Source organism: Amblyomma mixtum, chromosome 3, assembly GCF_055824585.1.
Source record: "Amblyomma mixtum isolate Tamu chromosome 3, ASM5582458v1, whole genome shotgun sequence".
Taxonomy (NCBI): Eukaryota; Metazoa; Arthropoda; class Arachnida; order Ixodida; family Ixodidae; genus Amblyomma; species Amblyomma mixtum.
Window position 1 is genome coordinate 368,235,771 of NC_143014.1, and position 225,078 is coordinate 368,460,848.

The following is a 225,078-nucleotide window of genomic DNA, read 5'->3' on the forward strand; positions in this document are numbered from 1 at the left end:
ATTATCGATTGATTACACGATTGATGGTTCATTGATTGGTCGATGATTAAGTGATCTGCACTCAATTACTTAATTGATCTAATTAATATATCCAATTAATGAACCGAATTAATGATTGAGCTCTAATCAGATGCTCCATCATATCCATGACTTTTGTCGTTGGATTAATCATTAATCAATTCATTGACCGGATTTCGATTAAGACCGTTTATACCTTCGTTTCACCTCAATACCCATTCTAAGTTTCCAAAATTTTGGCGCCACGCGTTGGCTCCAACCAAACTCCCGATTGTTCAAATTTGGCGCCACTCTGTGCCCTAGCCTCGCCTACTTTTTGGACATTTTTGGCTCTAACAAATAACTATTGATCCAATCGACGTAATTCTTTTTGCGCCATCATCCTCACATTGACCTCTCTCTGTTACGACCACTCGTTTCACGCTACCCCTTCTGAGAACCTCACAACTCCTGCGGACATCTATTGGTGACACGAACCTCGCCGACACAGCCTAGAATGCAACTCGCATTGCAACAAAAATAAATGCTAGGCAGTGTCTCCAACGCTGCCGCGCACGAAGGCGGGAAAGCCAGCTGGAAGCGTCGATAAGACCGAAGTAAAGGTGACGTACACTGCGGGGCTCAAGTAGCGAATACAGCAATGCTCATCAGGAGCAAGTGGTGCTAATGAACGCGGCAGCGGTTCTGTCCTGCTGGAAGAGACAGCAGCCAGGGAGACCGATCTTGTCACGAAATGGAAGAAGAGGAGCGAAGAGAGGGAGAGAAGAAATTTTAATGAGGGAAAGGTGGAGAGGAGGTTTCTGAACCAGCTAAGGAGCTCACCAAGGAGGAGTCCTATTAGCGCCGTCTATGGCTGATCCTGGAGTATCCGACGCTGGGCCAGCAGGTGAGTTCCTGTTCTATGAACGGACTGCAGATTTCTGACGACACCTTTACTCGGGGGGCGGTTACCTACGGTAGCTCTAGGAAGGAAACCTCGGGTGTGAAGGAGGACCCAAATTTAGATTTCGGCGACCGTTATGAGGGGTCTACGCGTTCACCTACCGGCCTATGTGGATGCCACTGGAGTCATCATGTTGCGCTAGGGCCATATGCGCCCCGGATTGTGTAGTGCTATGGGGAGAGGACGCAAGCTGAAGCTGTCAACGCCACTTCACCGCCACGAACAATGCCGATAACTCTAGGTTATTTTTTGTGTAGTTAAGGAAAAGACAGCTCACAGAGAATGTGATTTTCTGCGCGCTATTGGCAGTCTTTATTTGTTCTAAATACATTCAGTTAGTTGAGTTCGTCACGGTTGTGACACCTTGTTTGGCAAGAGCTATTTCGGCTGACTGATGAGTGCAAAGAAAGTTGGCCCACACAGACAAACAAAAGCAGTCGGTTTCATAGCGTTAACACGTGCACACTGTAAAGCGCTTCAGGTCACAATGTTGCTCTGAAGGACGTTTCAAGGTTCCAGCAGTGTGACAGCGACGCGTCTGCAGTCCCACTGAGACTCTCACCGGCACGATGGCACTCGTTGACGTCCACAAAGAGGCCTGCAGAGCATCTGCCTATAGTGACGCTCGACGCACAGGGGGTTCGCGCCATGACTAATCCTTATCCTCGTCGCTGCTGGAGAATTCGCTGGGTGTTGAGCGGACTTCTTCCCACCGCCTCCTGATGGCGTCCAGGTCAGCTTGTTTGAGTTCCACGCAGTGGTAGTACCTGTTCCTGATGTGTTTCACTGCGGTCCGCCTCAGTTTGATATTGTCGGCTCATTCTTCCCTTTGGTTCTTCAAGAGGCGCCGATGTAGGCACTCTAGGTTGTTGATCTGTCGGTCGAGGAATGCGATCTGTCGGCGGGCATTGTCGATCTTGTTTTGGATGGCAGCATAACGAGGTGCTAGCTCTTCAGTGCTGCTTGACGAAGAATCCATCGGTCGCTGCGCAGACGCCATTCTATGACACGTCTTTCTCTTCTTCCTCTTGGTCTTCCGCTTCTTCTTTCTCTTTCTGTACCTCGGGACAATGCAGGCAGTTAGTAGTGTGAGGTCTAAAACGATATACTTCTTCCGTACTAGCAGGAAGCCAGTTGTAAAAGAAAAATACGCCATTGCACCGAAAGGGTATCTACTGAAAAAAAAAAGATGATTGTTACTGAAAAAAAATTTAAAGCTCTAAGGCAGAAGAGTGAGTAGGAGCGGAACCGGAGATGGAAGAGCAGGATCTGCCACCGCTATGCGAATCCCCAGCTAAGGGAACGGGTGGGCCGTATGTGCTTTTACAGAAATCGCTTCCTTGTTCCTTCTCTTTTTTGTTTCGCTGTTCACTTTTCACTTTGAAGATAAAAATTTTTGGCCAGGGTATAGAAGTAGTATTTTTTTCTTGAGAGTTTGGTCCTGCTGGGAGAAGAGGCTAGTATATTTAATGTGCTGCATTTTTCAGGGATTTGCTACCATGATTAATCGATTGTGTGACGGTGTCAAGTTTTTATTCCCCGGCTATAAACAGCGTTTTATTCTGAAGCCGACACGGGGAACGTGCGATCACAAGACTTGGACAGGACCACGACAATACGGAATTAAACTGGACGCTGCAGGGATAGAAATCTACTGATCACCTTTTCTGGCATGTATAGTCCGAGAACTTACCAGTTTTCCAATGATTTGCCGCAGAGGTTGGGCTCATTTATGTCAGCTCATTTAGAGCACGCAAGGGGCCACGAGCACTTGCATTTACAGCAGCCTCGGATGACTATGTTGACTTTGTTTTAAAGTTCGCTGACAATGGGAATGTGTTAGTAGAATGTGCTCTATCCGAAGTAAAAAGACATTTTATGATTTAATAAAACAGCCATTTCAAGCTTGCAATTTATGCTTTGACCCATACGTAAAGAGAAAACCTGGTGAAGAAAGGCAAATTCCGATTTCGCTTGTAGATGCATCTGGAGGTGAGGCAAGAAATCCTTAGAGTTTTTTTTTCGTTCCCTATGGGATGGCTGTTTATTAGGAGAGAGGAATTAATCAGAACGAAACACTCCCACTCCACCACAGTGGCTTTTGGTCCGGAAAAGCAAATGCCTCCATGCTGAACTTCGTAGCATAGATTAGCCGCCGTAGAAAAAATTCCTTGCATATATGTCTGTGACTGCTGAGTTCGTTGAGCACTAAAACGAAATCGCTCAAGATAAGAGGCCTTCTGGTTGGGCAGGTGGTACAGACCCTGCTTAGTGCGAATCGCTGATTGGCGGGGGACGAATTTTGGGCAGTTACAATGCACTCTTCTACCACTTGCTATCTGTGGAAGGCTCGATAACATTGCTTCTCAACTAACCTCGACTGTCGACAAATCACCAGAGGGGAGGGGCTAAAATTTTTATTTCCTAATCAGGATATTTCGTCGTTCACAGAAATTATAGTATTTATTTCTATCAGGTGCATGCCATTCAATTCCACGCAGGGCGCTGTGTTTAGCCGCTAATTGTCTTCATTTGAGTTCGACGGTATATAGCGCAGCGTTACGCAACGTTATAACAAAAGCAGCGCTCGTCATTACGTTTAGTTCCGCTGGAAGAGTTTAAAATCCGCACCTGGAGTGCCTGCTACCCACACCTGCGCTGCGTCGAGAGTGTGCACCCTTGGAATTGCATTACACCGAGCCCTGTATCTGAGGGTGTAAACTGGAGAGCGGGGCTCTGTGCAGAAGAAATAAAAGGAAATCTATGTTGTTAATCCACTGCCCTAGACTGGTGGTCTCAGTCTGTTTATTGGGATGATAGAGCTTCAGAAGGACTCGCCGGCTCTACGCTCATAAAATGCATCCAGCGTACAGTTGAATGTGTTTGGTGAGTAAAGACCAGCTAGTTATCTGCAGTTCTGGAGATGGAGCGGGCAAGTCCTCGGAGGAATACCGGCGTTGGAGTTTGGGAGGCGGGAAGTTTCTCGGCTCTGGGGAGTTCCCAGCGAGTATGCATAAGTCTGAATTAGCGCCACAGGTTTGGCGTCCTTGTGGCGATGGAGACTTGAGGGCGCGCAGGAGGATCGCGGTCTTAGGGAGGGTGTTACTGCTTGAAGGTGTGCTTGTTGTTTAGAAAAAGTTGGTTTGTTTTAGTTTCTGGGATTTAATATACGAATGCGGCTGAGGCTATGAGGGACGCTGTGGTGGAGGGCTCCGGCAATTTCGACCACCTGGCGTTCTTTACAGTGCACTCAAATCGCACAGTAGGCGGACCTCTAGCATTTCGCCTCCACTGAAAGTGGACCGCCGCGGCCGGGATCGAACCCCCGCCTTTGGGGTCAGCAGGTGAGCGCCTTAACCGCTGAAACACCGGGGCGGCTAGATCGAAAAAGTGCGTGTAAAGGGAGGTGAAAAGCTGTTGTTGGTTTTTCGGTAGTTATTTCAAGCAGTTGCTTTCTTTTCTTAATTTTCGGCGCTTAGTTTTGGAAGGACTGTCTGTCCTCAGGGGACGATGAAACCTGGCGCTGTGTATAACGGGAAGTTCGAGAGACTGTTCTTCTCTACCTATAGCCTCGTTTCCTAAACTCCACGGGGTGTTTATTTTTAATGCAGGGTATTTTGCAGGTATGTGGTTAAGATTCCTGGGGCGGTGTTCGGTACGACTTTGTTAGCAAAGTCAGTGACGGTGAATGGTTGTTTGGAATTGTGATTTTGTGTTTGGAATGGTAGTGAAGCATGATGGCACGTTTTCTTCTCTACAATGGTGCAGAAGACATGCATGAATCTAGTGTGGCATTTGCCTACGACTGCTAAATAATTTGGTAGAACTTCTCTTTCATTCTGTTTCGGTTTCAGCAGTCGAATGATGGCTGTGTCGTCAAAGTGTGGTTTTTGTCACATGAAATATCGAAAAACATCGATGTCATGGCCGCTTCATCGTTTTAATCCACGTTTTAATTTACTACTGTGCTCAAGCCAGCTTTCCTCAAGAACCGTAATGACAACGAGTCTAGAGGCAGCGATAACATTCCAGTTTTTTCATGACTCACCAGACCTATAACCACACTTTGACATCACAGCCATCATCTGCCTGTTGAAACCTAACCACTTTAGAAAGAAAATGGATTGCAAATATTTTAGCGGTCGTAGGAGAACTCCAAGTGGTAATCTAAGTGAAATAATACCTTACGCATAATTGGAAAGAAATAAACACCCACCCAAATGTTAAGTGTCATACTCCTTTAAGCGCCTTCCGGAATTGCTGGACATCAGTGGGCTTGCAAATGTGCTTCGAGCCACAACACTCCACACGATTCTGTAATCCCAACTTCAAATATGAGCAGCAGCGCTGCCCCCCGTGAGAGAAAGCCGCAGTAATTTCTTCAATATTCTTCTCCATTAGGATGATCAAACAAATGCCCGCAGCGTGCCAGCGGTCTTTGTGTGGGAGTTATCCCGGCAATGAATTTCGTCAGGTTCACAGAGGTGGAAGGACAAACTGATTTTTTCTTAAATCTTCTTCGATAGTGAAGTAATTCAGTGGACGACGCGTTGGTTCTGGCAGGAAATATCTGTTTTTTTTTTTCATTTTGTCAAATGAATTTGGTCTCATGAATGGCAAGTGCATTTGTTTTCAAGCTTGCCACATTTTAACGAAGGTGGCAAAACTCACCGCAATTATGGTTCTGTGGGCTGTGGTCAGCTCCATAAGATTGACAATTAGCAAAACACTCACTTCAAGATGCTTCCAGCCTCTCTTCCGAATACTAATAACCGTAACTGATTAGCATCCGGCTAGGGGGACAATAAGTTGAGGTGCTTCTTCACTGCATGCTGAAGGGGAGTGGGCGATCTGCTAGAGGAAAAAACATTTGCATCATCTGCGAACATGATTAATTTTGGTGAATTTGGCATACTGCATATGTCGTTGATGTGCATATTAAACAGTATCGGTCCTAGAGTTGAGCCTCGCGGCACGCCATGGAGCACTTGCATTACTGACGAAGATGCATTATTGTAATATATTGGGAGCGATTAGTTAAATAAGTTCTCATTAGGTCTAATGCAACACCTCGTACTCCGCAGTCGTAAAGTTTGGTTAATAATATCTCACGGTCCACCTAATCAAAGGCCTTTTGAAGATCCAGATATACCAATTGTATACACTCGTTGTTCTATATTCTTTATTATTTCAATTTTGGTGTTTAACAATGCTGTTAAGTGGACTTGCTTTTTTTGAATTTGTATTGCGTCTCATTGGTTATTTTGAACCTTTATGAATTGGGCAGACTCTTACTATTTTGAGTTCATCTGAAAATATCGCAGTCTGAATCATACTGTTAGTAACATGGGTTAGAACGCCAGGGATGAGATTGGAAATATATTTAATAGCAATTGATTTAATATCATCGAAGGCAGCTGCTTTGTTTGTTACAGAGATTTGCTATCAATTTCTACACTTCTAGCGGTGTAGTTGCTGACATTGCTAATGAGTTGAGTATCGCAGGTTCAGGAAAAACTAGGCCTGGTCCAGGGGAAGCAAACTGGCGTGTACTTTCCGCTGTGTATGAAATGGTTATTCTGTGTGTCAGCAGCTATACAGTCACTAAGGTTTCCTTGTGAAGAGGAAACATGGGTGATGCCGGTATGAGCACTGCAGTAAGTAAGGTTTTTCACCTCTTTCCAGATTTTCTTAGGGTTGTTAGAAACACGCGCGAAATATGTTTCATAGTGGTCTAACTCTGCGCGCTTGATAACTTTATTAATTCGGTTGCGATATTTCTTGAAATCTATATGTTAACTCACCCCGCGAATTTTTATAAAAAGGTATAATTTATGCTTGTGTTTGATCCGATCTAGGAGCGCTGCATTTATTCATCGTAATGGTCAATGGGCGGCCCCCCCGCCGGGAACGCTCATTGACCACCAGCCGCACAGTACTCTGCTTAATAGTGACTGATTTACTTCAATCAGAACCATTTTTATTAAGGCGGAAGCCTTTAATGTCTCATCGTTGTAAGCAGCAGTTGTCGACAGAAAATGTCACGCTTTTCAATTGGTGGAAACAGTCGTGACGTCACAGTGCGCGAATTTCAAACGGGGCCAATTGTACTTTGGCTAGTAACCATGCAACCAATTGAAGGGATCGTATAGTGATGCTCCAAGTAAGTGGGACTGAGCTTAGTTAATTGCTTAATTACTCAATTAGCCTAATTAGCTTTACTAGTCAGGCCATATAAATAAATAAAACCGATTAAGAAATTGGTCGAGCTCAGGAATCGAACCCCGGTCTTCAGCGTGAGAGACGAGCATGCTATCCACTCCACCATGCCAGCTCGATGGTTTGGAATGAACAAAGGCGCGTCTAGTGAATACGGTGTCTTCACTCACTCTCATCCTCCTCCATTTCCTTCCGGCGAGGTTTAGGTGTCCACCGACAAATGAGAGACGGATACATTTCCTTTCCTCAAAAACCAATTTACCGACGAGCAAGGCGTAGAACCGAATGGGCGATGGCGTTCTATGGACTCCTTGGCAGCGTTGCAAGACGCTGTCGCGTTCCACTCTTAGGGGCGAAGCTTAACATCTTAACCACACATCAGTGACCACACTTTAGGTCAAAAAAGTGCCCCCCTGAATTTTGTGAGACAGTTACTGCGTAATTTCCTTTCCTCAAATACAATTTTCCTTTTCTTCATTACGGCTCCTCTTTATCTATCTTCTTTCACTCCCACTTCCTCCCTTCCTCTACGGTGCGGTTCAGGTGTCCACCGAGATGACAGAGAATTACTGCGCCATTTCCTTTCCTCAAAAAGCGTTGCGTTCAAAGGGCAAGGTATCGCGCCGAACGGGTGGTGGCGTTCCTGGACTCCCTGGCAGCGCTACAACGCGCTGTCGCGTTCCACTCCTAAAGGCGAAGCTGAAGCGTCATTAATTAGCAGTTAATTAGTATTCAGGCATTAATCAGTAAATAACCATTAATTAGTGATTTGTCATCACTTAGTAATTAGTACTCAATTATATGTGACGCCACCAGTGCCACAGAAACAGCGAAGGTGGTGCGGAAAACGCTTCCGCCTCTACCCACTTTAGACAGTCAAAGTGCCCCCTGAATTTTTCTTTGCCCTCATATGCTCGGTCTGGGACAGTTTTCATTAACGCTGGAATCTGCCTGGGGGACTTTTCAGCACGCACGCACGCCCGCCCGCACGCACACACACACACACACACACACACACACACACACACACACACACACACACACGCACGCACGCACGCACGCGCGCACACACACTCACACACACACACATACACACGCGCGCGCGCGCGCGCACGCACAGGCACCCGTACGCACCCGCAGACGCGCTCACACGAACACACACGTGCACACACACACTCACACACGCGACCGCATGCACACGCGCACACACACACGCGTACGCAGACGCACACGCGCACACACACGCAGAGATACATACAGACAGATAGACACACGCGCATGCACGCACGCACGCACGCAGAGATGCAGACACACAGAGACAGACAGAGAGAAAGAAAGGAATGGTGTAGACACGATCGACTTAGGTTGAAACCAGAAAGGCTTTGCGGCCCACGAGCTACATGGATGGCGCAGGATGCGCCCCTAGTCGCCGGGATGCCGGCACGGAGCGGCATCAACGTAAGCGATGCGATGACGCCAGCGCTCGCTCGAGTTGTCGCTTCCTATCACAGCGCACAGCAATGGGCGCGCAGCGGTGATGTATGGCAAGTTCCTTACCCCATGTTCGGCGATACCGCCCTCAGCTGAGCGAATGCACTTAACGTATTCGCAACTACGGCGGCCGGTGTGATGGCACACAGTGCGCCCAGTGGAGTGGTCGGTGCCATTCTCAAAGAAGTTGATCACTGAGCTGCGATGTGAGATCACGGGGCGCTGCCTTTGGCTGGCGGAAGTTCATCGATTTGTTTTGACGTTCACTGGCTTGTTGTTTGTGGAATCTAATGTCCCTGGGCGACAGAGCAACTATGAAGGATGCTGGAGTAGAGGGTATACTTTTGTCACCTCTGGTTCTTTAATGCGCTCTGCCATCACACAGCACACAGGCGTTCTTTCATTTTGCTTCCATGGAGATTCCACCCCGGGTCCTTGCGATAAAATGCGAAGCCACTGCGACCTGTTGTAAATCACTGTACGGCGGTTAGGGAACTGTGTTGAAACGGTACTGGGCGATTTGACTCCGGAGAACGTTAGAGATCACTGCGGTAACACGCATTGGAGGAATCTGAAAGCATTGACGCCTCCTCGCCGCTCTTTGCCCCTATTTGCCCCTCTGGGGCGAAGCTGTTTTCTTGTTTTTCCCGCTCGCGTCACCTCATCACGCCACTGCAGCCGTCGCGGTGGTCCGATGCAAGGAGGCGCGCAAGCGCACTGGTCGGCTCCATGGCAACCCACTTGGCGCGGCGGCACGGAGGCGACACGGCGGGCAGGATCCTTCGCCGCCCGGTGACGTCACCTCATGGTCACGCTATGACGTCACGATGTAGATTATCCGCTCTATATTGAATGCGTTGGTCGATCACCACCATGTTCCCAATTGCATCATTACAATTATAGTGATTATTACACTGATTGAGCGTTTAATTATTTTCAATTCATTAATTATTGATTGATTACACGACCCATGGTTAATAATTGGTCTACACTCAATACTTAATTCATCTAAATAATATATCTAATTAATCAAACAAAGTAATGATTGATCACTAGTTTGATGCTTCATCGTATCCACAACTGTTGCCTTTTGATTAATCAGTAATTAATTGACTGACTGGATTTCGATTAACTCCGTTTATACATTCGTTTCATCTCAGTCCCCATTCCAGATTTTCAATTTTGGCGAAACACGTTGGCTCCCCCAAAGTTCCAGTTTTTCAAATTTGACGCCACTTTTCGCCCCTGCTTCACCTACTTTTTGGACGTTTTTGGAAATAACAAATGATCCTATCGACGTGATTCTTTTTGCGCCATCAGCATCACATTGCCCTCTTTCGGTTACGACCACTCGTTTGACGCTACCTCTTATGAGAACCTTACAACTACTGCGGACATCTACTGGTGACAGGAACCCCGCCGACATAGGCTAGAAATGCTCTCGCATTGAAACAAAAAAATGGTTGACTGTGTCGGCAACGCTGCCACGTACGAAGGCGGGAAAGGCAGCTGGACGCGCCGATGAGACCGAAGTAAAGGTGACGTGTACTTCGTTGCTGAAGCAGCGAATACAGCAGTTCTCATCCAGAACAAGAGGAGCTAATGAACGCGGCAGCGGTTCTGTCCTGCTGTAAGAGACAGCAGACAGGGAGACCGATCTTCTCACGAATTGAAAGAAGAGGAGCGAAGGTTTCTGAACCAGCCATGGAGTTCATCAAGGAGGAGTCCTATTATCGCCGTCTATGGCTGATCCTGGAGTATGCGAGGCTGGGCCAGCAGATGACTTCCTGTTCTATGAATGGACTGCAAATTTCTGACGACACCGTTACCCTGGAGGCGGTCACCTGCGGTAGCTCTAGGAAGGAAACCTCGGGTTTGAAGGAGGACGCAAGCACACTACTACGGCATGCGCTGTCGTGCTAGCCGTAAGTGAGGTGTTTAGACATCCCCGTCTGTTGTGGGGGTCTTAGCATTCACCTACTGGCCTATGGGGGTGCCCCTGGAGTCATCATGTTACCCCAGGGCCATATGCGCCTCGGATTGTGTAGTGCTATGGGGAGAGGTGGCGAGCTGCAGCTGTCAACGCCACTTCACCGCCTCGAACACTGCCGATGACTCTAGGTTATTTTTTGTGTAGTTAAGGAAAAGACATCTCACCGAGCATGCGATTTTCTGCGTGCTACTGGCAGTCTCATGTATGTATATTTGTTCAATATACATTGAATTAGCTCCGTTTGTCACGGTCGTGACGCCTTTTTTGGCAAGAGCCATTTCTCCTGACTGATGAATGCACACAAAGTTGGCCCTGATAGACACACAAAAGCGTTCGGTTTCATAGCGTTACAACATGAACACTGTACAGCGCTTCAGGCCACAATGTTCCACTGAGTGAAGTCCAATAGGGAAGGCTTCAAGTGTCCAGAAATGTATGCAGTCCCACAGAGACTCTCACCAACATGGTGGCATTCGTAGACATCCACAAAGAGGCCCGCAGAGCCGCTGCCGATAGTGACGCTTGTGGTGTTGCGTGAACACCTTAGAAGATGGCCCGGCGAGGCCCGGCGACAGAGCACCGGAACGGGCCGCTGAAGAACACGACTCAGTTCCGAGCGGAACAAATGCGGGTTTGCGCCCGTGCCCCACGGTTTTATTCATACAGCAAACACGAACAACCAATCACAAGGTCCCACGCACCAACGTCATTGTTATTCGATCACATTTTCAAATCAGCTAAGTGAATTGTGTGTCGACCCAAGAGGGCGCCACACAACATCGCCTCCCCCTAGGAAATAATGTTAACATATTGCGAAAAATACTGCTTGCTTAACATGTGCCGCGAGACAGCAAATACTCTACAATGGTCACCAAACAGAAACTCTCCGATTTTATGGCTGTACTATTTCTGCCATGACGTGTTGAAGGTACAACACGTCACGGATGAGAGAGCCGGCCTCCACCTCGCGCCGTCGCCGTGGGACCCCTAGCCGTCACACCACGTGACACCGTGACGTCACACCACGTGACATCGGATGAGAGAGCCGGCCTCCACCTCGCGCCGTCGCCGTGGGACCCCTAGCCGTCACGCCACGTGACACCGTGACGTCACACCACGTGACATCGGATGAGAGAGCCGGCCTCCACCTCGCGCCGTCGCCGTGGGACCCCTAGCCGTCACACCACGTGACACCGTGACGTCACACCACGTGACATCGGATGAGAGAGCCGGCCTCCACCTCGCGCCGTCGCCGTGGGACCCCTAGCCGTCACGCCACGTGACACCGTGACGTCACACCACGTGACATCGGATGAGAGAGCCGGCCTCCACCTCGCGCCGTCGCCGTGGGATGCTTCGCATTCCCAAGGCTTAGCCAAGCTGAGCCTCAGCAATTTTTTATGCGAAGCATATTGCTAGAGCTACCACTCACGCCGTCGCCGTGGGACCCCTAGCCGTGAAACCACGTGACACCGTGACGTCACACCATGTGACATCGGATGAGAGAGCCGGCCTCCACCTCGCGCCGTCGCCGTGGGACCCCTAGCCGTCACACCACGTGACACCGTGACGTCACACCACGTGACATCGGATGAGAGAGCCGGCCTCCACCTCGCGCCGTCGCCGTTGGACCCCTAGCCGTTACGCCACGTGACACCGTGACGTCACACCACGTGACATCGGATGAGAGAGCTGGCCTCCACCTCGCGCCGTCGCCGTGGGATGCTTCGCATCCCCAAGGCTTAGGCAAGCTGAGCCTCTGCAATTTTTTTTTGCGGCTTCAGATGGAGTCTTCCATCGCATCATCAGGGTCGGTTCCCCTAGTCCAGGGCTCCGCTGAGGGTAGCTGCCCTGCGTGCACGCCTTACTAGTCCTTGTCGGACTTACAGGATGTCGCTGGATAGCATCCTCTCCCACTGTTCCGCACTCGGGTTTTCAATTATGGGAATATTGTCTATTCTCCAGCATGCCCATGTGGTATGGTATAATGTTGGTTTTTCTCCACACCACGAGCACTCGCTCTTGTACTGTGTGGCGTAGATTTTACCGAGGATGTTTAGGCACGGGAATGTTCCCGTTTGTAACTCTCGCCATGCTATGGCGTCTTCTCTATTCAGTTGTTTGTGTGGGGGCGGGTATTTTCGTCTGATCCCTCTGTAGTAGTTAAGAATATCTGTATAGCTTTGGGCTCCCGGCTCGGGTTCCTCAGCGGTGTCGCGAATGTTGGATGCTCGGTTAGTTGCGTACCTTCGAGCTATCCTATCCGCCTCCTGATTTCCCGTAATTTCGGTATGTCCCGGCACCCAAATTATCGTGTGTTTGGCCTGGGTGTTTTCGGTTTTGCCACTTGAGCGGAGAATGCGGAGCGCGCTGTGGCTGATTCGGCCGTTTAGGTAGTTGTTTACGAGCCTAATGAAGCTTTTCGCTTCAAAATAACTAATGATCCTATCGACGCAATTATTTTGCGGCATCATCCTTTCACTGCGCTCTTTCGGTTACGGCCACTCGTTTGACGCTACCGCTTCTGAGCACCTCACAACTGCTGGAGACCTCTATTGGTGACACGAACCCCGCCGACACAGCCTAGAAATGCTTGCGCATTAAAAAAAGAAATGCTTGGCAGTGTCTGCAACGCTGCCGCACACGAAGGCGGGAAAGGCAGCTGGACGCGTCGATGAGACCGAAGTGAAGGTGAGCTACACTGCGGTGCTCAAGCAGCGAATACAGCAATGCTCATCTAGAACAAGAGGAGCTAGTGAAGGCGGCAGCAGTTCTGTACTGATGGAAGAGATGGCAGCCAGGGAGACCGATCTTGTCACCAATTGCAAGAAGAGGAGCGAAGGTTTCTGAACCAACCATGGAGTTCATCAAGGAGGAGTCCTGTTAGCGCCGTCCATGGCTGATCCTGGAGTATCTGACTGTGGCCCAGCAGATGACTTCCTGTTCGATGCATGGAGTAAAAATTTCTGACGATGCCGTTATTCGGGAGGCGGTTACCTGTGGTAGCTCTAGGAAGGAAACCTCAGGTGTGAAGGGCGACGCAAGCACACTACTGCGGCATGTGCTGTTGGGCTAGCGGTAAGTGAGGGGTTTAGACTTCGGCGTCCGTTGCGAGGGGTCTACGCACTCACCTACCGGCCTATGCGGGTGCCCCTGGAGTCATCATGTTGCGCTAGGGCCATATGCACCTCGGATTGTGTAGTGTTATGGGGAGGAGGCAAGCTGCAGCTGTCACCGCCACTTCAGGGCCCCTCGAACATGGCCGAAGACTCTAGGTTATTTTGTGTAGTTAAGGAAAAGACAGCTCACCGAGCATGCAATTTTCTGCGCGCTACTGGCAGTCTTTATTTGTTCAAAATACATTCAGTGAATTCAATTCGTCACAGTCGTGGCTCCTTGTATGGCAAGAGCCATTTCTCCTCACTGATGAATGCACAGAAAGTAGGCCCTGACAGACACACAAAAGAGTCGGTTTCATGGAGTTACAACATGCACACTGTAAAGCGCTTCAGGCAGCAATATTGCACTGAAGGATGGTTTCAAGTATCCAGAAGTCGGACAGCGACGCGTATGCAGTCCCACCGAGACTCTCACCAACATGAAGGCCCTCGTAGAGATCCACAAAGAGGCCCGCAGAGCAGCTGCCGATAGTGACGCTCGACACACCAGGTGCACAGGGCGCCATGTCTAGTCCTCGTCCTCGTCACTGCTGTAGGAAAATTCGCTGGGCATTGAGCGGACTTCTTCCCACCGACTCCTGATGGCGTCCAGCTCAGCTTGTTTGAGTTCCACGTAGTGGTGGTACATGTGCCTGATGCTTTCCACTGTGGTCCGCCTGAGTTTGATATTGAGGGCACATCGTTCTCCTTGGTTCTCCAAGGCGCGCCGATAAAGGCAGTCAAGGTCGTTGATCTGTCGGTCGAGGAATGTGATCTGTCGGAGGGCATTGTCGATCTTCTTTTCGGTGTCAGCATAACGAGATTCTAGCTCTTCAGTGCTGCTTGATGAACAATCCATCGGTCGCTGCGCAGACGCCATTCTATGACACGTCTTTCTCTTCTTCCTCTTGGTCTTCCGCTTCTTCTTCCTCTTTCTCTACCTCGGGGACAATGTAGGTAGTTAGAAGTGTGAGGTCTAAAACATTATACTTCTTCCGTACTATCAAAAAGCCAGTTGTAAAATAATAATACGCCATTGCACCGAAAGGGTATTTACTGAAAAAAGAATGATTGTTACTGAAAAAAAAATTAAAGCTGTGAGGGAGAAGAGTGAGTAGGAGTGGAACCGTAGATGGAAGAGTAGGATCTGCCACCGCCAGGCGAATCCCCAGCAAAAGGAACGGGTGGGCCGTATGAGCTTTTACAGAAATCGTTTCCTTTTTCCTACTCTTTCTTGTTTCGCTGTTCACTCTTCAATTTGAAGATTGCTGGTCAGGATATGGAAGTATTTTATTCTGAGAGTTTGCTCCTGCCGAGAAAAGAGGATAGTGTGTTTAATGTTTTTTTTCGGGGCTTGGCTTCCATGATTTATCGATTGTGGGAAGGTATCAAGTTTTTATTCTCTGGCTATATACAGCGTTTTATTCTGAAGCCGACATGGGAAACGAGCCGGCCGGTGCAAAGCGGTCACAAGAGTCTGACAGGGCAGCGACAATGCAGAATTAGACTGGAGGCTGCAGAGATCGGAAGCTACTGTTCATCTTTTCGGGCATCTATAGTGCGAGAACTTACCAGTTGTCTAACGGTTTGCCGCAGAGGTTGGGCTCATTTACGTCAGCTCATTTACAGCCCGCAAGAGACTACGAACACTTGCATTTAGAGCAGCCTCGGTTCACTATGTTGACTTTGCTTTACATTTTGCTCACAATGGGAATGTGCTCTCTCCGGAAGGAAAAGACATTTTATGATTTAATAAAGCAGCCATAACAAGATTGCAACTTGTGCTTCGACCCATACGTAAAGAGAAAACCTAGTCAAGAAACGCCAATTCCCATTTCGCCTGTAATTGGAGTTGGAGGTGAGGCAAGAAATCCTTAGTTTTTTTTATTGCGTACGCAATATTACGACAGGTTTTAGCCCCTCGCGTAGGGGCTGCCGCGAGGCACGTTTGACTGAAGGGCGGCGCGAGGCGCGGCGCACTAGAGCTGTAGCCGCGCCGCTGCCGAGTGGAGGCGCTGCCGTCGCCGCGCCCTCGCCAGCTACGGTGTGTGGAGAGGAGGCTGCAGAACGGGGGGGGGGGGGGTATAAAATGCGGTCTCTCGCTTGCCGGCTCCGTCTTTATGCTGCCTGATTTATTTATTTTATTTTATTTAGAACATACTGCAGGCCTACAGTAGGCCCAAGCAGGAGGGGCGAATACATAATATATGCAAAAAAGAACAGGTTTAGCAAAATTGAAAAATGTTAAATACAAGTTGTAACACAAAATACAGCAATAAATACAAGGCTCAGATGCAAAATACAAAAAGTAAACGTAGAAATAAATGGCTCTCAAATTAAATGCTGTGAGGAAAACATCAAAACAGTCAAAAGAATCAGCTCTGGTTAAGAGATCTGATAAACAGAAAGGGAGGCTAAGTCGGCTTGACGAAGCCAGGAAACGACAACGGGCTTCGGAGACAGATGAAGAACGCGAACAGCGCCTTGCGCGCTCAAGACGGTGCTAGACGGGCGCCCCGCGCCTCTATCGAAACCGAATCGTCTACAACCGGTGATGATCCCGAATGGAACGCTGTGGATGCTTAGGCAACCTGCGAGATTTAACCAAAGCTAAACCCCAGCAATTTTTTTTTCTTCCCTATGGGATGGCTGTTGATTAGGAGAGAGGAATTAACCAGCACAAAACACTCCCGTTCGACCACAGTGTCTTTTGTTCCGGAAAAGCAAATGCCTCCATGCTGAACTTCGCAGCATAGATTAGCCGCCGTAGTAAAAATTGCTTGCTTATATGTCTGTAATTGCTGAGTTCCTTGAGCACTAAAACGAAATCGCTCAAGATCAGAGGCGTTCTGGTTGGGCAGGTGGTATAGACCCTGCTTAGTGCGAATCGCTGATTGGCGGGGGACCAATTTTCGGCAGGCTACAATGCTCCCTTCTACCACTCGCTATCTGTGGAAGCCTCGATAGCCTTGCTTTTCCACCAACTTCGAGTGTCGACAAATGACCAGAGGGAAAGGGCTAAAATTTTATTTGCTAAATGTGATATTTCGTCGTTCACAGAAATTATAGTATTTATTTCTATCAGGTGTATGCCATTCAAGTCCACGCAGGGCGGTGCGTTTCGCCACTAATTGTCTTCATTTGAATTCGAAGGTGCATAACGCAGCGTTAAGCAACATTATAGCGGAAGCAGCGTTTGTCATTACATTTAGTTCCGTTGGAAAAGTTTAAAATCCGCATCTGGAGTGCCTGCTACCCATGCATGCACTGCATCGAGAGTGTGCACCCTTGCAATTGCATTACACCGTGCCCTATATCCGAGGTCGTAAACTGGAGAGCGGAACTCTGTCTAGAAGGAATAGACAGAAATCTATGTTAATCCACTGCCCTAGACTGGTGTTCTCAGTCTGTTTATTTGGATGATAGAGCTTGAGAAGGACTTACCGGCTCAATGATCATAAAATACATCCAGCGTAGAGCTGAATGTGTTTGGCGAGTAAAGACCAGCTAGTTATCTGTAGTTCTGGAGGTGGAGCGGGCATGTCCTCCTAGGAATAGTGGCGTGTTTGGGAGCCGGGAAGGTTCTCGGCTCTGGGGAGTTCCCAGCCAGTATGCATAAGTCTGTATAAGCGTCACAGGTTTGTCGTCCTTGTGGCGATGGAGACTTGAGGGCGAGCAGGAGGACCGCGGTCTTAGGGAGGGTGTTAGTGCTTGAAGGTCTGCTTGTTGTTTAGAAAAAGTTGGTTTGTTTTAGTTTCTGGGGTTTAACGTACCAGTGCGGCTGAGGCTATGAGGGACGCTGTGGTGGAGGGCTCCGGCAATTTCGACCACCTGGCGTTCGTTACCGTGCACTGAAATCGCACACTACACGGACCTCCTGCGTTTCGCCTCCACTGAAAGTAGACCGGCGCGGCCGTGATCGAACCCACGTCTTTGGGGTCAGCAGGTGAGCTCCATAACCGCTGAGGCACCGCGGCAGCTAGATAGAGAAAGTGCGTGTAAATGGAGGGGAAAAGCTGTTGTTTGTTTTTCGGTAGTTATTTTAAGCAGTTGCTTTCTTTTCTTAATTTTCTGCGTTTAGTTTTGGAAGAAATGTCTGTCCTCAGGGGACGACGAAACCTGGCGCTCTGTAAATCGCGAAGTTCGAGATTCTTCTTCGCTACCTATAGCCTGGTATCCTAGAGTCCACGGGATGTTAATTTTTAATGCAGGGTATTTGGCAGGTATGCGGTTAAGATTCCTGGTGAGGTGTTCCGTACGACTTTGTTAGCACAGTCAGTAACAGTAAATGGTTGTTTGGAATTGCGATTTTGTTTTAGGAATGGTAGTGAGGCATGATGGCGTAATTAGAAGGCTATTTCTTTTCTTATGCTTGTAATGTTAAGTATGGTTTTGATGAAGCTGGTTTTAGACAATTCTAAAGGCAAAAACTTTCACCCATTGATTTCACAGCGCTTGTAATCCTCTCCTGCTTAGGCAACCTGTAGTAGTTCTAAATAAAGAAGAAATAAATTCGAAAGTTGATGCCTGAGTTATACCTTACGGCTCGTGCTGACTTGTTTAAAACTGCTGTAATGATGTTGTACGTTACGCTTATAACTGCGTAGTCTGTGGGGTGTTCCAGCTATGTATATGCCTTGATCTAGATTCCCTTCAAGCGTAAGTTACGCTCAGGTTTTCTGAGTGGGGTATGACAATTATGTTCCTTTTGCTTTCAAACGGGGGCTTGTCGGAGACCAAGAGGTCAGCTACGATGTGACTAATGTTATAAGGTATTTTCTCTCGCTTAGACTTTTGTGCAGCACCGTTCATCATGTGGTGGTGCCAGGAGCACGTACGGTACGTCAGCGAAAGTTTGCTGATATCTGCCTGTTTTTTTGTTTCTGAAACGGAAGTGTCATACACAGGCCTCCATCATTTCGACATACGAAGTTGTTTTGTTGTTCCATTAAGATCATGTTTTTTTAATCTGTTCAAATATTAATTATATATCGAATTAATGCTGATAGTTACTTTATAAGCCATTGGGTGAGTTTGACGACTTTGTGGATACGAGGATGCGTGCTTGAGGCTTACGTTACAAGTGAGTGCTTTCTTCTGGGAGTTCTCTACTGGGCGCTTCTTCATGAATATCTGTTTTGATTTTGAGTTCCGTTTCACCAGTGGAGCATTCCATGACAGCTTCGAATGAGTAACGGATGATGGAATCTCATCATCATCATCATGCTCATCATCAGCCCTACAACGCCCACTGCAGGACAAAGGCCTCTCCCACATCTCTCTAATTAATCTTGTCATGTAACAGCTGCGGTCACTCTATACTTGCTAACTTCTTAATCTCATCCGCCCACCCGATCTTCTGCCGACCCCTGCTACGCTTGCCTTCCCTTGGAATCCACTCCGTTACCCTTAAGGACCGCCGCTTATCTTGCCTTTGAATTGCATATCCTCCCCAAGCCAATTTTTCTCTCTTGATTTCGACTAGGATGTCATTAACCCGCGTTTGTTCCCTCACCCACTTTACCCTCTTTCTGTCTCTTAACGTTACGCCTATCATTTTTCTTTTCATAGCTTGCTGCGCTGTCCTTAAGCTGAGCCCTCTTCCTTAGCCTCCAAGTTTCTGCTGAACAGGTTGATTACTTCTCTGGATGGTCAGCTTTGGCGCTCCCGGGCTCTCCACGTTGCTGTATATCGAGGTGTACATTTAGGATAGGGAACTTCGTTGATTGTTTTGGGTAGATTGAGAATGACAGGGAACTTCGTGTATGGATTTGGGCCGATTTACAATGTGTGTGTAGAACAGTACTAAAGAGAGCATTGACCCTTGTGCGGTTTTCCTGTTCACGAAGTGCGGAGTAAATGAATTGGCACCTCTGATGCATAGAGCATTCTTTTTTTTTTGTTTTAAAGTCTAGATGCACTTAATTCAGGCGCCTAATAATTGACTGTTCGTTTGGATGAGGCTGTCAACAGTAGTCTTGTGGAATAGGTTGCCCAATGGTTTCTGGAGGTTGGCTTTTATTAATGTGAGTGATTGGGTTGAACTGAAGTTTTCGTCGCAAGCTTCTATGATCCTTAAAGGAATGTATTGTGCCCTGCCATTTTGTTTAGAGTCGATTATTCCTGCCGGGTATTTTTCTTACTTGTGTCATTGAAGTTCTCTTCGGACCATCTATTTTCTATTTTTGGACCGCGAAGGCACGGCATAAGAACATGAAGTTGCTTGGGAAGTTAAGTCTTCTGAAAACAGGCATAACCTTGGACTCTCTGAAAGTCGTCTGCCCTTGCAACTTACTGCACACTAAGGGAATACTAATCTACGAGAATTCGGGCACTGTCGAGCTGACGCCAGCTGTCTCACACTGCCAGGTTGCGGAAAGACAATGTGTGCGAATCGTAACGGCACTACAGCTGCCTCACCACACAGTTCACTCGTTCCACGTCTGTTGTGTCGATGTCACTCACTTCGTACAGGCCAGTGCTTGTGTTAGCATACTGTATGGAGCTTTAGGTCCCTGCGGGGGTGCTTACTGCGCTAGCTGGCCAGTGACGGCAACCGGCGAAGTGGCGGGCAAAGAAGCGGACAGTCAAACATTTGTCTTGTGTGCGCGCAGCTAGTAAACATGGGCTGGTACCAGACGTACACTCTGTAGAAAGCTCCACGATATGAGTGTTTACTCAGAAACGCGCCTTTAGGCTGTCTATACAACGAAGCACGCAAGCTCGATCAGCGACTGTGTGAATGTAACATAGCATACCAGCTTAGAAAGTGTGGGTGCGCGACTGAGTTTGAACAATGTACTAATTTTTGTCATGCCACGGCTAAATGACACCTTAACATTTAGTTGGACGTGACATGTATTGTCTCTCTTGTTGTCCGTATAACGTGCGCTCTATTTTTGATCGACTGAGCTCTGTTCTGTGGTTTCTGCACATTTTTACTCCATTTGCGTCGGCTGTGGAGGGCGCAGTTGCCTGCGAAGTGAAATGAGCCATGGTTCAAGTGTCTCTTTTATTACACGAGGCAAAAAGAGCAAGAAAAATAACACCAGCGGAGGCTTCCTGAAAGAAATAACTTATGACTAGGATCGCACTTCCCATGTTTCCCTTCCCGTGGCTTTGGTAGAAAACCCGGCGGTCGTGTACATTGCGACACTCACAATTCGATTTCTTGTTCTGTGCGGGGCTCTAAGCACAGCGAACACTCCAAGGCCTCGCTACAGTGCTGCTGCCAAAACGGTACCGGTGAAGGCTCCGTGACAAAAAAGAGCGTAAAAGGTCACATTCCCATGAGTAAAAAATAATCACCCAACATTGTCCGCGAGAAAAGATGCTGAATGCATTTTTTTCCCCCCACCACACCTATTTCTACTTATTCCTTTCGTTGCAGCCTCGAAGTCAGATGTAGGCAAAGTTTACGTTTTTTATTAGTTCCTTGCGTGTATACAGGGTTAATATATATATATATTTATTACCTTTGCTTCGCGAAACACGCGTTATATGAAGGATAATTTCATGGGCCACAGAAAACAAAAGGCGGGTACTTTCCCGCGACGATTGTACACATGACAATGACAAAAGCAGCGAACGATCATTTGTCGTCATAGAAAACAGCTGATATTGATGATGACAATGCCGAAGTTATCGTGCTCTCACGTGCGACGTATTTCATTTGATATCAGCTCAGTGAACCCGACATCACAATATGTGCACTTGAGAGGTGAAATCATGGCATCAGAAAGTCGAATATGCTATATGGTCATGATAGGTATTGTAATTGTAATACTGTATATCGTTCGCGTGTTTTGTTGTTTGATATCACAAAAACAGATATTCAAGCAAATATGCTCCTAAGACAAACCGACATACATATTTCTTGTTACCTTCAGATGAGATTACTTTTAATGTTCTCATTGTGGGTGGATAACATGCCCTGAGATTAAAGGCGAGAGTAGCTCGCAACATAATTCCCTCTGCGTCTAAATCAGTCCCTCGACGCAACTCACAAAAATATGCAAAAGGCACAAAAAGGAATGATCTGGCTCCAGCGTGAGCGGAACTGTCAACGAAGACCTAAGAGCTGATTGCAGCTCATTTTGCACTGGTGACACCGCAGTGAGATAGTGTCCAGGAGGTCAGGCGGCGATGCATTAAGCAAATGCCAACCCAGGATCATACAAACATAGCAACGTCGGCGCGCTTAACGCGACATTTCCTTTAGTCACGAAAGTTTTTCAGTGAAGTGGCCATGTGATTCCACCAGTATTCGACAAATGCGCTTAGGTGAATAAACGACACAAGAAGCCAGTAAGGCCGCCTTGTCGTTCAGCCCAGCACTGAGAAAAACTCCTCCGTTTAAGATACCACATATACAAAAGTTTCAAGGACCTCTATCGAGGCTCGGTAAATGACTAGTGCAAAACAAATCAGTGTGAGAAGCAGAAAAACATCGAATTTGTTTTAAGCAAGAAAAAAAAAGCATTTTGTACTGGGCGCGGCAAGAGCTTGAGAAAAGTTGAGTTCGCTGGCAGCCGGCAGAAAGCACATACTGCCCAAAAAGCACATTGTTCTGTGCGCATAGGAACCAAAAAAGAAACTGATGTCGGGGTAGGGTTAAACACGATATTTACCTCGGCATCTCGCAGAAAAGGAGGCGATAAGCACGTGCACAACTGAAGTGCCTAGACAGCTCATCTAGGGCAGGACCGAAGCAGGCCATATTGTTGAAGCCAGGCACCTTTAGCAGGTCGCCGCGTGATGCCCGATGAGGTAAGCGTAGTGACCTGATCTCTCTCATTTTTTTCTCGGATGGATCAACCTCCCAATGTGCATATGAAACATCTAGGAGCCGTGCAAGCCTGCCTTTGTGGATGAGGTATTCCCAGAAGAGAAATTTCGCACTTGCATATGTCATCCCCATTATCATATGAATCCCAACTGCTTAAAATCTCAAATCACCCATTCAAATGCTTACAAACCGAAAGTCTTTCACGTGATAAAGCAATGCGTCGTCACTGCGAACACACTTTTCCGAGGATTTCTACGCTGGCAGCTCAACAAAGCGGTAGTGTGATAGAGTAGAGCAGCTGGGCGCCACGAGAGACTGTCTTCCATTTTGAGACTTTAGAAGGCGAACCGCAATGTGAGAAAGGGTGGGCCGGGCCGCAGATCTGTTCAACGCATGGCGATGATAGAGCATCCTTCATCGTGGTCTTTATTTCACGTGAAGACCTGAAACTCGAAGTGCTGTGCTCGTTTGGCGGCAAATTGTGGCCTCGGCGCGTCATTCAGCGCATGGCTTCGGTGCAGCACATTAGGGTTAATATGCTGTCCAATCATTATCAGTTGGATCGCATATGAAACGAGCAGGTTGGTATCGGAATGCCTAGTGCGATGAAATTTGGAGCTCCTTTTTGCCTTTTTTGAGCCCGGATACAGGCTCTGCCCCTAGTCGCAGTAGGATTAATTTCTTAGTTGTAAATGGCATTTCACCTTTTCAAGGGTCTGCACGGACAACTTAAATGCCGAGTTCCGGAGCGCGATTTACATATTACTAACGCAGCCTCTAGGAGATGCGCTCTTCAGATGTGTGCTCCAGTGCAACCATTTTTGCGCTCTGGCGCAGACACAGTAACACTGTGGAATTTCAGTTACCATGCAAGAGATAGTAGCTAGCATTCCCAGAGGAAGAGAACGCTCAAAGAAAATGCGCTCAGACAGCTTAACACAGAGAGTAATGCCCGAGATGGGGACGACGCGAAGGCAGGTGTGGCGTCCCTTCTTCAACTGATTCCCGCGCCTCTCGGTCAATATAATTGTGCGGTGACGTTGAAATAGCGCAGCTAAGTGTTCTGTAAGAGGTGGCACTAAGCCGGCTGCCTACGCTGCACAGGTGCCCGTATGTTTTGTGGAAACCAAGAGGGTTCTTTCCTTAATCACAAGTATGCAGTAGATAAGCACTCGCACACATATACACTCGCACTTCCTTGCACGCGTACACATGAGCCCGACGACAACGACCGGAGGCGGCGGAAATGAAGCGAAGAGCACGAAACAAACGGCGATGAATGATGCTCATGTCGACAAGCCACGCTCAGGCGGTGACAACTGACTAGAGAACTACCCCCTTCCTGAAGCATTTTCTTGCTAATCTTGGAGCTCGGAATAAGAGGCGCAGCGACAAGCAAGCGACGGTACAAGATGCCAGGTCACCTGCTCAAACTTGTCCAGAAATGACGCCACAGAGATGTTGATGTTCGCGGTAAACTAAAGGCGAGGCTGACAGTGTTTGAAATTTAGTACTTTGGCCGTTAATGGTGAGACGGCCTGGTACGTTCCATGCTTGGCGTTTTTTAGGTTTGTGCGCTCGATTTGTGTGACATGTCCACTGACTAGTGTTCGCCCCAAAACGCGTTCTCATAGGAGAAACGGTGTGACTGTACCTTGCCGCTTTGTTACCGTATAAAGATGGATAGGGAAGGATAGTTTGTTCTCACTTCTGTTGTCACGTTTATGACTGTAGGACAAAGAACCAACAGTAAGTTCTTGCTTCTGCTGCCGAGCGCGGTTCTGCCATCGGTATAAATAACCCTTTGTGAGTTGAGTGGAAGCTGAGAGTACAAGGTGACAGACCTGTATGGCTGACTAGGGAGCGTGTGAGACCGGGGCGCTTGTAACCGCTCACAATACTCGATGACAGCGGAGCACAGTAACTGTATTCTTGGAGCGTGTGCCGAGGCTGCTGACTAGAGGTTTAGGAATATAAGAGCCGTGCCGATGTCGAAGTTGACAAACAGCTCAACAAGTAACCGTTCAGGGGCTAAACGTCCTGACTTGCACTTAAAGAAAAACTGAACAAAGTGAGCAAGGGATGAGGGGCAGCCTCAGTCTGCTAGCAATGTTTCGACAAGGCTTCATTTCGGCGTCCACTTGTCGAAACGTCGGCTCTCGGTCCTTGTTCACATTTTTCTTCTGCTGTCGAGAACACCGTCTTGCTGATTTCTCCCCGCCGCGAAAAACAGTGAATGTACGGAGTGGCCGCGGCCAAAGATGTCGCAAGGAGTACTGAAGTGGTCGTCACGGTGTTTCTGTAGTCGGGGTAATCCGTGTTTGAGTGACAGAATGGACGTTTACCGGAAGAAAATAAATATATAGATCGAGCCGAGACGTGTGCAACAAACCATAACGAAAGCTCCAATACACGGTGGCATTTGGGAAAGAAATTCGTTTGGTTCTTCCTATACAAGTAATCATTTCATTTTGATTCGAAGCAGTGGGATCAGCAAACTAATGGGGGCTAAAAGCGAAAAATTGTCCTCCTCTCAAGAAATTCGGCAACTCTGTCAACCATTTCACTTCGTAAACTAACGAAAAGAGAAATCGTTTTCGCTTATCACTTCAAATTCATTTCAGATGAATTTAAACTTTTAAATAGAACTAGCATACCGGCGTAACCAAAGTCCATCGTTAGCTTTTGCTTAAAGAGAGTAAAATCGCTCTATTGGAGTGCCTTTAATCGATATAATTAACCAAATACCTCTTGGAGAAAGAATCCAGAGGTTAGGGCTTAGCGCAAATGAGAAGTGGTTTCTATGCGTGCAGTGGAAAGGAGCAAAAATTCAGGAAGTTAACTGTGTTTTCTCAGACCGTATCAGCCGCTTAATGACCGCAGTCCGTCTGGTGGCCGGTTGTGACAGCCGATCAGACAGTGCCGCGAATAACTCGAGGCGCTGAGCATCCACTGCAATTCTATTGCCCTATTGCCCCCTATTCTATTGCCCTTGTGGCACGTGTAATAAAGTGGGTAGCGCGACGACCCAACGGCAAAAACTAACAAACTGTGGCCAAGGCAGCGACCAGTCACAAGCCGTTCTTGCTGATGATTCGCTTAGGTCCAGGTTTCTTTTGCTGTTACCGTTTTGATCACCAGCAAATTTGGACTGAGTATGAAGCGCGACCGCAGCTTCAGGCTCCATCGGGCTGCCTACCACTAGCAGGTGAACAACAGCTTATCGCACAGTCGTTTGCATCACAGTAACGCCACTTCGTCTGGTCCGACCTCTCGCTTCATTTCCGCCGCGTTCACGATGCACCTTTTCAACATGCGTTCGCCGAGCGTAGTCATAAGAATGCAGTAATGCGCCGCCTAGGACGCACATTATCAGTAAGACCTTACACGAAGGCGAACAGTGGTCTTCCTATGTAGCTGCTAAATACAGAGGCACTCCTCGGGCGGGGAGAAAAAAAGCCTGTTGGAGCGCGTATTTTTAGAGCAAGCGGCACACGAGGAGTTTGGATCGTTCCCTGCACGTCCGATAACGTTACGCGACCGTTTGAGGTTAAGGACACGTCAGTCCATATCCAGCTTCCTGTATTTCCTAACGAAAATCGCACAGGGCAGTAGGCTTGCCAGAAGCAGTATTTGCGAGCACTACATGAGGCGGGGCAAAAGGGCTGAACTGCACCAAAGTTCAGCAACTAAAATCGACCCAGGATGCAGCATCAAGCATTAAAATGACTTTGCCGACCTCAACTCAGACCACGTTGCTTTGTAATTCCTTTGCGTGTATCGTACTTGGCTGACCAGTGGCCACTGCTCAGTGGGTGGACATGGCGCAGCGAAGCCGGTTTGAAAAGGTGCACTGTACAGTGGCGTGCCCTGCACAACATGCCCCCCGCCGTGCGCTCTACACCGGAGTGTGCCGGACTGCCGCGGAGTGGCGATGCCTGCGGTGGCGGCGCGGCGCGGCGGCGCCCTGGCACCGTCAGTTGGAGCCGCCGCCCAGGCACTCGCACTCGTTGTTGCTGAAGTAGGACGTCTGCATCGAGTACAGCTTGTCGATGGGGTTGACGGCCGACGAGGGGAACATGGCGTCCGGCAGCGTCGGGGGAGGCTGCCCGCCACTCCCGGCCCCGATGAGCACGTCCTCGAGGCCGCTCAGGGACGTCTCGCTCTCCATCGAAATCTCCGACTTCAGGTACGTCGGATCGACGTGCGTCGGCCCGTAGTAGGAACCTAGGAAAAAAAAGGCAGGGGCACTTTCAGCAAAAGCGCGAGGAAAAACGACATGAAACAACAGCTTGAGATGTACTTGTCTTTTACTGCTCTTTTACTAGTCCCATTACGAAAGAAAAGCCGGCAGCGTGTGTGTTTGTGTGCTCGCAGATGGCACTGAAAATCCCAGCGTTGGAAAAAAAAAAAGGGTGACGTCACTGGGCTGTCTTATGATGCACACAACAAGGCGAGCACCGCCACACAGGGAGTCATATACATGTCGGTCGTCTATACAGGGTGTTTCACCTATGACTTCACACAATACCTTAATTTTTTGAGTTAGAAGATTGCTTTTTTCGGCATAGCATTGTCAACGGTGTAGTACACCAGAATACAGCTAACACGTGCTAACTAGCAGTCTGATTAACTGATATTATATAGTTAACTTTCTTACTATTATTGTTTGGCTCCTTAATTATTGAGGCTTGTAGTTCATCGTAAGTAATATTCATATCAGTTTCTAAAATTTCGAAAACATGGTTGCCTTTAGCGCTTTGAGCCAAGATGTTTTGGCTATTTCGACGAGTTGCGTGCATTGGATAGGTTGCGGTGCCTGGAAGCTTCTCGAAAGTAAGTTTATTTTGGCGCGATGCAGCCAGAATTTGTTGGGCCACAACGCTGAGGGTAACCGCGGTTTAGAAATTCTAAAAACTGTTATGGGTATTACTTGGTGGGCTACACGCCTCTCATTAAGGAGCCTCACGGTAATAGATAAAAAGCTAACCATTCGATATTAGTTAACATCCTTATAGTTAGCACCTCCTAGCAGTACTCTGATGTACTACACCGCTAACAATGCTATGCCGAAAAAATTAGCGCTCTTCTAATGTAAGAGGCCTATTTTTAAAAATTATGTAAAGTCTTAGGTGAAACACCCTGTATATGCTCCCCACTGGCCGATATCAATGTGTCACCAGTTTTCCCGACATTCGCACCAAAATTGCGACGCACGGGTTGTCGCACAGTGTTGCGGGTGACGTCATATAATTTCTCGTTGCGTATAGCTTGCTTGTGCTAGTCAAGTTGGAGGCTAGCTTGCGACAGTGATTCGAACCGACGACGTTTGTACCTTCAGCTATATGCCTTCCCAGACTTTCTTATGAAAACTCTGATTGAACTGTTCATCGTACAGCGTTCCGGCTGGTGTCATACGCGCGCGTGCGTGCGTGTGTGTGTGTGCGAGTTCGGCCAACATTCATCGCCGAGCAGCGAGAGGGTCCGAACGTTTGCGGTCTGGTGCGCAACCAATACGCGAACACGTAAACTAGTAGAAAAGAACTTCAATGCATGTGCAAACATCACGCGTAAACAATACGCCTAGGGAAAGTGATGCTTTCGCATTCCTCCACGTAAGCAGTCCTAAATTGCTCTGCCGAATTTTTTTTCCGCTCCTAAGCACTTGCTTGCACTCGGTTACAATCCGTTTTCATCCTGTTTTGTCCGGCACCTGAGTGATATTTGATTATTTAAATACGGGTGCCACAAAACGTCTGCACAAACGAGCTGTAAAGCCGGCCGAAACACGCAAGCGTGGCTAACCGGGCCAGTCGGTGATTCACGTCAGCGGTAAACTGCTTTCGGTCAGAGTTCAATTTGTGTTTGTCCTTTCTCCGATGCTTGTGTAAAAAGTTGCGCTCTTTTCCTTTCGACACATACAACCGACATAATGTAGTCTTGGACTCATAATAGATAATGCACGGCTGATCGCGGCTATAAAAAGTTCCACAGGTCTGATCACTACTCATCCGGGCGGTAACTTCCGATGCTGTTTCTATGTCTCTTGAGCATTCGAAAAATCACGCGTTCGAGTGATTACGTACCGTTGTTGGAATGCTCATGCTGAGTTTTTGCGCTGTGATGTCGGCACACAGGGCGAAATCTATGTACGCGGCCGAATCTTTAGTGAGCAGGAAGACATCTGTTACTGATGAAAAACAAGTCAGCACATTGGCAGGGTCTAGGCTCTCACGGTAAATTCGTGATTCAATGGTCTCTGCTCACTTTCTCATGCAAATGGCTGTTTCTTCCCCACCCCCAGCCTATTTTTACCTTTAGTCCTCAAGAGCGCAGACAAGTGGTCCATACTCCCTTTCCCTTTCAGGGGCAGCTATCTGCTCGTGTGCTACAGTTGCTGCTGGCGCATGTTGGAACGCAGCTGCGGCGATCTGCTAAACAGAATTTAGGTGCCATACGAGGGCACTTCATTTACCGTAACTTTTATAACCCCTTCCGAAAATCCCGAAAAAACGACCAAAAAATTTCCTTTTTCCTTTCCGCGTTTCCGTCCCCTCTGCTGCCTGCACTGTCTGCGGCAGCCTACTACGCTCACTTACTTGTGGCACGCAGAGCGGCGGCACTAGCAAGCCCAAGCGCTTTAGTGAACTGATTCGAGCCTCCTGGTTCTATCAATGCTGGTATTTCTTAATGACGAGAGGGGGACAATTTAGCCCACTTTTAGCTCCTGCAGACAAGCGCAGTGTACATTTTAACCTAATTTCGTACAGGGCTCATGGATGACAAGAAAAGTTTTCTTTACGCAACCTGAACTCTACGGCCCCTTTTTAGCCGCTTAAACTGCGTGCGCTGTCTTCCCGCCACCTAGCTGCGTGCATGAGCACTGTAACTCTGTGATCACTACGGTGATGTCGAGGTAAAGGCGGCGAAAGCAGCGCCGGGGGTTTGGGGGAGGGGGACCGCAGCTGCGGTCTTAGAAGGAACTAAAAATGGTGCGCTGCCTAGGCACTAAGCAACACCCTCCGCGCAACTTTAAAAAAAAGCGGCAGGGTTTTGACGTAGTTTAATCGAGCAGACGTGCGAAAGCATGTGTTCAGCCTGATTGGCTCATGGTTTTAGCTTTGCTGGGTAGTCGGCATGTCTGGCGACGATATTAGACTCCGGTTAAGCTCTGATCGAGGTACAGCTGATCCGATCAGTTCGCGCCGCAGATGGAAGTTGGTGAAGACGACGACGTCAATGCGCAGCGCGAGAGTATGCTGCAGTTTAGCACGAGGTGTTGTCGGCTGCGGCCATGGAGGAAGGAAAGAACTTTTCCTTCCTCCATGGCTGCGGCGATAGCATAGTGCTCTCGAGCAGTGGCCAGCGAAGCTGATCTGCTCGCTCTGCCGCGCGTTCGAAACATACCCAGGCGCGGAGATGCGAAACCCAGTCGCGGCAAACCCAGTCACGGCAATCGCAGTGGTGGCGCCAGATGGCGCCACTTGTCCGCTAGGTGACCGAAAATCCGCTATATTGGGGCCAATGAGCGCGCATAAGATTTGATGGCCACTACTTTGATGAGCTACACGAATGTGAGCACATGCACTGCGCGGGCACCGGATGCTCCCCTTATAGACCAGATTTTTTTACCCTCGCACGCAGGCTGCGGACGCGCGCCTACTCTATACGCCAGTCGCCATCTGTCGGCGCGCGCGGCCCGAGGGACTGCGGGTCGCGCCGGCGCCGCGCATAGAACGCATGTTTACGTGTTCGCTTCTGCCGTTTTGTGCTCCATCAGCTAACGTATGAGGGTGTGTGCTGTGCGTCACTACTCACATTTGCCCTCTTCCAGACAGTGCTGCGGTTATCTTGTGCGCAGTTACTCGTTAACGTGACATCCGAGGGTAGTCGACCAGGTAGTGTACGGACTGGAAACCGGCACTTCTAAACAGATTTCTGCGCTGTCGTGTCGTTTGTTGTCGCCTTTTACGTGCGATATCATCTATGATAATTTTATGCATCAGAATAGATGTATTGATTTGACTCAGTGGAGTAATAACTGGATAGGCGAGCTGCAGACTGAAGGTTGTCCCGACGGAGCGCGTGTTTTCGATCACCAGTACGTGTTCGGCATCCCTGCGCTGAGCTTGCTCTTGTTCCCATTAAACAAATTTCATGCACAGGATTGTAAGCACGACCGCTACCGATTTCAGCTGCTTTTTCCGCACGCATGCCAGAGGGATCTGGGGGGGTAAATGTTTATATATAGTATCTTTCTGCTGTTGGTATCTATACTAGTTTGGTTTGGTTTATTAAGGTTGTACGTCCCAAAGCGACTCAGGCTATGAGGAACGCCGTAGTGAAGGGCTCCGGAAATTTCGACCACCTGGGGTTCTTTAACGTGCACTGACATCGCACAGTACACGGGCCTCTAGAATTTCGTCTCTATCGAAATTCGGCCGCTGCGGCCGGGATCGAACCCGCGTCTTTTGGGCCAGAGCCGAGAGCCGTAACCACTGAGCCACCGCAGCGGTGCGGTATCTACCTTATTGATAGGAAAATACTATGCGCGATTTCATTACATTTTCCACACTTAGCCAAACGGCTACGCAACGCTCTCACACGCGGCGAGAGCTCCTGAATAAAATAACGCTACTTCGGACCTCAGAATTAGTGAAAGCTGGATTAGCTGCTCATATCGATTCAAGCTTTGAAAAATTAAGCGAAAGTACGTTTTTATGCACCAGGTTGCATAAACCATGACAAAATTTGTTTTCTATTGGCGCTGCGACTCACTTGAGCTCACAGCGGTAATTTGTTGATAAACTGGCGCGGCGACAAGAAAGCCCTGTTTGTGAAAAGGGGGGGGGGGCTTTATGGCCGGCAGGAAGGAATAAGAGTGCATGGGAATTGGAAGTGCATGCTAGCCGCACACCTAATACTTGATATTGAACAAAAAGTTTCTTTGCGGTGGAACACCAAGCGGAATTCGATATAAGCACGAGCGCGTTCTAAGCGCCGGCACAATTGACCTGAATGTCAAACTAAATGTCATTAAAACGCGTCAATGTTATCGCTTTGATAACGTAAATACTTCCTGCAACACAGCCCCGCAGCGGAAGTATGCTCGACAATGTTTCTTTAGCGCCCGAAGCGCGGCTATATGCAGGCGCGGCCGCGGAACTGCCGCAGCCACGCAGTCCCCAAAGAAACGCCCGCACCGCGGCGCGCCAGTCAGTGCAAAATGGCCGCGCCCGGGAGAAGCTCAAAATTCTGGTCTATAGCCTGCGTCAACTTTGACGTCTACGCTATGAAATTACAGTGGTTGCCAGTGTTCATGCGCGAGCTACTCGGGGTCGCAGTTGTGAACAACCCACTTGAAGCCACTACGAAAAGTGCACCCTGCATTGATTACATCTTTGCATGACACGTAGATGTAACCAGCAAAAACTATGTGTCATACTTCAGTTACCATATGCCGTTACTCGCTGCCCTGCGCGACAGCACACAGAACAAATATACAATATACAATAAATGTTTTTTTTCTCCTAAATAGAGGAGGGCGTCATTTTTGTCGCACTTTTTGAGAGCGGCTATTAATTACACTTTTAAATCATAACTGACACACAATTTTGAGTGTCTCTAATTGACGTGCGAGGTTGAGAATTTGCCTAAAAGTATTCTTTTCCTTGGCCTAATTCATGGGCAACAATTTATACAAGTCCTGTGTCCTGATATCCTCATGTACATACGTGTCAACAAAACTTGGGGACAGGGCTAAATGGTTCATTCGTTCAGAAAGTAAAAAAAGCGATTTACGAAACAAACTGTGTGGCTGAAACAGGACACGGGACGAGCGCCAACTTCCCATCCGTCGGCATGAGTCCCTTTCGAAGACAGAACGTTGTGTGGCTTGCACCGCGTGTTGCAAAAGCAATGATGGATACAAATGCTTTGACTTGAGACGAAGAAGTGTCGCATACAATAGGGCCCTTGAAACCATATAGCACACTTACAAGTTTTGTTGAGCCATCTTTCCAATGTTCAAGGTGTAATATACTTGTTCGTCAGTCAACGCATTCGCATTCCTCATCGTTGCTTCAACATACCGTGCAAGACACGACGCCTTCGAAACAGACGCCCGCTTATGTGAACAACGGCGCGCTACGCATGCATAGCCCCAGAACCAATTGCTCGATTGGCACAAACTCTTGGCACCGCAACGGAAAACGTTCAGCGCATTGCTGAACTTGCTAGGAGTTCACTGCGCAGGAGGCGACTTGCAGCACGCACAGGTGGGACAGGCATCGCTTACCGTCGTGATGCGTACCGTAAGGTAGCGGTTGCAGCTGGTACGGAGATCCCACGGCAGACGACTCGAGAAGCCCTAGCCTCGAGAAGGGCGGTGCTGCGCAGGGAAGAAACGGTGCCGTTAGCAGAGCACTTTCCTGGCGCCTGTGTCGTTATACAGTCGGTGCAACGCACGCGCTTACGAAAAATATTGCTCTTTTATTAATCTTTGACTGGCTTCGCGGGACCGCGTAAAAGTAATAAAACTCCTGCCGTAATTGAGGAACAAGGAGAATACAACTTTTACGGCAATGTTTCAGTTGACCCCCTGGCTCAGCAATGCGTGTTCAGTCTCCGAACCAATCTTTACTCATTCTGTTCTGGATAGGTGCTCAAAGTGATTCAAATATACTAGGAAGTAGAAAATCCGCAGCCACAGTTCGACGCTGCTTCATTGCGAACAAGTGGCGGGAACGTTGCACTGTACATACTTCAGAAAGCCACTAAGAAGAGACAATAAATACTCCTGCGAATAACTGCAAGATGCAAAAACGCAAAGCAACAACCACGATTTTCTGAAGACAACCACGTCATTTGATAGCATCCACCACATTGTCAACTGCGATTTGGGGCAGCTTCTAGCTAGCGCCTCATTACCTTGTGGAATATGCGTCAACGGGAGAAGTCGTGCATTTTGGCATCGCTAATTACGCGGACAGTGGACTGGGTTTCTCCACCTGGCTTGCGTTGAAGGTGATTTCCCGCATGCGTCAAAGGCAGCGGCCTCTCGATGCCTCGTTTGTTGCAGAAAAAAAGCGTCATCATCATCATCATCATCAGCCGGATTACGCCCACTGCAGAGCGAAGGCCGCTCCCATGTCTCTCCAATCAACCCTGTCCTGGCACAGCTGTGGCCAACGTATCCCCGAATACTTCTTATTCTCATCCGCCCGCCTATCTTTCTGGCCCCCTGCTACGTTTGCCTTCTCTTGGAGCCCACTCCGTTACCCTTAAGGATCAGCGGTTTTCTTTCCTTTGCCCTACATGCCCTGCCCAAGCCCATTTCTTCCTCTTGATTTTCACTAACCTGATTTTCATTAACCCGCGTTTGTTCCCACACCCACTCCGCCCGCTTCCAGTCTCTCAATGTTACACCTATCGTTTTTCTTTCCATATCTCGCTGCGTTGTCCGTAACTTAAGCTGAACCCTTTTCGTTAGCCTCCGCGTTTCTGCCCCATAGGTGAGTACCGTTAAGATAAAGCTGTAGTATACTTTTCTGTTGAGGGATACTGGTAAACTGCCATTTATGATCTCAAAGAAAGGAAAGGAAAACACCGCGCGGTGATGGAATTGCATAACCACGCCTGGGGTGCGGCCTGACCTCGGTGACCAGAACGGACGACGTACTCCCCCTTCAGAACAGGATTAGGCCACCCTGGTGTTGTACTTGGCCTCAACCTCCAGTATGAACAATCCAATTAAAGGAAAGCGCAGGATGAATAAAATGGGCCAGAAATAGATGTGTGAAAGTTGCTGCGTTGTCAAACACAAGAACAAGACCCTTCGCGCTTTTTCTTCGTAGAGACGCTGCGGGACGCGGGACTCACAACTGAGGTCGGCGGGTGAGGCCGACTGGCGGCCGTCGTCGCTCTTCTTGGAGTCCTTGGTGGAGGAGGCCATCTCGCTGCCCGAGCTGTCTCCGCCCGCGTTCTGCTGCTGCTGCTGCTGCTGCTGCTGTTGCTGTTGCTGCTGCTTCCGCTGGATCTTCTTTAACTGCGCTCAGAGACGACGGGGATGCATTCACATGGACACCCTCTACTTTTGGTTTCCTTCGCTCGGAAATAACATAGAAATCGAGGGGGCGGAGGGAACACAGAAGAACACTTAACGTTCAATCATGACTTTCAAGCGTGAGCTTCAACGTGACATCTGTCTGCGCTGTTTAAGGAGCAAGACCAATTGAAAACTCGCAGAGAAGGAAAAAAGAAGCCATGGCAAATGTATCGAGTTCTCTTCAACTCTATCTTAACTCTGCATTTCGAAATCGCTGAAGCTGAGGTGCACTCTTTTGGCGTTGTCTAAAGGGCGGGCGTGAACTCGTCCGCATATAAGTGAGTTCACTAACTTTCATGACAATGCTAAATGACATTTAAACACATTGTGCGCGAGGTATAAAGCTCAATAGGTGCAGGAAAGATATTTTTCCCGTGACATGATCTCAGAATGTCGCCGAAATACGTCACTAAGGTTGTTTATTTATTTTTTCCGCTCAAACGCCTCAGCGATTAAGACCTCGAAATTAACACCATTATTATTATTTATTTTATTTTATTTTATTTTATTTGGAATACTGCCAACCCCAGAAGGGTCATTACAGGAGGGAATGAAAAAAAAGAAAGATTGGGAAAAAAAACAAAACAAATACACATGATGAAACAGGGTCAACAATGCCTATAAGAAAGAACTGCCTTTTCAGCGAGCGCAATAAATTTTTCCAATGTTGGCTGCGCGGTAAAATAGCCGGAGTATGCTAAAATAGAGTATGCTAGAATAGTATGCTAAAATAGGAGTATGCTAAAATAGGTAAAATAGCCGGAGTAAAATAGCCGGAGTAGGCTAGCTACTCCGGCTATTTTTTGTTGAACTGAAAAGAACAAAGCGAGAGGTCCACTTCTACGCTTACACATCACGAAATCTAAAGCTCACAGCTATACCACGTGCTTCAGGGAAACCTGCCACTAATTCTAAAAAATGTGTTCTATGAGGGAAAAAGATGGCAATTTCGTCATTGTAATAGCAGTGTTGGTGGATGTCAAAAAAACAGGTGAATCACGTTAACTAGTAAGCTGCTTACATATATTCTAACAGATAACTTTATAACTGTTACAGATAGGAACCTGGCTGCAATTAGAGATTGCTAGCTGGTCGTTATTAGCAGGCATATCTGTTTTTAGAATTCCAAAAACTTCCAAACAGACTTCCAACAAACAAACAAACAAACAAACAAACAAACAAACAAACAAACTTCAAACAAACTTCTAACAAGACTACCCTCGATGCAGTAGCTCAGAAAGTTTCGGTCAATTCTCGAGCGATTCAAACATTGCGCGCCGGCTGCGCGCGAACAGCGACGTCCATCAAATCGCGTCACTCCGCGGCACACGTGCCACGTGACCTTCTATGTCGCGCCAGAGCTGCGTTCCTGGCCGCTGCTAATAGCCTCAGACGAGGCGGGGACGAGAAGGCCAAGCAGCGCGCGACGTTCGCTGGTCGCCGCAGCTTTGCCCGCGCGCGATTTCCGCCAGAAATGGCCGAAATTTGATGAGCTGCAGCGGCGAGGGTAATCGCGTTTCCGCGACTCTAACACACGATATGGCTATTACTGACAGCTAAAAATATCTGGAGCCAGGCTCCAAACTCTAATAGTCAGAAAATTATTCATCACAAAGTGGTTAATCGTCTGACAAGTCCTCCATCATATAGGAGCGTCTCAATAGGTGACTTGCCAGCCCATTTCAGTGTTTGTCAGTGCTTTGAAGGTGCATTTTTTCTTTTTTGGCCCTCACATGCGACCTCTTCGCGTACACTTAGGCCAAAGAGCTCAGTGGTTGTTTCGTTTCTCTAGGAAAGCATGTGACAGGGTTGAACACGATCACCTCTTTGCGGTACCCTCCTGTCCAAGCTCTCCGGAGAGGTTTGTGAGCACAATAGGCACCCTGTATTCGGGGCTGATGGGCGCAACGTTAAGAGGCCGGAAGCGGGCAGAGTGGGTGAGCGGACAAACACGGGTTATTCACATTCCAGTTGAAATCAAGAGGAAGAAATTGGCTTGGTGTAATGACAAGGCAAGATAGCCGCTGGTCCTTAAGGGTAACAGAGTGGATTCCAGGAGAAGGCAAGCATAGCAGGGGGCGGCAGAAAGTTAGGTGGGCGAATGAGATTAAGAAGTTTGCGGGGATACGATGGCTGCAGCTGGCCAAGGGCAGGGTTGGTTGGAGAGACATGGGAGAGGCCTTTGCCCTGCAGTGGGCGTAGGCAGACTGATGGTGATGATGATTCGGGGCTGTCCAGTCAGTTGGTGGTGAGTGGTGACCTTTGTGGCGATCTAAGCGTGACCCGAGGAGTAAGGCAGGGATGCCTACTGTCACTCGCTTTGTTCGTGCTCTCAGTGAACCACTGGAAGGCCACCCTGCCATTCGAGGCTTTCCAGTGCAGGGCAGTGTTCCGATTTCTGCGTTATTTCTTTCTTTTTACGGGACGCAGATAGCTTTGTCGCGCTCCTCAAAGCCTTTAGTGAATATGCGGCCTTTTCAGGGGCAGAGGCCAATACAGAAAACAGCCAAGCCTTGAAATTTGGCACGCTTCGAAGCACATTGCCCGGGGGCGTCCAGTTTGTGGATGGTGTCCCAGTGCTCGGAGTCATTTTGGAGCCAGCAGGCGTGTTGCAGAGAACGTGGGACGACGCCCTCACGCGCACGCAGTAGCATCGGTTGCTCACCTTGAGCTGTCTCTGAACGCCAAAGCCATGTTTTCGCGAACGTGCGCTGCGGCGTATGAATTTTGCGTCGCGCGAGTTGCTCCCATACCCCGTCGTATAACAGGCAAGCTCGGCTCGCTAGCTGGGCAAACCCTGTGGAACGGGAAACTGGCTCTGGTGTCCCGACAAGTCGTCTGCGTTGAACGTGACAGAAGGGGGTCTCAATTTGCCGTCTTGGTAGGCAACTGCGCGAGCTTTCGCGGTGAAAGCTGTTCTAGACCTGTTGGGCGCCCAAGCCAACAGGGGCCGAACGTTGACTGTTCTGGCTAGGCACGGGGAGTCGGATTTTTCTGTCACAGCAACAAACAGAGCCACGAACCGAAGAAGCAATTCCCATTTTATAAGGTTACAACAAAAATTTTTTCGGTTCTTGCAAACACAGTGTCCGGACATCGACATCCGGGAAACGCCAGTAGCGCGGATCAGCGCAGCGTTCGCCGTACTTCCCCTTAGAATATGAGAGAAGCCAACAGCCACAGAAACCAAGGGGCACAGGGGATTTTTTTTAATTTTTATTTATTTATTTTGTGCTGTTGATCAATTTGTGTTACTGAATATGTTATCGCTTAAAGCTAATTGATCCCACCGGATCTCAGCTACACCCTCGCCGTTCAATGACGTTCTACGTCACATCAGCGGTAACTCAGGACGTGCTACGTCCGCCGCTTAAGAGCGTGGGTGGCGCTGGTGAACACTCCCAAGGTTAGGTTATTTGTAAACATAAATACCCCCGAAAGCAGAAGGTTTGACAGCCGTCGCCGTAGCTCAGCGGTAGAGCACCGGACGCGTAATTCGGAGGTCGTGGGTTCGGATCCAACCGGCGGCATGTGGTTGTTTTTTCTTCTGCTTTTCTAATCAATTAGCTTTAAGCGATAACATATTCAGTAATATAAATTGATCAACACCACAAAATAAATAAATAAAAATTAAAAAAATCCCCTGTGCCGCTTGGTTTCTGTGGCTGTTGGCTTCTCTCATATTTATAACGAGCCCCTCATTCCCCTTTCCTCTTCTGCTTAATGGCCGCGGCGGCTAGAATTTCTTTGGAGGAGAAATTCTAGAGGCCCGTGTACTGTGCGATGTCAGTGCACGTTAAAGAACCCCAGGTGGTCGAAATTTCCGGAGCCCTTCACTACGGCGTCTCTCATAGCCTTAGTCGCTTTGGGACGTTAAACCCCCCAAAACCAAACAACCAATCTTCTGCTTAATCCCCTTAGAATAGGAAGGCGAAGCTTCTCCCACGAAACGTAAAGCTCTTGTGACCAGTGTTTTTCCAAAATAAATCCAAAAACTTCAGTGGCGCCGACGCTGGAAAAAAAAAGGAACGCCTCGCGGAGTCAGACTTCACGCACAAATCACGCGGCCTTACTGCAATCAAGTCGAAACACAGCGGCATGCCCTCGAAGAATGTGTCGAGGCGCGGACCTTGTGCTTGCTAATAGAGTTCATCCGCGACAGAAGCTCAATGTTCTAGCGCCTTTTGATCGCAGTAGCAATGTATCTTCTTTGGAAGCGGCGACACTTGACAGAAGTGCGCGCAAGGCGCCAGCGCACCTTGTGCCCGCTCCTGCAAAACATGTGGTTCACCACGTGGACCTTCTTAGACGAAGAATTGTCGGTTGGTGGTGAAGCGCTTTTCTTTCGGCACTGGTCGACTGCCTTCAGTTCACAACGGGGCGGCCGAGTCCCACCCATGCAGTACTGAGAGAGGTGCACTTTGTCTTGTCAAGATTGGAACTCTATCATACAAACGAACGTTACGCGTGTGCGTTGCAAGATGTACCGCTCCTTTAATAAGGTGCATGATGCTGACTTAAGAGTTGTATGTGTGTGCAACCCCCTCCCCCACCTCTCCCAGGACATTTCGAACATGATCGGACAGAGAAACAAGGAATGCGAAGGGGACAAGCTTTGAGTGCGTGCGCCAGCAGCAGTTTTTCCTCCCTTTCTCTCAAATCATTTCCCAAGTACGAAAGAACAGTCTGTCGCGCAGTTGGCCCTTCGACAGTGCAAACACTGGCGGAGGTATAATCGAATCTTACCTTTGCTCTTTGGTTCTGGAACCACACTTGGACAATCCGCACGCTCAGGCCTGTTTCTTTGGCCAGTGTCTCCCGAACCTGCACACGAGAATAGAATAAATGAAGCGCTTTTTAAAGTATCTGAGGAGCCCCCAGAGCCACTGAACAGCCTCAACGAAGCCTCGACTCAGAGAAAGCGTCTCACGAACAATATTACCCATATACTATAGTACCCATTTCCAACATCTTCTGCAGATCATTGTGTCGCCGTTGCTAAAGCGCCGCAGCCAGAGTGGAGCCGCGCAGTGACCGCTCAGATCTTGACCACCTTATGTTGCCGACTCCCTCCGTCGTACCTACTATGAGTTACCCTCCTATGGTACCAAACAACTCTGCAGCAATATCAAGGCCTGTGTCGTTGCGCGGAAGGATCGTGAGGCGTGTCCGCAGCATTGCAATCGCGAAGGCTCTCCCGCTAACATAACGTTTGTTGGGACATATGCTCGATAAAGTGACAGAAAGTGACGCAAGAGACATCCCATGTCTTTCTTTCTGCAAAAAAAAAATTACAATTTTAATAAAAAACCCCTGGGTGCCGACCGCCTCCCATTTGGTGGGGCTGCTACAGGTCCTCCTTTCCTGCTTTTCAGTTTTTTTCAGACAACACGCTTCAGCAGTAACCATTTTCTTTTATTTTACAATTCGCTTCTTCCTCACCCGGAAAGCCTTAGTGTTGGGGGACAGGTCTCACTTCTCTGACCTTACATTGCTGTGCAAAATAGATTCTTTAATATTGCAGGACCAACTCACCAAGTAGCATGCAGTACTGAACGCGAAATGGATGATAGATTCCTCGTGTCTGCGTGAGCTTTTGGCTGGGTCATTCCAGCTGCAACGATGGTCTAGGCTTCTTAGGGCCTCTTTGTTGCACGGGTTATTCTATCACATTTATCGCTGTAAACCACTTGACCCTATTATCGAGCGACTCGAGGCCGCTTTTTCAGCGGGCCTTCCTGCGGAATAATGACTCGCCAAGAATAAGCGACGACTTATTCTCCGCTGATGTATTGCCTAACGCACCTCGGCAGTCGAGAAGGCGTCACTTGCGGCACCTCCGTTAGTTTCGTGTTTGCTTTGCTCTGCGGCAACTGGCGATCACGCGAAAGTGTCGCTGACAGCCCAACGGAGAGAAATCGACTCAAATCAACCAAGTCACGCACCTAAGTAGCCCAACTCGGAGGCTCGCTCTACTCGCTGCAATAACGCCGGCCAGGCACGAGAGACATTTCGCATAATGTAGCGAAGTGCGAGTGAGCCAGCGCAGGCCCAATCAAAGACAAATGCAGCACATAAATCACCGCTCGCCTCTTTCCACCCTTTCGCGAAACTTTTCACCGCCGACGCACACGCGCCAACGCCCCCGCGCCTTATTTTGTTTTCCCGGGGCCAGCCAGGTGTGGCGAGAGACGCCAACGGTGACACGCGGTCGTCGTATCGAGCACCGAAGCGCGCGCATTTCACGCTCGGAGTGTCCCACAGGTTTCCTCGAAAACCACCTCTTCCGCCCTGGGCTCCGACGGCGGCGCCACCCGGCAGTCGCCCCCAAAGAGCAAAATTCTCGGCCTCCTCCTCGCCCACGGAGAAACCGCGGCTTTCTCTTTGGCCGCTTGTCTCTTTGGGTTTTTCACGGAGCTTCGACCTCGGCGCAAGCACGCCGCGTGAGCTCCATATTAATTTCGCGACATTATCCGCGATGCCGAGAGCCGATCGCGCGACGCGGCGTCCCGTGGTCGCCGCTTTATTAAATCTCGGGACAAGTGATAAATAACCGCCCCGCACCTTCCCTCCTCGTGGCCCTTGTTGGCGCCCGCTTCCCCTGTGTTTGTTTTCCTTTTGTCTCCACGAGGGATCTCTCTCGCTTTGGGGCGCAGCCACCAATCCTCGCCACCGGCGCCCGCGGAGCTCACTGGCTGGCTATGTCCTCAAGCGAAGAACAGGGCTCCCGCGTACATTCCTCACTTGGTGGTGGTGGATGGCAGCTTTTCTCTTCCACCAACATCACTCCCACCTTCGCTGGTGCGGCGGGCCTTCCTTTGCCCTTCTGCCACACAATGAGTGAAGTTGCTACACACACTCATATATATATATATATATATATATATATATATATATATATATATATATATATATATATATATATATATATATATATTCAAAAGAAAACATTCGACAGAAGTCTGTCTGGTTGGGAAATTTAATGTTAGGAGAAGGTAAGTGACGCCAACCAAGTAAAATACAGGAAAAACACGACGTTTCGGGACCGGCTCGGCCCCTTCTTCACGGTGTGACTACGGGCGAGCGCAGCTTGGCTTTTTAAGCCCCTGTGTGGAGGACCTGCGGGTCAATGGCCGCAGCCCATGGACGTAGGATGAGGGGAGAGTCCCCAGGGAACGATTAACATTCTCTCGTGTTTGCTGTATGTGCCACGACTCGAGTAGAAGCCTCCTGCGTGGGTTAGCTTCCGTTTCCAATACAATGGTGCTGTCGAAGTCAATTGGGTGGTCACACCCTTCACAGTGTTCGGCCACGGCGCTGCGTTGACGATTCATGTGACGGACGTCCGCTTTGTGTTGGTTCATCCTTTCCGCGGAAGGAGAAGAACCGAGTCATTTCTGACCTCCAAAAGAACGGCTACCCAAGCTCATTCATCCGGCGCATTATCAGGAAACAAGAAAGGCAAAACAAAATCCGGTCTATTATTTCCTCAGACGCATGCCAGAAGCGGAAACGTGTTTGCGTCCCCTACGTGAGAGGCGTGAGCGAGACGCTCGGTCGCATTCTCGGAAAAGAAGGGGTGCTGACAACCCACAAACCGACCAGCACTATCGGTCGCCTTCTCCCCCGCCCAAAATACCGGCAGCCCAGAGAAAAGGCCCAGGGCGTCGTGTACAAAATTCCGTGTTCCGTCTGCCCGGCGTCGTACATAGGGGAAACGAAGAACTTCGCGGAAAGGATGAACCAACACAAAGCGGACGTCCGTCACATGAATCGTCAACGCAGCGCCGTGGCCGAACAGTGTGAAGGGTGTGACCACCCAATTGACTTCGACAGCACCATTGTATTGGAAACGGAAGCTAACCCACGCAGGAGGCTTCTACTCGAGTCGTGGCACATACAGCAAACACGAGAGAATGTTAATCGTTCCCTGGGGACTCTCCCCTCATCCTACGTCCATGGGCTGCGGCCATTGACCCGCAGGTCCTCCACACAGGGGCTTAAAAAGCCAAGCTGCGCTCGCCCGTAGTCACACCGTGAAGAAGGGGCCGAGCCGGTCCCGAAACGTCGTGTTTTTCCTGTATTTTACTTGGTTGGCGTCACTTACCTTCTCCTAATATATATATATATATATATATATATATATATATATATATATATCGCCTTTGATATGCTGCATGCCGAAAGAGGAGAAACGGAGGAGCAAAATAGGGAAGAAGCAAAAAAGGGGAGTGCCGTATCGACGCTTAAGACTCATTATTCAGGAGAGTTCTGGCCGGCAAAGTTTTCATATTCAGCGAGCCACCCTTGTGAGAGTGAAGGAACGCGACGCTAAGTCCCCTCCCCCTTCTAGTTCTTCCGTATTTTCTCGTGCACACTGTCCGCCGTTTAACATGCGCCCTTTTCCCGCTTGCTGCGTGCGGCTACGGCGATTTGTTATTCATTTAGGCTTGATCGTTTTTCTTCTGCTTCCGGTCTGACGGAGTATATTCCTTTTGATGTTACCACCGTCTAGATATTGGCATGAAGCTGGTACTGTTTCTTTATGCAGATATCCTCCGTCATGCGGCTTCTTCGCGTCGATCCTGACGAGAGATAAAACCAGATTTATCTCCAATGACCGCAAACATACGCAATCGCTTTTAGGTTGTATTAGATTATAGAAGATGCTATTCGCACCTTATTTCGAAATAAAGTTTCGAAATTATAGCGAAGTAAGGCTTTATTTAAACTGAGCGCGGCCGAGTGCGGCGTTGATGCTGTTCTTCGACGCCCGCCGAGCCCGTTTGTTGCTCTCGTCACTGCTGAGCTGTTCAGTTCTAAGTGGGAGCTAGTCAGCAAAATAAAGAATATCTTCGTTTCAGTCTGCTGGCTCATGTTCACGCTGTTGTCCCCACCAGGTGAAGATATCGAGTTTATAGCGTGAGCGAGAAATTAGATCTGCAGTTGTAGTGTGCATAGCGACGGTAGGCTGCATGTGGCTGCACCTTGCCTATCCCCTGCTTTACTCTCCCTCTTTCTCTCTCCCGATTTTTCAGGTCTGCTGAACCTTGCTTATACTGTGGTAAGTCGACTGCGCTAGCGGAAGAGCATGAGCACAGCATTCTTCAACAAGTTTAAGCGTGTGAGACGTAAAAGGAATGCCCATATTGCTTGGAGCCGCCGCGGTGGCACAGTAGTTACGATGCTCGGCTGTTAACCCGAAAGGCGCGGGTTCGATCCCGGCCGCAGCGGTCCAGTTTCTGTGGAGGAGAAATTCTAGAGGCCCGTGTGCTGTGCGATGTCAGTGCACGTTAAAGAACCCCAGGTGGTCGAAATTATCCGGAAACCTCCAGTACGGCGTCCCTCCAAGCCTAAGCCGCTTTGGGACGTTAAAGGTGCACTAAAGAGGAGGAGCAGCGATGGCGTAGAGGTAGAGCATCCGCCTCGCGTGCAAGAGGACCGGGGTTTGAATCCCGGTGCCACGCAATTCTCCACCGGATAAAAAAAAAACTCCGCGTGTCAATGGAATTGCATAACCAGGCTTGGAGTGCGGCCTGATTTCGGTGACCAGAGCCGACAACGCACTTCCTCATCAGAACAGGATTTGGCCACCCTGGCGTAGTACTTGGCCACAACCTTCTATGAACAAAGCAATTAACCCTCGGCCCTCAGTCCCCAGCGGCTGCGGAGCAACTGACCAAGGCGGCGGTCAGATCTGTGACGCAGCGGAGGGTGCTAAGAATCTCTGGCTCCGGACAGGCCGCCATTGGAAACTGAACCTGGCAACGTTTAACGCAAGAACCTTATCAAGTGAGGCTAGCTTAGCAGTGCTGCTGGAGGAATTAGCCAGTATTAAATGGGATGTCATAGGGCTTAGTGAGGTTAGGAGGACAGACGAGGCGTATACAGTACTAAAGGGCGGGCATGTACTGTGCTATCGTGGATTAGCAGATAGGCGAGAACTAGGTGTGGGATTTCTCATAAATCAGGATATAGCTGGCAACATCGATGAGTTTTACAGTATTAACGAGAGAGTGGCAGCTATCGTAATAAGGCTTAATAAGAGATACAAGCTGAAGGTGGTGCAGGCCTACGCCCCTACATCAAGCCATGATGACCAAATAGTTGAAAGCTTCTATGAGGATGTGGAATCGGCAATGACCAATGTAAAATCACAGTACAATGTACTGATGGGCGACTTTAATGCAAAGGTAGGTAAAAAGCAGGCTGGAGACAAGGCGGTAGGTGACTATGGCATAGGTTCTAGGAACAGCAGGGGAGAGTTATTAGTAGAGTTCGCAGATAGAAATAATTTACGGATTATGAATACCTTCTTCCGCAAACGAGCAAACAGGAAGTGGACGCGGAAGAGCCCCAATGGTGAGACTAAAAATGAAATAGACTTCATACTGTGTGCACACCCTGGCATCGTAGAGGATGTGGATGTCCTCGGTATGGTCCGTTGCAGCGACCACAGAATGGTAAGGTCTCGTATTAGCTTAGATTTGAAGAGGGAACGGAGGAAACTGGTGAAGCGAAAGGCTATTAACGAGTTAGCATTAAGAGGGAAGGTAGAGGAATTCAGAATGTCGCTGCAAAACAGATTTTCCGCTTTAACTGAAGAAGACGACCGTAGGGTTGAAACAATGAATGATAATCTTACAGCTATCGTTACAGAGTGCGCCGCAGGAGTAGGTGGTAGGATGGTTCGACAGGATGCCAACAAGCTATCTCAGGAGAATAATGATCTGATTAAGAAACGTCAAAGCATGAGGACGTCTAACTCCACAGACAGGGTAGAACGAGCAGAGCTATCTAAGTTAATAAATAAGCGCAAGGTAGCCGACATAAGAAAGTTTAACATGGAGAAAATCGAGCATGCTCTAAGGAATGGAGGTAGCCTAAAATCAGTGAGGAGAAAACTGGCCATAGGTAAAAACCAGATGTATGCGCTAAAAGACAAACAGGGCAATGTCATCAGCAATATGGATAAGATAGTTGAATTAGCCGAAGAGTTCTACACAAATCTATACAGTAGCGAATGTAATCGTCAAGTTACTGAGGGAGGCAGTCGAGCACAGCAATGGGACATCCCGCCAGTAACGAAGGAGGAAGTAAAGAAAGCCTTAGGAGCAATGCAAAGAGGGAAAGCAGCTGGTGGGGTTCAGGTAACAGCAGATTTGTTGAAGGACGGAGGAGAGATTGTGCTACAAAAACTAGCCACCCTGTATACGCAATGCCTTGTGACCTCGAGAGTACCCGAAGCTTGGAAGAACGCTAACATAATCTTAATTCATAAGAAAGGAGACGTCAAGGACTTGAAGAATTACAGACCGATCAGCTTATTGTCCGTTGCCTACAAGGTATTTACTAAGGTAATCGCTAATAGAATCAGGACAACCTTGGACTTTAGTCAACCAAATGATCAGGCAGGCTTTCGTAAAGGATACTCGACAATAGACCACATTCACACTATCAATCAGGTGATAGAGAAATGCGCAGAATATAACCAACCCCTATATATAGCCTTCATTGATTACGAGAAAGCATTCGACTCAGTGGAAACCTCAGCTGTCATGCAGGCATTGCGGAATCAGGGTGTGGAAGAGTGCTATGTGAAAATATTGGAAGATATTTATAACGATTGCACAGCTACTATAGTTCTCCATAAAGTCAGCAATAAAATTCCAATACGGAAAGGTGTCAGGCAGGGAGACACGATCTCGCCAATGCTATTCACTGCCTGCTTACAGGAGGTATTCCGGGGACTGGAATGGGAAGAATTGGGGATAAGAGTTAATGGAGAATACCTGAGTAATTTGCGTTTCGCTGATGACATTGCCTTGCTAAGCCACTCAGGACAAGAACTGCAAAGCATGATCAATCAGCTAGACAGGCAGAGTAGAACGGTGGGGCTAAGAATTAACATGCAGAAACCCAAAGTAATGTTCAATAGCCTTGCAAGGGAGCAGCAGTTCGCAATTGGTAGCGAGGTGCTAGAAGTAGTAAGAGAATATGTCTACTTAGGGCAGGTAGTGACCGCAGATCCGGATCATGAGAGGGAAATAACTAGAAGAATAAGAATGGGGTGGAGCGCGTATGGCAGGTTCTCTCAGGTCATGAATGGTAGCTTACCAATATCCTTGAAGAGAAAAGTATATAACAGCTGTATCCTACCGGTACTCACCTATGGGGCAGAAACGTGGAGGCTAACAAAGAGGGTTCAGCTTAAGTTAAGAACAACGCAGCGAGCTATGGAAAGGAAAATGATAGGTGTAACGTTAAGAGATCGGAAGAGGGCGGAGTGGGTGAGGGAACAAACGCGGGTTAATGACATCCTAGTTGAAATCAAGAGGAAGAAGTGGGCTTGGGCAGGGCATGTAATGCGAAGGCAAGATAACCGCTGGTCCTTAAGGGTAACGGAGTGGATTCCAAGAGAAAGCAAACGGAGCAGGGGACAGCAGAAAGTTAGGTGGGCGGATGAGATTAAGAAGTTTGCGGGGATACAGTGGCGGCAACTAGCAAAGGACAGGGTTAATTGGAGAGACATGGGAGAGGCCTTTGCCCTGCAGTGGGCGTAGTCAGGCTGATGATGATGATGATGATGATGATGATGATGATGATGAAAGAGGAACCTGAACCCGTCTTTTTACTGCAGGAATTCGACATACAGGTGCCGGACATCCATAGAGGCTTCGAATTATTGTCCTGTGTGGCCTAGTTCTCTAATTTAAATCGGATCGAACGTCCCGGCTCCCGCCTTTTTTTGAACTCACCGCTGACGTTAGGAAGAGTCAACCAAGGCGTGGACTGGCTGAAAGCCAGTCCCGTGTCGGCTTGCTGCTGTGCCATCAGCGGAGTGATACGTAGCGATCGGCGAAAGCAAAGAGTCCATGCCCATTTTTATTGCCGTGGGCCAAATTTACAGCTGTGTTTTCTCTGACTGGACCTATTTATTCACGGAAACCTAAAAAAAAACAAAATAAAAGCGAAAGCGAAGCCGCCACACGACTGCCTGAAAGGCGCTCCACGCGTTAGCTGACTACTCCTACCTTCAACAGTGAGCTCAAAAAAAAAAAGAGGGAGCCGGGACGTTTAACCCAATTTAAGTTAGGGAAATCGGCCGCACATGACAATAATTCGAAACTTCTAAGAATGCTCTGAACGTGCAGTTCGAGTGCCCGCGGTAAAAAGACGAGTACAGATTCCTCTCTAGTGCACCTTTAAAGCCCATAAAACCCCAACCCGATCCAAACCAGAATGCTTGGATAGTCAATCTTTTCGCGGCATTTTACAATGGCAGATTACACATCGGCTCTTGGAGAAGATTCAGTAAAGTAAGCATAGCCATTCACGAAGTAAAGAATTATTTGCACAATGGACGCCGAATATTTTTCACCCGATATAGTCAACTTATTCTGAAAAAATCATAACAAAACTTCTTTTCATCACATTAGCGCTTATTCAACATGTAATAAGGGATTGCTGCACTTATCGCTAGCTTTGGTTAGCAACGTGATCACATCATGATGACTGAAACGTGTTAACGAGACGATGCTCACGTGATTCGACACCATGACTGCAAAAGATATAATCTGTATCGGCCTTCAAGAAGAGATGCAAGAGAACTACAGCCGACAAAAAAAAAAGTGGCTCACAGTAAAAAAAACACGTGCACGTTTATGGTTTATGGGGGTTTAACTTCTCAAAGCGACCCAGGCTATGAGGGACACCGTAGTGCAGGGCTCCGGACATTTCGATTACCTATTCAACGTGCACTGACATCGCACAGTACACGGGCCTCTAGATTTTCGCCTTCATAGAAATTGGACCGCCGCGGCCGGGAGCGAACCCACGTCTTTCGGGTCAGCAGCCGAACGGTGTAACCACTGAGCCACCGTGGCGGCTCCTTGAAAACAAATACACTGCCGTATGATGTCGTTCGTAACAAAATATGTTAATGCTGCTTAATTGTGCTTAATTTGGTTTTATGAAAGGTGTGTCGCCTGAAACTAGTCTTCTAACACAAAAGGAGATTATCCTCGACTACTTCGAACACCAGCAGTGCACGTTAGGTATATTGACAGATGATTCGAAAGCTTTTAACCAGAATAATCACACCAGTCTTCTGCAAAAATTAGACTATTATTGCTGTCGTGCCATTTTTCTTCACCTATTAAAGACCAACCCCCAGTACCGTCAGCAGATGGTCGGCATTATAAAAATTCAGATATGAAGCAAATACACTCAGGTGTACCCCAAGGAAGTTAAATCAATGACCCCATTAACATCAGCAGTAAAGTTTGTCATGTATGTTGACGGCACCACAACGCCAAACTAACGCTCACAGAATTGTCGTCCTGGAGTTCCACAAATTCACTGAATATAAACAGAAGCAAAAGAAAAGCGGTTTTCTTCAGACCAAAACCTGCAGACGTACCTGCATGAAGATTGAACCATTGAGTGGCTCATGTCGACCTGTAGTTGAGTGCCTTGATGTGTTTTTTCTGATGAACATATGACATGGAACTCGCAAGTAGACCCAGTGGGTACAGAAGTTTTTCGCCTGACTGGCACTCTTTCAAAACTACAATTCTATTTACTAAAATGCGTTAAACTTTTATCCTGCAGTACATTTCACTGTTTTGTCCAGTATAAACTACTCTCATTTAGTATGCAGCCTTGCTACTGTTTCAAACAATACACTTCCCGTTCTACGAAAGAAAGCTTTTCTCGCTACCATGAATATGCCATTTGGGAGTCCCTAGAAGCCCGTTTTTACCGAACTAAAGTTGCTTCCCCTCCCCTTGACATGCACACAGCCAACTCAGTCAGGCTTAACGAAGCCGGTGTGAAAACAAACAATAGCACATAAGTCAATGTCTGTACCGTGAAGACTGAAAAGAGTTTTCATACCACCCGACATGCCGAAGCCAGAGGACTTCGAATGAGAGTCATATCCTGCCCTCATACCTAAAGAAATATATTTTCACAAAGAAAACGCAGCTGGCAGTGGGCGGGACGGAGTGTTCGCGCTAGGCCAGCAGCCATTAAATCATCTCCGAAATTGGTCATCGCACCTCATTCTTCGGCTGGCCGCCACATAACATTTGGCGCAGCTTGCGGCGTGTCATTCAACTCTCATCCTCCTGGTATTCGTGCTTCGAAGCCCTGGGTCTGCCTTCTTCTCTCCCGTTACCCGTCCTGTCCACGCCGCCGATTGGACTCTCGCTTGGCGGAGAGCACAACTAAGTTTTGTCGGCGGCGAGCCTCGCGAGCGCGGCGATCGTCCTTCCCACCGCCCATTACAATGGCACACGGCAGCTGCTGGACGATCCACGTGCGCTGGTTATTTGGCTTATTATCATTTTGCTGTTTCTGTCGCCCGCACAGGGAGTCTGAACTGAGCTCTTTCTCACCAAGCACTTCGCTTCAGAGCTGCAGCCGCTCGGAGACCGAGAGTAACAAAGAACCAATTAAACTCTGGCTGACGTAGTCGGCCTTCGTGGCTCCGATAGCGAGTGGCGGGCGGCATCGCAGTGCGCGCTTGAGATTCACACCTTTCAAACTATCTGTGCGCTACTGCGTGGGTAAATTTTCTCCATCTTCTCGTCTTCTTTATCGCTTGGTTGCCCTGCTTGCTTCTCTCTCCTTCTTTCTCCCCTCGCCAGTGTTTTTTTTCTCTCTCTTATTTCAACCTCTTGGTCGCCAACAGCATCCTTCCACTTCCTCCCCCTACTTCTTCCCTTCTTTCTCTCCACCGCCACCCCTCTATTGTCATCTATCTCTCCTAGCTGACCGCTTCGATCGGTGACTTTGCACGGGCTTCATCCATGCGAAGGCTCGGCGTGTGCTGCGCATTAAGGCTCACGCCGTAGAACGCTCTTGATGAATTGCCTTTTCCACTTGTTTACATAAACGAAGTGCTAAGATGGCGAAACGGAAATAGCTAAACTCAAAACAGAACCCCATCTACTTGCAACGCTCGTTTTCGCTCATGTTTTTCGCTTGTATAAAGGGTCCCTCACGTACTCATTTCGCCTTGCCGCCTCTAGCAGGACGACGAGAACTTCCCTTCTGAAACTGACATTGGTTTGGCCGCATTACCCTCTGCGTAGCAGTCAAGGTTCTGTTTTCTTTTTCTTCTTTCTGGTTACCATGTGCGACAGCTGAGAGCGGAAACGGGAGAGATGAGTGCGAATACTCGCCTTGCGGCATGGCTTCTGGCTGATCTCGAAGGAGGCCTTGAAGGCTCGCCTCTGTGCCGTGGTGAGGATGGTGCGAGGCCTCTTGGGGCCTCGGCGGCCGTCGGGGCGGACGGCGGCGCCAGTCGCCGGCTGCTGGCCGTTCGGACCTCCACCCGGGAGCGGACCGCTCTCGCCTGCGGAGAGGGGCGGCGCCAGCTCACGCTAAAGCGCAGGATTCGGGCCTTACCTACAATTCAATTCTGCAAGGAACTCTCCTGCAGTAGAAGTGCTTCACCTTGAGAAACACATTCGCGTGCAGCTCTCGCACAGCTAACCCTGAGGGTATGCACTAAATTAGCTTGTACTGCCACCAGCACAATAGCGCCTCGACTAGCACGCGCTCCAATAGGTCGTGTGATCGGGTGAAGCGTGCAGGAAGTCTGCTGACTGCATGGGTGCGCTAATGTATCTCTGAATACAAGTAACAGAAATGCAGCTTTGATTAACTTCGCCCACAGCCTCACATGCTATCGTGCTTAATATGGCCTGCAACACTCCCAGAGTGAATGAACTGGCGTTTTCATTTTACAGCTGATCAATGCGCCGCCACCGAATTCACTCAGATATTTTTGGTACTCGGTCCCATTCGGCGAAGGCGACATGCCCAACGCCTCCGCCCTGCAGGGCTTCGTCAACGGTGCTCCTACCCCATCTCGAATGATTGTGCTCGATAGCCCTCTGACGGGGGTAGTTGAGGAACTCGGTGCCGCGGCTGCGTGTGAGGTACCTGAGAGAAGCAGCCTTTATAATCGAACGGCGCCTGCAATTCCCGTTAAATCGGAACATATTACTCGCTGCCTCGTTAGTACTCGCCGCTTCGCTGGTTTCCTTGTTTGGTACTAAAGAACAAAGCGGTTTGATTCCCGAGTGAATGTTCAGGACCGTAGCTAAAGGTTGGCCCAGTGGGTTTACTGGAAACCTCCCAACAAGGAACACGTGTCCAGCTAACCAATAATGGCAGTTAGCCTGTGCCACAGCGCATCACACACACAGAAAAGGTGCGCAAGAGTTTGTCGTACCTCTGGCGCCGAGCAGGGCCGCGCTGGGAGGAGCGTGCTGGGGCGGTCCCTGGCTGCTGGTGTGGTGCGCCATGGAGGCGAGCGCCATCTCCTTCTCGAAGTCAGGCCGGCAGTAGAGGCGCGCCGCGCGCACCACGAACTGGTCGCCCTTCTGCAAGGTGCGGCCGCACACGACGCAGGCGAAGCAGGACACGTGGAAGACGTGATCCAGGGCGCGCATCACCAGCTCGCTGGGCGCGATGCAGCCCAGGCAGCCGGCGCACTTTACGCCGAACAACCTGCGCCAACAGAGTTTCCTCTTGTGAGCAGCCCTGCGCAGTCGGTCTCGAAAAACGGAAGGCCTCCTTTGTTTCGGCCGAAGTACTGTTAAAGGTATACACAACAAGAGGAATCGATCTGCTCGGGTAGGTCATATGCAGCATCTACTGCTCGCTTTCAAACGGCATCCAAGTCTTTGCACGCAGCTTTCCTGCAACATGTAGTATTCAACAGGTGTAGGGAAAGTCGGTAACACCCTCCTCCTCATGTAAACTGTTGTCACCAAAGTGCAATGATGTTTGAAAACTGCTGCGCATTGATGCTTATATTGGAAGACTTTTATTCAGGCCTGAAAACTAGTGTGTAGTATTATGAGCGCAAGGAGAACGCTGAGAGATGTTGCGCAGAGCAGCCAGCAGCACGACTGCCTACGCTGGCGCAGAGTTGTTTTGCTGTGAGTTGGGCTTTGCCGGAGAGGAGACAGGTGATGCTTACCTGACACAGATTGGGGGACAATAAAGATGGGCTATGTCTCCTTCTCAAGAGATAACAATGACGTCCTTAATGTTGCCTGAAAGCACCCTCGAACATCAGCGTCTGTTGCAGGCAACGCCGCGTGGTGTCAGCCTTTCCGTCTCAGATTTTTGCTAATATCTTGTACGCTAGAGAGACAACTCTACAAGCCAACGCTCTAACAAGCTGTTACCTAGAAGTACCCATGAGCCAGGCCTTGTTTGCGCTCAAACACACACCCGGTACGTGCTTAGTTATGTTTTACTTTTGTGTTGAACGCCCGTAAACGGAGGGGGCAAAAGCGCGACCAATGCAGCCCATTTGGTCTCAGACACGCGGTCGCGAACCGACCTGCCCCTCGTGGCTTGACAAGGCGGCAGGCGTAAGGACAGCTGGAGTCCGCCAGCGGAAGTCACAATGCGCCGCTTACCCTCAACAGGCGGCACTCTCTGCAGTAAGCAATAAGGCTAGGACATGAGTGATGTCTGTTTGCGGTCAGCCCGGTGCCGTTAGCGTTGTTTGCGATAAACATAGCTTCGCCAGCGTATCTCGAATGGCTCGCCTTATCACTTTTTTCTTGCCTTTTCGGTGCATCGATGGAGAATATTAGTGAATATGCTATAGCTTAAAGATAATTGATTATAAAAGCAGCAGAAAAACAAACACATGCCACGGGTGTTTTCTTCTGCTTTTCTAATTATCCTTAAGCAATAAAATATTCACTAATGTTTTCCGCTGATCAACAATACGAATTTAATAAAACCAATAAAAACACTGCGTTCCTTGGTTTTGTGGCTGTTGGCTTCTCTCATGTATAACCAGCCCCTCATTGCCATTCCCTTGTCTGCTTCAGGCTTATATATATATATATATATATATATATATATATATATATATATATATATATATATATATATATATATATATATATATATATATATGCCAACTAGAACTGTATAACAATTCGTTAAGTGTACTTTGTCTTACTGTCGTTTTCCCCTTGTATGTGCCCCAATCCTGCAACAGCCTCGGCATGAGGCTAGCAGTATGTACTAAATAAATAAAAAAAATATATGTGTGTGTGTGTACGGCATCCTATTGGCATTTCGCTAACCTCTCTTGATCACTTCAACGGCCGCTGAAAGTAGCCGTGCGTTCATGACTAGCGAAGCACTTCGTTTGGCTTTGCAGGGGGTCAGCTAGAGGAGAATCTTGGGGCTAGTGGTTTGAGCTTCCACCTCGCACGCGGAATACCGCCGGGTACGAACCGTTTTTCTAATGAGTAGAAACCTTCCCCCGACCTGGCGCTGAGCTTCTCGGGGGTGAAATAGTTGGGAAAAGGGCCATTGGTCACCGAGGTAATCTTGACGGGGCTATTGCCGCTGTGCACAGCCCGAACCAGGTGAAACACAGTTTTCAGTGCAAACAGCACCTTACAATGAATAAAATTCAAAGAAAAAAAAACTGCACACTGTAAATGACTGGCCTCACACGTTGTTATCAAGTAGGCTCTTTGAAAACATGGCGTATATCAAAGGCGGCCATCGCAGAGACTCCATCTTGGATTCGACAGAAGTCGTATACTGCTTCCCTTCTGGGCTTCCCATGTTGATCTTAATTGTTTACTCTCATAGTTTCTGTGGCGCACAACCAAGCTCTCATTGGAAACCCGTTTTCTCGGCAACGCTTGTATTAGTGCTTAAAGCAAAATAAAAATTGCCGTAAGGCGCACTGGAAAAGCAAAAAATAGCTGGGAGTAAGCACCTTTCTGTTCATTTTGCCAATGTAAGTGCTAACTGAAATAAGAGCGTCCAGACCTAATGACTTGAAAATTTCATGGTTCCTGGCTTTTCCAAGCGAAACTTAAGCGGTTAGCCGCTTCTGGCACTTGACGTCGCTGAATTGTAAAGATTTTGTGCGCGCTCTCTTAAGCGTCAAGTGATGGGAGAAGATATGCGCCCGTATACCTAAAAAAAGAAATACTGATAAAATCAGTGCGCTTCAGAAAAACGTTCTGCGCTATTTGGTGAACGTTGACATACGGACAACCACAAAGCACTGATTCCCGAAATACGGGATCATTTAATTCATGCGCAGTTATGAACACCAGTTGTTAAACCGGCTCTATTTCTCCTGCGCAGAATCTGCAAATTTTCTTAAACTTGCGGCATCATTAGAACAGCGAACAACAGATTCAAGCATTAGAAGCCTTCTCTTTTTGTTAGTTCCCTATTTCAGCACCCAATACAGTTTCAGTCATTAAAACATAACCTACCATTGCTTGTAAACAAATGCCCTGTTGGGTCTTTCATCTAAAAAAACATTTTTAAAAATTTTGTAACCTCAGCTTAAGTTGTACGCGTCACCCTGATATGCTGAAAACTCTTATTGACGTGTGATTACGATTTGTTAAGTGCGCTCCATTGTCCGGTCTTTTGTGCTTCCGTATCATAACAGATTGTTTTTTCGTGATGTGTGTGTTTGATGCTGATATACTTGTTCAAGTTCTTTAAATTGTGCACTTTTTGTTATTTAATAACTAGAGGCCGGATTTTTAGGCACTAAAATGCACGTTTTAGGCGCCATAAATAGGCGGGTAAAATTGCATTTTAGGCACCTAACGGAGAAATATAGGCACTATAAACTTTATCAAAAGTGCACAGAGATCCGAACTTCAGCGCGCAATATCGGCCGTAAAATAAAACAAAAACAAAGCAGGAATGATTTGGGACCTTAAGCAAGGTGCGAACATTAGAAGCCGTTTTTTTTTTTAAGGCTGTCGCGCAACTTTTCGTATAATACACATGCTTCAGCAGAGCAAAAGGGACGGTTAGCAGCCCTTTTAAAGCCCTTTGGTATACCTCGAAACAAACAATTCGCTTGTCGTGTACAAAAGTAGAAACAATGAACACCTTAACAGGAGGCCATGTATTTAGAAATTGATAGAAACATTGTCAATTCAAAGCATCTGACAAATGAGTTCAGTCTTCGCTCACACATGCATACACGCTGCTTACACGATGCAGGCATACACGATGCTTCAACTTTAATAAATATGTTGTCATTTGTGTAAACAGTGTTTTATAGTTTGTGGTTTCACGTGTCTGGCGCCACGCGACTATCAAATGGTGCTTGCCATTAGGAGGGTCTGGAAACCATAAATACGAAATGCTAGAAAATGTTACACACAGTGCTGCTTGATGCGGAATATGCCGAAAAGAATCATAGTTCTGCACGGGCCTACGTGCATCCATGAGGATCCATGCTAAAATAAACATCATCCATCTAGAAATCACTATTAAAGCTATGGAAGCAGTAGCAGACAAGCACCATCTCCGGGTTGATGGACTCAAATTTATGCCTTTTAGCAGTAAGAACAAGCTTGTATGCTGAAAAGAAACGCTCAACATCAACGGATGTTACAGGAGCGTGCTTGTACTTAGGAACATTTGATGGCTTTACACTGTTCGGTATCATAGAATGTTCACCGGTAAGTACTCCTGAAATTTACTTGAGGACTGAGAACTCCCCGTTTTTGTCCAAGACGGACTGCTACTTTGCGCGGATTTTCTCGGCAACTTCTCCGTGAGGAAGAGCAGCGATTCGTTACTGCACATTCTCAATTAGTCCAATGCTGGTAGTGAGCATTAGACCCCCACATTCCATTTTTTTTATAGTGCTGGCAAGAAAAGTGAAGTTAGCGCACAAGTACGCGAGGTCTCCTTGGAGGTTGTCCTGAGAGAGGGAAGCTTGAGCCCTCCTGACTAGAGCACTCTCATCACCTGAGAAACTGTTTATGACGGTCTTCAGGTCAGAAAGGTGGTAGTTGTAGTATTCAACGGCTTCCAGCCAGGTTCCCCAACGTGTGATGATAGGCTCCGGCGGGAGAGGCACTTCCGGCAACTGCCCTTTAAACGCCCACACACGAGAAGGCGCTTTCAAAAACACACCCTTGACTGAAGCAATAGGTTAATTAATGTCCTTGAAGTGCTTTCCGAGTTCTTCACAAATACGGTGCAGCCTATGCGCTAGGCAGGTGACATGGACCATGTGCGGGTAGAACGGCTTCAGCAGGAATGCGGCCTTGGGCACATAGGTTGCTGCATCCGCGTAAAGAAGCAAAACCTTGCTGTCTTCCACACCATTTGGGTAGAGCACTTTTAAGGGTTGGTTAACAAAGTAGGCTATTGTTTCCCCATTGGTCCTCTCCAAAGGCTTAGAGCATACAAGGAATGGCCTTGTCACCTCATCGGATTCAAGCTTTCCTGCTGGGAAGTGACCAATAAAGCGTCCCTTCACATCCGTTGTTTCATCTACGGAGATCCAAATGCAGGAGTCGCCGAACTCATGTCGTATCTTTCCGAGGGTTTCTTCATACAAAGGAAATTTTAATCGGTTAAACTGTTTCCAGCAGGCTTATGGAACATTTTACAGTTGTTTTCAATTGGAACCAACTGTGAATTATTTGGACGGACCTATAACTTACTCCGTATACTTTTCGAAATGTGGTGCCATCTGGTCAACTACCACTTTAACAGCCAAAGTCATCAACAAGCTGCCACGATAAAATGGCAGAAAATAGGAAAAAGGTTGCTTCGATATTTTCGGCTGTCGTGGTTGGTATTGTGTGCACAGCCGGCGTAGGTGCAGTGTTCATAACAGCCAACTGACGAGCTCATCTCATGTTGCCATGTGTGTGTTCTACTCAAAACCGAAATGGATTCGAAAGCAAACAGAACCTGAAAGCAAAACCACAGCGTATTTCAGGCCCCTTTTCTGTAAAATAGGGCATTTTTAGGCACCGACGTCGGAAATAGGCATTTATAGGTACTGACACCCAAAATAGACATTTATAGGGACTGACACCCAAAATAGGCATTTATAGGCACTATAAAAAGAGCATTAAACATATTGTCAACACCTAATTCGTGCTCATATGTAAAAATGGTGCGCCTACGAAGCGTTGAAAAAAATAGGCATTTGCCTAAAATCCGGTCCCTATTAATAACCAGCGTTGGCTGCTCTTTTGTAGTATGGCCCCCGGGCCTGGTCAAGCTGCTGAGTGCAACTTTAGTCCAGGGGACCGTTCAGAGTTGTGTCTCTACATCGCTCTGAAAAAGTAAACGATTTGAATAGTTCGTCTTTCACAGCTGTGACCCCCTTGTACATGGTTAGACGCTGCAGCATTTTTCCCAATTTAGGGATGTCGGTACACGCTGTTTGCATTTCTCTGTAGTTTCATCAATTTTGCTTTCCAATGCAGCCGAATGGCATCAAAGTCGCACTTGTCCAGGGACCGGTTTTAAGGGGGAGGGGTGGTGGGGTGGAGGTCAGAATGGCCGCCGCCACTACTGAGTGAACAATTTTTTTATGGCAGAAACATGAAAAGGGCTATTATTTTCTGACGCAGAAGGTCCTAGAAATGCATTGCAGAAAGAGGACCGCCCACCCGCCCATAAGTTCGCCCCCTACACTTGGCAGTCCCCGATTCCCATCGCCATCAGGCTCCGTAGCCAAGTAGAGCCTAGAACTTTGAATAAACGCTCTTTTCAGGCGACGACGCGGCGTCCGCACCAGTACGTGAAGAACCCGGCGCCGCCCCACTCACGAACGGTGCTCCTCCGAGAAGCTGCGCTGTTTTGGTCGCACAAGAATGCTGGCCGCCCCGGACAACACTGGCTGTCAAGTGCACTCTGCGTCCCCCGCGCGCGAACTGTTTGCCTACTGTCGGCATAGCGCCGCGCCAGGAGAGGGTCATAAATATTTGCCGCTGCGACGCGATAAGGATGGAGTGACCACTCCAACTCGCAACGTTTCCCCAGAGAAAACTCTCGCCGAAGAGGATGGGTCTTTGACGGGGCCAGAGTCCCCCTGCCGATCGGAGAGTCGTCGTTAGAATACGTCTAGTGTCCTGTACTGGTAAGTTAGAACGCAGGTTTGAAATACTAATCTTTATGACAGAAAACAAAGACAGTTTATGTACTGGTCACTCTTGAAACATCGACAAAATATGAAACCACGCTAGCTACACCTGTGTCAAAAAAGAACTACTCGCCTTTCTGTCAAGGCCCTACTTCTCTATGGGAAGCTTTCTTTTCGCTAAGGGGCCAATTTGGGTCAGATAACCAAGAACAGGATTGTGCTTACGAGTCACACAGGGGTTCGTCTGGAACGCAACGGTCCGAATATATGGCAAACAAAGTACTAACTCGGCATTTTTTCCAGCTGTGCATGCGATTACCCGAGCTGTACTGACACTGATTAATGATTGCGCATTCACATCGCAGACAGTTAATGAACTAAGGCCCAGCTTATTCTAATTTTTAATATTCCAACTCAAGTATTTGGAATGTATAAATTCTGGAAAAGTGGCGCGAAGCTGATTTAGTATCGCCAAGACATCTTGCGAGAAGAATCTATAGAGGAGCCCAAGGATTTACCCATAAGGCTTTGTTTTCGTCACTCCGGGATTGATTAGCGACGTGAACAGCAGCTAATGAAGTGAAGTTTGTTCCGCTGAGCATCTATCGCCTTCGCTGCGAAGAAAGGCTTGTGCCGCACTGGTCACCAAGTTTCCGCTGGGGAGCCTATGTGACCACGCACCTATAATGTCGTGGTGAAATTGGCCTTAATTGACAATATTGACTGGTAGGATCAACCGGAAATAGGGACTACGCGTACAATTGGAGGACCCAGCCGACCAATGGAAAGCTGCGTTTCCTTGTAATTGTAGCCAGTAAGGAAGAACACATTATAACTGGAAATTCCCTCCGCCATTCTGTTGATCGCGACCAATTTCTTTCAGTACTAAAAGATAGTGGGGGCAGAGTAGGTGTGTAAGATTTACCTTTTGATTTACCTGTTGTATTTTGTTCTTTGTATATCTTTGTATTTGTAATTTGTACTTTCGATTTATGCATTGTATTTTGTTCTTTGTATTTCTTACGTGATGTCCCCCCCACCCCCTATGTAGTGCCCACGTGGGCCTTTAGGGTAAATAAATTTAAAAAAAAAATGAAAAAAAGCCTATACATTAAGCTCACTACGACGTGGTGGAAGATGGTAATCATCCATATTGTTGATTTATAGCTAGCAAAACCCAGACCATGGCTCTACTCTCATCTGCTAGTTGGTGATTCATACCTTCTGCGCGGTAAAAAGTGGTATGAAATATGAGTAAAACTAAATCTTCCGCTGGACTCCGAGGACTGAACTGAAGCAGAGTGAAAAGATGCAAAAATGCACCTCGTAACAGTTGAAAATTCAGCCAGCTCTTTGAGATCAAGCAAGTCTGGTGCGATTTGCGGCCCCAGTAGCGCGCTCGGAGCTGCTCTTCTCAGTACGTAATGACGTTAGCCAAACCATCTACATTAAAACCAACCCGCTGATAGTCAGGCCGCGCCGTCTAAACAGATTGGGACGGTATTTAGCGCTGTCTCTGCTTTCGCCGTAAGAGTTCTCATTGCCGAGTTGAAGCGGGTCGTCGGCACGTACTGTCTTATCGCGACAGCACCGCGGGAACCTTTGCCCCGGAAGCCGCGCTCCCCTCCGTCCTCCCCACGTGCACGCATGCGGCGAGAAGCGAATATATCCCCGCTGGATCCCGCTGCGCGGAGAAGCGGGGGCGCTTTTCGGGGTCGCCACCAGGGGTCGCCTTGTTTCACCCTGGCTCTGATGTCGTTAATTGAAATTGATGGCCGCCAGCGACGACAGGGGGCAGCAGTTGTATTCTCTCCTCCTCCGCTCTTCTGTCAGGCGACATTCGGGAACCGGTTTCATGGTCCCCTTTTGTTTGCGGGCGTTGCGGCATTCGCCGTCTTTTTGCCACGTTTCATTTCCCTCTCGCCCACATGCACTTACATATGAGCTGCCGGATTCCGCGCACGACAGAGGTCCAATGGTGATCAATCTCTTTTTAGCGCCCGTGTTTTTGTGGCGCCTATCTTTCGCCCGCATCTTCGGGTATTTACACAATACTTACTTTAGAGAAGCGCACTTTTCAAAGCTACAAGTGCTGCAGTGCGGCGGCGAGGACGTATCTCTCATTCGCAGCTGCATCAAGCCTTGAGCTCACCCACGCATCCAACGTACCTCCGCGGGGTGAAGGGAAAGGAAAATAGATGAATACAAGAAAAACAGAAGCAGTTAATGTTGGCGTACTCACTAACTTAACTGTAGACTCGTTGCCGCGATTGCACATTATACGCTGTTCCAAATTTTGCTTTAAGGGCTATCGAGAACAAATGATCAGCGGCACACGAAAGTTATTTTTGCAAGTAGGTCATGACGTACACAGAGTTGAGTATAAGAGTCATAGTTGATCTCCCGAATAACTAAAATAAATTAGTAGACTGTTTGCACGAAATCTGGGAGGTGGCAGTAATCGTACGCTATTCTATTTGGTAGGTGCGTTCCAGGATATTCGTCTGAAAATCTCCAGCTCAGTTCACCCAACTACACACGCAGTGCAGTGACGGTCGGCGCTGAATTCTTCCCGCAGTTGCGTAGCTGTTGTGCATCGCGTTTCGGCGGCTAACGACGTAGAGCCGCGGCTTGTACTTTCTCTTTGGGTTAGAGCAACATGCATGGACGGGCCACTTGCAAAATCTGCGCCACACCAACGATGAGTTCCGCTCTGAACGCCAAAGCGTACGCTGTAATGAGACGAAAATTTCTCTCAAATACTTGGTTCCAGCATCCATAAGAAGCGTCGAGGAGGCAGTTGAGAAAGCTCCGCGAGGCACTAAAAGCCTCTCTCGCTCGTCGTATGCGGCGAAACCACTGGTGACTTCGCTCGAATCGTATCCAAGAGGGTACGACAAAGAACCTGCTTATTTATAGCCTCGTGGAGGTAAATAATAGAACTCCGTATAGCACACGCCCATTTGGTTTTGCCCCCCGCATGTAAAGGTTTATTCTAAAGGGTGCTCTTTCTTTTTATGGGGCTTAACATCCCAAAACAACTAGGGGTATGAAGGATGCCGTGGTGAAGGGCTTCGGAAATTTCAACCACCTGGGGTTCTTTAACGTGCACTGACATCGCACAGTACACGGGCCTCTAGAATTTCGCCTTCATCGAAATTCAGCCGCAACGACCAGTGTCGAACCATTTTGATTTAAATTAGTAGTTGTGAAGATTCCATGCTTTTAAAGGTGCCTTTGAGAATAAGCAACGAAATTCGGTTATTCAGGTTAGTAGCGGCCATTCAGTGCAGCAGGAGTAGATTCCTTCGTGAAGTATTAGGCCATTTCTCTACGAGCAAGCCGTACACTCGGACTGAGACAAGCGCGTCGTACATACCTGTGCCACCACCGGTGCTCAAAGGTGGAAGTGGACATTTAAGCAATACTCGTTTGCCTTTACCATTACCAGACCGCTTTGCGTACTCTAATACTATAGTCTGGTCGGTGCCATGTGAACGCTTTCTCTGTAAAATAAAAATAATAAATATACTTTTTTTGCCGCATTATAGCCTTAGACATTTATCTGCCATAAAACCCGACACAATACGAATCAACTTTCAAACATACGATGGCATCTTGTTTTCTGTTGGCTCATCTGTGTTCGTCGTCTGTTGTCTCTGTCTTTTTGCGCTAAACAGGAGCTCAAAGCCTACTTTCCTTACAAAAATATATTCAATTTTATTGCATATATCCATGGCAAGTTATCCCTAATTGTTTTCAAACGCAGCCTGTTCTAGTTTTCCTTAAGAACGGCGTCATGTTTTAAAACGCGGACAATTCGCAAAAATATGCCTGGTCGGAAGGGTAATTAGAAAATTGATACTCTGACCAAACTCTCATAGAATAATTTGGGAGAAAGGAAAAAAAAACCCCGCTTCTCAGCACCAGTCCCGACGCCTGACGACTTAAGAGCAGCCCCTACCTACTCTTACAGACTTGAATCAACGCTAGGGTTACATTTGTAACACTTCTGCTGAATAATTAAGGCAATAATTACGGAACATTCACAAATAGTTCTGAAACATTGGGGCAACGCGCAAAGTTTTGTTCATGACAAGAAAAATTATATTTTAAGCATCTTGATCAAACATTGCCCTAAATATTTTTTTCCATTGCTTGTGCAGTAATGACGTGGATCAACTAACACAACTTTGTTGTTAGATCGCTTGCTTTGCTCCTGCCAAAGATTGCATACATGGTGAAAAATTCTAGAAAGCTGCTTATTGCCACCCTCCAGGAACAGTGTTTAGAGGTCTTTTATGTCCGGTACATAGGCATGAGCACGGAGGATGGGGAAGTTCGAATCAGGTGAGTTTATGAGTGCGGCATATGTCTGCATTGTCCTCCTGGTTAGAACTCACAATAAAATCTGTAGTGTAGTGCGTATTCTCAAACTTGCTGACACCTGCTCCTTTCATGGAAACTATTTGCTCTAATAACCGACGGGTCGGGTATGGACTGTTTCACTTTTCAGCGGAAGTGGAACACTTTGTTTCGCGGATGTTTCGAGTACGCGTAATGATGCTTTACCTTAACATTTCTATGTGCCGTAAAGGAGACGTTAGAATCGTGACATTCAATATATTTTGCTATTTTTGACCAAAACACACCACAAACCTAGTTTGAACGCATCATAAACCATTCAGAAATTCACCATAAAATAAACATGTTTGGCAAACAATTAATGATAGTCTCAAGAGGAGAAAAATATCTCAGTTCGAAACCCTGTGGCGAATGTACACAAACTCAACCAAGAACGCTTGAATCGACTTTCACTGAGTAAGTATTAGGACTGGCGTCTCCGAGGAAAACTGACCGGCGATAGATATCTCAAGCCCTTACCACGTGCATGGGGCAGAAAAAATTAAAAAGAAATGCGCCGTGAACGGCTCACTTCTGCGTGGATACCTTAGCTGCACCGCAAACGAAAAGGGTAGCCGTGGAGATGATAGAGCGCACAACAGGGTGGGGCTAGCGGCTTCAGCGTCGTTGTTGGTTTGAAGACTCCTACTAAGAGAGAGAAAAGTTTAGAACCGCCAGAAAAAGGAAAATGGATGGCTAGTGAGCATATTAATTTCGACTAATTGAAGAACACGAAAACAAATTTTGGAGGTCAAATAGAAACTTTTTCATTGGTATGAGTGAATTCAGCTCGTTAACAAAAATCGTCAGCGCAGCCTGAGTCGCGAAGCAACGCATGCTCCTCCGCGTCAGTCGCATTGGTCGCCAGTGAATTTTTCGGTTCTCAGTGGTACGCAAGCTGCCGGCGATGTCTGCACTGGGCCACACGTGAAATAACAAAGCGGCTGGAGTGGCTTGCACTCTTCTTCAGGAGTTCATATCCTCTCCTCTACCTCCACCTTGGCGTCGTTCCAAGTAATGTGGGCATCGGTAACTTCGCTCAGGCCTAAATGCCGAAAGCTGACCGTCTACCACCGTAATATAAGCGAAAAACCCGATCGGTAGCGCTTAATGGTCCTGCGAGGTGTGTTCATGCATGTGTGGTCGCTCTGGCGTGCTGACCACAATAGCAGTCTCAAACTTTCAAGCCACGCGCTCGCAGGAGGAAGTGCTTTGTGCGCCAGCTCTCTAAACGCCCTCGGCAAACACCGATTCTCTGGGCGCAAATACAGGCTGCTTCAGAAGAGACCGAAACCCGACGCCGCCGGGGACAAATGCTCCGCTTTTCGCACGGCGCAGGTTTCGTGAGTCAGCTGACCAAGCACGCCGCACGTGCCGCGCGTCAGCCGACTCGGGCGGCGGCGATCCACGCGGGATGCCGGTCGAAGTCCTCCCACCCCCGGTATAAACGGTGCGCGGCGGACAGTCGGGGTCGCGGGGCATTCCAGCAGCCGTCGTTCGAAGAGGGGTTCCGCAAGGAGCCCGGCAAGGGTCGGCCGGCAGGGGAGCCCGAAACGCAATATCCCAGTCTCAAAGTCGTTTTATATTGGTTTTTCACCCTCCCTCGGAGCAGCGATCGAAGGCCAACAAGGCGGGCGCTGGTCCCCCTCGGCGCCGCCGCCGTCCCGTCTGGTGGGAGAAAGTACGGCAGGAATGCGAACAATGCGCGCGCCCGGGGCTTCCTGCGACGTTCAACGATTTATGAAACGCCGCCTCTTCCTCCTTAGCTGCTTTTGCCCCTTTTTTTGCCCCTGGTAGACGGCGTTGTTTGCTCCCGTTAGCGCTTTTTTCCTTCCCTCGCGCGGCTAGTGTGGCCCAGGCTGTCGAGAGAGGGACTCGGTGGGGAGGGGAGGAAGCATCCCTGGCACCGCCGCCGGCTTCCCCTTTTCTGGGCTCCCTATCCCCACCGCATGCCGTACATGTGCTTTCTTATATAATTCCTTGCTCTGGCGCTCTTTGTATGCGCGGCCCTCCTTCCTTCGTCACCGAGTTTGGCGACTCTTTTCCTTGATGCACGCGCCGTCGTCCCGGGGGGCTTCAGCCGCGTACAAACCTGAAGCTCATATGCACGACGTCAGGACCCGCTTTTACTGCCGGCGATAAAGAAGCTCTTGACGCAGTTCCCTTTCGCCCTATTCTCTCGCTCGCGAGTCGCAGACACTCGCCGAAACACTGCTAAGGACCAGTGTGGCCTGCTCTGGGGAAAAGGCAGTTTGGCACAACGAACGTAACCACTAAATACAAGCAACGCGTGGCTGAAAATTTTTCATTCATGCTGCATTCATGTTTAAAATTCAGCGATTGCAGTTATACAAGTTAACTGTTGAGGTATAGCCCTCATGCTCTTCTGTTTTAGCCGTACGCAGAGAGACGTCATGACAAAAAGCGGTTCTTTCGATCCGATGCCACCGATACCGCCGGCGCTGTGCTCCAGTAATTTCAATTTCAATTTCAATTCTTTATTTTTACAGAACGAAAAGGTATATCCTGGAGAGGTTCGTGGGCTAAAAGCTGTTAGCAAAAACTTGACAGGGGCCCATAAACCTCTAATTGGCAGGCATCGACAAAACGCACATAAGCGTAATTAAACTACACAGAGAGTTCAAAAATAAATAACCAGCTTAATCAAATGATCCGCAGATACCAGGAGTACTTTTGCAAATTCAAAGCAGGCGTAAATAGCAGCAAGCGGGATGAAGAAAACAAAGAAACATTTAAAAATTCATATGAGGCATAGAAGATCGCAGAAGCACACACATACACGCTATAAATTAACAAAACACATTTTAAGCTCTTTGGGGCTTAATTAGTAGAAAGTTGTGTTTATTAAGAGCTGACGGCAAGTTGTGTTCAAATGTTTGCAGCTTACAATTATTTCGAAAATATGGAATGTACCAGGGATCGTTGTTTCGGGTGCAGATTGGATTTGATGCGGATGTTAAATGTACGGTACATATTAAGAAATCTCTAGAAGCTTGTAGAGAATAGTAAAACAAGTGCAAAATACGGAAAACATACGTGTGTTCAAAACAAATTATTAGGTAAGGAATGTTAGCAATGTAACAAATAAACTTTTTCTGTTGAACCTGTATTCTTGTTATATTTGTTTTGCGGTGGTCGCCCAAACTAAGCTGCAATAATTCAAAGCAGAGGCAAAGAGCATGAGAAATTTTAGTTTTAACCTGAGTGGGGAGAAGCCATCGACACCTTGATAGCGCTCCCGCTATCCAAGAGAGCTTATTACAAATATTCTCGACGTGCTGATCCCAATTAAGGTATGCTGAGAAGGTAACACCAAGGATTTTATGGTTATCTACAACTTGGATTTCTTGATTTCCGTATTTAAGTACGTTAAGTAGGAGGGGAGGGGAGGACGCAAACATAACAGCTTGGCATCCCGCAGGAACAAAAAGAAAACGCATAGTAAAGCACGAAACTCGATTTACTGCTGCGATTCTGGCTGTCATAGTAGCCACAGGAATAGTACCGCCACAAAGCTGCCGAAGGTCAAGTTTTTTTTTTCTATTCAATTGGAACTCGCACGAGAGCGAAATGAGACAGTTGTGGCCCTTAGCAGGACAGCGCTTGTTTAAATATACGTTCACGTCTCGTGATCTGCTTCAGTCCGGATTGAAGCCTATGGCAACCAGTTTGTGGATCGGCCATATGCATTTATCATTAAAGAAAAATTTCAGAACGGAAGCAAGGAAAAGGTGCTGCCGGTTGCGGCAGTTGCTGCCTAAAAATTAGGATTAAGCTTCGCCGAAAAAGTAGATGCGATAGCGCCTCGTTACGCTTTTTGTCGGTTTTAGTTTCTTTTGTTCCTCATTTCACACCGATTTCCAATTCACAGTCCCATTACTGATCAAGTTCATCGATTACAATCTTAATTACCGATCACGTTACCGATCCCCAATCGCCAATCACAGTTACCGATTATCACTCACCAGTCATTATACACTGCACGACACACACACGCACACACACACATACACACACGCACCCGCACACGCGCGCGCGCGCACACACACACACACACACACACACACACACACACACACACACACACACGCACGCACGCACACGCAAGCACACACACACACGCACGCACACGCAAGCACACACAGAAAGCTGGCTTTTACACATTCTGACTTCCCGTTCCAACTAGAAGACACCAATAAACCATGCAACACCATTTATTGTTGCGTGTATGGCTGTCAAAACAGCTGCATGAACACCACCGGAACGCTGTCACAAATCTAATTTTACCGCTGTGAGGACAGCTGGGAGTCGACATGGAGAAAATACCCCAGAAACGTTGTTTTAATGGCGCTGTTTCACTATCTTGTCAAAACAAATCTTGGTTTCCACTGCACTTAATTTTAAACAGTGCTTTCGTGGTCTTTTTCGTGCCCAACGTTGGACGTAACGACGGCCTCCGCCACGCGCAAGGCAGATCCGTGAACGATTCGTGCTTGTGGTGGTTCACAGGCACTGCTACAGTCGGACACAACTGAAGAACGAAGCGGCTCTTCCCCGTCAGAGGACCCCCCTTCCAGCCAGTGGCGTCGGCCGATGCTCGTGAGCCTGCTAGTGCAGGAGAAGGCGAGTTGCGTGTAGCTTTCAAAATACATGAAAAACACAGCACTTTGTAATCACTAATCATATACGCCATGTTCAACAGACACTACAAAGGGCACTACAAAATTTTTAATTTTAGCGGCTGACAAATGCTAGAAGTTGTCAGCCGCTATAATTTTATACTAGGATTAGAATAGTCAGTAGTACGTGTCGGCAGGTTCACTACTTAGATTATGTTTTTGGCGAGCATTACATTTTCTACCCTTGCGTGGAGTTACGGCAGATACGGGCTCAGTGCGAGTCTTCTCGCGAAATGCGCACGCGAGCTTAGCGCCCGGTACACTTTCCTCTCAGTGTAAGCTCAGCTTGCATTAACGTGGCTCAGATTTCAGTGGGCAGAAAAAATCTGGCGGGACGGGCTGGCGTCGGGTTTCCGAGAGGAGTGACCGCACAGAGGCTTTGTTGCGCCCCACTCGAGACAGAGAAGCCCTAGATGCGAGCGTGAGCGAAACCGCGACCCTTTTTCCCGGAGGAAGAATCCCTACGTGTCTTGACCCTCTTGTCGTATCATTGCTGGCGTGGGCGTGGAACCCTAATGGAAGCTCTGGTAGATGATGTCAACAGAGGCAGAAGGGTTCTGCCGTGGTCTAATAGAGTTGATGCGCTGCAGAGTGGATGAGGAAGGCTTCAGTACCACTCGCGACCTGATTGCCCACACAAACTCCTCAGTCGTGCCCCCTGGTCGGAGTTCCTATCCGAACGTTTCAGCGCCCGTCCAATAATACTGAAAGGCAAGGTTGAATGCAACTGTTTAGAAGAGACTAAAGGACCGGAGAAGTATGAAATAGAAGTATGATACCATCGCCATGCAACGAAAGCAAAGAAGACTCAGAACGCATACCGAAGCAAATAAAAAACAAAAAATCGGTTGCTCTTTTTATGCCTGTCGCAAGATCCTAACTCAGCTCTGTATGTACAGATGTGGCCAAAGATTACGTAGCATGGCCCTGCATTTGAATATTTCCCACGGGTTTCTGGAATTCATGCGTCATAACATGTGCATAAAGAACTTCATTCTGAGACACGTCAAGAGATTGGTCCTCGAAGCGTGCCCCGTAATATTATGGTTGGGATTTCACTCCGCCTAGGATTTCTACTGCAGCCGAAGCATTTGTACTAAGAGCAGTGTGAAGTCAGGCACCCAACACAGGCCATATAAAATTTGCAAGCAATGGCTCGCTCCAATTGTCCCGAATAACCTGAATCACTGCATCCAGGGGCTGTAATCTGCCACGATCCATTTCATTCCGTAGTGTGACGAAAGCAACAGCAGGCAGGAAAGCGACCAGCTAACCACAGACACACGAGTTCTGGTCGCGGCTCCGCCGCTGGCTAGCCTGATACCTCCACATCCAGTCCGGCTCAGTCACACGGACCATGCTGCGCCAAATCGTCGCGTAAAGAAAGCCCACTTTCTCTGCCGAGACAGAATTAGCGGCGACAAAGATCGCCTGGCATGTCAAACTTCGGGTTGTCACGCTTCGTCACTCGTGGCCGTCGATGCAAATCGGCTCGAGCCGACATGGGCTCGAGCCGCGTTTTTGAAAGACGGTGGAATCATGGACGTGTTCCTGTTCCGACCAGCGTGACGTATACTCCAGCGCCCTTCGGGAATTGCAGCAGTGAGCAATGGCAGAGGGCCAAATGGAATGAAAAGGAAATGGAAATACGGCCCCAGTAGTTCTGCGCGTAGGCCTCTATACCTTGTATCCATCTTCGGAATGAACTGGTTTGGTTTGGCTTATTGGGGTTTGACGTCCCAAAGCGACTCAGGCTGTGAGGGACGCCGTAGTGAAGGGCTCCAAAAATTTCGACCACCTGGGGTTCTTTGACGTGCACACTGATATCACGCAGTACATGCGCCTCCAGAATTTCGCCTCCATCGAAATTCAGCCGCCGCGGCCGTGATCGAACCCGCGTCTTTCGGGTCAGCAGCCGAGCGCCATAACCACTGAGCCACCGCTGCGGCTCAGATTGAACTACTCTAGCTGGCCGAAATCAGCTGATGAGTAGGTTCGTAACACCTTGGAATATTAAAAATGAAGACACGCTTTTCTCTGCCCTTCCCCCCAAGTGGTCAGAATGCTCCAGCCCCGCGGTCGTGCGAACTTCCGTTTCGCCCCTTCGCATGTATTTGTTGGGCAAGGTTTATTATCTTTGCCGCGCTCTCGCACTTCCGCCGACCGTGGAGGGGCTCGGTTGCTCTGCTTACTCTGTAAACGACCGGAGAGCGGGCCCCGCCTTATCGACGAACCATCATCCGGTCGTCTCACCGGAGCGTCGGCAGCCCGACGCGAAGGAAAACGAAACCGGCCGACAAAGAGAAGCAAAATGCCGGCGGCCCTAATACAAACAGCCGGAACACGGCCGCCGGGAGAGGAGAGAAGGGGTCTTCGCCTTGCGCCAACTAATAACAGACCTTTTAAAGTGCTTCTCTGTATACAAAGGTGGCCGCCACACTCCGCAACGCACCTCTGGCAAAACCCCACCCCGCGAGTGTTGCCACTTTGTGTCGCGAGATAACATAAATAAACGGCTGCGATCGAGAGCCATCGAGGTGCGGCCGTCCTCGCACTCGGAGTGTTTGGATCCACGGCCACGTTCGTGGTTTCTCCGTAGGTCACACGGCGCCCTCCACCCGCCCAGAGGCACAGTAGGCACCGCGCAGTCACTCATCAGCGAATCGCTCCGCGTCAAAAGGGATACTTGCTTTTCTGTAGTTTAGGCGCCTCCCTCTCGGCAAGCCGCAATCTTTGCGGTCATAGAGCCCTTCTCTTGCCGATCGGTCGCTCTGCTGTACGGCTGCTCTGTGCGTTTCAGCCAAATGTCGCGCCATCTCACCGATCGATCATGAAGCGTATTCATGCATGACAGAACGAAAAGCCAGCTCTTGCTGACCAGCCTCCGAGAAAGCAGAGAAAAAAATTAAGCTCAGCCTTTCAGGATCCCGTGACGCTGCAGCGTTAATCACTCCATTCAGCGGTTAATCTTCACACATAGTCATTGTTGTCTGTTCACATTCTCACATTTATCACAACACACTTTCCACATTCTTGTCTTTGAACTCTTCCGCAGTGCAATTTATGCACTTAATGTCACTGCAATTAGTATCTAAGTAGCACGCTTCTAGTTCACTCCACTGATTACCACATTGCTACACTTCAAATTAAGCCAAAACCGCACATGCAGAAACCAACCCCCATTCTAGCTCAGCAAAGTCAACGAGAGACTGCGTGGCCTAGTCGGTAGTTTGCCTGGCTGGCGACCGTGGGTTGGAATCAGCTAAAGTTTCCGAAATGTTTTTCTTTGGGTAAAATCAATTATTTATAAAGTTATAAAGGCCTTTATGCCACATTACAAGCCCTCTTTCCATTTATTTTCACTCCAGACATACACGCGTGCCGTGGGTTTTTTGACAAAACAACGCCGCCGGAACGACGCCGGTTGTTCCGCCCTACGGAAGCCTAGCGCTATCGCGTTGAAAAGTCAGCGTAGTTATGGCTTAGAGCGGGATTCGAACCGGTGGCCGCGTGAAGAGAAGAGCTTTTCTGAACTCTGCTTTAGACCAGTCCGCCATCAGCGCGACCTTTCGGCAGGCGCGCATATCTCCTTCATCAACTTGTACAACATGAACTGGTGGGCGAGTTGGTCTGACATATCTAGTGAAGCAGCGCTACGGCACAGGGCCAAAGGGAAGAAAAAGACGAACACAGCGCTGAATTGACAACAAATGGCCCGGATAAAAGATCGGAATTTGGTCATGATTGCAAAAAAAAACCACAAGATGAAGTATGTGCCATGCCAAGATAACGTGGTGTATTTAGTCCCGTTGACGTGTGGTGGTATACATACATCGGCCAAACTGGCCGGTGTCTAAATGAAAGATTTAGGGAGCATGGAAACAATGTTAAGAACGCGGCCGGCCACATAGGTATTCACGGTCGTGAGTGTTCATGTTTCCCGGTATTCAAAAACAGCCAAGTAGTTACTAAACACAAGATAAGATTACACGAGAGATTATGCAGGCATCTAAAATCATGAAGCTGGGTGCGAATTGTATCAGCACTCCTTCCGTTGCCATCTCGTTGGAAGAGCACAACTATCTGATATCGAATGATCGATGTACACGCGATACACCTGCATGCGCATAGTGACTGGGTTTGAAACTTTCCCCTCTTCTCTGTTTTTTTTTTGTTTTTTTCTAAGGTGCAAAAGTGTATATCTATGCTGTTAGCATCCGTAATAAACATTTGTTGTCAGTTCAGCGCTGTGTTCGTCCCTTTCTTCCCTTTGCCATGTGCTGTTGCGCTGCTTCACTAGAGATTCATCAACTTGCACCCATGCCTGTCACGTTGTGCTTTGGCAATCGTCTTCATCAGCATTCACCCGCTTCCAAACAAAGCATGCATGCATCGTCACACGGCTAGTGAGATGGATAGATCGGTGGATGGATGGACGGATGGATAGGTTTGTTTCGTACTTGCCCAGCTTTTGTTTTTTTTTTACTTTGGACCTTGTTCAGTTTATTTTTTCCTCAATTGAAAGTAATTTTGTAGTTATAAGCTATATTCTACCTCCGTGACGGTTCGTGTTATTTCTCCATTGCGCTTTTACGCCACAAATGCTCCAGTCTTCTCTTGCTCGTCTCTACAGCTGATGTAATTTTTCTATCACTGTCCCTAAAACCGGAAACTACTAGAAGGCTCACTAATTCCTGTCCGATATGTGGTTGTATATCATAACCCTCTACCAGAACATGTTTAATGTTTTCTACACTGCTCCCACGTGGTACACAGATATCTCCTTGTTGAAACTTGTTTCTATATTGCATGGTTCTAAGGCAAGCTGGTCTTGCATCAGTATTTCCTTCTGGATTTCGCTCTTACCAATCATGTATTACGCAATGATTATTTTATTCCCCTTTTTAGCGTCTCCTCAGCAGTATCGGTTTCATGGACTTTCTTTCTGATGTTCGTTAGTGCCCTGTTGTAGCCTGGTTAGACTGTCGTAAGCTTCCTAGTCCATTTCCCCTATCGCGTATAAGCCTTTATACTGCACGAGTACCTGAAGACTGTTGGCTGCCCACCTCTTCTCCTCCATTTTTCTTGAACTCTGTGCTTCCGGTGCCTGAAAGTACGACCAGCCCCTATACCCCTGTACAGCTGCACTTGTCCTTTCCATAGACCCCTAAATCTAATCTGCTCGTCATTTCTTGGCTAATCTGTAGACTTTGCACCATATCAGATTTTAAGCACAGTAGCGCTTTCGCAAAAGTCAGTCCCGTAACAAATGCACCCATGCACTTAATATCTATTGTATACCCATACTGCTCTATGCTTAATTATGGCGGCGTCCCTGTCTCCTTTTGCCTTGAGATGTTCTTCATCGTTCTTTGAATCTTTTCTTCCACCATCAATCTACACTCGCAGATATCTGTACTTCTCTACGCGCGATACCTCACGTCCTTGCACTGATTGTGTTCCAGTCTCACTTTCTTTGAATACCATAATGCCCGATTTTTCAACACTTTCCACACATATCGAAGAGGAAGTGTAGCTCGCTTTGGCTGTCTGCAAAAAGTACCACGTCATCTGCGTACACTAAACCTGGAAGATAATGGGTTGTTATTGTTAGCCCTCCTCGAATAAAGGATAAATTAAACCCAGACCTACTCTTCTGTCCTCTGAGATTTTAACCGCTAGTGCCACCTGACGAGCATGGAACAAGTCACATGAAACGGCGGGAGATTTTAACTACTGTAGCCGGGTAACGAAAAGATTAAAGTACCATTGGTGCGAGCGAATTCAGTTCGTCAGCACGAAGTGCTCAACAAATATGAGCCCACATGCTAGCAATCGCGTGTTTGGAACGTAATCACTCATGTCGCTCGCTCTCCGCAGCCAGCTTGTAGCGAGTGCAACATGCTATATGCAGTGAAGAAGTACTGAAGTTTGGGCTAGTTGGTGTTGATACATAATACAAAAATCTGTCGCAGCACGAACGAAACGGGGACAAGAGAGAACAAAAAGGGCTCGTCCTGTCGTGTTTGTTCTCACTTGTCCCCGTTTCGTTCGAGCTGTGACAGATTTTTGTATTATGTTATATGCGCTGCCCTTCCCGTCAGTATGAAGATAACTGCCCTCGAGAACAATAAGTTTTATTTCAAAACACTTTTTGTTCTTTCCGTGAGTATAGGTACTGTAATGCTGCATGAAATTGCTATTGCCGGTTGAGCGACTACTGCTCGCACGCGTCCGCAGGTTAGGAAGCTCTGACTGCTCGCAATAGAGTATAAAAGAGTTCCTCTGTTCCTACCCTGTCCAGCACTAAGCGAATACGAAACGCAATTTTAGTTAGTATAGCATGAGAATAGTTTGCTTTTATTTGGCCTGTTTCGTGAACGCCTGGGCAGCAAACAGGACGAAAAGGTCCGGCATGCAAATGATGTATTATGCGCATTCTTGGACATCCTACGTGCAGGCGTGACTGCTTGCCCTCAGAGGACGACGGGCAATGCGCCTCCCACTTCCAAGACTTGACCGCCTTCTCACACGCCTTCTGCTCCACACAAGATGCGTTGGTACACGCTATTGCTTCTGAAGAAAAAAAAACGCTCTTAATTGCGTTCCCTGCTTGAGCACATCATTCCCACCAATCCTGGACAAAAGCATTTTTGAGTGTGAAACTGTTTATGAACGCAATTTTTTTATATAATGTAAGGTTTCAGTATAACAATCAATATATCCGCCGAACACCCGAACACCGAACGGCTGTCTTGAATTTTTTTTTTTTTTTTGCTTTTAGCGTTTTTGCTGCCGGGAAAAGCGTTCCCCATTGGTGTCCTATGGCAGACTTAAGTGTTCGATGCGATCGATGGAAACACGTTAAAAGAAAGATTCTGTTACACGTGAGAAGAATGGACCACTACCTTCAATATTTTGATAACAGCATCGTACAATTTTTTCAATATTCAAACCTCTTGTTTGAGAATGTCGGGCATGCGATGCCATGGCCCGGTATTGATTGAATGATTGATTGATTTATTGATCAACCCTGCAGCAGTCGAAAACATCACAGCAGGGGGAAATTACAAAACCAAAAATGAAAGATACAATGACAAAAAATCACAAGAAATTAAACACACGCAGACGAGTATAGGTGCGTGCCACGTCACACATCTGATATGGATGCTTCGTACGTATCTTCACTGGAGCATTCAATGATACAACGAGGCAACCTGTACCATTCAATTATCATCAGTGAAAAAAAGTTTTTAAATACATCTGTGCGATATATATTCCACTATTGTTGAATTCATCTGGACCGGTGTTCCTTAATAAATGTTTTCTGCGCTCAGATTAAGGATCCATACCGAGACGTTCGTTAGATCTGACATTGGTTAAAAAATTGGATTCGCCAGGCACAAATGAGCTGCTCGCATATGACACGTTTCAGCATAATAAAGCAAAATAAAATCGACAAAAACAAACAAATTAGGGTGCCTTACTAACGTGCTGATGTATAAGTTTTGCGTGAATGAAATGCAAGAGTTATTTGACATTAGATGGTGGCTCATTGCATTGATGGTTTATTGAATTCTCAGTTGATCTCGCCAAAGGCCACCACCATCTTTTGCGACCCCGGAAAAATGTTCACAGTTGGTAAGTTTTTCATTACTTTGCAGTGCTTAGCATTTTTGGACGTTGACACCAACGCTTTATGTTATGTTTGGCTTAATATCAGGTTAATCGTACCAAATCCGGTTGGTCTAGTGATTAATCACTCACTAGCGTTCGGCCCAGCTCAGCCTACGGCTATAAAGGAAAGCTTTAGAGCTTGTAACTAGTAAATACTCCTTCATTCAAATCTAGTTAAACCTGCGCATTTCCCCAAATGTATTTGTCTCATCTTCGGCTCAGTTTGAAATGAGGCTAGGTTTAAGAATAGGCTTTAAAGTGAGGCGTTAATAATTAGCAGAAGGAAGCCCGCTTGACTCACCCTTGCTCTCATTGAACTAAGAAATAGGTGAACGTAGAAGCAGGTCAAGAAATTAGATGGCTTAGAACCGGAAAAACACGCTAGACTAATGACTTCTAGGTCTAGATATGAGGACATTGGTTTGCTTTCGTCCTCTCCTTTTAAGAGAATGGCATGCTTCGCTGTGCGGAGCTTTTAGTCCACGGCCCCAAAGAAATCGGTGAGCTGTTGTCCGGCACTTGAGTGCACCTCATCGGCAACCCTTGTTTTTACGGTTACCGTCTGCTTTGAGGCACCTTTGGCTGAACGCTTGGGAGCTGCCGGCCGAAAAGTGCGCGCATCCGAAGAAGTTTCGATTCCCACGGTGACTCACTCAGCCGCACCGGCACAGACACGCGTGTCTGCGAGGAGGCACGCGCGAGCCGTAAGTAACCAGCGGAGCGGCAAGAGGTCTCGGACCACGCTTACAGGCCGATCTGCGGCGCCACCTCCCCGCGCACTTCCCTCCTAGCCTCCCGGCAGTGTCGCTCCGTTTATATTGCAGCCCCAGGAGCCGGTGTTGACACAAGATCGTTAAGTAAATACGCCTCCCGCCTGGTCGCCTCCTCCTCCTCCTCCGCGCACAACACCGCCGCGGAGCGGGGCGCTGCGGGATGTCTTCTTGGCCGCTCGCCCGGGCAAACACAGAGCTTAGCCGCCGACTGTGAGTCCGTGCAAAATCGCGCGCCGGCTTGCGCCGCTCCGCGGAGGTGGGAGGGAGCGTGCGCTCGTTCGTGTGTGTAGAGGGGTCAGCAGGCGGGGGAAGGTATTAATATTGTATCTCTGAATCACTCGCGACGCCGGTGCGCGCGCGAGCGAGCGTGCGGGATCCTCTTCATTGAACCGTAGCTGGCAGAAAGAAAGATGTGTCGTTAGGATTAGCGTGGCCTTTACACCGTTTGCCCCGGGCGCGGTCTGGGGGAGCGGAGGGCGAAAAGTTGAAAAGGAGGAAGGCCCCGCTTCAGTCGGGGGAGAGCCGCAAATCGGTCATTTGGGGATTTGCCGCGGATTTGTTCGCCACGTCGGGAATCAAGGAGGTGGTTTTTCCCGCGCCTTCCGGCCCTATTTCTTGTTCCTTCTTTTTAGCGCCTTTTATTACTGGTGCACTGCGTATGTGAAACGGTCCGCGTTCATCCTTTTCTTTTATTGTTATTCTGTCGTGTATCCTTGAAAGTTCCGTGCCTCTAAATTAGCGCCTTGTGTCGTACGTACAAAACCACCTGCAAGAGTGCACAAGACCTCTTTCAGGGTCCAGGCAACTGTGAGATTCTCTGTCTTTAGGGATGACTACAATCGAATGCTTCGCGGGGAGTGCGTCAAACGAAGTGGCGGTACACTGTCAGGAGACTCGCGCGCCGGCGCGCCTCAGCAAATCTCGAGATTTGTATTGTTGATGACTTAAAAATTCACGCTACGTTTAGTTGTAGTTACAAGTACTACAGGAAAAAGCATACATAACTACATATATATTCTTCAACTCACAGCTTGAAAAGCATTCACCGCTTGTCGTGCCCCTCTCCTTGCGCAGTTCGGCTTCCCCGCGTTAACACTTTGGTTGGTTGGTTTATGGGGTTTAACGTCCCAAAGCGACTAAGGCCATGAGAGACGCCGTAGTGGAGGGCTCCGGAAATTTCGACCACCTGGGGTTCTTTAACGTGCACTGACATCGCACAGTACACGGGCCTCTAGAATTTCTCCTCCAAAGAAATTCGACCGCCGCGGCCGGGATCGAACCCGCGTCTTTCGGGTCAGCAGCCGAGCACCATAACCACTGAGCCACCGCGGCGGCGTTAACACTTTGCGCTCTATAGTTCTATGGGTATGGGAACAGGTAGTGGGCTAAGAATTTACAACGGAGCATGCAGTGAGATCTTAAGAGGAACTTGCGCAAAAAAACGTTCACACATTCCATAGAACTGAATGAAGAAAACAGGGGATTCTCTACCTTCTCCTTCGTCTATTCGTTCGAACTAAAAGCGTAATGCTCTCAGTCGATAATGCTTGAACGGTGGGATGAAGCATGAGATTACCGACACAAAAATGAAACATTCTATCAGAAGCAAATAGTTTCAGGAAGCAAGCAAGCTTAGCAAAGGTCCCCTCGATGTCGCCGCAGCTTTTAAAAGTCTTGCTGTAATAATTTATGCATGTGATGAGGCTGAACCAACTCTGAGTGCTCGGCGTCCGTAGATGATGCCTGTATGATGCACGCGTCCAAGTGGGGAGATGATGCAAGGGAGGATTTGAGAGGTTTTCTTCTTTCCGGCAGAAATCACAGTGTGCAGGTCCTTTGGGGCTGTGACCGTGCATCCAGCAGATGGTTCACAACAAAGGCCGCGTGTTTCCGACTGAGCGGACTTTTCCAGGGAACGAAAAGACGAAGCGACAGCACCCAACCTTCAGCGGAGCCCAATGAGACGTGAGCTCTGTCACTTTCCCGCGCTTAAACCACTTGGCCGGTGCTGCTGAGAACGAATGTCGCTCTCAACTCTTCCGACCGTAAGCGCCGCAGGTAGAACTGCTAACGTTGCATTGGGGAAGGAATAAGCCTTGGTGAAAGCCGCTCCGAGTATTACCGAAGAGGCTCTTTCTGTAAAACGCATAAGACATTCTGTGCGCCGTTCGTTAGCGGGTGTCGATCAGCAGATCATTTAGCGAGTCTTGTGGGCGTGGCACGAAGTCGTAAGATACTCCTTAGCAGGCAAGGAGCCGAGACTAACGTATTTCAGCGAGTGCAGCAGCTTCGCCCTTCGCATAGCTGTCTGGACGAGTTCTTACGAAGCTGCAAGTGCTAAAATATTCAGTCGTGCTTTGAGTGCCTTTTGACGACCGTTCGATGGCTGCAGGTGACTGTGAGAAAGCTCCGCTGCGCAGGTCGGTGAGTATGGCGACATACTTGCAGGATTTTCTCTTCAAGGGAGAGCAGGCACGAAAGCAATAAAAAAGAAATGAGACGGTTTTTCATTTTCTCCAGCTTCCAGTGACGGAAATCATTCTGATGTTGGCCCGACTGCAACGACACGTGTACGTGCCAAGGCGCGGGGCCAAACCTGGCTTCACTCACGGAACGTGGTGAATCCGCGCACGTCGTGAAGCTAACGAACCGCTCAGAGATGAAAAATGCGGGTCACATTGTTAGCCTCGTTCTCCCTCTTTTTACGCGAACCGCTCGGCAGCGCTGAGCCGTTCCAAACGATCTGCACGGCCTGGCAGCGCCGGCTCGCTTCGGCGACGATGGCTGCGAGCTCGACGCAAGGAGCGCGAGGAAAGGCTTGGGCACGAAACGGCCTCATGGTCAACTTAACTTTGGCCCCTACGATGAAATTGGGCGTGAGGGGCCGAGTGCTTTTAAAAGTCCATTATGCAACGCTGGGGTCGGTGCAGCCACTCTCCCTCTAAACGAGTAGCAGCGCTTTGGCGACGCCTGGTGCCCGGGAATAATGGCAGTGTTTTTCGGCAGGAAGAACCGCGAGGAAAGTGGCGAGAAAAGAAAAAAAAAAGAATTGGAAGGGACACTTAAGCTCGGCGTTAGGTAGCGGCTTAATGCCCATATATGAGGAATTGGTCATTTTCCACTTTAGACTCATAGATATCCCTGGGAGTACCTCTCCTGGCGCAGTAGTGCAGGGGTTAAGCCATGCGCCATTGTGCTGCGATGGCAGGTGCTGCCACCAGGGGTGTTTGTGCGACCCATGTTGCTCTTCCCAAACAACCTCGCGCGACCAGTCATTAATTTAACTGTCCCCTGCTACGGCGGGCGGTTTGTTCATAATCCGGTGTACAGGTTGTGATGACACGACAAGGTCACGTGACCTGGGTGACCCACTTAGGTTGCTGCACAAGAGATTTTTGGGGGATTTTTTCCTCACTGCCATCGACGCCAGGTTTTCTGAGCCACGGGGTCCTTAACGTTCTCGCGTTCAAACGCAAGACACAAACATATCGCTCAAAAGCCAAGCAATAAAGCCGGTCCTGAGAAAAAGCGCGACAATGGAACCACTGAACAAAGAGGCCCTTCTACGTCGTCGACCAACTTCGCCGGCTAGACATCCAAGCTCGGAGTAGTTGCACAGGCTGGCCGACTCCCGGGGGCCTCGACCGGTTAACTGAGGCAAACTAGAGCTTCAGCAAAGCTACGATCTTGAGAAGACGATGCGCCACTGGTCGCAGAACGGCCCTTCACACAGGAGTATAGTGCCGACCTGACTTTACAGTGAATGTCGGCATTTTTTAAGATCGGTTTTGAGGGCTAAGGTGAATACCAGCTGCCGTAAAACGACGAAAAAAAAAGATTTATACCCAAGTGGGGTCTATATTCGAACACGTCCTCAACATGTCAACATATCGGCGATGTCATCTAGGGTTATATAAGGTAAAATATATGCGTTCTGCTTACCGCTCAAGGGACGCATGCGTGATGTTCAATGTCATGACCTCATTCATACACAAGCAACAACACAAGGAAGGTGGTCGCTAAAGAAACCTTTACGGACTCTTTTAGTTGCCGCACTTCTAAGCACCCACATGGCAGCAGCGATGACGTAGCGTGCACAACATGTCTACTTAGATTTCTCGCCTCTTATCGGCGTGTCTGCGCATGGTTCTGTTTTGAATTTCATTTACTACCCCATACTGTCGCAAGTTCCAGGTGAAGTCGGTCAGGCGAAACTAACGAGGACGCGGTTCAAGCATATTTATAGACACTTTCTGCACGCGACGAGCCTACCACACACGGAGTCAACGAACGCGGACACTGTGCTAGAGCGGGTATGCAACAGAGAACGCGTCACAAGGAAGGATACTTTGCGCGTTTCAAGTGTACGAAACGCGTTGTGACTCGTGAGCTACTCTTTCTGTGGCCATCTGATGCACCTCCCATACGGTGCTTTGCTTGCCTCCTTGTGCTACGAACTTAGAGCCAGTTTTTAGCAACTCTGTTGTTGTCACTGACACAGTAATTTCAAGCTGACTATAACGTGAGCAAGTACCCTTTGCATAAGCTTTAAAACCTGCATGCCGGATGACAGCGGGACATATGCAGCAATCGTTTTGGCGGACGCGGTTACTGCGACGTGCCTAATCTTTCAATCCTTTTTTTTTTTTACTCGGACAGTGTTCTGGCACCTATTTCTTTTAACTGTGTACCCTCGGCGTTGATAGTATTGCGGTCGGACGGACAGAAATCTGCAGACAAACAGAGATGAAAATGTAGACGTTAAATACATTAAAAACGACAAGGACAAGCATATCCAACATTCTGGGATAAAAATTTTTGAAAATCGGGAAATTTTAAGATACTGTTACGGAAGTATTGAAGGTAAGGACGCATTCTTCTGATATGCAGCAAAATCTTCCTTTTCAAGTGTTTCCATCGATCGCATCGAAGAGTTAAGACTGCCACAGAAAAGCAATTAATGGGGAACGATTTCGATGATAGCAAAAATGTTAATAGAAAAAAAATACAAGACTGCCGTGGGGTGATGTGCCCCTTACAAAACAATTTTAGACAGCCTATAGAGTGTCTATAGACTTCTCTCGATGAAGTTTATAGTCTGTCTATAGCCAAATTCTAGAGAAAAGTCTATAGGCAATACAAATGCCATAGACAGTCTATAGACAATCTATAGATTTACGGCCATACACGTTTAGTTGACTTTTGTCTATAGACAGTCTATAGGCTATGAATAGACAAAAAGCAATATCTACAGGAAGCCAATAGAGTCAATAAGAAGTCTATAGACTGTTTTTATAAGGGGCGTAGCCTATATCTTACGTATACATGACGGAAGCCATTAGCCACCGAAACCAAGGAGCATACGTGATGTCATTTTTTTTTATTTGTAGCTTTTCATGTATGAGAGATTATTCAAAACGGAAGAAAAAGAACCACATGCCACAGGTGGGATCCGAACCCACGACTCGCGTATTTCGTGTCCGGTGCCCTACCAGCTGAGCTACTTTTTTTTTTCTTTCATGGTATTTATTTACATGGTTTTGTATATAAAGCATACATATACATATGTGTGTGTGTATATACACACACAAAAACAACTATTTACAGAGCACCTAGGTAGGCGCTACGTGGCAGAAACATAATAGTAACATATTATAACTAAAAAGCCGGTAAGGATATACAGCGCATCAGGAGAGGAAACCAATCCGGTACAAAGTCCAATTTTTTGTAAATGTCCGTTACCTGCAGCAACATTCGGCTAAAGTGAATTCTGGGCGAAACAACAGGTTCAACGTTGCGATCTTGCATGCGCGTTTTCCAGAGACTATGAAGTCCAATCAGAAGAATCATATCATAAGGATTCGAGTCAGGTTGGGAAACAACAAGGTAGCGCACACTGTAGGAATTTAGGAGAAAATCTTTCTGTAGCGTCCTTTGCAACACATCCCAAAACAAAATCGCGTCTTTGCAGTCTATAAAACAATGTTCAATTGTTTCAGGCACATTGCACAAGCGACAGTTGACAGAAGACACAAAAATGTTTTTCCTATCGAGCCACGTCTTGACAGGTAGAGTTTCAGTGTGTAATTTATAGAAAAATGTTTTGGTGCAAGGAGAAATTGGCATTTTACGCACTCGCTTTAAAACATCATGACCCATGAGCCCAACGTAGACGGAACGATACAGTGGGGGCGGGAAGAGCATGGATATCAAATCCCTGTACAGATTTTTGCGCGAAACAGAATATAAGTACTCATTTGAAAACCGAACTGTCAAAAAAACGCACGGACGCATAAACTTCCTGCATAAAGCCTAGTAAACGGGGTCGTTCAGTAAAATTGGAAGAAACTACTAAGTTCGGAAGTAGAGTCATGAAGTTAACCTGCAAGAATGCTCTAATAATCGGAAGGGAACAAGCACGAAAAAAGAAGAAACGGGCCACCAACTGTCTCACATACAGGTGCTCTAGGCCCAGGCCTCCTGCACAAACAGGCCTGAAAAGGTTATCACCCCGCATGGGCTCAAATTTGGAGGACCAAATAAACGTCGCAAATATACGATGGAAACGCTGTATGTAATGTCTGGCGCAGTGAAGGACCTGGAGTACGTAATAAATCCTTGTTGCCAGAAAGGTGTTGCAAGCCTGGGCTCGACCAAAAATTGAGAGGCGATGCGGTACCAACGTCTGAGCATAACGCTCAACAGCCGGAACTCGCTCTCTCCAGTAATGGGCACTGGATTTGTAGGCATGAAGTGGAACGCCAAGATATTTAGGAGGCACACAAGAACATTCTATGCCAGCGTACAGAGGTGGAGTTGTGCCCCATGAACCAAACCATAGGCCAGAACTTTTGGAGCGATTCATTTGAGCACCAGAAACGATGCCGAATTGATCTATTGTGGACAACACATCATCAATGCTGGGCTTGTCAATGCAGAAAAATGCAAGGTCGTCAGCATATGCCAGCAATTTGACTTCATTACCCAAAATAGGGAACCCATGAACCCTGTTACGCAAAACACTCAAACAAAGCGGTTCCAGGTAGAGAGCAAAAAGTAGAGGAGACATCGGACAGCCTTGCTTCACAGAAGAGCGGATTGGCACAGGGTTCGAGAGCTGGCCATTAATGATCAATCGTGTTGAACAGTTGCTGTAGCAAAGTTGCACCCCTTTAAGTACAGTAGAACCCACGTTTGCTCGCTCTAGAAGTGAAAACAGAAATGAATGGCGAACGCGGTCAAATGCTTTCGCAAGGTCAATCTGAAGGAGGGCAAGCTGCTCATGGCAGCTGGAGGAATATTCAAGTATTGTCCGCGCAATGTGAACATTACTTTGAATGGAGCGGCCTCTCAAACCGCAAGTCTGGTGAGATCCAATGAGTACCGACATTGCAAATTGCAGGCGATTTGACAAGACTTTAGCAAAAATTTTGTAATCCACATTTGCCAATGTAATGGGCAGATAACCTTCTACGGAGCGCAGTTTTCCTTCATCAGTTGTTTTCGGAATTAGGACTGTGTGGCTTTTTGTAAAAGACTGAGGAAGGGCTCCTATATATATCGAGCCCCACTGTGAAGATCCGCAGCAGGACAGGAGTGAGAATAGATTAGACTTGTTTAGTGTTTCACCTGATGTGCATAATTCGGAAATTTTGGCGTATTTCAGCACCTTAGTGAGCCCTTTATCAGAAGATGATTGTTCTGTTATTAGCGGCTCTTTCACGCAGGAAGAGGTGGAACATGCAATTGATCAGTTACCCGTCTCAAAAACGCCTGGTCCTGACGGCATTTCAAGCGAATTTTACAAGGCTTTTAAATCTATTCTGAGCTACTGCGGCTGCTTTCGAATCTTCTGCTTTCGGGGGTATTTATGTGTAGGGTAGCTCAACCTTCAGAGCTTTCACCAGCGCCACCCTCGTCCATAGCAGCGGACGTAGTACGTCCAGTATAACCGCGAGTGCCGCGTAGGAGCGTGACACTCGCACGTGGAAGCCACGTCTCCCCTATTCTCCTTGGTTTCTGTGACTGTTGGCTTCCGTCGTTATGTCAAAACCAGCACCGCTTTCCATTCCCTTGTTTGCTGCGTATATATTGATTATTGCAGCGAAATCTTTCTTTATACGAGAAAGTTGGGTTCGCAAACGATTTCCCGCCCGAAAAAGTGCTTTTGTCCAGAACTGTTTGGTATGGAACGCTCCAACGTAGCATCAGACATAGTTGCGCAGAGCATTTTCGTGGTGAAGGCACAAGCATGCACTTACTGGACAAGCAAACAGCAAGAATTACAAACCTAGGAAACTTATTCAGCTTATCTCACGTGAATGACGTCATGAACGAACTGAGTAAGGTTTTGCGTTTTTTGTGTCTTTCTCTTGTGCGTGTCGAAAAAAGAGTTTGCATACGAATGCGAACAAGTTCTGCCTAACTCTGCGGCTACATTGCCCACAATGCAGCCTGTGTCTCCTGTGTGAAGCCTGTGTTTAGAAAGGAGAAGTGAATTACAATTCGAACGATTTTCATATGCAAAAACAAATTATTTTTAACTATTTTGCACTCGTGGGTGCGTCCTGCGGAAAATCACTCATGTTTTTCCTGTTTACAGCAACAATACAAGGGCGGCGCATGGACATAGGACAAGAACGAAGAGAAGACACACACGGCGTTCTTGTCCTGTGTCCATGCGCTGTTTTATTACAAGATGCATAACCAACTCGTCCAAACTGCCATTTTACTAAAATACAAGGCTTAGGAATAAATTCCAGCAGAGTATTCCAGCACCATGCCATTACAGCGGTCTTCTGTTCACGGCGTCGTTACCCGATCGTTACTGGACGAGCAAAAAGTTGGTTGGTTTATGGGGTTTAACACCCCAAAGCGACCCAGGCTACGAGGGACGCCGTAGTGGAGGGCTCCGGAAACTTCGACCACCTGGGGTTCTTTAACGTGCACTGACATCGTACAGTACACGGGCCTCTAGAATTTCGCCTCCATCGAAACGCGACCGCCGCGGCCGGGACCGAACCTGCGTCCTTCCGGTCAGCAGCCAGCGCCATAACCACTGAACCACCGTGGCGGCTGCAAAAAAGCTGTTTGTATTAAAAATGCGCACGTGTAGAGCAATGCTCACGGCGACCAGGAGTGCGCGGCTGCTCAGCGTTCGCATCGTTCCAAGAGACGCGCATCGCTTGTATACGTGCCCTCCCCCGGGGTGTCGCAGCGGAGGCAGCAGCAGCGCGGCGTGCCTGACCATTAAGGACCCATTACGACGGCCGGCGAACACGAAGGTCAAGAACAGCCGAGGGAAGCGCGTGCAGCGGGGGGCAGTAACGACGTCATCACGGCCTTATAGTTTTCAATGGCCATTGCCCCCTTCCCTGCCGAGGGAGCAGCTCGCGCTAACGCCTCAATAATAGCCGCCTGCCTAATTTCGCGGCTGCATCAGCCGCTAACAACCCCGCTTGCTCCCGGCTGCTCTATCGCACTAGTTGCGCGGGGAACAAGCGCCTCACCAGAACGACGGCGTGGAAAGAAATGGCGGACGTCTGTATTTGCTTGCAATAGAAGATACGCTCGCTTCCCGGAAGTGAGATGTGAAAGTCTGGACACAGCGACCGCTTCAGGCGTTAATCGTGTCCTAAGGCTGTTCATGTTCCGCATAAGTTATGAACTGCTGAGAACATATTAGAAATGCTCTCGGACATATAAGGGACTTTTGAAGAAAAAACTACTTGCGTAGGGGGGGGGGGGGGGGGGGGGGGGGCGCAAATTTTTCCGTTTACCGTAAGCATCCGTATAAGAAACAAATTCTGCTAAATATTTTATTTAGTCGCCTCAAAAAGAAAACGGTAGCAAAAAAACTGGAGCCAGTCAGAGGTTAAAATTAGACTAATTATTGCACTCATGAAACCAACGCCTTCTCTGCTATTTCCGCGAAGAAATTTGATGTTGCACGCATAGTACTTCAAGTAAAAGCCATGCTGCTACTTTGGGTAACTCTGATAACGCCTTCTTGGCCCACAGAGCATGAGGGGGGGGGGGGGGTATTCATGCACGTGAAGCTACTCACTTCTTCCTGTTCCTAAAACGGATGCTTGGGCTAGATGGCAGGACATTCACAGCGCCCGTCTGTGCGTCTTCCGTCTGTCCTCGTCCAGGTTCGCGCTGTTCTTCTGGTCGCATAAAGCTCGGACACCCGACAATACTTCCTTTCCACGTGAACTGTCAGGCGCACGAGATACGAGAATTAGACGCGTAATCACGTCAGCAATAGGAACTGCCCTCCCATCGTGGCAAGGCACCCTCCGCCGTGTGCCTGTTGCTGGTTGGCGAAATCCCCGAAAGCATGCCTAGCAGGCAAGCTCAGCTGACGCATAACGTGACAGGAGCCCTACAAAAATACTGTGTCTGTTTCGCTTGTGGAGGGCAGAGCGCACTGCACCCCTGTTCGGACAGATAAACAGGACTATTAGTGGCGGCAGGGAAGTCTCGTTAGAGAACTAGCTAGGGCTCCCTCGAGCTTAACTAATTTTCTTTCAACGTCAGTTGTTAGAGATGATCAATACCAACTCTTTGGGAATTCGTCCTGGTAACCGTGCTTCTCCAGGCTTCCACAGATAGTAACTAATTTTGAAAGAAACAAAAGGAATCACTCAGAAAATTAAATACGCCAGGCGTCCGCAGACGGGCTGCATTTATGGCTCAGTATTTTTAACAGAACTGATGCTCGCCTGTGCTCGTGAATCACGCGCCTCTGCTTCTTTCGGCAGAACCCAATGCAAGCCCGAAGTGTTTACAACTTGCTTCTGTCAAGGTGACGCTGTATGCACGCAAAAGATTTCGCATGCGCGCGGTGTACAGCCCTCTCTGCATGCTACGCTATACTCTCAAACCGCCCAGGCCGAAACTTTGGCATTATGAACCAGCGCACTGTTTTGTGCGCTTGAGGGGCGAAAAATTCCCCCCGCAGTTTTCCACTGCCTCCTGCCGCCGCCGACGAGTGCCGGTCCCCGCGCACTGTGAGCGCCATGACAGGAAATGGAAGAGGGGGCGCACCCCCCCGCACCAGCGGTTGCCGGCCCGCTATGAGCTCGAAGAGTTCACCCCGACTCGCATGTCGGGGTTGCCTCCACCTGCGACACGGGCGGGGTGCTGCCTGCCTCCAATCCAAAAGGCATCCATCAGAGCAGCAACGAGCCCAGTCGTCTCACTGTGAAACGCGGGGCCCCCGCATCTCACGGCCTGTCTGGCTGGCTGGAGACGGAGGCAAATTCCTCGCTGTCTGCGGCCACTGTCGCTGCTTGTACCGCACTCACCCAGCTGTTGCGCGCCTGCGTCCCTGCTCTCAGTAAAGCACGCGCCATCGAAAGCGCCGTGGGATTCGAGGCCAGCAGACTCTGATGTTGCGCACCGAAATCGCTTATACCAAAAAGACGAAAGCTTGAGTAGCATGGAACAAAAGAAAAAAAAGAAGGCAACGAACTAATATATTTTGCGATGAAACTTGAGCTCCCATCACTAGTGGGTAGCCATTTTCTGTTGCCTTTTCTTAATTAGTCTTCAGAGGAGCAGACGGTCTTGACCGTTGTAAGACTGCTTAACGCCAACTGACAATGAGCGAGGGTTATAAACATGCGAATAGGAAGCTCTTCCGATCGTTCATATTCGCACCCAGTCACGTTGTGTAACTGGAAAAAGACATTACAGTGAAATAACTGCCGTGACAAAATCACCTGCTGCGGTTTTGTGCAGTACATGATATTGTTACGGTGCATAGTTGCTAGGAGAAGACGACGTTGTTTTGGGACGTTCGGCAGTGAACGACGACGAGGACGTGGCAGTTTGTGCTGGAGTGATTTAGCTCGGTGTGCCTTCTGACTGTGGCCTGTACCGTCTGCCGCTGGGCTAACCCCCCCGTAATATTTGGTGGAGGTGCCGGGAACTCACGGCACTCACGGCCGACGTCCACGCAGGCGCAGGACACCGAAGCTCCGGGACCAGGACGGCGATGAAGGGACCCCAGCACCTCGCACCAAATGTAACGCGGCGGCCAGCCGAAGAATGAGGCGTGGTGAACGATGGCTATGAGATGATTTTAATGGCCGCTGGCCTAGCGCGGGCGCTCCGTCCCGCGCCACTGCCAGCTTCGTCTTCGTCACAATATCCGGCGCAAGCCTTTCTGCGCTATGACAAAATTACGGCACTCACCGCATATGCGCCCCGGTGCGTATGTCGTGCATAGTTGAGGTGGCAGACAACGTGCTCCACCATGCCTTTCCACCGGATTTATTCGGTGCGGGGAGAATTTCACGGCGCGAGAGACAACGATTTTATGAATGCCTTCTCACTGTCAAGGATAGCCGAGCCTAAGATACCCCGTGGTCACGTGGCGCTTGAAAGTCTGGCTAAAGTGCACCACATTAGTGCAGCGAGAGATATATGCGGGTGTCCTTGCTGACTTTGAAGGCAGGTAAGATGCGCTATTTAATACCGTCACGGGTGCACCGAGCAAATAGCTTTGGCCGCGTGTTCAAAATTTGACACTGTTTGCAATCTCGCCTGAAGTAAATACAAATTTTTGTTGCTTCAATAGCTTCAACAAATATATACAATACGTTTCACATACCGAATTTTACTTCCCTCTACCATTTCTTCTCACTCTAGCATAGTACTCACGTTTGCCGGCAAACATGGCAAGCGTCGCTGGCCTTCACACTGCAATACCGATGGTGCCTGTTCACCTGTTCATCCGTCATTGCCCTTCCAGATGCTGTTGAATACGTATTCGGCGTCAGAAAGCGGCGTCAGAAAGCGGCGTCAGCGGCAGCGGCAATACGACAGAGGCGCTGCAGAGAGGTTCCAATGGCATCAAAATACTGGCCAATGTTCCCTGTTTCCTGCAAGCAAGGCGTTCACGTAATTTTGAGTTACCTTTCCTTTGCTGTTTTCGGAACGTATCATACCCATTGTAGGAGCTTATAGCTTGATCACGTCCGTGCTAGCGCTGGAACGAATTTTACCTGAGAAGATGCCCGCTAGCACACGTCGGGAATCACTGGTGGAAACGACGGCTGCATCTGTCCTTTACCAATGCGGCCACGTATGCCACTCTGCGGGGTCTTTCGTAGTGCACGCTTAAAAGGATGTTCAAGGTGTAGCGGCTGTTGCTGCTGACTGACGCGTTGTGGCGAAATATTCACGCCTGGCCCCCCGTTATACTCGAGTGAAGACGGCATCCGGGCATCCGCGTCATGCCAACGCGAATGCCGGTTAGCATCGAAGGGAAGTCCAGCCCGGCGTTCTCGTTTTTGAACAAGCGAGGCAGCGGCTGTCGGAAAGAGTGGCCGGCTGGGCGGAATAATTAATTCTTGAGGGGGAAAGGCGCAGAGCAGCGGGTGAACCAGGCGCGGAATAGAAAAAGAATGAGCAGGAAAGGCGCACCCATGCGGGCACTGCCCAGGCTTTTGTCTTTATGCGTACAACTATATCCGCTTTTGCCTCCTCTGGCGTCTCTTTTATGCCCGCCTTCTAGTCTCTGCTATGAATACAGGTGCATCTTCGACGGCGGTCGCAGAGCTGCCCAAGCACAGTTAGCAAACAAGAACGCAAGCATCTCTTCGCGGAGAAAAAATGCCGTTGTTGCTCCACAGAAGGCTGGACAAGAAAGCAAAAAAAAACAACAACAAAAGGTGCTAACGAGCGTACGTCAAGCCTGGAAGCTTTTTCACCCTGATTTATGATTAATTTAGCGCTTATGGCGCTTACAGAGGATCAGCAAACGGCATTTTTGCCGTGATTACATATTTTCGGCTTTTTATCTCGGGATAACGTGAAGCAGGGCTGCGGTAACCATGCTCCGCACGAAAAAGAAAATTTCAGAGCATAGACCGGTCATGCAACTACTGTTAGAGGTACTTCCGCAGTCAGCCAAACCTTTTTGAAGCTATGCATGCAGTTCGATTGTACACAGCGTTGATTGTTGGAAAATGCCCTTACTTCTCCTTCCCTTGTCTGCTAAATAGCTAGCAAGGGCATCGGTTCTCGCAGTATTGGTGCCACAGGTAGCATAAGAGGGTTGTCGCACAGCTTCCGCCCTCACCGTTCGATAACGTTCCAAAGTGGCGCTCGCGGTAATACAGGGCGTACTACGTTCGCCGCTATGGACGAGGGTGGCGCTGGTGAACACTCTGAAGGCTAGGTTACACTGCAGATAAATACACCCGAAAGCAGAGCATTGGGCAGCCGTCGCCGCAACTCAGTTGCTAGAGCACCGGGCGCGAAATTCGGAGGCCGTGGGTTCGCACCCCACTGGCGGCATATGTTTGTTTTCTCTTCTGCTTTCTGGTTAATTATCTTTAAGTAATGGCCTTATTATTCTCCCATCGTTGGCCATCAAAAATTAAAAAGAAAAATCCCCTGCTGCTTGGTTTCAGTGACTTGGCTTCCGTCATGTCTGCCATAACGAGCCCCTCTTTTCTCTTCCCTTGTCTTCTAGAGATTTTGCTCTAGTACTTCTTGCCTGTTAGACTTAATCCTTACCACTACTCGTTATCCTTACCTTCTATATTCTATACATTACTCGCCTCTTTTGAGTGATCGTTGTCTCATTTACTTGGAACTAATAGGCAATAATACAAAGAAAGCACCATAAAGACAATTAGAGACTATTCGACAGGCGACTCCGAACTTGCACTGTTCATTGAAAACTGCGTTCCTACCTTCTTCGAGAGAGTCGTTGATCGAAGCTGGGCTTTGTTTAAAAGTAAAGTCGCGTCACTAGTTGATAAGCACGACAAAATAAGCCAAATTTAAAAGAAATCACGATCACAGTGGTTCCCCGTTAACGGGTTAACGCTCCAGAAAGTTGGTGCGCACATAGCAATGTTCTACGCACTTATCGTCCATCGATGAAAGCGCGTTTTTCTGAATAACACTTCTTCCTGCCAATCCATTTAAACCCCCGAAACAACGAAATCTCATTCAGCTTTTTCATTCTGATGACAAGTCATGAATGTTGTGCTGCCTTAAACGTCAAGTTTATCATCAATTACTCCTTCCTAAATTAGTTCTTCAATATAGACCTTAATCTTCTCTAACCGATTCAATGTTTTTTGACTAATCGCTCTCAGTCTGCAGCAGCCAACGGCTAGCTATCGTTACCATGTGCCGCAACATGTGGCGGGCACGAAGGCTCTGTTTTGGGTACATTGCTCTTTCTGATTTATATTAATGACCTTTCGATTGGAATTAACTCTTCTCTTACGCTGTTTTGTTCATGATTGCACTCTTTTTCGTGCAATAATCAACCCTAACGATAATTTATTTCTTAAGTCTATTCTTGATAACGTCTTTAATTGTTGTCAGTGACGGCTTTTGGTTCCTGAACCATCGTAGTGAAAACTTATGTCCATCTCATGCCAGTCTAACCTGTGCAAAATGTTCGATTACAACATTAATAGAGTTTCACTGGAGTGCGTTTTATCTCATAAATATCTGGGTGTTCCCATCGCTATTAACTTATCCTAGAGCATGCATATTGATCATATCAATAACAATGGGAGCCGTGTCATTGGATACATACGCAGAAACTTCTCTCAGGCTCCCTTTCATCTGTAGCTGCTTTTGTATCGAACACTAATACGACCTAAGCTTGAATATGCACCATCCATATAGAACCCCGAACAACTAACTTGAATCAATGCTATAGAATTAGTTCAGAATCGATTATCTCGCTTCATCCTTTCAAAGTATTCGAGCACAGCTGGTGTTTTTTTTTAATGGCTATAATTTGTGTTTCGGCTACTTGGTTCACACTTGAATCATAAGATGGCAGCGCAAAAGACGCCACAGAAACACAGAAGACAGGACGGGCGCTGTCCTGTCTTCTGTATTTCTGCTATGTTCTGTGCCGTTTTTTGCGCTGCCATCTCATGATTCTTTGATAAAATCGAAGATTGGTTTATCTAGTCTTGGAGTACGTAGAATCATTTCACGCAGCCGCTGCAGTGGCTCAGTGGCTACGGCGCTCGGCTGCGGACCCGAAAAACGCGGGTTCGATCCCGGCCGCGGCGGTCGTCTTTCAAGGCTAGCTCTCATCGCCTTCTTCCGAAACGCAGGCAGCTCCATAGAAAGATCGGTGCTAGAAAACTGGCTTCATCGATGCACAGTTCTCATGGTGAGCCAAAAGAAGTTCAAGCCGTAAACTTGAGAGACAAGAACATTGGCCACAAGGCAGTGACAGCAACAGTGTTTCCCAATGTATTGCTAACGGGTCAATCCCACTGGAAGTTGTGTTTACTAGGCGACTCTTGATATAAAAGCTGGTACGGTGACGGTAATCTGAAAGCGCAGTTGGGACCCATAAGGAGTACAACGCTTGCAACCTACTGGGCATAGCAGTTGCGGAGCGTAGATGGGCTTGAAACAGCGCCGCCAAAAACCAAAGAGCGAGTGAAGCGACAAGCACGCTCGATTATTTGGTGGTGGCCTCGGTGCCTACCCTCGCGGATGAAAGCACTGGACCAGATCGCCACGCAAATGCGGCCTGATGACACGAGATGCTAGATAGTGCTAGCTTCCAGTAGCTGTAGTGCTGTAAACAAAGAAATTTATGCACTTTTCTCGGACTTAGCCGGCCCTCATCGGGTGTCAAATCCGAAATTTTGCAGGTGATTTTAACGCAAGTGACAAGCATTGATTCAAATCCAGACTGAAATATACGGCTATTGTCGATTACAAATTAGCGTGAAACTGTGTTCTGTGAAACAGACAGTTTTTATTTTATATTCCAGTCGAGTTTGTTGATCATGCCAGAAGCAACGTGCTGGCAGAATCGAACAGTCGAGATGGAGTCGCACAGTGCTTCGCATTTCAAGTCGTACGGGAACGCATGTTTTGCGAGGCACATGCCTCATGGAGAAAGGCGGCTGCTGTCGTCTTGATATGTGGAATAAAGTAAATGCTCAGGGTACACCGACCGCATCAGTGTAGTACCGACGAGCTATCTGCTATTTCTCGAGGGTGCAGTGAACACTGTTGATGAATTCACATATTCTTGCAATAAAACAGTGCAAGGATACAGGACGAGAACGAAGCGCCGTGTGTGTCTTCTCTCCGTTCTTGTCCTGTGTCCTTGCGCTGTTTTATTACAAGATGCTTAACCAACTCGCCCAAACTGCCATTTTACTACAGTTCACATATTCCGCAAGATCAGTTAAGTGAAAACGCGAATCACACTAGTTGCTAAGCTCACTGGACGTAAATTGTGGTCCGTTCATGGGGCGATGGTTACGTTCGATTTCGACACGACAGTATACACAAGTTCGAGTCGTGATCTGTGAAAGCCGCTGCTCTGTTCTCAGAAGCAGAAGAATAGGATGGGTGTGACGGAAGCACTTTCAGGACGCTCCACTTCAACAGCCACAGCATTGGGATGAAGCCGCTTATCAGGACATCGGCGTCCTGCCGCGAAGAAGCCATTTTGAATCTGACGAGCATCATCACTCACCGGTCGTTCGCGCGCACACGCTCTCTGGCAGGAGTTACCGGACGACTTCAGCTTTGCGTGTGTTTGTTCCCCTTTGTCAGGCAGCATGCGTCGATACGTAAGAGCGGGATGAGTAGAATTATCGTGGCGGTATGGAAACGTGAAGGTAGAATAAGGTACAATTATCAACACATTCCAGTCTCATGAATAATTAGATATGTATGCGAAGCTGATGACGATAAAAGCAGCCAAAGCACAGGTATAATATTCCACTGGGTATCCTTTAATGTCGACATGCGTGTAGTGCCATGCCATTGCTTCCAAGATGTTTTCCCATGCGGGTTGCAGCCCCGCGTGTGACCAAAAGTTCCCGCTGCGGGGCCTTTGGAGGGCGCCACAAAGACGTCCCGCGGCGCCGAGGCATCGGTGAGCGCCGTGGATTAGGCCACCCGCGGAAGCCCGCCAAGCTCGACCCCAGGAAGCGAACTCTGAACTAGGCGCGCCTCCCGTATAGACAACCACCTGCTGTGTGCCCCGTCGAGACCGAAGCGTTTTCTCACGCCTTCGTCGATGCTTGTGCGTCAGAAAGATGAATCAGGCTGACTCTTGCGCATATCGCGGGCTTACTGCGTTGACAGTGTGCGCTGTGTTGGGAAAGGCTCGTGCATACTGTGCCTGTGCAGTCACACCGGATGAGCAGGCACGCCCTGCGATTGGGCCACAGTGAAGGGAAAGGGGAAACGAAGGATCGCACGCAGCACGACACAAAGAATTGAAAACAAGGCGCCTGTAACAAAACTGGACCATTGTTATTAGCGGGCGTCCATAGTCAGCATGGTTGACATTGCGATAGCATTTGAAGCCCCTTACAGCCAAAATGCGTCGGCCACTGTTTCGACGGAAGTGACCGAAACTTTCCCACTGACTGGAGGAAAGTGACTCATCAGACGGGAAGCGATGTCATTTTCGGTAAAGACATCTACAGCTGCTAATGCTATCGTTCTGCCAACACATATTAGAATTAGGGGTCTCAGTGGATTTTTAGTGCGCTGCACTCCAACCCCCGCCTCAAATTTTTTCAGTGATTGTTTGACCCAAGACTGTGGCAGGTGGCCCACTTTCCACGATGAGCGGGTGGCAATCTTCTCATCGGGCTGTGCCAGCAGGCTTTATGGCCGAGAATGCAAAGTCCTATGTGGAAAAACGCTCTATTGGCAGCGAGTTGGCTTGGAACCCGCAGCGGCGCGAACAGATCAGCTTCGCTGGCAGCTACGCTACATTAGACCGCTATGAAGTGGTCTAATGTAGTGGCCAGCCGCAGCCGAGTATCCCGCGTTGTTGTTGTTGCCTTAGTCACATGGTGCATACCCACAACGGGGATTGGCTAGGGTTCAGTGAGGAGGGCCAAGGGAACTGGGTTAACTAGTGCCAAGCTAATGGTTGTGCTTTAGGTAATAACTCAAAGAGTAATTAACGAGGAAAAAAATCTGGAGACAAGACAAGCGAATTGAATACATCAAAATTGGTGAAAGATCTTTTAAGTGTGGAAACTTTGGATCCAATTAGCAAGAGAATCTAGCGGTGTTTTACGACCAGTCTCTCATGCTGTGATTTGAATTCCGTCGTCTTCATCACCTTCCATCCGAGTGTAATGGATCCAGCTCACACCGCATTGCCCTCTTAAACCGACACTCGAACCGAAACCGAAGTGAAAATCGAAGAGTGAGAGCACTAAATTTGCATTTGGCGTAACAATGCTGAACCGTCAGTAATTTTTTTTACTGTACACTTATGCAAAAAATCTAATGGAACTAAGTGTTTTTAAGCGAATGAGAGCAATATAAACAGTGAAATCCTTAAGTCGTAGAGCGTGAAAAGACACCGCAAGCGGTACAAGTGTTTTTTTTTTAAGCGCTTACAGCTTCTTTTAAGTTTAGGAATTATATGCAGCCTTGTATATATTGGGTATATATTGGAGTTGTATCGCTGAAAGAAACTGCCGTTCCATATAATTTTTTACCAATTACGCCGCCTCTTATTTGTGTGTGAACTGCAGCTAAACACAAATAAACAAATTACGAGCGCTGAGTAAGCACCAACACGTTTTCTGAGCTATCCATGACTTAAAAACGGCGTTGTGGTATATAGTAAGCATATACAATTTTTGTTTATTACAGGTATTTTCTATTACCCTGTTTACTGCTAATTTGCTACGTAGTATTAAAGTTAGTGCCCAGAGTAAATTTTGTACTACTAAGTGACAGAAGTGCGCGTCGTTCACATCTTGCATTGACCAAAGACTCTGCATTGACCACAGACTTACGATTACTCTGCTCATTGGTCTCATATTTCGGTCAGTCAACAAGTGCTACGATAACTGCTGTTCGCCCTTTGCAACGGCCGAACTCCCACTGCCATTCACCAACCAAGGGATTTGAAGCGGGCTTTTCCTGAGCAACAGGCTTGTTCAGGCAGAGCCCGCTTTAAAGAAAGATGTGCTTGAGTGGCCGGAGAACAATTCTTGACCAGCACCTATTGTTAAATATCAAGAACTCAAACTTCTCTGTTTTCGTTATTAGAATCATGAATACATTTCTTTGCGGCGATATTACTAAGGTTACTATAGTTACTATAGGAAACGAAGGCTTAGCATTCCTGTTCCGAGTACTAAAATGCAATTGTATGCTAGCTGCTTTCGTTATGAGGGCAAGCGTAATTTGACAGGCTCACTTTTATATTACCCGTATTTCCCATCTTTTGCCCTGTAACAAGAACAGACAGAGCTCAGTTATGCTAGCAATTGCCTCAGCATAGCACAAACGCTCACCGGGTTTCCGCTTTACTATGCCTTTTCTACACAAGGAGCATTGATGCCAAGCTAAACTGCAGCTACACGGCAATCGCATTTCAAGGTGTTACTCTCAACGTGCAAGGTGGCCACAAATATATCAAGTGTGGGCAAAATAAAAAAAAGGTCATGCTGTCTAGTGTTGTCCAACCCCGGAGCGTGCGGCAAAGCAGCGATTTGGATTTCAGCAATCTTGAAAAGAGTTTGGAGGATGGGAAGGAAGAACTAATCACAACGCGAGGATTGGTCCTCCGGAACCTGTACAGTTGTGGAGGGAGGCTCTAGCGCTTATTCGACAAAACAGAAGCGGCACAGCGTCGCGCTAAAACTGTCAGGGCGCTCTCCACTTCCTCGCGGCGGTTGTGCCGTCAGGGGGCGCCAAGAGGCCGAGCAGAAATCTCAGGACTAGTGGCAGGGGAGCCGCTTTTCCTTGTTTCGAGGGCAGCCGAGAACGTGCATTGTTTGTCTCCGGCAGCGTGACGGGAAGCCTCGCGGCTACGAGTGACGTAATCCGCCGCAAAAAGCCGTGGCGTCGCCCAGAGCACGCCCTTTCCGTGTTCGCCTCGTCGAGTGCGGGGCCACAAGTGTAGGCTTAGCGGTCGCGGTGAGCCCGCGCGAAGGCGCCTGGGGAAGGGAGCGGCTTGCGAGCATGACGACACTAATCCCGCGCGCCCAACGCGGAAGCAAACAAAGGGAGGAGTGCGACGCCCTTGAGCGCCTCTTCAGTGAAATTGCAGCGTTCGATGTACTATTCCTTCTTACCGCAGCTAACAGCTGTTTTGAAACATTTCATTGCGCTTACTTTTCCGACTAGTTATCCTGCATATACCTATTACACTCAGCATCTGCTTCCCTCTAAACGAGATCCAAGTCCGGTACTAACTTTTGCCGCACAGCACTTATGTAACCCCGAAACATCCCGATTTATGACAATTATACTTGTATATGACCCACACTCTTGGGGACGTGCATCGCCCGTGTGAACGAAAACACCACAGCGCCCCGTAGCGGTCGTGCCGCGAAACACTGCGGAATAGCGGAGAACAAGAAGTGTCCGGGAGTGCGCTTGCGATCTGAAATGGCGCAGTTAGCCCACTGGAGGAGACAATATACGGAATGACGAAGATGGAAACGGCGATGAGTTGAAGCCTCCTTCTTCCACAGACGTCCACCGGAGCGGAAACTTGAAAGTAGTTCCAACTTCTGCCGTTGTTTCAATTTCATCGGGTTGTTTCGTGTCAGGCCTAAAAGCGTAAAACAGTAGCGGAATAAGCGAGGTAATAATCTACTGTTTGTCCTTTAATGTGTCAAATCATGCGCGCCAAAGAAGACTGTTTTGCAGCGGTGTCCTGTTCGAATTCTGAAACTCTGGGTTGAACTCCTGTTTCACGGAACATTTTAAAGCATCACCTCCCACTCACGATAGTTCTTCTTGCTCCTCGAAAGACAGAATCACATGCTAAGGTTAAAAGACACAAAAAACATCGTCACGTATTATTCAGTAATCGATTTATGGAGCTGTGAGAAATCCTCAGTTTTTAATCTATTGATTTTGCCACCAAAAAGCATCTGCGCTGCTGGTAAATCTGTATTTCAGGTTCCTTTTGCCCTCAATCCAGCTTCTGCTGCACATATATCAGTTTAAACATATCGAGCGTCTAAAGCGGGCAACACAGTTTTTAATTTGTGCATCCTGTTCCTATAGCTTATACATTTGTGCCTCATCTGCCTATTTTAAACAAGGATCTTACAGTGCTATAAATTCGTTTAAAAACTATGCAGGGCTACATTGCCCTTAACTGCCGCTTCAGTGGAATCAGCCATGGAACGCCTTGCGATTCAGCGCCACTGCAATGGCCGCGCCGGTACAGTGCCGAAATTGGCCCTTCCTTGGCGCATCGTGCAATACCTCAGACATAACTTCACCAGCGAAAGGACGAGACACGAGGGGAAGAAGAACACAGGACAACGCTGTCCAGCGTTGTCCTGTGTTCTTCTTCCCCTCGTGTCTCGTCCTTTCGCTGGTGAAGTTATGTCTGATGTACACCAACTAGCCCACATGGCTACCTTGTTACGTGCAATACCTGCCCGTAAAGCCGTTCCTGAACTGGCGCTCATCTGCTACACAAGGTTCATGTCGTGTCCCTTTTGCTTTGCTGCTTGCCTTCCAACTCACTTCTCCTATGTGGAGGCCTCGTCGAGGCTGCGCGAGGCACCGTTATCACTCTCCGCCTCTCTCTGGCAACGCGGCTGCTTCGTTCACAACTTCGCCTTCCAGCTGTGCTTCTGTGGTCGCTGTGCTTACGACCAAGTGGTCATCTTTCTGGCAGCAAGCCTAAGAAAGCCAATTTGCAAAATAAACCAGGTTTTCGCGAAGCTCTGCTGGATGCCCAACTCGAGTAATGTTTTTTTCTGGGTAAAAAAAAAAAACTGCATGTTTTATTCGAGAAAACATTGCACCACTCGGTGTTTCTTTAATTTCTAGTTCCATAGAAGACGTAACCACGGAACATATTTTTTCGTTGCTAGCGTAGCTTTGTTGCAGCATAGTGTTTCAATGTACTCGTTCCTTGGAGAGATTTTCGCTGGAACCAGGTGGAGGACTCAATCGCCGCAGCTTGGAACAAGAGACATAAAACTAAGCTTCTGCGCGGTGAATTGAAACCATCCCAGGCTTACGCGAAGGATCCTCAATGCCCACTTTGCTTTCGGCAGAAAAGAAGCATGGTGAAAGGCGTCACAAACAGCCTGCTTCTGAAGGCGTTGTTGTTTTCACACAGCTGCGTGAATCGTTCTTGCTCGCCCTTTTTCCTCGCGAATTTCTGGCCCTTGTCTCATTTCTCCCCGAATTCAAGGTTTACGTGTTCAGCTACGCTGAAGAGGGGTGGTAGGTGCTGCCTCCTGCACTCTGAACAGAAAGGAGTAATCAGGGAGTAAAATGGAGATCACTAGGGGACAGCTTGTTCCTCTTAACTCCTACCATGTAGCCGTAATCGTGTTTAGAGTGTATAGGAGGCTTTGGTGCTGCTCTAGTCCTGTAATGGCACCACGGCGAGCGAGCGCCGGCTATCAGTGTGCTAGACTGTCGCGTTCGGTTTGGCAGACTAGCCCCGAACACGGGACGGATGACTCGAGAACGATCGCACATTTGTGCTCTACATAGCAGCCCGCCTTGCGTGACCTCATCAAGTTGTCGGCGAGGCCCATTTAGGGCCCAAAAACGATCCGCTTGGAAAGCATATACCGCAACTTGCAGGCATATAAAAATAATTACCATTTTATGGCGCTTACATCCTCGATGAAAACGCCGCCTTCTGTATGTTTTTTTATCGAGAGTTAAAAGCGCATGAGGTGCAGAAACAGCTGCGCAACCAGTACCGTAGAAAGCGGGGTAGCCTCAGTGAGAAGTATGCGCGCCACTTTTGCATTTGCTCTAGATAGTGAACATAAAATAAAGTACAAAATGTCCTATATGTCCTTCACGATTAATCAGGGCAAGCAAAATGCACTGTATCACATGTGATACGCTATGCGGTAAGGGGTTAATTCTGATATCGCTGGCCCCATCCCATATGAAACCTGCCCATCTATCTTCAGTTTGTCATGAAGCAGAAAGGGCTTCTTACCTTTGAACTTTCAGGCCATCCGCATTACTTGTTTATCATTGAAGTCCTGACAGGATAGTACACCGGTCGCTTTTTTTTTTCCAGCCGCCGCGGTGGCTCAGTGGTTATGGTGCTCGGCTGCTGGCCCGAAAGACGCGGGTTCGATCCCGGCCGCGGCGGCTGAATTTCTTTGGAGGAGAAATTCGGGGCCCGTGTACTGTGCGATGTCAGTGCACGTTAAAGAACCCCAGGTGGTCGAAATTTCTGGAGCCCTCCACTACGGCGTCTCTCATAGCCTTAGTCGCTTTGGGACGTTAAACCCCATAAAACCAAAACCAAACCTTTTTTCCAGGTCTGCCGATGTGGTGTAATCTGGCCACTGAGTTGCACGTCACATCATGCTTACTTTTTCAAACCTTAGAAATAACTTCTTTTCTTTTTTAACAGCGGATTGGTTTCATCGGGATCTTCTTGTATGCCAAAGAAAATCAACTTAGAGAGCCTACTTATCCCCCAAATCAATAACCGCTGCAGGAAGGAAGGTTACGCTTCTATCCACGTTTTCAACGCGGGACGATGTCGTTGTAAAGGATTGAGCTGCTAGGTGCATTCAAACAAAACTTCCTCCATCCCAGCGTTTCGAGTCCTTAATTCTCTCCCAAAAGTAGTTTCTTCAACGATTCCTGCATGCTCACACTAGACACTTTTAGTTGGCCGTACGGAACGGCGTTACGTACGCAGGAACGTTGCGGGTCACGAGTGCGGATGCGCAGAACGTTCCGTACCGCTGGGCCGCTTGCGTACGTACGCACGCATCGTGTCGTTGCGTGCGTGCGCTACGGGCACGTTACGGGTTGCGTTGACAAGATGGCGGCGCCCAGCTCGCCCGCTTCGAAATAAATGCATGTCACAGCTGCATTCTCCGACGGGATGGCTCGCTCAAATGGTAGCGGTTCGCTTTTATTTTGCACACTCTCGCCCACACGCAGAAGTATAAGCGATAACCAGCCCCTGTTTTTCAAATAATTTGGCGATTTTCAAGCTGTAGGCCTAACCGTGTTTGTTTACCTCGTAGCAACGACACCTCGCGGAGCACTTCTCTGGCTTTTAGTCAATTTTTTCATTTTCTTCTGCTTGCATAGTTTTTCTTGGAACGAAAAAAAAAGACTCGCGATGCAGCCAGCTTCGTTACCAGTAATTAAATGTTTTCGGCATTTCGATAGCTGCTGTGGTAGTCGCGGAGCACACGAGAATCACAACCTAAAGCAAACAAAACAGCGAGAACGGCTGGAGGAGGATTGGCGAGAGGCTTGGCTTGGCTGATGTCAAGAACTTTTCAAGCATCAGTTGTCATTTCTTGCGCCAGATGGCGCGGAGAAGCACAGCGGAGAATTTTAGGATGCGCTTGGTACGCCCACTCGGAAGGACGCTAACGTACGGCTAACTAAAAGTGTGATGGACGCGCCATTCGAACCGCACGCAACGTAGTGAGCGTTGCGTACGTAAGCCCGTTACGTACGGCCAACTAAAAGTGTCTACTGTCCGAGCGGGCCGGGATTCAGCCCTACGACTCCACACAACAACTGCCCTACTAGGTACAGGCTATACGGATAAAACTGAAAAGAAAATGGTCTAGAGCGTCGCACTTAGGCTGAAGGAGGGCAGCTGTGGCACCAGTCAAAAAGTTTCTGATATGCATCTGACTTATAGGCGCAAGAAATCATGGCAAGAAATTTGAGATTCCTTTTTTGCCAATACACCTCGCGTGCGTCCTCGACTTTATACCGCTTAGTTAACGTCCCAAGTGACAACTATTAAAAGCGTAGTGTAGGTTAGCATTAGTGTTGCCCTCTGACGGTGGCGTGATCCACAACTGACCGTCTGAGAAGCTGTACCCCTCTGCACTCGCCCTATACAATACATATCCGCTCGCGCTCATTCCTCGAGCCTGATTGGCGACCGCGTTTTTCCTCTCACCTTCTCCCTACTCCTCCTCGGGGTTTCACACGCCGTCCGCATGTTTTTTCGCTCAGGGAGTTTATAATGCATCTTCGAGTTTATAATGCTAACGGCAACGCATTCAAAAAAAAGGAAGGCCCAACCCAGCGACCGCAACGGCTTATTCATAGAGCGGACAAATGACTTTGCGTGGTGGCTCTGCGGTGACGTGAAAGTATTTTATAAATTTGGACAGTACTTGCTGATGAGAGGAACTTTCACGTAAGTTCTTAATTATCAGTAATAAGCGCCTAACCAATTGTTGCTACTTTTTGCAAAGCACGTTTCCCTAGGAACTGAAGCTGACCGCGCGATAAGAAAAACAAGGTAGGGGAATCATTCATGCAGCAACACTGGTATTTCCTATCGACATTACCTTTGGACGCTTTAGATCAGTGCGGTGTGTGGGAACTGGTAAACAGATATTAATCCGTTATGTTCATCGGGCAAGGGGGAATGAGGGGGAACAGCTTCCTTTTTGAAGCCTTGTTTAATTAACGCCCCTAATGTCGCCTGGATGGTAAAAGCATAAGTAGACGCAGAAACCACTATGGACTAGAGTAGAAAGGTTGTTTATTTTTACCATAGCGCTGTTTTTGAGCCTTGAGGCAGGAAATCAAAGCTCTGTTCAGTTGGGAGGTAGAACAGTACTACTAGAAATTAATGATGGTGCACTTTCACTTGTGCATGCTTATGTTCGGAGAAAAAAATGAGAACGGAAGAAGGAAAAACAACACGCTTATGGAGCTCTTCGGAGAGCATCATTCATCCGCCTAGTAACACTGAGGGAGGAAATTGTAACAAATGCTTCGCATTGTGCGTTGCGAGATAAAAAGACAGTGACCATCAGTAACAAAAAAAAACTTACATCATGTCTAAGCATGAGAATGACATCGTGATCAAAATGCTTGCGTCGATCCAGACCCGGATGGAAAGACAAACCACTAAGGAGACAACCAGCTTCAGCCAAGGAGACAGGCGCCCGCCGGGTTTTGCGCTCGGTCGCTGCATCGGAGCAAACCGGAAAGCGAGCTGGGAGGCCGAGCTCTTCGAAAGGCAAACAGAGAAGTCCGAGGCGAAAAGAAGATGAAAGAAGCCACGTGGGAGCAAGAAGGAGGAGGAGGAGGACACGAAAGGGAATAAATGGCGGGGGAGCAAAAAAGAAAAAGGTCTGAATAAAAGAAGACGGCAAGCGAGAAAAAGAAGAAAGAACGGTATGCGATACGCTGGAAAAGGAGACGCCAACAGGAGCAGACTACGCCGCAGCACTGGCTGTACGTTCGGGCGCGTAGCCGGCTGGAACGAGAGGTGAAGAAAGGGAGCTTCTTTGGCGAAATCATTTTGGGAAGAAGGGACTGGAGGGGAAGGCGGGGAAACGGAGCACTTGCGTCTCGCTGCGGGAGGCGTAGGAGAAACGGCAACCGAGGGATCCGCAATGGCGACGACGCCCGGTCGCCAAGGCAACGCCGACGGCCGCGTTTGACGGATGCTCCGGCGCCGCTGTGTCCAATCAGACGCAGCCGAGGAGAAAATCGCAGCGCACCTGTCTCGCACGGTTAGCCAGCCGCGGAAGAGCAGTGAACCAAGCCCCTTCTTCACCCGACCTGGCAGGGGACGGATAAGCAGGGCTGCGGGTCTTCCCTCCTCGATGGGCAGAGAAGTGAAAGCCACGGCGCCTCTCTTTTTGGGGGAAATTTCAAGCAAAAGCGAGTAAAGAGGACTCGCCGAAATCAGCCGACTCCCGCTTATATCTGCTCTAATAACGCGGATAAGCTGGCGCATTCGGATATTTTGAGGGTATCTAGAGAGTCCAAGTCGTACACCGTTTCTCCGAATGCATATCTTGTAGCGTACTCGCAGAAACTACGCACACACTTTTTCACACTACACGTAACAACACAGGACATTCGCTAGATTTCAACAAAAGGTTAATTCGCACGCACGTGACATATCTGCGTTTATTTTTGCACTCGAAGGTGACCCGTCATTGGCCATAGGTCACACATTTGCCTGCCCCCTCAAGCGTGACATCCGCTTACGCAGATAATCTAATCTCTTTCATTTCCAACGTTATGGACGAGATGCTGAAATACAGGTCACCCGACCAGTGAATGTCAAGCGCATCGATAACCTCTCGTTCTTTTTCTTGTCCCCCCCCTCTCGTTTGCAATTACCAACTCAGCAAGCGATTACCGGCTCGCCCAACAGGATGCATTGTCGAGATATCGTACGCCGTGGTCACATAATTGCCTTGAAAAGCCGATGTGTTGCATTCACGAGGTCGCGGCAGCAACTTTTTTTAGTAGCGAGCTTGTCGAGAAGAAAAAGCCGATTGTTGTTCCCACTGGGCACGTGTTTTAATTAATGATTATGGCATTTCCGTTATCAACTATATGCAAAAAAAAATGTGCAGGGTTCACTCCTCTGTTCGTGCTCATGAAAGTTGGAGAACTAAACTGAAACTCGCTGTAAAACTCAGCAGCCTACTGATATTGTTAACGGGAGCGCGCAGCAACCCGCATATTAACGCACGCTTTTAGTAGTGAAGTCCCGTATACTAGAGATAGGCTTAGGAACCGTCCGGCAGCTTAACATGAGGGATCACTTGAGATTCCAAGCAACGGCCTTCACAGCACTGCCAGGAAGAACTTCAACTATCCGGCAGTGTGTGATAAGAAGGAAGCCAGCTTCCTAATTTAAATGTATATTCTGGAAGCTCACCTGAGGATCGAAGACTTATTTACCGATGCACCTGAAATCCTCACCACTGTCAAGGTTTCTGACAACTTCCAGGAACTTTTGATGCTGCCAGACTGTTTGGAAACACGACAACGCATTAGTATCGCAGATTCGAAAGTGGTTGTACGCAGACGGCTTCGACTTCGGATATATAAAGTGGGCAAGTCCTCCTATCGCGACGATGGGACTCAAAACACAAGTAACTTTTCTCGCTTTGCGTGAACTATTTGTATCATTTTTCTCCATGAAACGCTACACATGAGTTAAGTCCCTTTTAAGAGATCACACTGCGCGCGTAAAATATGCAGATGTCTCTTAGCTTAAAAACGTTGGTCAAGAAAGATATTTGTTGCCATTGCCCGAATTATCTTGTCAGCGACGCCCTGCGTGAGGCTTCATGTATCGTACGCGATATTGTTCGAACACTTTAATTAGGTTTAGTTTAGACAAGGGCGCACTTGTGGTCAAGTGTAGGGGGCGGTCCTATTTCCATCCTGCATTTCTTTAACTTTCCTCTTTGAGAAAACGGGGAAGAGAATATTTCATTAAAAATTTCAAGTTTGAAGAAGAGCGCTAGCATTCCCCAGCCCCTAAAATCCGCACCCGAGGTTTGATGGCTTAGGATGCAGCTAATCATATTTTACGTGTTCCCCAGGCTGCTTTATGCATGAGTGCATTTTCATAAATATGCCTTTTAGAGGGCATACCTAGTACCCGTGGCTTCGACGACAAAAACAGTTTCATGGTTCTCTCCTGCGATTAACGGCATAAGTTGATCTTAGGTCGGGCCAGAGGGCTTTGAGTCGCTTTGCCCGATTATGAAGTGCGTTCGACTGACCCCCATTCATAGCAGCTTTTCATGCCGTCGCTTGAGGTAAACAACAGAAAGAAGAATGAATGGCCGTACGAAATAAAAGAAAGTTGGGCCCAAAGCCCATAAGGGTTCAGAATGGATACGGAAAATTTACCATTTTTTCCACTCATGAACAATCGGTACCGCTACTCAAACGCCATATTCGTGCCTGTCAGTACGCGCTCCTGAATTGCAATTTATTGCTGCGTCAACATCGGTATATTGACATCGCTGCGGTGTTGAAGCGGCGGACGCCGCACAGACGGGCAGGACCTGGTGAAGTCAAACAGCAGCATAAAAAAAGAGACCAACGCCGGCAGCCAAAAATTTACGCCTGGACATTAGTTTGGCTTCCGATAACTCCTAACAGGTGGAGAAATGAAGCGAAAGTGGCTATCGAAGTAAAAAGCCCACACAGCAAGATTGATAAGCGGATCGGTTGAGGGGCACGTTTCATTTGAGCTCGGCCCTATCCTGCCGGCCTTAGGGAGAAAGAGGGGCGGGACCTGCCTTGCAATGCCCCAAGTAGCCCCACCCGCAGCGTCAGCGCCACCGGGCGCGGTGGCTTTTGTTGGGCGCCAGTCTCAACCCATGTTGTACCCGCACACAGTTCACGGGGCCTCTCGGTGTCACTGGCTTTGCCTTCCGGTCGAGGGGGGCTGCTTTTACGGCAGGTTAAAAAAGAAAAGCCAAAGGATTTGCACCAAAGCCGGCAAGCTTTCCCCTTCGTCATGGACTCGAACCCGCAGTCGCTTTTACGAGAGCCCTCCTCGCCGCGCCCGAAACAAAAACACATGCGCAGGAAAAATAAAGGCTCTTCGCAGCCGGCTGTGCCGTGACAAATTTATACGACTGCGACCACGTGCGTTCGGCGCAAAAACAGGACACGCAGCACCGGCCTCCTTTTTTTTTTTTTGGCTTACGCGGCAGCCACGTGCCCTGTCGTGACGGAGGTAAAGAAAATCGCCACAGTAAAATAGAAAAAGTTACGGCCGTCTTCAAGGGCCGAAGCGTTCTAATAAACTTTGTTAGGCTTTAATTCTCGTGAACGCGACCCACGGAGGTTTGGTTTTGAATGACCGGACCTCCAAGGGTCACGTTTTCGCTGCGTGAATTAGCCTTCAACAACGAAAAAACCAAGCCAGTACTGCGTGAAGCTAAAAAAAAATTGCCACACTTAACGAAATACGCACATACTACACAAGCGCGCAATACGCTTGAGCATTATGTATTAGATGAAAAGTTATTATGCATCTAATATTGCTTATTTTTGTCGTTTATTATATATTTTAGAGCTCTTGTTCTAAACAACTGTACAGTGGAGCCAAAAACCACTACCAGCGTACCGAGATTAACATTTTATTTATACGCTGCATAAGCAGCTCTCGGTTTGATGCAGTAGAGTTCATTTCATTTATTTCTCCCTTAAAGGCCCGAAGGCATTACATAAGGGGGGGCGTACATACAGGTTGGAGGGTAGTGGCAGAGAACACAAAAAAAAAGAAAGGGGGAAAATACACGGGGTACAAAAAGAGTACAATAATATACAAACTAAAAGCAAGAAATAAACATACAAAAAGAAAACAAGGAACAGTTGGCACTTCGGTGTCGCAGTATGGATATGTTTATGAGAAGTGATTAGCCAGTTTCTCGCGGAAAAGGCGGCGATCGGAGCATGTTATTATGTTGTCGGGAAGGCCATTCCAGAGCACTATGGCGTCGGGAAAAAATGAACTGCTCATTGCGGAGGTGCGGGTTTTAATGCGTGCGATTGGGTTACTGTGGTTTAGGCGGGATGACGTACGTGGGGGTGGCTGCAGCAACAAATGTCTTGGTGAGCGATAAAAGAAAGAGTGAAAGAGCCATAGACGGGAAATAACACGGCGAGTTGCTAGTGTTTGAAGGCCGAGGGATCGTTTTAGTATTGTTACGCTGGTATTTCTTGAGTACTGCGATGTAATGAAACGGGCGGCGCGATTTTGAACGGCTTCAAGGTCTGAGATGAGATACGATTGTGATGGATGCCAGACAGATGACGCGTACTCCAATTTAGGACGTACGAATGTTATATATGCCAACTTTTTTACTTCAGGTGATGCAGATTTTAGATTGCGCCGGAGAAAACCAAGTGTGCGTGATGCTTTGGAACAGATGGTCTGAATGTGTGTTGTCCATGACAGCGATGATGTGATGTGTACTCCTAGGTATTTATAAGATGATGTTCTGGTGACGGCGACCGATTTTATGTTGTAAGTGCTATCAATAACTGTGTTTTTGCGGGAGAATGATATGGATTGGCATTTATTTAGATTAAGAGGCATGTGCCATTTGTCACACCACGCTGAGATAGTGGTTAGATCCTGTTGAAGAGCGGCAATGGCACTAGCGCCGTGGATGGGGCTGTAAATTACGCAGTCATCTGCGAATAAACGTAGCGTAGATTTTATGTTGATCGGTAGGTCATTGATGTAGATGAGGAATAAAAGAGGTGATAAGCCTGCACCTTGAGGTACGCCGGATGTTACGTCGGTAAAAGCTGAGCGACAGTTGTTAACACAGGTGAACTGCTTACGTCCTTTAAGGAAGTGCTCTAGCCAGGAGAGCAAAGTTTGTGGAATGCCGAGCGATGACAACTTAAAAAGAAGAGGATTATGGGAAACACGATCAAATGCTTTTGAAAAGTCGAGAAAGATAGCGTCAATCTGGACAAGGTTATCTAAGTATTGTAGAATGTCGTGGGTGAATTCGGCGAGCTGGGTCTCACATGACAGCTGCTTGCGGAAGCCGTGTTGATTCGGATAGAAAAAGTTCATTGATTCTAGGTGGGTCATAAGACAGGAAAAAATAATGTGCTCAAGTAGTTTAGACGGTATACTAGTGAGGGAAATGGGACGATAGTTGTTAGGGCACGTGCGGTCATCCGCTTTAAATATGGGTGTAATTTGAGCTTTTTTCCAATCGTCGGGGACAACCCCGGTATCTAAGGATTGCGCAAAAATTAGATGCAGTACCTGGCTAGACAATGAAATGGTATTTTTTAGTAGCTTACTGTTAATTTGATCGCAGCCGGCAGATGTAGATATTTTCAGTGAGGCAATAAGCTTTGATACACCATCAGGGTTAATTTCGATTTTAGGCATTTCTGAGAGTGAGATTTCTGGAATGTGCTCATTAGCAGTAACGTTAGCAGCGGAAAAAACTGACGTAAAGTAATTGTTGAGCGCGGTCGCACAGTCATCGCTTTTGATTGGTTCTCCATCAGCATCTAGGAGTTGTACATGGCGATCTTGGGGTTTATTAGATAGCATGCGCCAGAATTTGTTGGGGTTAGAGTGAAGAATTGATAGTAAATCTTGAGAGTAAAATTTATCTTTAGCACTTGTCAGTTCTGTGGTATACTGTTGGGCGCACAAGCGATATTTTTCCCATGCTAAGTGACTATTTTGATTGTTTGCTGTTCGATACAGGCGCTTCTTTTTGCCAAGGAGAGACTTCAGGCGTTTGTTAAACCATGGATTCTCGGTATCTGATTTAATAAGTAGTGTTGGAACGTACTTACTTTTCAAATGTAGTAGGGTGTCTTTGTACAAATTCCAGTTTGAGTTAGGTGTGCGATTTAGATAAGTGCAACGAAAGTTGTCGAAAGATTTTGCAAGATCATTGTTCATAGCATCAAAATCAGCCCTTTTGTAGTCTTTTATCAGTTTGCTGGTTGGTGATTTCTTTTTTAAAGGTAGTGTCATGGAGATGTGAACAAGCTTGTGGTCGCTTAATCCAGGAAGGACAGTAATAGATTTTACGTCGTCCGGGTGACTTGTGAGCAAAAGATCAAGGATGTTGTCTCCTCTCGTTGGACTTGTTATCACTTGCTAAAGGTTAACGTTTCCAAAACACTGCACGCAAGCAGTACAAAAGTATTCTTTTATGCGCTATATTTTCGCACATTTTACTCGTGCCAACAGCTATTCCTATTACTATTTACTCGTGCCCACAGCTATACCCATACTGATTGGACATCAATAACTTCATCTTTCTAATTAGCTAAAACTTCTTTCTTCATCATAAGCTGCGCAAACATTGAAAACATCGGAGTGGTCACGCAGCCTTAATCTGCTGGTAGCCTAACGCTCAGAGTGGCCACCTTCATGAACCACTTCGGTATACGCGGAATATCCTTAAATATTGCAAGTGCTACGTGGAATATGGTCGCACGTTGAAGACTGCAGCTGTGCGTGAACACCCTTGTCCTACCAAGACTGCCCAAACCGAGGCCCTCGTTAAGCAAATGATTAGACAAGGGTAGATGAATGTGGGGCTCGTTACGAAAGAAGCAAACAGTCTCTGATGCCAAGGAAAGCCTAGAGAAGATCTTTTTGCTTGTGTGGTGTTGATTCATTGCAAATAAGTAGTGTTATAATTTTTACCTCAAATCCCCGTCATAGTACGGTGATGACACTTTTTTATCACCTGATAACGTGCTTCCAAGCCCCTTTTTTGTAATAGGGGATTCGCTGAATTCATCAACAGCAATGCTACTTCTTGCAAAACAAAATGATGGAGGGTCGGTAACAGTGTCCTGGCGAAGTTATCCGTGTTTCCAACTGGCTGAGATCTCCCTGTCGGGGAAGACGTTCCCAGACCAGTCGTCTGTTCCCCGCGTTGTCTCCTCATTTGGGACAACCATGTAAATGAGGCAATCAATAGGTATCAACAACTGTAGGGGTGATGAATAGCCATCGTTACTCGGTGCCGACTAAAATTAAAGCATTATTGTATACATCTGTAATACTTAAACTATGCCCAGTTGGTGTGGGGAGAACGCTACATTCAATAAACAAAGTATTTTTCTCTGAAGAAACATACATTATGATGGATTTACAATCTTGATTTTGGGGTACACACGGCTCATTTGTTCGAAAAATACGACATTGTCAGAATTTTTAGATTATATGATGTGAAACTAATGGAGAGGTATGTAGAAGAAGCCATAAGAAGTGTCGACAACCTACGCAGGCTTGCTAATCGAAGATGCAATGTGCCAATCTACTGATGTCAAAAACCTGAACTCTGGAATGTTCCCACATACAGTACAAACTTTGGCTTGCAAAGCATATCAAATACATTACCGCACCGCATGTTGACGTATCACGGTTACCATTTAAACAGCTTAGAAGAGTCACTTCATGGAAATAACTTCCTATTTGCATCCAGTGTATCGGTTTGTGCGAATGGACGTGCTTGTTTTTCGACAGGAGTGTCGCGCTTTTTTTTCCATTTAACTGTTGCGCTATTGCAATTGTATAATATATCCTATGTATTTCAGTGCACTGTCTTTTGTTTCTGTGTGCAGGGGCAAAAATTATTAGTGTTCTTTTGTGCAAATAATAATGTACTGCTCTTAAGTTTCTGCCCACAAGTAACATATGTCAGCTCGCAAAATGCTGCCATCTGTAACCTTGGGTGATGGTATTTCATGTTGCACCCATGCAGCCTTTTCCACGCCCCTTCCTATGTAATTTATTCTAAAAACTAAAATAGAAATAAACAAATTCGACGTTCCGCTTCAGTTTCTGCCGCTTTAAATCAGCTAAAACATCGTGAATTCCAGTTTGCCCTTCGAACAACCGCACGTTTTTTTCTTATTCGCATGTTATGGTCTAGAATTTGCTAGAATTTATGAGTTTTCCTTCTTTCATCGTGCTTCACACTTGTGTATTGATCCCGTGATACTGCTATACAGTGATACCAAACTGACAAGGCTTAGCTAGCATGCAGACCACATAAACCAGGATAAATCGAGAATCACATCATACAGGAATCCGCGATACGCCACTGTGGTTAGTTTCAGCCCACCGCCTGCCACGCCGATTGGTCCTGACGAGGCAGGCGAGCGCGCAGCTGGCTGGCACCTGGCGCCTTCCGGCACCTTCAGGGCGGTCTGCGCATGCGTGGATCACGCTATGCTATAACTGTCTCATAGCGACTTTTATGGTGTCTTCGACTGGTCGCTCCCACGATCCGGTTCGGATTTGGCAAAGTGAGAGCCGCTCTAGCTCTGAGCGCATAGCGAGACCAGTCAAGCCGAATGGTCAGCAAGTTTTCAGAGCGAAAGCGCAGGAAGCAGAAAAAAGACGTAACTTCCGGAACCGCCACACCGCAGTGGCGCCGCCGCTGCCGCTGGTGTCAACGGCAGCAATCACACAGTCTGCACCGCCCACGCCCACGTCGCCGCTGAACCTGTATCGCTGAACCGGCGGAAGTGGCTCTGTCACGTGAACACATCTCGGGGCCGCTCCGACTTTTTTCTCGGAGCGCCTCAGAGCGCCCTGAGCTGGAGGCGGGCGCTCTGAAAGAACCAGCCGAATGTAGTCAGAGCGCTTGATTTCGACCAGCCGAACGTGCGCCTGCATCTCAGAGCGCTCTAGAGCGATTTGAAACGACCAGTCGAATACGCCATTAGTATAGCGCGTGTCCCGCTCCGCCAGTCCGCAAGCGCTGATTGGTCACGACGCGGGAGGCGTGCGCACGGCTGGTTAGCATGTGGCGCCATCTGTGGCCCCCAAATCAATCTACTCATGCGCATCGACGACGCGCGCTAGGCGATAATCGGTAGCGGTTCGTGCCATGCTGAAAGTCTCTAATACTGAGAATGAAGGTGGAGCGGGAATTGGGCCCGTATTCCGAGTTTCGTCGCTTTCGGAAGCTTCGTCTTCGGCCAAACCCAATTGGTCGAAACGCCGGAAGAGGATGTGGCAGCTGGGATGAAGCGAAATGTGTCGAAGAAACCAGAAAATGACGTCAAACGCACGCATAGCATACGCTCCCATAGCAGACGCTTGGCTATAACAAATTTAATGGACAATAAGTTCGGCTCTTTTTATTTTATTGGGAGATTGTTGGAGAGACACATGTTTTTTTTTGCAGAAATGTTTCAGTTTATGAAAGGCAGATAGCACCACTATCACTAGAGTCTCCGTTTGAGTCCATTGTGTCTCCGTTTTCGTACGTTGAACGATATGACCTCATGCAGCCCCCCCCCCCCCCCGTCCCCTTCCTAAACTGCTTGTGTTTGCCCTACTCAAGTGTGCATTCGCTATTCCAGAGCTTTCAATTAGTTTAGAGAGCGTCCCGCATCATGGTGCTGTGCAGTTCTGAAAGCATTCATCATGGGGGTAGTCAGTTGCCAGTGAGGCGGCAATACACCGACACCTTTGACATGCCAGAGGTGGGTACTCGGTGTCGCTTACGGTTCTTGATAGCCGCGGTGTTGTGGGTACATTGATCTCACGATTTAGCTCTTAAATTGGTTTTAAAGCGTCAATAGGTATGCGTGTGTTTCGCGCCGTGGCGAACCTCGGAAAACTTCGTCTGCGAAGACTGTCAACGCATACATGAAGAGAAGTAGGGCAATAACTTTTTCGCTCATCCCTTTTATTTATTTACTACAGGAAAAAAAAAAAACAGCGGCATCTCGCGGTTCTTGCAGCGGCTGCATAGAAGAATGCAAAACGTAAATTACCGTTTCCGCAGAGGTCGATGACAGCAGAGACTTAATTTAGCGCTGTTGCAGACGGCAAGTCGTCATGGTGGGTGACCTGCTGGCTCGGCACGGCAGCAAGCGTGCATTGTGTAGCAAGTGAGTGCACGCTAAAAATTGTCCTCTCCGCTCCATTTTCCCCTCGAGCTAAATGTCCAACGGCAGGCTGTGCGACCAAGCTAGCTTGCTGTTATTTGCCATCGGCAACCGGCGGCTGCAGAGCCGACATCTGTCACATTATTTTCTTTTTTAAGTACACTTCCGGCATTTGCGGTGTAGAAAAGAGCACCTGAAATATTATTTATTTATTTATTGAAGTTCGCTGGCGTAATGAAGCAGTACTGATTATCTCTTGACTGTGGAATGTGACGTGTAGCTAAAATTCTGGCTGAATTTTTGTTTTGCCGTGTTCTGTCGTGTTCGGCCAAGAGCACTAGTGCTGCTAGGGGTGTTACTGCGGCAGTTGGAGCGCTGTAACGTCCTGACACCGCTCACAGATGCAACTAAACTGGCATCCGCTTCTGGAGTTTAGACCAGTCGGATCTGCTCAAAAACTACGAAACTCTAAATACGGGCCCGGGTGTTCTCCACTAACGCAGTGCGTATTTTTTTTCCTGGACCACCGCGTTTTTTTTCACGCCGCCTGTATTATCGTCTCATCGGGCCGATTGCGCATATGCTCGTGAGCGGTAGCTGACAACAGCCGCGACCATGCACGGCACCCGTTAGAACGGGCTGGCGTGCATTGTAAAGCGTTCTGGGCTGCCAGAGGTGACACCGCGGGGCCTTATGGAATTATGTCGCCTTGCGGCTCGGCTAGGATGCCTATAGTGATACTCGCCAAAAGTGCATAATCCCATTGAGGGTGCAGAAACTCTCTTCAGCCCTTTTCCGCTGCTAAACCAGCGCACCGTGTGGTGTAGGACCTCCTTGTGACTGCATTCTTCCTGTTGTATCAGAGAAATGAACTGACGGTGGTTGAGCGCTCTTGAACGAAAGAAGTTTACTGCGCCGAGCGCAACGACCATGACAGATTTTATATCCAGTGTTTTCTGCACACTGTTTCTTGGTGTAAGATGCTGTGCACTGCCAGAAACTGTTCAGTGACTCCGAGCTCTTTTAGAATTCGTTCGCAAACGTCGTACACGACCGGCTTCAGAGCATTGATTGAGCAGCGTCTGTTGCCACAAACACCACCCGCTCCCATTGCAAGCCGGTACATTCAGCAACTCTATGAAGCACCGAAATGATGTCCGCTCCTGTAGTAGTGTCTTTCATCGGGACAGTGTCCAGTGGTTCTTTTGTCACGTTGACATTTTTGTCTGCACCCCCAAGTTCAGGATGGCTTTCTGGGTGTTATCTGTAATGTCCGTGGTTTCGTTAATGGCGAGAGAAAACAGGGAAAAAGCTTCCAAGTACCGACATCAGTTCATTAAGACGTTTTAAGGCGGAAGCCTTTAATGTCTCATCGTTGTAAGCAGCAGTTGTCGACAGAAAATGTCACGCTTTTCAATTGGTGGAAACGGTCGTGACGTCACAGTGCGCGAATTTCAAACGGGGCCAATTGCACTTTGGCTAGTAACCATACAACCAATTGAAGGATCCGGATCGTATAGTGATGTTCCAAGTAATGGGACTGAGCTTAGTTAATTGCTTAATTACCCAATTATCCTAATTAGCTTTACTAGTCAGGCCATATAAATAAATAAAAGCGATTTAGAAATTGGTCGAGCTCAGGAATCGAACCCCGGTCTTCGGCGTGAGAGACGAGCACGTTATCCACTCCGCCATGCCAGCTCTTTTTTCTTTATTGCATGGAAGAACTTCCGTAGAAAGGAGGAAAACTTCCATCAGACTGGTTCTCGTCTCAAGTTACCGGGCTGCTTAATAGGAGCCCGCCATAGCCCTAACTCAACACTGCATCCCCATCAGAACATCAAAATCCAGGGAGGCACACACATGCATCTAGGCACGACAGCCAGCTTGGAGGTTCTTCGCGTGCAGCATATACACTCCTCACCAAAGCACACTGTTCACGAAACACAGATTTGGACGATCTTGGTGGCTCGGCATGTCTGTCCATCATACGGCTTTTCCAAAGACTGAATAGTCCCATCAACACAAACAGATCATAAGGCACAACAGAGTTTTTGTCAACAGGCAGAAATCTAATAGTGTATGGTGTAATTTCAATGTCCTTCTTAAGAGTTCGTTGTAGTATGTCCCAAAAGAACATGGCATCACGGCACAAGATGAAGCAATGATCAATTGTCTCAGGCGCGCTACACAGACGGCAATTCACATTCCAGGGCACAAACATCCCCTTGTCATTAAGAAATGTCTTGACAGGCAGCGTCGCTGTGTGTAGTTTGAAAAAGAACGTTTTAGCGGCTGCCTGAATGCACATCCGCCTAACACGCTTTAGAACACTGATGTCCAAAGACCCCAGATAAGGCTGCCGATACAATGGTGTAGGGAACAAAGACACAGTGAGAGCCTGGGTCATCTGTTTTCTCGAGAGGCTATACAGGTAATCTAAAGAGAAGCGCACAGTGAGGAAATTGAAAGTTTCAGCAACCTCCTTAAGGAATCCCCATAAAGTCCCCTCACGAGCCTGCACAGTCGGTGCGAATAAGTAAGGCAAATGAAAACTAAGCCGCCTAATGCACACCGCAACCAGAAACGGGTGGTTTGCCGATTTTAAAAAGAAAAAACGGGAAACAAGTTGATGCACGAACAGGTGAACAAGACCCACTCCACCACCCTCTAAGGGAAGGAACAAGTTGTCACGTCTCATGGGCTCCCATTGAGAGCGCCAAACGAATGTTGCAAATATTCTGTGTATTGCTTGCACCTTCTTTCTCGCACAATGCAGGACTTGAAGGACATACGCGAGCTTTGCAAACAAAAATATGTTACAGACCTGTGCCCTCGCAAACACTGAGAGTTCCCTACCCATCCAAGCCTGTGTTTGCCGTCGTAGAGTTACAATTTGTGAATCCCAGTAGGCTGTACTATTGCGAACTTGGTGCAGCGGAACGCCTAGGTACTCAAGAGGGCTACTGTCCCAGCATATGCCACCGAACTGGCTTGGCCTAGTTCCCCAATAACCCAACCAAAAGCCTGTTCAAAAACAGTTCTGTGATGTATCAGGCTTAACATCTTAACCACACATCAGTGACCACACTTTAGGTCAAAAAAGTGCCCCCCTGAATTTTGACGGGTGTCCACCGAGATATGTGAGACAGTTACTGCGTAATTTCCTTTCCTCAAATACAATTTTCATTTTCTTCATTACGGCTCCTCTTTATCTATCTTCTTTCACTCCCACCTCCCTTCCTCTAAGGTGCGGTTCAGGTGTCCACCGAGATGACAGAGAATTACTCCGCCATTTCCTTTCCTGAAAAAGCGTTGCGTTCAAAGGGCAAGGCATCGCGCCGAACGGGTGGTGGCGTTCCGTGGACTCCCTGGCAGCGCTACAACGCGCTCTCGCGTTCCACTCCTGAAGGCGAAGCTTAAGCGTCATTAATTAGCAGTTAATTAGTATTGAGCATTAATCAGCAATTAACAATTAATTAGTGATTTGCCATCACTTAGTAATTAGTACTCAAATATATGTGACGCCACCAGTACCACAGAAACAGCGAAGGTGGTGCGGAAAACGCTTCCGCCTCTACCCACTTTAGGCAGTCAAATTGCCCCCTGAATTTTCAATGTGGTGGCCTATCTCTGTTAATTCTCTCCGCAACGGTATTCGGTGAAGGCTTATCTTTTCGAATTCGTTTTTCATGCTGGGACAGATAGCGCCTTTGGCTTCAAGCAAAGAGTTTTTTTTTACAAATAGTCCATCGGTGAAAGGTTTTGCACATATTGCATTTGAATGGCAAATAATGAAGCTTGCGCTCACCGTTTCTTCCGCTGTTTCGGCAGCTTTTGAGAAAAATGCCTTTTTTTTCCGAGTGATGCCTGCAGCCCTCGTTAAGTTCTCACCTCCTTACTGAAAGAAGGAGGGAGGGGACCCATCCACCATATGTTTCTTCCCGCTCCATGAAGCCACGGACTTCCTGACCGCCAGCAACCCTAGGAAGGCTTTGTCCTCCCTCATCACAGGACACGAAGTGGCATTACACGTTGTACTCCTTCGGCACAGACACAATCTGACGGCAGATTAAACACTTCACCTTGTCCTGCAACTGAGTGAAGAAATATGGCTGTTCCCATCGAGGTTGAAAACACCGCTTTTCTTCTTAAACTTCTAGTTTCGTTGAAGCCTTCTGCAGAGACCGTTAACGCTGAACTTCCACTGTAAAAAGCCCATGTCCTTACTGCCACGAGGGCTGTAGAAAATACTGAAAAATGTTGTAGAAGCGAAGCACAAGTTGGAGCAAGCTATCGCCGAGTGGAGAGCGATACTGCGAGGAGCCGAATATAAGCGGGTTGCAGTGATACCAAAGTCAGCTTCCTTGAAAAGCAAGCACACTTCACTATCATGGCGTGGCTCCTACTGCGGGCAGAAGTTGGATGCGCCGGTATTTCCGGACGACAATTATCCACTCCCAGCATTGTCACAGAATGATTGGCACGGCTGCGTTTCATCCCCCATCGCGAAGCAGTGGCTTGGGAGAACTATGCTTAATACCTTAGCCGCGACGGCAGCGCAGTGCAGGGGCATGAAGGAGACTGGCGGCGTTTCTCATACTGCAGAACTCTTCTGCGCTACCCCTAATTTCTTCCGCAAAAACTGGTCCGGCAGCCATGGTCAAGGAGCCAACCCTCCCCAAGAGAGTGGCTGTAGTATGCGGTATGGGGATTTCAACGTCTGCAAGCAGCAAGTGGGCTATGAGGCATGAAACAAGTACTTCTGGCTAACAGGGCCACTCCTGAGTCCGAAGTGAGGGGCTGAGTTTCGGGCTGAGAGTCACTCCTCAGCCCGAAACTGGCTCGGCCCGAGCCAGTTTAATTTTGTCTTCATTCTGCGTGCCTTAACACTGCCCTGGAATTCCTTAGCTATAACTGCGAAACTTGGTAGACGATATTCTCCACTAGCAAAACGTGTCTGCCTTCATACTTGTAGCTTTTCTCAACTTGGTTGTCTTGGTATCTCAAGCTCAATTTTTTTTGTTAAACTACTAAGAAAGGGGAAATGTACTAAAGGGTAAAAAAGGGGTATCGGGAATTAGGGACGACAAAGCTTTCGCAGTGCTGATAGCAGTCAGAAAGTCCGTGGCTTGATCGAGCGGGAAGAAAAAAATGGTAGGTGGGCATTCTTTGTCCTCCTTTCATTAAGGAGACGAGGACTGAACAAGGGCTGCAATTTCCCTCAATCCCCCCCCCCCCCCCAAGAAAAAAAAAAGAAAAAAAAAACACGCAGCTCTTCTAGCGTACTTACATATGCATGCTTTGCGTACAATCTTGGTGTGCCCCCTGCGTCTTCAGATCATTCATGAGTTGCCTGTACTTGGTCGCGCCTTCTTCGAAATGCGATTTTACGAATGAACAAAACAGCACTGCTGCTAGAGTGCCCAAGAAGACAGTTAATGGACCAATTTAAAATTACCTGTGTCGTGGCTGCTGGGAACTGGATAGTCCGTGCCTTTTGTTACCACCTCAATACTTTCGCGTCGTACTAGAGGAAAGTTAGTCACTCACGGTCAGGAATAAAGGATAAGGTAGGTTACTGCCTTTCAATTCTCACACTAGGGATTTTCACTGTGGTGTGGGAATTGTCTACTCCCGGACAGCTTTGTGTGGCTCTGAAGCGAAGGCCACGCAGGAAAAGGTAGGAGCCGGGCCTTTGTCCCCGTGCCGTGGGGAGTGCGTTCGCTGTTCGGTTTAGGACTGCGAAGGGGTTAAAGAGGGAGAGAGGGCTGTACGGTGCCTGGCTCCTTGAGCCCCCTTGAAAGCAGCTGACGTCCGCCTGATGGTGACGCACATTAAGGGGCCCCTGCCTCTTTTACTTTCCTTGAAGAATGAGGGCCGTCTGCGGGCGCAACGTTTTGGCCGATTTCAGTCATAAAACAAGCCTGGTGGTGAAGCCGACCTGTCAAGCTGGCAAGAGCTTTCAGAATGAAAAAATGAAACTTGGAGGGCCCGTGTGTTCGAGGCCCCTCATATAGTAGAAGCAGCTGAGGGGGTAAAATGGCAGCCGTGCACTCTATGCGGTTTCTCGTCCTTTCAGGAGCAACGACGACTGTTAGCCCCCGGAAAAGAAGCTTGGCCAGCGAAAAGACTAACTGCGGGGCGAGGCAGCCATGTGCTGATTTCAAGGACCAAATGTTAAGCCATCGGTAGCAAGGAGAGGAACGGAGGGACTAACGACGTCATTTTCAGACCTCGCTGTCACGCTCTGCTCCGCTGTAACTCAACAACTTTCATATTTGCAGCTTACTGAAGTGTGATCTTTTACCATGAAGTCCGCGAGAGTACGCTACAAATCCAAAAAACAAGGTTTGGGCTGTTCATGAACAAGAGTAGCATCGCTATCCGTGCGCAGGCGAAGGCTACTACTTCAAGAAAGGCTTAGCGGCATCGGAGCGATCGGCAGAGGAGGTTACGGTGCAGTGTACACGATGCTTTTCGAAGCGTGTACAAGGGCGAGTTGATCGGTGCACGAAAAAAGGACGCGCCATTTCGTTTCGTTGCTGTAAGTATACGGTCTCATACCGTTGTGCAGTGAAGCGGTGCTCTATAGTGGAGAGCGGCAAGTTCGTCGAGGCGCCATGAACTCGACGGCGCCGAGCGCAACACGTACAGTGGTGAGCAGCCTTGTCTAGAGCGCTTGAGCAGTGCGCACTTGGTAAAAAAACCGAAATTAGAGAGCAGCCCCTCATTACAGGGCAAAGTTTTCGTGCCTGCTTTGTTTACGAGGCTATCTGGCGCTACTTCCGTGCAAGCGTTGCAGCTGGACCCTAGAGGCTGCCACAAAATCTGGATTTGTTTGCAAGGAAGTGCACCGCCCGAGCGCTCTAGACAAGGCTGCTCACCACTGTACATCAATTCTACCGCTGCGTACGTTGGAAACACACCACACACCCGCGGCGGCAGCGGCGAGGAAAGAAGATCGCGCCAATATGCCGCCGAAAGGCAGCGAGTCAAGTTTAGGAATAATAAAGGAGCAATTACTCATTTACATCCACCCGAGCGCAGCCATACGGCTGCAAAGGAAACAATCCATATCAGCAGCGCGAACACCACACAGGAAGAAGAAGGAGAAGAAGGTAAAGAGCGCTTCTTCTTCCTGTGTGGTGTTCGCGCTGCTGATATGGATCGCAACCAACTAGCCCGACAGATGGTGTCATTCAAGTACAAAGGAAAGCTGTGCAGCTTTCTCAGGAACTTCGTAGTTAGAGAAAAATTTAGGAAATTGTAAATTTAGGAAATCGAAAAGTTTGCCGTCCCGGTTAGCTCAATTGGTAGAGCGACTGCTCCTGTGAAGCGGTGGTCCCGGGCTCGAACCCCGGACCAGAACAAATTTTTCTTTAACTGCGAAGTTTCTGAGAAAGCTGTATAGCTTTTCTTTGTAGCCGTATGCTGCGCTCGGGTGGATGTCAATGAGTAATTACTCCCTTATTACAAATCTACTCCACCTTGGGTAATTCCCCAAAACACTTGACCAAGTTTAAGAATACCACGGCATCGCCGGCTGCGATGCACTGTGCTTCAGTATACAAACAGCTCGATCATCATTTTTGCATGAAGAACACCGTTGTAAGCGCGTCTTCTCTGTTTTAAGGCTTACTAAAAGCAGCTGCGGAAGCGTATGACAATGAAACAACCACACATTGCGTGAATAACACCAATACGTGCTACAAATCGTGACCGGGCTACTTACCTATTCCACACATTTGTGTATAACCGAAGTACTAGGAAGGGTGATGCATTTGTGGAGGTGGTCTAGTGAATAGCGCGCCCGGCTCCCAACCTACGAAACAGCGGTCCGATTACCACTCATTGTTAAAAAGCTCAGACAAGACAAGGACGACGGAAAGAAACTTACAACACGAGGGCCGACTTCTATGACGCAACTTTCTGCTTCCGGGCAAGAACTTGAGCCCTAGACATGATTCGTGCTGGACTTACGGTTAGCCTCTTATTCTAAAGAAGGAGTAATGGTGATGGCAACGCAGTTAGTCTCGCGAAAGGACCAACTTTTGATCCGAAAGGGTGAAAGAACGCTTGGAGTGTGTAACGCGTTTTTGCAGGTGGATGAGCCATGCCTGCCTGCAGTAAACGCGGGCCTTCTTGTTGCCCCCACTTCTCCTGCTCTGACTCCCCTCGTTGCGTGCTCCGCATAGACGCAGCACCACCCGTCGCAGATATTTCGGCTCCGAGCGGATAAGTGACAGTCTGCGCCAAAGAACCGATCAAACGAAATCCGCTCCAACCTTTCGGCGTCCCCGCCGCAGGCGTGTAATCCCTGCCCTGGCCTTTGGTCTCGCTAGGCCGGTTCGCTCCCTTTTGTCTTCTCCCCCCTCGTTCGGACGACAGGCGGGGGATGAGGAGGGAGTGACGCGCGCCCTCCCTCGCACTGCTGCCGCCGCCGCCCCATTTTCATAACAATGCCGCCCTTCCCGTGCCGCCAAAGAACGCGTTCTGGATCATGTTCGCGCCGCGCGCGGTTGCTGGGCGCTCCAGTGTGAGCGCACGTGCGCGCGATTTGGCCGTCACGTGCCGCGCGGTCGCGGGGCTTTTCGCCCCGAGCGGGCATATCCTCCGCTGCAGGAATGGCTGCCGCACTGCCCAGACGACGAGGAGCTCGCAGCCGTCGTTTGCGGCTTGCTTAACTCTCTCATCAACCGTAGATTGGAACGGCGGTGGGAATCGCAGCGAAGGGTTTCCAAGGAAAGTTTGGAAATCCTGCTCCTAGATTGACGCACGACTTTTTAAAAGCGGCGCGCGTGAATCGATTATGAAGCCCCCTCCTCTTTTCGGGCTTTATTACGGAGACTGCACATTTGCAGAGAGCCTCAGTTCAATACGAGCCCCGTCAAGTGCTATGGGCGGTGCATCACCACGCCGTTTAGCCGTGGGCGACATACACCTGAATTAGGGAGAATCTTGATGCTGGCCGATCCACGTGGAGCAATTTTCCCGCGGAAAAGTGGCGAATGGCTGCTCGGCGGAGTCCGTGCGGCCGCCGGCCGCTGCACGGACTGCGCCGAGCAGCGGTCCGCGACTGTTAACCGTCGATCAAGCCGGGCTAGATGTTTACGAATTGGAAAAACAGCGCAATCAAAGACGAGACACAAGAGAACGACAAAACTTGGACAAGGACAAAACTTGGACAAAACTTGGAAAGATCAAGGACACCGATGCGGGTCTGGCAGAAAGAAAAAGAACAGTGTGCATCCCGTATGTGCACAAAGTTTCGCACAATCTAAAAAAGATAGTGAGCAAAGGAGGCATTAGACTGGTTTTTTCAGCCAGGAATAAACTTAGCGGATTGTGCAAGCGTGTTAATGAGGATGGAAGCAAAAAAGGCTGCCAGAAGAAGCATAAGCGGAAGTTCGTTCAGTGTCGTGTTGGTGTCGTTTACAAGATCCCGACCTCTTGCGGCAGTTTCTACATCGGTGAGACGGGACGATGCATCAACGATAGACTGCGTGAACATGCAAAAGATATAGAGAACAAGTCTCGCAGAAACCACCTTGCTGTGCACTGTGCTGAGTGTGAAGATTGCGAAGCGCACCTCAATCGGACCACTATCATCGCCCGTTATAAAGATGAGACCACAAGGCTCATTTCGGAGGCTTGCCATATCAGAAAGCTCGGTAACACCTGTATGAGCAGCCCATCCATAAATCTACTCTCAAAGGAACTTGCGTATCTTAATCAGTGACGTGCCTTTTTTTAGTCAAGTTGTGTGGTTGTGCGGTATCTTTCTCTCATGCTTATTTTGTGTTTTTACTCGTGCCATTTCATATATATGCTGCCTTGCCTGTAGCAATAAATCATTTGGTTGTTAGTCAGCGCCTGTGTTTTGTCGTTCTCTTGTGTCTCGTCTTTGATTGCGCTGTTTTTCCAATTCGTAAACCATGTACCAACCAGCCCGTATTTGCCCTCTTCGGGCTAGATGTGTTCGCCGGAGCCGGCCAATGCGACCTTTCAGCGCGCACCAGTCAGGGCTCAACCGCGGATTACTTCCGCCCGCCGCATTCGGCTCGGCTACCTGGAGTGAACACGGCAACAAAAGCTGCAAGCATCGCGTTCAATGGTAAATTGGTCACAGCCGTCCAGATGAGATTAATATTTGCCTGGAACACAAAAGTGCTGCCACACCTCGCACAGCCACAAGCCGCAGCTAGACCTGCCCAAACATGAATGATACTGGCCACTGTGGGCAGCCCGGTCTATGCTCCATGGTATCCAGTCTATGGTCTGATGAAAAAGAGCAACAATGGTCAAATTGACATTAAACCTAAACAACAATTCGTCCTCTTTGCCGTCGTGGAATAAAAATGGCTTAATTATAAATGTAAAACTGTCGTTTTTTTCTGCACTTTACTCAGATTATATAATCATAGAATCACGCCGCTGTTAACATCACCGAACTCACGGCGGCAGCCTCATGTTTGTCGCTGCATGCGGCGTACCACGGCGACGGCACGTCGGTGTTTCGCAGCTGGGGTGCTGGCCGCACGAAGTTCATCGTGCAAATTCGCTCCGTGTCGGTCGGCCTTTACGATGTCCGAACGGGGGCTTTGACAAATGCGACATTCCAATGTCTCGTATTCATTCCGTGAACACACAAATGTATTAAATGAAGCCCCTGCCATGATGCACAGTCGGAACTGCGGTAACGCAAACGGAGAGGACGCGTCGAAGTGTGCGAAAAGTGAAGTGAGGTTTCAGTGATGCATGCACTGCTGGCGGAGATATGAAGTGCAAACTGCTTAAAATGAAGGTCTGTAAGCTCTGATTAATTTTTAACGAATATGTACCGACTCTCATGTTACAGTAGCCATAATACTACTGCGACATGCCTTTGTAATAAGGCTTGTACGTCCAATACTATAAATGACTCAGAAGTGTTTGACGCGCCTGGGCTGAAAGAATGTTTCTGAATATGAGGGCCTCGGTGGGTTTTTCCACCAGTGCGATCACCGCAATGAAGATCTGTGAGAAAAAATCGGTTTGAAAGTACCTAGATAAGTGCCCAAGTCTCGATTAACCCATGAACGAGGCATAAAAACAAAAAAAATGTCAGGTTTTTAACTTAGTCAAACCGAGCAGACGTGTGAAAGCATGTATTTAGCCTGATTGGTTCATGGTTTTGCTTTGCTCGATCGTTGGCACGTCTGGAGACGATATTTATTTTTATTTATTTATTTCAGATACTGTCAATCCCATTGGGATTTTTACAGGATGGGCACATAGTAAAAGCGAATACAAATGGAATGGTATACATTAAAAACACTGTTGTTTGCAAGTAATTACATGAGTATGGGAAAAAAACACAGATAACAGAAAATAAAACACATAACGAAAGAGTATATTTCACAGAAAAGGGTGCAATTTTATACATTGTAAGTAGTATGTTCATACAGATGCTGTTATATGCAGTGATACGAGTGGTCTGTTGTACTTGTGTAATTATGATTTATTTATCTATTTAATTATCGCGCAACTGTTCTTCTACCAGAGTTACAAATTTCTGCAAAGATGTATTAGTAGTGATAGAGGGGTTCAAACTATTCCATTCTTTTATGGCAAGCGGAAAAAATGAATATCTGAAACAGTCGGTTCGGAATGCGTACTCTCTAAGGGTTAATGGGTGCTTATGCCGGGATGGTCTCGATTCATCTACAGATATACATAACGAAGTATCTATGTTTAACGAGTTATGAACTAATTGGAACAATAATTTTAGTCGTGCTAGTCTGGCGCGTTTCTGTAAAGTAAGAATACATGCTTGATTTAGTAGTTGGGATCTACTCACCCAGGTCTGACCTGTTCGCGCCGCAGCCGCCCGCACGGGCCGTGGTCGGCTGCAGTGATAGAGCATAGTGTTCGTGTGCAGTGGCCAGCAAAGCGAATCTGTTCGTGCCGCTGCGGGTTCGAATCCCGATCGCGCCAATATTTTATACATTTATTCAAGGTCAAAGTCGGGGCTTCAGCGATGAATCGGCTTTTGCAGCTTTGGTCGGGAAGTAGAGCTTTCGCATTGAAAAGCGGGATAGGGTGAAGTAGCCACACGCTGGGCTCCCAAGCTGCAGAACTGGTAGTCGGCCTTGTTGTGCGAGGTAGAGTCTTTGTCAAAAGTATAGAGCCCAAGGGGTCTGCTTCTGTTCCCTGCAGCGTGGCTCCTCCTGCACACTCAGGGAACCTAATCTCACGAAGGCGGGAGGAACTCAAGTCCTCAACCCTGCCAAGCTTAGGACTGTCAAATGTGCTTAAGAGCCCCGCCACACGGCTTGGGAGCAAACCCCTCGGGCTGTATATTTTCGACAAAAACTGTACGTGCACAAATAAGCACGAGCCGTTGGGCAAGCCTGTATGTTAAATCGGTGTGCTTTGCTGTCTTCAAAATTAGTAGAAGGGCACAATATCTGGAAAGTATGTCTCCTCGAGACATCCTAAATTCGTGCTTGCCTGACTTACCAGTATTTTGTGAGTTGCTTAGTATTGGTCGGCGTAAACGTGTTCATCACGTGCTATATCTGGCATGGCAGCGAAAAATGCGGCCTGCCTTTCATAGACTGCAGAATAATATCCGGCCTGCTTCAATCACCACCCAAAACGAAGGCTGTCGCATCTGACGGAGTCAGACGTATTACAATGATGTCCATCTACCTGCGCACTATTTTTCTCAGTCAGCAGGCAGTGGAGACAAAAATAATTGAAGACTGCCTACTCGAATTCACCAGGCGCCTATAACAGTTCCTCGCCTGGAATGATAAGTCTATGCAATTGAGTGTTCCCGCAAGACTTGCGGGCTTGAGCATCCGCCTCGCATGCGGGAGGTTCGGTGTTCGATCCCCAGTGCCGCCAGGTACCCGCAGGTAATACAATGGGTGCAAGCATTCCCCTGGCTTGGCGTACGGCTTCTTCAGGGTGAATGCTTGACAAATGAGTCTTTGACCCCACTTTGAGAAAACGTAACCACCTTGTGCCGTGGTGCTCTTTGTCCCCAGGTGCCGTTGCGCAATAAAAAAAATTCACAATCATAACGATCTGCAGGGTTTAGAGAGCAAGAATGATGGAGGACGTTGTGGGACGCATGTGCATTTGTGGTAACGCGTCGCCGATGCACAGCTGGTCCGACTTGATGTCGCCTGGGATGACTTCGTAGATGACGAAAATTACTGTACGAACTCTATTCTTCAGCCAACAGGAATCTTTTCTGGTTAACATCCCTGCCTTTGCCTCTCTCTCTCTCTCTCTCTATTCTTCAGCCAGGATGCTAATGAAATCGGTGAGCTGCCACGTGAACGCCTTCAGTGCGTGTCGCGTCCTTAAAGCAGCAAGGCTGCTGGCGAGGACTGCGCTCGAGAGCTTAGAAAGCGCCGCGGTAGAGCCTAGTTTGAAGAAGCACAAACGGAATTTTTAAAATACAAATGCCGCGCTGGCCGACTTTATATTTTTGGACGTAGCATGGGAGGTCACTTGGTACGAACCTCGGATACAACGAACGCAAAAGAATGGTCGTGTGTGAGTGAGCCTTCCGTGGCGCATTTAGATAAAGAGACTCGGTTTCTGTTAAACCTGTGACGGGCATTTCATTGCTATTTTTTGTTCGTTTCGATGTATTTCAGTAACTATCTCGTGTGTTACACGTGTCACTATCTCAGTTCTCGTAATGTAACGGTGTTGCGTACGCTATGCGCAGATGCAACCTTTGCTGCAACATGTCTTTTCCCAATAAACTTCAGTTGCTAGTTACAGCTCGTCCTGTCTTCTTCTCGTTCTTAAGTCTCGTCCAAGTTCGCGGTTATTCCTCCTCTCCAACATGTCAGACCAACTGGCCCAAAGCTTCCCCTCGTTGATTCGTTACAAATGGGCTTGACTGTACTAGGTCGCCGATGCTGTAGCCCAATAAGGACACACTCTCCTGGGCAAATTTCCTGCTCGAAACTTGTCATTTACGAGATCCAAGTGCTACTTGCGGAAAACCCGCAGCGGTGGCTTAGTTTAGCAAAACGTTCAGTTGGGCGAGTTGGTAGATATTCATGATGTGAACAGCGCGAACTACAAGGGACAAGAAAGATGGGGAGATAGGGAGATGAATTTTCTCGGGAGCACCTGACGAATGTTGCGTTTCATGGTTTTTAGTTTTTTTTTGTGTTGTTTCTTCCCTTTGATTGTTTCTTCATATAAGAAGGTTTTCAGTGAATAAACCTTTTAGTTGCGAGTCAGCGCTCGTCCTGTGTCTCTTCTTTTCTTGTCCCTTGTAGTTCGCGCTGTTCACATCATGGTGGCTTAGTGGTTGGAGTTTCAGACTTCTGAGCGGGAGGTGGGGGTTCGATCCCCAGTGGCACCAGGTACCGACCGATTTTATGCATTTATGTGTTTAGAAATACTGTCAATCCTTTGCGGGATATTTACAGCTATAAGCTTATAGTATAAGCGTGCGCAAGTGATTGCGTCGGCAGGTGAGCAAGAGGGCTCCGCCACCGGAAGTAAACAAACCGGGTGGCGACGCGTGACGCTTTCACGGATAGAGCTCACTGCCAACCTGCCTCTTTTACTTTTTCGGGTGCGCCGGAGTGTATGAGTTGAGAAGGGAGAGGAAGAACATCATTTTTAATCGCCGATATCCTCAATGTTACTGAAGCTAGCTTAAAAATTCTTGTGGTGTGGTGACGAGCGATACCATGACTCGTCTGCTTTACTTACCGTCGGCAAATATCATTTCTTATAGTCCCTTTAACGGTAGTAACAGCGCTTCCTCAAACTGTTGGTCAGAGAAAGCCTCGCAATGCCGCTTGCCTTAAGCAAAGCAAATGAAAAAAGGCTCTACATACAGCGCCACACTACCGTGTTGCATTTTAAGAAGATGACTTTTAACGTGACAGCGTTAAAGGTCACTTTCAGCGGAGAAAGCACCATGGTTGGCGTTGGCGTGCTGAGGAAATCGGGATGGGCCAGAAGAGTAGTGACGTCACAAACGCGTGACCACGCGAGGGTAATTAAACGCCACACAACGATCCCAAAGTATAGCAATGATGACGCCACTACTGAATTTATCATTGACTTACAGGGTCGGAACGTCATTCACCACCATTACGAAGTACCTCTGAAGAAAGGAAAGCAACTGGGCTGAATAGAAAAACATTCGAGGCGCGACTCGAAGCGATGCCACTTGAATTGCGCGCTACCTCCTGGCCACTGAGGAATTTTTTTCTTGTTTATTGCCTTCAAAGGTACGGGAATACAATGAAAGACAGGTCAGGTGGTTTTAAAAAAAAACTGCAGCAATCTTAACTTGCAATAAACATTCCTTCTTCTTCACTTGTGTTAGATCTCAAAACAGGAGTACAATTTCATCATCGCAATCTCTGTCCTTAAAAACAACGTGGATCTTTAAACGTTCGCTCGACTTGTTAAAATGGAGGGGTTGTTGCAAATAAAAACGAAGAATATAAAAATAACCAAATAAAAAATAGAATAAAAACAGTATTCTTGTCAGGCCGCCGTAGGGACCCATTGCCACTATCGCGTCACACCTTTAACGCGGGGCTTAAGCTTCCCCCGAATTTTTATCAACAGATAAGAGTAAAGCATAGCCACGTCCATTCGTGGGTTCTACAGATATAGTTAAGGAACCTAAGTTTCACTAACTCTTCTTGATAGCTAGGATTTGCTGTAGCGTTGCTCCAGCGAATGCAAGGAATGCATCAGGGGATGCATTTGACGCTGCCGGCAATCCCGATGACCCACGTGCGAAAGAGTGCGTGACCATTATCCAGCTCAAAAAGTAAACAACAACAAACGTTCTGTAAGCTCCTGAGCTTGAAGTCGAGAGTCATCCATTTCGAATGGAAACGACCGGAACTTGAAATAGTCATGAAGAAGTGTTGTTCGTACCATAAAGTTGCACCTGCCTTCTTGTCCTTATGTCACCACTCGCAGCGGTGGCTCAGTGGTTGCAGCGCTCGGCTTCTAAGCCGCAGTGCCCGGGTTGGAGCCCGGTTTCAATGGAGGCCGAACGCAAAAGGCATCCGTGGGCTGTGCGATGTTAGTTCTTGTTAGAAATCCCCAGGTGGTGGAAATTATTGTGGATACCTCCAATATGGGACCTCTTTCTCTGTTTTTCGTTGACTCCCACCTTCCTCCCTTCCCTTAGGGCGCGGTTGAGGTGTCAAACGAGATATATGAGACAGATACTGCGCCATTTCCCCTCCTCAGAAACGATTTTTTTTTTCTTACACCGAGTATGCAGAAGTGAAACATCAAATTATGTCATCTGTCTGCCAAACAACAAACGCAGGAAGAACGATGACAAAGCGAACCAAGGGCACTAACATGCTCTCTTCCTGATTCTTTCCCTTTTTCAGTGCGCTAATCGCTGAGCGAACTCCGCCAGCTCAAAGTCTGACTCAGAACAGCTTCAGAATCTGCGGCACACTTCCTTTGCTGAGTATCGAGTATCGTTAAAATACACCACGCGCTAAAATGTATCTTCGATGCCGATACTCCGATACTTTTATCTTTGGCAAGCGATACCTAGTACCGATACACAAAATTTAACGAAGATACACGCATCTTCGATACTGCCCATTTCTGTTAGGGACAGCTGCTTCTTTCGTAAGGTTATCTTTACGTTCTTTTTCTAGAGTGGATGGGACACTTGCTTCCTGACAGGCAAGCATCAACCGGAGGCTTCGGAAGGTACAGCGATGTGTAGAGTATTGGAAGTCGCACTGCAAACGCCCTGACTCAATGGAGACGTGCCGCTGGGGCCCAAGCGGTGAAGCGAAGTTCTTTCCGCTGTACGGTTCCGTGCCCGGCGAGCCTCTTTCACGTTTCGTGCCTTTAGTGTGGGCCATGGCGGCAGGCCTTGTTTCAATGACGCTGCCCTTCCAGCTTCCCTCCCCCCTTCACCGTCGTGCCGCATCTGCGGTTTGGTTATCCTACCACGAGTCGCCCCTCTAGTCTTCCAGCGTGTTGCTGTGCTTCTGTGCGCTCGGAGGCGCATTGCATCGTTTGCGATATCTTTTTGCTTTCTGGGCCACCTCGACTTGCTCCCTAAAGAGCTCCATCCTACTCTTACTGCGTTGGGCCAAACGCTGTCCTGGCCTCATTTGCGGCCTAACCCTCGCCTCTGACGGCCTGGCGATGAGGGATGCCGTTTAGCGGCATCAGGACAAGCTAATCTGCTCATTACACAAGTGCAGAGGTTTGTGCCATGTTTTTCGGGGCTTACAGTTAACTTAACACATGCTTTCACGTAAATGAGTCCGACAATTCTGCCAGAAGAGTCGCGAAATTTCCCGCACTAAACTGAGCAAGAAGCGCGGGCTTCCTGTCTCAGACAATGCCGACGTCGCTTTTCAATCGCGTCACAAACACACATCATAGCAAAACCAAAGCAACTTGCTTCTTAATAAGTCAGCACAAGCGAACATTGTGCAGTGGCCTTGAAAAATGACGGGTTCTGGAACGCTTACAGTGGTTCCAAAATTTCTAGCTGCTATAAAGAGCGGTTGCGCATTTTTATCGTGTTCCCCATTCACACTTGCTTCACGCCATTCACCGGACACGCAACTTACTCCTCCAAAAATAGAGGAGGGCAGAGTTGACGCCATGAAACCGAATCCCCGAATGCGCGGTCAATGCAGCGGGCTCGGTCAGGCGAGATCCCCCTCCGCACGCTTTGTTTGAAAAACGTTGCCAAGGAGAAGAACAAGCTTTAAAAGCGACCAACTCAAGGCAGGCAGCGCTTCTCTGGTCACCGCTGCTGCTTGTCGTCAGCCTTTCGCCTGAGCGCCCTTTATTTTTAAAGCTTATACGGCGCCGCGAAATGAGCTGGAAGCGGCTGTATACTCGCGTTTATTGCGGATTTACCCGCAGCCACGTTTCCCGGTGCGCACGGGAGCCAGGTTTTCAGTGCGTCTCCAAGCCTCGGCCGGGCAAGGTTAGAGATCAACATTTTTAGAGAGGATGTGCTCCGAAGACTGCGACGGGAAGACCAGGAAAAGGCGTTGCCATTCAGCGGACAGGCTGCACCTTGATTTTCCCATCAAACGACTGAATGATTTGGGCTTGTGACCCGGATCGCGTTTCATACGGTTGGCGGCGTTGTGCACACACTTATGGTAGGAGTTTCCATCTATATGGCACATCTCGTTTTGAGTAGTTGGGCTGCAGGCATTCAATAACAAATAAATGTTGCTCCAAGAAGCGGCGTTCAACTTTCTATTATAGTATATATAATCGAAGGATACGCTTCGTTAAAGGAAACATTTTTTTTACTAGACGTTTAGATAGGAGGACTGATATTTTTCAAGGGATGTATATGTAAAAAAAAATCCTTAACCTATGCTGTCTTGGTTTAAAGGATGAAAATTGGAAGTGGACCTACAAGAAGGCGCACCACCAGATACAGCAAGACGCCAATTTCAGCGCTACCTTCGCCTTGCAGACCAGACCAACAAGTTCATATGGCAGCTGGGACATCTCCGATCGGGTTTGCCTACGAGGCACAAAATGGGGTCCATCTACGTCCCCGACCAAGTCTTGCTTCTTGGTCCGAAGTGCGCTGTGGGGACCCAGGAGCTCCTAGCACTCGTACGTCAAGTCTCCCGGCTAGCTACCGAGGACTAGCAAGACGTTCAACTGGGCTAGTTGGTAAAGATTCATGGTGACAACACAGAGCAAAAAGACGAGGAACCAGAGAAAGAAAGACACAGGACAGGCGCCTGTCCTGTGACTTTCTTTGTCTGGTTCCTCATCTTTTTGCGCTGTGTTGTCACCATGTACCGAGGACTAAACAGGCCGCTGCATCGCTGAGAGTGCAGACGACCTGTCTCGATATAAGCAATCCCAGGCGAAGATTTCTATGGGCACGATGAACCCTGTAGCGCTTAAAGACATGAACAGGGCGAAGTAGACAACACTTCCTTCTGCCCGTGTCTTCAAGCACTAAAAGTTTTGTTATGAATCAAATCGCTCGAACTAGCACCTTAATTCATTGGAAAGATTGCCATTTATTTAGTGGAACATTCCTTCATCATTCCGCAAGCCGATAAGTGAGGTCATTTTTCTGTTCTGCCAAACATATGTGGAGTGCCAAAATAAATGAAGCTATTTCCAGGTTTTATAAGTGTCAGTCTAAGTAACTGTTGCATAGGACTAAAACTCAAGCAAATAACTTATGTAAGAGGAGAAGTAACGATAGGGGGGTGAGGTCGTTGGAAAATCTCAGGTGAAATCATTTAGAAATTTTTTTTGCAGTGCGAAAATGCATCTGGATTTCTCGTTGAGGCTCATTGTTTCCGAGAACGGCAGTCGGAGCGAGCCAGAATTCCTACAAGACAAAACCTATCAGCAGTCATGGATCTGCATTATATAAAAAACTCAGAAAAAGTACTGGACTTCCTCAAGAGGAAATGATTCAAGGGACTTCAGGCTTTCGCGGTCAATTTTAAGGATCTTTACTATTCACTATCCCAATCGGGCTTGCTTAAGTGCGCCGAGATAGCACTGACCAATTAGGTGTAGTTTATTTCCCGAACGCTAAGGACTGTCTGTACAGAATTTTCAAGATATTTTAGCATACTGTCTCCCCTCTATCTTTATAAGCTGGTTAGGTGAACCATTCTTGCAGAAAAACGGGGCGTATATCGGGTCATGCCTAGCCCCGTCATTGAGTCACTGGTACTTAGCACATGTTGACAGAGTCCTTAATGAGCGCCTAATTGCTTCCAAAGTAGCAAAAGCGTTTCGATAGATATGTTTATGATTTTCTAATCATTGTGCGCAGCACCTTGGATGGCCTGGAAAAAGTATCCTCACATGTAATAGCGGTTTTTAAGGAATGCCTCGAGGTAAGAAATTCCTTTCAGGGGAATCAAGTTGGCTTTTGAAGAAGACCACACATGTTGCCGCTGTAATGCACCTCGAACAAACAAAGCTTTGCTTGCATATCATTCGGCGCACTCTAAGCTGATAAAAAGAGGCATTGTAACGACGTGTTTCGAGAAGGCGTAAGAAAAGTCGTGGAAATACTTGATGAAACGCTGTTTTCAGGGGCAACTCAAACGGTCGCAAGAAGGCGGTTATCCTAAAGCTACCTTGATGCCGGTAGCCGAAGGTCTTACCTGCAAGAAACATTCTCGATGTGCGCATTAAGGTAGGTGCTTGGGCGAGTTGGTGAAACATTATGAAGGAACACAGCGCAATCAACGGGACACAAGACAGCAGACACACATGAGCGCTTACTAGCGATACGGTGCATTTATTGTGCGAGCGCATAAATACATATGAAGAGCATTATGCCGAAGGAAAAAATAAGGAAGCAGATAACATCGGCAAAAGCTAGGGCTCTAGGCTTCGTAATTCATGAAGTAAGATACGCCAACTCGTGGCGGGACAGCGCCCCTGAAGTTTAACTCTCACGTGACGCATTTCTAGGAGCGATAGCCCCCGCATCAAAGATTTCCCTTGTTCGTGCATCGGAGTAATGCTTGATGATGACGCACCGATTAACATTGGTAAACCCCCTTGGAAGCTTCTTTTGCAGTGGAGCGGCAGGTTGCTCTTGGGGGCGGCGGCCTCTGGGGACGAAGCATGCTCTCTGAGGCGATCATTTATGCATCGCCCCGTTTGTCCAACATACGGGGCGCCGCACGAAAACGGCACTTCGTAAATAACATGCGTGCGGCAGGCAACAGGACGGGTTTCATGCCGCTTGCCTCAAACAACACGGTAAGCCCCTGAGAAGTTCACCCTCCTGCACAACCACTCTAGCTTGTGTGGTGCTGAAAACACGACATTAACTCCCACCCTCCGCCCAACGCGCTTACGCTTGTGAGACAGCTGGTGAACATGCGGAAAAACGGCGATGCTTCGCTTACGTCTCGGTTCTCCTTCCTGGCGATTAGCAGAGTTTCGGCCCCATCGTAGCAACCCTTCCACAAAACTCAGCAAAAGTGACTCTTGAACTGTGTGAGGAAACTTTTCTGCACCTGGTACTGGCACGAACTGGTGGAAATGGCATTCTTGAGGGGCCCTGAAGAAGTAATATGGCGTTTGACGATCTTGTGTGTGTGCGTGTATATATATATATATATATATATGTATATAACGCTTCATTTAGGTAAACATTTATTGGGAGTCAACGTTTCGGAGAGAGCCTGTCCTTGTTGTCTTGAAAAATGACATAACAGGACAAAATCATAAGAGGATTTAATTCACGACGTTGCGGCTGGTCCTCCAGCCGAAACGTCGTGAATTAAATCCTCTTATGTTTTTCAATTTCTGGTGACTTTATCTTATATTGATCAATCAGCTGCCAAGAAATCAGTTTTGATATATATATATATATATATATATATATATATATATATATATATATATATATATATATATATATATATATATATATATATATATATATATATGCCGCCGCGGTGGCTCAGCAGTTATGGTCCTCGGCTGCTGACCCGAAAGACGCGGGTTCGATCCCGGCCGCGGCGGCTAGAATTTCTTTGGAGGAGAAATTCTAGAGGCCCGTGTACTGTGCGATGTCAGTGCACGTTAAAGAACCCCAGGTGGTCGAAATTTCCGGAGCCCTCCACTACGGCGTCTCTCATAGCCTTAGTCGCTTTGGGACGTTAAACCCCATAAACCAAACCAAACCATATATATATATATATATATATATATATATATATATATATATATATATATATATATAGGTGCCTTTGAGGTTGGTGGATGCTATATTTCGGCAACTTTTTCATGTCATGGTAATTTGCGCCGTGGGACCTGTGTGCTATTCTCCCATGACTTGGGATACGCATTTGGGGAGTTTATTTCAGATTAATCCATTTAAAAAAGACTTATGCACACATGTCTCTGCTTGCAGGTCAGCGCGAACACGATTGTCGTGAACATAAAGGTACTTTTGACGCTTCGGCTCAACGGGCTCTGAAAACGCAATGTGCCTCTTTCTAGCTATCACCTTCATTATTCTCTCACTTTTTTGTTACTTTAGCGCTCGTTCCTTCGTTCGACGCCACGCGCGCAAAAGGCAAAGATACAGTGTTCTCGCTCTGCACAGAGACCGGTAACTATATTTCCTTGTCTGCAGAACGCTAAACAGCCAACGCCAAACGGCCGTCTTTCACCAGACAGAGAAGGGAGAAAAATCTTCCAATTTAAGAGAGTTTCCATGTTTTCCTTCTTTAGAGCATCAGCGCGTTCGCGCCATCCCTGAAATTCCGTTTGGATGTCTGGTTACATCACATAGAAAGGCGGAAAAACAAAGAATTTGTGAAGCTCGGTGCGTATGTCGCTTAAAGGCGTAGTGAGATGCTCATACACTACGTTCGCTCCGCGATGGTGTGACAAGTGCACACATGTGTTTTCTAAGGCTACGGCCATTCACTTTCCAAGTCCTGCTTCACGGATCACCTCAAGCCGTGTATCCGCACTGCAGCAGTTTTTTTAGTCACCACCACGCCAGGAAACATACGCAGATAAGTACGCGATTCAGGATGTCTGCAAATCTCAGTTGGCAATAGATGTGCGGTTGGAACGTTACTGTGCTTACCGAGTAGTAACTTGAGTGATACAAGCGCTGAGGACGGCTGCTCTGAGCGGTCAGACACTTCTAGGCAGCTCTCCATCAGCCTGTGTGATTTTCTTGTCTTCTGAACTTTGCTTACACAAAACAAACCTTGTTAGCAACGGGTGGCCGGCATTAAATGTGACTTTCATTACAAGTGCAAAAAAAAAAATGCCGGCCATCAATCACCGCTCGTGCAAAGAGGTCTTCTGGCATCGTCCTTCAAGGGACGTCAAGGAAAAAGCAGGAGAAGGAAAAACCATCGCAAGAAAACTTGTTGCAACAAAAAGCCTTCTGGCACTTCACAAGAGCCGCGAGCGTGCCTCAGTTCCCTGCACGGCACTATTACGGCCAAAACCGATAATCGGATTTGCCTTCACACTTTCAATAGGATGGCAGCGACCTCTTGCTGCGGAATTCCAGAAATCTCCCGGGCCTCTCAAAGAAGTCGGCACGATTATTCGCGGGCATTCCCTATCAAGTCGGTGAAGGGGCAACGGAAAGAGGCCGGTGTACAGAAGTGGTGACGCTGTAACGCTTACGCATACAGATTTTAACTGTATGCAGTACTCTGTCGTCAGTGTCTAGGGAAAAAAAGTTTTTTTTTGTTCCTCCATTTTCCTCCGCTCTGCCATTTCGCCTAAGTGCGTAATTCTCCCCCTCTTCCTCTGGGCTACCCTGAGACGTGGCCGCTGACCGACCAGCGCTTATGGGATGCGAAGAAATGACGGTACATTTACGTCGATAAAGGAAGGGCTCCGGAAATTGCCTTCGTTCCCTGGGAGAAACGCATATGCAGGAAGGAGAAGGAACCAATAGGTGATGACACGAAAGCGAGAAGGGGAGAGATAAGCAGGCCTGAGCACGGAGATGTCGGGAGAGTTCTTCTCGCCGTTGTCTTCCCTCGAAGCGGCCGTGGTGAGAATCGTAAATCTGGCGCCCGCCCGTAGCTTCGCTGCGTGCCTCAGCGAGCCTCGAAGCGGGCGAGATATATACGCCCGGCGCCTGGCAACGCAGTCAGGTTATACGCGTATTTGGAGGGCGGGGATTACGGCTCGCTCGCGCTGCGCGAATATATTCATGGGGCCATTAGGAAGGCGCAGCGCGGAAGCCATCGATGCTTCGAACTCTGTACGCCCGCTGCGCCGGAAAACGGTCGGAGGGAGGGACTGCAAAGGGCAACGTTGCGCCGCTTTTGGGGGAAGGATGACTCCATTCACAACACTTGAAAGAGATGGTTGCATCGCACGTAGACTTCTGCTGAACCTGTTTTGTGCTAAGTGAAGAAAAATGCCCAAGTGGTGGGCCGCTGTGGCGGTACTCTACGCTGCCGTACGCTTCCAAAATAGAGCTAAGATGCAAGCGCGGTCACCGAGGCTCGCCAAACACAGGTGTCGTTGGCTGGGGGCTCCTTGAAAACGACCAAGACATTTTCATTTTCCACCCGTTATGATAGTCTCTAGCTAGAAATAACCAGAAGAATAAGAATGGGTTGAAGAGCATATGGCAGGTTCTCTCAGATCATGAATACCAATTTACCAATGTCCCCCAAGAGAAAAGCATACAACAGCTGTATCTTACCGGTACTTACCTGTGGGGCAGAAACGTGGAGGCTAACAAAGAGGGTTCAGCTTTAGTTAAGGACAACGCAGCGAGCTATGGAAAGAAAAATGATAGGTGTAACGTTAAGAGATTGGAAGCGGGCGGAGTGGGTGAGGGAACAAACGCGGATTAATAAAATCCTAGTCGAAATCAAGAGGAAAAAGTGGGCTTGGGCAGGGCATGTAATGTGAAGGCAAGATAACCGCTGGTCCCTAAAGGCGCGCTGAAGAGGAATCTGAACTTGTCTTTTTGCCGCGGGAACTCGATCTACACGTTCCGAGCTTTCTTAGAAACTTCGATTTATTGCCCTGTGTGGCCGATTTCCATAATTAAATCGAATTAACGTCCGGCTCCCGCCTTTTTTTTTTTTGCATTCTCCCGCGTACGTTGGGCGGAGTCGACCAACGCGTGGAGCGCCTTTCACCCAGTCCCGTGGCGGCTTGCCGCTCTGCCATCGGCGGAGTAATACGTAGTAGTCCGTAGTAGCAAATAGTCTGCGCGTATTTTTATTTCTGCGTGCTTATTTTGCGGCTATATTATCTGCGAATGAAACTATTTATTCATGGAAACCTAAAAAACAAAATAAAGCGAAAGCACAGCCTCCACGGAGCTGGCTGAAAGGCACTTCACGCGTTGGTCGACTCCGCCCATCGTACTCGGAGAATTCAAAAAATAAAGGCGCCAGCCGGACGTTAATTCGATTTAATTAGGGAAATCGGCAACAGAGGGCAATAAGTCGCAGTTTCTAAGAATGCTAGGAACGTGTAGATCGAGTTCCCGCGGTAAAAAGACAAGTTCAGACCTCTTCAGTGCACCTTTAAGGGTAACGGAGTGAATTAAAAGAGAGGGCAAGCGTAGCAGGGGGCGGCAGAAAGTAAGGTAGGTTGATGAGATGAAGTTTGCAGAGATACGGTGGCCGCAGCTGACAAAGGACATGATTAATTGGAGAGACATGGGAGAGGCTTTTGTCCTGCAGTTGGCGTAGCCAGGCTGATGATAATGATGATAGCCCCATTAGAGCATCTGTCTAGTGTGTACACGTATTTACCGCCTCCTCCCCCTTGTAAGAAAAGAATGCAGTCAGAATTCCAAACAAAGGCCAACCGTGCGAGATTCTGTGATAGCAAACTGTGTGAATGCGGCCTTAGCAATGGTTAAAAGTGAAGAATGGATGCACAAGCCTACTGCCTGGAATTGGGCTGCGAGTTTTATGAGATGGACAAAATTGTCATGAATATTGTGGTTTCAATTCTCCGAAGGGCACTGTTGATGCAAAGCGGCGTGGAATGAGCCCCCGTTTAGAGTGCACGCCTTTAATTGCAATTAACTAACCTTCCTGCTCAGCTCCTGATAAAGTATCACCACGAGTGATTCCGCTGACCTGGATACTTCGGCAATCACGACAGCGTCAAGTCGCGCCTGGCGTGTCAGCGAATGATGATGTAACCCACTGCATGCCAGTGTCAAACTCGGTGGCATCAAGGTCATCGCACGTAACAATGTTCTGCTACAGCGGGTTTGGTTTTAGGCTTTATGGGGTTTAACGTCTCAAAGCAACCCAGGCTATGATGGACGTCGTAGTGGAAGGATCCGCATAATGTCGGCCACTAAGGGCTCTTTAAAGCCATCGCATGCTACACGGGCCCTTAGCATTTCGTCGCCGCGGCCGGGATGGAAGCAGCGAGCAACATAACCACAGCAGAGCCACCGCGGCGGCTTTCCCTCTCTGTTACAGCGCACGAACCAGGCTGTCTGCTGTATTCTCGCCTCTTCTTATTACGGAACTCTGAACGGGGTGCTTTCAATGAAGTTTTTTCATGCTCAACAGAGAACAGACGAATTCAGTGCATCAACTAGCTGCGCTTAACGATGCCATTCAAGAGATGTGGAAGGCGGCATAACGTTGGAGGTGCAGTTCACGGGCTGTATATGACTAATTAGTTGTGCTGAGCAGACAAGGGACGTAAAATGTTCTACACATGTTTCTTGAAATAGGTATTGCTTGCCGAAGTAGCTTGTAATGAAACATTTTTGCTCTGGGTAGCACATTTTCATTAATGTTCAAAAAACCTGGTGTTTTTTTTTTTTTAAACAGTTCTGAGATCGTTTTTTAAACCATGCAAGAGACACGTTGGTGCGTCCTGTGCAGGTGGATTGTACAGCAAGGGAGACATTCTGTGTATGATGGAGCTGAGGGATTAAAGAATTAACTAAAGTTAACTAGTCAACTTTCGTACTTTTGATTTCAAGGGCCAACGTTATATTAAGAAATTGAAGGCTGTCAACATAGAAGCAGAGTCCAGTCTTTAAATTTTATCTATCGGCAATGCATTTCGAAATATTTAACGTAAAAAAAAAAGAAAAATTCTTTAAGCTCGTAAAGTTGGCTTCCCGCAATGCACAATTTTCAAATGGGTCGCTGGGCGTATTATTGCCGCTAAAATTTTGTCAACTGCTTTTACGGCATAAAATAGACAAACCACTTCCGTATTAGCTGTATTGGAAATGCGAGCGACGCAAGTTTAAAAATGTGCATTACGGAAAGCCAACTTCATGAATTAAAAAAAATGCCTATTTTTGGCGTTATTTCGAACTGCATTGCCGATAAAGAAAATGTTAAAAACTAGACTCAGCTTTCATGTTGAAGGCCTTCAATTCCTTAATGTAATTTTGACCCCAAAAATGAACAGCAAAAAGTTGATTAGTTAATTCTAGTTTATCACTGACCTTTGACACCTACAGTAGGTCCGCCATGCTGTACAATCCATCTGCACAGACCGCACCGACGCATATATGCAGGGTTTAAAATAACAATGCGTAAACAGTTAAAAAAACACCCTGTATATGTTTACGCGGCTTTGGAATGGGAAGATAACCGCTAGGCCTTAAGGGTACCGGATGGATCCCAAGAGATGGGAAGCGTTGCAGGGGGCGGCAGAAAGTTAGGTGGGCGGATGAGATTAAGAAGTTCACGGGGAATACGGTGGCCGCAGCTGGAAAAGGACGGGGTTAATTGGAGAGACATGGCGGAGGCCTTTGCCCTGCAGTGGGTGTAGTCAGACTGATTATGAGGATGATCCTTATGAAACGTTGTCGCGTCATCTGCGTCGAATGGGGCATGCAGTTTGTGAAAATAGACGACGTGAGTTATTTTACAGCAGTGTTTGCTTAAACTTTGGAAGCATCGGGAACTATGCAGGATTGCTTTTAGAAAACTTGCAACAGTAGAATCCCATTGTGCGAGACGTGACTTGTCCTTGTGAAGGATAAGGTTACAGTGGTTCATGGTTCCAGCACGTCTTACGCTGCTTAACAACCCGAAACATCGCAGAAATGTTATTTTAAATAGGGGCACACACTCATGGCTCCGGTTTACTTGTCCAAGCGCAGCGTGAGCCAAGGCCTCTCTCATAAGAGTCGAGAACAAGAGGCTGAGCGTGGCAAGTGACGACCCATCTTTGGCAAGTGCGCATGCCCCGAGTTCCTGAACGTTGCAAAACTGCAAAGCAGCCAGAGCAGCCTCACATTCAACCGACTGGCTCGGTCACTGTCATCACGCATTTTATTATGTAATTATCATTTAAATGATACTGTGCTGTTTTCTCGTACGAGTCCCATAGCGAATCGATGAACTGGTACCAAACCGGTGCTCTTCACTGGGTAACAGTGGGCGTCGGGGATGTTTCCCAAGACTATGTGAAGGATACGCGCTTCGCGCCCGCCATGAGGTTGGGAAGTGCGCCGCGTTAGTCACCATTTATGATCGTACATTTACGACGGAAATTATCGTGCACCGATACACCACTACTGATGGGAGCCACATCAAAATGGGATGCGCTCCTGGGAAAGAGGCGTTCCATAGTTTTATTGAAAAGCCGCTTCTTTCAACCTGGTCGCTTGAACAAGAATTTCCTCTCAGGGTGCAAGTTCACGCAACACCCCACGCATTTGAACTATACGCAGATGCAATTTCAAAGACGATAGATATTACCTTGCAAGCAGGCTGCTCTCCAATCAAGCAGAGATCTCAGATGGAGCGTAACATTAAAGTAGTCATGAACAACAGCGAATGGGTTGCTAAATGAGTTCTGGCGCAATCGGGATGAGGAGCACACTGTAGAGAGCGTGAGGAAGCATGGGATACTTTATACGGCGAGTATAAGTGATGTTTTACGCTGAAAGCATACTGCTTGGTCCAAAACCTAAAGCAGTTCATGCGGCCACATCTATTCGTGCTTATCGCTTAAAAGAACGTTGCACTTTGATATTTACTCGCGGCCAGAAGCGGTAGATCCCCGTCATTCATGTTCAGTATTGCGCGACAGGCGATGTAAGAGGAGGGAACTGCTGCGACACTGCCAACATCATTGGTTCCGGTTCTGAGTTTCGCAAAATTGGCACAACAGGCGCTTGTTAAACAACTACTGAGCTATCACTTTCAGAACTGTAAGCAATATATTCTTATATTCTTACACAGCGCCATGAATTGTGCTGTTACTTACATTGAACCTTAATAGCATCCCAGATATTCATTTAAAGGAGTAGAATCTATTTCACGAAACTATACAACACGCACTAAGTTAATGGATGGCGCGTTTATTAGTACCGTAATGTTGTTTGGGACTTTTGAACTACTTTGGAAAAAATCCAGTCTCCCAACTGGATCGCCCCATAGTCGCAACAATTTAGAAAGGCTGCTGCCTCAGAAACTGCCCAAGCCTGCTGTTTCCCTCCACAGGAATGCCTGTGGGCGCCTGAATATGGCGTGGTGCCCCTCGCAGGTGAAATTACGCAGAGAGGGAAAAAGGCTCGAGCAGGACAGCCGCCACTGGTGCTGCGAGCGCGCAGCTTCCACTGGCGACGTGGACAGCAGCCTCTCGCCAACGCGCGCAGCGCTTTTCCCTGCGCCCCCGAGTGCACTCACTTGTCGTAGTCGGCCTTGCAGAAGAGCTTCCGGTCTCGCGAGTAGCAGGACTGCTCGAGGGGCGCATGGCACACGGAGCACTGGAGGCAGGCCTCGTGCCACGAGTGCTCCATGACGCGCAGGATGTAGCGGTCCACGATGGGCAGGCCGCAGCCCGCGCACAGCGAGGCTGCCGCGGCCGACGGGTGGCTGGCACCGACGGCGGCCGCCGGCGGGGCGTCGTCGCCGGCCACGGGGCAGCCGGCCGCCGCCGCCGACGAGGGGCTCTTGGAACCCCCCTTGCGCACGCGGCTCTCCGGACCTGCAGCGTGAAGAGGCAGGGCTCACCACAGGGAGGCGGCAGAAGCGCTTCGCGTTCCGTGCTACGCTGTACAGCCGGCCGAATCTTTGGCTGGCGTGCGTGACAGCCGCTTTTGGTGCTCCTGTGGTTAACGACGAAGCAAACTTGCGGAAAGCTCAATGTTAAGCACGGGGTTAGTGAGCCTGCGCTTAAATTTGATATCTTAGCAAGTTTGCTTCGTCACAAGCTGCAGAAGCACGGATAACGGGGCCGTCACGCACGCCAGCTACAGATTCGGCCGGCTGTACAAAGCGCTCTTCTGTTCAGACCGCGTCAGAGGTTGCGGTAACGGCCATGTAACGAGATTTTTCTGTCCGTAGTGGTCGGGATTAATGCCCTGCATCATGCCTTAAAGCACAATCGTAACTGCGCATTCCAAATCAACAGATCCACACTGTGCGCTCGACCACCTCCGATTTCCTTAGAAAAAAATCGCGGCTGATTGCATCGCTAAAAAAAAAACATTGCCGCAGGTTTTTCATAGGCAAAATAATTTTTTCTTGTCATGGCCGCCATCTTGGGTTTTTGAGAGGTAGCAAAACCAAGTCTACCGAACAATTTGTATGAACAAAGTACTTTTATGTTTGCTGTGAAAATTATTTTACGTGAGCAAACGCATTACGCTTTCGTACACAATAATTTTCATCCAGATTGTTCCCATGCGATTTTAAATTTTTAATCAAATTTTTTACTGGCACAGTAATCCTTCCCACTGCTTTTCAAATTTCTCCAGAAGGCAAAGAAGCCCATAAAAATGTTGCAGACATCAAAAAACGTTAATAGTGTGAAAAAAAAAATATTCTAAATGTGAGAAAAGTTGCTTTTTGAGGCGCATCCCACCGTTAATTGCATAGTGAGGTGGTCCGCATAAAAATTACGAAAGGTATAGCAAGTTGCACCATACCATTCGTTTTAGGAAGTTTAATGGGAGTGATTAAACAAGAATTTTTTTTTTTCAAGTTGAGCAGCAACGCCCTAGCGCGGCTTTTATTTCAGCGTGGTGCTTGCTCAAGCCGGTTGCAAGCGTAAATATAAGAAGCGCTGCATGGTGCTCCAAGTAGGTGGTCCCATGTTTGGGTTTGAAAGGTCGGTCGGCGTCTTCGTCCACATTCCGACTGTTGAAACTCCCGCGTCGCTAAATGTGACGTAATTCCTGCATGCACAGTTGCGATACGTGAAGGCTCTATGTGGTGAAACGCCCGTGTTCTTCGCGAAGTAGTCAGTACAACTTGTATTTCATCAATAATTTCTTGTGGAACCCAGAGGGCTAAGGCGCCCTTGACAGTTTTGACCTTCCCTCTAAATAGGTCACAGAGGCAGTATCTCACATCAGTATGGATCTTGCTGCCCTCCTTCAGAAGACACAGAATGACCAGCCTTTTCTGCCTTGGGTTCACTCTATCATCTCAGCGCGAAGAGAAGTGTAGCTCAGCGCTCTTCACCCGGTGGAACACTCTTCTCGCACGGAAGGTTGAGGAGCGTGGATGCAGCGGTCTTTGGTCCACAGTTACCAGGCGGGGTGTCCTGGTGCTTCTGCTGTGCGGCCGTTTGATTCTTATTTTTTGTAACCGTGTCCTTGAGCGAATTTATGTTTTGCCGAAGCTGGGAGCCATTCAGCCCAGCGCACCATCTTATTCGGACCAAGCTTGCACTGCGCTGAAATGAGAGCCTCACAAGGACGTCGTTCTTCAACTTGGAGGATTAGTTTATCGCTCAATCACTCCGGTTAAACTTCCTGAAGCAAATGGTACCGAGCAATTCACTACCGTTCATAATTTTTATTCGGAACACCTCACTATGCAAGTTACGGCTGAACATGCCGAAAAAAAAAAACCTTTCTCAAATTTAAAATATTCTTGCTTACACGGCTTACTCTTCCTGATGTCTGCAAAACGTTTATTGGAAGATGACTGACATGACATTAAAATTTTTTTCGCTGAAAATAATCTTGGGCAATCTTTTTCATGGTAGTGCAGTAAACCGTGACTTTTTTAAAATAAAGATCGAAGGTCGCTGAACACAAAGTTTTATGGGGGCATGAGCAGATAGAATGATAATTTCACCACAACATACACTTCTGGCAGATTCAGGCATCGCGCCCGAAGAGTCCTAATGAATCTGCGGCTGGATGTACTCTTCTTCTATGCGCTCTATTCAAGATGCTACTGAATGCGTTGAACTGATTGTTGCTATTGCAGATGACTCTGGAACAGAACAAATAGGCCTGCATAAATTGTATAAATTGTTACTTTGTCCACCGGCAGGCAATCAGCTCAACCCTTTATTGGAAAGATGGCCATTTGAAGCTTCGTAATTATTGAACAACACACTTTGAAGGTGACACTGATGTGATACTGCTTGCAGGAGGTGATATCGATATAATCGATCTCTATATGAGGTCATCTTGATGATTGATTCGTAGATCTCTGGAAAGAAGCGGGGGGTTGATAACATAATTGCATATAAAAGACGATACCAGCTGAACATTGAACTTTCAGTACATGAGCACTTTCGTGTCACGTATTCTATGCGTAGGAAGGCGGTTAATTTTGAAATTATCAGCAAGCAGATAAGGCGCCATCACCTGTCGTCCAATTAAATAGCCTGTCTTCAAGCCTCGAGAGCGTGGAAGCCCATCTTTTTCGCTACTGAACATAGAGGGATATTTAAGCAACATCATTTAAAACGTCAAGCGGTTGCTCCAAAATTTGAAGCTCTCTTGATAATGAAAACACCGCTGGCTCCTTGGTTGCTTCATAATTTGGATCGACGCCTCACAGTTGGGATAACTACGCGAAATACTCTACAGTGGCAGCAATTGCAGAAATATGGGCCGAAAGGGAAACAGTGCTCAGGCGCTTGTACTATCAGCAAGAAATGAAACGCGAACAAGACTAATGAAACGCGAGGAGCAAAATGGTAATACCTTAGCTGGAGGGATATTACTATATCAGCAGGGTGATTTCCGTTCGAATGCTAGAATACTGTCCTCTAGAAATGTTAATCAACATTGCTTCTATTTCCTGCCTAGGAGCTAATATTTTGGTTTCACTGTGTTGGCATTTCAGTTTTCTTGTTCGCGTTTCATTTGTTGCTGATAGTACATTCTGCACGTCTAGTTCAGAAAACAGCGGGTTGCAGCGGATAGTATCTCGGTAGAAGTGACGTCAACAGTGAATGACGCTTCCTCTCTTTTTTTAAATTTCTTTGTCTGTTATTCGCGACTTCGTCTCTTAAACGTAGCATAAAGACAATGCATCTGATCTAGATCGAGATTGAGAGGTGGATGTAGCTGTTGATAGCTTAGCGTTTTAAACCAGGAGCAATTCTCCTGCTGCGTCGCCACTGCAGGAGTGAAATGCTTCCACCTTTAAAGCACTTGAGCTATTTTTTTCCTTCGGCTATTCTTTCCTTCTGTGTGTCGACTCGTTACAGGTCGTGCATACCAGAGCGCCTCGTCAACAGTTCAGGCAAATGGGCATTTACCTTTGTCAGTGCAGGCACCATGCGACATATGGGATGACGACCCTTCCAGTAGTTTAGCATCTGGGCTGTCTGGTTTTACCATACCCCTGGGGACAATACATCTTATTTCCCTGAATCAGCATCTTTTCATTGCCCATAGTGTGAATTTGTTTTCCGAGACAGCAGTGTGCTTGGGTTTTTGCCAGAATTTGCGAATGACATAGGTACCTGTGATTTGCGACATTTGTTTTTCTTTTATGTAGTTCCTGTCATTTCACTTCCGCTTAATTACCATGCAAGCCTGCACTCGTGTTGTTTCATATGTCTTGCTTTCACTTTTCCCTGTTTACTTTTTATACATGAAGTACCTATCCCGTAAGCATAGTCTACCAAGGCTTTTTGTTTCAGCAATTTATTGAAAGTTTTTTTCTTTGTACTGGTCAAATGCATGGACGTACCTCTGCCGCTACTGTATGGAGAAGACTATGCAGTCCGTTGCTGTAACTTGGCGGTTGCGTCAGGCCAAATAAACACCGCGGTTTCCTTCACCGATTGTTCGGTGAATTGTTCGCGTTCACTCTGCAGCAGCACATCAGCGCATGCGGCCAGAACTTAAGATGACACAGACCTGAAACATTTTGCCTTGTAGCACATTACAGGGCAAAGAAAATGTTGCAACATTTCAACCTTGCCTGTCTTTCTGGAAATTACATCTTACGGGTCAACTTCAGTCCCGCATTCAGTGGGCAAGTTTACATTACAGAGAGGTAATAGTACTCTTGCGTAGACAGCATATGCATGAAACCAGACGGTGCATACGTACCCTAAATAACAGGGCCTTACCTCATACCACTAGGAGGGTAGCATTATCCGTTCCCTGGTGGTGTAATCTTGCACCACAGGGGAGCAAACTTTGCTCTGTTTATAACGAGTTAAGTTTAGCCTTTGTAAAAATAACTTTGCACCTTTAGATATTACACAAGTTTACCTCCTCATGGTGCAAACTTTTCACCTCGCATGGAAAGATATGTTAACGTCACCCTCAGACAAGCATTAAGCCCTCTTAAAAGGTGCAACCATATACCTAGACAGATAACAGTTACAGAAGCGGAACACTTACACTACATGCAAGAGCATAAGTACTAGTCTTCAAGGAACAGCCATTACCCATAAAAGGCGTCAGCTCAGTGACAAGTGGCTTGCCCCCCCAAGAGACTAACATCGCACTGTTTATTTTTTTAGAGCCCACATCTTTAGGAAAAAGACGACTGACCACTCAAGAACGGCCTGCTTATCGCACAAAGGCGCTGATCCTGCGCATTATCGAAGTTTGCCCGACCGATCCTATGCAGCCAAACCATTCGGCGAACCACATCGTTTCTGCCGGATGGAACAACTAAAGTGTTCTCCCGTTGTCTCCACGATTGTCGCGCCCACAAGCGCAACACAATCTCGGCATCTGCCCAACATCTAAATGCCGTCAACGATCGCGAAACGCTGCCCTCCTTCGCACAAAACCAACACAAATCTTGCGCTCATACCCGGGAATGGCGCCGGCGTCCATGCGGAGCAAAAAAAAAAAGCGGGTGGTAACACGTGACCGCGGCGCCTCGGCCAATGAGGGGCTCGATTCTCTCGCGGCGCGCAGGGAGAGAGGAGAAACGGGAAAGTTTAAAGGAAGTCCTCACTTTGGCTACGGTCGTCGTGTCCTTAGGGACCGCAGAGAGCGTAACTGACTTATAGAGATGCTCCCAATGCGTCCGCGGCTCCAGTCCGGCCGTTGCCGACGGATGGAAGAGATGAAAAATTTATTTTCAACAAGGCCGGAAAGCGACATCCCGAACCTTCTATGCTGTAGCGCACCCTTTTCTCTGGACTATACGAGCGTTAACCGGTGGGACTATAGGCCGCTGAATGGCAGGGAATTCAGGAGCAGTTTTCTTTATAAAAAAAGGGTGGTTTCAAGAATAGCAGAACTGGGCGATTTTTGATACTTAGTAAAGCTGCGAGTTCGATTTCGTAAGAGTTCATCGGCGCAGAGCTACAGCCGCGCCTCTACAGCTAGGTGTTCGACGGACGTTTCAGCAGGAGAAATTACAAGTGCAGCCATTCACGCTGGTGTCTTGTGCGGCCAACAAAACAACGGCAGAGATGCTGCGCAGCCCCAGCAAACGCCTGGAAAGCTTGCGTCTCTCTCAGCGCCAACGTCTGTTGGTCGCACGGGGCGTCACCGCCCCGCTCGCTCACAAATTCCAGTCACTCTCGATGGGCCACTCGAACAGGGCCCTTCTCCGCTCTTAGCCTCTGTTCCGCGTCTACTTGAACGAGGGCGGGATCGAGCGAGCGAGCAGGCACGACTGAACAACGCTGGGTCTACGCAGGACCCACTTGAAGCGGTCGGAAAGGTAAAACTTTCTCTCTCTGCTGGATCTCCCAATGGGAAACGAGCACGTAAGCGGGGCCGTGTCACCCTCTTTTTCATTTTGATCTACCCTGGCCTTATTTGCTCAGGTTTCTGTGGTCGTCGCGCCACTAAGCCACTCGATAGTTCTGGTGATGGTCTTCGAACCTGATTGTTCCTTTTACTTCCCACTCACGGGTGGTTCCCCGTTCAAGGACTGTGTCATCTGCCGCTTGTTCCGGCTTTCCTGGTTGGAGACCACACTCGAATAAAAACTTGGTTGGACTGAAGCTCGCCAGTGGTGGCCGCGTCTATCTATACCACTAGAAAATCTCGAGTGTGTCCACTAAAGCTATAAGGTATTGTTGCAAGGCTTTGGAAGGTTCATTTTGTTGCTGGCATTCACTGAAGACGCAAGCGCAAACCCTTAGCTTGCAGGGCAAGTATATGAACCTGGACGCGAGCATCTCAGGTCGAAGCGAAATGAAAAATGCTTCCTACGCTGTGCCGAGCCAGGCGATAGAAGCCAGGCTGGAGGCTAAAAATGCGGCTATTGTCCTTAGGTCGAGAGATCAAAGACATGCCCGCACAAGTACCCAACGTGGACACATGTCTGGACACACAGCGCGCGGTGACGTTCCTGAGTGCTTGCGAGAAAAGTTTTCAGCCTGGAAAGGAAGCCTTTCAAGGCTGATTTTTGCCAGGCGTAACTCAGGTTTTGTTGCAGGAGCTTTACTGCGCCCTTTTTTAATTGGTAACCGCCACTCGCTGCGTCAAAGAGGATAGCTAACGAGCAAAAGAATTCACCAAGCTCGATATCATAGGTACCGCCCACTAAATGCGAAGAGGTAAAAACAAAGGACTGATAAATAACCGGGAATACGCAATAAATAAATAGGGGCCGTCTTCAACGATCCGTTCGCTTCAGTAGCGTTTACTTAACGTGACCTATCTTAATCGCACCTGATGTGGATTTCGCTGGAATTTGGCTCTCACAGTGTGCCTGAAAATCATGCTCCAGCTGCAAAACCGCACTAGCAAAGTCCCATCACCATGAAGGAAACTCAGTGGCGCAAGTGTAACAATGGGCGTGAAATAAGTGGCATTGAAGACGGAAAAGAGTGCCGATTAGTTAAGCAGAAATTGCAGCTACGAGAGGGTAATACGTAATGTATGTGTTTCTTCATGCGCGCAAAATACCTTGAACGTAAGTGAAAATGCTGCGCTATAGAGACGTGACTACAGGTGGTCACATATTCCGGGATCCGTGTAGTCATGAGCGCTTGTTAAAAACCCGAACGTCACACCAGGAACTCATTGAAACAAAAACGTTTGTAAGAGGCTTTACTTCGAACCTCGCAACTCGGAAATACGGATTTTTTTTTTATAAAAGCGTCGCTGTTTTTTAACAAAGCATTATCCGGAGAGAGATGTGGATGATGTGGAAGGGTGAAGGAAGAAATGACTAAAAGTATAACCAGGCAGTATTAGAGGCTACCGCACACAAGGAGAGCAGGATACAGGGAGCGAAGGAGAGCGAGAGTAGAAGACATCGGGCCAGTCGTCGACGCCAATAAAATGCGCCTGCAATCGGCCGCTAAATAATGTGGCTCTGAAATATCTAACTGGCGCTTTCGTGGCCGCTTACTGGGACTTCTCATTTGCCTATTCTTGAAGCCAACGGCTGGAGTGAAAAGCGCTCAGTATGGCGAAACTATCGGGGCAAACCTTCGGACGCAGACCAGTTCAACTTTTAACTTGCTTGAATAAGTCGCACCCAGTTATAACGAACCTGACGGTATTGCGGATTGCGTTCGTTGTATCGGAAGTTTGAAGTGGGAGTACTTGCGCTATTACCGCCAGAAAAATGCATTAAGACAAGAGTGGCGTTTATTTCTTTAGTTTGTTGTGCACGTCAGTTTCTTCAAAGCAGGCCCTATCAAGCCACTTGCTAAGCTTTCCAGCGTGGCCATGTGCGCCTGGCCGAGTCGCTTTAGGGACGCGATCATAGCGATAGCGGTTGAGGCGTTCACAACCCGTGGTGGTAGGTCGGCCGCCAATCCTCGACAGAGTTGCAAGGATGCAGCGAGGAAGAGAGCTCAGCACATGCGCACAGCGCAGTGCTTTCATCGTACACTGTGGGTCACCCTTGTGTAAAGCACTCGAGCAGCGCACTGGGCTCCAAAAAAGCGGCACCTAGGTTCCTGAAGTACTTTGGCGGAGGTAGAGCCTACCAAGTATGCGAAAACTTGAGCTTTACTCGAAAGCCATCAGGTACTGTCTAATTTCAGTTTCGCAGACTGGTTGCATGCGGCAGCAGCGCAGAAGACGGAGATCCGGTTTTGTAGGTGAAGCCCTCCACGTGACCGGATGGGCCAGCAGACATAACTCGTGACTAGTATTCTCATATGGCTGCCATTGGCTGATCACCGGCGGCGTGCAGCAGTTGCGCTTTCAACGCTACCCCTGTCACGCTTTTGGTACGTTTCTGCTTCCGCTTTGAGCCCTTCCCCCAGCCGACAGAAACACATGCATCAGTTGACCTTTAGCCTGCGCGGGTGCAATTTCAATGCTGCCTTTTTAACTGCTTTTTGGTGGTCGACACTTCCTTTGCGGAAGATGATGGGGGCTGGGAGATACTCTCCGGCCTGCGCGTTTTTCGACTTCGGGGTAGAGCTTACTTCGCCTCCTCGTTTGTTATAAGCAAGTGGCGTGGTAACGGTTGTTCATTTTATCTGAGATGCAGTCCCACAACCATAATGCCTATTTTGACGGTAACACCACCCTCGTTTGTAATAAGCGGGCGTTATTAATGAACTCGACTGTGCACCTTCGCTGCGGCTGTCACTTAAACAACTAGTGGCTAGTTGGTCACCCGTGACGAATTGCAGCGCAACACTCAAAAAGGTAACGAGACAGAACAGATAAGTTGACACTCGAGCGCTCGCGCGCCAGTTTGTCTGCTGTCTTCATGCTTTGTTTTATCACGCAAATTTAATTTTAAATGCTACAACTGATGAACGGGTATAGTAGCGAAAAAGTTATTACAACACAACTCCTCTGAATTTATCAACAGTGTTCAAATATTGATGTAACTATTCAATATCGCTTACCATGGCCGTAGAGGTCTACACTACAGAGGACATGGCTATTTTTTAATAATTTCTGCTCGACAGTAGCATTGACTCGTCAGCAAATTCGTCGGCGTCAGGCAAAGATGCAAACTACCGAGGGAAAGCTGAGCTGCTCCGTTCTTTTTAACGTTCCTTAACTTTTTGCGCCCTTTGACCATATTTAGACCGCTAACGACGGATGCGAACGCTAATTTCGCACGCTTCCGCGGCGTCCTCTGACATTTTGTGTGAAGCCAGAAAACATTTTCTGTTCAGTGTTCGGCGATTTTTGAGAAGAGCGGAGCATACACGTTGAGAATGGCCGTCTGCGGCCACGTGTCCTGAAACGCCGCGTCCACGGTTGATTTGGTCGACGTCTAGGCAGCGTCGACTGAGCGGACGCTGACTCGTCATTCGACCTTAGTTCAAAGAGCAAAGGAGACCAGCTCAGAACATCGGTGGCAGTGCTTTGGTTAGTGTCTAATTACAGCCATTTGACACGATGAATCAACCTTTTAGAAAAGGGATACTGGTGGGACCGATGCTTAGGCTCTCATTTGTACAGTTCCCACGTTATCTGGGCAGGATTTCATGCCACCTGTGCTGCGAAAACTTCGTCCGACTGTTTCGTCTAATGGCGTGCCCAGCTATAGAGCCTAAGGTGATTGTTTTCTAACCGAGAACCTGTAGGAGCTATATCTTTGATTGCCTAAAATTTTTTCTAAAAGCATTTATTTCTAGAATTAAATTTGAGAACAAGACATGAAGCACTTGAACTAAGTTGAAATTAATAACCACTGCGTTTAATTAACGTCATTGGGATGTATTGAAGAAACGTATAACAGTCACTGAAAAAGCCAAAGAAAAAATGGCGTTTCGGGGCCCGTAAGAGTTCTCAAACGTGATTTTTACTTCGACTTGGTGTCTGTCTGTTATAATTTTTTTCAACTAATGCCTTGCCAGGCGCACTTTTGCCGACAACTTCACTGTTCTAATGTTTTACACATTATATCTTAAACGCTAAAGTTCTAAGACCAAAAAAAATTATGGAAAAGTCACAAAATGCGGTCATTTTTCCCACGGCAGGAATATAGTTATAAGGGTGCGGCTGTTATCATTAGCTCACGTAGAGATGTACACTATTTAGCATGTCGAAAAATTAACTGTCACTAAAGAACCTACTGTCTGATCAGACTCAATAAGCCACTTCAATACGTCGGCTCAATTTGTAGTAAATGAACGGCTGGGTATCGAAAGTCACGGATGGTGCTTGCTTTTAAGCTAAAGAGCATTGAGGTCAAGGCAAGTTTCAGCTGAAATTCAGTAGCACACCGGCATTACTCTCGCATAGCAGTCCTTTTCTGCGGGCTTATTATTATGCTTGGTGCATAATAACAATTCAAGCATGATAATACAATTGGCTCATTTGCTGTGGCGCTTCTTCCGGTCCTTCCATGCTTCTCCCAACCTGTTGAACCCTGACGCTTGGTGCTAAAAAAAACAGAAGGCCAACTGACGTTCCTCAACGGGTATGTAATATTAATGCCCCAAAATGCAGATCACATATTCATATCCTCAATTTTGCTCTCTTCATTGCGCTTTTTTATCACCCTAGCCATGCATAAATTGAGTGCAATAAGAAATTAGGGCTTTTCATTTTCCGTACAGCTCTCTCAAGCGTGCGTGCCGTAATCAACGCCAGCGGAAGCCTGGGGTCTTTGGCATGTGGCGGCTTGATTAAAAAGACTCTCCGTTTGTGGACCAGTATATTAATACATCTATCTGCACTTATGCGCTCACACGTGACGCCATACGAACCGCACGAGGCTGGGCGCCCAGCCAGAGCCAGCGCCGCCCCTAAAGCGAGAACAATGGACAGGGTCCGCACCCTATTGATTGCCCGCACCCGTTCTCGCCTGGTCTCTCTCTACGCCCCTCTCCTTTCCACGCGCTCTTACCACTACGTCGCTGTAAAATCAATGAGCGCACGCTTCGGAGGTTCGGGCTCCGGAAGCTACCGCTGTAGCCTACACACTGAAGCAAGCCTCATGGTCAGTTGCTCAAAAAACACAACTTACGACCGTCTGTTCATTACAAAACTTGATATTATTATTTCTCTCAGGTTATTACAAAGATGAGGATACTCAACACGGAGAATATGCTCTGCTTATGAAAAGGGGTTGCATAGACTCTGGCGAGAGATTCGTTCCAAAAATCATCACCACCATCAGCCTGACTACGCCCACTGCAGAGCAAAGGCCTTTCCCATGTCTCTCCAATTAACCCTAACCTTTGACAGTTGCGCCCACTGTATCCCCGCAAACTTCTTAATCTCATCCGCCCACCTAACTTTCTGCCGCCCCCTGTTACGCTTGCCTTCTCTTGGAATCCACTCCAAGGATCAGCGGTTATCTTGCCTTCGCATTGCATGCCCTGCCCAAGCCCATTTCTTCTTCTTGATTTCAACTAGGATGTCACTAACCTGCGTTTGCTGCCGCACCCACTCTGCCCTCTTCCTGTCTTTTAACATTACACTTATCATTTTCCTTTTCACAGTTCTCTGCGTTGCCCTCACTTTAGGCTTAGCCCATTTCGCTAGCCTCGACGTTTTCATAGATGAGCGTCGGTAACAAACAGCTCTTACACAGCTTTATCTCGCGGGATACTGGTAAACTGCCATTCATGATCTGAAATCACCTGCCAAAAGCACGCACCCCATTCTGATTCTTCTAATTATTTCACTCTCCTGATCCGGATCTCCCTGCAGTGGCTCTTCACACGAACATTCTTCAGGCGTTTTCTTGCATGCTTCGCGTGATTAGTGTGTCAGAATATCATTGGTTATCATTGATTATGGAGAGTGGGGTAGATAACATTGATCTTTGCGTAGGATAATATAAAAACGAGTCTTTTAAAGAAGTGCGGAAGCTATTAACCTATATCCCTAAACCGAATTTCCATCACGTTTATCAGACGCTGAGACCTTACGTTCAAGGAAAGGGGTTTTCACTGTCGCTAGCATTGCACTTGTAAAGTGTAAGATGCTCCCTGCACAAAGATTTCAGTCGTGGTCTGGGTAGAATAATATAGCGATAGCATTGCATTCTTGTACTTTGTAGCTTTTAAAACAAGGCTTCAACGGAAGCTGTTCCTTTCAAAGGACGAGAGAGGAAGCAGGCTGCATGTGCAACAAACTTCAGACGAAGAATTTCTATTCTGAAACGGCCACCATTGCTGGAAGCAGAGCAGAGGTAGCCAGAAAAAGAAAATTTATATTTTTACCGCGAGGTCGGAGATGCACTATTCTGGGCAAAATGTCAGAGTGGATTTGCGCAGTGTGATTACGAAGTGTATTATGCCTCACACTCAGTCGTGAGGCTCATCTAAAGTTGGTACTAGATGATACACAGTAGTGGCTATTACCCGGACAAGAGGAGACCCTTCCGCTGCATGAAGCCCTGATGACCACATTGGTGTATCTCATGCAGATTTTGGCAAACTTTCGCGATTGATTTTTTATCAAGTTCAGATAGGAAGCTGGAGAAAAATGCATAGTACGAGAGGCCACTTGACGCCAGGGCGGGCTGCGATATGGGTGGCAGTGTGTGTGAAGAGGCGGTGCAGGCAGATAGCTTTTTTGTGTGTGTTTTGGAGCAGTCCGATACTTAGAGAACACGGCCGCTTGAAGCAAGCTGTGCGCTGCGGCAGCCAGACTGAACGGAGACAATCGGCAGCATTTCTGTTCAGAGCTTGAATTTTGCATCTTTTGGCAAAAAACTTCCAGACAATGGTGCTGGCTTGTGGGATGTCGAAAGACGTATGTTTAAATTCGTGTGCGCTCGACAGGCTCCGAAAAATGATCGCATCAGTATTTTGAGGAGACGCGCATTGTCGGAATAATGAATGCAACGAATGTGCACTGTATATGCTAACAGCCCTGATTCAATAAAATTTAGGCAGAGCTGTTTTTTTGTGTGTGAAGTCGGATCAATTTCATTACGTCATGCTCTCAGGAATATCCTGAATGGTGCAATTTTTAGGATTTGATGGTAGCGGTTCAGTTTTGAGCGCTGTTTTTGTAATCAGCAGTGACACCTCTTCTTTAGCAATGACAGGCACACGCCGTGTGCACTATGCATAGGTTCTGTGTGCACGTATGGTCCAATTCATTCTTACTGGTGTGAAGTGAACATCAGATATCTTTTTGACATGGTCAGTGTGACACTGATCAGTAATGCTGAGACTAAACGATAGTTTAAAATATTCGCAGTGCTTAAAAGTAACAGAACACCTCAGCATGCACTACAAACAAGGAGTTTATGGAAATCATCAGCTTGTCAGCAGCCCTATAGCGTGGCATCAGTTTTGGACAGCGCTGCGTCCTGTTCACTCTGTGCAGCGTAGCGTATGTACCGGTTAAGACCAACTTGAAGCGAAGTACCAGAGAGACACAGCCTTGAAGCTCTACCACCTGGCTTGACAATGAACATTTTTATCTGTCACAGCTCCACAGAATCACCGAGGCGAACTATGCTTATGCCGCTGGAGGTCTCGTACTAACAGCAATTAGCTTGTCTGCAGTCGTAATTGCGTGGCTCGAGCGCACATGGTCTTTCTCCGCTCATTTGGATCGTGCTTGATGAGGCCAGTTTAAAACGATAACTTCAGCACCCAGCTCGAGTGCCATGAGGGTCGCGGCAAAGCTTCGATATCTACGCTGCTGACGTGCACTTCGTGTGTCAATTGTCTGCAGAAGCGAATCAGTCGACCGTACATGGCGGGGCTAACTTTAGGAACCCAGTGGAAGGCTATAAACATTATTCCACTGGCAGGTCTTGTTAAACGGCTTGCGAAGTGTGTAAGGTAAGGTGAGCCCCAACTATTGCACTGAAACAGCAAAAATGTGTTCTTTATACTTCAGTCGAAAAATGGAAGATTAAACGCAGCGTAAAAAAAAATCAAATTTCCAAATCGGCTGCTTGTGCTGAAAGCTTAATACAGCTGGCGCTTTTTTTTTTTTAGATGTAAAGTACAAGATTCTGTAGTTGCCAGAGGTCACCGACTACATGGTGCCACAGGCGTGCTTCTCAGCCCCTCGTCTGTAGGTAGGACTAATGCGCGGGCAAGCGAAAGCAAGCATGTGAAGGTGCAATTCAAAAGATGGCGCACTGTGCTCATGTGGCGAAGAACATGGAACCATGTCCGAAACCACTGCAGTTGCCTAACGATTTCAGCAACCAACTTTTATGCGGCAAGTGCTGCGTTCTATCCCTAGTGCCCATCAGATTTCTAATGGGTGCAAGGTTTTCCCCAGCCTGCTTTTTGTGGGATGATGAGGACCTCCCGCAGGGATGGCGGTGGTGGTTATGATTTCGATAAGTAGTTAAAACTACGCCCACGTTCAAACTGCTCTGTACTGGCGTCATGGGCGAACAAAGGTGCCAGTCGTGCCTCTATGACGTGCGTCATAGGCAATGGGCTTGAAAAGTGGGTTGTCTACATTAAATTTTCAGTTCTTTGAAAAATTATTGCGCAAGTGACATTTTACAAGCTCCTGCATGCATTTTCGCGGTTATACGAAGTCCATTCCACTTCTATGCAAAACTGCTGCTTTTCATGTGCCTATTTTAGCGGCCAAGGAGGATACCTCCGAAAGTGATGCCAATGGCCACTGAGCGCCGTAACGCGAGTGCATCGCTCAAGCGCCTGCGCATGCGCCATGCTAGCTGCAACGAAGCGCGCATTTCCCTTCACTAGTAAGACAAGCAAAGGTGCTCACCGGTGTTGGATGCCCGGAAAGAGGGCACCGAGGCGCCCCTGGCGGACGCCGCGCTCTTGGAGTTCTCGGAGTCCATGGCCCAGCGCTGCAGGTTCGGCATCCGAACGGCTTTTCTCTTGCGCGAACCCAGCTCGACGACGCTTGGTGGCGCACTGAGAAACCACGTGAAAATGGGAACGAGTTATGGCTTAGCGATGGAGCAAGTACGACCGAAGATGAGCGCGCACGTCCAATTATAGACAATTTTTCTGGGGAGCAAATTTTTCCAGTGCACTCTCTCGTACTTAAATCTGAAATTGTAACTTAAAGGCGCCAGAAAACACACACACACACACACACACACACACACACACACACACACACACACACACACACACACACACACACACACACACACACACACACACACACACACACACACACACACACACACACACACACACACACACACACACACACACACACACACGCGCGCACGCACACTCACACGCACACGCACACGCACACACACACACACACACACACACACACACACACGCGAGAACGGGACAAAGCGCTTTGTCGTGTGTGTGTGTGTGTGTGTGTGTGTGTACAAACTAGCGCAACAAGAAGTTTTCTTAAATCCGAAAACTCGCAGTCCGTACAATAGAGAGGGTGAAAAAGCACAGAACACATTAGAGCCGCTGCATTTTTGTCGCGCTATAATGGATTGCGACGAGAGCAAAATCTTTTATTTCCATCACCAGATAACTCTTTTCCAGTATTTTGAGAGCTGGAAACCAGCGAAAGACGATGGTAATGTGCAGATGCCTGCATGATGGCCTTTGTTGTGGGCTTTTATGGTTCGCAGTGCCGAGAAAGGGGCTAAACTTTAGCCTTATTGCATAAATGGTTATGAATAAATTCTCCCTGCATCTAGCGGCATGTCGAAAGCTCTATTCGGCAGCTCTCAGCTAACTGCGCACATATATAGGTACTAGCGGTTTGTAGAATGCGAATAGTCATAGTAGGAGCTACGTGACCACGCCATGAGACACCATCACGTGTCTCGTAGACCACTAGGACAGTGGTTCCCAAACTCGGATCCGCGGGCTGCTTTTGTGGCTACCGCGAGCATCCTTTCTAACCTGTCCCCCCTTTCCGCTGCACTACTTGCGGTCGCGTGCGCATCAGACACAGTACGTGGTTTGTTAAAACTCCTTTCATAGCATAACGTCTTCTTGTAGCCCCTTCCTCGATTTCGCGCTGTCGGCTTCGTCCGCAGTGTAGACTTTGGGGACGCGAATGTTGCGATACAAGGGCACGTCTTCACGGTGGAACGCCGACGGCGGCGGCTCGCCCGGTGAGTTGATATGAGCCAGTGCACCCACGGAGAGGAAAGCGCGAGCCCCTTCCGTCCCGGCTAACTGAAGAAGCCTCTGATGAAGCCGTAACTCCGTACACCATCCGCTGTGTACGTAACTGAAGGAGGAATTGGCGCTAGCGTCTGTAGTGAAGAATAGGGTCTAACCGCAAGAGGGTGCTAAAAGTATAAAAGGTCTCTCTCCCTCTCTATCCTTTTTGAATTTTATACCCGCGCGTCCTTTGCGTGTTTCGCGAACGTCCGTCAGTCGCGTTATCTGGGGTGCTGTCGCCTTGCTTTGCGGAGGCGGTCCCACTCGCTTTGACGTCGTGTTCTTCTATATGCTAGGGAAGTCGGTGCTGCGACAAATACGGTGATGCTTGGCTCTGTGCTCGTGACCTTCGAAGCTACAAAGAGCGCAGCGAGACCCGGACGGATACGACGGCTGCGCTCGCTTTCTCACTAGCCACTGCTCATTTCGCCACCGTGGATCATGAGCAATCATTTAGTCACTGCTGTCGACGAAGCAGTCATCGGGTTTGGTCCACAAAGAGTCGGCAGATTCTGAAAATTGATTATGCAACTGCATGTTAAAACTGAATTTTACTGGTGTCGCATATCTCAGTACGGACAGCGAAGGTCATTGCGTGATAGTGGTTTGCTTCCATATGTTTACATAAACACTAAGCAATTCTTTTTGCACTTATCTATGACTGCAAGGTACATCGTGCACGCATTAAATTGCGTGCACTCATTGTGCACAGAATGACCTTTATGTATTGCGTGAATAGCATGCAAAAATGCACGCTCATGTATTGCGTTAATGATTCACGAAATGATATACTTGAAATATCAGCTGCGTCCTTTGAGATAATCTTAATACCTCTGGTGCGTCGAGACACATTATCTATATTGTACGGAATTCTGTAACGTAGACATATAGTGTACTTTGCGAAATCTTTCTTTTAGAATTAAAGTAACAGGAAAGATATGTGTCTCAATAAAACCATAAAAAAATGTTTTCTCTTCTCCATACATTGGCCCAGCGCTGCGGTTACCATTGTTGACCAGCAGCGCAAGCAATTTTAATATGCCCAAACTGCAAAGAAAGGGTGCACGAAAAGCCAAGCAAAGCGCGGCGCGCGGCCGCGCGCAGCCGGTGGACGACAGATCCGCCGACCTCCCCTGGCGGGCCCGATTTTGGACCAGTCCGCGCGTGAAGCAGATGCCACGCGAACACCGCCCGTGTCCGCGTGTTTCGGCCGTTCGTTGTCATCGAGATAACTCGTACTCCATTCGCTATGAATGTAGCTGAAGGAGGAATCGGCGCTACCTCTCTAATTCGTGGCCGCTGGGAAGTAAAGTAAGTTTCACCCCCCCTGTAGCACCTGTATTCAGAACGATGGCTACAGTATGTGGATGGGACATTGTGCACGTGGTGACGCGTGTTGTAGTACGCGCACTCGAGCATCGGACACAGTAGCTAACGCTCAAATATTCGATGCCCGCGACCATTGTTTTTCAGTATTCGTCGACTTTGAAACGCTAAATTATTTCAGATGTCACGCAAGGTGGGTATGCGGCAAAGTGAGTGGGAGCATTACATCTGACGTCGTTGCGCACTCAAGCTCACTCTCATCATTACCAGCCCGCATTTGCACTTCTGCTACTCCTCGTCCGCAGGTGAGGGCGCACGTCCGCGCGTGTGCCGCACCGCCGAGCTAGCCGATCCAAGCCAAGACAAAAGCGTGAGCCCCCTGGGAGGTTTTTCTGGGCGATTCGATGGCATTAGCGGCGCCGATGCCAATTTTTGCCGCCGTCGAGAACATTCACGCCGAAACGCCAGCGCCCGAATGGGAAGCGGCCGATAGCCAATAAAAGCTGGGTTAGCCGTCAGGTGATGCTGTGCCCAGCCCAGCTACTCGCGTGCGTGAAAGCAATGGAGTGTTCGTCTTATGACTGCAGATTTCTGCGTTCTCGTTTTGGAGTTTGAGACCATAGCATGAGTAAGAGATGGGCATTCAATATAAAACTGATTTCTCAGTGAGACAACGGTTACAAAAGTGAACGAAACGGCGAAGAAAAGCATAGACAGGAGGAACACCGCCACACTGTGTCACTTGTGACCACCGATTCTGGCGTTACTTAGAGATATTGGTGACTGTTGAAGCTCCTCGAGGTAAAAACACGCGTCAAACTGCACCACGCTGTTTTAGGCAATGGCGATCATGAGAATAGGTTAAGAATTCCCAAGATTTTGTCTAATTCCCACTCCACTGCCCACCGCTAAGCACAGAAGCAAACATTAACACCAAATTGTTTTTTTTTTCGGAATAGCTATTTTTCTTTCGATTCCTTCACTATTCGCTATTATGGACGACTCGCTTTACGTAAACTTTTGCTCGGGAACCAAAGTGTCCATATTACAAGGCATGATCGCACATCCATTGTGATGTATTGTAAAGTAGAAAACAAGAAAATTTGAAATACAAACGAGCAACAGTACTTATTGAAATTAACAACATGACGTCAGGATGGTTCCAGTCTGCGCACATGCGAAGGCATCACCTCCCGCTTTGTAAGAAGGAAAGCACTTGCAAGCATAAGCCGATGAGTCCTTCGGCTGAGACACGTGCAGTGATGTGCGAAACTGGCAGCAGCGGCAGCGGTGGCGATGTTCAGCTCATCTCTATTTGAGAGGGCCGTCCTTTTTTATTCTGGCGATTTGCATCCCCCTATGCCGCTTTGCTGCTCCCGTGTATACTTTTCTTGCCATGTTTGCATGCTGGAAGCTTGATTGTCTGCCTTCCTTCAGACAGATTTATTGGCACTATTCGCACTCATTTTCGCCCTTTGATTAAACAGGTTGGTATAAATGTCCGAACAGCTCGCAAAGATGCTAGGGAGATTGATGCACCACTTCAACCAGCAATTCTGAGAGTTAAGAGAAAGCCTAAAGCGTGATTTGAGCAAGGATACAAGGTTTGGTTTGGTTTACGGGGTTTAACGTCCCAAAGCGACTCATGCTATGAGAGAACCCGCAGTGGAAAGCTCCGGAAGTTTCGACCATCTCCGGTTCTTTAACCTGCGCTGACATTGCAGAATACGCGGGCCTCTAGCATTTTGCCTCCATCCAAATTCGGCCCCCGCGCCCGGGATCGAACCCGCGTCCTTTGGGTCAGCAGCCGAGCACCACAACCACTGAGCTTAACATTTCATGCACCGGTGATGTGTCTCAAATTAATTCCACAATGATCAGTTAAACCTGCTTCTGTTTCAAGACCTAGGTCTTCTGCCGAGGGAAATCAACTCATAGAGAACAAAGAAACTTGGGGAACACTAAAGATTCGTCTACATAGTAGAACGCAATAGCGTAATCGGGTCTCATTTGCATCACCTACTCAGCTGCGTAATTCCTAATTGGCATACTCATAGCTATTCATGTACGCATCAGCGCGTGTCTCTAAGACACTTCACTAAGCCAAAGACCACAACGCATTCACTTTATTCCCCTTGAACCAACGAGCCTTCGTGACCTATGGGCAGCTTGCCTGTATCTCAATCCATACGTCCTAGGTTCGAGTGAAAACCAAGCCCAATTTAACCCAAATTGATTTTCAGCTAATCTTTATTCTTTGCTTCCATCAAGATATTTCGTTCCCGGCCAACGACGCCGACAACGGCTTTTCTGCGGCACGTCACAATTAAGGCTAACGCGTAGAGCGCTGGCTGTGTCATTCTTCCACCTCGCTCGTTAGGAAACAAAGATGAAATGGCGCTTTCCTTCCAGACCGTGGGCATTTCGATCACTGCAATAACGCTCTCAGAAACATGATGCACGGAAATATTGTCTGATTTCAGTCCGTCTGGTTATGAGTATTATCATTGCAAACGTACAGATAGTCGAGGGGGCCGTGTTTGCCTCTTGATAAAGCAAAGCGTTGCGTGTGGAACAATGCACGACTTCTGTGCTATGACACCTAATTATGACATTCTTACTTTACGCAATTATACACGTGCTTATAGAGCATTATGTACCGACAGTCTTCCAAAGATTTCTACTAGTTTGTGCAGTTTCGGACAAATATTTTGCGTATGGGACAGGGAACAGCCTGGAATTCTTTCTAAAAGACGATATTCACAATAACATGCTTACGCCAAAAAGTTTTGATTAATAGGTGCACTCCCTTGTTTCTGCACGCAGTTGTCAGGATATAATATTCGAGCCAACACGCAATAACACAGGAAAGCAGCTGTTTGTTAGATGCATTTATAGGAACACTAGTGTCGAAGTTACCATTGCGACCACTGTCCACGTAGGCATCAATGGTCGTTCCGGGTAGTTTTGCTTGTTGAAAAAGCGCGCCGTATGAGTGGCATAATGGTAGCAGCGAATTACGGCCGTGTTATTAATGTCGCTCAGCTTAAATCATTCCGTCATCTGTTAGCCAGCAAGCACGGGACACTGTTTACTCAACAAATAACAATGAAGTTGAGTATTCTTACTTTCTTTAGGCGTATATATGACGTGCATTTCCCGCAGGAAGAGATAAAAAAGCCAATTAAAGCACTAACACGTTTTGGCGGGCTAGTTGGTTAAGCATCTTGAATAAACAGCACGAACGAAGACCTTTTTTGTTTTTTTTTTGTTTTTTTTTCGCACTTTGTAAACCTTTCCCTCCCTGCCGACCTCTATGTATTTATACTTGTGTGATCAGCAATAAACCCTCATTTCTTAGTCAGCGCTGTGTCGTCCGTTTTCTTGTCTTTTGTGCTCGTCTTCGTTCGCGCTGTTTATTCAAGACAATTAAAGCACGAAAGCCCTAGATGGCGAAGACTTTCATAAATATGATCAAGCCGATCAATGCACTATCCGCAATATTTGTGCGCAGCAGCGGTACGGAAATTTTTATGCAAAATTTAATGCATTTAGAAACAAAATTTACAACTCAGCTGAGAACAGCGGAACATTACCACTCTGTGAACCTTTTTTTCCCGTAAAAATATACAGCGGTCAGTTGTAGTCTGGTAGAAATTACTCTTTACTACTTATACCCTTAATAAGGGCAACTGTACCTGGTAGTTTAACGAATAAAAGATGAATGCTTCATGGTACTTCGCTCGCAGATGCCTTTAACAGCTTTTTTTTGACGAGTCTAATGAATACAAAGCGTCCTGTGACAGTAGTTCTTCCGACTGTGGCGGATATTTGTCACTAAACGTTACCGATCAGTCCATGTTTCTTAATCGCACTGTTTGTGGAGAAGTATTGATTACTATTTATTTATTATTTATTCAAAATACCCACAAAGACCCTCATTTGAGGGTATTACATGGGGGGGGGAGTAAGTACAAAACATTGTTATAAGGTTAAAAATATTGCAGTAAAATAAAATTGCCACCATTAAAATAGCAACTCGAGAGATACAGGTGGCACGCAGGTTAAACCTTTAAAATTTGCCCCCGACATAATATGGCCTTTCTTTATACATATCTATATTTAATTTCGCTCAGAGGAATATTTCCGAAGGCGATGCAAATCTAACGCGCCATAACATAAAAAGACAGTCTTACAAGATGGAGAAAGAGTGTTTCACAAACTATTGTAGACTCTCGAATCTCCCCATATTTTCCCAATGTATTGAAAACAATTTCGTCATTTTTCATGCGGCATGATTTGTTTTGTGACTTTCTGCATGGCTTTCGAAAGTGGCGTCCTTCCGAAGTAGACAATGCCGCGCAAAAAGAGTTTGTAGTAGGACCCTTGAGGGCAAATAAAATGGTCGTGAAATTATATTAAATTTTTTTAATATATAACCTAATGACCTTATTAGTCATAAATTTTTTTTTCATTTCAAGTTCCAGAACCACGGCCTCCGTGAAGGAGCCTCGGAGCTACTTGCATCATATCGAGGCAATATAATATAGTATATCAATATCGACGACACTAGATCTTCAAAAGCAGCTGCGATCACCGGTGTGCTACAAGGAATCGTTAATGGGACACTCTTATTCCTCATTTATGCCAAAGATATCGCAAACTCTGCTCAAAGTGCGCGATTGATTTCATGCTGTGATGACACTACATATATTGTAACGGGCGATAATGAATTCGAAATTGAGCAAAGGGCAAGTTAGGCATTCAGCCGAGTGTTTTTTCGGGCGAAAGGTAAACCATTTAAGAAAAAATTCGAACGTATAAAAGGCTGTTTTGTATATCCCTAGGTGGAACTCACAAGTGGCAAATATTACATGTCTGGGAATAGAACCTACTGATATAAATGACAGCGTAAAGATGCTTCGCGGTATGTTTTCAAAGAATTAGGAAGGAAAAAACATAGAGTACCTTGCATCAATGTATCATCACCTGTTGGTATGCTATTCAGAATGAAGCATATATTATCAGTAAACTTTAAAAATTCAGGGGGCACTTTGACTGTCTAAAGTGCGTAGAGGCGAAAGCGTTTTCCGCACCACTTTCAGTGCTTCTGTGGCACTGGTGGCGTCACATGTAATTGAGTACTAATTACTAAGTGATGACAAATCAATAATTAATAGTTGATTACTGATTAATTCCTGGATACTAATTAACTGCTAATTAAGCTTAAGCTTACGCTTCGCCTTTAGGAGTGGAACGCGACAGCGTGTTGTAGCGCTGCCAGGGAGTCCACGGAACGCCACCACCCGTTCGACGCGATGCCTTGCCGTTTCAACGCAACGGCTTTTGAGGAAAGGAAATGGCGCAGTAAATCTCTGTCATCTCGGTGGACACCTGAACCGCACCGTAGAGGAACGGAGGAAGGGGGAGTGAAAGAAGAAAGACTAAGATGGCCCGTAATGAAGAAAATGAAAATTGTATTTGAGGAAAGAAAATTACGCAGTAACTGTCTGACATATCTCGGTGGACACCCGTCAAAATTCAGGGGGGGGGGTGCACTTTTTTGACCTAAAGTGTGGTCACTGATGTGTGGTTAAGATGTTAAGCTTCGCCTCTAAGAGTGGAACGCGAGAGCGTCTTGCAACGCTGCCAGGGAGTCCATAGAACGCCATCGCCCACAACGTTGATCGCCGATTCGGTTCTACGCCTCGCTCGTCGGTAAATTGGTTTTTGAGGAAAGGAAATGTATTTCTCTCTCATATCTCGGCGGACACCTAAACCTCGCCGGAAGGGAAGGGAGGAGGATGGCAGTGAGCGAAGACACCGTATTCACTAGACGTGCCTTTGTTCATTCCAAACCATCGAGCTGGCATGGCGGAGTGGATAGCATGCTCGTCTCGCACTCCGAAGACCGGGGTTCGATTCCCGAGCTCGACCAATTTCTTACTAGGTTTTATTTATTTATATGGCCTGACTAGAGAAGTTAGTTAGGCTAATTGGGTAATTAAGCAATTAACTAAGCTCAGTCCCACTTACTTGGAGCATCACTATATGGTCCCTTCAATTGGTTGCATGGTTACTAGCCAAAGTACAATTGGCCCCGTTTGAAATTGGCGCACTGTGACGTCACGACCGTTTCGACCAACTGAAAAGCGTGACATTCTCTGTCGACAACTGCTGCTTACAACGATGAGACATTAAAGGCTTTCGCCTTAATAATTTTCTGTATAATGTATTAGTGCTTTCGCCTCTAAAATAATGTTGCGTAATGTGGTGTACCACAGGTGTCACAAACTTTTCCAAGCTGCATCTCCTACAAAAGAAAGCAGTCCGATGCATAGCTAATGTAACTAGTTCACATACCACTAGTGCTCTGTTTTTAAATATAATATTGTGCTGTTGTTGTATGAGTTCAAATATGAAATACACTGTCCACCAACTGCAAGAGTACGCCATTGAGTCTCGTCTGAGCTTTCCAAATGATAGGGAACTGAGTTGATAGCGTATCAGGTCCTACCTTGGAAGACTTGCGCTTTGATGATCAGTGCGCCTTTCGACTCTACTGCATGCGAATATGAAGTCGCACAATGAACGCGGCATATTAACCGCTGGCCGACCTTGACACTGCAAATGACAGCCCCCAGGTGTTTGCAAAATTGGTCGGTTGGGCACAGTACTAAAAGAACAAACAAGCGGCTTATCAGTCATTATCGAGGGGCAGGTTTGTTACATTCTCACATGCGTATGCTTATATATCTCTGTCTCTTTTCCGCTCAGCATAGGTAAGCATTTGGTTGACGCAAAAAGCGTTCTCATGTGTGTGTTATTATCGGAATGCAATCTTCGTTATCCTCTGCTATTTTACAGAGAGCCCTCTTCGTATCATATGTATGACCTCATAGAAAGTTAAACTGTGTGTTATCTGTGTGGCGTCCTGAAATTCCACGCCTGGCATTGACCTGCCGACGGTGTCTCGTAAAGGGAGAACGACGCTAGTGCATACGGGCCGCGGAAGTTGCATATCGTACGACGCTATAGGGCTATCCCTGCTATCTAGTTTTCGCAGGGGAATTGGCAGGTGACAGGTGACAGCTGTCTTGGTTTAATGCGCAATGGTCTTTCCACCTCTGGCACAAATCAGGTCGCAGCCATCTAAGAGTCCTGAATTTTTATATACATGCAACATGATCTGTGACTGTCTGTACCGCGCATATGCAATGAACGCGTGATTGGAATCAAATATGCTTGCGTGCGTTTTGGTGTTCCTCCGCAAGGAATGATCGCATTACAATGGCTCTAAAAAACCGTGACTTCAAGGTGTGTTGACAACTCACGGGACATAAAAGAAAAGCTCCAGGGTCCCGCAGCTACCAGCAGTCCAGTGCCAGTCGCAACCCCTTGGAGTGGGCAAGTATCCCCTGTGAACACAGTGTTTCCTTTGCAGCGTGACGGCGCTACATATCCAGCAGTGCTTTATTACCTGAAAGCGGAGAGAATATATGCCTGCTGCTGTCGAAGCGTTGCCTTGGCATGTGCTATTATCATCTTCCATATCCATCTTGAGAGCTGCTTTCGCTCTTGTGCAGCATCCATGAAACACCACTCATGCAATAATGCCCAGTTTTTTCCATGTGGTTCTAGAGTTAGGCACCGATGGTAGCTCTCTTGCACTCGATATTGCGCATACTGTGCAATTAATTTCAAGGCGAATATCTCTGAGCACAGTCGTTTCAGAGAATGCTATCAGATGAAGCAGTATTGAAGCGACACTTCTTTAAGCCGCGCCCGGCAGCGGCCGTCATTGCACATCTCGCATTGGACAGGCGCCATTTCTGACCTCATGCTCGCGAAGCCTTTCATTATGGCCGGGCGATGTATACGTCCCCGCGGGATGTTGTAGACCACTCCTCCTGTGTATCCAGCATAAGGTTCAGCATGCTTTTCGTGGCGCCCCGCTCTTTCATGCTACGGCTTGCAGGGAGCATAAAATATGACACGCAGCTTATATCGCTGCATCACAAGAATGAAAGCGCCTTTGTAGACAAATATAGAAGAATGTAGCACATGCAAAGGCAACACTTGGTCATCCGCGGGCATATATTCGATGGCTTTCTGCTAACAAAGCTTTGTTGGAGATGTACTGCAGTCCTGTCTTTTCTCTTGGTCGGTCATCTGTTGCGAAAGTGTACAGTCCGTTCGAATGAACGGCACGGTCACAAAATAAATATGGTGGTGCAAAAACACAGCTTGCAATGTCGCTTCCTTGTAAAAAAATTGCGTTCATAACCTCGTTTTTTGTCATCCTTCCCCTGGTGCGCGTATAGTGCAGGTGCTAGCCTGTTTCTGCTGACTAGCGTCACTTAAATGTATAATATCTAAGCCTACTTGACATGCCACGTCGACTGATACAACAAGGAACAGCACAATTTGCGCATAAATTAAATGCCTCGGAAAAAGATGTCGAAGGCCTCAGGGATAGATTATCTTCCTGCGGGGCTGGAATGAAGGGATATTGAAGTGCGACGCCAGACTGTGCTCTAGGTTTGCGCACAGATGCGGGCGGCTGGGGCAAGATGCATGCGACCGGAGCCGATAGAGTTAGATTCTAGGTGGTCTACACCTCGACTGAATCTTGCAAAACAATGCCTTCATTGCACTCGTACGTGTTTTCTTAAATTTTTTTGTTTCTTTTTTTGCTGTCTTACGATGTTATTGCAGAAGTTTGTTGAAATGCCTTTCATGCCCACACTGTGCTGTATGAATGCAGGGTGTTTAGGGCCTAGTCAGGTGACCTCATGTGTCACCTTTAGCCCTCTTCACCTAGACAATTGTATTTTGTCTGAATTTCAATAAAATTCAAATTCAAACATCAACCACATGATTCACAACTCCCTTCCACCATCGGAGTGGCTCGCAAATCAAGTGGTGTTTGCCCAATATGCCATAGTGTTTGATTTCGCCAAGCCAGCCACTCCCCGTCCGCTGTCATTTTTCTCATGCTTGTCACGAATCTCAAAGGACAACACTCAGGCACATAGCAGGGACATTGCAAGCGCGGTGGCTAACGTACGCTAGGCCATAAAACTTATCAAGAAAACCAACACAAACACTATATTCATCTGACACTGCGCGAAATGCTAACATACACACAACTAAGGAAACTCTCAGTCAAACAAAACCAAAAAAATAAGTGAGAAGGGCGTTCAGTTTTCAGGCTAACGGCGTTCGATGTCTTGTGGGTGCGTGCTGAGAAGGTTGAGCGTTGCTCGCTGTGGTCGCTGTGTGCGTCGCAAGGGTGGAAGGCGTTGGCGTTGCAGCAGCCTCTGGGTGCCGTAGGGTTCTCCCGTCAGCGTGGGAGCAATCTCTGGGTGTTACGGATGGACGGTGGAGTCAGCGTCGAAGGAGCCCGTGGGCGTTGCAGGCGGTTGTTGAAGCCGCGGGAGCCCAAGAGCAGGCGGAGTCACAGCTGGGGCCTACCAAGCAGCGCTGTAAGACCAACGATGCCGCAAAACCGGAACAGCAGCCGGCGAAGTGCCCTCCCAACTGAGGCGTTCCTGTCATGCTGGAACCACCCGACGTTCCGAACATGTGCTGGAACATGGTAGCTTCACCTTCGATGCTCCTCTGTCGTTGTTGCTGTCCTCAAAAAGATGAAGGCGCGTGCCCACTGCGGGGCACTGGCCAAGACACAAGAGGCCATTGACAGGTGCTCTTCTGTCCCCCAGTGCCACGTCATGCCAGGGGCTTTTGGTTGGTTGGTTGGCCTCAAATAAAATGGCACATACCCACTACGGGGGAGTGGCCAAGTTCAGGGGCTTTTATGTCTTGCACGTCGTCGTCTTCTTTTCTGAGTCCTGTACTTTTGCCACGCCATTATTCCTCACCATCCTTCTCGCACCTTCTTTAACTCCCTTAACTCTTGCCATGTCATTTTTTTCATGTCACTTTTCTCTTCTTTAATCCCCACTCCTCTTCCATGTGAAAATGTCACATTGGATTGACCCCGTTGAGGTTCCGCCCATCAGTTCAAGATTTGCTAAAGAAAGGAATCATCCGGGAGTCGTCTAGCCCGTGAGCTGCCCCTGTTATAGTGGTACGAAAGACAGATAACTCCTGGCGCTTTTGGATAGAACACCGCCTGTTAAATGCTGCCACAGAAGAGGACGTCTACCTGCTCCCGTGTTTTGTCTTCAATCCGCATCGTACTTGTTGTCAGTTGATCTGCGTTCTGGGTATTGGCAGATCGCCATGAACCGGAAGAAGATAACATTTGTTATGCCCGATGGACTGCATGAATTCAATGTCATGACCTTCTGGTCATGCAGTGCCCCACCTAGCTTCCAGCGGTTTACGGACACGATTATGCATGGGCTTAAGTGGGAGGTATGCCTGTGCTACCCAAATGATGTCATCATTTGAGGAGAGACCTTTTACAAGCATAACGAGCGACTGGGTGTTGTGCTAGCCTGCACCGCACAAACTGTACTGGTTCGAAACTCCAAGAAGTGCCATTTTGGTGAATGACAAACCCTTGTCCTCAGATTTCTTTTCAACAAGGACGGTATACGGCCCGACCCACAGTAGACAGCTGCCGTGAGTTCCTGCAACCATACTCTCGGGAACATTTCCGAAGCTTTTTGGCCCTGCTCCTGTTTCCGTCGCTTAATTCAAGGCTTCGCCCAACTGAAGTTTCTGCTACCGTGTGGACCTGTTCTGCACCACATGGACCCGGCGAGTTCGGATGAAGTCCATATCGGCGCCAGCTGCGTCGGCGCGGTTCTCATCCATCGTCACAGTGACGCCCAGCACATGGTCACATTCGCAAGCCAGATACAAATACACAGCCACAGCCACAGAACAAATATAACAAAACGACATGCTCATTAAGGTAAAATTTGCTTATTTCAAGACGAGAGTACTTGTTCCTAAGAAGATTAATTACAGAGCTTGATAGGATTACTCAAACACCATCTTTGTCAAAAAGCAGCTACTAGACTTGAACAAACGCCAACAAAACTGGTGAAAGTTGGTAATGAAAACTAACAAACGAATTAACTAATAAACGAATGGGTTAGATGACATTCGTTCACTAACGCAAAACTGATTGTACAGTATATTTTTCTTCCTCTTTCTTCAATAATTAACCTTTATTTCAGGTCCGTTATTTGTGAATCGACAAGAGATAATCATTCAGGTTTGTGCTCTGGCAACTCCTTGTGCATTAGCTATTTTAATTTCACAATCGAACATTTGAATAAAATTGTGTCTGTGTGCACATGAACTAGCGCATTTGCCGTCAGGTATTCATGCTCTGAGAGCTTAAACCTTTTTTTTTGTGGGACATCTAAAATCGAGGCTCCTAATCATATTTTATACTGCGTTTTGAGCGAAAGGCCGCGCAAAGAGTTATTGTAAATGCATCTTCACCGCAACTGCATTGCGCTAATATCATCATAATCATCCCCATGACTTGGCTACGCCAACAAATATTCCAGCAGGGGTATGTACACGCCTCAGACATAAGTGGCTTGTGAGGCCGATGTGGCATAGGCAGGTCCGACGGCAGCTGATGCGCGATAAAGCCTGCTTTTAGGGTATTTTGCTGCGACTGTTCATTCTGTGTCTTCATTTGTTCTCAAGGTTGGCCGTCTGAGCGTCCTCAAAGGATGAGACAACTTTGTGAACGGTACGTCTTGCGGCTTCCTGGTCGGAGGCTCGTGTGGATATTGATGGTGATCAATAGAACAGATGCAAAGAGATTTTCTCATCGAGACTCTGGACACCTTTAGATTCCATCTGTTGGGGGTTACTAGAAGTGAGTTGCCCACAAAGAAAGGTCTTGCGTAGGCGTTGACCTGTCATTCTGGAGATGAGTCCCGCCCAGCTAAACTGCAACTTCGACAGCATGGCCTGAATGTTGATGATTTGTGTCTGTCCAAGGCCAGCAAAGTTGGCGAACCTCAGAAGAAGGGGTGTCCCTACAGGAGGCACTTGATGTATTACGGTAGCAAAGGACATGAAGATTGATGCCGTTAGTTCGCATACACTTAAAAACCCAACGTCAATGAACATGACTTCTTATATCAAGCGCCTCTAAAACGAAAAATTCTGAAAATGCTCCTATTCTCATTACAGCTGACTATTTTTCATCAAAAGTTGCACGAGGAAAGGTCTCTGGAGTGTAAAGCATTGCCACTAACATCGTAATATGACGTAAGCAAAAACTTTGCGTTCACTCGCTAGGCGACAAAGTGATGCAACAGGACCAGGGATCGTTTGTCCTCGTGGAAATTTGTGGCAGAAGGGCCGAAGGGGTGAGCTACAGTGCAACTGTCGTTTTGACCCAGGGGAGGGCACGAAGGGTTTTCTTTCAACTGCGCACCTTTGGAACTAGGCTTCATGGAAGGCGTATCATACTATTTCGTGTTCACTGCCGTCCTTGGAATGAACCGGGCTCTACTGCGCGCCACCGTAGACATGATGTCCACAGTTCCCTTGGTTAAAAGTCATAGTGACGAGGCTTTCACGTGACTTACTGCACCTTTTCGATCTCGTTAAAACGGCGTCCACAACAGACAACGACGATGCTTTGCCCTAGCTCGTGTCGTGGAGTGAAAAGCGTTCGTTTGCCCTCCTGGCTTTCATGTGGCGGCCATGGCGACGTCCGAGCGTCGCCATGGTGACATCATATTCAAACACGACTTACAAAATCAGCAATCATGGGAACATATGTTTCACTCGAAGACTTTGATAAATTTATACTTTTATTTCTTAATATCAGTTCCCCAAAGGTGCAGCTGCGCTAAACTTCTCGGAGGAGACAGAGCTTGCTCCTTCAGGTGACTCATTTTCACATATGCACCTGCATTACGAAGGTTTTGCGGAAGTTTGTCGTCGTATCGGCACTCGTTTCGTGATAGACAGACTCAAAACCACCAATGCTATTCTCAAGGATGACGAAAACAGAACACTCTGACGTTCAGCAGCATGCTAGCAGTGAGATATCTCGGGCCGCTTAACTTAGTTGAGCCTAGGCGGTGTGTTCCGAAGAACGAGCCCTCAATGCTATCAAGGCTGCCTTTATTGCTTTTTGCCATGGAACGTATCCGAGCTTTTCCACAGCCCGCGAAGCTAATTAGATAGCGTGGAACACCGAAGGAGCGCAAAGTGCGGCTGTCGCCGAAGAACAGCGTGTGCAGAGGCGCGCTAATTAGATGGCGGATGCTCGCTCCACGCAAACCGGACCGCACACTCGTCATGCGCCATCAAGAGGGCGTACGTGCGCTTTAGCGCTCGAAGCGCGAGCTTGCACGAGTCGGTCGCGACGAACGGCGGCAGCGCGCAAAACGCCGATGTCTGCAGAAACGTTCTGCGGACGCAGTGCGAATAAGTGACGCCCGCTGCGCGCGGTTGCACTGCGGCCGCCCTAAAGCGCCGAAGCGGCACATTCAGTGGACACACCGCCCCACCCTCCTTCCAGTCCTTCTCCTTGCTCTGCAGCACTCGCTATATGGCACTAGTCTTGTTATCGGGATATGCTAGGCTCGGTCACGTGAGCGTCAACCGTTCTTGTTGCCTGCCCTCGCATGCGAAAATGTGTTGGCGGAAGCTTGAGCGTGCCGAGAGCTCCTCAGACAGGAAACGTAGAAGACCTAACATACCGTGCCTGATTGAGCTAGTTGTCGGTTCGATAATATGGTTAGTGAAGCACTAGAGGACAAGGGTACGTCTTTTAAGGAGCCCACCCAGAGCCGCCGAAGGTTGCCGATCGAAGCGACCATCAGGAAGATGAAAGAACGTGGGGAGAGGGCGTGAACCGCGATTAAATAAAGAAGGGAAGTAAGAGGAGGAAATGGAGGGGCGCTAATGTGGGGAGAAAACTAAAATCAAGAGAAATAAGAAAATGATGGACAATTTAGCGAGGTTAGTCCAATTGCTAATTAGCTACTCTAGCACTTTCGTTTTCAGTTCGGTTCGAAGCTCGGTTTTCTAGGTCAAGCAGCATCAGACAAAACAGCAACCTCCCACGGTGGGCAGGTTGTGATGATGTCACAAGGTGACTGTGGCTAGGCGGCTCACCTGCCACCTTGGGCCGCCTAGAGCAGGTTGCCCACAACCGGGTCGGCAAACAGCGGGTTCTCGCAGACAAAGGCTAAGCGGCTGAGTTGAAGTTTTTGCGCTAACGCACTAAGAGAGGCCGTAATTCCCTAGCAGCACGAAATGTCGTCAGAACGTCACGGCTATGTTTCCCAATGTTGTGCAACGTACTCCAGCGTTCCAGCAACGGGCCCGTAAGCTAGTAAAAATAACACACTGCCTGCTAACATTGAAGCCACATTCTCAAAATTTGGTTACGATGACATACCGTCTGCGATCTCAGGAAGAGCATCGAACACCGATGCATGTAGCGTTTAACGTTCCAAATGAACATTGTTTTAACCAAGCCGTGTTAACTTTATTATTAAGTTTGGATTATTAACCCATTAGGGACCAACTAAAATCTGACGCAGGGATTTTCTCCATTTTTAGGCCATAATGCTCCCTTATAAAGAAAAACAGATTATTGAAATCTCGTCACGATTGCATCATTCATTCAGAAGTTACACAGGTGTACTTTTTATAGTGCGCTGGGTCCTTCTCATCGCACATGTGGCTACTTCGCTCCACTCCTATCTCTTCGCGAGAATTTTGATAATGTGTCCCTCATTTTTACGCAGGGTGATATAACACTTCTTCAAGTCCCTCATGAATCTTTTCTGACTATACTGGTGCCGCATTCACTCTAACTTTAGCAGGAATCTTTCTCCTTTTCAAAGAAGCATCTGACACGATTGAGCCAGAGTGTCTGCGAACCACGGGTTGCTGCTTGTCAAGGCGTAGTAATGACGAGGAGTAACGTTCTCGCCACAGCAGGAATAGTCAGCAGGCTCGTCTCTAGCAATTTGCGTGATTGTTCAGGCGTTGACCATTGCAAAGTTGAGCTTTCGTGTTAACAGCCACCCCAACTTTTTGTCCCTGATGCAGATGTAGCAGCAGTTGACGGCTTAATCCGAAAGATCGACACCTGCCATACTACTGCTGTAAAAGGAAAGGAGTTTTGGCTTACAAAAGTGCTGCTTTTCGTGCGCTCTAGCCAACCACCGCTTTAGAAAACATGTAGGCTCAATACTACCATCGTTTCAGGCCATAGTGACTGATATGTTGTTTGGTTTATTGGGGTTCAACGTTCCAAAGCGACTCAGGCTATGAGGGACGCACTACTATATTGTCTTTAGACTTCGATAAAAGCACGTAACCTACATTATTGAAGCAAGAACCAATTTTTCCTGGCTGCTTCTATTCCGTTGCTTTCTTTGGGCCGAGTAGACACTTCCTAAATCTGTTATGGCGAACGGTTCCTATAGCCTGAAATTCCTTCCAATGGAGCGTTAGAAAAATGTCTTCAGTGGTAAAAAAATTGCCGAAAAAGATGAAATGGTCACTAAGCATTCAAATGACCTCAGGCAACGACAGGACAACACACGCTTTCAAAGGTTTCCTTTCCCAGCTCAAGGACTTTCCACAGTAGGTGTGAAATGCATAACAGTAACCGTCTGCACTGCAGTAAATCCAGTTCTTACAACCAAAACTTTATTATAACCAATTAAAACCACACCATCGTTATATTCAGGGTAGCTATCGACAAGTAAAACAGCCTCTGAGGTCTCGCTCAGCAGACAAAGTAGTTTTTTTTTCGAAGAATTGCAAGGAACCATAAGATCTACTACCTGGACTAGATAGGTGCCGTTGTGCACACAGGAAGACCCAAACAGTCACAGAATGTTCACGAGGCCTCCTACTACTGTTTGATTGCACAGCATATTTGAGTCTTGTATCTCGTCGGGTACCCTAGTCACACGGGCAGTCTATAACCGCGGTTATCTCGAGTCATGGTTCGCCGTTGTCACACAGCTCGCCACTATTCTCGGTTACAGCAACCAACGGCCCCTTGGCTGCAACGAACAAGTTGACGCGATGATCGGTATAGCGAAGCGACATTTGCAAGTATCTTACAACGCAGTGTCGAGAGTGCCGTCCGTCGGCGCCATCCGGTGACAGCACTGCGTCCATCGCCGCGCCTCCCGCAAGCCGACCGTGCCAAGGCAGTGTCGCTACGGTGGAGCCTTGGCACGAGCATCATAAAACCGTGCTAAACTTCATTGTTCTCGTAAACAGTAAGCCCTGGGATAAGGAATGTAAAAAATGAATCCTCTTTGAGGATCGCTGACCTGTACCGAGTTGCTGGTAGGAGTAATAACTGCGATAGTTTTATATTCACAGCCGCGTAGCAGCTACCGCCGGTGCAGTGCGGCTTACGCGATCTGCTTGCAGGCCAGCTCGGCTGCTAAGGCATAGTTGAAATCGATCCTATATCTTCCTTTTAATATGTGAAAATAAAGTTGTCAACAAGGCAGTACCATGAATAGACCATTTACTGTAGCGCTGGTTACTTCAAAAGCGCAATCCGCTGTGACTTCGACGCGAAACAAATAAGGCCTACAGACCACTAGGAAGAAGCACACCAGAGCGCTGTCATCCGCCGCGCATGCGGGTGACACCATTGCTGTAAGCTCATGGAATCCGATACTGCGAGCGTTGCGAACGTGTCACCTACTTTAACGATGCGGCCGGGACCGGACATTTTCGACGTTACGGCGCTAGAATGCGCAGCTGGAGCATCGCGGGACGGTGCTGCAGTACGCTGTGGCAGCACCGTCAGTCGGTACTCGAAGGCTGCATAAAAGTGCCGTCGGACGGCACTCCACACACTGCCTAATTTAATGACTTGCACTACAAACGTGATTTAGTGCAAAACAAATACGTTGTTGACGCGGGCCAGCTCGTGTGCTTTTCACACTCAGACGCCTGCGAGCACTGTTCGTCTGCAGAAGCCGCCATCTTCTCGGTTAACAACGCGAACCGAAGTCGCCGAGCTCGGTTCGCGATAACAGTGGTTAGTGGCGTTAGCGCGGTTTGGTCCGCCCTGTGAACGGCACTAACCACAGTTAGCGAAAACCGCGGTTACCTTAACCGCGTTTAAGTGCGTCCGGGTGACAAGGGTATTAAAACTTGGTGTATATTGCAGGTTTTATACCAGAAGAATGAAATGTCTTAATATTAGTAAGACGCTACCTGTGCAATTCAGGTCAAGACAAGATTGAAGTCATCCCGTCAATCGAGACGTGTAAATAAAGAATAAGGCACGTTTGTCTAACCGCAACAATACCGGCGCAACACTTAGTTGATGGTTGGCACTGGGAAAATGAAGCGACCTGCCGAATAGGTGCGGTTATAGCAATTACAAGCATGCTTAGAGTCGAACGAGGGCAGTAGTCAGCTCCCAGCAGCTGGCACGCGCCAACTACAAGCGATTCTTGGGGTGGTGCCCGTGGCATTGAGATGCTTTCTTGTCTAATTTCGCGGTTGCCACGTTAGTAATTAAACTCGAAAATAACGTTTCCTGAACTCCCTGCGTATTTTTATAGTTCGATTGTTCCGGTTAAAGACGTGGAAGAATAGAAAGCACTCGGTTAAAATTGAAACCTGATTTAGGCCTAAGTCGAAGCAGACCCTAGCCTCCCAATGCGATTTTTTTGCCAGCATTATATAAAAATACACGTTCAGGATCGAACTGAATTCGAGTCCCGTTGCACATATGCCTCCTCAACTGGCGGGGGTATGCGATCAGTAGATGAACCGGTATTATTTCTTCGTGACGGAATCATTTCTAAGATATGGGAATTGAAATGGTATACGTCTGTTTGAAACCACCATTTAAGCACAATGTTGTTTAGTGTGTAGGTTCTAGAAATAGCAGGGGGCAGTTATAAGTGGCGTTGGAAAGAAAAAAATTGCGGGTCATGAATACCTTCTTTTGCAACAGGGAAACAAGAAGTGGATGTCTAAAAGGCCGAACGGAGAGACTAAAATGCAAAAATCAGGGGGCACTTTGTTGACCTAAAGTGCGGTGAGGCGAAAGCCTTAAGCGTGGTGTTGCTGCTTGTGTCACTGATGTGTGGTTAAGGTGTTAAGCTTCGCCTCTAAGAGCGGAACGCGACAGTCTTGCAACGCTGCCAGGGAGTTCATTGAACGCCATCGCCCGTTCGGCTCTACGCCTTGCTCGTCGGTAAATTGGTTTTTGAGGAAAGGAAATGTATCTGTCTCTCATACGTCGGTGGACACCTAAACAACGTTGTAACGGGAAGGGAGGAAGATGGGAATGAACGAAGACACCGTATTCACTAGACGTGCCTGTGTTCATTCCGATCCATTGAGCTGGCATGGCGGAGTGGTAGCGTGCTCGTCTCGCACTCCGGAGACCGGGGTTCGATTCCCGAGCTCGGCCAATTTCTTACTCGGTTTTATTTATTTATATGGTATTAACTAAACTCTGTCCCAATTACTTGGAGCATCACTATGCGATCCCTTCAATTGGTTGCATGGTTACTAGCCAAAGTACAATTGGCCCCGTTTGAAATTGGCGCACTGTGACGTCACGACCGTTTCGATCAATTGAAAAGCGTGACATTTCTGTCGACAACCCCTGCTTACAACGATGAGGCATTAAAGGCTTCCGCCTTAATAGTCTTTAAGTTATGCGCCCACTCTAGTATCGTACAAGATGTGGAGGTGCTATAGGACGGTACCGGATTTTTTCCCATGAACATACAGTGGGCTACATCAGGAACATACAGCGGGATAATAAGAAACAAAAAAGAGTTCTCTAATTACCGCCCAGAGCGTTTGCTACCAGTTATGAAAAAAAGTATGAAAAAATCATCTGTATTCAGTGATTTCTTTCGTGGTAAACACAATATATTGCCAGCACACCAGTTTGGCTTCGTCAAAACATATCAACGGAATTGTCTCTTCTGACCCAGAAAATTTCATAATCCACTAATTAAAAGAAAGAAAAGTAACATTAGGAGCGCATACTGACTTTGTCGACGAAATTCATCACAGTACTCTTTTAACAAAATTAGAACACTTTGGTTTTGCGAGGCATTTTTTTTTGTACTGCTCTAATAATTTTTTGAACGCAGAACGCAACGCGTCTCTGTCAGTGAAGAACAGTCTGCGCTCGAAGCATAACAGCAGCTGCGCCACAGGGCAGTATCCCCTTTAATATATATTTTAACTATATAACGCAGGCATGCGAAAATGTCTTTTTTTGTAAGCTATGCGTTTACCAGCTTTCTGATTCTGTAATGAGAATAGCAGGTCGAGAAAGCAGGAAATAGTGCGCTGAGCAAACTGTCAGAATTTCAAAAACAGCGGCAGCGCTTGAGCTAGTTGTTTAGCCACGTTTAGATCGTGAAAGCGCTCAAGAAGACAGGGACACAGAAAACAAACTGGAAGAGAAACGCCAAGAGCATAAATTTCCATTCTTAGAATGAAATAAAATCAGCTGGAAGTAAGTGCACTTCATGTCCATCTCTTTCCGTGTCCTTGTCTTCTCGAGCACTTTGAAGATGTAAAGATGTCAGAGTTTATCGGAAATGCCAATTGATTGTAGTGAACCAGCACTAAGGCTTGCAATCTCGAAAAAACTCGTTGTCTGAGTGCCTGAAGCCAGATAGACCTGCTGAATTAAAATAAATATTGACGCGACTTGCGCCGCGCCACGGTTCCAACTCCCGGCGGCGTGAAGAGACCAGCTTCGCTGGCCACTGCGAAAGAGTACTACGTGCCACTGCAATCAATCATGCCACCTGTTTAACTGCCAGTCTCTCGAGCTGTGCATTGCACGGCGTCGTCTTCGTCAACTTCCATCCGTGCGTAATAGGTCCAGAACACACCGCTGTCGCAGTGCCCTCTTAAGATGCGTTAAGCGGTCCCAAAGTTTTACAGTGCGCTACCACTAAGGTTCTCAATCACCGATTTTGCCGATACCTGCCTCCAGCCTGAACTTGAAATCCTATCCTCGAACCGAAAGGAAATGAAACGCAACGCGCTTGCGCACATACTTCGCACTTGGCGAAGCAAGTTACATTAGGTCTAAATTTTTTGTTTGCAAGCGTGATACATTCGGTTCTTTTGGTTGTTTCTGTCTGTTTGCAAATACGACATTTTGCTTGGTTTCTCTCTACCTAAAGCTGCATTTTTGTTGCAAAATAAATTTCAGTTGACAACAAGTGTCTAACTGTGTTCCTATTGCAGTTGTGCATCAAAATCCACCCATTACTTCTACAACTCAGCAAGTTTTTTTGCTTGAGTAAGTGAATAGAGAGCTGCGATAATGTTTGCACTGTTGTTTAGGTTTTTCTTCCCGGTTATATCGCTCTTGGTTTCACTCGGTGCACGCTGAAATCAACATGCAGCTGAAGGGAGCTTCATGAGGAATACTTCCGGTGTGAGCGACTGCTGAAGTTTTTTCGCCCCCTTTCTTCGGATGTAGCATGCGACGGCGGGTCTCTGCACTTTCTTCTTTTCTGTGTGTGCACTTTCGCCAGACTACATTCCGGAGGGCAGGGCCCACCAGAACAGAAAAGCTCGGATGAGGCGAACGTCGCCGACGCCGGGCTTTCCGCAGAGGAGCCGCGTAATAGAGGGAGCCGAGGCGCGCGTATTGCGTCTGTTTAGTTTTCTTCTCTCGTTTTTTGTCCCTGTCGTCGGTCTGCCTAGCGAATGCCTCAGAGAATGCAGGAGCTCGCTGTCATGGCAACGGGCAGCTGCCTGCTCTGGCTTCGCCTTCCAGCGTTGCCATGACAACAGGTGCCAGAGACCGCTCGGCACTGCGCGTCGCCACTTGCTCCGTGTCTTCAGTCACTCACGCTTCTGTTCATTTGTTTCCTTTCTGTGTCTGGAAGGCATTTGAACGATCTGGGCCTCGCGAGTTTCGCGGAACTGCGCGAGTCTACCATTGCGAAGCAAAGACAAAAGTGCGCTCACGAAAAGAAAAAAATAACACTAACGTAGATACAGCTTGAGTTAAGTCCAGATTGCAAGGCATGGTATAAGAAAAGCACGTGATGCGCTTTGCAAACAACGCATCTTCTAGTGCGCACACTGCAAACTTAATATATGAGCGCTCGTGAGGAAATGGTTTTAGTGTGAAAGCAATAATCCGGAGGTTCAGAGCCTAGCAAAATCGTCTCTTTTCGATCTATGTCCGCAGGTTCAGAGCCTAGCAAAAAGAAAACCCATGAGTATCCACGACTGCCAGTCGAACCCACGGGGGCGCGAACACATCAGCTTCAAAAGCCGCTGTGTGAGACCACTAGGCTATCGCCGCTGTTTTTTTTTTATTACATGGAAATCAATCACGCTGAGCGGCCAAATGTTTTACTTACACATATGCTATTACGCATTGCAGACACACATTCTCATGTCTCTATACACTGTACTGCACCTGCACATCATAATGGCAGGACACATACACATGTGTCAAGAACCGGCAACCACTCGGGCGGCCGGTCCTGCGCAGCATAAACCCCTCCCTGCCCTTCCCCCGCGCACCAAGGCGCACTGTTCACTGAGCAGAAACTTAGATGAACGAGCTTTTTCTGAGTGTCGATCTATTATGCGGCTCTTCTATACGGTAAAATGTCCAATCAGCATTAACAAACCGCATGGAATCCCGGGGTCTTTCAATACAGGCAAGAACCTTATAATGTACGGTGATACTTCAATCCCCTTTACGATCGTCCGCTGAAGTATATCTCAGAAAAACACTGCATCATGACACCACACAAAGCAGTGATCGATTGTCTCTGGTTGGCCGCACAGGTGACAGTTCACCGACCATGGGATAAAAGTACCCTTGGCGCGAAGCCACGTCTTGACGGATAGAATCGAAGTGTGGAGTTTGAAAAAAAAAAAATCTTTTGCAGCTGACTGAACATACATCCGCTGAACTCGCTTGAATACACTAAGTCCATAAAACCAAGGCAAGGTTGCTCATACGCGGGCATAGGGAATAGAGATTCTATTAGCACTTTAGTCATCTGCCTTCTTGACAGGTCGAATAAAAATTGCAACAAGGAGCGAACAGTCAGGAAAGCAAAGGTATCAGCAATCTCCTTCAAAAACCCCGGAAAGTTCCCTCACGGCCATGACCAGTCTAAGCAAACAGATAAGGCAGACGACAACTCAGCCGTCTTCATAAGCACCGCTAGCAGAGAGAGAGAGAAAACGTTTAATTAGAATTGGCTAAATCGCACGACACGGGTGGTAGGGGCCCCTACTACAGAGCTCCGCTAGTGGCAGCTGACTTGCATACTAGCTGGATGATCCAGGCTTGCTAGTCCAGGTTGCCGCTGGTCAGGGCCTCGTCCGACTGCTCGTGTGTCGGGTGTGGCACTATTAACGTTTTTCCCGGTTTCTTCATATATTCCCAAAATGTAAGGTAGAGCGCGGGGCTTTGCCCGCACCAACGACAGTAACTTGGGCACTGGGTGGGTCTGAACTTGCGTAAAACGTGAAGACTTAGATATGTGTTTGTTTGTATTCTCCTCCAGTCGGTGGCATCCAAGGTAGTTTTTTATGCGGCGGCGAGACATGTCTTCTTTTTGGCTTAAGGCGTTCTAGCCTGTCGCCATACGGTCCTAGGAGGAGGGTGGGGTAGGGATTCATCTGGTTTGTGAGAGCTCGGGCTAGATCACTCGCTACCTTGTTTCTGGCTAGACCTTCATGACCAGGTGTTCATGTTATTCTCTGTGAGTGTCAGAGTGCACTTAATAGTGTGCTCGAGCTTCCGTGATGTTTTCCAGCATGGTAGTCTGTGCAGGCTTGTTGGGAGTTCGTCATTATATGCGATTACTTTCACTGTTGGTCTTGAGTCTTGATGGTGATGGCTATGGCCAGTGATTCTGCTTCCGCCGGATCTTTGGCATAGAATGAAGCCCTGATGACTGGCCACTTCTGGTTGTCGACCAATGCAATCGCGAACCTGCCTGGCTCGGCGTAGGCCCCGATATCCACGTATAGCGCTTCCAGTTCTTTTGATAGTTTTTTTTTGCCAGTGCTTTGACTCTGGCTCTCCTTCCACCCTTCGCCGTTCGTGGTGCATGTGCCTGGGTGTCGGGTTTTCATAGATCTTCTCTCTTGCAGGTGTCGAAACTTGGGACTTGCTCTCATCAGTTCGTAGTACCTGCCATAGCGCCAGTCTCACCAGGATAGCCCTACCCGCCTGTGTTGTGGTTAGGCGTTTTTTTTACCCTCTAGAACCACTTCCCTGAGCTCTCCGAAGGTGTTGTGTACACCGACTGCCCAAAGACTTTCCGTTTATGTCGCTGATGGGATATAGGCTCCTCTTATGATGGTAGCAATGACCCTTCTCTCAACGATTCCGATCTCTTGATAGGTTAGCCTGTAGGTAATCTTGCTTACGACTAGTGATTGTACTGGGCGGAGGGTGTCTTTCTTCCTCATCCTGGTCCTATACGAGGTCACCCTTCTAATCGTTCTTGATATTTGATTGACCGTAGCCTTGAGAGCTTCAAGATTCAAGTTTCAAGTTTATCTTATTTACATCATAGATGTGGGTAGGCCCGGGTAAAAGTGATCGCAGATCACTTGAGGGACTCCTGGACCCCCGGGCAGCCCTTTGATTGTATATTCCGCTCTCAATCTTCTTTATAACCAGAGCCTTATATAAAATAGCCTTGCGGCAGCGAAACCAGAGAAGGCCTTCACCTTGAGTCATGGTAATGTCGGGACACCCATGTCCTGCTTTCTCTCGCGTTTTAAAGCCTCCGAAAACAAAGAAGCAGGGTTGGTCATCTGCTGAGACGAGCCCTAAGGTCCTAATTAGCAGTTAAACATTCATAACACGTTGTTACGGTTCTTGACGGTTCTGCCTAACCTCGTACCCAGGGCTTTGCAGACAAAAACTAGCAAACAAAAACAATTCATAACCCACTATACGCATGGGTTTCTCTTCCCGCTTCGGTGTTGGGTGATCTAGCCTTTGTCATGCGGTCACTGTCTCTCATCACCTGCTGTTGTAGTTCTGACGATGCAGTCCTCAATAAGTGGTATGGCGGGAGGACCAGATCCATTAGAGTGGAAGCGATTGTTAACAGCCACCTTTTGTGAAAATGCAACGCACAGCGCGCACTCCTCGCTCGGTCTCAAGTGATGAATCCATGTTCCAAGCGTCGGTATTTGTTGCATGCGCTGCTAGATAGCTTTTGTCAGCGCCCCCTACCTCCCTTTCTGGGGCAGCCCCATGCAGAACTAACCCTACCAACGCAGTACTGACGTGATGAAATTCCTGGCAGTTTACAATGCTCGCCGTTCCCTGTCTCTCTTTTTTGAAAGAGCCACTGACGCACTGCGTCTCCTTAGGGGTGGACTTGTAGAAAGCTTCTGATCAGGCGGAGGTTGCAGCCTCAATGAAGGCTACGGGGTGAACCTAACAAGGTACTAATTGAGCGCACCGTTACAGTGCACCAGCCTACCTTCAATTGAGGAAAGCTGTGGAAATAAAACTGACAGCGGAAAGGAGAGGAGCGCGCGGGCTAAGGAACAAGCAGGACCTAATGATACCTTAACAGAAATTAAGAAAAATAAATGTACATGGCAGCGGAGTACAGATAACCGGTTATGAACGAAGTGGAATCCGAGATATGGCAAAAGTCGCTAGGCATGACAGGTAGTGGTGTAGAATAAGGAAGTTTACAGGGATTGCGTTCTCGCAGCTTGCGCAGGTCTCTGTCATGAAACGAACTACGCCACCCGACTTGCGATGACGATATCGAGCCAACCACTTAAGCATTATAATGCTTCTTGTCTCTGATATGAGGCACACCGGCCAGTTTTCACTGCATTCGCAGCCGTACAAGTTTCCACTGCAGCCAGTTAAATGGATACTTGCTAAAAGAAACGCAAAAATCACAAAAATTCCTTCGCTTCAGCTTCGCCCGTGAAAACAGCAGCGTGTAAATGTAAATGCGTCCGCGATTGTTATAGGTTTGGTTTATTGGGGTTTAACGTCCCAAAGCGACTGAGGCTATGAGAGACGCCGTAGTGGAGGGCTCCGGAAATTTCGGCCACCTGGGGTTCTTTAACGTGCACTGACATCGCACGATTGTTATAGGAGCCGGAGAACTGAACACGGGGTAGTGAGCCACGGAATGGGTGTCACGTAGCAATTGTCACGCGAAACATGCATGAGAGATCATTTCCGGCTATGGAGCACACTCGTCAGAAAGCCCTGTAACATTTGAGAATAAACTCGTTTTGATAAAGAGTGCGGCTCATGACCCACGTTATCACGTGCAGACGTTCTTGAAATTGCGCTCTCCCTTGCTGGCTTGCATTATCATTAGTTTGCAAGTCCACATAGGAATTTGGAGAGCGGCAAATACGTTCGCGTACTTCCTTTTGAGCTCGGGCAGACCACCATGGACCAGCTGCTGCTATTTAACGCTTCATCGACAGACAAGTGCGCATATCAGCCGATGCCTGCAGACACGTTGCCACCGTGGTACTGTCTTCATATTCCTTGGCTGCCAGGATCGCAATCTGCGACAGCCAACACTGCCTCCTTCGAATGCTACTAAATAGAGCCCGACCAAAAGATCAGAACGTTTAGTGAGATCGGCGGCACTGCCGAAATGGATCGGCCTCTATGTCTCTGCTTCTTAACTGCGCAGGTACTGAACTGTCGTAACCTTAATTATACTAAGCGCTCCAGTTACCGCGCTCAGGTCATGCTGTCAGGCCCACGGCAAGTTTTACTTATTTTCTATTACTGTTCACGCATGCTACTGAAAATCTTATTGCTCTCTGCAGGTGGAAACGAATCCCACACCTTCCACGCCCACTCCAGTTGATACTTGGGATATACTTGCCGCACTTCAGTCGTTACAGTCCGAGTAGCCAACGGTACTTGAGGAATTAGGCTCTATCAGGTAAACTCTCGCTGATCATGAGAAAACATTCCTCAGAACCAAACACCAGGCTTGCGAAGACTGAGTAAGACTTCCAATCGCTTTCTGATCTGATGTCAAAAGTGAATGACATGCAAAAATATTGCTGCTAATTCATCTGCAAAGTATCTACACTGACTGCCCGCACTGATGACCTTGAAAACCGGTCTCGGCAAACCAGATTGCGGTTCGACGGGTTCAGAGATATAGAAAATGAAAGCTAGAGGGAATCAAACAAGCTGGTTTTGAACTCTGCCAGGATAATCTAAGTGCGACTATCGAAAGTCATTACATTGAACCAGCGCATCGGCTACGCATTTGGAAAGAAAAAGAAACGCACAGTAATTGTAAAATATTCTCATTTGAATCGAAATAATCAATTTAATGGCCACGCAATAGGCTGTAATCCAGTGAATACACAGTGAAAAATTTTCCCCTTTAATTTGACTTGCCCAAAAGCGCCTACCTGAATTCCCCAAATCTCACAAATTTTCGTGCGAATTCTGCGACGATAGATTAGTTTCGGTAGATACAACTTACATTACAGGTAATTTCAACAAGCAATAGACTGTAAAAATGCGAAATATACTGTCGCTTTCTAATGCACCGCGTATAAACGAAAACAAAACTAAAATCGTGCTATTCGGGCCGAAAACAATGCGCTCATTTCACACGACGATATTATGATAAATTCGCATCGCATAGAGATCGGGCCAGAACAGATGCGCATTCGAAGAGCATGCAGGCAAAGCAACCCCTGCAGTGGACATAGTTAGCCGAAGTAGCGAAATTTTGTCGAGCCACAGCGCAGAGGGCAATCGCTTTTTCGAAATTCTAGAAACTAGCATAACCGTTAGTAACAACCGGCTACAAATCTCTAATTGCAACCAGCGCCTAACTCAAATGGTTAAAAGGTTAATTATCGGAAATTAGTTAACCAGCTTGCTAGTGAAGATAATTCACTGGTTTTCTGTTGTCCACCAACCCTGGCAATGTCATGCCATGACAGCCATATTTTTAGCACAAAAATCCTATTTTTGAAAGAAAATTACTTGGTTTTCCCTGAAACAGACGGCATCGATACTGTAGATAGTTTCAAATGTCTTGGCGTAATTTTCGCCTGCCACATATCTTGGGACGATCAATTAAACTCTTTTCATCATTGCTTTAGCAGGCTGAATAAAACATCGTCTATCAACGCGAACCAAATAACTTATGTATAACTAGGTGTTTTACTGTGATTGCAACTACAGCCAATACGTATTTGGAAGCACAGCGCCCCAGCGCCCCCTCGCTCGCAAAGCATTCATCTCTTGCAGAAAAAACACATTTATGAGGTTCACAATGCCCCCCTACCAATCAGACTGCTCAACTTTTTCACAATGCTAAAGAAATCAGCATAGACAGCTTACATAAATACGAACTGAGTGCGAAGTTTACATGATAAATAACATAAAACCGCAGTCGTTTACGACTTTTTGGAAACATAGGAAAACATTTTCCACCCTACCCCACTACACATGCAGAAAGTTGGTTAGTTCCTACTCCTCATCTTAATACTGGTCAATATCGCTTAACCGACGCTACCCTCTCTTTTGAACGCCAAGAAATTATGGGATTTTGATTTATTTTCTTCTTCTACCGGAATCTCTGCATTGTGCGTAGCGCTCAGTTTTGAACGCACCCTCATGCTATTCAGTGGTTTGTATTGTCCATGGAAATTCTTTTGGCTAAAAACACAATTTTTTGCCCGGTTATGTGACATTTTACTCACTGTACCAATTCTGTGTATGTAACCCAAACGAAGCGCGCCTCCTTCATCCCTCCAGGAATAAAAGACTTAGCGAGCTGCTCACAAGAGCATCCCAAGTTGACTCCAGAGCCACTAAAACAGAGGGACAGTCTAAAAGGAAGATGACCTGGGATAAATTGGAGGGAATATTTAAAAGAACAATCCCAAGCGGAATAAACTCCGCTAGAAATATCGGTGTGTACTTCGGGACAAAAACTGTAAAGCACCAGCAGAGAGACTGAAAAAAATTCAACTACTGCCTTCTAGACGGTCGGAGACGCATCAGTAGCGACTGCAGTGTGGTGCGGGAAATTCTCGAGGTGATCAGAGTGAACACTAGTTAGTAACCTGGCAGTAAGGAAGGTGCCTGGATGAGAAAATATGATCAAAAAATATATGCACAGTGGACGCTGCGTAACCAACAGGATGTATAAAACTGGGATTCTCACCAATTTTCTATTAAATGTTCTCAGCAAAAACAACTTGAGGGAGGCGGAACCTTGGTGTATGACAAGTGAGAAAGGGGGCCGGCTGGGAAAAAATAGGTTTAGCCACACCAGAAATACACTCAAATGACCTCAAGAAAGTTCTAGCGGCTAGGAGACGGATACAGGAGTTAAGATCCGGAATACGAGCCTCGAGGTACAGAACTGCGGTGGAAACTGATTGAAGGAGACCTAAGCGGAGGCGCAATGCGCGCCTATATTTGAAGGAACCAGAAACGTAGATGCAGCAAAATTCCAGACTGGGTCTGACATTGCATATGGAAACAAGTAGAACCGCGCCTCGCCGTATTACAAATTTCTTATTATTCGTTGTGGCCTACCAAGTTTACGCTCGCTTTTCTCAACGTTGCATTGAAGTGAGGCCGCCATTTCATGCTAGCGTCGTAATTAAAGCCTACAGACTTCAAAGATTCCACCTGTTGTATGTTGTCTGAGAGATAGTGTAACGAGACATATAAGGGCTTGTTGGTTTGAAAAACTAGCATACTACTTTTGTGTACATTTAAAAAGAAATTATTGTTATCCAGCTAGACCTCAAGTGCATTGAGTGTAAACCTGGAGCTATCTTAACAGTGCATGAATATCTTTTTTCAGAGGCGAAGAACATTTTGTCATCTAGATATACATAAGCAGTAAGATTAGGGTAAACAGCAGTACCGCACACCAATATATTGAAATGGTTGGTGAAAGCACAGGACACTATGACACATCGCTGGACTGAAAATTGGTGTCCGAGGTAAAGGAGCGGCAACTGCAAAAGAATTGCGAACCTTTTAAACATTCACAGATCTATGCAGAAATGTAGAACGGTGGACCTATTAGTGAGAACTTCTTGAGTACAATCGAATGTTGAACACGGTCGTAGGGCCTTGGCAATCTCGAGCGTCACAAACGCTGACGCTTCGTTGTTCCATTGTTCGTTGCCTCGCGTGCAAGAGGACCGGAGCTGGAACCATGGTGCCGCGAAATTCTCCACCGGGTTAAAAACAGAAACTCCGCGTGTCGATGGACTAGCACAACCAGGCTTGGGGTGCGGCCTGATCTGATCGGTGACCAGAACCGACAACGCAGTCCCTCACCAGAGCAGGAGTTGGCCACCCTGGTGTAGTACTTGGCCACAACCTTTTATGAACAAACCAATTAACCCTTGGCCCTCAGTCCCCAGTGGCTGCGGAGAAGCGACCAAGGCGGCGGTCAGACCTGTGGCGCAGCGAAGGGTGCTAAGAATCAATGCCTCCGGACAGGCCGCCACTGGAAACTGAGGCTGCGCTGGCAACGTTTAACGCAAGAACCCTATATAGTGAGGCTAGCCTAGGGGTGCTGACCTAGAACTAGCGGATATTATATGAAATGTCACAGGGCTTAGGCAAGATAACCGCTCGTCCTTAAGGGTAGTGGAGTGGATTCGAAGAGAAGGCAAGTGTAGCAGTGGGCGCCAGAAAGTTAGCTGGGCGGATGAGATTAAGAAGTTTGCGGGGATACGGTGGCTGCAGCTTCCAAATGATAGGGTTAATTGGAGATACATGGGAGAGGCCTTTGCCCTGCAGTGGGCGTAGTCAGGCTGATGATGATGATGATGTGCTCAACTCTTCCTATTACCTTTACCAGATTTGAAGTTAAAGCTATCGGCCGAATGTTATCAATGTCGAATCCTTTCTGAGGGTCTCTTAAGAGTAATATTACTTTCACCACCTTTCGGATGTGCGAGAGCCATTTAGTTTCTAAATATTTATTGACCAGATCGGGAAGCTCATGAGTGAAGTCTTGTGCTAAAATCTTCAGCATGCCGACCGTGACACCGTAATAACCTAGAAACGGCTATTGCATCGAAGAAACTATAGTTAGGAGTTTGAGTTCCTAACATAAACATAATCTGAGCAGCGGTAAGGGTTGAGTAAAGGAGCTCTGCGCTGCTGCTGGAAACGTAACGCAAACCCTTCTGCAATCCTTTTTAGATCATCTTTTGCCTGCTGTGAAGACCGCACTGTCGAACTGAATAACTTCAAGGTTCGGGAGCTCCTATTTCATTTCATTAAACGATACAATGCCTTCCTATTGTTTGGGTTTCAGAAGTATGCATTTAAATTTTGAATATGGTCATCCTATGCTCCGGAAATAGTTTTTTAAGCTAGGCGGATTAAAATGTGTATTTCATCCAATTTGCTTGGCTCTGGATGCAAGAAACACTCCCACATGCTCTCCTGTGGCATCACAGCAGACTGGACGCTGAACTGGGAACTCTCAGTAGCGTTAAGCATTGAGAAAAACACCCACTCTGTCGGCCCTACATGAACGTAGATGAGATGTAAGGTAGAAGCGAAACGAAGCTTTGTAAGTGGCATGATTAACTAGTTTTCGGGCAGAACCATTATCTCGGACTGGACTCACCGAGATAGGGAAAGTAATTGGAAAGTGGTCACCAGATGTACTACAGTAGACTGTGGAGCCTGCCCTATGACCTGCCCGTCTTGCTGCCAAGGATATATCCATGATTGACTGCGAATTTCTACGCATGAAAGTTATCGCCCGAGCATAGCAGCAGTGCACACAATCTGCCGTAATGCGTGCCCATAACAGCTGTTCACATGTCACAGAAGTTACCCAAGCAAGATGATGCGAGTTGAAAGCCTCTGTAACGATGACTTTATTAGAGTTACCACGTAATCTGTCTGACAGCCTGTTCTGCATGCACCTACTGTGTATGTTAGCTACTGTAACAGTGGTACATTTCGGTAATGCGATGTCTACTGCTAAAATCTCACAGTATGGATGCATTATTTTTTTACCTACTCTTGCCCGGTGTCACCGTTTTTTTATTTTATTTATTTCATTATGCAGATCATCTTACAGATCCAAGCAGAACAAATACATGTTAGATAACACAGATACACGGGCAACAAGTAAAATAAAAAGAAAAACTAAAACTAAAAATAAGAATGAAAATAAAAAATAAAAGATATCAGGGTCAATAACCCGCCGTCCATAACATTTATGCAATCCGCTCGGAAAACAAGAAATTTCTTTAAAGAAAGTGACTTAACGGAGGAGAGCCAAGTTTCATGCATGAACACTATGTCTGGGTTATGAGTAGATAGGAGTAGTTCTAAATCTGGAAGATACAATAGAGCGGCAGTTCTACTAGAGAACCTTTACACCTGCCATAGTTACTGCTCGAAAATGGCGTCAGTAACAGCCTCTTCTAGCATATCCGATTTGGGCGAGACTTTGAAAGGCCCTTGTTTAGTTTTGACCCGGGGAAGGGAGCACTTGGAGGGTGAAGTACAAGCACAATTCTTCTGCGTAGCGCATGTCATTTTCACATCATTAATGCAAACGCTGTTGCGTGAAAGGCTGACAGTGGCGCTGATGAAAGGCGGCACATAACGGCACTAGAGGTGATGAGTTTCCATTTAAACATTAACCACACGTTCCAAGTGAAGCGGATACTATAGACATTAAAGGCTGAGGTGGATAAGCTGCCTGAATAGCAACAGTATCAGAAAACGCCAGAGTAAAGGTGCTGAGCATACGCTCGACCATAACACAAAGAGCTTTTTCAGCTGTTGTCACGATTGAGACAGACAATGTGGCCTCGAGGTCAGGAGTAGAGGAATGCACAAGGCTGGGGAAGTGCGACTTTTTCGGTCAAGGAGTGCATAACCGTCGGCTGGGGAGCAGCGATTCTGTTGAATTATTTGTAATAAACTTTGATCCAGAGACCGTTATTCACAGCTGGCATCATAAGCGTAGTGGTCGTTGCTGCATAGACAAGAGCTGGGCTTCCTAGCGGCGCAGCTATCAGAAAAGTGACCTTCACCACACACACGGTATCTAATCGCCGACTCACACACTCTGCCATTGTGTTCAAAGCGCCAACAGTTGGTACACTACAGGAGGCGAGGGTGCAGGGAGTCCACGCGATAGACAATGAGCAAAATTTTCATATCAGAGGCATATGCTCGATCAGCAAAAGCCGTTATACAAATAACCCCAGCTCCTGCGTCCTGAAATTCCTCAATCACTTCTTGAATAGTAGCTGACGGGTCCACTCCACGCACAATACCTTCAGTGCTGGCAGGCTGTCCTGAAATGATGACCTTGGCAGGAGTAGATTTGAATGTAGTGCATTGTAGCAGATCCGAGGCACAATCAATCTGGGCTGATTTGCACTACCTCGCCACCCGGAAGGCCGCACTTCAGATATATCTAGATAGCGTTTCGTCGAACTCTGGAGTTGCATGTGGATTGTTTTTGGGTTCTTCATTTTGAGCGTTCCATGGTGCATTGGTACGAGCGCCACCGGAATCTATCGGCTCCATTTTTTCCCAAATGAATTTAGAGGCAAGCTTTCGACTGGAACGCTGGTGAACCAAACTGCTGAGCCTCCCCCCCGGAGAGGTGAAAGACATACCCGCGAATAACGCGACGGCGACTTCACATTACTCAAGCCTGCAGACCTAGCCTAAACCTTGGCCAAAACCCCCCGATCGGGGGACGACCTCACTGGAAGAAACACAAGGCACCACCAGGAAGCGAAGTGGGCAGGAAGAGAACTTGACGGTAGGTGTAGTGCCCAAAGCGACGTCCGTTGACAGTCGTTCCTCCTTTATTGACATGTTCTTTCGGGTGCGCCACAAGGAACTGTGCTTGGCCCCTTAATCTTCCTAGATTACATTAACGATCTGCGTTGTTCAGTGACCTTGGCCTTCTGCCTTTTCGCGGATGACTGTGCTGTACCGCTCTGTAAGTAACTCATTCAATGCTTCTGCCCTCCAAAATGACCTAGTTTGCATGCAACCATGGAGTGCTATGTGTCTTGTGTCCCTGAATATCACTAAGGCTGTACTAATTTCTCTCCACCGCCATCGGAACGACACACTTCCTTCTTACAATATTAACGACAGTGCAATTGTTCTAGCCAAGTCTTTCAAGTACCTTGGCGTTCACCTCTTTAAGGACGTAAAGTCATCACGCTACGTAAACCGCATCTTTTATTACTGTAACCGAACCGTTGGATACTTCCGCTGTAACCTGCCCATGGGTCCTTCTGTAAAACTACTAGCTTGCAAATGCCTTGTGTGACCTAAACTCGAATATACCAGCGCTATCTTTGATCCACACCAATCCAACCTTACTAAAGCTCATTAATCTGTTCAGAATCGTCTCTCTCCGTTCATTGTATAGAACTACTCGCACTACTGAAGCATCTCCACCACGAAATTCCAGTTACAAATTTTCCTCTCATTTCTGGCTACCCAATTTCGCGCCACTTCCTCTACCAGAAGTTTTCTTATAGATCGCCCCATGAGATTCAGCTCATTCAAGAAATGAATCAAACACCCCGCACAGACCATCCTAACAGCGTCATGCAGTCACGTGCCCGCGCAACTGCGTTTCAGGAGTCATTCTGCGCTCTCGACAGCAAACAGGGCACTCATCCGCGACCCCGTTTGGTTCAAAACACTGCCATCACAGCCGTTTACCACAAGCCTGCCATAATTTATGACCGTGCACGCGCCCCTGTACTCTCATGTAATGTCTCACATCGGGAGCTTTGAGGTGCCAATAAATAAAAATAAATAAATAAATGTATAACTAGATAAATAAATAAATAAATAAATAAATAAATAAATAAATAAATAAATAAATAAATAAATAAATAAATAAATAAATAAATAAATATCCTCGAATGAGCCTCAATCTGTGAACCGCCTGAATAACTACCGCCATCCGGCAGGTCGATGCGGGAATTTTCAGTAACAGCACATTACGACTCGGGAAAAACTCCTTTTTACAACCATCACTGCAAAAAAAAAATATAGAGGTGATCTGCTTGAAGCAATTTGTTTTCGTTTCGTGTTGATAACAGCCAGCCGCCGCCGCGGTGTCTCAGTGGTTATGGTGCTCGGCTACTGACCCGAAAGACGCGGGTTCGATCCCGGCCGCGGCGGCTGAATTTCGATGGAGGCGAAATTCTAGAGGCCCTTGTACTGTGCGATGTCAGTGCACGTTAAAGAACCCCAGGTGGTCGAAATTTCCGGAGCCCTTCACTACGGCGTCTCTCGTAGCCTGAGTTGCTTTGGGACCTTAAACCCCATAAAAAAAATAACAGCGAGCCACTACAGAGCCGCCAAATCACTGAGCAAGGCTTTGCGATTAGGTATCAGGAAAGGGTGTTCTGTGCATGCTGCAATCGTTTTCAACTCTGTGGTTAACCAAACTTTCCAATTGTCAGTGCGAACGTATGAGCGCCGACATAACAGATACACGCAGCACAAGGCGCGTGAACTCGCGGTTCGTATCGGTTAACTAAAGAGGCGAACGTCCCAGGTGTTGTTTTCGTATTTCGCATTGTTTCACGGCCGAAAAAAAAACAAGCAATCTGACCCTGCAGGTGAGCAAGCTGCGACACTAAATCATTGTTTACAGCATTTAGCACGTGTCCTATTGTAATTTTTTCCAAACCCTGCAGGAAAAAAAAATGAACAAATAAGCACGTAAGAGAGGCATATTGAAAAGCTTCCACAGCTGTTGTCAGTTGCCACCATGGCATACCAAGTTTGCGTAAAAACTATCGGGAAGTGACCCGTTACGAGCTGCACAGGAGACGTTGTCGCGGACAGGCATTTCGCATTAGCGGGAACACAATGTCATCGGACTGTCTCACGTTGTGTGGGCTCCCCCCCCCCCCCCCCCGCATTTGCCTTTTGTTCAGCAGTCTTGAAGTGCTCTATGACGAGGCGTTCTTTTTTTCGTTCAGAGAATAATTCTCAACACGAATCAAATACGCAGACCGCGAAGCTGTTTCGCTTCCATTGTACTTGTAAAGACACCTGCCTAAACATTCAGGGCAGAGTACAGAGCTGAAAAGTATGCCGAAATAAGGCATTTCATTTTTTTCAACCCAGCCAAGAGCTGACGACCTTCGTGAAGGGAGTCTTTCTTTTATAAATTTTTGCAGTCATTTTGTGCATGATTGAAAGCTTGAAAGCAGTGGGGGAGGAGCCTACCAACTGAAGCTGTCTCACAGCAAAGCATGGGGTACAGGCGACATTTTTGGCTCAGTAGCAGAAAGAACACGAAATCATTCAAGGATTTGAGAAAGAAGTGCGCTAACTCAGATTTTTCTTCGTACGCGCAGCATTACAATGGTCCAATATTTATTCAACATCCAAAAATGACTTTTGTCTGAACAAGGTAAGGCCGGGGTCAACGGGAGTTGTTTTTCGTGTATATTTGAAATTTTTTACTTCTCCTTGTATTTGGTCATTACTTTATATGGGCTCCTTATGAGGAGAAACGTAACGTTTATTCAGCACAATTGTAAGTCGCCTTTTCTTATGATTATTCAATAAGAGCAACGTCAGGAATAGAGTCAACAAGCACATCCCATTTCTTTTATATATATATATATATATATATATATATATATATATATATATATATATAGGTTGCGAGAGCATGAAGTACTTGACTGCTTATAGGAGTATATAGCGAAGTATACGCTTCCTTAAAGGAAACATATTTATTGAACTCGACGTTTAGATCGGAAGACCGATCTCAGTGGCAGAGCGTTCGCTTTGCATTTGAAAGGCCCCGGGTTCGATCCCCGGCACCTCCATGTGTGATTTTTTGTATGATTTCTTTTTGTTACCTAGAACCCACACCACACAATGTGATCTCAGCGATAAAGCAGGCCTACGTCAGGGGGTGTAGCTCAGTGGTAGAGCGTTCGCTTTGCATGTGAAAGGCCCCGGGTTCGATCCCCGGTACCTCCATGTGTGATTTTTTTGTATGATTTCTTTTTGTTACCTAGAACCCACACGACACAATGTGATCTAAGCGATAAAGCAGGTGTACGTCAGGGGGCGTAGCTCCACTGTGAAACGAAAGAAACTGTACCGTGCTTTGTGCGATGTAGTTTTCCCCGTGCCCTTGTACAGGGCCTTGTACAGTGGAGGCCCAGGCAAAGATGTTTTAAAGAGAGTGTAAAAAATGCAGGTGCCGCCAGGTACAAAAACCTTCTTTTTTAAGCTGCACACCGTAACCTTACCGGTTAAAAAATTTTTAGAGGGAAAGAAATTATTTTTACCCTGGGGATCTCACTGTTTGATTTGCAGGAAGCCGGAAACAATAGACCATGTTTTTTTAGACTGTTGGGAAGGGGTTTATTTTTGGGATGTGTTGCAGCGAACCTTAAAGAAAGAATTTCCGCTAGACCCGTACGGCATTCGGTACTTATCTGTTGAAAATGAGGATGGGGTGCCTTTCGACTTAATAATGCTGACAGGCCTCCACTGTATATGGCGCTCCAGAATGGCAGGCTACCATTGTGACCGAGACGCAAGACCTGCCAGGATTTACGTTCGCGAAAATATGGACATGTTTCTGGCCATTCAGAAGGCCGCTGCGGACCCTCCGGAGTGGCTCTCAAAACTAGAGGCGCTCTGTACATTGCCTGAATTTTAATTCGACGAAGCCAGATTCATGCTGGCTGACCACGAGTCGTATGTACATAGCGTTTATTGTGTTTTGTTGATTTTTTGTTTTGTCCAATTTTCTTTGCAAAAGCCAGGCAATGAAGAAAAAAAAGACAAAGTGTAGCTCAGTGGTAGAGCGTTCGCTTTGCATGTGAAAGGCCCCGGGTTCGATCCCCGGCACCTCCACGTGTAATTTTTTGTATTATTTCTTTTTGTTACCTAGAACCCACACCAAACAATGTGATCTCAGCGATAAAGCAGGTGTATGTCAGGGGGTGTAGCTCAGTGGTAGAGCGTTCGCTTTGCATGTGGAAGGCCCCGGGTTCGATCCCTGGCACCTCCATGTGTGATTTTTTGTATTATTTCTGTTACCTAGAACCCACACCACACAATGTGATCTCAGCGATAAACCAGGTGTATGTCGGGGGGTGTAGCTCAGTGGTAGAGCGTTCGCTTTGCATGTGAAAGGCCCCGGGTTCGATCCCCGGCACCTCCATGTTCTTTTTTGGACCTTTCTTAACGTCTTTATTTTATTCAAGATGTTTGCCCGTAGGCATAATTAAAAAAAATATACATATATGAATGATCTTGTAAATACGTGCACTGCAGCCCAATACGTACTAAAAGCTGATGATGCTAGCATATTTTTTTCTGCCTCAGACTGTATGTGCCTTAGCAACGTAGCATACTCTGCTCTTGAAATCCTTCGGCCATGATCTGATACGAACCAGTTAGAAGTAAATACTAATAAAACTAATCAAACTTTTCAGACCGAAATCAAAACGCATTGGTCGAAGCGCAGATCTTATGTACGGCAGCACAAAAATTGAAATAGTAGCCAGTATTAAAATTCTTGGGGTCACGTTTTTGCAAAACATGCTCTGGAATATCCATGTCGATTCCGTTTGCGCTAAACTGTCAAGTGTTGTTAGGGTGCTGTCAAGATGTAGAACAATACTACCGTTTGGCGTAAAAAGTTATCTATGATTCTCTTTTTTTTTCACTCATGTTTTTTATTGCTTTTTGGTATGGGGTTCTACTACTGCAACTGACTTAGAAAAGGCGTCCGTCCTCCAAAAGAAGATACTTAGCATTTTTTTGGCGTCGCATGTCATGCTGATACTAATGTTCTGTTTTTTTTTTTAAACTCTGGTGATGATTTTTTTAATTCTTTTAAGGTCAGGAAATTTAACATCTCTTGACCATATTGCTTCAGTGACTTTAATTACTTTTAATCAACAGCGAAAAGGTTTAGTTTGTACCCATGAACTTTCGTACAGTCAGGTGCTGCGTTTTTTAGACCGTAAGCTTATGTTCTGCCGAGACCATTTCTGCTGGATGTACTCCCCCAGAGCCAACAAAGAGTCGCTCAGCTCGGCACAGTTGCTCGGCACATTCCAAGGTGGTAAAAAGAGCTATAGCCTCACTTTGCTTGGATACTGCTCTTCAAAAATCTTGCCCTCAAAAAATTCAGCAGAGTTTAAATGATCAGGATTCGCGACTCTCAACAGCAGGCTTCCGTGGACCGGTCAATTCAGCTCTCTGAAACCCTCATGCAGAAACAAAAAGGCGCCCGCAAAAGAACTGAACCCCCTTCCTCAAAGCCGGTGGTTGTCCCTTATGTCCACCAACTCTCCCACAACCTGAAAAAAAGTGGCTGGCAGGCACCATGTGCCCTTGATGTTCTCTGTACCCAACAACCTGCCAAAGCTTTGCACTCACATCACTGGTTGTGCCGGCGGGGGCTGCAACAAGAAGCATGGGAACGCCTATGTTAAATGTGCCACAGGTGTGGTTTACCGCATCCCCATCTCTTGTGGGGCTTGATACGTTGGCCAAATTGGCCGCTGCATTAGTCACCGGCCACGGGAACATGCTAATACCGTATAAAATAAGGACTCAAATGCGAACCTCGTGCGGCACCTTGCTACGTGTGGCAGCACGTGTAGGGCAAGATTTTAGAAGACCACGTTTCTGGGCAAGAGCGGGAATAATACGGCTAGGCTCCTTCTAGAGGCTTATTACATCAAAAAGTTGTCCGAGCGTTGTGTGAGTGACACATCTTTTCACGTGTATTCTGCTGAATGTGCTTTTTAGACTCGTTTTTTTAATAACTTGTTGCTAGACTGCTGTGCCTTTCCTGCCCTGTCTACGCGCATGCTCGCCGTTTCCTTTTTATACGTTTTGCAGGACCGCACTAATAAACAGTTGGTAGTAGCGTTCGTGAATGTCTTATGTGTCCTTTCTTCTGTCGCTTGTACGTTTCGTGCGCTAACTGCTTCACAAAATGCGCCACCCACTAGCCCGGCAGCTTGCTCTGCTGTAACGATTTGCTCCTGCAAGCAGATGTAATACCTGTCTGGAAGTTATGCCGTTATAGGCTAAGTGTCATTTTTAGGCGTGAATTGAAACAAAACCGCTTCTTCTTTTACAACCTAGCCGAGCTGCAAATAAAAAAATGGTTCCTATGCTACGCGTCACCCTGAACACTGGAAGGTGGGCACTCCTCGTGCCAATTATTGCATGGAAAAACTGTCCCACATCCTGCCTACTTTTCTTAATGACCTAAACGATAATGGACTTGATTTACGTTGCACAATGGTTCGCGGGCTGCGCCACTTTGTTTGCCATGAAGGCAAATAGCTTTTTTTTCACCATTTTATCCAGCCATAAACAATACATTTGCACTGTGTGTGTTTCACGTGCGCCTTTGTATCGCCTTGTACAGGAGACCGTGGGCTCTTGTCAACCTGTTTTGCAGATTTTACCCACGGCCCTCTTCGTGTTTTTGATGGAAAAATAAACGTTGTTATTATTATTATTATTATTATTATTATTAATATTATTATTGTGTGAACTTTTAGTGTACCTTGTGAAACGCTATGCCAGGAAACTTTTTTTTTTATTATTTGTGCGTATTCATTTGGAATTAGCGTATTGTCTATGTTCTGCTTCAATCGTGTTGAGGGGTTCTTTCATTTCTAAAGCTCTTTTTCTCCAACCAATTGACCCCATAACATGCCATCTGACTACTTAGAGGCACTTCAAGAGCTCTGTTAGAACAGTATCTTGCTGCAGATGACTGCAACACTCACTGCTAAGTTCAACGGGCGCGTTGAGTGAGCATGCGCTTTTATCATTTAAAAAGAAAAGCGGAGCAGCAAAGCTGGTCAGGTTTTATAGTCGTAGTCCACCGTCCTCGCCACAAGCAGCAGGCTAGGTTTAATATTGCGCTTGGAACTTGTTGAAAGGGTAACACGATTGAATGCGCGGTATCACTTGCACATGAAGCTAATAACGGCAGTTTAAGCTCCTCTCAACTCTAAGCATCTCCCTTTCTCTCTACACGCATGTTTCAGACATTGCATTTTCTTTCGGCCGTATTTTGCACACATTGATGCAGTTCCCTCCGAGGGAGGCTTTTGAGAATGAGGTATAGAAAAATAAAAATATTTGGCTCCTACTCGCCGTCAGGGCATATTAATCTCTGTGACATGTAGCATATATACGGTCTTGTATACAAGCGCACTTTAAAATATAACAACGCGAAGCGTGCATGGAAGGACACACAAAAGGTGCTACTTTCGTATGTAAGAGTGTTGTCAACATGCACGATGCGAAAGAAGTATGTTATGGGAGGCTTAAGGTCTCGAACGTGAGCCTCCCTATAATGCATCCACACTGCATCGAGAACTGCAAAACTAACACACTGATCAGCTTACTGTTCGTTGCCTACAAGGTATTTACTAAGGTAATTGCTAACAGAATCAGAACAACCATAACCTTCCATTAACGAAATGACTAGGCAGGCTTTCATAAAGACTGCTAGGCAATGAACCATGTTCGCACTATCAATTAGATGACAGAGAAGTGCACAGGATATAACCAGCCATTATATTTAGCCTTCTTAGATTACGAAAAAGCATTTGACTCAGTCGAAACCTACGCAGTCCTGCAGGCATGCGGGATCTAAAAGTACTGGAACATATCTGTAAAGACTGCACAGGCACCGTAGTCGTACATAAAGAGGTCAATAAAATTCCTATAAGGAAGGTTGTCGGGCAGGCAGAAACAATCTCTAGCGTTTATTAACCGCCTGTTACAGAAGGTATTCAGAGAGCTAGTCTGGGAACAGTCGGGACAAGAGTTAATTGAGAATGCCTCGGTCATCTATGATTCGCTGATGACATTTTCTCGTTAAGTCACCCAGGGGATGAGCAGATAAACCAGAACGGTGGGTATAAAATTAATTTGCAGAAAATTAATGCTCAGCAGCCTCGGAAGAGAAGAGCAGTTTACGTCTGGCAACAAGGCCCTGGAAGTAATAATAAAATGTGGCTGCTTAGGGCAGGCAGTGGCCGAGGTTTCGGATCACGATAGCGAAATAAGTAGAAGAATAAGAATGTGGTGGAGCGCACTTGGCCAATATTCTTATGTCATGAATGGCAGTTTACCAATATCCCTCAACCGAAAAGCATATAACAGCTATATCGTGTTGGTACACACCTATGGGGCCGAAATGCGGAGCCTAACAAAAATGGTACAACATAGTGTGGGGAGAAATCAGTGAGTTATGGAGATGAAAATGATTGGTTTAATGTTAGGAGACCGGGAGAGAGCAGAGTGGATCAGGTAGAAAACGCAGGTTAGTGACATACTAGTCGAAATCAAAAATAAATGGGCTTGGGAAGGGCATATAATGCGAAGCAAAGATAACCAATGGTCGTTAAGGGTAATGGACTGGATGCCAAAAGAAAGGAAGCGTAACAGGGGGCGGCAGAAAGTTAGGTGGGCGGAGGAGATTAAGAAGGTCGGCCGCGGATAGCACAGCACAGACTTAATTCGAAGGATATGAGAGAGGTCTTTCACCTGCCGTGGATGTAGTAAGGCTGATGATGATAAGATCGAGAAGTAGCACATTGCCAGTGAGAGGCGCCGTAGAAAGATTGGCCTGAAATCTGAGCTGAGAGTACCACGCCAGTCTGCTTCGAGCAAGGTCTCACCAGAGGCCCGTTCCCTCCTACAGTGTCTGCAAGCCTCCCAGAGGCTGCTTCTACAATTACTCTGCCTTGGAGAGACCTAGAGAGGTAAGGCCCTGCTCCGTCGTCTGCGAGCAAGGATTAAAAGTCACTTGTTTTGCGCCGCTTCACGCCCTAAACACATTATTAGGTTGGTACTCCTTAAGAAAAAAGAATCTCAGCAGGACTCTCCATGATATTAATTCTCGCCTAGATATCCCAGGTACGAGATCAAAACGATCGATGCTCATGGCGGAAGTAGGATCTTTGGTTGTTGAACATCTCTGAAGCGCCTACGGTGGTCATCTTCAAATATACTGATCGCTAATCGCCCATTCAGCCCGAATGAGCAGTAATGCTCAGCTGCAGTTGTGGTGTCTCACCTTATTATACCTTGGGCTGGCCAGCTGCAAATAACAGTATCGTTATCTACGGCTGAATCATAGGCTGAGCGTTGTGATCCTATCTCACACCGAGTGCGCACTAGAACGCCAGGAATAGAGGACTACCATGAATAATTTTCTTCTCTTGTCTCTAACCTGACAGCAGTACAGTAGTTTGGGCCAGTCGGTTGCTAACCAAGGTGCAGAAAAAATTTGGAGCACAAATGAAGCGCACACACAAGAGCAGGAAAGAACAAGACAGGACAGTCTTGCACCATCCTGACTTGTTAGTTTCTGCTCTTGAGTGTGCGCTGCATTTGTGCAGCGAATTTTTTTGTATACTGTGAACTGACTCAGTCTTAGATGATTTACAGCTTGCTTTAGGCGGCTCCAATCTAAAATTTGGTAAAACGGGTGTCGATCTTCTTGCCCGGGCAGATCAAACTTCAGTGGCTGTTCAAAAAGACGAGAGTTTCGAGGAGCACCTAATGGTGCACCACTTTTCTCTCTCTCTACCTCTGCACCACCTCTGTACGTCCCTCGCAATGTGCAGTGCTTGTCGCGCAAGACATCTACACTATTGTATCGCCTGCACACGAACCCCGCCTACACGCCGCTATGCTTGCCAAAGAACCACCTCACCTCTGTGTTTACGTTGTGCTCTCGTAGGTGATGTGAATCAATTTCTGTTAGTGTTTCTGTGACGAGCGTGAGACCTTTCTGTGCTACCTGGGGTGAAGAACGGTCCGTTGGATGATGTTTCTCGCATCGTGTACCCTGAGGGCTTACTGAGTGAGCGGACAGCAGTCGCTAAAATGCGCTTAATGCTTTAGAGGATGGTGCCCCGGTGAGACCGTAGCAAGTCCGCCTTCATTCATTCCATTTACTCAGGTGGAGCCGTTGCCGACATACGAATGCAAGCGTAATTCCACCTGTACATAAACCTCCCCCCAACAGCGCCTTAGTGGAGAGAACCGGAATAATTTTTAGCGCTCGGGGTCGTTCAGCGTGCATTGGAAGCAAACCGCTTATGGAATGTTCTCTTAAAATCCCGCTCCATCAAAATCTGCCGTGACCAGCAGCAGAACACCTCCTCCGCGGAGCCCTTGCGGTTGATACACGATGCTGGCTGTCGTCCGTGGCAGGGAAGAGCAAGCAATGCTTTTGCCATTAAAATGGCGGCCATGAAATTCGATAAAGAGAGTAGCAGACAAAGGGTGGCCAGCAACTTCGCTATTAAGAGCACTCGTCTCGTCCACTGACAACTAATTGCAAAGAGTCGGCTTCGAAAAATAAAAGAGAAGTGCCTCTTACTATGTTTCGCCAGTTAGCCGAAGCCGATTACTATGCTGCATCGAAATATGTACCCTGATGACAATTTTGCCATTACCGGACAAGATCGACAACCTCAGCCTGAGAAAGTATTCGCATTTCCTCTGTGACAAAACCACTGATTGCCGCTTTGTTAACATCGACACCATCAGGACTGAGGAATATGTACATACTGGCTACGCACACTGGAAATCTGTTTGTTACGTTCAACGTTAGCCGAGACAAGGTCATCCGTAGCAGGAGAAGGGTGGAGTTCTATTCACGACGAAGGTCTACATCAGCCAGAAGACTGCGACAACCTTTCAAGCTGTTCGCGAACTCACAGAAGTAGGCACGTTATAGACAGAATATTGATAGGCATTCGGCCGGTACTGCCTGCAATGATTCTATTCGCGCCAGATAACTTGAGAAATGTCCCCTCATTGCATTATTGTGCATTGCCGTGCAGGCAAAAAGCTTCCGCAATGCATCACGTTCGCGCACAACGCTCTGTAAGCAGGGGAAGACTTCCCAGCGGGCACCGTCACAGTTGTTGACAGAAAAAGACTGTATTACAGGGGAGTTGTTGAAGTGTGTTTGTGTTGCAGAGCATTGGCATGCGGGAGACCTTTTTCCTCAAGATAAAGGCCATAGTTCTACATGATTTCCGGTCCTTTCGCATACTGGCGGAGTGTCACTTGTCTCTATTAAGGTGTTTCAATCAGCACAACTAGCGGGATATTATCTGAGAATGAAAGTGCTCTTAAATGTATGAGCCACCTTCCCTACCAGAAAGGCTCTTTTCTGAAAAAAAAAAGAATCGTTTAAATTCACGTTAATTCATGAATGAAGAGCTTAATTTCCGTTCAAAATGAGCAAAAGGGGCTTCAGGCGAACAGCCACAAGAGTATCCGTAAGGTGTTCGGAGCCCAGGCATAACTTAGTAAATAGGGTTCACTCAGTCATTCGCGCTGTAACGACTACGGACACAATAAGACACGGGAAAATTATTTTCACTAATTAACAGAAGTAGAACAGCATATTGTATAAACTCTGGAGCTGCTGGCACAAGTGTGAATATAGCTGTAATTAAACTGCATCTCGAAGCACTTATTTAAACTTAATTAATTTTATTTATTTATTTGGATATACTAAGGGCCCGCAAGGGGATTACATAGGGAGATGTTCAATACAAAAAACTTCACAGTACAGGCAGCTACAAAAATACAATAAACATCAGAAAAAGAGGCCATGCGTAGCAGGACAAAAAGAAAAAAAAACAGTAGCGCCACTGACAGTGCCATAAAATATTAGTTAAACGAGCAGGAAAAATTTCGAGGTAACAGCTATGTCCTTTTTTTAACATCACAAAAAAGAAAAACGAAAAACCAGCACACTTCGTGAAACGCAAACCCCCACTGTGAGTTTGTGCCCCTCCACAAAAAGGACAACAACAACGCTGAATACAAAAGGAAAATTTATACAATGTCTTGAGATTGGAATAACAAGTGAAGCGTTGATTGAAAACAATGAAAATCGTTAAAAGTGGCAACGCTAGATGGTAATGTTTTCCGTTGTGCTATTGATAGTATAAGTAATGCTGATTGATTTCAGTTTTGATGAAGGCGAAACAAAACATAAACCCAATAGACCAGCATCAAGTTTTGCTCGCAATTACGACCAAAGAAAGCAAGTTAAACATTTTCTTATCTTTACTCAGTACCATTAAACCTGAAACAGGCGTTCAGCGATTATAAGCACCCCGTCATTAACGTCCATACCTCAGTTAAGAAAGTTAGGCACCGAGTCTACGCCGATTCTAATCACTCCCGCCTTAAATTTAAAGGCGACCGATTAGCAGAAAAAAATACTACTGTAAGAAAGAGAGTTGGGGTTTGATGCCCCAGCAGCTAGCGCCGACGAAGGAGGGAAAGAAGAAGGAAGGCGAAGCTGACGAAGTTCGGGTTTGCGCTTCCCAACGCCGGCCTGCTGAGCAGCACCGCTGGAACAAGGACTGTGGCCGTCCATACCGACTGTGCGAGTCCCCACATTACACTACCTAAATTGACATTAATATGATGAATACAAAAATAATTTTTTTGTTCATGGCGCTCGTTCATGTGCATAAACAAGACGAGAAGTCTTTCAAATTCGTCGTTGGATCCCTCTGTTGGGTGCACAGGAAAAAGCTCGCAAAGGATCAATCGCCATTTTTAGAGCGTGGCTCTTCAATGTTCGTCACAGGCTTTCATGGCACCGTCGGAGCGATATTTGAAGCGTAGTGTGGTTCCGTGGAGGGAGATAAATTATATAAACTATATCAGACACCCTCAGCTCAGCGACTTCTCCGCCATGATCGCGATGTACGCGTGGCCGCGGCGATGATAAGTGTGCGTGCGCTGCCGCTGACACATGCACCGCAAGAACTAACCGAGTAGAGCTTGATGACCAAAGGAGAGCGAATAAGCTAAATTACAAACAGGCGGCTAGGCAAGCGTCCCCGAAAAGCGCAACACAATTCATTCGGCCAGTCTGGCAACGAAAGCATTTAAGGAAGGTATGGGGAGAGAAAACTGGGTAAATTTTAACCTACGGAAACTCCGTTTATCATTCCCTCTGCGGAAAGATTCTGGCAAGAGTATGCTGGTAGTGTTTTAGGAGTGGTTTGAGAATTGTCCCGGAAACATAATTTTACGGGGTTGTCTGTACAACGGCGGCCCCTCCTGCATAGTGTCACGTTTCAACTGCTGAGCATCGAGACAGTGGTCTCGGGATTGAGACGACTACAGCTGACGACGCGCCATCTGACCGGCCGAAGACTCAAGAACGGTGCTGCGCTGGGAAAGAACCTGCGAGATTTTCCCCCGCTTCGCTGGGTGAGGATGGTCTTACCGGAGAAGCACGCCAGGGGACAGCGAATGAGGTCGGACGGATGAAAGGGTGCCCGTTCAGGGCAACAAAAGTGCGGGTCCATCAAGCAATTACCCGTTTTCTTTAGGAGCCGGCCGCACAGTGGACAGCTGACCGTCGGTTTAAGTTGCCGCCTGCAGTGTCGCGCAGGCCATATGCTTTTTCAAGGCGAAAGGAGACGGAGTCGCACCACCATTGCTGGACTGCAAGAATTAGAAGCGTATTTGCTATCTCTCCTCGCCAGATGACTTGGCAACGAGGGACTCCGCCTGCTGCAGTGCTGTTCTTGTTTGTTTGGCTCCTATTTTGTAGGGACGTGCCCGATACTGAATCGGCCACTGCCCTGTGGGAGGGGCTGGTCTTTAGGGGTTTTAATGAGAGTTTTGAGTGCGAAAAGACGCTCTGAGCCCTGCAAAAAAGGCCCATCTATGGTCTCTTCAATCCTTGCTAATTGTACATAGGTTCGCAAATGTTCCTTTTTCTCTCTTCTCTTCATGTGAATAAATTCCGTGTTAAGTTTTTTCTATCCCTCGACCCGTCGTTCCTTCGGCTACAACCGCCTGATGTTCGCCTGCAGCCGGACGTCCGACTGGGCCCGTCGCTACCTTTGTGTCCGCTACCGGAGCAGAGCCAACGCATCAGTAGCAAATGCCTCTTTACCATGGCGGTGTGGTCCATGCCATGGTCAGAAGTTGGGCGCAGCGCTACTATATATTACAAGCATTATGCCATGAACGCACCTGCAAGCAGCAGCTTGACATAGCAGCTTTTCACCCTAACTTCGCGATTTCAACGCGTAGCAAGTGTGTTGGACCTGCAAAGCAATGACTTGGTAGAGCGGCGCTTAACGTTATTCGCTATCCGCAAGACCAACACGCGGCAGGAGCGGAAAGGAAAGACGCACGGCATTAATCTGGCAGTTGATGTCTCCAGCGCTGCATCTGATACCTGCCTCCAAACCGGTCGGGTAAAGGCTCTGCCGTTTTGCAAAGGGTTCATTGCGGGGAGAACAACAGGACGTTTGTGCCAGAGAAAACGCCGCAAACACGAGCAGCTTCACGGATCCATACAGTGACTGTCAGAAAAGCTACCCCAGGGACCCCCTTAAAGGGCGTCAGAAAGGAGCTCTCAATAAAATTGTGGTATGCCTGGGATGTTAATGGGTGCCGTTTCACAAATATCCTCTAACGAGAGTTTTTTTTTATTGGGTTTTGTGGACACTGAGTTATATGCGGTCAAAATTTGAGCTTCACCGTGTTCGCGCCTTTCCCTTGCCTTTAGTCAATTTTCGCACGCCAAAACCTCGGCGCTCCTCCGCCGGCCCCTCCGGTACCTCTGCCGGCTGCAGGCACACGCCGAGTGGCCGCGGCCTTGGTAGCCGCGTGACGTATGAAAGAGTTGGCGCCGCGAACCGATGACAACCGCCGGCTGCTGACGTCGCTTGCACGACATTACATCGTATGCCAGGTTTTACGCGAAAGCCCGGCTCCACGGGTCGCCGCTAGTTGCGAAAGCGGAAAATTTTGAAAATGCATTGTAAATTTCCTGCTCGATTTGGAGGTCCCGTACGCGGCATGAACGATCGGCAGCATGCACTCTACATTAATGCAAGCTTCTTACAGCCAGGCTTGAACACCCTTTTCGGGGCCCTTTAAGTCTTCTTGGAGAACCGACCTGCTTCAATGACTGCTGACTGTGGCAACGCCAAAAATGTATTGAGAGCTGAACATTGTGTTTAAACAATCATGATGGGCGCACTGAAGAAATTCCGCGAACACAGAGAAAAGGCAGCAAGCCCAGGAAGTCGGGAGAAGCTCTTCTGGTTTGTACGACTGCCATCCCGTGCTGCATGGCGCTTAGCGCCCAAAATTACCGCGGGGATTTCAAACATTTCGTGCACCTATTGATTTCCTATGGCCGTTAGAATTTTTCGGTGCGAGCGCAGGAAACATTTTATGAGGCAGGTTGTAAAGCGTGTAGGGGGAGTGCGTCATGAGTTCCAACATCTTCGTGTATCATTTAACGGGAGGTTTTAGCTGCGGTTACGCGATGTTCAAGATCGGCTGTTGACAGATGGCGCCAGTTAGAGAAATCCAGAAAAAATGGGCGTGGTCAGCTATTTCTTATCTAAATCATTGTTAGCTTCTAAAACAATGCACTCATTCGAGGAGTCAATTTTTTTGTTTTTTTTTTCTGTAGTCAGGATGCATTACGATCATAAACTGACGGATGTAGCCTCCTTCACATGTGCTCGATGCAGAACATGCGGTAAACAAGGCCCAAAATTTCGGCATGGCAGCACTTTCGTTCGCCGGCTACAGAGGTTTCATTTTTTCAGCTGTCAGCAGCCCTTCATTTATTTCACTCTGCTTGCAAGAGGTGGTGCGCGATGTAACGGTAAAGCAGTGAGGGAGGCGAACGCGGTTATAGGAAAGCGCATCGTGCAAGGCAAGTACAGTATGCCATGCGTGGGCGATGCGAATTTCAAAACGGCAACTCTGCTGCAGCTGAGCGTGCCGTCTCTGGCCAGCAGTCAGAAGACCGCTTTGACAAAAAAAAAAGAAAAAAATACTCACCACTTTTTTCACATGAATACTGCCTCTACGGACGTCTCATGATAGCCGTCAGGAAAATCTTTACCAACGTAAAAAAGAGAAAACGCTCTCATTATAGGTAGCTCTAAAAAAAAAAAAGCCTGGCGCTCGGGTAGTTGGACCACTGCGCCTTGCCCATTGCTCACAGACAACGGAATACTATCGAAGGGAAAACGCTGGGCCGCCGCGGTGGCTCAGTGGTTATGGTGCTCGGCTGCTGACCCGAAAGACGCGGGTTCGATCCCGGCCGCGGCGGCCGAATTTCTTTGGCGGAGAAATTCTAGAGGCCCGTGTACTGTACGATGTCAGTGCACGTTAAAGAACCCCAGGTGGTCAAAATTTCCGGAGCCCTCCACTACGGCGTCTCTCGTAGCCTTAGTCGCTTTGGGACGTTAAACCCCATAAACCAACCAACCAAACCAAACGCTGGATTGTTACAGCTTAATAACATAAACTAATTCTCATTTGATCAACCTAAAAGCAACCTCAAATCACGTGAAATGAACTGCTAACTCTATTACGTGCGGAAAAATTACCGCAAGTACTGTAATTTTAGAACAAGTTTGGCGAGTTATTACGCTGCCCTTGATAACATGTCTCCCAGTCCTCTTTGCTCTTCCATGAACCATCGCAAAAGGACAACGGACAAGGTGGACGCAAGAGCTGAACTAACAACTTTTATTCCAGAAGAAACGGGTGACAACATTTTTACATAGTTTCTAGTCCAGACCCGTGACGCAGAAAGCTAGGTAAGAACCATTTTGATTTGAAAACATGGTAAGAAATACCAGGGCACCAGGAAAATGGCGCGACAAGTAGGATTTTTTACGTGGAAAAACAAGGAGAGGCACTATGGAGCAAAATCTGCAAATCTGCTCTTTTTTTATGATACAAGGAGAAAACAAAAATTGCTAAGATGAACGACCAAGGAGCAACACAGCAAAAAAACACAGGGTGATAATAATGAAAGGCATGATCTAAAAACCTAAAACGATAAAAATAAAATAGGTAAAAGGCCGGCAAGTAACACGGGTGAGAGCTAAAATTATAAAAAGTACAATGAACCAAAAACTAAGTGAACAACTACTGAAAGGCGCAAAATTTGAAGAAAATGACCTAAAGTTACAAAAAATTTGCTAAAACTAGGTTGCGTGACTAAAATCTAGAACCGTGTGACAGATAGGCAAGTTCTTTTTATGATAGTACAACTGAAGGTTTACTTATGCACTGTTCTTTCAACGCTAGTCTCTTGGCTGCTTCAATGATTTCACGAAGCCACGTTTTTCTGTCCTTTGCAATGATTTCCGTTTTTTTTTTCAAATTCAGGCGAGCAGCAAATTTCCAAAGTCGTACAGTCGCAACACTGAAGGCCAATATGGCGTAATCTTTGAACACTAACGCCAATGTTCAAAGATGTCGCCATATTCCAAGTCAGCGACCTCCGCGTTAAAACACAAGTGAAGTAAATACGGTTATGACAGGAAATGTCATCATGGACCTGCGCTCCGCGATGCCGAATATGGTTACAACAAATGAAAGGTCTCAGCTAAAGCAAGAAGAAAAATTTACGAGGAACTTTAGCGGCTAAAGTGGTGAAAGGCGAAAGCCTGAGTGCTGCATTCTGCTACGCGATTGTTCACTACACATTTTGTTGGTGCATTAATTAACTGCCAATTAATGACGCCTAAGCTTCGCCTTTAGGAGTGGAACGCGACAGCGTGTTGCAGCGCTGCCAGGGAGTCCAAGGAACGCCACCACCCGTTCGGCGCGATGCGTAGCCCTTTGAACGCAACGTTTTTAAGGAAAGGAAATGGGGCTGTAATTCTCTTTCATCGCGGTGGACTCCTGAGCCACACCGTACAGAAAGGGAGGAAGTGTGAGTGAAAGAAGAAAGAGGGGATGTAATGAAGAAAATGAAAATTGTATTTGAGGAAAGGAAGTTGCGCAGTAACTGTCTCACATATTTCGGTGGACACCCGAGAAAATTCGCGCGCGGTGTCGTCACGACAATCTGGACCAATCTAAAACACGGGCAAATACGCCTTGCTTGTCGGTAAATTGGTTTTTGAGGAAAGGAAATGTATCTGTCTGTCACATCTCGGTGGACACCTAAACCTCGCTGTAACGGGAAGGGAGGAAGATGGGAGTGGACGAAGACATCGTATTCACTAGACGCACCTTTGTTCATTCCAAACCATCGAGCTGGCATGGCGGAGTGGTAGCGTGCTCGACTCGCACTCCGGAGACCGAGGTTCGATTCCCAAGCTCGGCTAATTTCTTACTCGGTTTTATTAATTTATCTGGTCTGACTAGAAAGGTTAGACTAATTGGGTAAGTAAGCAATTAACTAAACTCAGTCAAACTTACTTGGAGCATCACTATACGACCCCTTTAATTGGTTGCATGGTTAGTAGCCGAAGTACAATTGGCCCCATTTGAAATTCGCGCGCTGTGACGTCACGACCCTTTCGACCAATTGAAAAGCGTGACATTTCTGTCGACAGCTCCTGCTTACAACGATGAGGCATTAAAGGCTTCCGCCTTAATACATTACTCGTACCGTCACAAAAATTGTTCGACTGAGGTCATATGCAACCAGCATGTCAAGCAACACTTGTAAACTGCAACACCCGAACCACACTTTATGTCATGTTGACACTGGGAATATCAAAGTCCTCTGCTATTATAATATTTTTTAGAACGACATTTTTTGAGGGGATGTAGAGGTTTTACTTGAGCGATAAGGAGCGAATTTGCACATAACGCTTTCGTGACCATTACCAGTTTTCCCCCATCGTGCAGTTTGATTACCGTGGACTCATAAACGCTCTCTTGACTAATATCGCAGGGAGGGCGGACCTATCCCAGAGGAACGTTAGAACCACAATAGCTCATCGCTGCCACTAGAGTCACGCCCACTAACATGGTTATCACGCGAATGCGCTGAAGGAGAGGCTTATTATAATCGAGCATAAAATGCTTGTTTCGTACGTTTGAGAGGACACATGGTTCAAGTAAGCTCAAGACTACGGAAACCAGGAGGAACCCCAGCCTGAAGCCAGGCTGGAGAAGGCTTAGGGAGAGTCCCTACCCCGCGAAGCATCGTCGCTGGATGCATTCCGGTCGTCTGCGCGAGGAGGGGAACCAGCCTGAGAGCGGATCTCCGAGGGGCACAGTGAACGCCGCGTGTGTCCAAAGTTGACAGATTGTGAAACGGAGGCATGGAGCGAGATACACACAGAGTGCAGGCTTTCCTGGTGCGATGTAGATGCTTATATCATAGCGACCTATCGCCTCGTGTATACGAGGAGCACACGTTCACTTTCTGCGTCCAGCCGTGCGTGCTTTCTATCTGATAAGGCTGTTTGATTCGGGCGTCACGGTGTTATCTCCTCCATCTCTCAGCTGGCCTGCATCGTGCGAGATAGTACCGGTTGCGACCAATTGTTTCAGGCTGCGAGATATACCGCCCTTCCAGAGCGGCTGGGGGTACGCGAAGAGCGTATCGCGCTAACATCGCCCACTGAGCTGTAGGTGTGCAGTTTCTTGCGTCGCTGTTTAGCTTTTATTTCTTAGCTTTGCGCCGGGCATACAAAGCTCCAGAAAAGAAAGGGCTGAAGAGGAGAGTGAAAGTGCGCTATATGTGTCACCGACTAGCGCATTAGCTGAATTGTCCTGCTTGCTGCAGCTTGTAGACAGGCCACCGTCTTCACCACTAGGCCCCGTAGCAGGACTCCTGTAGCATCATGCTAGGCTCCGGAGTGGTTGGGAGTGCACAGTTCCCCTCGAGCTCTAAAAAGCAGGAGCGCCACTATCCAGCGTGTCGTGGTGTGGCATGCTTTTGACGGAGCTTGTATCATCTCATCACGCTGGCGGCGCCGCATTCACTGATGGCGAAGAAATAGAGCTACGAAATGTAGTATTTGTTGACGATATCCACGTGTATCATAAATAATTTCGTGCTAGTATTCGTGGACACGAAAAAAAAGAGCAGTATGTTTGCAGCTGGTTGCAGTAAGGGGTGTAGGGTAACGCGGGCGCAGCGAGAAAGGCGAGCGCGGATGACGCCGTTGACACGGTTTTTCCGAACATGCTGTCGCGCTAAATGCGTACTAAGGCATACCGGACAACGTAACGCGCGTTATACGCGTCTGAACTCGAGTATGCCTGACGTGATTTCCTGCCCACAGATAGTGTCAGCAAAGAGGCAAGATAGGCTAACGGTGATCACGACGCACGATGCGCCTTCCTGTCTGACGCTGCACACCAAATGCCAGTTCCTTTGTGTTACACTGCACATCGTCCCAATTTCTTTTGCAAAAGTTGAATTCAGTGACATGCTTTTACTCCTTCAAGTTTTTCGCCTTTGCTTGATGGCCTGAAGAGAATAGCCGCTTAGTGGTTAAATGTCGCGACTTACTAGCATCATTCAAGATATCAACAATGTTATTGAGCTACATTTATCATTTTAATTGTTCATTAATATTCTTAGCCGATCTGTTGTGCAGCTTTAATAAACTTATGCACCTCAGTTAGACCACCAAAAACTGTTACTCGTACGTAAGCACGTACGAGTAGGTGAATACCGGCATAGGTGAATACCGGCAAGATGTAGCTGTTTTGTACTGTTCTCTCGAGGGATATTGGTAAACTGCCATTCATGATCTGAGAGAGCCTGCCATATGTGCTCCACCCCATTCTTATCCTTCTAGCTATTTCACTCTCATGATCCTGATCAGCGGTCACTACCTGGCCTAAGTAGATGTATTTTCTTACAACTTCCAGCACCTCGCTACCAATTGTGAATTGCTGTTACCTTGCGAGACTGTTGAACATTCCTACGGTTTTCTGCGGGTAGATTTTTAGACCCACCATCCTCTTCTGCCCGTCTAACTCATTGATCCTGCTTTGCAGTTCATCTCCTGAGTGACTGAGCCTGATCATTTTTTGATTGAAGTGTATGGTTGTCCTGACTTTATTAGCGACTACCTCAGTACTGACAGTAAGCTGATCGGTCTGTAATTTTTCCAGTCTTTGACGTCTCCTTTCTTAAGAATTAAGATTATGTTAGCGTTCTTCCAAGTTTCTGGTACGCTCGAGGTCATAATGCATTGCGTATGAAGACTGGCTAGTTTTCTCTGCGCAATCTCCCCTCTCCCTTGAAAAGATATAATGATACCTGATCCTCACCGGCTGCTTTACTCCTTTGTATTGCTCCTAAGGCTTTCTTTACTTCCTCTTTCGTTACTGGCGGGATGTCCCATAGCTGTGCGCTACAGCCTCTCTCATTAACGTTCTGATTACATTGGCTACTGTATAAAGTTGAGTAGAACTCTTCGGCTGCTTTACCTACCCTTACAGAAACGACTTTTGAGCTTCAGTTGACGCCTTGTTGAGCTCCTGTTGAATCAACTGGAAACCAACATGAACTCAATGTATGTTGAGCCTACCCAACACCTGCTACACGGAATTTTTGTTGAGCGTAGTCAAGAGATTTACTGTTGAGCAATTTCTGTTGGATTTAAGTTGAATCATCTCAAGGCAGCCGTTTCTAAGCCTAACTAAATTAAATCATTTCGACATCCATCGTGTAAACACAACCTGATCACATTACACATATTAAGAACGCATGCAGCACCCGCTAAAACTCTCATAAACCGCTCAAAGTCATCTTCTTGCATAGAAAAAAGTGCACTATGCTCATTCAGGCATACCTACTTTGGAGGATTCGTATGTGCTCTCATAAAAAAGGGCGCTTAATTAATGCTTTCATTAAGTTGTTTACGAATAAATCAAGGTCGTCAAATAATAGACCGTTGCATATGAACTTCATTACTTCTACTACCCATAAAATAAATAAATATTAAGAGTAATAACTGACATAACTTTGCTGATCGGCAGGCCATAACCTGCGCAGGTCCGGACACCCCTGAGTAGGACTATATAAGGGCGAAGCCGAGGTTGCACTAAAGATCAAGATGAACTCTGTCAGTTCTTTCTATAGCCTCGTGTGCAGTACTGTCCCATGCTCTTTATCTGATGGATGTGTAGGATGTATATGTATGGATGTGTATGTATATATATATTTATATACATACGTGTTTGTGCGTATGTGTGGAGCGTTACGTCACAGGGGGTGATGGCTTCACGTTAACGAGAAATCGCAGCAACATGAATATACCGCCGAAAATTGCATTGGTAGTCGGTCCATCTGGTGCAATACGAATGCATACCCAGGATTTTTTGCTTTTTTACCCCAGTCAAGATTCAGAATGGCGTGTTGATTCACTCCCGTAATTCCAACATGAATTCAGCATGAACGCAAAGCAGAAATTTCATTGAGAATGCTCAACTCTAGCACAGTGGCCACTTTTCCAATGAGTTTCAACTCGGCCTCAACAATTCACCAACACTAGCCCATCCTGGTCACAACAAAAATTCAACATGGCGTGTTGAGTCTGCTCATGAGAACTTCAACACTGTCTCAAGAAGCATTTTTGTAAGGGTATCTTATCTATAATGCTAATGACATGGCCTATTTTTGTTCTAACGCATACAGCGGGTGTTTACCTCTACCTAGCAAAAGATAACCAAGATATTAAAAGAGACGGTGTGTCTGAGCCGAGTGAAACCTGCCGTATTTCTTGTTTACATTTCTCGAGTGACAGCTTGACTTCAGTCTATTCTTGACCTTTATTGCACGGGTGGTGTCAGAAAGTATCAAATCATCCTTCTGATATGAAACCTGAAAATTACACCAAGCACTTATACAAGATAGAACATCTAGCCCTCTGTGCAAGTGAACTTTGGGAATAGAGGCCTACTAAGCAGAAATCGCATGTGGTATGGTGCATGGTACCGCGGCCGCGGCTTCTCCGTATCGTCTAGGGGAGGCCAGTATGGTGGTCTGGCTCTTCGAGACGGTGGGCACGGCCGTTTGTTCGACAGTTCGTTTTGCAGTGGGAATGCAAAATACACTGAGTTTAGTGTGCACAGATTATAATGAAACCGTCGCAGTCGCGTACTTTTGTAGAGCAGTATATGACGTGAAGCTACCAGTTTAGTAGGTCCCATAGTAACTCAACGCGTATTGCATGCGAAACTGGAGGCAACGTTGTTGCTCGGAATGCATTAACAGCGCGATTTGTTCTAAGGTAAGAAAGCCTTTGTCCGATTCGATGGGCGTTATGCTCCGTTCCCAAGCATGTTTGCAAAACTGGCGCCGGGAAGTAGTCGCGTTCGAGCCTTAGTGGGGCGCGCACCACAGAGGCTGTCATTTTTCCCCCCAGACCCTCATCTGGCTACCGACGGAAGGGTGCCTCATCTTGGCCTCCTCGCCTCCTTCTCTGCTTGCACCAGGCATGGCTTCCGCTCTCGTAGAGCTCCTTTGTTTCCCGTGTAGCTTCAGCATCACTGAGCTGTTTTCACGGGTGACCGCCGTTGGACATACCTCACCGCGGCTCTGGTCGGAGCGGCTCCTTCAGCGGCCCATTTCCCCGCCCCCGCGCTGCAACGCGACTTCGCGGCGGCTACAATGAGCACTATGCGTTCGGCTTCCTTTCCGCGCCTGTGTGTGCCTGCTACGCTGCAACCTGCGTCGCTCATCCTGCAATGCCGGTTGGTCCTGCGAAGGACCGTTGGGTGTGTACGCACCCCACCGTTTCACACGCACCTCTGGGCGTTCGTTCATGGATTACCGGGCTCCCTCGAACTGCTTATCGGACTGTTTGCACGGCGGTTCCGCGCGCTGCGACCGTGCTGTTCGGCGGCGGTCGTCGGCGCTTTTGGTGGTTGATACATTGAGGTACAGCCACCGTGATGGTTTTTAGCACCGGAATGGGAAATGAGTGCTGCGTGTGTTGGAAGCGGTAATGTGAGCAGACGTGTCCTCCGGCCCGGCGCCGCGGATGCCCAAGCTGCGGATGCCACCGCTACGTCCCAATGGATAATTCTTGTGCCAGGCTCGTCATCAGCGCATTATTATTGCGCCCGATGCCTCATGTGACATCCCATCCTGATTTTATTCTTCCTCCATCGCCCTGAGCGTCGGAAATGTGTTACTGTACTTGGAGCTGTAGTTACTGTACAATGAATCATGTGCGCTGTGAATAATTTTTTGTATAATATCACTTCGGGTCTTGCTAGCAGGCTTCTAGACTACAGCAAGTTCAAGGAAATCACCCGCGAGAGCACAGGGTGCAAAAATATACCTTTCGATGGAAGTAAAACCAAAATTTCACAAGTTTCTCAAGAAGACCTAAACGGTTGTAAAATTTGTTTCCACAGGCTACCTTTGAAACATCCAGTAGGCATGAAAAACAATCCCTGAGCACACTGTACGGATTCCTAGTAAATATTCCCATTGCGTCCGGAAAAACGCTCCATGGGCGCGCATAAATTTTTTATTCTCTTTTGAGGGAATAAAGTCAGTTCTAATCAGAGAATGCAGTAGAGTACATGCGATTTTATACCCATCTAGGCATCTTTTCGGTAGGTTCGTGTTTATACTCGCCGGCAACTTTTTATGGCAATGCAGCCGAGCCTAGGCAGGTGAGGGTAGGAGATGGTGCTTTGTCCCCGTGCCGTGGGAAGTGGGCGCCTCAGCATTAGCGACCCTCAATCCTCTCTAACTTCCCCTTCACCCCTTCGCATCCCTTGGCCGAGCAACGAGCAAGCCACTACCCACGGTACGGGGACAAAGGACGGGGTTCTGCTGCTTTTAAACCGCGATGTCATAACAACCGATCGAAGGCTGGAGGGCCACCTTTTAGGGGCATTGTCTGTTGCCATCTTGACTTGCCCTTACAAAAATGCTTCTTGAGACAGTGTTGAAGTTCTCATGAGCAGACTCAACATGCCATGTTGAATTTTTGTTGTGACCAGGATGGGCTAGTGTTGGTGAATTGTTGAGGCCGAGTTGAAACTCACTGGAAAAGTGGCCACTGTGCTAGAGTTGAGCATTCTCAATGAAATTTCTGCTTTGCGTTCATGTTGAATTCATGTTGGAATTACGGGAGTGAATCAACACGCCATTCTGAATCTTGGCTGGGGTAAAAAAGCAAAAAATCCTGGGAATGCATTCGTATTGCGCCAGATGGACCGACTACCAATGCAATTTTCGGCGGTATATTCATATTGCTGCGATTTCTCGTTAACGTGAAGCCATCACCCCCTGTGACGTAGCGCTCCACACATACGCACAAACACGTATGTATATAAATATATATATACATACACATCCATACATATACATACAGATCCTAACATCCATCAGATAAAGAGCATGGGACAGTACTGCACACGAGGCTATAGAAAGAACTGACAGAGTTCATCTTGATCTTTAGTGCAACCTCGGCTTCGCCCTTATATAGTCCTACTCAGGGGTGTCCGGACCTGCGCAGGTTATGGCCTGCTGATCAGCAAAGTTATGTCAGTTATTACTCTTAATATTTATTTATTTTATGTGTAGTAGAAGTAATGAAGTTCATAGGCAACGGTCTATTATTTGACGACCTTGATTTATTCGTTAACAACTTAATTAAAGCATTAATTAAGCGCCCTTTTTTATGAGAGCACATACGAATCCTCCAAAGTAGGTATGCCTGAATGAGCATAGTGCACTTTTTTCTATGTAAGAAAATGACTTTGCGTGGTTTATGAGAGTTTTAACGGGTGCTGCATGCGTTCTTAATATGTGTAATGTGATCAGGTTCTGTTTACACGATGGATGTCGAAATGATTTCATTTAGTTAGGCTTAGAAACGGCTGCCTTGAGATGATTCAACTTAAATCCAACAGAAATTGCTCAACAGTAAATCTCTTGACTACGCTCAACAAAAATTCCGTGTAGCAGGTGTTGAGTAGGCTCAACATACATTGAGTTCATGTTGGTTTCCAGTTGATTCAACAGGAGCTCAACAAGGCGTCAACTGAAGCTCAAAAGTCATTTTTGTAAGGGTGTATCCGTCTCTAGCTCCTTTTTTCGTACCACCCGGGATATAGGCGGGATGAAAAGAAATGTGAACAGCGGAGCGCGTAGGCTCGATAGCCTCGATGCATTTGATTGAACGGTTAAATGAGAATTTGCGCATTATATTTATATATCTGTGTAAGAAGAGGGGATCCAGTTAGCATCGGCGGCGAATTTTCAAGTTCCTGATCATCTATCGTTTCGGTTTATGATTGCCGTGTACTTGCAAGTTCAACTTTTACGGAATTTCATTTAGCCATTCCTCAGTCCTGGCGCTGTAACCACAATAATTGCGGTCGTAGTCACACTGAACGCCGTCACATAGCTCTACGACAGTCCACTCCGCAGGGATACACAAACAGAAACGACGTTTGCCAGCAAGGAAGTTTTTTTTCGCTGGGCTCACCGCTCCACGTGCGCCGCAGAAAGTTGTGCGCTTTATCATGTCTACAATTTAAGGCATGCGTCGATTCTTGCCGCAATTATGTTTCAGAATTTTGCCACTAGAAAGTGTTTCAACAGAAGGTTGAAACTTGAAAAAAAAAATGATAGGGATTTTACGTAGTTAAACCGAGTAGGTTTAGTGAGTAGTTAAACGCCACCTCAAACGCAACCGATTGAAACATCTTAGCGTCAGCGGCAGTCTGCTGCCGCAAGCAGGCCAGCCGGGGGGGGGGGGGGGGGGGGGGGTTCCGCGCGTTGACAAGACAACTGCACAAAGACGGTATAAGCGCCTATGTCGTCCAGTTTTGTGTTCCGTACGCGTGTCCAACCGCTGCTCACCTATATGATGCAAGGCCTTCGCCGCTGCCACTCCGTCAAAGACCAGGTTGAGGCTTCACACATACCTCGGGTTTTTCAGCTTTGCTAGTAAAATAGTGATTTTACTCTAAAACAAGCAAACAACAGCCAGTGACAGTAGCCCAAGGCGCTATGGGGGGCTGAATTACTTCTCTAACCCAGTGCCATATATTCCCTTTGGGAGAGTTCGGCGTAGGGGCGGGGCCAACAGCCAGCCATATTTAGCAGCGAAGCTCACCGCCATTTGTGCCGAGGCACCCGGAGCTCACCTTGGTGAGCGGATGCGCGGTGTCCTGATAAAGCTTTTATCGACGAAAACAACCACAATTGACGTGTGTATCCGAAGCCTTGCTAGAAGAGGTTTTGTCCGCAGAAAAGCAGCTTAATCCAATCCTGGTTATACGAACCTAAAAAGCAGTACTGCGTTGCACCAGACTTTCAGTGAGCAGGCTGAATGGACGAAGGACGGTCGAGTGCAAATTGACCCAGTTAACCCTCCATGATGAGAGAAGGAGCATGCGTGATTTCTTTTACTCACACGGTGGGCATGATGCACACGCTACATGCGGTACAAATTCACACTATACGTAAAACATTAGAGCAAAAAGGGCGGAAATCCTGCTGCACCGAATGCGAAAACTCGACGATTAATGGGGCAGAGCCAAATAAAGCTTTTGGGTGCCTGATTTTTCCGCCTTGAAACAGGCCTACAAGCCTAGTAATCCCAAAAATGAGCTCGAAACACCCGTGCAGAGCGTTCAGAATAAACTAAAAACAATTTTGCACCGGCATTTGTGGTCTCGGCCGGTGCCAGCGCTGCAGGGCACCTTGACGTGACGGTCGACCGGCCAACCTTTACTAGCACATTCCTGACGACGTAGACGTCACCGGTAAACAGTAGTTGTTCCTGTGAACAGCCACTAGACTTGGCGACGTGAAATTAATTAGGGAAAGTGCGCCTTGGAGTCACTAGATGGAGGTGAACAACGTTCAATTGAAAACACTTGAAAATATGTTCCACGCAATACCTGCGGCTGAACCTGCTGGAAAACATTTCCTTAATCGAATGAAACAAATAATTACCTTTGTCTGCGTTCGAAATGGTGTGAGTGTACCCTTTTTAAGGAATGTGCAAAAAAATATACCGGAGGTCATTGGCGTGACAAGATACCACATTTTGCCTTTTCTCGGCGTGGCAGAATGTAAGGAGGCTTTTCTACGTAGTGTATATTGCCCTGTTTGGAGCGTGAAAAGTTTGATATTTTCTTCACATGTGGCCCCCATTTTCTGCGAGAGTAGACGGTGGCGCACTAATAAAAAAGTACGCAAAAATACGCACACACTAGCGAGGGCTAACGTGCAAAAAAATGCTCCAGTGCTGGCGGGAATGAAACTGCACCTGTTGGCTTTCGCCCAATGAAGACGAGATATATTTTAGTTCTAAGAAATTTAGCAATTAGTTTACAGTTACTCAACTTTTCAGTTAGAGAATAACGGGTCGTTTCAACTTGTACATTGTAGCGAGTCGCAAGGATTCAAGCATGCCATCTGTATTTTTCATTTCACGCTCTCTGAGCAAAGCGCGTGGAAATTTCCGAGGACGGCGCGCTTGCACACACTGCGAACTCCCGGTTACTATAACCGCTGACATCGCAGGTCCCAGTTTACACATCCGCAGTCGCTATCAGCTTGCACGGGTGACTGCAACCTTCATTTCCTCCGTGGCCGTGTCTCTTCTCTACCAGCGCACACCAAGGGGCGACATGAATGTGCAGCAGTTTTTACAGTCAGCAATTTTATAATTCAAAACATACACCACATCTAGGGCAAAGAAAAAACTAGGAGTTTTTTTAGGGTATTCTGTGTTCGTGTGTTCTTTGCTCCCCTGAAACTGCCCTTGACTTGAGCAAGTTTTCTAATGAAGTGCTTCGTTTCCCCAATTTGTAAAAATGATGCACTATTATGTTGTGAATGTATTTAGCCGTTCGGTCACCGCTGTCATAAGCTGAAATCTGTGCTGCAAGCCTAGTCACAAAGCATGTTTTGTCTGCCTGCTATAGCCTCTTTTTTTTTGGGGGGGGGGGGGGGGGCATATTGTAAATATGGCCAAGCAAAACGCTACTAGTACTACTATAATCTCTACATGGGCCTATGAGGGATGCCGCAGGAGAGGGCTTCGGACCTCACATCTTGTAGCCGGCGGGTGTTCATGCATTGCGCGTCCGTCAGAATGTGGCCTCTAGGTCAGGATTCGGCCCTGCGATCTTCGCATCCGGAGCCGAACAGTAATTTCAAAAGTGATTGAAGCTACTGCCTTAAATCCCCTTTTCTTATCCCTCAGAAGTTGCATAACTGTGCCGTGCGAACGTTTTGAAAACTAAAGAACTTCTAGCCGCACTTCCCGGGTTTCAGTGGTGTGGGTGGGAAGTCTGTGAGTAGCAACTGTAACTGGCTCACTGGATTAGTGGACACCTCAAGTCGTGCTGTGAGCAGGCGGTGGGGTACGACTATGAATTAAGGAAGTTATGCGCCTTTCCTCTTCTCAAAAGCAGTGTTAGGTTTATACTACATTTTGAGGAAAGGAAATGCGCCTAACTGAATCCCTGGGTCAGTGGACATCTCAAACGCGCTTTGAGGTACGTGGCGGTGAGTACGCCGGCGGCCTATTGCACCACGAGAGGTGTTGACGTCCTTTGCGTGACGCGTTTCGGTCACAGGTTTCAACTGTAACTGGCTCACTGGGACACCTGTATCACGCTTTCAGTAGGCGGTGGCATCCACCTACAAATTGAGGCAGCTATGCACCTTTCCTTTTCCCAAATCCAGTGAAAGGTTTAGACCCCGTTGATTTGGAGGAAAAGAAAGGCGCATCACTGGCTCCCTAGGTCAGCAAGTACCCCAATCACGCTCTGAGGGACGTTGCAAAAAACCGCGCTTTCGCATAATATTTCGTGCTTCGCAATGCTAAATCGCCCGTCATTTTTCTCTTGCTTTACAGTGGTAACTTTTAGTGCGACGCTCGTCAGCACAAGATTTGAGGGCGTTGATTAAGGAGGACAGGGAAGGCGCACTCCCCCGGACCGCTGCAGCCACGCAGGGTTCTCGCGACCAATGCCCACGCAAGAATAAAAGGGTGATCGTCGGTAATTTGCTTTTCGCTTTTGTCTTCCATTCTGAATATTAGGCTGCCTTGCTTCCTCGATTTGAGGAGATTATTTTGCGTGCCATATTTGCATGCGGCTTAATCCCTCTGCGAAATTCCGCTCTTGTTGTGCAGGTACTTCTAATGAATAAATAAAATAAGTACAGCATTTCAACTTATTCAGTTAACTACTAAATTACAATGACATGGTGTTCAAGTCCCTGCTAAACTTGGGTTCCACTTTACGTGCCGCACCTGGTATACATCAGAAGCTCTCAATGCAAAACATTACTGTGACTGACCGCAGCGTAAGACAAGGACACATAAAGGGCAGTTTCCCAGAAAGAACCTTAGAGAAGGAAAGCCATGAGTAAAACCAGACCGTCCTTCCGTTGCACTGCAGACAGTCTGGTTGTTTTTAAGATTTCTTGGCCTTAGTGGCTGCTGAACCTTTTACAAACAGACATAGTGAAAAGCAAACAACTTTTAATCGGGGGCTGCATCAAAAAGTATAATTTTATGCAAATAAAACAGGCACTGGAGGAGATCGCTCCTTCGAAGCATACTACTTGAACCACCGGAACTGTTGTTCAGTTTCTACTGCCAAGGCCAAAACGATACGTCCAACGTTGGTGTGAAAGATTTCAGCGCTCATAGAACGTAAAAAAAAAAAAGTTGAAACAAACTTGTTGCGCTCTACAGGCATTTCATAATAAAAAAATTAATAGACGATCATCGGTTAATCGACACACTGCTTTAATATTATACCCGATCGCCCCCTCTATTTAGCCCCGTGAAAGATTGTCCACACAGTTCGTTTGTGTCTGCCTTTATTGGGACTTTAGAAGATTTCATTTGTTTTTTTTTTCACGAATGTCTTGTTTATCTGATTTCCATAGACAGTGGATGAATCACTATCTGAATTCTTTCGTACGCAGTATCACTAGCATTCTTTTATGGTCTGTGAAATATCACAAGGCGACTTCTTCGCTTCTGGAACGTCAGATCATACGATTGACTTCATCTTTTTTGCGCCGTCGATATTCTGCTGCACTCGTTGCAGTGGAAGGAACTGGCTCCACACATCCAGACACAAGAAGCGGACGACCCGAAGTGATCAGCGCGGCTACCCATGCCGCGACCTCTGTTTTTATTCTCTCTCTCCTTTACCCTCACCCACCTCTGTGTCCTTGGCTGGCTCCCTCCGTCCTCCTCTCCGCTTTCCCGGCACCCTTCCTCACAACCTCTCTTCAGGTTTTCCTCCCGTTCACTTGCCTACACCACACTGGCATTCCTTCCACAGTCACCCGTATAATGCCAAACTATTAAAAAAATGAGAAATTGCGATCGACATTTAGAAGTTCTCTTTTGCAGTACATGAAATGATGAAATTTTCAGTATCCATACTAAGCCGGCTGGACACTTTGAGAAGCCCTTTTGTTGAGCGAGACCTGAAGCGAAATGGGTGGCAATAATTATAGCTTGCAAGCTTCACATAATTTAGAGGTTGACTTCACAAAATCAAGCTATTTTATTTCTAGCGATTCCGCTCGCTTCGGTGTTGTCGCCATGCGTGTGAGATTCTGCATAGTGACACGCACCAACACTGTGGTCAGCGGTAATATGTGCCTGGTCAGATAAAAAAACGAATGAAGTCTTTAGAGTACCCGAACCACGTTGTGGTCTTATGTGCAAGTGTAGAATAAAAGAACACCACAGGCGGAAGCCCCAACGGAATATCTGCCTTCCCACGTCTTTGCACGTGTCAGGCATTACGTGCTTTCTATTATGGGACGGGGTCAAACGGAGAGACCTTTGTCCTGCAGGGGGCGCGGTTAGGCTGATGATGATGACATGCCTTCTCTCTTTTCTTTAGAGTTCCGACCTGAACATCATGTTGATTTGC

The 225,078-nt window shown here is 47.4% G+C and overlaps 1 protein-coding gene and 4 non-coding genes across 5 annotated transcripts; 4 read left to right on the forward strand and 1 right to left on the reverse strand.

The window, feature by feature from the left end:
* Nucleotides 1-26,451: 26,451 nt before the first annotated feature.
* Nucleotides 26,452-166,949, reverse strand: LOC149356708 (LIM homeobox transcription factor 1-beta-like). Its single transcript, XM_089584293.1, has 9 exons — nucleotides 166,867-166,949; nucleotides 157,630-157,781; nucleotides 142,532-142,832; nucleotides 51,965-52,242; nucleotides 50,907-51,079; nucleotides 39,463-39,540; nucleotides 34,491-34,656; nucleotides 32,908-33,000; nucleotides 26,452-26,837 (listed from the first exon to the last, which is right to left on the reverse strand). Exons 1-9 carry the CDS (start codon nucleotides 166,947-166,949, stop codon nucleotides 26,587-26,589), a joined length of 1,575 nt encoding a protein of 524 aa, XP_089440419.1. The 3' UTR covers nucleotides 26,452-26,586.
* Nucleotides 166,950-196,269: 29,320 nt separating this feature from the next.
* TRNAA-UGC (transfer RNA alanine (anticodon UGC)) lies at nucleotides 196,270-196,341 on the forward strand. Its single transcript has one exon. It is a non-coding gene; the product is annotated as a tRNA-Ala (tRNA).
* Nucleotides 196,342-197,155: 814 nt separating this feature from the next.
* Nucleotides 197,156-197,229, forward strand: TRNAA-UGC (transfer RNA alanine (anticodon UGC)). Its single transcript has one exon. It is a non-coding gene; the product is annotated as a tRNA-Ala (tRNA).
* An 85-nt stretch (nucleotides 197,230-197,314) lies between these two features.
* Nucleotides 197,315-197,386, forward strand: TRNAA-UGC (transfer RNA alanine (anticodon UGC)). The gene has a single exon. It is a non-coding gene; the product is annotated as a tRNA-Ala (tRNA).
* Nucleotides 197,387-197,467: 81 nt separating this feature from the next.
* TRNAA-UGC (transfer RNA alanine (anticodon UGC)) lies at nucleotides 197,468-197,539 on the forward strand. The gene has a single exon. It is a non-coding gene; the product is annotated as a tRNA-Ala (tRNA).
* The last annotated feature ends 27,539 nt before the right edge of the window (nucleotides 197,540-225,078 follow it).

Bases quoted from the DNA above. Each gene is read 5' to 3' on its own strand.
- LOC149356708 (XM_089584293.1), bottom strand. From the start codon at position 166,949: ATGCCGCGTTCATTGTGCGACTTCATATTCGCATGCAGTAGAGTCGAA. The intron at 142,833-157,629 runs GTGAGCACCTTT...TTCACGCTGCAG, and splicing joins TTTCCGGGCATCCAACACCG to GTCCGGAGAGCCGCGTGCGC. The intron at 51,080-51,964 runs GTACGACAAACT...CCCTCTCCGCAG, and splicing joins GGCCCTGCTCGGCGCCAGAG to GCGAGAGCGGTCCGCTCCCG.